At 34.8% G+C, this 275533-nt stretch overlaps 41 protein-coding genes, 2 long non-coding RNA genes, 3 other non-coding genes and 1 pseudogene across 83 annotated transcripts in view; 20 read left to right on the top strand and 27 right to left on the bottom strand.

Annotated features, from left to right (window-relative positions):
- LOC105642863 (nucleotidyltransferase) overlaps positions 1 to 8359 on the top strand; it is a 10465-nt gene extending 2106 nt beyond the window's left edge. For 2 of the 6 annotated variants that reach the window (XM_037640670.2, XM_012227837.4), the window contains exons 3-9: positions 1151 to 1243; positions 1346 to 1528; positions 1604 to 1706; positions 1859 to 2044; positions 3406 to 5876; positions 6898 to 7493; positions 7800 to 8359. In XM_037640670.2, coding sequence (XP_037496598.1) covers positions 1151 to 1243; positions 1346 to 1528; positions 1604 to 1706; positions 1859 to 2044; positions 3406 to 5876; positions 6898 to 7493; positions 7800 to 7944 — 3777 coding nt within the window. In that variant the 3' untranslated portion in view covers positions 7945 to 8359. Of the gene's footprint in view, positions 1 to 1150; positions 1244 to 1345; positions 1529 to 1603; positions 1707 to 1858; positions 2045 to 3405; positions 5877 to 6897; positions 7592 to 7777 lie in introns of all 6 variants that reach the window. The other 4 variants (XR_002285414.3, XR_001047311.4, XM_012227838.4 and 1 more) reach the window with 4 other exon arrangements.
- Positions 8360 to 9142: 783 nt separating this feature from the next.
- Positions 9143 to 13852, bottom strand: LOC105642862 (DEAD-box ATP-dependent RNA helicase 31). 2 transcript variants are annotated; one of them, XM_037640672.2, is made up of 11 exons: positions 12730 to 13852; positions 12536 to 12642; positions 12168 to 12223; positions 11425 to 11649; positions 10869 to 11075; positions 10703 to 10789; positions 10533 to 10628; positions 10228 to 10443; positions 9788 to 9970; positions 9408 to 9659; positions 9143 to 9316 (listed from the first exon to the last, which is right to left on the bottom strand). In XM_037640672.2, the coding sequence occupies exons 1-10, from the start codon at positions 13689 to 13691 to the stop codon at positions 9432 to 9434; spliced, it is 2367 nt and encodes a 788-aa protein (XP_037496600.1). In that variant the 5' UTR covers positions 13692 to 13852; the 3' UTR covers positions 9143 to 9316; positions 9408 to 9431. The 2 variants fall into 2 exon arrangements, with proteins under 2 accessions (XP_037496600.1, XP_012083226.1); XM_012227836.4 differs by having other exon boundaries at positions 9143 to 9659.
- Positions 13853 to 14624: 772 nt separating this feature from the next.
- On the top strand, positions 14625 to 17114 carry LOC119371111 (uncharacterized). The gene is made up of 3 exons (XR_016321026.1): positions 14625 to 15315; positions 16033 to 16118; positions 16929 to 17114. It is a non-coding gene; the product is annotated as an uncharacterized LOC119371111 (long non-coding RNA).
- A 575-nt stretch (positions 17115 to 17689) lies between these two features.
- LOC105643337 (putative trehalose-phosphate phosphatase D) lies at positions 17690 to 19558 on the bottom strand. Its single transcript, XM_089721352.1, has 9 exons — positions 19529 to 19558; positions 19295 to 19435; positions 19105 to 19176; positions 18926 to 19015; positions 18788 to 18838; positions 18506 to 18607; positions 18321 to 18398; positions 18087 to 18227; positions 17690 to 17991 (listed from the first exon to the last, which is right to left on the bottom strand). Exons 1-9 carry the CDS (start codon positions 19556 to 19558, stop codon positions 17854 to 17856), a joined length of 843 nt encoding a protein of 280 aa, XP_089577478.1. The 3' UTR covers positions 17690 to 17853.
- Positions 19559 to 29149: 9591 nt separating this feature from the next.
- LOC105642861 (helicase with zinc finger protein) lies at positions 29150 to 34948 on the top strand. Of its 2 annotated transcripts, XM_012227833.4 has the most exons (9): positions 29150 to 29685; positions 30724 to 30871; positions 31613 to 31768; positions 31946 to 32051; positions 32412 to 32594; positions 32908 to 33073; positions 33732 to 34045; positions 34316 to 34405; positions 34640 to 34948. In XM_012227833.4, exons 2-9 carry the CDS (start codon positions 30857 to 30859, stop codon positions 34705 to 34707), a joined length of 1098 nt encoding a protein of 365 aa, XP_012083223.1. In that variant the 5' UTR covers positions 29150 to 29685; positions 30724 to 30856; the 3' UTR covers positions 34708 to 34948. The 2 variants fall into 2 exon arrangements, with proteins under 2 accessions (XP_012083223.1, XP_089578008.1); XM_089721882.1 differs by lacking the exons at positions 29150 to 29685; positions 30724 to 30871 and adding an exon at positions 30880 to 30908 and having other exon boundaries at positions 31615 to 31768.
- Positions 34949 to 37325: 2377 nt separating this feature from the next.
- Positions 37326 to 41410, top strand: LOC105642860 (cyclic nucleotide-gated ion channel 1). The gene is made up of 9 exons (XM_012227832.4): positions 37326 to 37754; positions 37937 to 38000; positions 38445 to 38988; positions 39093 to 39305; positions 39403 to 39704; positions 39810 to 39921; positions 40050 to 40286; positions 40369 to 40763; positions 40879 to 41410. Exons 2-9 carry the CDS (start codon positions 37969 to 37971, stop codon positions 41177 to 41179), a joined length of 2136 nt encoding a protein of 711 aa, XP_012083222.1. The 5' UTR covers positions 37326 to 37754; positions 37937 to 37968; the 3' UTR covers positions 41180 to 41410.
- Positions 41411 to 41482: 72 nt separating this feature from the next.
- Positions 41483 to 44173, bottom strand: LOC105643336 (uncharacterized). The gene is made up of 2 exons (XR_016320971.1): positions 41805 to 44173; positions 41483 to 41714 (listed from the first exon to the last, which is right to left on the bottom strand). It is a non-coding gene; the product is annotated as an uncharacterized LOC105643336 (transcript).
- A 940-nt stretch (positions 44174 to 45113) lies between these two features.
- Positions 45114 to 51009, bottom strand: ATG6 (AUTOPHAGY 6). Its single transcript, XM_089721881.1, has 10 exons — positions 50648 to 51009; positions 49480 to 49820; positions 49184 to 49354; positions 48514 to 48638; positions 48283 to 48331; positions 47599 to 47757; positions 46773 to 46858; positions 46435 to 46506; positions 46004 to 46153; positions 45114 to 45533 (listed from the first exon to the last, which is right to left on the bottom strand). The coding sequence occupies exons 1-10, from the start codon at positions 50787 to 50789 to the stop codon at positions 45287 to 45289; spliced, it is 1542 nt and encodes a 513-aa protein (XP_089578007.1). The 5' UTR covers positions 50790 to 51009; the 3' UTR covers positions 45114 to 45286.
- Positions 51010 to 51619: 610 nt separating this feature from the next.
- Positions 51620 to 55102, top strand: LOC149496509 (Ubiquitin-like superfamily protein). The gene is made up of 3 exons (XM_089721089.1): positions 51620 to 52311; positions 52815 to 53412; positions 54759 to 55102. Exons 1-3 carry the CDS (start codon positions 51680 to 51682, stop codon positions 54903 to 54905), a joined length of 1377 nt encoding a protein of 458 aa, XP_089577215.1. The 5' UTR covers positions 51620 to 51679; the 3' UTR covers positions 54906 to 55102.
- A 93-nt stretch (positions 55103 to 55195) lies between these two features.
- On the bottom strand, positions 55196 to 57390 carry LOC105643335 (putative RING-H2 finger protein ATL21A; annotated as a pseudogene).
- A 440-nt stretch (positions 57391 to 57830) lies between these two features.
- On the bottom strand, positions 57831 to 61442 carry RMF (reduced male fertility). 2 transcript variants are annotated; one of them, XM_012227826.4, is made up of 8 exons: positions 61274 to 61439; positions 60336 to 60535; positions 60188 to 60232; positions 59882 to 60046; positions 59728 to 59775; positions 58990 to 59160; positions 58346 to 58453; positions 57831 to 58163 (listed from the first exon to the last, which is right to left on the bottom strand). In XM_012227826.4, the coding sequence occupies exons 1-8, from the start codon at positions 61363 to 61365 to the stop codon at positions 58081 to 58083; spliced, it is 912 nt and encodes a 303-aa protein (XP_012083216.1). In that variant the 5' UTR covers positions 61366 to 61439; the 3' UTR covers positions 57831 to 58080. The 2 variants fall into 2 exon arrangements, with proteins under 2 accessions (XP_012083216.1, XP_089577216.1); XM_089721090.1 differs by lacking the exon at positions 59728 to 59775 and having other exon boundaries at positions 61274 to 61442.
- An 834-nt stretch (positions 61443 to 62276) lies between these two features.
- SDG14 (SET domain protein 14) lies at positions 62277 to 71916 on the bottom strand. 4 transcript variants are annotated; one of them, XM_012227827.4, is made up of 23 exons: positions 70462 to 71908; positions 70300 to 70355; positions 70015 to 70213; positions 68807 to 68929; positions 68620 to 68688; positions 68459 to 68527; positions 68274 to 68365; positions 68066 to 68158; positions 67749 to 67884; positions 66526 to 66598; positions 66334 to 66436; positions 66089 to 66213; positions 65450 to 65595; positions 65127 to 65231; positions 64823 to 64887; positions 64476 to 64689; positions 64224 to 64310; positions 64017 to 64073; positions 63847 to 63936; positions 63558 to 63644; positions 63224 to 63298; positions 62672 to 62772; positions 62277 to 62561 (listed from the first exon to the last, which is right to left on the bottom strand). In XM_012227827.4, exons 1-23 carry the CDS (start codon positions 71314 to 71316, stop codon positions 62471 to 62473), a joined length of 3111 nt encoding a protein of 1036 aa, XP_012083217.1. In that variant the 5' UTR covers positions 71317 to 71908; the 3' UTR covers positions 62277 to 62470. The 4 variants fall into 4 exon arrangements, with proteins under 4 accessions (XP_012083217.1, XP_012083218.1, XP_020538402.1 ...); XM_012227828.4 differs by having other exon boundaries at positions 66334 to 66433; positions 70462 to 71907; XM_020682743.3 differs by lacking the exon at positions 68807 to 68929 and having other exon boundaries at positions 70462 to 71909.
- Positions 71917 to 74632: 2716 nt separating this feature from the next.
- Positions 74633 to 78642, top strand: LOC105642853 (uncharacterized). The gene is made up of 2 exons (XR_001047310.4): positions 74633 to 75404; positions 78023 to 78642. It is a non-coding gene; the product is annotated as an uncharacterized LOC105642853 (long non-coding RNA).
- A 2509-nt stretch (positions 78643 to 81151) lies between these two features.
- LOC105642852 (Tetratricopeptide repeat (TPR)-like superfamily protein) lies at positions 81152 to 96120 on the top strand. Of its 2 annotated transcripts, none has more exons than XM_012227825.4 (26): positions 81152 to 81502; positions 81777 to 81879; positions 81979 to 82040; positions 82800 to 82892; positions 83238 to 83310; positions 83549 to 83860; positions 83947 to 84014; positions 84107 to 84238; positions 84876 to 84917; positions 85094 to 85618; positions 85728 to 85882; positions 86503 to 87049; positions 87130 to 87192; positions 87267 to 87368; positions 88366 to 88683; positions 89155 to 89247; positions 89340 to 89441; positions 89642 to 89746; positions 89924 to 90057; positions 90460 to 90643; positions 91211 to 91342; positions 91531 to 91643; positions 92250 to 92340; positions 92730 to 95024; positions 95522 to 95588; positions 95721 to 96120. In XM_012227825.4, exons 2-24 carry the CDS (start codon positions 81819 to 81821, stop codon positions 94863 to 94865), a joined length of 5643 nt encoding a protein of 1880 aa, XP_012083215.1. In that variant the 5' UTR covers positions 81152 to 81502; positions 81777 to 81818; the 3' UTR covers positions 94866 to 95024; positions 95522 to 95588; positions 95721 to 96120. The 2 variants fall into 2 exon arrangements, with proteins under 2 accessions (XP_012083215.1, XP_020538282.1); XM_020682623.3 differs by having other exon boundaries at positions 95519 to 95588.
- Positions 96121 to 96639: 519 nt separating this feature from the next.
- On the bottom strand, positions 96640 to 98791 carry LOC105642851 (Cytochrome b561/ferric reductase transmembrane with DOMON related domain-containing protein). Of its 2 annotated transcripts, none has more exons than XM_020682624.3 (5): positions 98368 to 98791; positions 97807 to 98203; positions 97424 to 97710; positions 97029 to 97328; positions 96640 to 96941 (listed from the first exon to the last, which is right to left on the bottom strand). In XM_020682624.3, exons 1-4 carry the CDS (start codon positions 98668 to 98670, stop codon positions 97050 to 97052), a joined length of 1266 nt encoding a protein of 421 aa, XP_020538283.1. In that variant the 5' UTR covers positions 98671 to 98791; the 3' UTR covers positions 96640 to 96941; positions 97029 to 97049. The 2 variants fall into 2 exon arrangements, with proteins under 2 accessions (XP_020538283.1, XP_012083214.1); XM_012227824.4 differs by having other exon boundaries at positions 96640 to 96927; positions 98368 to 98784.
- Positions 98792 to 99545: 754 nt separating this feature from the next.
- LOC105643333 (medium-chain-alcohol O-fatty-acyltransferase) lies at positions 99546 to 102222 on the bottom strand. Of its 2 annotated transcripts, XM_020682870.3 has the most exons (8): positions 101868 to 102222; positions 101507 to 101795; positions 100817 to 101410; positions 100653 to 100719; positions 100437 to 100549; positions 100131 to 100340; positions 99921 to 100058; positions 99546 to 99848 (listed from the first exon to the last, which is right to left on the bottom strand). In XM_020682870.3, the coding sequence occupies exons 2-8, from the start codon at positions 101789 to 101791 to the stop codon at positions 99684 to 99686; spliced, it is 1572 nt and encodes a 523-aa protein (XP_020538529.1). In that variant the 5' UTR covers positions 101792 to 101795; positions 101868 to 102222; the 3' UTR covers positions 99546 to 99683. The 2 variants fall into 2 exon arrangements, with proteins under 2 accessions (XP_020538529.1, XP_012083821.1); XM_012228431.4 differs by having other exon boundaries at positions 101507 to 102222.
- Positions 102223 to 102347: 125 nt separating this feature from the next.
- Positions 102348 to 102420, top strand: TRNAA-CGC (transfer RNA alanine (anticodon CGC)). Its single transcript has one exon. It is a non-coding gene; the product is annotated as a tRNA-Ala (tRNA).
- A 772-nt stretch (positions 102421 to 103192) lies between these two features.
- Positions 103193 to 109449, bottom strand: DL1B (DYNAMIN-like 1B). 2 transcript variants are annotated; one of them, XM_012227819.4, is made up of 16 exons: positions 109047 to 109449; positions 108162 to 108225; positions 107983 to 108087; positions 107756 to 107857; positions 107317 to 107367; positions 107160 to 107221; positions 106842 to 106932; positions 106251 to 106315; positions 105634 to 105828; positions 105421 to 105540; positions 105126 to 105196; positions 104789 to 105014; positions 104191 to 104241; positions 103772 to 104000; positions 103541 to 103680; positions 103193 to 103449 (listed from the first exon to the last, which is right to left on the bottom strand). In XM_012227819.4, the coding sequence occupies exons 1-16, from the start codon at positions 109173 to 109175 to the stop codon at positions 103321 to 103323; spliced, it is 1830 nt and encodes a 609-aa protein (XP_012083209.1). In that variant the 5' UTR covers positions 109176 to 109449; the 3' UTR covers positions 103193 to 103320. The 2 variants fall into 2 exon arrangements, with proteins under 2 accessions (XP_012083209.1, XP_020538281.1); XM_020682622.3 differs by having other exon boundaries at positions 108162 to 108869; positions 109047 to 109187.
- Positions 109450 to 110188: 739 nt separating this feature from the next.
- On the top strand, positions 110189 to 112914 carry LOC105642848 (Acid phosphatase/vanadium-dependent haloperoxidase-related protein). Its single transcript, XM_012227818.4, has 2 exons — positions 110189 to 111030; positions 112572 to 112914. The coding sequence occupies exons 1-2, from the start codon at positions 110308 to 110310 to the stop codon at positions 112731 to 112733; spliced, it is 885 nt and encodes a 294-aa protein (XP_012083208.1). The 5' UTR covers positions 110189 to 110307; the 3' UTR covers positions 112734 to 112914.
- Positions 112915 to 113965: 1051 nt separating this feature from the next.
- On the top strand, positions 113966 to 116786 carry LOC105642847 (phosphoinositide 4-kinase gamma 4). The gene is made up of 2 exons (XM_012227817.4): positions 113966 to 115930; positions 116152 to 116786. Exons 1-2 carry the CDS (start codon positions 114521 to 114523, stop codon positions 116536 to 116538), a joined length of 1797 nt encoding a protein of 598 aa, XP_012083207.1. The 5' UTR covers positions 113966 to 114520; the 3' UTR covers positions 116539 to 116786.
- Positions 116787 to 117319: 533 nt separating this feature from the next.
- Positions 117320 to 122676, bottom strand: LOC105642846 (uncharacterized). Its single transcript, XM_012227816.4, has 5 exons — positions 120224 to 122676; positions 119345 to 119991; positions 118863 to 119072; positions 118077 to 118306; positions 117320 to 117917 (listed from the first exon to the last, which is right to left on the bottom strand). The coding sequence occupies exons 1-5, from the start codon at positions 122571 to 122573 to the stop codon at positions 117875 to 117877; spliced, it is 3480 nt and encodes a 1159-aa protein (XP_012083206.1). The 5' UTR covers positions 122574 to 122676; the 3' UTR covers positions 117320 to 117874.
- Positions 122677 to 123080: 404 nt separating this feature from the next.
- Positions 123081 to 126784, bottom strand: LOC105642845 (E3 ubiquitin-protein ligase SINAT3). Its single transcript, XM_012227815.3, has 3 exons — positions 126109 to 126784; positions 124341 to 124727; positions 123081 to 123574 (listed from the first exon to the last, which is right to left on the bottom strand). The coding sequence occupies exons 1-3, from the start codon at positions 126352 to 126354 to the stop codon at positions 123212 to 123214; spliced, it is 996 nt and encodes a 331-aa protein (XP_012083205.1). The 5' UTR covers positions 126355 to 126784; the 3' UTR covers positions 123081 to 123211.
- A 1570-nt stretch (positions 126785 to 128354) lies between these two features.
- LOC105642844 (E3 ubiquitin-protein ligase SINAT5) lies at positions 128355 to 131881 on the bottom strand. Its single transcript, XM_012227814.4, has 3 exons — positions 131234 to 131881; positions 129672 to 130058; positions 128355 to 129076 (listed from the first exon to the last, which is right to left on the bottom strand). The coding sequence occupies exons 1-3, from the start codon at positions 131447 to 131449 to the stop codon at positions 128714 to 128716; spliced, it is 966 nt and encodes a 321-aa protein (XP_012083204.1). The 5' UTR covers positions 131450 to 131881; the 3' UTR covers positions 128355 to 128713.
- Positions 131882 to 134800: 2919 nt separating this feature from the next.
- LOC105642843 (Eukaryotic aspartyl protease family protein) lies at positions 134801 to 136631 on the bottom strand. The gene has a single exon (XM_020682819.3). The coding sequence runs from the start codon at positions 136509 to 136511 to the stop codon at positions 135084 to 135086; it is 1428 nt and encodes a 475-aa protein (XP_020538478.1). The 5' UTR covers positions 136512 to 136631; the 3' UTR covers positions 134801 to 135083.
- Positions 136632 to 140211: 3580 nt separating this feature from the next.
- On the bottom strand, positions 140212 to 142382 carry CNX3 (cofactor of nitrate reductase and xanthine dehydrogenase 3). The gene is made up of 3 exons (XM_012227812.4): positions 142162 to 142382; positions 141776 to 141907; positions 140212 to 141552 (listed from the first exon to the last, which is right to left on the bottom strand). Exons 2-3 carry the CDS (start codon positions 141875 to 141877, stop codon positions 140440 to 140442), a joined length of 1215 nt encoding a protein of 404 aa, XP_012083202.1. The 5' UTR covers positions 141878 to 141907; positions 142162 to 142382; the 3' UTR covers positions 140212 to 140439.
- Positions 142383 to 142421: 39 nt separating this feature from the next.
- On the bottom strand, positions 142422 to 144272 carry CYP703A2 (cytochrome P450, family 703, subfamily A, polypeptide 2). The gene is made up of 2 exons (XM_012227810.4): positions 143268 to 144272; positions 142422 to 143180 (listed from the first exon to the last, which is right to left on the bottom strand). The coding sequence occupies exons 1-2, from the start codon at positions 144156 to 144158 to the stop codon at positions 142542 to 142544; spliced, it is 1530 nt and encodes a 509-aa protein (XP_012083200.1). The 5' UTR covers positions 144159 to 144272; the 3' UTR covers positions 142422 to 142541.
- Positions 144273 to 144843: 571 nt separating this feature from the next.
- LOC105642839 (zinc knuckle (CCHC-type) family protein) lies at positions 144844 to 148414 on the top strand. Its single transcript, XM_012227809.4, has 4 exons — positions 144844 to 145263; positions 145805 to 145910; positions 146500 to 146590; positions 146871 to 148414. Exons 1-4 carry the CDS (start codon positions 144943 to 144945, stop codon positions 147985 to 147987), a joined length of 1635 nt encoding a protein of 544 aa, XP_012083199.1. The 5' UTR covers positions 144844 to 144942; the 3' UTR covers positions 147988 to 148414.
- A 312-nt stretch (positions 148415 to 148726) lies between these two features.
- On the bottom strand, positions 148727 to 151515 carry LOC105642838 (protein DEFECTIVE IN MERISTEM SILENCING 3). The gene is made up of 6 exons (XM_012227808.4): positions 151361 to 151515; positions 150536 to 150641; positions 150191 to 150425; positions 149627 to 149818; positions 149222 to 149542; positions 148727 to 149046 (listed from the first exon to the last, which is right to left on the bottom strand). Exons 1-6 carry the CDS (start codon positions 151379 to 151381, stop codon positions 148845 to 148847), a joined length of 1077 nt encoding a protein of 358 aa, XP_012083198.1. The 5' UTR covers positions 151382 to 151515; the 3' UTR covers positions 148727 to 148844.
- Positions 151516 to 153958: 2443 nt separating this feature from the next.
- Positions 153959 to 156735, bottom strand: LOC105642836 (transcription factor MTB1). The gene has a single exon (XM_012227807.3). It carries the CDS (start codon positions 156161 to 156163, stop codon positions 154331 to 154333), a length of 1833 nt encoding a protein of 610 aa, XP_012083197.1. The 5' UTR covers positions 156164 to 156735; the 3' UTR covers positions 153959 to 154330.
- Positions 156736 to 164401: 7666 nt separating this feature from the next.
- LOC105643332 (uncharacterized) lies at positions 164402 to 165720 on the top strand. Its single transcript, XM_012228430.4, has 3 exons — positions 164402 to 164724; positions 164990 to 165054; positions 165247 to 165720. Exons 1-3 carry the CDS (start codon positions 164581 to 164583, stop codon positions 165602 to 165604), a joined length of 567 nt encoding a protein of 188 aa, XP_012083820.1. The 5' UTR covers positions 164402 to 164580; the 3' UTR covers positions 165605 to 165720.
- A 1760-nt stretch (positions 165721 to 167480) lies between these two features.
- Positions 167481 to 168263, bottom strand: LOC105642835 (Integrase-type DNA-binding superfamily protein). Its single transcript, XM_012227806.4, has one exon. The coding sequence runs from the start codon at positions 168228 to 168230 to the stop codon at positions 167643 to 167645; it is 588 nt and encodes a 195-aa protein (XP_012083196.1). The 5' UTR covers positions 168231 to 168263; the 3' UTR covers positions 167481 to 167642.
- Positions 168264 to 173885: 5622 nt separating this feature from the next.
- On the top strand, positions 173886 to 178999 carry LOC105642834 (cellular apoptosis susceptibility protein, putative / importin-alpha re-exporter). 4 transcript variants are annotated; one of them, XR_001047309.4, is made up of 3 exons: positions 173886 to 177018; positions 178253 to 178383; positions 178494 to 178999. XR_001047309.4 is itself a non-coding variant. In XM_020682685.3 (2 exons), exon 1 carries the CDS (start codon positions 174109 to 174111, stop codon positions 177016 to 177018), a length of 2910 nt encoding a protein of 969 aa, XP_020538344.1. In that variant the 5' UTR covers positions 173886 to 174108; the 3' UTR covers positions 178569 to 178999. The 4 variants fall into 4 exon arrangements, 2 of the variants coding, with proteins under 2 accessions (XP_020538344.1, XP_012083195.1); XR_002285400.3 differs by having other exon boundaries at positions 178253 to 178434; positions 178569 to 178999; XM_020682685.3 differs by lacking the exon at positions 178253 to 178383 and having other exon boundaries at positions 178569 to 178999.
- Positions 179000 to 189151: 10152 nt separating this feature from the next.
- ARF11 (auxin response factor 11) lies at positions 189152 to 193933 on the top strand. Of its 2 annotated transcripts, none has more exons than XM_020682913.3 (14): positions 189152 to 189738; positions 190124 to 190233; positions 190319 to 190460; positions 190566 to 190622; positions 190883 to 191035; positions 191113 to 191197; positions 191347 to 191437; positions 191565 to 191729; positions 191829 to 191942; positions 192029 to 192101; positions 192193 to 192340; positions 192432 to 193066; positions 193162 to 193349; positions 193443 to 193933. In XM_020682913.3, the coding sequence occupies exons 1-14, from the start codon at positions 189691 to 189693 to the stop codon at positions 193588 to 193590; spliced, it is 2157 nt and encodes a 718-aa protein (XP_020538572.1). In that variant the 5' UTR covers positions 189152 to 189690; the 3' UTR covers positions 193591 to 193933. The 2 variants fall into 2 exon arrangements, with proteins under 2 accessions (XP_020538572.1, XP_012083194.1); XM_012227804.4 differs by having other exon boundaries at positions 189153 to 189738; positions 190365 to 190460.
- Positions 193934 to 197869: 3936 nt separating this feature from the next.
- On the top strand, positions 197870 to 199579 carry LOC105642832 (uncharacterized protein At4g00950). The gene is made up of 2 exons (XM_012227803.4): positions 197870 to 198782; positions 199159 to 199579. The coding sequence occupies exons 1-2, from the start codon at positions 198105 to 198107 to the stop codon at positions 199231 to 199233; spliced, it is 753 nt and encodes a 250-aa protein (XP_012083193.1). The 5' UTR covers positions 197870 to 198104; the 3' UTR covers positions 199234 to 199579.
- A 368-nt stretch (positions 199580 to 199947) lies between these two features.
- LOC105642831 (fiber) lies at positions 199948 to 202227 on the bottom strand. Its single transcript, XM_012227802.4, has 3 exons — positions 202060 to 202227; positions 201130 to 201212; positions 199948 to 200228 (listed from the first exon to the last, which is right to left on the bottom strand). The coding sequence occupies exons 1-3, from the start codon at positions 202136 to 202138 to the stop codon at positions 200196 to 200198; spliced, it is 195 nt and encodes a 64-aa protein (XP_012083192.1). The 5' UTR covers positions 202139 to 202227; the 3' UTR covers positions 199948 to 200195.
- A 2113-nt stretch (positions 202228 to 204340) lies between these two features.
- On the top strand, positions 204341 to 205204 carry LOC105643331 (uncharacterized). Its single transcript, XM_012228429.1, has one exon. The coding sequence runs from the start codon at positions 204341 to 204343 to the stop codon at positions 205202 to 205204; it is 864 nt and encodes a 287-aa protein (XP_012083819.1).
- A 495-nt stretch (positions 205205 to 205699) lies between these two features.
- Positions 205700 to 209827, bottom strand: LOC105642829 (uncharacterized). Of its 6 annotated transcripts, none has more exons than XM_037640280.2 (4): positions 209450 to 209821; positions 209175 to 209202; positions 206799 to 207783; positions 205700 to 206532 (listed from the first exon to the last, which is right to left on the bottom strand). In XM_037640280.2, the coding sequence occupies exons 3-4, from the start codon at positions 207758 to 207760 to the stop codon at positions 206052 to 206054; spliced, it is 1443 nt and encodes a 480-aa protein (XP_037496208.1). In that variant the 5' UTR covers positions 207761 to 207783; positions 209175 to 209202; positions 209450 to 209821; the 3' UTR covers positions 205700 to 206051. The 6 variants fall into 6 exon arrangements, with proteins under 6 accessions (XP_037496208.1, XP_020538349.1, XP_012083189.1 ...); XM_020682690.3 differs by having other exon boundaries at positions 206799 to 207819; positions 209450 to 209820; XM_012227799.4 differs by lacking the exon at positions 209175 to 209202 and having other exon boundaries at positions 205700 to 206517; positions 206799 to 207819; positions 209450 to 209827.
- A 1203-nt stretch (positions 209828 to 211030) lies between these two features.
- On the bottom strand, positions 211031 to 223925 carry LOC105642828 (transducin family protein / WD-40 repeat family protein). 3 transcript variants are annotated; one of them, XM_012227793.4, is made up of 16 exons: positions 223461 to 223916; positions 220579 to 223221; positions 219978 to 220413; positions 219055 to 219283; positions 217915 to 218079; positions 217267 to 217539; positions 216871 to 217116; positions 216215 to 216607; positions 214706 to 216109; positions 214542 to 214598; positions 213832 to 214260; positions 213379 to 213602; positions 212839 to 212972; positions 212161 to 212430; positions 211892 to 212070; positions 211031 to 211770 (listed from the first exon to the last, which is right to left on the bottom strand). In XM_012227793.4, exons 1-16 carry the CDS (start codon positions 223849 to 223851, stop codon positions 211663 to 211665), a joined length of 7581 nt encoding a protein of 2526 aa, XP_012083183.1. In that variant the 5' UTR covers positions 223852 to 223916; the 3' UTR covers positions 211031 to 211662. The 3 variants fall into 3 exon arrangements, with proteins under 3 accessions (XP_012083183.1, XP_020538564.1, XP_089577396.1); XM_020682905.3 differs by having other exon boundaries at positions 220579 to 223201; positions 223461 to 223600; XM_089721270.1 differs by lacking the exons at positions 211031 to 211770; positions 211892 to 212070; positions 212161 to 212430; ... (1 more) ...; positions 213379 to 213602; positions 213832 to 214260 and adding an exon at positions 214274 to 214420 and having other exon boundaries at positions 223461 to 223925.
- Positions 223926 to 225111: 1186 nt separating this feature from the next.
- LOC105642826 (protein KINESIN LIGHT CHAIN-RELATED 1) lies at positions 225112 to 228830 on the bottom strand. Of its 5 annotated transcripts, none has more exons than XM_020682703.3 (4): positions 228719 to 228830; positions 227611 to 228284; positions 225985 to 226956; positions 225112 to 225461 (listed from the first exon to the last, which is right to left on the bottom strand). In XM_020682703.3, exons 2-4 carry the CDS (start codon positions 228201 to 228203, stop codon positions 225227 to 225229), a joined length of 1800 nt encoding a protein of 599 aa, XP_020538362.1. In that variant the 5' UTR covers positions 228204 to 228284; positions 228719 to 228830; the 3' UTR covers positions 225112 to 225226. The 5 variants fall into 5 exon arrangements, with proteins under 5 accessions (XP_020538362.1, XP_012083174.1, XP_089577265.1 ...); XM_012227784.4 differs by lacking the exon at positions 228719 to 228830 and adding an exon at positions 228486 to 228712; XM_089721139.1 differs by lacking the exon at positions 228719 to 228830 and having other exon boundaries at positions 227611 to 228712.
- Positions 228796 to 231240, top strand: LOC105642827 (uncharacterized). 2 transcript variants are annotated; one of them, XM_012227790.4, is made up of 3 exons: positions 228796 to 228984; positions 230047 to 230335; positions 230867 to 231240. In XM_012227790.4, exons 2-3 carry the CDS (start codon positions 230077 to 230079, stop codon positions 230899 to 230901), a joined length of 294 nt encoding a protein of 97 aa, XP_012083180.1. In that variant the 5' UTR covers positions 228796 to 228984; positions 230047 to 230076; the 3' UTR covers positions 230902 to 231240. The 2 variants fall into 2 exon arrangements, with proteins under 2 accessions (XP_012083180.1, XP_012083179.1); XM_012227789.4 differs by having other exon boundaries at positions 228813 to 228984; positions 229997 to 230335.
- A 1482-nt stretch (positions 231241 to 232722) lies between these two features.
- On the top strand, positions 232723 to 237150 carry LOC105643330 (putative alkaline/neutral invertase F). Of its 2 annotated transcripts, XM_020682660.2 has the most exons (6): positions 232723 to 232822; positions 232916 to 233325; positions 233389 to 233834; positions 234639 to 235076; positions 235606 to 236164; positions 236588 to 237150. In XM_020682660.2, the coding sequence occupies exons 2-6, from the start codon at positions 232917 to 232919 to the stop codon at positions 236878 to 236880; spliced, it is 2145 nt and encodes a 714-aa protein (XP_020538319.1). In that variant the 5' UTR covers positions 232723 to 232822; position 232916; the 3' UTR covers positions 236881 to 237150. The 2 variants fall into 2 exon arrangements, with proteins under 2 accessions (XP_020538319.1, XP_012083818.1); XM_012228428.3 differs by having other exon boundaries at positions 232916 to 233834.
- A 136-nt stretch (positions 237151 to 237286) lies between these two features.
- On the bottom strand, positions 237287 to 237357 carry TRNAG-CCC (transfer RNA glycine (anticodon CCC)). The gene has a single exon. It is a non-coding gene; the product is annotated as a tRNA-Gly (tRNA).
- Positions 237358 to 239717: 2360 nt separating this feature from the next.
- Positions 239718 to 240615, top strand: LOC149496508 (uncharacterized). The gene has a single exon (XM_089722015.1). It carries the CDS (start codon positions 240115 to 240117, stop codon positions 240382 to 240384), a length of 270 nt encoding a protein of 89 aa, XP_089578141.1. The 5' UTR covers positions 239718 to 240114; the 3' UTR covers positions 240385 to 240615.
- A 5490-nt stretch (positions 240616 to 246105) lies between these two features.
- On the top strand, positions 246106 to 248814 carry LAC6 (laccase 6). The gene is made up of 6 exons (XM_012227782.4): positions 246106 to 246309; positions 246436 to 246587; positions 246667 to 246911; positions 246990 to 247118; positions 247465 to 248406; positions 248503 to 248814. Exons 1-6 carry the CDS (start codon positions 246187 to 246189, stop codon positions 248631 to 248633), a joined length of 1722 nt encoding a protein of 573 aa, XP_012083172.1. The 5' UTR covers positions 246106 to 246186; the 3' UTR covers positions 248634 to 248814.
- Positions 247526 to 253425, bottom strand: LOC105642823 (Pyridoxamine 5'-phosphate oxidase family protein). Of its 4 annotated transcripts, XR_016320937.1 has the most exons (9): positions 253240 to 253425; positions 253087 to 253136; positions 252948 to 253005; positions 252793 to 252825; positions 252194 to 252289; positions 251253 to 251420; positions 251036 to 251174; positions 249880 to 249970; positions 247526 to 247794 (listed from the first exon to the last, which is right to left on the bottom strand). XR_016320937.1 is itself a non-coding variant. In XM_012227780.4 (8 exons), exons 1-7 carry the CDS (start codon positions 253348 to 253350, stop codon positions 251073 to 251075), a joined length of 618 nt encoding a protein of 205 aa, XP_012083170.1. In that variant the 5' UTR covers positions 253351 to 253425; the 3' UTR covers positions 249379 to 249970; positions 251036 to 251072. The 4 variants fall into 4 exon arrangements, 2 of the variants coding, with proteins under 2 accessions (XP_012083170.1, XP_012083171.1); XR_016320936.1 differs by lacking the exon at positions 247526 to 247794 and having other exon boundaries at positions 249379 to 249970; positions 250078 to 251174; XM_012227780.4 differs by lacking the exon at positions 247526 to 247794 and having other exon boundaries at positions 249379 to 249970.
- A 3771-nt stretch (positions 253426 to 257196) lies between these two features.
- On the bottom strand, positions 257197 to 258976 carry LOC105642822 (MYB-like transcription factor 4). Of its 2 annotated transcripts, XM_020682619.3 has the most exons (3): positions 258702 to 258976; positions 257787 to 258011; positions 257197 to 257564 (listed from the first exon to the last, which is right to left on the bottom strand). In XM_020682619.3, exons 1-3 carry the CDS (start codon positions 258832 to 258834, stop codon positions 257308 to 257310), a joined length of 615 nt encoding a protein of 204 aa, XP_020538278.1. In that variant the 5' UTR covers positions 258835 to 258976; the 3' UTR covers positions 257197 to 257307. The 2 variants fall into 2 exon arrangements, with proteins under 2 accessions (XP_020538278.1, XP_012083169.1); XM_012227779.4 differs by having other exon boundaries at positions 257197 to 258011.
- Positions 258977 to 261345: 2369 nt separating this feature from the next.
- LOC105642821 (uncharacterized) lies at positions 261346 to 266536 on the bottom strand. Of its 2 annotated transcripts, none has more exons than XM_012227778.4 (8): positions 266175 to 266536; positions 264464 to 265697; positions 264292 to 264382; positions 264027 to 264184; positions 263892 to 263943; positions 263069 to 263148; positions 262839 to 262932; positions 261346 to 262698 (listed from the first exon to the last, which is right to left on the bottom strand). In XM_012227778.4, exons 2-8 carry the CDS (start codon positions 265637 to 265639, stop codon positions 262106 to 262108), a joined length of 2244 nt encoding a protein of 747 aa, XP_012083168.1. In that variant the 5' UTR covers positions 265640 to 265697; positions 266175 to 266536; the 3' UTR covers positions 261346 to 262105. The 2 variants fall into 2 exon arrangements, with proteins under 2 accessions (XP_012083168.1, XP_012083167.1); XM_012227777.4 differs by having other exon boundaries at positions 264464 to 265709; positions 266175 to 266535.
- Between the last annotated feature and the right edge of the window lie 8997 nt (positions 266537 to 275533).

Below are 275533 nucleotides of genomic sequence, written 5' to 3'. Positions count from 1 at the left end.
GCAAACGTGGCAAAGCATGAGATATCTATTATAAAATGCTAAAGGTCCTTTCCTTAGATTCTATTAAGTCCAAGGTGTCTTTTTACAATTTTAGGTAGGAGGAGGAATCAGTAAGAATAGGAAAATGATAATGATGTTTTGTATAAATTAATCAGTTTTTTGAAGCAATGCCTACTTTACTTGAGCAAATGCCTTAGGTGACAAGGGTCCTGGTGCTTTAAGGGCTCTTTTTTCTTTGGATGGTTATTGATGTTGAAAATGGAGTGGCACTAAGCCGTGTAATATTTTGTCCAACTATTCTGGACTAGTAATCAGCGGGATTGGTTAATATTCCAATTTCTGTAGTTGTATCACAATTGTCAGATATAGAAATTATTTTGTAGCTTTGTTAGGTGCTATTCACTCTAATGACAGGCCCCCAAAACCTGGTAGTTCAATTTGCGTGGAAAAAGGTTAAGATATCGGGGGAAAAGTAGATACAAATGTTTAAATTACAGACTGGAAGAATTTTATGATAAACAATAATGAAATTTCAGATTGTGAAAAATGAATAATAATGAAAACTGCATATATGAACTCTTTAACACATGCCTCCGGCAAAGCCTGTGATAGGATATGGATGAGTAATCCTAAAGATGAAGATCAGTTGACCTCATGGTTTGTTTAACAATTGCATTTTTAATGCTTTCTTCTTGTCAGAGTTAGTGCAGGGATTTCTGGTTGATATTTAGGATGGGATGATATATTGATAAGCAGTGATGATGAGTAGGGCCACATTTATTCTTATGCAGTTGGTTGACAATGAGATGCCATTACTTACCAAATGTCCTTCATAAGGATACTGGATGAAATCTTTGTCAACACTATTAATGGCATATAGGACTCTGTTTGCAACTTTTGTTTTACTATTTAATGCCCTAGAATTTTGTTTTCTACTTATTTATTTTGAATGCTGAGTTTTATTCCAAGTTTGGACAGTACATTTTAAAAATTGTGTTGTCGTAGTAGTACATTTCAAAAGGCGCTTTTTGCTGAAAGTAAATGGATTTTTTAATTTCAACGAAAGTTACTGACTGCCTTCATTATTTTGTTATACAATGCAATTCTTGATGGTATATTTGATGGCATTTTCATTTGAATGAACATACAGGTGAAGATAATAAAATGTCTTGTGGAAAATATTGTAGTAGACATATCGTTTAATCAGCTTGGTGGGCTATGCACTCTTTGTTTCCTCGAGGAGGTTAGTTGTGTGTTATGAACATCTGTACAGAATCTTGCTTTAGGAAACTGCAAATGGTAATGCAATTTGTAGTTTGAACTGATAAGGCTTTCTCCTTTGTAGGTTGACCATTTGATAAATCAAAATCATTTATTCAAGAAGAGCATTATATTGATAAAGGCTTGGTGTTATTATGAAAGTCGTATTTTGGGTGCTCACCATGGATTGATTTCGACTTATGCTCTGGAAACCTTAGTTCTCTACATATTTCATGTTTTCAACAATTCCTTTGCTGGACCTCTTGAGGTGTTTTTTCATATATTACTGTTTTACCTGATGTATTCCTTTTTTCATTCATCTGATTTTTCCCTGCATTTCTAGGTCCTGTACCGTTTTCTTGAGTTCTTCAGTAAGTTTGATTGGGACAATTTTTGTGTTAGCCTCTGGGGTCCTGTACCCATCCATTCACTTCCAGAAGTGACAGGTATACCTAATTGCTTCAAAATTTGTCAATATATATATATATATATATATATATATATTTCATTGCTTCAAGTCGCTTGGATTAATGTGTCAGTGAGCATTCTTAAGTGTTTACCAATTCAATATCAAGTGTTTCCTTCAAATGCTTTGCAGCGGAACCACCTCGAAAGGATGGTGGAGAATTACTGCTTAGCAAATTATTTCTTGAGGCCTGCAGTGCAGTATATGCTGTTTATCCTGGTGGCCTGGAAAATCAAGGGCAACCTTTCATGTCAAAGCACTTCAATGTTATAGATCCTTTGCGTGTAAACAACAACCTTGGACGTAGTGTTAGTAAAGGTATTTAAATAGAACTCTGTTAGTGTTAGTTTTTATTACTGCTGAAGTATCATTGAGATTCACGACTTGGTTTCATGTCTTTTCTATCTGCTGGCATTTTATGGCCTTTACAACAATATTATTGTACATCGTGATTTGGCCATCTTTCTTTACTGTATAGTCTAGGTTTTAATTTCATTATAATTGTGCACCTAATGCGATTGAAGAACACACTATCCATTTTGGTGTTTCTCTTGATACATGTTCTGAAATCCATTAGTTGTTGTGGGAGAAGGTGGGGTTTTGTTTGGTGGCTTATGCTTCCCGAGCTCTTAGAGGGGCTTACTGAATGTTATCCAACTTGCTTGGAGGGCATTACTCTTTTTAGCTTTGTTTTATATGTGCCAGTTGTTTGAGCCCATTGTGTACTTTCATTTCTTTCTTTCTCAATAATATTTTCTTATGTCAAAAAACAAATAGTGGTTGCAAATTAATAGCTTCAGAAATGAGTGATTATGGTCAGAAGCTGCTGCAAGTTGGTCTTGAATCTATTAAATAAAGCTGTACAGAGAAAATCTTTGCTTGGGAGAACTGTGGCCTGCTTTGGACAGCTTTGTGCTGATGCATCTGCTATTTAGAGCTTTTGTTGATTCCTCTTATAATTGATGTTCTCTTTTCTTTGTACTTGGCCGCACATCTCACTTGGTGTCATTTAGCCATTTGTTTGAAGCTGTCTAGCAATAGCAGGATGATTTATGAAAATTTTTAATATATGGGATAATGATATTGTGGATACTATTTATTTATTAATTTATTTTATTTAACTAGAAGATTTACTGTAAAGTACCAATGCACATTTCTAGAGACTGAATTTGCTATGATGAATTGAGATACTATTGTAAGTGTTTTACTTGTCATGTGAATAATGAATGGGCAAATGACTGTTATAATTAAAAAAAAAAAGTCATGTGCCTCTCATGTGGCACTCCCGTGAAAGGTTCTAAGAGATGAAATTTGAAAAAAATTTATAATTCCGCATTAAGTTTAAATCAAAATTATCTTCATCTCAAGTCAACCAAAAAACTTCATAATAGAAAAATAAAAAATTTTGGATGTAGTGTCTGAAGAGAGAAAGAGCGATAGCAAGAGAAATAAGAGAAAGGTTGGGGAGAGTGAGAGAATAGTGTTGGTAGGTTCTGTGAGCGGAGAAGCGAGTTGTTTTAGAAGTATTCCACATCAGCTGATTATTGTTGAATTTTTTATGCAGACATCCAATTCTTCTGTTAATGTTTATTCCTTTAATATGCTGATTCTTTTTCCTAACAAATCCTTTTGCATAGTTAGTAACTTTATACTCTTTAAATAATACATATTTTTTCCAGGTAATTTCTTTAGGATACGTAGTGCATTTGCATTTGGCGCTAAAAGGCTTGCAAGGTTACTTGATTGCCCAAAGGAAGACATATTTTTTGAAGTAAATCAGTTCTTTTTGAACACCTGGGACAGACATGGTACTGGTCAGCGTCCTGATGCACCAAGGAATGATTTGTGGCGCTTGAGATTGTCAACTCCTGACCTCTCTCATGGGTCTGATAATATCAGGAACAATTCAAACAGCAAAATTTCTGGCCATGAAGCTCAAGTTGATGGGGCACACAGGTCGCGTGGTGCTCCCTCTCAGCATGGTAATCATCTCTTAGAAAGCTCATCCAGAAGTACTGAAGTTTCTGTAGTTTCTCGTAGTCAAAGTCAAAAGTCTTATATTAACCCAAACAACACAAGGACAACTGATCAATCTAGAAGGGGAAGCAGTTATAATCATGGTGTACAAGGCCCACATGCAGAGAAAAACCAAAGAAGTTCTAAACCTGATAACTTGGTTGGTGATATTCAGGGAAGATATCTTTTTGCAAGGACGCGCTCTAGTCCCGAGCTCACAGAGACTTATGGTGAAGTTTCTTCACAAGTAAAGCGTAACAGAGCCCAAGAAACTGGAAAAGGCCAGATCTCCTCGGCTAGGCTAGATAACAGCAGGTGGAAGAACCTGGAATCTGATAATTTGGGAAGCCATGATAATCGATCTTTAACTGATGATCCTTCATCCATTAGACATGCCTCATCTCGTCAGAGCCTTGATGTTGTTGCAGATTCAAACAGTTACCATGATGAGTCAGGCATGGGTGTTGCTGGTGAAGAATTTGCATCTGGCCTTGGGACTCAGGGGATGCATCAGGAAGAACAAGATTTTGTGAACATAATGGCATCTTCTTCAGGTCTTGGTTTTAATGGACCGGTTCATCTTCCACTGAATTTGGCATCAAGTCACATCCCTCTTTCAATCTCACCTTCTGTTATAGCTTCAATGGGGTATGGCCCACAAAGAAATTTGGGTGGAATGGTACCCACAAATATTCCCATGATGGATCATCCTTGGGGCACAAATATGCAACTTCCTCAGGGCTTAGTTTCTTCACCACTGACCCATTATTTTCCTGGCATAGGATTGTCTTCAAATACTGATGATTCAGTCGAACCTGGTAATGAGAATTTTGGTTCCATAGAAATGAACCCAGCAGAGGCTGATCATGATTTCTGGCATGAGCCAGATAGGGGCTCCACCAGTGGATTTGATCTGGACAATGGAAGCTTTGAAATTCATCAGTTGGATGATAACCAGCAGTCCACTTCAGCTAGTTATAACTTTGTTCCTTCATCTCGAATGAGTGCCTCTGTTATCTCTTCAAGAGTTCAGCAGAAGTCTAGTAAAGACACTCGAGGATCAATGAGGGAAGATCATGTAGATACTTCCCCTTATCAAGAAAACAAAGGTACTGAAGTTTATTTTGATGACAGAATTGCTGGTTCAAGGTCCTTCCCTACTGTGAATACTAGCTCTTTGAGAAGCAAAACCTCTTCTGAGAGTTCGTGGGATGGATCACCTGCTAAGGCATCAAAATCGACAAGGGAAAAAAGAAATAGGAAAGCAACAGCTTCCACAGTGCCATCTGCTGGTTATGGGAAAGGTAAGAATGTCTCTGAACATCCGTCAAATCAGGCAGAAGATGAGAACAAAGAGTGGAATCCAGTATCCGCCATGGGGCCTGAAATGACAGAAAGAAGCGTAGGACCTCATTCTGCTGCTGTGCATGTTCCAAGGCATCAAATTCCTGGATATGAAACAGCACAGACAAGTGTATCTGAGTCATTGATACCTATTGCTCCAATGATCTTAGGTTCTGGTTCAAGACAAAGACCTGCTGATAATTCGGGGGTTCTTCCTTTTACATTTTATGCTACAGGGCCACCAGTTCCATTTTTTACTATGGTTCCAGTTTACAACTTTCCTACTGAGACAGGAGCTTCTGATGCATCAACAAGCCAATTTAATGTAGAGGAAGTTGTAGATAACAGTGATTCTGGTCAGAATTTTGATTCTTCTGACGGACTTGATCAATCTGAGGTGTTAAGTACTTCTGATTCTATGAGAAGGGTTGCTTCAGTTGAGCCGTTGGAGCACAAATCTGACATTCTTAATAGTGATTTTGCCAGCCACTGGCAAAACTTGCAATATGGACGTTTTTGCCAAAACTCACGGTATCCTGGAACTTTAGCTTATTCTTCGCCTCTTGTGGTGCCACCTGTATATTTACAGGGCCGTTTTCCATGGGATGGTCCTGGTAGACCTCTTTCAAACAATATGAATCTTTTCACTCAGCTTATGAGTTATGGACCACGTCTTGTTCCTGTTGCTCCTCTACAATCGATTTCTAATAGACCTGGGGTTGGTTACCAACATTATGTTGATGAACTGCCAAGATATCGTAGTGGGACTGGTACCTACCTGCCAAATCCAGTAAGATACTTTTCTGCATCAATGTTTTCCTTTGTCATTTTTATGTTTTTATTAGTTTTGCACTTGAACATTTTACTCCTATTCAGTTTGAAAGAGTTTCATCTGTTTTTTAATGTCTTTTTACTGTCTAACATGTTTAACATCCATGTTTACAGTTTTCTCACCACACGCTTGACTTCTGCACTCGAACATCTTGATTTGTAATAGCATCTTATTTTACTGTTTAGATTATTTGACATGCATGATTTCACATTTCTTACAACACTGTTTACTTCTCCACTTGTTATAGTTGAATGGTTGTACGATCTTTCATTGTGACATGCTCAGCTGCTTGTGTTACTAGGTTTAGTTTACTGGATGGATGATAACTGGATACTGGTTAAATATTGCAGGCAAAAGAAATATGCCTAACTATTTAGAGTTCACTCGATATAGGCCAATGTATAAGGAAAAGTATACCACTTAAGCCTTTCACATCTCTCTTTCACTTCTCTGTATACTGTCCTGTTGAAAAGTATATAGCTTGTTTTAGTCTGTTAGTTATTCTCGGGAATTTACTACTCAGGCCTCATACCTGCAATATTTTGGTTGTCCAAACCTATACCATTTGATTGGAGAATAGCCCTCATGAAAAAGAACAAAAATAGAACTGGAATAAATGAAAATTAGAAAATCTTCAGCGGTTCTGGAGAGCAGGCGGCATGTCTAGAGGGGCTTATCATTAACTAATTGATGCATCCTTTTCAAATGATTATGTTATACACACACAAGTCACCTATACACAAACAAGAAGTTTTATGGTCTCTTAAATTGATCAGCACATTGGTTTGTTAAACTATAAACATGTCTGCTCTGTGTCTGTTGGTGCCATTATTGATGTACAGTCCTTGAAGTTTCGGGATTTTTGTGTTCCCTCATCTATTGCCGCTAAAAAGAATTTGAAGATTCATTACTTTACTGAATACCTTTTTTATGACCTTCGTCGATTTCTTTGTCACAATTAATTTCGGATTTGTTTTAGAAGGTATTGGTTCGAGACCGGCATTCTACAACTAGCAGAAAGGGAAATTACAGTTATGATAGAAGTGACCACCATGGTGATAGGGAGGGGAATTGGAATGTGAATTCAAAGCCTCGAGCTGCTGGGCGTAGCCACAATCGTAACCAGGCTGAGAAGTCAAGCTCAAGGCATGATCGGTTGGCAGCAAATGAGAGTCGAACTGATAGGACATGGGGCTCACATAGACATGATAATTTCCCTTCATACCAGTCTCAGAACAGTCCAATCCGTTCTAGCCCTTCACAGAGTGGTCCTGCCAATTTGGCATATGGCATGTACCCACTACAATCCATGAGTCCCAGTGGAGTTTCATCAAATGGTTCTACCTTTCCACCTGTCCTAATGCTATATCCTTATGATCATACTGCTGGTTTTGGTTCTCCTGCAGAACAGCTTGAGTTTGGATCTCTTGGGCCTGTGGGTTTCTCAGGTGTAAATGAGGTACCACATCTAAATGAGGCAACTCGATCAAGTGGGGCATTTGAGGACCAAAGATTTCACCATAGCTCTGCCCAACGATCTTCACCAGATCAGCCTTCTTCGCCTCATCTTCAGAGGTAGTCATCATTCTGTTTGTTAAGTGCAAGGTTTCTGAGTGGCAGGGGGCGAAGTTGCTTATGGATAAGTGGCAGTGTTTTAGAATTATAGTACTGAGGTAGTTCTACAATAATAATTCATTTCTGCCTTAAGATTACAAATTACTTAATTAAGACAATATGCTTATAGGTGCTATAATTCTATGTTCTGATCTGCTGTTACAGCATATAGTAGTACCATATATTAGTTGTTTATTATTTTACTGGAACTGTTTTGTGATGTTTTTGATTTATTATCTTAACAGGGGCATTTGATTTTATTGCCAGATCAGTGGCTCAAAGGAATTATCAGTTGAAAGACGAGGATTTCCCACCTCTTGCATTTCTGAACCAAGCAGTAAATGATGGGAGAAACTATGACGAGAAACCACCTAATTCCTACGAGGCCCTCGTGGTCTCACCTCATTCATAAAATGGGATAACTTGTGGGACACCTCGTACTTGTTAGATGGCCTCTGGTTCTGCTGGCTTCGGCTTGTTTGTACACTATATAAATCATCTTCTAACCTGCCCTTTTTACGTGGATGTAGCAGATTGGAGGTAAAGGGGGTGGACGCAGGACTCGGTTTTTAGTTTTTAATTAGGGCTCAAACACATTGTAACTCCACTGATGTAGAAGCTTGCAGGTTTAGAATCTAGGATTTTACAATGTTATAAGTTTCTTTTCAGGATTTTGTTACCCACGGTCAAGCTGTATTACTGATTTTGATGCACAAGCTCAATCGAGAGCTGCTTTTATATACTCTTGCTTAAAAGTTAAAAAGGTCAACATTGTAGCAGTGCGCTCGCCAAAGATAGATGGAAAAAGATTTTTCTGGTTTCATTCATAGCTGGAGAGGGGGTTTGCTCTGTTTTTCTCTGTTTTTCTTTTCTCGCTACTCGTGATAGTTTAGATGATGCTAAGTCCGGCCATTGGAGGTTGCGAGTGAATTTGCAGTATTAATTCAGGTCTTATATCTCAAAAAATGATTGAATAAATGCACTCTAAATTATTTTTACTTTGACTCTTTAAATATTTTAATTAATAAAATGTTATTTATTGAATATTTCAATTTCTAAAATTATTTTTATTGAGCATTGCAATTTCTGAAATTATATCAATTTAATAACTAGTAAATTGTCAAAAATGTGAAAATTATTATACATGTTAAATTAATATTTTACTGTTGGTGTACCAGTGCAATGTTATTATCAAATTTGTAATTTGAAGTGGAATAAATCATCCATAAAGTTTGCATGTGTTTTGGATTGAGGGTAGAGAAAAAAAAAAAAAAATCCGATCACTGAAAAATAAAATCTATTGCTCCATGAAGTTAAATGTTCCAAGGGCATATCGGATGTAGTGTACTCTTCTTACCTCTTATAAGTTCGATCCAATAGAACTCATTATTCTTTTTTTTTTTTTTTTTTTTTTTTTTGAAAGTGTCATCGTTTAAAATACTTTTACCAATTTGAAAGTTCCTTTTTTTTTTTTTTAATGGAGGTAAAGTTGGAAAACACGTTCATTTAATTTCAATTATTCTATACAATAAAATTCAAAGGACAAAAAATTCACTTTAAAACTTATTACAAGGATAAATCTCACAAACAATTAAATTAATGCTATTAAATGAATAAAATTGAATTCTTCCATTTAAATTGTTCAAATTAAAAATTAAAGAACAGGGAGCCTAAAACTGGAACTTAGTTTGACCTTGCAAGAGTCGTATCTTGAACAAAGGTTAGCAGGTCGTATCAGGTTCTCTTCAAACTTTTGACAATTTAGGAATTTACATTTAAAACACCTAAAAAAAATTAGGAACTTTCACATACTTAGCAAATAAGCAAATTCAAACTCATAAGGAAATTGCTCAACAATTTGCTAGCTATGTTTACCTACAGCGCGTTTAGTTGCCCAAACTACTTGGAGCGCAAACCAGGGATATTCCTGAGGCCCATCTTGCCAAGAACAAGCTTGGGTATGGCAGGAGGGTTGTCAAGTCCCATACTTCGGCTGAACTCATTAGCGAGCTCCACAAGCCTGTATTTGTCCCTACCCACCAGCTTGCTGGAATTGTAATAACCTAACCAGGCTTGATATGCTGCTTCTTTACTCTTCATCTCCACACGAGACAGGGCCCGTTCCACCTGTTCAGTAATGTTTAATTGCAGAGATTCAGAAATTGCTCGAGAAAAAAATTGCAACCCTTTTATTTTTTTAACGTTAATGCAGTTAACTAACAGCAACTTGCGTTCTGAAAACAGGACAAGGGTACCTTTTTCTTTGTCTCTGGGTCCACTGAAGGGACTGAAGCTTTCGTGATCGGTAATTCCTTGATGGTGGATAAGAATGATTCTTCCCAGGGTGCGAGTAGCAAGATGCCTTGTCCTTCTTTACCTTTCCGACCGGTTCTACCAAGTCGATGGATGTACTGTTCTCTATCAGATGGCAAGCCCACCTGGGGTTGCAACAGAGATTTCATTTCTTAATTAAAATACTAATTAAAATATAAAAAGTTAACGTTTTAATGTCTGGAAAAAGCTTGAGAATTAAATGTACAAGAAAAGTTCGAACTAAACAAGATAGAGATCAAATCAATCTACTCCAATGCTTCAACTTCAATGATTGTGCATAGAGTGCTTAACACACTTGCAATTTTTTTCACCAAGGAAGGCCAAACATCTAAATTGCGTGTAAAAAAATGGAATAAAGAACCTGTATGACAAGAGTAACATCAGGATAATCAACTCCACGGGCAGACACGTCTGAAGTCACAAGAATAAGACCATTTGACTTGCGGAATTCATCAGAAACCTTGGTCCTGTAACTCTGGGACTTTCTGGAATGGATCTCTCTAACATTCAAGCTAAGTTCACCAAGAAGGTCAGCTACCATTCTTGTGACCATAGCAGTTGTACAAAATATAATAACCTACACAAACCAAGGGCTAAATGACATACAAAATTAATGGAGAAAATCTCAACAAAATCAGACACGGGTTTCTGGACATTAAAGCATACCTTAAAATCAATATTGTCTGCGATATGATCCTTCAGAAGGACATATAACAGGGGGAAATGCTTGTCTAATGGAGCAACCAGATGTGTCTGCCTGACCTGAAATGATCCAACAAATTAATATTGAGACATAAACGACCAGAATTACATAATAAATTTCACATTAAGTCCACCTGTGAATTAGTCTCCTCAGCTCCTTCTTCAACTGTATTGATGAATTTATGATCTCTTTTCAAAGCAAAGTGACAGATTTGACGAACCTTCAAATTGAACAACTTATTCAAAACTTCTATCCAGTTCTCACTAATGTTAAAGGCACACCAAAAGATAAAAAGAAACCTCTTCGGGAACTGTGGCAGAAAACAGAAGTGTTTGCCTTTGTTTTGGAATAGCAGCAATTATTTTCTCGATGTCTTTACGGAAGCCCATGTCTAGCAAACGATCAGCTTCATCAAGTACAAGGACTTTCACACCCATCAGCCTTGTTGCGAAACCTGCAGTATTCTCAGTATGGTCTCTAAGCCTTCCAGGTGTAGCAACAAGAATCTGTGAATTTCATACATGTGAGAAGTGTAGCAATATCCAACCTTAGATAATCCATTTTCTCGAGTCCTAATGCTTGAAAGTACTTTGCCTAGCACAAGGCGATTATAACTCATATTCTAATTGGTTAGTAACCTTGGATTGAAATTAATAGACTTTAAAGTGAATTTAAGTTTGAATTATTTTGCCCATCTCATCCTAGGAGGACATCTATGCTTTGCAACAGTTTGACAACATATCGAACAGGCAAAACCTGTAGATTGTTCCAACACTTTGTGCAAAGAAGCATCGAAAGGAGTCAAATGTACCGAATTTGATACTTGTTGAATGTTATCCATAAATATAAACTAACCTGGCAAGGGTTTGCTTGCATTTGCTTCTGCTCAAGAGCAAGTCTTGTACCTCCCATCACAACTTGAGCACCAATAGAAGGGTGGTACTTTAATAAGGTGTTTGCTTCTGCAGCAGCTTGACTTGCAAGTTCCCGAGTTGGGCATATAACAAGCACAAGTATTGGTGGCCGTTTTTGATCACGACTGATAGGAGGAGATTTGACAATTATTTCGATTGCTGGAAGCTGATTAGAGAGTCAATTTTAGTTAACAAAAGTTCAGGATCTTAGAAAAATCACATGACTAAGGCGATTCATGCCATTTCTTCTCTGGAGTGGAGGTAAGGTGATTCATTTCATGCCACGTTGGATGAGAAAAAAATATGCAATTTCACATGACTTGTTTTATCCAACTTAATCCAAATGCATAAGAGGGTCTATTCATGCTATTTAGGGCGGAAAACACCATTAGCAATTGACTATAGGAAAATAATCATAGAAGGAAACAATACGCATAAATATTATCCTCACATTTCAACAACTATGCATCAGTTCAACAATTACCTATATTCACAGACACTATAGTTATGAACAACTCTGTATTCAAATTACCAACTTTTTACCTTAAGAACAATTTTGCATTATAAGTGTACATAGCATTTAGAAAAACTTCTAGGTCCTTGATGCTACAGTTTGAAGGAATGGTCTTCCATTGATTAACAATGCCATCACACGCGAATGCATAATCAAATAAGGAATCTTACCAAAAATGCTACAGTTTTCCCAGTTCCAGTTTTAGCCTTAGCAAGAACATCCTTACCTGGCAAAAAAATCAAATATTAGCTATCTTGTTATGGACAATCAAACCAAATCATAGTAAAGGTAGCTAATGTGTGATTCAAGATTGAGCTGTAGGTGGGATATTTGTCATCTTGGCCCCAAACAGCTCACAAAGAGACGAAAGGATTCATATAGCTAATGTGCTGTTGAGCTGCTTGAAAGAAATATAAGAAAGTAATATAAAATGAAGGCAATTTGATCAATACCATGTAGTTTACGTAAAAAAAACACGACAAACTGCAATCCATGACAAACATACACAGGAACTAGACCATGTAGAAAAAAAATAAACCTTTGAGTATAACTGGAAGAGTGGCCTCCTGAACTACAGTCATTTTCTCATATCCTGCATCCTTGATTCCCTTTAATGACAATGGAGAAATTGAGCACTGATCAAATCTGCAGAAATTTTAGAGAAATTAAGTGTTCGCTGTTGACAAAAAGCTATAAGCATTAGAAAGAGAGAAAAATTATGTAATAACATACCTAGACTCGCTTAAATAAGAATTGAAATTTCCAGGGGAGCTTGGCCTATCTTTCCCGTCCAATCCAAACGAAGAAGATTCATTTATCTTTAATATATCATTATCATGATCATCTTCATCAAGATCATCACTCTCCTCCTCATCAGCCAAATCCTGAAGACGACCCATTAACTCCTTCCTCTCATCCCCATTATTGTCATCAATGTCCCTATCATCTTCCTCATCAACACAAAAACCCCTTTGTTCCCTTAACCCCTTCACATCTCTCCTAAACCCTGAATTCACCCCTCCATCTCCTCTCGTTCCATTCATTATGCCGGTATTACTAACTTTCTTTCGCTGAAAAGTGAATTTCTCCCGATCAATGTCATAGCGCTTGCTTACCCGTGAATTCCTCGAAAACGAATCAGCTTGACCTCGGGGTCTCCTCCTATCTGGCTGGCCAAACTCGTCCGAGATATCGTTCCTTCTTCTCTTCGTTGAAAAGCCATCTCTATCTCTACCTCTTTCCCTTCCTATTTCTCTATTTCTACCTTGGCCCCTGTCCCTATCTCTGCCGCTGCTGACTCTATCACGAGAGATATCAGAATCTGACTCGCCATCCGTGACTCGGCCACGGAAAGAGCTGGTACTCAACTCGCTGACCCAGTCACTGAGTTCAGCTTCATCTTCAATCAGACTCTTTGAAGCTCCCACATCTCCTCTGTCACGTTCGCCGCGTCTGAACTGGGAGCCTGACCCATGTCTGGGTCGAAATGGCCGAGTCGAGAATCGGCGAACACCTACCTGCGAATTGGGATAAGGGCCAAAACCCACGTATTTGAGTCTAAAGGGGAAGATCCGAGACAAAATGGGGACGCCCCGGGAGGATGTAACTGATAGGAGAGATTTCATGGGGGGAAGACGGGTGGCTGAAAAAGATGGGCCGAGAAAGCGGAGCTGAAGAGGGAGCTTAATGGACATAGCGCGACCTTCAGTAACCGTTCGCCGGCGGTGAATGCCGGGAATTCGCGCTGCGTAGTGAAAGAGAATCAGGGTTTAAGAGTGTTGATTTTTGAACCGTCCGATTGTGATAGGGTTTTAAGAGTATCGTAAGGAAACACCACCCCCTTAAAACGTATAGTGAATCTGCCGTTTTTATCCCATCTATCTATATATTTACATAATCCAGAAACCAAAAAAAAATCATTAAAAAACTGACTTGCATTTTGAGCAATTTTTCTTTTTTTTTATAAATTTTATTTAACTTTTAATAACTTTTGAGCATTGTTTTTCTTTTTTCACAGATGTCCTAATTTTTCATTTATTAATTAATTTTTTTCTCTTTGAAAATAAATTTTCTAGTATTGATAGATTTATAATTTTCCTTACTGGGACTTTGTATTTACTTAAGATAATTTATGGATTTGGTTTTTTTTAATTTTTTTATATTTCCTAATTATTTATGTATATTTTCCTTTACATTTCTATACATTACTTTTCTTTACAATCATCTTTTTTTTTTTTCTTAGTTTTCATAACAGTACAAAATTGAAGTAAAAATTTCTCCATTTAGTATTCTATTTTTCTAGAAATTTTTGAAAATTTCTCTTTTTTTTTATTACTATTTGACTGGATGCTGAGTTTCTTCTTAAAACTATATATATATATTTGGCCTAAATGTATTATAGATATCAAAATTTATTTCTGATTATGTATTATAGATATATATATATTCATTATGTATGAGTTCACGCATGCTCCAAATTAATTAAAATATATTTTTTTAATTATAACAAAATTATTTCTTATCATACTAAAGACAAAATAGTAATAAATAAATAAAAAATCATTAATTGTGAAACAACCCGAATTTTTATTTTCAAAATATTTTCCAATTAAATTTAATGAACCGACAGCCTGTAAATTTATTTAAATATTTTAATGCGAATACTGTGAGAAACCGATTGAAAAAGCCGAAAACCAATTGAAAACCAAAGATTTGGGCCGAATTGAACCGGTTCGACCCAAACCATCTAGAAAAATCTCTTGTTTTTTTTATTCTCCAACGCAAACCTCACCCCCTCACACCCTCACCAGCGCTGCACCTCCACTCCACCGACACAGCCACCGCGCCACCTCCTCCTCTCTTCTTCTTCTTCTTCTTCTTCTTCTCTTTTCTTCTTCTTTTCTTTCTTTTCCCTTCACTGCGTCTGCGTCCTTGGCGAGACAGGGCAGCAGAGTTGCGCCCACCTCCAGCCCGATCGGACCTCCTCGCGCGCCACCTCGCTGCAGCTCGACGCCGCAGTCTCTCCGCCAGCTCCTCTGTCAGATCGCGCCGCTACACTGGTTCTCTTCTGCCTTCGATCGAGCAAGGGCAGCACCACCACGAGCTCCACCTCCATCGCGCCTCCTCTCTCGCTCTCTCTGCCACCGCCAGTCGCCGCCGCTTCACGCAGCTCCTGCGCGCGACTCCGGTTAGTGCTGCTACCAGTTTTGGTCGATCCAGTGAATGCTCTTTCATTTCGTTCCATTGAGATTGGTTGAAGCCCAGTCGATTTGGTTTCGTCACCGATCAAGCAAACTCCGGCAATAATATTTTGTTTGGGTATGAATTTATTTTATTAATTGTGGTTAATTAATTTAATTTTAGTAATCTTGGTTAGTTAATTTAATTTTAGTAATATTAGTTAATTAAATTAATTTTATTATTTGAAGTTAATTAATTTAGTTAATTTAATTTATTAATTGTGAGTAGTTAATTGATTTATAATATTAGTATTGATTTAATTAAGGAACCTTGATAATGATATATTAATAGAATTTAAGTGTGGATTAAGGTAGTTTAGATATAATGTTATTGTAAATTATAATTTTGATTGTGCGGTGATGCTGAGATTGAAGGAGGGTGAGAAATTTGATTTGATTGATTGCCCGATGGATGGGCTGTGTGGTTTGATAAATTGTTGATATTTTAACAGGTGGATAGTCCAATTGTTAGGGGAGATGCTGCCGAAATTTCGGTAGAAATTAGATTATTTTTAGGACTTTAATAGATAGTACGAATAAAATTATTATCGTTAGTAAGATTATATTATCAATCATATTATTCTTATTAATAATATTATTATTATTAATATTAGTATTCTTATTAGTATTATTATAAAATATTACTTAACCTTTTATTTAAAGTTGATAAATTAGAATAAATATATAAATTAGAAAACCATATATATATAACTGGAAACCAAAACTAATAAACGAATGTGAAATATAATTTTTTTTGAATTAGAATTCTTACTTAGAATTTTCTTGTTTATTTTAGAGGATTATAAAAATTCAAAAATGCGAGGACAAAGGCTGGAAGCATGTGGCTAGAAAGGCAGTCCTTTTAGAGGACAATAAAGAACTGTGAGTAGTGTTAGATAACTAGTATCATCCGCCTGCATTCATGCATTCACGGCTAAATGTTATCATGCATTATTTTGTTGAATTGCCATATCGTGCTGCACTATTTGTTGATATTAAAAATTGCTTGATTATCTGTGATGTGATATTGTTGTGCCTTGTTTGTGTGGAATTGGGATGAAGTGGGTCACCATGGGTTTGTGAGACTGTTACTGTTATATGGATCCTGATTCTGATTTCTGTTAGCCGGGTAAATGGGAGATCGGCGCCCCCGTGTGCACCTACTGTTCTGATCTGTATGATATGGAAAACCACAGGTTGGCTTCTTTATTGGGCGCACCTGATAATCTAGATTTGATCGCAGCCCGCAGGGTGGCCTCCTGTTGTGAGCGCCTGATGATCTAGATTTGATGGAGACGACCGGGTTGCCTCCTGTTGATAAAAAAAAAAAAAAAAAAAAAGAGAGAGAGACTGGAAAAATAATGAGAGGACTGGTTGTGTGAGGATTAAACCGGTCGGCCAGAATGGGGGATTGGCTCCCTGGTGCACATGTGAGAGGATGGGCCATGTGGGAGGACGGCTCATCGGGTTTCGGTGACTCCACTGACTAATTTCCACGTGATGTGATTATATGAAGGTGATAATATTTGTGATTGCTGTTGTATTGCCATTTGTGTGCCAAACTGCATGATCACATAATTTAACGGGTGACCACATAAAATTATTTTAGCATTTTTATGATTGTGTGGGGTGAGAGAGTTATCTAATTCTACTCACTGAGTTTAATACTCACCCCCCTCCAACCCTCCCCAGGTAATAGATGGAAAGAAGAATCGTGGAGTCTAATTGAATGAACGAGATATGGATCGATAAGAGTAATAATCATTGTATTAAATATGTAAATGCAAAGAATAGTGAATTATGGAGTAGAGTTCCGCAATTGTATTCCAACTGAGTTGTAAATGAATAAATAAAGTATAGACATTTATTATTTGGATATATTTGTGAAATAAATTATTGGTCCTGAATCCACAATTACGAATAGCATATGAGTTTTAAATAATTTAGGCTTACTACGGGCTTCGGGGGCCTTAAGCCCATCCAGGTCCTAGTGCCGGTCCGGCCCACGAAAATGGGTCGTGACAAATTGATTTGGTGTACAAAGTGTAGGCGTGGAATGCAAGTAGTGGGTATTTCAAAATTTGTACTATCTATAAACAAACATGCTTTATAACTTGGATACTTATGTTTATCCTAAATTTGTTTAAAATTTATTTGAAAATACTCATACTAATTCAAACTCGTTTAAATTTTAATACTTAACTCGTTCCGCACATATTTAGCTAATACACAAACGCAGTTTAAATGAGTTAGGACAGATAATGTATCCATAAAAACTTTTATTTACGTGTATAATATATCATCGAGTCACATTATATATAAAATAAAACTAGATAAAAAATTAAAATATATTTCAAATTCATAAACTAAGAAATTATAAAAATAAATTAAGTGATCTTAATAACATTCACATATAAATTAAAAGTTCCTTATAATAAAAAAAACATCCATTTCTAAATTAAAAATCATTATAATATCATCAAGATATAAAGTAAAAATACATTATAAAATAACACAATAATCATCCAATTCATTGTATACATAATGTATGATCCATGCATATAATTCTTTCATTTTATTATTCCTAATTAGATTATTGAATGCATTTATCTAGGGATCAACTTGTTCTCCACTTGAATAAATGTATTAAGAAGGACATGACTTCATTTGGATCTCGCAAAGAATATGTTGCCTTTGTCTCTTTTGGAATTGAAGAAACGATAATGGGATATCCTCTGCCCATCTCTCTTATTACCTGATTAAACAAAAACATTCACAAACCAAAATAATCATAAGTTAAAAAAAATTTATTTTAATAAAAAAATCTTGAAAATGATCAATTACTTCCACCTTAAAAGCATCCTCATCTGTTCGATCATCTCCGACGTACATTGGAAGGAAATCATCAGAGACATTAAAGCCAAGATTTTGAATTAAATATTGCAGAGCACGACCCTTGTCCCAATCAATTCGAGGTCGTATTTCTATAATCTATTCACGGTATAAAGTTTGCTAATTGTTAATAAATAAATAAATAATTATCGTAATATAATATATACATATATGCTTGTATATATACACCACCTTTTTACCGCCGGTTGTGTAAAGATTTGGGTAATTTTCCCTTACTGATTCCACCAACTCTTTAAGAGAATGAACATCCTGCTTTGATGAAGAAAATAATCTACTGTTTTGAATATTGTTTTGGTAAATAAATGTACTTTTAACTGTTAAGTCGTTGTCTTAATTACATAATTTTGATTAATTACCTCTACATTTACACGTCGGAAATGCACAGAGATGCAAAACTTATTGTCTTCAATTGCAGCACCTTTGATTATCTTGATCTTTTCTTCCAACACTTTCTTTATCTACAACAAAAACTAAAAACAATTATATACGTAAAACACATAAAAGAGAGAGAGAGAGAGAGAGAGAGAGAGAGAGAGAGAGAAGAAGAAGAAGAAGAAGAAGAAGAAGAAGAAGAAGATTCTGACATTTACAGCAATTAATAAATATAAATAAATTCAAAGTTTAGAAACAAATTTTACCTTCTTAATTGTGGGCAAGAATTTTTCTGCTTGTAGAAAATCTCCATTACCCTAAAGAGAATAAAATAATCTTTAGATGTAAAAATTAATTATTAATTATATTTATACGTGTAGAAGTATTAGTACACTCTCAATTACAACAATAACAACCCCATCATCAACAGTCAATATGTCCATCCCATGACTTCCAGCATAGGTTATATTCTTCAGTTTCACGAATCCTTCCACCTGCAATTGGAAAATATTAATTCCCAAAAACTCTTACATATTAGCCAATATTGATTCATTAACCGGACTGCTATGCAGGATTTATTAACCTTGTTGCGGCTCCTTCCACTTACAATGGCAGTTGGGAAGACACGAGCCACTTTCTGGAGAGCTGAGCGCATCTGCAATTTATAGCATTTCATATTAGTTGAGAGGATTTAAATTTGTAGAGTTTTTTTTTTTTTTTTTTTTTTTTTTTTTTTTTTTTTTTTTGTCATAGCAAAATTAAAGGTAAATTACCTCCTCAGACATGAGAGCTCGAGCAGGATCATCAACTATTGGTGTAAGAGTTCCATCATAATCCAAAAATAAAACCAAGTGTTTTCCTTGAGCTGGTTTCATCATTCTTTCAAATGATTCCAAGGCTGAAGGATGTTTCTTCTATGTTTTTACGATGACAAAAAAAAAAAAATGTATATACTTATATCTAATGAGAAAAATTAATAGAATTTCCCATATATAATTACCACTTACCAGCCATGCTTTGTATTCGTTAGAACCCATCGAAATTAACCCCAGCCCAAGCCGATTTTAACCCTGTGTGCATTGTGCAACAAGCAGTACTCCAGTTGGGTTCAGTTGACCGCTAATAGAATCATTTCATATTTATCCAAATTCATACCATAGATTTACATTAATTACCAGGATTTAAACAAGCATATTGATAAACTAGCAATATAAAAATGGTTATATATATGATTCAAAATGAGCTCCTTTGATTTTTCTAATTTGACTTTCTCACATATTAAGAAAAATATAGTTTATATAAATAGTTAAATTATAATTTTTGTTTAATTTTTCTTATATTAACTATGAAATTCTCAATGTCATTTCTTTTACAAAATTATTCTAGAAAATAATCAAAATTTAATTTTTAAATGGGAGAATTAAGGGAATTAAAAAATATTCAAAGTTATAGGATCGTCTAGACAATTTTCTACCTCATATGCTGAGACTCAGCAGTTAATTCTTTTGGTTATTTTTTATAATTTTTTAAAAAAACCATGGATGAATTGACTTGACCTATAAATCGATTTCATACATCAGATATAGAAATATACTTTTCTTTAATCTCGAGCTGAAGAAGAAAAAAACATTGCATGTTAGCCTGAAAAAAAAAATTCCAACAATGCAAGCAACAAAACGGTCCGTCGTATTTAATTTCCAAAATCAAAACAGTATTAGTTCGTTTCTTTCTTGCTTCGTCCTTCTTTACTGAAAAGCATATTTGAAAATTAAATTAAATTTTTCTTCCAGATGAAGTTAAAGGGCGAAACCAATACCAAAAAAGATGTGCACTGAAAGCGTACCTTGGGCGATGAAGTTAATAGCAGTAACTACCGGGGAATGCTTTGAGAGAGATAATAGACGTGGATTGCAGGCTTTTATTTATGGACGTGAAGGACAATATCGGTAGTCAAAAGATCCTGTTAAGTGGCAAAAACACTAACACATATGAAAAAGTGGATACTCTATGTACCTTTAAAAATATTTAAGAGATTATTATTGCCAAATATTTTGAAATTTTATTCTTAAATATAGTCGTTTATGACAGATTTTGAGTTATTATTGTTACAATTATGATGATTTTTCTATAATATTTTATTATTTGGACAGTTATGTAAAAAAAAATATAGATCTCTTCTTTATTAATATTGATTGATTAACTAATTTTCAATATTTTAATCCAACAATAAAAAATAAGTAATCATTATTTCATGTATTGAATTTTTAATTTGTACCTACTAACATAAATTGTTTAATTTTAATTTTATTATAATTACTATTATTTATTTTTAAATAGAAAATCATTATTTTATTATTATTATTACTAGGGAGTGAATATTTTCTTGTTCTATAATAAAATTAAATTCTATAAATTATTATGATTCATTTTTTAATTTATAAATATTTTAATTCAAATTTTATAGAAAATCAAACTGGAGTAAATATTTTATCTAATTATCAATTGTTTTTATAAATTTATTAACAATTGTGTTCAACTGTTTTTCTTTTATGGAAAATTAAAATAACAATGAGGATCATTCTTGGTAAACTGATAAAAAACTATAAATTAAATAACTAGCCTCTGTAAAGAAAGCAACATATATAATATGATTTTGCTTTCAAAAATAAGTTGCGAAAAAATATTTTCCCAAAATAAGTTATTGGCCGGAGATAATTGGAGCCTTAGACTTACTTTGCACTTGTGAAATGAAAAGTATCACTATTTAATGGATAATTGGCTATAATCGTAACATTATGCTTGTAGTAAATTTATGGATAATTAATTGATATAACCGATTTTTTTATTCACGGTCGTTTAAGTACATGTTGATTTTTCTATATTTGATTGCAATATATATCAATTACTTTTGTAATAAATTTAGTTCTCTTAATCTATGTTGGTTGCAACATTTCTCATTTACTTCAATAAGAAATTTAGTATTTTTTTTAAATAATTAATATTTATGGACATACTAATTAAGAAATAAAGATAAAAATAAAAAAAATATATATACTACTCTCTTAATTTTGTAAACTAAGATAAAAAGAAGTTTTTTAAAAGCAACACTTAATTGGAAAATCGGCACTTTTTAGAATTACAACATATGTCCAGTGGCCAACATGTATATTTTAATATAGTGGTCTAAGTTCCCTTTCAAGAACCAAATATGTCTGTTGAACTCCAACATAATGCTATGAATTATACAAAAAATATCTATTTTATAAGTAATTACAGCAACATTCTGTTTATTACAAGGATATGATGTTGACTTCCACATTATCAAGTTTTAAATTAAATTAACATATCGTGTTAACTCATAATCATTCAGTGCTCCTAACTTTTAATTTATATATTTTCTAAAAAATTAAAACTTTTGATTTGGAACTTTTGAATCACATATAATAAATGCACTTTAACTGTTACATGTTGACACGTGGATCTCATTAGGCGTATATTTTTTGTTAACTTCGAGCTTCCTATAATGTGCCTGTTTGTACTTTGTACTATAAGTAGACACGTCCATTGGATTAGAAGTAGAAAGAATCATAAAAAAAATACTAGTAAAGTATTAATTGATAAAATAAATAAGTATTAAAAAAAGATGATTTAAATATAAATTTATTGTCAAGTTTTACATGGAACGCAAATAAAACCCGGAAAAAGCGAAAAAGACCGGACCAAACCTATAATGAAACAATTCTCTCAATCAAACCCATATGAGATGGGCACCCCGCACCCAACAGACCAAGTAAAAAAAGAAGAAGGACACGGGTTATTGGGCCAAAGTCCATAAACGGGTAGCCCATTGAGTGAAATTTGGGTTTAGATTAAATAACTTGAAATTGTTGATATTTTTTGACACCTTTTGCATAAAATTGTTGAAGAAGGTCACATGGACCCATACCAATTCCATACTTGTTTGGACACTGGGAAAAAGAATTGATGAATGAAGGGAATTGAAAGTGGTCCTTCCAATAATTCCCGCACAAGTTCAATCAATAATTGGTCCATCCATTTGATCGGAGACCAGATTGCCTAACGGATTAAGGTCTGTAAGTTGTTTCATACTAAGGAGTAAGACATAGACACGTGACAACATCACTACTTCAATAGATGTCATTTTTTCTGATGACTGTATAATTGGTTTTTTAATTTTGCTTTTTTTCAAAACAAAAATGTTTAGTATGTTCAGTATAATTAATGTTTGAATGATAATTTCTTTAATAAGTCAATTAAAAAGATTTATGTTGAAATTAATTAACTGCAAGTAAAATTAACGGTCGACACTAAGAAGAAAAATCTACTAGTAATTAAAAAGATTAAAGTGATAATTAATATTTTAAAGTGGATGGGGCCAGTTGATAATTAATGTTGGCGTTGATTTATTGTTTTGTCTAAGAACAAGATTAGTGTGGGGCTTTTCAAATCCACCCAAAAAAGTCGCCATTAAGGGCCTTTTGGAGGCCACGAGACACCAATATAGTCTTCAAATAATCAATGCTTCATTTCATCGCCAATTTGTACTGTTCGTGGCGCGCAGTTCTCGCCCTTTCTTTTGCTTCGTGGGGCTCTTTTCCATATTCTCTCTCTTTTTTTTTTTTTTATTTCTAAATATTTATTTTAAAGTTTCTTTATAGCATATTTATAGTATTTGATTTCTCGGTCTAAAATAAAATTATTTTGAGCATCGAACATAAAGAAAAAGATGAAAGTGTTTTCAATCAATTAGGTGTGATTATCTTACTGTTGTGAGGGTGAGAGGTATTAAATTCGAATCCTCTGAGTCATATGAATTTTCACTTATACAAATGTTTTCATATATCAACAAAATTCTGAATTATCATATTTTTTAAATTTTTTAAAATTTGAGAAAATAATGAGTTATGGGTATATATATCACCGTATTTTTATTTAATAATATAAAAAAAAGGAATATATATGCCCCGCAGTCGACAATTGATATCTCCAGATATTAATTGCCACTGTAACAAACAACAAAGGGCTTTATCCATGTTTTCTTTTCTTTAGGGGATGAGAAGATGGTAATAGATAAAGAACGAGATCCGCGATGTAAAGTAGCATCTCATAATTCAAGTACAACACTGCAGTCTCCAACAAATCATAATAAAAAGATGTGGTTCATAGATGGTTGGTTATTGAGTCTGTGGGCAGAACAGTGAAGGTTGTTTGTTGGGTCGTTGGGATAGTTTATATTAGTCACTTTCCTGATTTATCTTGTCTTTGTTCTTATAATGGTTTTTTGTTTTGTTTTTTTTGTTTTTTTTTTTTTTGTTGAAATGATGGGCTTCTAATGCTGAGTTGGAAGTACTCACCGTTAATTCAACAGTGACATGGTTTCCTTCTGTAGAAATTTTAAACTGCCAAAAGAATATTACGGATTGCACTATAGACATAGTCCGAAGGCGTTTTTTTTTTTTTTTTAATTTCATTTGTCACTTCAAAAAAAACTAAAGAAGTAATATATTTTTTAATAAATTTTATCATTAGATTTTATTATATACATTTCGTAGGAATTTTAATTATTTTGAGAATTAATAAAAGGGTAATTACAGCTTTTTTTTTTCAGAATTACAGTTGTTTAATAATTTTCTCGTAATGGAATGAAGTTAATATTATGTGAGGTAATCAAAATCTAAATAAATAATCATTTGTGTGAAATATATACATTGAATTATACAAACTTTGCAAAATATTTCTAAACTCAATCTGATAATAAAGCGGTCCTAAATTTAAATATAAATGTGAGATTTAATAAAAGTGCAAGAAATCGCAGTAATTTATAGCCCTTCTATGTATGGAGAGACACAAACACGCACTATGTTACCGTCACATCTATTGGACTAGAGCAAATGGTACCAAAACGGTTGATAGTGAAATTTTGTAAGTCAAGGCGATGGCGCCAAACGTCAAGACAGCAACCCCTCGCGGGAATTTTGAAAGTCGTTTGCTTTTCCCTATATTGACCTCAAATCCCAATGCGATTAACGGCCACACGCATGCCACGATCTGCCGATGCCATTTTGACACGTGTAGTCCCCACAGCGCAATGTGGACTTCTCCCTTACACTTGACACTAACGTCAGGATTTGTGCGATTCACTCTCATTGCCATTGGTAGGTGTGTACAAGGAAACAAAATATGTCACATGTGGCTTCTTTTTACAGGGGTTTTAATTAATTATTTTTCCTTTTTTTTTTTTAGCTGCTAATCATTTGATTAGTTGTTTAATGGGAATTAATTAATTAATTAAAAGAGTTTAGTTTATGGACTCAAACTGTTCACGTGTTCGTACATGCTTGGCTCCTGTCCTGACGGCTCACGAGCCAGCTTCTTCTAAACATCTAAAAACACCGATTTGGAAAGTAAATACTAACATTAATTAGAAAAAGATCTATTACTTTCATAATATTACACGTTATTTATTATAAGAAACGGGTCCACTTTTTAAATAAGACAGTGATAAATAAAACAATTATATATTGAACAGACATTAAGTTGGTATAAAGTGTTGATATGAATAAATTTTTTTTAATAAAATTTATGAAATTAGCAGATTCATATAAATAGATAATAATTTAAAATGATTATATATATTTATTTGTTTTTTATAATTTACAATGAAAAATAAAATTTTAATTCACATTCATTACCATATATAGCATACATAATTGGAGTACAATTGTGTGATATACCTTTTGAACAATTATTGATTAAAACAATTCATATATTTGTGTCCTCTAAGATTAATAAAATAAAATATTTTTGATAATATGATTATTTCAAAATCACCAATTATATATCAATGATGGAGCAAAGGCTTTGGGCAATATAGAAAAATATATGTAATTAATGAACTTTAAAAACACCAATAGCAAGTAATGTAATTCTTTTGAAGTTTTTAAAACCATCTTTAGTAAATTTCAATGGTCCTTGCTAGGTGTCTCGGAGCTCAACGTGACAGGTCAAACAATGTACCACCATAACCATAGCCAACGACCACACTGTTATGGAATAAGACCTTCACGTCGGCCTAGCTAAGGTTTCCAATACTACGTACATTTCTTCCATGCTGTTAAGCATCAAAATATTACGAAGGACTCCACAGAACAATAGCGATTGCAGCCCCATCTCGTGCAAGGTATGCATCACTTACAAGAATCACGTGGCTTTGTCGATAAGAAATTCAATATTAAACAATTCAATAACACTGTAAAATGTTGAAATTTGATTAGTATTTGTTGCTTTACCAAATTTTTCGTTAAAGATTTGAATTTTATTCTCGTTTTCAAAAGAGTGTCAAATTTATAATTTTTTTTTTTTTTTTTTAGTATTGAGAGAGGAATTCAAACTCAGATCTATTACTAGATTGTAAATACACTTACCACTAGATTATATCTTGATATAAGTAACTACAATCACATGAGGATATGTAGATTTAAATTCATATATGTCAAATAAAAAATAGATAAAAGAGGTTTGTTGATTTTATTTTTTCTAGAAATGTAATTCGTCTATGCTGATGCAACTGTCTATTGATTTTATTTTATTTTCCTTTTTCCATTTACAAAAAATGAAAGATATAACTTCATCGCTTATATTAAAAAATATATTTCTAATATTTTCTTCTCAGCATTTTTTATGGGTTAAAAAAAAGTTTAGAAACCGGTAAAAGCAATAATAGGAAAATTAATAATTAATTAATTAATTATCATAACTTTCTTATTTCAGAGGGAAAAAGTCATATTGTGAAGTGGGACTTTCTTTTTAACAAAAAATGGAGAAAAATTCCTCAGAAAAGCCTCACCTCACCTTACAAGTTACAACCTTTTGGCAGCAGTGGTCCTGGCCATAGGTGAGTTATGAAATCTATTACATCTAATTCAAAATCAAAGGATCCGCTTGATGGGCAATAAGATTTTCAAGACTGGACCACGCTTATTGTGGGACCCCTATAATTGTAAAATATATGATAATGATAATAATAATTATAGAGCAAGAGTAAAACAACAATCAACAACTTGTTTTGCATTTTGCAGTGATTTTGTTTTGTCATTTTCTTTATCTGTCCCTTAACTAAGAAATATGCACTTCACTTCACACCGCATATTCTCCTTTCCCCTTTTCTGAATTCAAATTGAAAACTAGGGCAAATGAGGCTATCACTAAACTATAACTAAATAGTTTAAGATTGCTAAATTTTAAAAATTAGTCAACATAATTACTAAATAAGATGAGTAAAATTGCAATTATGATTAAGTTTAGAAATAAATATTAGTTACCTTTAATTTTGCATGATTTGGTAATTGGTCTAATTTTTCAATAATTAAATCACAATTTCATGATTATAAAAGAGTTGGATAACTATCAATAAGGTATTGATTGGGGTAGTAAGCGATCTCAATCCCCGTAAAAGTGAGAACATAAATTCGATTTCTGAAAAACGCACTTTGCTATGAGTGCAAAAATCCTTTACGATGCTTTGTTGTGAGGGCAAAAAATATTTATGCTCTAGGACTCGCACTTTTTGTTTAAGAAAAAAAAAAAAGAGTTTGACAACTTAATATAAGTGAGTCAAAGTTGATTAAACTTGTTTTTTCCAAGACAAAAGTTTGTTAAAAACATCCTATTCATGAGTAGGTCCGTCACAAGGGTGGCAATTAAGCACTTCCGGCTCGGGGAAGGTATCAAATATCATTGCTCTGATTCTCTTGTGTACTTCCTATCGCAACTAAAGCATGCCTTGAAAGCATTTCGATTTTTCAGACGTTCTATAAATAGAAAAAAACACTATATCAGAAAAAGATTTTTTTTTTTTTAATTTCTTGAATAATTATATTAGCAATTTAAATGAAAATAAAGTAAAAAAGAAAAAAATTTGTATAATGATATTCTATAGTAATATTTTATAAGAATTACTAGATGAAGACTCGTACATTATGCGGATTGTTCTGTTTGCTATACATTATACTTTATTTCAAAAAAATTTTCAAATGATAAATTTTTACTAAATGAATAATAAAAATTTAAATTTTTAAACCTTTTTAAGTTCATAAATATAGCTCAATTTTCATGTTCTAATAATACAAAAATACCCTTTTACAAAATACATAACTTCCGTAATTAAAGTAAAAGAATAAAGTCTTGTAAAAATAAATTAAATAATAAAATGCTAATTTTTTGGATAGATTGGTGTAATAGTTTTTTTAGAATGAAAATATTATCTTCATTAGTATATATAAAACTATTACACAATTCTTGAAAACTAAAATATATAAAAAAAATAAAAAATATGTAAATATAGATAAGAGAAAAAATTCAAAAGTATAATTAATAATTATCTTTGTAACTATTAATTAAAAATAATAGGGTTTACAGATATATGTGTAAAAAATTAATTTATTTACCTAGATATTGAGTATTATTTTCCTATTCAACATAGGACACTGAAATAAGCATCGTATAAGCTAATATACACTATTTTTTTTTCTGTCGTGCATAAGCCAAGTAGACATTTCTGGAGGAGATAGTGTGTTCCTAAAGAAATAAGTTCTTACACATTTACATTTAGCTAAGTAGTTTGCACAACAGTTAGCTTCTTTATGTATATGTTTGATAACGCAGCTCTTAAGCTAATATGCACTAATTTAGTAAAAAGAAACCTCCAAAATTTAAGAAGAAGTAAATTGAAACGAAGCTGCAAATTTAACTGAATAAATAACAGCACAATCATTTGGCTGGAAAAAGGAGAAAGTTGGAGTTGCATCAATTAAAAGTTGCATATTAATTAAAAAATTCATAAAATGTCTAATACGATAATTCATATTTGCCTAATTCAATAAAATTCTACTATATAAAAATTCTCTAAATTTTACTATAATTTCATAGACAGTTCAAGAGCATGTATCTATTATATAAAAACATATTTGCCTATCCAGGAAAATGTTTAAGAGAGTTTAATTCATCAAAAGATATAAAAATATAGTATTATTTATAGATTTCAAATAGAAATAAATTAAAACAAAAATAAAAAAATAGACTTTGCTGAAATTCAATAATTGAGTGTTTATGATTGATATTATTTAAATTGAGTTCTCGTCAATACTTTAAAAACACATAATGATTGAATGTTTATGACATCTATATAAATACATATGTATTTTTAAGCATAAAATTGAATCTCTCCCTTCAATCCTAATTTTGGCATCTCCATCATGATATATGCATGTGTTTTATAAATTGATAAAAATAATACTAAAATTACATCAAATTGAAATTTCATAACAAATTTTTTTTTCTCTTAATTTTCAAAAAAAAAAAAAAAAAGGTTTCATGTCTCTCAATAAATAATAAAAAAAAAAACACTTTCCATTTTATTTTATTGTCAATGGCATGTCACAAAAGGCCCGTGAGAAGCAAATTGCAAAAATGTTCTCGAACCGTAAAAAAGGAAAAAAACATAAATATCTTTCATCTTTAACAGCGCCGTTAAACCCGAAGCCGTCCTAAAAGCCTACGAAGCCGGGTCGGAATAGTATTATTATTTTCCTCCATTTTCTTTTTCGCCTTCTAATTTTCATTTTTCCTCTCAAGAAATTTCGAAGTACAAAAGGCAAAAAATGCCACACTTAATTTCTTGAGATTTTTTTGAAAAAAAATTTCCATTTCCTCTCTCTCTCTCTAGCAGAGGTGTCCTCTCCTTCTGCTCTATAATGGTACAGCGACGACCCCTACAACCGCATCGTCTTTCTCCTAGTCAACTAATTTCACCGCTTGCTGTTGTACATTCAAAATCCTTCGTTTGTCCTCGTTGTTTTGATGTAAATATCCTTTAGCTCCCTCTGAAATCTCTATCAGACTTCTGCGCGTTTTAGCTCTGCCGGAGACGTTTCACGGAGGAGTTTTTAGACTCGGAAATTATTTTAAAGTGTTTGAGCTTCTAGCTGTCTACTTGGTGAATCTATGTTTTAAATAGAGATTTTTTAATTTATATTACTAAAAACCTGAGCTCTATATAAGAGTTGGGATCCCTAAATTTGTCGAAATTTAATTTGGCATTTCTCTGTACTTTGGAAGTTTTGGAGATTCAGAATTTCGGTGCGAGGTAATTTCACTTTTTCTAGATGTTACTGTTTATTTGAGAATTCTAAATTTGAAGTTGGTTCGATTTTATTTTATTATGAAGAGAGAAGAATGATTCGTTTTCATAGCTTAGAAATTATTTGTTTATTCTAAAGAATCTATGTTTATTTGATTTAGTGGGAACATTCAGCTATTTGTTTAATCAGTTTAGGCGTTGTCAATTATATAATTTTTAAATTACTTTTTGAATATCCTTATTCTCATGTCAGTGTATGACTTAAATACTAATACTCTACCTGTTGGACCGAGATCTGATTAGTTTCATTCCTGTAGCTGTAAAATATTCGAGCCCGTGATGAATTTTCTTTTGGATAGCAAGTGCTATGCCATTTTGTTATGTCAACGGTGGCTATGATTGTCTTGTGCTCTTGTAAACCATCGGAATATCCATTGCGAAAATTAAATTTGTATCCATACAAGGATGGAAACTTGCGGAGCGAATGTGGGATTTTCTCCCTATTTTCTCAGCAACTGAATCGACCACTTCTGTTTCCTTTTAGAAGCAAAAAAAGTTGCTTATGGAATGCAACAACTCGATAACTGTTATGGACTATTAGTCTATAATAGTAAGACTGGGGTTCTAACTTCTATTTAATGTGATTGATTGCAAAAGCTAGGGTTTCGATTTGCAATCTGTTAAATCTGAGAACTAATCAACCTGTGTTAATTTGTCTCTATTTTGGAGTGGGAAATGCATGAATGTGCCTTCGCCTGAATTAACCAAATATCGGTTCAATTTATCACGTTTGAACTTTTGGTTGTTTCTGCTTTTTGCTCGTCCAATTTTGATTATGAGGTGAATTTGTTTGAGGAAAATGAAGAGAGTATGATTGTTCTGAATTCATATTTCAAATTTTATATTTAGATGCTTGCATCGTAATCTTGATTCACTTTGCGTGGTTAGAAGTTTGTTACTGGATCTCTTGTTTCCACTGAATAGTCAAACTTTCATTTTTATACATTTTGTCCTATGATTTCCCGTGTGTTGTTCTTTTTTCAGGCAAAATCTGCTTCATCCTATGAATGCCGCAGAAATAGATGCTTTTATTTTCCATTTACTAAATTGTGTGGCGTTGACAGCAGTCAGCAAGTATCTGAGCTGAAGAGATGCCATCAGGTTGCATTCAGCTGGAATGAAGACCTTACAGGTCTGTTGTTCACACGCCTGCATATGGTGCTTCATAGGTTCTTGACAAATTTATTCTTTCACTGATGCAAATACAGTTGCTTCTTTATTGGTATCGTTTTTCTTGGCAAGTACATGAGTGAAATCTTCAACTTTTCTTGCATACCCTTCTATCCTTTCCTCTATTCACTGTCCCTTTCTTCCCACAACATGTGCACATGTTACTCTTGAAAGAAAGTTCCTCTATTCTATGTTACACTGTGCATTAGGTCCCCACGCTTCATCTTTTCAAGGCCTCCTTTGTCTTGTTTTTTCAATGATTGCCTCTATTTTATCCTTCTCTCTTGTATTTGGTGAAATTAAATTTTTAAGTTTTCTTTGACACTACGAATGCTACCGTGTTAACATATTGTAATGTCAATAAGTTCTATAAACCATTAGCAATTTTTTGGTACCTCCAGCATTGCTTTCTATAGTGTCCCTAGTAACAGAACTCTAAGACACTAGTATGGCTGCCCAAATCAATAAGAAGCATAGCCCTTCCAATTTTATTTTTTCTCCAAAATTTAAATAATGCAGTGCCAATCAGTATAGCCTATTAGTTGGATGCATCTAATTCTGAGACTTGTGATTCTAAAGTAGCACTTTAAAGGACTCTCACTTGCCTATTGATTTAATTATGTTGCTTCCTTAGAATGTCAATAACTATTGTTTGATTTGTTGCTTCTTAGTAACTTGAAGAGAATATTTTATTGGATTACAGAGCACCCAAGAAATACAGTCCTCAACACAAGTTTCACAGGACTCCCAAAGTGACCAACAGACGAATCACACAGCAGAGGTTCCTGCAGCAGATTCTGGTTCAGTATCTGCTTCAAGCAATGATAGCCGAAAGGTTTCACGCCAAGATATTGAACTTGTAAGAGGACCTATCTGTCCTTTAGGTTAATTGTATCCTTTCTTATGTTCTTTTTTTCCTCCTCCTATTTTATAATTGTTTGATCTTGTTTCCTTCTTAATATTTGATTGGAAAAATTATTAATTGATCTGATTTTCTCTTCTCTGCTAATTGTAGTCTTTATAATGGCTGTTGCAGGTCCAGAACCTTATAGAACGGTGCTTGCAATTATACATGAACAGAGATGAGGTGGTCAAAACTCTGTTGACACGTGCAAGAATAGACCCTGGATTTACAACACTGGGTAGGCTTCTTGAAATTTTTAGTTAGGCCTTGTCTTTTAGGTGCCCTCAAGATCAGTTGGTTGAAATTGTGCTGATGTCATTAAGAATTGTTGATATCCTATTTTAAATTGAAGTGCTTATGAGCAAGGTGGGTGCTAGTGATATCATAATAGACATCTCCCAAAGTGTGTATGTGGTCTATATTTTCAGCAGGAAAACTCTAACCTAGCTAATCATTCTTGTGGTGACCATTGGTAGTTTATTCTTTGTTCAACATTCAGAAAAGTATGTTCACTTGTAAATCCTTCAAGCCAGGATCCTACACATAAAATGTTCAAACCAGAAACCTCTAACCTATTTTTAATTTTTACTTTTTTCAGTATGGCAGAAATTGGAAGAAGAAAATGCTGATTTCTTCAGAGCCTATTACATAAGGCTGAAACTGAAGAAACAGATTCTCTTATTCAATCATTTGCTTGAACATCAATATCATCTCATGAAGTATCCTGTACCTGCAAAGGTTCCTTTGGGCCCTATACAAAATGGGATTCATCCCATGCCCGGTAAGTTCTAACTTTATAATAATGGGTTGTGGAAGCAAATGTTACCTCATTATAGTACAAGAGATATCTGTATGGTAATTTTCTGTTCTGTAAGATTTTATCTGTGGTTAAAAACTGGCACCTTCTTTGTTTTTTGATCTTGCTGTCTCTGCCCAATTTTCCACTTAATTCTTGTTTCTATTAATTATGTTCATCTTTTTGAGCTTAGTAGTCTTATTAGTGAATGATCTGTGACTGAGTTGACAGCTATTGATAGTGTTGCATTTTTTTTATAACATTTATTGTTATTCAGCATCACTTCTTTGCAGTGCAGTTAACAATTTACCGATGGGCTACCCTGTCCTACAACAACCTCCAATGCCTGCTCCAGGTCAGCCCCATCTCGACTCCATGGGCTGTGGAATATCAAGCTGCCATGTTGTTAATGGAGTTCCTTCACCAGGAAATTTTCATCCCATTCGGATGAATTCTGGGAACAAGTGAGAAATTTTCCATCTTCCTTTCGCTCTCCTTGATTTATTTACTTCATCAGCACTATTCCTGACCCCCTTCCCCCCTCTTCAACACAAAAAAAAGACCATTATATTTGCACATGCACACATGAGTGCTTTCAGATCAACAATTGCTTTTAGCTGATAAGCAATTGCTTCTATATGTATTGGCTTGTTTTCTGGTTTGCCTAAACCTCAAACTAGCAATCATTTGTAGTTGATGACCAATTTAGTAAATTTTGTTATCTATATTTGTGTCTTGAATTTGAATCTCTGTTGTGTCCCTAAACCAGGTTGAAGGGAACAAAACTCTTGAAGTTGACTCTAACAAGAATATGAAATAGGTTTAGTTAAGTGGTATTTTGACGTTTGCCTTATGTAAGCTTATGTTTGGTAAATAATGCAACGCATGGAAAAAGTCCTCTTAAGCCCATCATTTTCCATGATTGTATGCTGGTGCCTAACATGTATAACGTGTATCTTTCTCTCTCTCTGCATGTGCGTGTCTGTGTCATATGCTCCAATAATTTTGGCTTGCCCATTGACAAAATGCTATAATGTTTTCATGCTTGGTTTTCTTTCTTTTCTATATTAGTTTTTGTTAGAAAGATGTTATAGCTAATGGCAGCTGCACTTATCTTTGTAGTATGGTGATGGAGAATAATACAGCTGATATGGCTCCTGTAGTTCCGCTAAGCAGTGCCATGTCATCCATGTCTGAGATGCCTATGAGTCCTACATCAGTTGCATCCAGTGGTCATTTTCCCTTCACTGCATCAGAAATATCAGGAATGGGAGTTGACACATCAGCACTTGATACAGCATTTACATCTGATGTGGCAAGCTCAGTAGGATTGCAGCTTGGACCAGATGGTGGGGCCGGCACATCTAGATCACTAGATCAGATTCAGTGGAATTTCAGCCTCTCTGACCTAACAGCAGATTTATCGAACTTGGGAGGTAAATTGCTAATAATATTTGTGTAAATTCGGCTATGCCCCACGAAAGTTGTATTGTTATTATTGAACATCTTCTCACATACGTAGAAATTGCAATCTGATCATTTTATGTACCAATTGTTTAGAATATTTTGATGAGTATTATGCTGCTATACTTCATGGGAATTGGCAACATACCTAATCCAATTCTGGAATTCTCATGTGCTTATGATTTTATTTTTCTTGGAGTTTTGATGAAATTCGTTACCTTGGAATTTTTTGCTTTTTGCAGATTTAGGAGCCCTAGGAAACTATCCTGGTTCTCCATTTCTGCCCTCTGATTCAGAAATTTTGCTTGATTCTCCAGAGCATGAGGACTTAGGTAATGGGGTTTCTGTTGTCGGTTTATCTCTTGATGCATATATTAATTTTTTTGTTTCCTTTATGCGTGAGATATATAAATGATGAGCCAACACTGGAAAATATTTATTTTCTACTGATGCATACATACTGAAATAATTTCAAGTAATAAATTTATGAAAAAGTAAGTCCTGATTTTTCTGATTTGAGATGTGTCTAGTTATCGCCCATGCTGATAGGTTTACCATTGTAACAGTGGAGGAATATTTTGTTGATTCTGTCCCTGGGCCACCGTGCTCCCATTCAGATGAAGAGAAATCCTAGGCTAAGGTGAAGTCAGATGGTTCTGCTCTTGGAAATTGTTAGGATAGGATGAGATAGATGAATAAAATTAAACATTTATCATCTGTTCCCTAGGGACTTGGATATTGTAGAATTGAATGTTTATGTTGTGGTGACTTATTTTTGATTGCCTTTCACATGGCCTTAGGAAGTAGTCTTGTTTTTAGTTGTAATTTTTAACCTATCAATAAACTAGTAAAAGTGCAAGTTTATATTCTTTTTCCCTTTCATGTTTGTCGAAATAACACTTCATAATTGAATGAAGAACTTGAGTTGAGATATGTAATTCTGGGTTTGGACTGTAACTGATACGTGTATTTGATTATATTACTGTTGCTATTTGATGTTTCTAGCAGACCGTTATTTTTGCATTTCAAGTTTTGCAATGATAATGCTAATATTGAATGGACCTAACTGCATTTTATGCCAATAAGGCCAGTTGATGCCATTCGTCGCGTAATAAGGCCTGCTGCAGCAACCCAACCCGTTATTAGAGTCGTGGCTAAAAGCAGGCCCATAGCCAACCCGTTATCAGTGTATGTTATCACTTTCTCTTTTCAAATATGGGCCGAGACTAGACCGGATAGATTTGGATCGTAATCTTGCAGGCCTTTGGAAATCTAAATAATTCGGTTTTTGAGCCTTTTTTTTGTAACGATTTTCGCCGACATGAAAACTATTTTATGGACAGAAAAAACAATTTCAGCAGTACGTTATTTATGTCCAAAAAAGAAGAAAAAGAGAATACATGTTGAAAAACCTAGAAGAAGAAAATACATGCTCAAAAAAGTTGGAAAAAGGGAGAACTTATATAATAATTTAAGCTTTTGAAATTATAGACAACATAGAAAATATCGTTAACGAAATTATTTGTGAATAAATTTTGCAAATTAATGTCTTGACATGTCGTCCACTGCAGCTTCAATGATTGTGTTTCTTGAATAGTAGATGCTTAATGTACTATCTGTGTTTTTATTGTGTGAGATCCTTTTCATGAAATAAAAATCGTCATTATTATTTGTAATTTTGTCTGTCGTTCATCGTGCTACAGTGCAATCCGTGTAAACACAAGTGAGAAAGACCATTTCAATTCGAACTGGTGACCGTCAAAATATCTCTAATCGACCACCATTCTTTATTTTACTATTTCCTAGTATTGAAGTCTGAGAAGACCAATGCACAGGAAGTCGTCAGGTCAACCATTTTGCTTCATTAATAATATGTTGCTTTCTTCCTTACCAAACAATAATAATAATAATAATAATATCTTTTCAAATAATAATAATAATAATAATAATAATAATAATAAGTTGCTTTCTTCAGCGTGCTTATCTTGAAAACCTAATGTCAACCTTTAGGCTTCAATCTGATTCTATATGGGTGGATCTTCCTCTTCCATCTATCCCATGACAATTTTAGAATTTGAAAATGATGCTAAAGTCCGTTTTTGTATATGAAGAAATTAATTTTTGGTAAAAAAAAAAAAAAATTTATCTGCTTAGATTGTAAATTTAAATTTAAAATTATTAAAAAAAGGCGTTTTTAACAAAGAATATTTCTTGCTTAATCTTGTAATTTATTTGTCATTAATATTATATTTTTGAAGTGTGGAAAAAGGATAAATATAAATTGCTGAAGATATTTACATATGTATTGATTTGACAGAAGGCAATTGAGAAGAGGTATGCACTTCAAATATTCAACCATTGGATAGAAAAAAAAAAAAAAAAAAAGAAGCCTATATGTCAGTCGTCACTGTTGGTCACGTTTAAAAACAATAAATAAATAAAAAAACATTGTCGCACTCAATTTCTTGGAGGCTTGCCATGCACTGACTATTTCCTTTACACTTTGTTTGTTTTGAGGGAAGCGAAAAGAAAACAAGGAAATGGAATTCAAATTATTATTTTTTAATTCATTAGGTGGCTTAAAGGATCCAAAGAAAATTATTTTTTAACATTATAAAATTAAAAGAAAAATTTTACAGAAAATAATAAAAATAAAAAAGGTAATTTTGAATATAAAAGGAGATAACATTAATATTAATAAACTGTTAATGGAAATCATTTCAAAATACTATTTAAGTTCATTTAATATTAATGTCACACCATTTAATATTTAATAATAAATGGTGTGGGACGTATAATAGTAAATGGTATTTAATATTTAATACCATTTAATATTAAATACTATTTAATATTTAATTTAATTTAATATTAATGTCACACCATTTCATGTTAATTCAATGGAAAAAGGGTTGATAGTAAAATAGATGATATAATGTTATATTAAAAAGATAAAAATAATATTTTAACAAAAAAGATAAAAAAATTAATTTTACTTTTAAAAATAAGGTAACTTGTAATTTGAGATAAATGGAAAAAAAAATACTTATGCTTGTGGGACGTATAATATAAAATTAATATTTAACTATAAATATTTTTTTCTTTAAATTAATATATTCTTTTTTTTAAATTATAGAAAATGCAGGTAGGTAGCTTAATTTTCTAAATTTGAAGTAACACAATATATAAAGAAAGACTTGACTATTATCATAATAGTAATAATAAATTAATAATAATACATCGTCCGTTTCCCCTCGTGTAGCTTTCGTTACCCGAACAAAGTGTTGGTCCTTTCTCTCTCTCCCCCTCTCTTGTTCCCCTTGTGTTTATGTTATATTTTCCCTCTCTTTCTCTGGAAGCAGAAGAATAGCTGCCATGAAGACTCCGTCCTCTGTCCTCGAACTTTCTTTGACAGCTACACTATCTTTACCAAATATTTATTTAAGATCACCTTCGCTTGCTCTCTAACTTCCTCTCCGGTCACCCACTGTTAAAAATGAAATATATAGACAGTAAATGTTTTGCTTCATCATCACTCTGCCGCCGTCCTGTTTGTTTTACTCTTGCTTTCTGTTTGCTCTAGCTCCTGAGTAAATATCATAGAAACACCAAGAATAAAGAGAAAGAACAAAGAAAGAGAACTCGGGAAGGGAACAAACATCCTTTCTTTTTTTGTGGTGACAGGTGAGACTTCTTGTTAATTGTTCGGAGAATATTAAGTCATTGAATATTCTTAATTCTTGCAGTTGACAACTTTTCTTACCAACCAAACAGATATTTTTTATTTTCTTTTTCAATTTTCAATTTAGTCTCATATTTGAACCATTAACAAGGTAATGCTTTTCTTTAAAAATTTTTTTTGTCAGGTTTGGCACTTGGATTGGACCAAGCACAAGTCATGAATATCATCAGGGGAAATAAATTTGTCAGGTTTGTTCTGTTTATTTAACAAATAAAAATTCTGGTTCTGGATATTTTTCGTGGTAATCTTTTACTGTTCCAATGATCGTTAGTACAGTAACCAGCCAAAGTGTGATACAGTGATCAAACATTAATTGATGTATGTTTTAATCTAATCAATGAACATCGTTTCAAATTAATTTTTAGAAATGGAAAGAAAAAAGGTAAGATCAAGTGCGTAAAACATCTTATACAAATTTAGCCTGATTTATGATATCTATGAAAAATTCATGATGTTGAATAATTTTAAAAGGCATTTTAAGATATATTTGGTAAAACATAGTCATATGTATTTTTAGTTCAATCAGTATTTGATCAGATTAGATTAGATTACATTTGTTTGTGATGCAACAAACATAGCCTTAGCGTATTAATTGGTTGTGGTTGAGTTCTAACCTTTTCCTTTTTGTTCAGGTTTGAAGACTGGAATTCAGACAAGTCCTGTAGTTCAGAAAGACAATATTCCATATATGATGGGTTTTATGCAAGAAAAGTAAAGCCAACAGTAAGCGCAGTTTGGGGTGGTATCCACAGAGGCTGGGAGATGGGTTCTGATAGGTTTAAAGGGTTGAGAAAACCAACAAAAGAATCAGTCAATAAAAGGAAAATTTTTGATCCACAGGGTGCATTTCTCCAGAAGTGGAATAAAATATTTGTGCTTGCCTGTTTTCTCGCAGTTTCCCTAGACCCTTTGTTCTTTTACATTCCAGTGATTGATGGGGTTAACAAATGCCTTGATTTGGATAAGAAATTGGAGACGACTGCTTGTGTTCTTCGGACATTCATTGACGTGTTTTATGTACTTCGCATAATATTTCAGTTTCGTACTGGGTTTATTGCCCCTTCTTCTCGAGTATTTGGTAGAGGCGAACTGGTTGAGGATCCGATCGTTATAGCTAGAAGATACCTGACCTCCAACTTCGTGATCGATGTCATGTCGATTCTTCCACTTCCTCAGGTATATATTTAAGTTAATGTCCATTTTGCTTACTAATGCTCATAATGGCTATACAGGTGATAACTTTAGCAATTTTGAGGAAAAATTCTGTTTTTATTGGTCAGGTAGTAGTCTTAATCATCATTCCCAGCTTGAAAGGTCCTGTTTCATTGGTTGCTAAAGACTTGTTGAAGTATATTATTTTGTCCCAGTACGTGCCAAGATTGATGAGAATCTATCCTTTGTTCAATGAAGTAACTAGAAGTTCTGGCATACTTACTGAAACAGCGGGGGCTGGGGCTATTTTTAATCTCTTTCTCTACATGCTAGCCAGTCATGTGAGTTTGATTTTGTAAATGACAATTAAAATCCTTAAAACTATTGATATTACCGCGGATCCCTGATCAATATAAGAAAAATGTGACATACTACCAGGTAATTGGAGCCTGCTGGTACTTGTTGTCAGTAGAACGCCAAGATAACTGCTGGCGTAGAGTGTGCGAAGCCCCTCTGTGTCGTTCTAATGATCTTTACTGCGGAGATCACCGTGCAGATAATACGGCCTTGAGCACATTTCTGAAAGATTCATGCCCTTTTATCCAGCCTGATGAAATTAAAAATTCAACTATCTTCAACTTCGGATTGTTCACCGATGCTCTTGATTCGGGTGTGGTGGAATCATGGGATTTTCCTAAGAAATTCTTCTACTGCTTTTGGTGGGGTCTTCGTAATCTTAGGTCTGTAGATATACAGTTTTTAATCCATCATAATTTTTTTTTCATTTTCTATCTGCAGAACACGTTCTTGAAAATCCAAGTAATTTTCTTCTTGTCATTTTACAGCTCTTCGGGCCAGAACCTCAAGACAAGCACTTACGTTGGAGAGATTCTCTTTGCTGTTTTCATATCCATTGCAGGGTTGGTTTTATTTTCACTGCTTATTGGCAATATGCAGGTAATTCTTTGATCTTGTTATTTGTTTGTTTTCCAATTTCTTATTAAAACCTATGAACTGGTTAAAGATCTATTTAATGAACTTGTCAACAAAAAATAATAAAAAATTATTAATTTTTTATTGTACAGAAATATCTACAATCCACCACGGTTAGAGTAGAGGAAATGAGAGTGAAAAGAAGAGATGCAGATCAGTGGATGGCACACCGTATGCTTCCTGAAAACCTGAGGGAGAGGATTAGGAAGTATGAGCAATACAAATGGCAGGAAACCAGAGGTGTGGAAGAGCAGACTGTAATCCGTACACTTCCTAAAGATCTCAGAAGGGACATCAATCGCCATCTCTGCTTTGATCTAATCACGAGAGTGAGTGCTCTCCTGAGCTTTCTTAACAAAATATCCAAAAATTAATTTGTTAAAAAAATATGTTCATGAAATCCTTAATTAGGTGCCAATGTTTGAAAAAATGGATGAGAAAATCCTGGATGCAATCTGTGATCGTCTCAGGCCAACCCTTTATACAAAGGATAGTTGCATTGTTCGTGAAGGTGATCCAGTTGACGAGATGCTATTTATCATGAGAGGTGATCTAGTGAGTGTGACCACCAATGGTGGAAGAACTGGTTTTTTCAATGCTGTTTATTTAAAGGCTGGTGATTTTTGTGGAGAAGCGCTTCTTACATGGGCATTGGATCCTCAATCAACATCCAATCTCCCTATTTCGAGTAGAACTGTGCAGGCTTTATCAGAGGTTGAAGCCTTTGCTTTAGTAGCTGAAGACTTGAAATCTGTTGCCTCCCAATTTCGACGTCTTCACCACAAGGATATCCAGCACACGTTCAGGTCAGTTCTGATATATGGATTTCAATTACATTTTCAGAATGCTTGAATAATTTCTTTTTAAGTTTGGATTTGAAGTGTTGTGTGATGATAAATCTATATGATTTTTGGTTATCAGGTTCTTTTCTGTGCAATGGAAAACATGGGCAGCATGCTTCATACAAGCAGCTTGGCGGCGTTACTGTAGGAGGAAGCAAGCTAATTCTCTACGTCAAGCAGAAGAAAATTTGCAAGATATTTTGGGAAAGGAGGCTGCAAGCTTGCCAAGCCTTGGCGCCACCATATATGCATCAAAATTTGCCGCCAATGCCTTGAGAAATCTGAGGCAAAATGGTGGACGCACCCCTAGATTGCCACATAGATTGGCGTTGGTGCCTCAAAAGCCAACTGAGCCTGATTTTTCTGCTCACAATCGCTAGTTACTTAAAAATATACTTGGAAGTTAAATGTACATTAAGCATAGTACATATGTATTATTATTCTAAAAAGAAGCAAAATATTGTTATATTTTTGTTTCTGGTAACTCAACGACTGAGTCTTAGTTACACAGGCTTTGAGTACATATTTTGCTCGAGGCTGGGCTGAGCTAACTCTCTTCATAGATAGAACAATTGACTAAAACCAAGTTATTAAGTTGCTAATTCAAGGTTTGATGACTCTCATTTCTTTTTCTGCACGACGAGTGAAAAATATTTCAAATAAAGCCAGTCTATAGGATCCAATTTCTCTAACGACTGCTTTAATTCAATTTATTTTATTGTTCCATTATTTAAATTCCATTGCTGAAACAGACAACAATGAGGATATCATTACAGTATAAATTTGAATTCTTGTTCTTTCGACATGAGAACAAGCTGAAGTTTTTGTTGATTTATTATGCAGTATATTATGTATTGATTTCTTCTACCTACTGCAGAAGCAACTCTTGCTGCAACACAACCTTATGCTGAGATCCTGCATCAAGAAATTAATAATATTAATTGGTATTTGATCATGAAATTAAAGAAACGAGAGAGAAAAAAAGAGAGATCTAGAGAGAAATACTTGGAGCAGTCCAAATCAGGGGGAATATGGACGGACAAGCCACATTGCTGGGGAAGTTGAACAATGCGAGGTGCATCATATTTACGATTTACCAAGGACGCCTTAATGCACTCGCACGCAGCTTGCCAATCAGGAATTGTCTTGGCATGGCCATCAAGTTCTTTCATTGCATTACAACAATTTCTTGATGGTTGGTCTGTCTTGTCAGTAATGTAATCCAGGCATGGAGCTACCTCACTCACAACTGAAGCGCATGATATCTCAAGAGCTACACCTGGTTTCGCAACTAGTATCACTAGGAATAGGATTACCAACCCAGCAGCTATACGAGCCATAGCTACGAAATGCTTGTGTATGATTTATTCTTCAGATTGGAAGTTGTAGATGAAAAGCATGTGGGGGGTTAGGGAATTTATATAAGCTGAGCATGTGTTGTTCGGTTTTGTCACAGGGGGTTTGTGACTTGCATATTGTTAGTGCTACCATGATTCACTGAAGCAAGTAACCTTAAAAATTACTACTTCTTGTGGAGGGTGACCGCAGTTAAAATACCGGACCCAGCAACCACTGTTTATTTATTTAATTATTTTTTTTGCTAATTATTATAATAATTAATAATAATAAAGTTCTCGGAAAATAGGCCGAAATTACTCTCTCTTAAAATAATTTTAGATTTTTGCAGGGAGATTAAAAAATAATTAATTTTTATAAATTATAATAAAATTAAAAAATAATTTAACTAATATTTCTTAAAATATTTAAAATGATGTCTTTTTTTTAATATCAAAAATGATTTATATTTTTAGACAAAATAATCGCTCTATGACATTTATATTTTGAGACGGAAAATATATTACAGGATGGTTAAATTAGAATATTTAATAATTTAGCGTTTGAATTTTTTTTTAAATTTTATTAAAAAACTGTTTGAATTTTTTTTTTAATTTTTTTAAATTTTATTAAAAAACTTTTACAATTAAATATCTTTAGCTGATACAGATTATCGGAAATTCCACTTGTTATTTTTGAATTTGACCCTCTTTTTTTTTGCTTTATAAAAGCCATGAACCCAGTTGAATCTGAAACATTTTATTTTGGTTCAGTGGTTTTTGATTGTAAGGTTTTTTTTTTCAAAGAATTTTATAATTCTTCTCTTGCTTTTGCAAAAAGATAAAAAGAATAGACTCGTTCGTTCATCAGCAACTCAAGTATATTTGATATCTAATTTGAAGGAGACCTTCCTAATGTTGATGATTTGTGTTAATAAAAGTTTGATATTTACCTTTGAAAAAAAATAAAAAAGCTTTTTATTTATAAGAAAAAATAAATCAATTTTTAATATTCGTTACTTGTGCTTTCATCCCAAAACCCTAGTTTCTTACCTTCGTTTGCCTCAATTGGACCTTTTTTCATTTTCTCCTCTGTCTTCTCCCTGCCATCCGCATTGGCAGAACTCTCTGGTTTCTTTCCAAGATGAACAGAAGCAACTGTAAAATTTGTATCAAAAGACGAGTATAATGCAGTGCAACTAGATACACTTCGTTGATTTGATCATTCAAACAATTTTACAGTTGATGCTCATGCTGTTGATAACAATTTTGCTGTTGCTGCTGTTAATTTGGAAGAGAAACCAAAGAATTTTGTTGATGCTCATGGCAGAGAGAAGATAAAGAAGAGGAAAAGGAACCATGGCCCTATTGATGCAGATGAGGGTAGGGATTTGGGGATAAAATCACAAGTAAACAAATATTAAAAATTGATTTTTTATTCTTATAAATAAAAAAATTTTCTGATGCAAGGGAGCCTAATCCATGTGGAATGCTGATTAGGCCAAAATGGGTTCCATTTTTGCCTAAATCAGCATCACGGTGGTACACGTCAAGATAATACACTCGATTGTAAATTTTTAATTAATTCAGAACAAGTCTTAGTTCTTTCATATTTTGCTCTGTTTTGGGCTGAGCTGATACTGTTAAAATTTACTAAGGCCAGGTTGTCAAGTTGCTAATTTAAAGTTTGAAGACTTGTGTTTTTGCTAATGTGGTGTTCTGCCTTTTCTTTTTCTGCATGAAGAAGCGAAAGTAGTATTTTAAAATAGAAGCCAGTCTGTAGGATCCAGTTCTGTAAGGAGTACTTGAGAAGTTTGGCATGCAATAGCAAATACTAGATATTCCTTTTTAATTAACTCTTTTGCATTCTGTTGCTGAAACAGACAAGGATAAGGAGATTACTACAGTATAAATTTGAAATTCTTGTTCTTGTATATAAGAACAAATAAAGCTGAAGTTTTATTGATTTATTGTGCAGTTTATTATGTATTGATTTCTTCTAGGTACTCCGAAAGAACTCTTGCTGCAACACAACCTTATGCCGAGATCCTGCATTAAGAAGTTGATCATATTACTATCTGATAACACAATTATATACACATATATCTACACACACGCAAAAAAGAGAGAGAGAAAGTGAAATACTTGGAGCAGTCCAAATCAGGAGGAATAGTGAAGGATAAGCCACATTTGCTTGGAAGTTGAACAAGGCGATTGGAATCATATTGAAAATTTTTCAATACATCCTTGATGCAGTTGCACGCAGCTTGCCTTTCAGGTTTTGTTTTGGCTTGCCCATCAAGTGTTTTCATTCCATTACAACATTCAGCTGATGGTTGATCTGCTTTGTCGGTAATGTAATCCAGGCATGGAGCTACCTCATGCACCACTGGAGGGCAAGACATTTCACATAGAGCTACACCTGGTTTTGCAACTAGTATCACTACCATTAACAACCCAATTATGCGAGTCTTTGCTCCTGCTCCTGACATAGCTAAGAAATACTTTTGTGGTATGTTCTTCAAATGCAAGTTGTTGATGAAAAGCACGCTGAGTTAGGGAATTTATAGAATTTCGGTTTGGTTTTTATCATAAGGGCCCTGTGACATGCATGTTGTGAGTGCTCCCTGCTTCCATGCCTCACTAGAGCAAGTAACCTTGATCATGCATTCAAGTGATCAGTACATCGGATTGTTATTTGACCACACGTATCTCCTACTCAGTCAGAAAATGAAGAAGATAAATTTAAAATTTTATTTATCCGAATGCAAAATTTCCTACTTCTCATTGCTGGATTTTGAATGCAAGGTGAAATGTAAATAGGGCATCAATTGGAGATCGTGCATATCTGTAATCTCTGTGGATAAAATTGTGAAGAAGGGTCGCATGACATGAGGCTCTTTTACATTTAAGTAATAATAATGAAGAGATATATCCCCTTATAACCTTGTATGCATAGGTTGACCAATTTGCATTGCACTTGAGAACCAAAGAAAACAATATCCGATTTTCATGAATAATATTTTTCCAGATAGATAAGTGCTACTGTACAATATTACAAATAAAGATGTGGTTTGGATGACCTGACTGAACCTATTACTATTCACAAGTTGCTATAGTTGCATAATAAACTGCAATTATCTACCATGGTTTTCACGGTTTGGGTATGTGTCGAGGAGACTTCGAATCAGCACCATACTTTGTGTACAAAGAACTTACTGAAGGAACTTCAACGCGAGAAGAAACCATTGTGTTAAGAGGTTGGAAGTTTGTATTTCCAATAAACCAATAGAGAGCCCATTTCAAATTGCAGAGTGTGTACTTGAGAGCTTTGGTCCAATTCTCCTGCTTATTGAAACTCTGGGTAATAGAGTGGTTTTCCACTTTGTCATTCTCGATCCTGAAACAGTATGCTGTTAGCTAATATTACACTGAAACAATCTACTTGATAAACTATTGTTGGAGATTAATAAATTCCTAAACTAAGCATATGTGATATGAGATGTTTCTTTCCTCATTTATTCAAGAAATATTATTATACCTTCGTCAGGAATGCTTCTTGTACAAAGATTCATCAAATACAGCTGAAATTGAATCAAATTCTAACATATACTTATAAAGTTTAAGGTACCAGCCACACATTCCAAAGCATCAAATGCAATTATAACATGTCAAAGAGTTCAACAAACACTTTCTGCTAACATTACCCATTATTAACAAGATTTTAAATCAGAAAACCACATGAATACAAACATGTTTTCTCATCTGGCAGGCATAATAACACAAGTTGAAATTTATACAATGGTATATGCAGGCTATAACTAGCATCAAACTACTCCAGTGATATTCCTTAGTTGCAAGAACACTTACTTGTATGGAAGTTTAAAACGTTTCTCAGGTGGAATGTTATTTTCTTGATCCTTCAAATACGCAAACTCCGCAAAATCCTTGAGGCATGTCAAGAACAATGTCATTGCTTTGTCATAGCGAGTACTCCAAAATAAGTTCACTGGACCAAACCTGTAAAAAATACATATGTTAACAAATATAAGTCCATTAGGCAGTTTAATGGATAAACACTGAGATGTAAACCAGATGGCAAAATTGTGATCTGGGCTTCAGCTCTAACTTTTCTGACTATAATAAGGGAAAACAAGATCAATAATCAAATGCAGCCAGTCAAATACAATACCCACTCTGTACATCACATACTCCTAATATTAACCATAGGTTTGTGTTAAAATTCAGTCAACGAGATCAGAGAGATCCAACTTACTATCAAGGGGGTAATTGATACTTACAGCTCATAAACACCATTGTTGGTGTCCATAATTCGTGGGTAGCTCCCCATAGGAACCATTTTTATTCGGTATCTTGAAGAGGTTAACAAATTAAGGGCACATCATCAGATAAGTTGTTGATGAATTTCAAATAATGATATTGACTCGGAGATATAAACATCGCCTTTGTTTTAAGAACCAAAGGGCTTATTTTTTCTCATACAAGAAGCTTATCACACCTAAGCTAGTTACACGTTTATGCTTGATATCATGGATCAAATTAACAAATCTAAAGGCTAGTTACAAACTGCTTCTGTTAAACAGATTATACATATATATGCCCTGCAAGAAAAGGATACTGAAATTTTGGCTTGAAATATTGACACATAGTGTGGAGGAGAAGACAAGCTTGGCCCCAGGCAGCATTTATCTCATCCCATTCAACCTGAATTTTTCCACAATCTCATAAGCATAACAATAACAATCAAATAATCATATTCGACTTTATTGAAAGAACACACAAGATATTGCAGGCAAGAATAATAAGACTGCAATGGAAGCCTATTATTCCGGTCACTATCCGGTCTTTACTATATAGTAGTTGAAGTCAAGAGGCTAAAAGAACAAGTTAAGGGTGTCATTGCATAAGAAATATATAGAAAAACATTCTAAAACATCTTGATAACAGCACAACCAGCCAAAAATAATCACTGACATCAACTTCATTCTTTTCTGGTTAATCAAATCCATCTGATAACATACATGCGCAGCAATATCTTTGCACATGATGACTTATATCTGGTTCCCCAGGCAGTATCTATGAATGTGTACCTGGCCTATGTGCCAGAATAGCCAGACTTAAGGTTTTTTCGGTCTGGTCTCAGTGATAAATCAGACATATATTCATCCCTAACTAGTCACCTCTACCCTCTTTTATCATATGTATATAAACATCTGAGAAGAACAGATAGAGACAAAGGATGGAGAAGATCTAGGAAAGAGAGGAATTTCCTTTAGCTTGTGGCTTGGAATATCTTGTTGGTGATACATATGGTGTATTTTCTGTGACAAATTTCAAGCCTTCCTTCTTTGAGAAAGATGCAGAACGAGTAGAGTCACTATTACCAACCATATAAAATTTTTAGAAGCACAGAAAAAAATAAAGTTATAAGCTTGTTTCTTTACTGGAATTTTGGGAAGCCTTCCAAGCCGGAAATTGTTTATCGTTCCAAATTCTCCATCATGGTGGATGGGGAAGGCATCATTCAACACATTAGTTTTCTTCAACAACTCCAAATGCGCTTGTGAAACTTCAATCTTTGCTAGAATCGCATCTCTCTCTTCCTGTTGACCAGGATGTTTTTTTCAATTGTGATGGCAATTCAGTAAAAGAAGAGTAAATGCATAAACATATAACTCAAAGAGAAGGACCAATTCCCATAAATTGCTTTAAAATTGTCACTAAACAGATGATATAAAAGTGATATTCAACAATGAAGTTATTTATTCCTCAAAAAATCTGCATAATTAAAACCATGCCTAAATTGGTTTATACTTTGAGTTATGGTGTTGCAAGGATCAAATTAAACATTTCATTGTAAAGAAAATGCCTTTCATTGCCGCCGATGTTAATGTACTGGAGATATCACAGTTAACTAGCAGCAGCACGATGATGGCAATCAATAATACTTTAATTACCAATGGATTTATTTATTAGATGACATTTCACATTCCCAAGGAATGCCTAAAACCAATTATATCAAAGCTTACAAATTAAAAAAAAAGAAGATTAAGAACAATTAAGCACTTCAAGTTACTTGGTTCATGGAAGAATAAAAAAATTGCAGAAATAGATTACCAACAACTCACCTGATGTGAAATCAATTGAAACTGAAAATTATTGAACTCCTGCCAGTACCTGTCACATATTGAGTTCAAAACAACATGAACTACCAACAGAGGACCTGAAGGTTGTAAAATGTAGTGCATATTCTACTAGCTGAATTGTGAATCTCTCAAATGACCACTTAAGAAAAGAACAATCCCCTCACTAATATGCATACAAAAACATGCCCAATTTAGCTTGAAGAGGAAACTTACCGCTCCTCTAATTCTTTAAAGCGGACAGATTTTAACTCCAGTTCCTTCAGTTCAGCATTTACTTCTGCATTTTGTTTCTCGATTTCCTCAATTGATGCTTCAAGTTTTCTTTCTTCTTCTTCAATCTTAAATTGTAACGGAAATGAGCATATCAAAATTTTGACAACAGATGGAAAATATTGTGATGCACAATATGAGGTTTAATGATTCAATAGATATATGTACCACCCCAGAATTGCATAATAGTTGTAAGATAGAACCGGATAGTTTCATTGGTTTGTTCATTATCTAGCTTTGTTACACAATTTATAATTCATATCAACACAAAAATGAGTGACTGATTTCGCATCTTGGTTTATTCATTCAAATTTCCTTTATTTAGGACGCACAGAATGTGGATTTCTAAGGTGTTTGTGATGCAGATTCTTCTATCACCATTCATCCTTTTCACGTAGATCCTAGACGATGAAACTTCAAATTCAAAAATATTTCCATTGACTGCAGCCCAGCAAAAGGAAAGACCAACACAATTTTCTATTCCTCTGAAAATAAGGAGTGGCTATAAACCAAAATATTTCCAGTAAAGGTGGCTTGATTCAAGATGAAATTTTCTAAACCTTTCTGAAATGTTTAAAAAGGAATGTGTCAAGCTCCATTAATAAGCATGCACCTTTAGTTTCTCCTTAAGAAAATCAGCCTCACTAAGAACATCTCGTGCCTCCCCCTCCAAGCGCTGAAGACAGGCTTCATATGCTTCTATGTCTCTGTTCACGTCTTCAACCTCCTTATCGAGTTTATCAGATAACACTCTCATGCACTCAAGGCATAAAGGTTGTTCAACCTAAAAAATACAAAATAAAAAACCCAGGGATCATAATCTTAATACCTATTAAAACATAGTCAAACCAAGCATTTGACAACTAAAAGTATGATAAAACCAATAAAATACTTTGATATCTTTTATACCTGTGTCTGGGTTGTAGCAATCTCAAATGCACGTTTCAGGACAGTTATGGTAGAATGAAACCCTGCATTGTTGGGCTGCAACTGGACATTAGATCCTCCATCTATTGATGGTAATTGTGTTGCACCCCCATCAGATGTAGGCTCAGACTTATACACCACTACAAAAGATTCTTCCATTGCCTTTCCAGGCTGGCCTGGATCAGGCTGAGCAGCTCCACCATGAGGACGTGGAGGGATTCCCTGCAGTTGTGGTCTTTGTTTTGGCAAAACAACAAACGAATTGTCCATACGTGTTGAGCCTAACACACTGTTGGCTCCATGCATTGAAAAGCCATGCATTGCTGCAAGTATAACATCCAGACAATGGTAGTCAAAGAAACCATCTAATTCTCATAAACTGAATCATGTCTTAAGCCAACTGTAAAATTTACCAGGCTCAAATCCTAATCTCAAATGGACTTTATGAGCTTAAAATGTCCCTCTTAAATGATCTAGAAGCAAATATCACATATTATAAACTTGAAAAAAAAAAAAATTGAATTGATCCCCAAGAAGAAGAGCTTGAAGTCCGACTCACAAGTCCACTAAACCTTAATCCCATCCCACATGATTTGGGGCTAGATCTTTAAAAATATCTAGTTCCACAGAAGTCCTTTCTTACTACTTCCCACTGCATCATTTACATCTGCACCTGCCTTTCTTATATCTCATCAATTCAATGTTCTTAAGCTTAATCCCAAACTAAGAGCTTACAATTCTGAAGCATCCAAATCAACTTGTTACTAACTGAAAACATCTCGTTAAAGTTTCACAATTTGCGAAGCTTGGCGACACAAACTTGCAACAAAAAGAACAACTTACCTTTTAAAACATATATTTGCAAGATTATGTAACAATCTGGATATTGAACCTCATTTAGCAAGCAGACACAACATTACCTATTGCAGCTAAAATTGCCGTATTCACTATAAATCAATCAATCATTTCATAATTAATGATATGTAAAGCTGCCAGAACTAATTGAAACACATGTTTTGCGTAAATTAAAGAACCAAGAGACAAATTTCATAAGATATCAACAACAAAAGATTATACAGGAATTTGTAATGGCCTTAATCAATACTGCACGAGAAAAATTAAAAAGAGAGAACAGAAAAGAAAGCCTAACCAGAGCGAGAAGAGGAATCGTTTAAAAACTTGTCGGCGTAGGAATCGACGCCGGTGATGCAAAGGGAGTGGCGACAGTTCTGGCACACCCATCGAGGAAGATTCGGATCTACCGGCAAGGTCCGACCTTTATCTCCCATCATATCTTCCTTCTTCCTAGCTATCGTTTCATTCTATATGTAAGGGAAATGGCAACAAGGCGAAACAACGAACAGCATATATTCTCTTCTTTGTTGCTTCTTTGCTGAGCTCAGAGAGAAGATCACAACAGTTTTGGGCTTTTGTTAGCTTCTGAAAATTCCCTTCCTCGAGCGATTTTGCGTAATATGTGAAGAGTCCGGATCCGGTTTCTGCCCTTGCCGGATCCTACTATTATGATTTGTGAGTCGTATTACAACAACGAGTCAACGCGGAAATTTAAAATTAGGTAAATAATTTTTTTTTTTTTTTTCCGTTTGATGATAGTTGATTAATTATAACTTTACATCTCTTATTCAATACATATCGTAATACTATTTAGTTTATGATAGAGTTTTTCCGTAAAATTATTTTCCATTGATGAAAGACTAAATTATATTTAATAGCAAATATAAAAAAATAAAAAGTAACATTATATTAAATATGAAATATGAAATAATAAATAATTAAATATTACATATTATTAATTTTTATAAAAGACATTTAATATAAACATGAAATAATTTATTAGGCTTAAATTTCAGGGTTCAAGAACAATAATAATTATTACTAAATTTTAGAGTTAAATTTCAGGCAGATGTACCTTCCATCAAAGGATTTTGTGTAAACCATTGTCTTCAGCCATTAGAATAATAAATAAAAATATAAAAAAATAAATTCACTTTTATATTGAAAACGTTTAAAGGTGAAGCCCAAATCCGGCCCAATAGTGTATGGTCGGTTAAGACGGACCCACTCTAGAGCTCCTATTTAATCACGAATTCATCATCTGCTCCTCTCTCTTTTATCTACGATCTACGATTTCTTTGATTCAGATTCCACAGAGAGGGCAAGGATGACAATGGATGATAGCAATAAGCTCTTGCAGATATTCGTCAAGCTTCTAGATGGGAAAACAGCAACCCTTAGATTCGCTGCCCCCCAAGTTGATGGCTGCGCCATCAAGCGACGAGTATTCGAGATCACCAGAATCCCTACTCATTCTCAGCGCCTCATCTGCTGCGGGACGCAGCTTAGTGACCGGTCCGTAATCACCAGTCCTGAATGCACTGTCCACCTCTTGCTCCGCCTCCTTGGAGGCAAGGGCGGGTTCGGCTCGCTACTCCGAGGAGCCGCCACCAAAGCCGGTCAAAAGAAGACGAACAACTTTGACGCGTGTCGTGACATGAGTGGGCGGAGGTTGCGCCACGTTAACGCCGAGAAGAGGTTGGAGGAGTGGAAAGCTGAGGAGGAAGGAAGGAGATTGGAGAAGATTGCGGAGGAATTTATTAAAAAGAAGGCGAAGAAAGGGAAGAAGGGGGTTGGGGATGGAGAGGCAGAGAAGTATGTGGAGAAGTATAGGAAGGAATCTGCAAAATGTGCTGCAGAGGTCGAGGAGGCTGTGAGAGAGGCTTGTGGGTATGGGAAGGGGAAGAGGAAGGAGAAAGTAACACAAGAGGGATTGGAGACCAAAAGGTTGAAGATTTGGTAAGTATCTTATCTTTTTGCTTATGTTTATTGAATGTCTAGGATTTAATATATTTGGTTAGCCTTTATGATTGACTTCGGCCTTTGTAAATAAGGTTAATGAAAAATTGTGATTTTGTTTTTTTTTTTTATGTTTGAAAATTTAGGAAGGGCGTGTGGCATTTGGATGTTTACAATCTCTTAATTTACAGATATTTTGGATTTCTTAAAATTTTTTATTTTGTTTGCTACTAACTGTTAGTTTTCCATGATACAACATTTGATTATTTTTGCTTAATTATCTTCCTGAATGACATCTGCTTTCAGTAGTACGTGATTCAAAGTGCCTGCATGATTTGTTTAATTTCTGCGCTTTAAATGAAAATGCTCTTCCTCAGCGATGCATTTTGAGACTTGAGCTTTTATATACTTGATCTTCTATACCTTTATCTTCCTCTCTCCCTTTCCTTCTCTCTTCTCTGTTGGTTGGGATTGGTTTTCTAATTATGATTTGATTTTGTTAGGATGGGAAAGAGAACATTGGGTGATAGTGACAGTGAAGATATGGATGAGGATAGCAGCGATGATGAGGAAAATGAGAAGTCTGTTGTTCTTAATAATGGGAATCATTCTGATTTGAATAAGGAAGCTGAAGGCAGTTCAGATTCAGTTAATGGTGGGAAACAAGATGGTGAATGCTCTGGTGGCGCCTCATGTGAGAGTGGTTCTGAGGGAGAAAAGGATGCTGCTGTAGAACACAATTTGAAATTTAGTCCTCCTGGAAAAATTGTACCTAGTGAGGAGCGTGGAGTGATTGAATTAGAGATTCACGAGGAAATTATACCACAGAGTGCTGGTGCAACTTGCTTAGAGACTGCAAAGCTTTCTGGAATTGACTCGGTCAAGGTTGATGAACAGGAGAATGTCAGACCCGATTCTCAACCTCTACACGTTTCAAGTCCAGCAAGTGGGAAGGATATTGAAAGTGGGCCAGTTGCTGCTAAGGTTGTTACTGACTTCAAATCTGAAGGTGATGGAGAAACAGCTACGGCAGTTGCAAATGATACTGATCCGGAGAAGCCACTAAATTTTGATGATTTTAGTTCAGCAGCTGACATGGAGGTATGCAAAGTCTAGTTTCTCATGCTTTATTATATATTACCAATTTACTACTTATCTCTGCAATTTACTTTAGGTTTTGATCGTATGTAGGTGTGATGCTAAACTGTTTTGTTAATTGAATAAAGCGTTCAGTTTTGATGAACAATGCATTTTTTCTTGTTTGTGGTTGATATGACTTATGAATTGCTGAGCATTTCTAGGAGTTTCATATAACATACAAGTAGTTTATACCCTATAGATGTGTGAATCAACATTTTATACCATTTGTCATACAATACTTGAAAGCACATAAACTGATACTAATGCTTTACATAAAATTTGTACAACTTAAGAGTTTCTTTATTCGAGGATGTTTGAAAAAGGACAGATCAGTCTAATCTGCTTTATTCACTTACTGTGAATTTCTGTTTAGGAAAAATGGTTCCTTTCACAAAATAAAAAGTGTTGGATTGAATTTGTAAGAAGAGTAAAAATGACAATGAGAAGTCTTATAACTATGTGTTTATGTGATTAGAAAGATGTGGTACCCATATGATTGAACAAGAAATGAGGATTCATGCAGTTAATGTCGTTGTATAGGAACCTGACTTTATTAAATGAGTAGACATTGGTGCAAGTATTGCTGCATAGGTTGCTTTCAAAGTTTTAAATCAGTTTAGGTTGATTGATGTAATTCTTTAAATGTTAAGATTGATGTGATGAAAACTGTTTGTTATCTCTTTGGATTCTGGATTTCTTTGTTGTTCTCTTCTATGTTGCATGGTTTTACTGGTGCAGATGCTGGGAAAGTTGAAATGTTAGGTTGATGTGATGAAAACTGTTTGTTATCTCTTTGGATTCTGGATTTCTTTGTTGTTCTCTTCTATGTTGCATGGTTTTACTGGTGCAGATGCTGGGAAAGTTGAAATGCTTAAATTAAAACTGGGTGGTAGAGTTATTGTTTCTTAGATGATTAATGAGACTGTTCCAGAGATTTATGATTACTGATTTTTAATTGATTGGTCTTATTTGTAATGCGATTAATGTGATTTAGTTTGTTTCAATGGTTCCTTTGGTTTCATCTTCTTGGAAAATGAGTGCGCTTCTGTTTGCTTGTCTGCTACAGTATTTCAAAATAACATTTTTCAGTTTAACCTAACCAACTCCCAACCTTTGTTAACCACATCTCAACCCCTTGACCACACACACACAAAATGAATGAAATGTTGAGAGAAAACCCCATAAGGAAAGAAAGAAAGCATGCATTTCTGATGTGTCTGTATTTATACATGTTTTCCTTATAAACCAGCTTTGATAATTGCTTGTTGAAATTCTCTCCTCTTTTTTGTACCCTATTTCTGGAATAGGTTCTTGGCATGGAAAGGTTGAAGAATGAACTACAAGCTCGCGGGCTTAAATGTGGTGGAACTCTACAAGAGCGTGCTGCCCGGCTTTTCCTACTAAAAACTACTCCTTTGGATAAGGTGCCAAAAAAGCTGCTTGCTAAGAAATAAATTCGTATAGTATGTTTATCTGACAGTTTGTTGTTGAGGAACTTATTCCTTAAAATGTATAACGCAATTTTCCATGATGTCATAACTTTGTTGACTTTTCATATTTTCTACTTTCAAAAATTAATGCTAATTTGTAATATTGTACACCTATGCTGCATATTTTATAATTAATATCATAAGTTTCCAGATTTTTGTCACTGGAAAATACTTGCAGGAATGATTCATTTTATTGATTGGTAAGTGGGAGAGGTGGTCCTGGCAATGGGTTTCCTTAGATGGGGAATTCTTTAATGAGAAATGAACGATGCTATTCAGTTTTGTAAAGATTTGTGGTATTAATTTGTTATTGATTCATTAAGAAGTGAAACGGTGTGTTTTTACTCAGAATTGAACTTATACGGCATAATGGTGCAAAAAGTATTTTTAAAGTCACGACAGTTTGTTTAATCCGTGCAGAATGATAATCTTGAATTTTTTGTTTCTCCTCTTTTCCTTTTTATTCTTTATTTTTCCCTGCACAAAGTGTGTATTAAACTATTAAGTTACTACACTTTTTTACTTTTATTAATTAATATAAAATATGAATAACGCCCAACATGGACTGTTAAGCACCTGAGGTTAAGTATAGAGGGAAAATAATGATACTCGTGAAAAAAAAAAAAATATAGACTGTTAAGTATTTACACAGTAATCAACCAAAAAGGGGAGAGAAAATAGTTTTGTATCAAACACTTAGTGATTCGACATGGAAAGGAGATGGCATGTTTCTGCAAACTGGGCAGGAACCATTCATCTTTAGCCACTCGTCGATGCAATCTACATGGAAGCAATGCTTGCATTCTGGTATACATCTGATTGTCTCCTTGCTGCGATACTCTGATAAGCAGATGGCACAGGTGCTGTCACTGTGCCCTGCAGGCAGTCGCATACTTTCTCCTATCACTACCTTTTCATAGGATTCAATGGTGGCTTCGTCCAAACCCACTCCAGATATGTTAGTTTCTGGTTGTGGTGATATTGTTGCAGTGGCAGCAGAGTTCTGATTAGTTGTAGCCGTAGAGCGACGAGGTCTCCTGTCAATGAAGAATGCGAAAGAGGCAATCCCAGCAGCAAGTATCATACAGGGTATAGCAATGGCCAAGCACAGCACTCTTAAAATTTGAAGGGGACTGCTCGATCGACCTGAAATTTGTAGCCGTCAAAAGGTTTGATCTATATATGTATGTATTTACATATTTTTGAATATTAGAAAGAAAACTCTATTGTATTTCCAAAATTAAAGAATGCATTAGGCTAATTTTGCGATTGCTTACTTACATGTTATGTTGTATTACTTAGGCTCTTCTATTTTTTATTTCCACCATGAAAAGTCAGACAAACTTTGGATTAAACAAATAAAAACTTAATGTGAATAAAATGATTAGCTAATAAGATAAGAAAGTTTAGAATTTGACCTTTGGCCTTAAATTTCTTGTTGAATGGAGTATTCATTCTCTTGGTAGTTGACAGTGTAGCTAAACATTTAATTATCTAATTCCACTAGCTTAATATGCACGTATTATCTAGTTAATTCAACGACACCGACCCTTCAAACAAGCTTCCATGTCCTGAATCATATAATTATTTATATTACTGGCCAATACTAAACTAAAAGGCTGTGCAAAACTATTGTCTCTCCATTTCTCCAAAAAAAAAAAAAAAAAAAAATCTATTGGCTCTCCATGGAATACCTTGACCCAATCAGACAGCTTCGCCTTTTAGATTTTGAATGTGCTCTGTGTTTTGATGGGGGAGCAGATATGAAAATATTACCTGAGTAATTGAAGCAACCAATTTCTTGACTCGAGTTTGTCTTGAATCCACAAATTCCACCTCGTTCTTCACATTCTTCACAATTAGGAGAATACCATGTTAACCGAAGATCTTCCTTAAGCCCACTTGAGAACCCTTCATTGTATTGAACAGGCCATGAAACAGGAAGTGGCAATGTAACGATAATCCGACATGATTTGGACATAGACAGTGAATTTGAAATGCTCTTGGAAGATGTTGCTAAAACTGAGGTTGTGGAATTGCTAAGGCAATCGATGGTAGTGAAGAGAGACTCTATGAGCTGAGTTGGACAGCTTAGAAAGGTGTAGTTCAGATAAGCAGCCGCAACAAAAGGAGAACCTGACAGATTGAAGCTCAGGAGCCGCTTAGGAAGACAATCATCCGAGTCATAAAGTTGTATCTGTTGTGTGAGATAATTAATACTGCGCACAAAAAAATCGCCAGAATATGGAAGTTTTAGAACTGTTTCACTCTGGTTATTGCAACTTAGGTTGAAACCAGGATAACCGCAGTATTGTGGTTGCTGCCCTTCGAGTCGGAATGGGAATCGAACAGGGATGCTATCGCTGCTGCACTTGTAGATTGAGCAATTTCCTAATGTATGAATAACAGAATGGAGAAAGAAAAGAACGAAGATATGCAAGCTGCCCATAATGTTGAAAGGAGTGACTGCAGAAAGGATAGACTTTCTTATAATAAATGATAAGATGATGTTTAAAACTTTTTTAATGTTTGGTCAACGATGGGAACAAAGGCCCAAATTATTTTTTTTATGCTGAGATTTCATCACCAAATATTGAACATTTCTAAAGTCAACTTATACTCTGGCTTGCAAGTAAAAGTTTTTTCAGGTTTAGCTTAAAGTCAGCCATGTATGTAGAAACAGCTGAACAAATTAAACAGTGAACTATTTTGCAAAAGGATGGAGAGGTTTCTATGTAAAGGCTAAGAAAAACAGACTAGGCTTCAAGTCTGCAACTATGGAAGAGCTGCAGTACAGAACGGGAATGTTACTAATTGGAATTAAAAGCGATAGCAATTCTGAATATAATAACTGTAATTATGTTTAACAAATTGAAATAAGATCTCAGTCTGTAAATTTCACTATGAAATTTTGCATTGTAAGACTGCAAATGATATGCACAGTATACATACAGGTGACATGCAGGTGCTAATTTTCCTCACTATAACAGGATTGATAAAAGCGAGAAGCTTATTATGTAGATCAAATCAATTTTCTCGGGGAAGGATACTTTTCGAATTACAATACTGTAAAGAAACCTATTTGTCTTTTCAGAGAGTAAACAAAATCTGGCTACAAGAAGGAAGATTTTAGCTTGAATTACAGGAGTTGCTGGGAGATTCTAATTGAAACAACTTCTCCATCAGGTCCTGCTCTCATCACGAAGTACTTTGAAAGAAGTCCTGTTCACCAACAAAGAATAAAAAGAGAAAAAGAAAAAAGGAATATATTCAGTTGCAAATGAATTTAAAATCACCTACAAACTGAGGCAACTGCAAAACTAATGTAGCTGCAATTGGTAACAACGTTCAATGATAGGCAGCAGTCCAAGTGATCGATTCTTATGCAAATTAGGATGTTTCACCTTCATTCACTTGTAAATTGGTGTTGATCGCAACTGAATGGAAAGTAATCATAGCCTTTGGTTGAAAATCATTGGGTTCTGCTGTCCACGACTTGAGATTGAAGACACCTGCAAAGTATTTGGTTATTAGACCATATATCATACGTACACACTTCAAACAAAGAAGGAAAAAACTTGAAACAAAATCAAGCATCAGAAATGTTTTGGTTTATATCGCTCTCTTAAACTTAATCAAAGAAACTTATCAGACAGATTTTTTCAATTAATTACAAAAGTACTAATGAATAAGAAAGCCCAAAAGATATTGCAGAATTGAAACTTTGGCCCTCGTAAAAAACATTGATGGGATTGTAAAATTCCATTATCTGGCCTAAGTTTAGCATGGATCTCAGACTCTGAGGTCCTCTTGGTGGATTTTTTGAAGGTAATAAAATATAAAGCATCTCATTAATAATCAATAAGTTTCCACTTCAACATTTGCTATGCAATGCTACCATACTCATGTAAACAACTTAGTAAATTTGTGCCTCCTTAACACCATAGAGCTTATATTCAATGTTTTTCTGATCGTAGTAAAAGTTTCCCAATAGATGCCGGGGACAATGACTCAGATTAGAAATGGAGTATCAATGACAAGTATTTACCAGCTGTTCCACGGTCGTTTAGATGATTGAGGTCAAAAATGGCTCCCGATGCTGCATTTGTACATTTTTCAATTTTATGTGTTCCAATCAACTCGTACTTCCAACTCCCATCTTGAAAACCCTTGTACTGAAATAGTTCGATATGTCTCGCATCTAATGTCTGCATTGTTCCTGTACAGGCAAGCAAATGTTGTGGCGGCTTAAGTATCCTCTTTCTATACAAAAACGCAAAAACAAACATAAATTGGCAGCTATGTGCTTAGCACTCTCCAGTGCAAAAATAAGTACTATGCAAATAGTTCAACAGGTTTCTTAATGAACTTGGTCTTATGCAGATCAAATGATACTGGAATACATCGACTCACCAGATAAAATTATGTGGGACATAACAATTACCTCCTACCTTTCTGTTCTCGATTTTAAAGTTTGATAAATTTACAGTTGGATACAACTACCAAATTATGCTGGGGGAACCGTATTTACTGGCCATTGCTAAGTAGAAACTTCGTATGAGAAGTAATGCAGATATGCAAGAATGAAAACATAGCGGATGAACCAGTGCAGAAATTTGAAAAGTTGAACCTATAGTGCTAGAGAACTTGAGTAAGATGCAGGAACTTGCAGACTCCATCTGACAGGTCTTATTTTAATTCAGTACGCCTACAGACTGAAAAGCCCATATCAAATAAACGCGCACTATCTACCAAATCACTTTTAAGTACGCAATATATTGCTCACCATCACATTTTTCAAGTTCACAAACAGGGCATCGAACAAGCTGCAGATCTGAAAACATGGACAATATTGTATTACCAAAATAGTCAGAGTTGTCTGATGCAATTCCTTAGATCTTTCCGAAGAAATGCATTCGGAAATAAAAAATTCAGGGTACCTGCTATCCAAATTCCAATTTTCATGTTACGTAACATAGACGCCCCGCAGGATTTCAGCATCTTCTCTATAGTATCTTCTTGTCTGATTTGCAATGGCAAGTTGAGTCTCTGAGTCAGGAGTGCTACTTTTGAGTCGAGGCAAAATGCACCAATTCGCATCCAATCTGATTGTGGCAAAAAAATAAAAGCCTATCATACCCCTTATCTTTTTAGCTGGGAGAGACAATTCAATTATCCGTGAGAATAGTTTGAGAAATGGCATGCAATGACGACAAAAAGATTCACCACAATAAAGAGAAGTTCACCTAGATGCTTATCCTTCTCATGAAAGGTGTAAGAGTGACTGCCATCTGAGGAAACAAGCCATCGTATTAATCAAATTCTATCAAACGGTAAACATCTAGTTATCTGTAACTAATTTAATGCAAAACAATTAACAGCTTCTATAATTACCAACAAGCGAAGCGTAGAGCTTTATCCACTTGAATGACACGTGGCCTGGATCTGGAACCTGAAGATCACGCAAGCACACGAACCTCCATATGCTGTCGTGCATGATGACTCCGTGGAACCATCTGCAGGTGGCCGCTAGCTTCACCAGAGATTTCCCGTCCAAGAGCTTCGCTATCTCCGTCCATAAATCCTCTTCGTACCTGTTTTGGAAAAGAGGAAAAAAAAAACACGGAACGATTAGCGAATAGAGTTTCATTATCAAATTGCTCGGTTTTACTTCTAATAAAAAATGCTTGTCGACTCATTTTGAAACCGTCTCGATGTTTAATTCAAACTCAGACCTATTTCTTTTTTTTGAATTTCCTTTTCTGAGTTACCAAACAGGGGCTAACGATACTGTGAACAGCATTTAGTCATGCAAATCCATCCAACAGAAACAGAGTTCGTTAATGCACAGAAAACACGATCGACTCTGTGCTTCCAAGGATCAGCAGCAAGCTCCAAATCCAAATCCTTAACTAAGCAGACCTTACCTCAAAATCTCATGACAATTAAAAATGCTTAAATGAATAATAGTTTCAAACCTCACATCACCTCATAAAATCAAACAGAACTCAAAATCATCGACGCTGAACATCCAACATCTAACGACAATTTTTATTCATTTAATTGAAAAATTGCTTAAACAAACGATTATTAATTTACTGAAAATTCAAAACTCACTGCTACTCGTAGAATCAAACAGAGCTAAAAAATCATCGATAATGAAGAACCAAATCTAACAAGATTCTTATTCGATATCTAATGTAGACAAATAACACATAGATGACAATGACTATAGGCAAGTTGGTAATAAACTTCGAAGTGAAATCGGAATTCATTAAAATTGAAGCTGAACATTATTATTATTATTATTATTATTTGCAGAGAGAGAGAACCAGTTGAAAGAGGAGCGAGGACTGGCACGATAGCTTAGACGAGGAGATTTGCAACTGCAAATGGACCTTCCTTTTCTCAATCGCTTTCCCATTTTCTCTGTCTTTCTTCTTCTGTAAACTTTGCTGAATCAAAGTTCAATTGACACAATATTGCAGTCTACAATCTCTGGGCTATTTATAGACGCGCGAACATGTCAGATTCAAAAATGATTTAACAAACTCCTCCAAAATATTTTCAAAATGAAACGAATTTGAAAATTTGATGGGCCCGAGTACCAAGTATCAATATCATTGGGCCTATATTAAGGATCTTGGGCCTTTTTCCCTTGTAGCCAAGCGGCAAGCAGATGGCCCTGAGCCCTCCCTGTCCATTTATAGTCGACACAAGGTAGGAATAAATGGAAAAGAATTCGCTATTAAAAAAAAAAAAAAGATTAAGATTTTTGTTTTGATTATAGGGTGAAGGATGTTGCCTAAACTAAAAACTATTACAATGTAGAAAGATAACCCTTTTTTCATAAATAAATTTGAAATTTAAAATTCAGTTACAAATTAATTGTAGATAGAATTAATTTGGAAATGGATTTTTCATATTTAGTATAAATTTAAACTAGTTTTCTTTCAATCCCTAAATTGAAGAGCTGGGTGAATATAGAAACGCATTTGCACAATTTTCTATTTGATGTATTATATATATAAAGAGTATTAATCAAAAGTTTTTACAATATATTTAAAAATCACTTATTATTTTTAGATAACTATAAATAAAATGATAAACATTAACTTTAAAAATTAATTTAATAATAATAATTTTTATAAGAGTCATAATATGGTACGTATAAACAACTGATTGAAATTCCTATCTTTTATCAAAAGCTGATTACACTCAAACAAACTCTCTCAATAATAAAAATTTTTCGAATATCAGGTAAAAATGAATTCAATCTAATTATCCTTAAAAAATCATAATACAACAAATAATAAATAAAAATTAAAAAAAAAAAGAGCAAATGTGTATTTACATTTTATTGCAGCTTAAAATATTACATGGCTTACAAAATAAATCAAAAACGAAAACAGAAAAGAAACTTGCCCTTTTCTTTTCAAAAAATAAAAGAATGAGAGCATTGCCCGGGGTTAGAAGATGGATATGAATGATGTTCCCAAAGAGACATAAGATAAGAGATGTGATGCAGCCTAATTCATGAATTTCCGACAGTTTGGAGCTCTGCATAAACAAGGGACTTTTAACTCTTCGCGCTCGTCCGGATCAAACAGGTAATCATACCTGTAAAGCATAAATTCATTATTATCCCAAAAAATATTTCAGAACCGGTAATTTTAATAACTAAGCTAATTCAGTTGCAAAGGAAGAAATTGATAAGGTTCCAATCGTACGTAAGCTCATCGCCTGCAGAAACATTGGTTCTAGCAATCAAAACTATGCCATTCTCCACACCACCATCACTTATTATCCTTGCGTAGCAGTTAGGCATGCACTGCAGTGAAAAGGCACTTGCCATTAGTATATACAAGTACATACATTATATTATAGGTTTAGACATCAAGAGCATAAACCAATAATCCCCAATGTAGAAGTTGAAGTCATCAATGAATAAATTGCATGGAAAATATCAATCATGCTAAGTCCATCAGACACCCAACAAAAACAAAAGGAAAACAATTCATACAATTTTTTTTTCCTTTCTGGGTTGTAAAGACAAGGGGTTCTGATCCAGGGTCCACCATAGGGAGCTATGCTCGCCTAGGTCCTCCCTGGTGTTTCGACCACTGGTCTTCAAAGGTCCCTGGTCCTGTTTAAAGTATACAACTGCTTACTGCATTATCGTTGTTTATCCATTTTTTTCTGTTTTGAAAGTGAGCCATATTGCAAAAGCTGAAAAAAATCTAATTTGTAGATGAAACTTTATCTTCCATATAAGAGCTTACCGAATGGTTGATCAAGCGTGCTATATTCCCTTTATTGGTGGCATCAATTACTACTTCCTCGCTGATCTTGAACAACTGCATTTAACATTTAACAAGTACTATAATGCAATAAGCAAATGGAAGCCTGCCTAAAAGCATGTGGCATGGTTCAAATGTTTGATGGGTCCAAGCATTGGCAACCGTGGCATATAAGTAAAAAATATATTCTTCATGAGATAAGTAGAATGTCAATGCCAGATTGGCAGGTTCATATTCTGAATGTGTAAATGATGCAAACAATGGCATGAATCATGGGAGCCCATTCATACACCCAAAGGAGAATCAACAAACTCACGTAGCAATCTTTGCCTTCTAAACGGTATTGTGCCTCCCTCAGATCTACAACACTCCGCCTCACCTGCTCACCACGATACTCAATGACCTGAAGAAAATGTGTCATTTATTCAAACAAAGAACAAGAGAGGGGCCAAAATATGCCTATCATCAAGATTTTACTGACTTCGAAGGAAGTCAGATAGAACCAAATTGTATTAAAAATTGCTGTTGGAAGTCCAGTCCAGAAAAATGTACAATGCTTCAATGAATAGAGACAGACATAGGTACTGATAAAACATATAAATTACCATTTCTCCCTCTTGAATGTTTCTGCGTGCAAAGAGGCCCCAACCATGTATACCAGATTTACCAAAACAAACCCGGTGATTTTCAGTTTTCTGAAGGCACAAATATATGTCAAAAAGATATGAAAATAACTTCCAATAGAACAACTATCATTAGGAGAATAGTGGTTTGCCTGTAAATGGTCAAGTCGTTCCTTAAATGACGAGAAAACTGTAGAATCTTCCATTTCCTGTAAGAAGACAACACGTATGTTAACTGATCAGAAGTATCAAAGGTATAGAAGCTGTCCAATTCCAAAATCAACATGTATTTTCCTTTCACTTCCAAAAATATTGGAAAGCACTAAAACTTTTTTCACTAATAAAGATGAGAATATTACTTTATAGGTGCTCAAGCTACTTATTGCATCTAAAGAATGATGCCTCGGTCCCATCAGTCGGTGGAATGTCGGCTCCCTTTCAGCCCTCTGGCAAACACAAATAATAAAAATAAGATGACAAAGTGACCAATGCACCATATGTTGACAGCAAGCTAAACCATAAGGAACTTAGTACTCTGCCAGAATGAAGAACCATAACCATTTGCAGGCAGCATAAACGATGCACATAAATAACTAATTAAAAAAATTCACCTTATTGTTTGACCTTTTAAAGGGTCGACATCTTGCAGCAGATAAAGGATCAAACTCATTAATCTCTGATGCAGAGGGTTCAGGAAGTTCTACTCTCTTAGATGAAACCAATCTTGAACAACTGAAACTCTTATTCTGGTTCTGAAGCAAGCTTCTAGCAGCAAAAACCCCCGATGCAGTACGCATAACTATGACAGAATCTGGATTTGGTTTTCTGCACCAAACCAAAGGAAGCCAAAAGAAGCAACTCAATGCCTAAGATGCATATAGCAGAAGTAATAATAGAAACTCAAGAGAGAACAGGGGAAAAATTATAAAGCCAACAATTGATGGGTAAAAATTCTAACCTGTGAAAAGAACAGTATGCTAACTTCTTTGTAACCTGGATCCCATTCTTCTCCATGCAGTGCAACTGAAAATTCCATGCATGAAATTAGTGAAATCATGTTATGTTTTATTCACATATTGATAATGAAATAACTGGAAAGAAATGCTGCAAGGACATTACATGAACTACAACACCAGAAAACTTATATTGTGGTTAAATGCAATGAGATTTCACTATGAAAGGAAAATTTTGTGAGATACTACCTAGGTCCATGAAAAACGGTATTCATAAGTCTTTCAAATAAAAAATAAATCAAAACTTACTTCCATGAAACACCCTGCTCTTGAAGCGCACATTGCATGAAAATAGGTCGCACACTTGCAACATTGGATGCAGGAACCATGAGTCTGATTACAGATAACACAGTTCTGAACTCCATGCAATTAAAACATAGTTAGATATCAGGCACTGTTGATTTGTGTAACCACATTATCAAGTCAATGAGTGATTGGGATTGAATTAGCATAAAAAGAAGCAAAATGAAACAAATCTGAACTACCATACAACGGAAAACCTTTCTCGTAACTACTAGGAGATTGGCCAGCTTTACAAAAATCAAAACCTACTGCATCGGACAATAACGTACCTTCAAAAATGTGGTTGATGGAATTCTAAGAATTCCAGTGGCAGGTTCCATTTTTTCATGATTCAAGAAACCAACTTCAGGTCGAAACCATGCACAAGTGACATGAACCCACAGCATCTCAATATCACTTGGCTTTAAAGCACCTCCTGGAAAAGTAGCTTGCACATATAAGAAAAAACTTTCACATACAAGAATACAGAGCTAATGGAAGGCAGATACTTTAAAATAGAAATACAACTTAACACATAAATGCTTAGCATCTTTCATCAAGATTTGATGACACAATCATCATTCTTGTGTTACCAGAGCAAAAAGTTAAAAACCAAAAGAAATCCTTTAGTAACTAGGAAGTGGCATTGAAGGAGAAAAAATAGATTCAAGATATCACTTTCACTGGAGAACCATCAATTGTACACTGGTACAAAAGAGTAAGCCGCTGAATTATTTTTCTGAACAATGGTACTATCTGCTTTCTCTTTTTTCAATTATCTTTGCTTCTTTTCTTTTTCTTTTATGAGGGATGGATAGAAATAAATCAAACAGTTTTATAGCTGTTAAAGACCTTGATTAACTAACCATAAGAAGTCTCAAAATCAAAGAATGGATAAGATCTCTCAAAGAATTAATCAAAAGACATGCCTTTTACAGGACAGAGGCAACACTCCCTCTCCACACCAGGTGTTTCACATGCTCTGCACACCCATGAAGTAAGGTCTTCAATGTCAATTGCTCCATAGCATTCTTGGTGGACAGCTATTTGACACCTGAACACAAAAAGGGTCTTTCAGGTAAATACTAACCACACAAACAAAGTCTCAACTTGCAGCAGCGCATGACCAATACAATACCAAACAGGAAAAGTGAACCAATGATGACATAACTACCTGTTGCATATTATGATTTTGTTATCATCCCAATCTTCAACCCATCTACAAATAGCACATCTTTCTGTTGTCCATTTTGCATAAACAGGCTCATACTTCTCTGCTTCAATTGAAAAAAATACATAGATATTCGTTCACCCTTTCATCCATCAAACACATAAGAAGGAAAAAGGAAAATTTCAAGCTCTGAACCTTGCAAAAAAGCAAGTAGCTTCTGCTTATCTAATTTAAGAGGATCCACACCATGTGCATTGTACTCAGCAATCTGCAGCATATTTATGTCAATAAGAAAAAGTTGCATAGGAATTAAAAACATGCAGATATATTGAATTCACAAAGAAGAAAAAGAAGGATGAAACGAAAATTCTCTTAACGGCCATAAAAATGCTTGTACTAAGAGTTAGGTAATCTGTACATATTAGAATCAATATCCTCATGAAAGTTCAAACTACTGAGCTAATAATCACAAGCCTTGAATTAATATACTCAATCATATAGCATGTTTTACAAGGCTTACAAATATCAAGTCATGAGCGAATGTAAAAACATTATTTTAACTGAGCCAGGTGCATACTACTAATTTAATAGAAAATAAAAAAACTTTAGTATCAAAACGAACAACAACAATAAATGTAATGTTAATATTCAACACGTAAGTTAAATCAAGGACATATTTGACAGAAACAAACTTATAAACCTCGCCAAATCTAGGTGTTTACCAGACAAAATTCTCGGAATAACTTTTCATCCCTTCAGAGAAAAGCCATCAATTTTTAATTTTTCAAATATTGCAGGTGTAGCATGTTGCAAACACGAAATAATACCTGATTAATGGCAATATAGGAGCCAAAACAAAATAGAGCAGCCAAGAACAGTCTCTCATTAAATATCTAATTGCTGAAGACAAAAAGGAGGTTGAGCACTGGATAAAGCCAAAATCATATATATATATACACACACACCTTTCCAACCAGAATGTTAAAGGAATGTCATCAGAATTTAAAAACAGAAGCTGCATGTGTCACAATTAGTATTTATACTCAGCGCAATAGGTTTCTTACATGTCAGATTTCGTATTGAAATCAGTCAAAGCATTTGAGTGAAATATCAAGCAAATATTCAATTTACTACTAATTATTTTCTTTGTTCTTCATACACTTTCAATGCATACAACAGCACTGAATGAGGTTATCGCTTCATATCAGCATTCAGCAACGCAAGTGAAGTGCTATCTGATATTTAGCAACCTAAATAACTACATATATTGTACTTGCAACTTATAATGTGTGTTCAACACATCAATGCAGTAAGCAAGCAAGATAGTTAGATTGGAACAACAAAAACAAGTTATAACTCCAAGTGCTAATCATGCCACACAAATGCAAGCACATTAAATGGGAAGTATGAATACAAACCCATTTTTCCAGTGGTAACATTGTATTCTTGACTTTCACACTGTACTTCCATTTTTTAGCTCTGCATCCAGTGTGCTTTTCCCATTCACTTGGTGTTTGCTTCCGCGACCCACATGAACCACACTTGCAAACAATTCTATAGACAAACAGAAAGGAGACATAGATTGACCAGCTATATATTGGATATGCAGACAACACGTATATTGCATCTTCAAAGTAAAATTTGTCAAGTGAATCGTATACAGGAAATTTGCATTAATGCTGGAAGTAGCCTGGACATGTATGGAGAGAAAAATATCAAAGTTCTCAAAGCTTACAAATGAAGTTTTGGAATATATGTTCCTTCCATCCCATTGCATACAACAGTTACTTCTTCAGGTGGCATAGCTTCTCCGCTGTTTATTGTAGACCTGATTGAAATTATATCATCAAGATTAAATCTCCCAGGGGAAAGGGGGCAATCTTATAAAATAAATCATGTCAAATAACAAATGATGACGTATTGATGAAAATTTTGAAATTTACTTGACTGGTGGCTTCCTTCTCTCAAATGTTGATAGCTCAATGTTAAACTTTACTCTGCAATCAGGACAATAGTAATCTATGTTCTCCAGATCCTTCAACCATACACAATCAGTTAGCCTCTGATTTCCACTAATTAGGGTAAGTTCATAAACAGAATTGATTAGATTATAAAATCATATGCACACCTTAAAATGTCTGCTGGAAATGTTGTCACACTCAGCATGTACCCAAACATTACAGCCATCACAGCACACCTAATCCACAAGGTTTTCAGTCAAATAATCTATCAAATCATTCTATTCATTTATTGACAAGCTTAAACCTAATTCAAAATTAATAATCTCACCCAGTTCCCACCATTTGAATGGTGCCAGATCTTCTTGCACATGCCACAATACTGTTTTGACTTCCGTAACTATAAGAGACATTAATGTAAATTAGTTCCATAAAGAAATTTATATAGACAATTCAAAAAAAAAAAAAAAAAAAAAAGACAAGAACTGAAAATCCAAAATGACGCATTTCTGATGAACCTTAGCACAGTGTTTACATATAAGCTCCATTTGAAATTTTGAACCCTTCTGCATTTTGATAGTTTTGCAGGGCAAGATTAGATTACAACTGTCACAGCGTTTCATTTCCTTGTATAATGCACCCTGGACAATCAATTTACTGTATGAATTTCAATTACTGAACCATATGCTAGAAGCATCTTGAACTGAAAAAGAAGTCAATCGAAAAGTGGGATAAAAGAACTACCACCAAAAATATTGATTCCTCCGGTGATAAGAATGTGCATGCATTTCATAAATGACAGCAGCAGTCTTTTTCAAGTAACTTGCACATCTAAAACCATAAGTAAAGGTACCTAGACCTGGACATCTTATAACCCCATCCATAAGTATACATAACTTGATACTTTTTCTACGTCAACTGATGAAGGAAATTAGATTTTAAATAGGCACGTTCAAAACAACTTGAACATTTTCTTAAAACCAACGCAATCTGTTTCCACCAAACATCAAACTGGAAACTTCAAAATTCCAGTGAATAACTTTGAAGGGATAACTGCAGTTCCTTTCTGTCCATTGAGAAAAAGAAATGGGGGATGGGAGAAAGAAATAGAAAGGAAACCATTTCCTCAGCATTCAAAAGGTCTTACATCTTACAGAATCATCTTTAACAAGTAGAAGTAACATTATGTGACAAGGACACGAATGAAGACAAAATATAAAACTCAAGGTAGCATATCCTTAGATTATCGTAAAATTGTTTCTATTTTGTGGGAGAAACAGATTTTAAGTCACAGATGAGATTTTGAAACACTTGGTTACCTCCTCCACAAACTTATTTAAATCCGGTGAAGTAATGAGTAAAACCAATCCTAGACGCGTATCATTTTGTATGAACAGTTTTCAACTTCATATATAAATACACCAGATCAATTGGCATTCATCTGACAGCAATACACTGTTGCAGAAAGCTGAAATCATCTCTAAGACTAAAAGAAAACAAACATGCTACAAGCTGAAATGAACATTTCAAACACGTATGCTTCTGTATCATCTCATAAAGCACAACCATAATGGAACCTCCATGCATTAGAACAGCTATTTGCCACAGTGCATAGTTTCCTAGTGCTCCAAAAGAACTTCTAAAGAAATCAATTTTCAACGCTCCATAAAACTCAATGATGAGAAATAGGAAGAAATGTGAGAAAAGTGTTTTTGAAAATACTTGCCTGGTAGTGAGCATAAAAGTCTTGATTTTCACTTGAATCACTGGCCTCTTGGAATTCACAGAGGCGAGCTTCTGGATGTATAATGTGTGCAGCACCACTCCTCGTGTCCAGGAAACCACTTTCTGCTAAAATGGCCTCTTCTAGTGCCATCTGAAAGTCACTCATCTTGCAATTATATAATTGTGTCTGCCCCTGAAATCTAAAGAAATGAAAAATCAAGCAAGATTGTTACTCTATTGGAAACTTAACAAAAATAACATCAGCTGAATGTGATTCTCAACACACCTATCCATGAATTCCGCAAAAGGAAATATCATCCCTTGTTTCACCCAGGCGTAGTCCTGCCATAACCATCATCTTATATTCAAAATGCACAAACAACGCCAATAAAATCTCATAAAACTGAAAACCGTAAGAGGGAGAGAGAGAGAGAGAGAGAGAGAATACCCTTCGTGTCCCATTTTTAGAATACCCATAAAACATCACACAGAGAGCGTCAGGAATACAACAACTAAGAACAGCTTCAGGAGCTTGCAATATGGGATCAATAACAATGGCTGGCCACCAAGGAAATCTCTTCCCGCATTTTGCCCAAACTAAATCCCCCAAAGCAAAGTCCTCGGGCTTATAAACATCTTTCTTATTTCCAGCTACTCTTCTCAATTTCTTCGATTCATTATATCTGAACGCTTCACTGTCTATCAATGAACTATGCGACCTCAATTTATTTGAATTACTGTTTTTGTACTCAAAACTATTGAAGTTTACACTGCCCACTTCTCCATTCCGTTCCCGTTCATAAAATGGAAATGAATTAGAAAAATTACCCTTTACGAATTTCGTTTTACTATATCTACATCTCTCGTCATCAAAATCCTCTCTATTTTCCACGAATTCATCATCCTCAAAGCTCGAATCAGTGTCATCTGGTCTAATTTCGACATTCTTCCATATATCAACGATCGAGTCATTAAACCTAGAAGGAAGCATTTGAATTCGCCCTTTCGAAGATCTCGATAATGGTCTTTGAGACCTCACCGTGCTCCTATTCTTCAATCTCTTCGAATTGGATTGTACTTCGCTTGCCCAATACGATCCTTCACCGGCCCAAGAACCAGAAGCACTGCTAAAATCATCAACTTCACTGTACATACCAATCGAATATGAATCATACAAATTAGTTTTCCGTTTCTTTGGAATCAATAAACACTCGTAATCCCCCTCGTATTCACTGCAAGACTCTCCCATCTTACACCGCTTCAGATTCTGCATTTCAACTTTCATAGTTTTTTTAACAATCATCCTCTAAGCATTCGATTCCAATGAATTTCCTCAGCACCAACCCAAGAAAGTCTTAATTTCGCATCATAAAACAAAACCCGAATCAAATATGAAAGGTTCCAATTATACACACGTAAATTTGAACAAACGATTCCATAAAACGGCAGCCAACCTGCGCGGATGTCGCTGTAAACCCTAAAATTCAATGACAAAACCTAATTGAAGTAATCAAGGAAAAGGAAATCTGTAAAATTCGCACGTTTACGTAAATTCTCCGGAAAACAAACAAAATGGAAACGAATTGTGTGCTGTCACTCTACGAATCTATATATCGCAAGAGAGAGCGAGAATGAATTGTGTCCTACCAAAACAAAATAAAATCTCAGGGTTTGAATCAATGGAAGATTGCAGAGGAAAAAAGTTGAGCTGCGCGTAGGACACACAGATGTAGGTTTCGTAAACTAACAACAAAGAAATTATCTGTTAAAAATAAAAATATAATTATACAATATGAAAATAAGAAAAATTAAAATAAAATATTTAACCAGTAATAGCGGTGGCGGGTTTTGGCTCCAAAGATTGGGTTGCAAATTGAAAAAAGAGGGAGAGTCTGAAAATTAGTTTGGGAAAGCGCGAAATGAAAAAATTGGAAGATTATATTTTTATATTTTTTTAACATACCTATGTTATAGAATTGGAGAAAGGAAACTTCATATTTTGTCCCTATAGTTGTCAAAAATTACTATTCAGTCTCCATCTTTTGAAAAATAAATTATTTCATCTCTATATTTACTCTCATTGTAAACTACTATTCTTATTTTAAAAAAAAAATTACATTTTGCGTAAAATGCCTTGTAAAAGGGAAGAAAAATCTCTATTTCCTTTCTCTCTCAAATTCTTCTCCCTTGAAAAAAATTTCCAAAACTTAAAGGTGTAATTGTGTAGATTGAGTAATAATGATGACTTGATGATAAAAAGATAATAGTAGAAAAACTAGAGACAAAATAGTGTAACTTTTCAAAATAGAGAGAAAGCAAATAATAAATTTTAATAAAATAAAGACGATTTATAATTTTTCCAATTATAAATTGATAAAGCACGTCAGGATTTTGTTGGTAGTTATTGAGCAAGGGAGGGGCCTACCAGTTGCAGGTGAGATCTTGCTGGACGAGTCAGTCAGCCCTATGGATGGCTGTTGTCAATCCATGACCTTCAGCCAAACAGGCCTGACCTGATACTTGGGCCCTTCCACCGTCTGAGTTCTGACTGTCAATGAAACTCGTACTTCAATTCCAGTTCTACTGTGCTAGTTGAATTGAAGCCCATTTGGAGAATAAAAATTAGTAAATTATTAATTTTTTTTTATTTTTCTCTTTTTGTGGGTTATATGATTTCTATATTGTTATTTTTTAAGCATGAATTAATTTTAATATTGTATTTGGATCGGAAAAAACTAGAGATTTCATTAATAAAATAAAATATTTCTAAATAGATTTTTAACTTTTGATAATTCATTTCATAATATTAAATATAAAAATTATTTACGTAGCAAAAAATAAATTTATAGCTTTGTTAATTTAAACTTTATTTGTCAATTCTATTGAATTCATTGTAATTTAGTTCAAGTATAAATTAATAAAATACATTTTAAAATGAATTTTATTGAAAATACAATTCTCTTATTCAAAATACGACTCTCTCACCACAACAACAGCCTTGAAAGAAAAAGGCTGGACACAATTTTTTTTTTTTTTTTTTTCTTATGCAACGGAAAAATAACAAGCATTTTGACACTTACTGCGGCAAAATTATCATTAGCAAGCCCAAGAGAATTTTTGTAGTGCAAACGAAATACCATCGACAGAGAACGAGAAATGGAGAAAGAGGAACTATCAAAGCCACACCTCTTTTCAAGAATAAGATATTTATTTCAGCTATATAGTAGCTGCAGTTTTGATAGTTATCAGATTTTCCAATAACTAAAACTTCAAGATTTTGATGGAAGCTTCATTATTACAGTTCAATAAAATATTATTCCTAGAAATTTAAAAAGCTTAACTCTATATTGGAAATCCGTTAATTTCAAATGACTTGCCTTAAATTCGTTACCAGTCGCAAGCTTACAATGGTTGTTTATATACAAAGAAATGCAGTGTTTTGCGATGAAGATGCTGCAACATACAGTTTCTCAAAAGAGACTAGAGAAAATAAAAAAATCAAAAAATAAAAGTCAGATGGTAATTTCAAAGTTTCAGAATCTTAAATTTCTACTTTTCTAACGAACCGGGCAATTTTTATATTTCTGCGACGTTCAAATATATCTACAGGAGATTTTGATGATTTCATATACGTTAGTCGGACAGGTATGATGACGTGTCGACAACAACGGGCGGACATGGCCTGTTGGTGCTGAGCTGGATAAATGTCAATGCTTATGTTGAATGCAAATGATGGCAGCAATGCTCACGTGGTGAACAGCTGGCAACACTTGTTGCTAGCTTAACAATGGGTGCTAGATGTCATGTGCTGATATGGAAATTATAATGATGCGTCTGACAGCTGGCAGATGACATGTACACTGAGTTGGTATCTGTGATTGGCTGATGACGTGGACAGTGAGTTGGAGTACTGACAGCTGGAAGATCATATGTGCACTGAGTTGGCATATATGGACAGCTGGTGGATGACATGCTCGCTGAATTGGCTATCCTGACATGTGGCAGATGACGTGTATGATGATTTGGCAGTCCCGACAGTAATGACAACTGCTGTCCGTTGACGTGTTCACCTGGTTGGCAAGCCGACAGCTGCCAGATGACATGTACCATGTGCTGGCATTTCGTGACAGCTGGAGAGTTGACATCTGTGCTGAGTTGGTGAACCTCAACAGCTGGCAGGATATGTATGTTGAGTTGGCGAACCTCAACAGCTGGCAGAATATGTACGCTGAGGTAGCAATCTTGACAGCTGGCAATTGTTATGTTTGCTGATGTGGCAAATCCTGACAGCTGGCAAGTGATATGTTTGCTGAGGTGGTATATCCTGACAGCTGGCTTATCCCCCCCTGTTTACGTGGTATACAAAAGTGACATCTCATATGACGCTCTGGAAGTAAAGTGATTACTCGTGCTGATGTGTAGCATGCCGAGTTGGCATATTCCAGATAGCTGGCTTGGTTTTTGTTGACATGTCATAAAATGACGTGGGAAAATATAGTATGTTCTGACAGCTGGCAAGTTGTGCTGACGTGGTGACATTTAGAGGACATGTGTTATGTTGAGCTGGCATACTCCTGTGATTTTGATGCATTAGTGGACCAACCTGCTTACATGGCGAAGTGACTTATATCACAGCTGGCTTCCATGCCGGCTTACATGGCTGGCCGACTAATGTCCCCTCTAAACGACAACGTATTAAGAAACGGACCTGGAATTGTAAGATGCAAAAGGCCTTCGGAATGCGATATCGTGTGCTTATGCGCGTGTTGCTCTGAAAAATCAATCGTTCGCGGTGGCAAGTCGATAGGCGGTCACAGAGGATGACGATGTGATTTGATTTGAAAACAGATCAGGGTGTAATTGATATACCAGAGGCTTTCCAGTAGCCTGCGCGGTAACGGCGTGATCTCCAGAATGGTTGAATAGACAGCTATGATCGAAGATGGGTTGAGATCCGCCGGCAGTGGTTGTTAATGATGGGAAGTGAAGAAACGGGAAGGAGAACAACTCGAAAGCAGAGTTGAAACTTGATTTGAAATTAAATTTAGGTCAATGTGGGAGGGGAACGGTGAACGGTTCCAAAAGATCGTATATATACTTACGGCGGAACTGTAAATATTTTAGTGGAGTTTGGGCTGAGGCCTCAAACTGAGCCCAACAAAGAATTGGCTTCGGATTCCTTAGCTTGACCATGTTATTATGGAAGTAAAAGGACCGAAACTTGGGAGTTGTTGGATGATAAAGTCCATCCTTTAACCCTAGAAATGTTCGGCCTCCGTCTGCGCCGGACGGTATTGTAGAGGCTCTTCGATCGCTATATGAAACCAGAAGCTAGTGGAGCTTTCGATTTAACGAGCGTATGTTTGAGGAATTTCCTCTTGGAATTATCCGGTAAAAAGGGTAACTAATATTGTGTAATATTTTTGAGCTTCTCTGTCTCAAGTTAACCTTTCTATAACTGTGCTGGTTTTCGATATGCTGTGAATTGGCAATGGAAATGATGGCTATAAAGTAAAAGGTCTGAGCAGTGAGATTGATGGTGGTAATAATGGATGCGACGGTAATGGGTGAAAGGGAGAGGGCCCTTGTCCTTGCTTGAGGTATTGCAATGTGACTGTCGCAACCTCTCCTACAACAAATACTGCCATAGGATTAGCTGTGGCGATGGGTTGGAATAAAAGGCGTCGGCTGCATTCTATTATTGAATGCTAGCGTAGACTTCTCCCAACATTTACCATCCATTGGATGCCACCGTTGCTTACTGCGTTGATCAAACCTTCTATGCTGATCCATCCACAATCCTCTATCATTTAATTCTTCTTCTTCTTCTTTTGTTTGTAATTTTGGAGATGATTATGTGTCTGTTTTTGTCTTCTTTATTGTCTTTCTCAAAACTCTATTATTGACACTGTTTAATTTGAAACTTTGGTATCATTTTTTGATGGGTGCGTGTAAAAGTTGTTATGGTACACGGTAGTATAATTCGAGTGTCTTAATATGCCACTTTTGGGCAGCTTAGACTTGTAGATGTGCTTCTGCTGATTATGAATTTTGTAGTGAAGTTTTTCTTTTCAGATTTAGGAAGCTTTTGCTGTGGGAGAATTGAATAAAAACAATACATAATAACACCGTTTTGTTTGCATTTTTGTATTGGTGATAAAATGCACAAATCACATAGCTTTATGAGAGAGCTTGGTGCAGAATGATAGAAGAATTGAGCGGAGGTCAACGGCTCCAGGAGGCTTCAAATGTGAATGGCCTAGTGGACCTAGTTTGTGACACACATATATTGCAATTTTTTATATTGCTGCTTGGAGATGTGCATATCAGCTATACACAGGACAAGTAGCAAGATTAGGTTGGTGCTAGTATTTAGGATTATTGAAAGCAAAAAGGTAGAACATTATGTGAGTGATTGGGATAAGGAATATAGAGTTATGATCAAGAGAAGACAAGAAAGCTAACACTTTAGGCAGTTTGAAAGGTTGCTTTTTGAATGGTGAACAGTAAAATTGATGATTCCGTGTTCTTTTTTGGTGGTAGTGGTGGTGGTGGTGACTACAAGTTTTTAATGAAAGATTATTGTTGATGCAGTCAAATTAAACTTGGAATTTGCATATTTTACTTGGCAACAGAAAGGAAAAATTAAAGATTCTGAGTTGCACAACTAAATTCCTGACGCATCACACTTAAGGATGATTTCATTCAGTAACTTGGAAAATGTAATTATATTCTTGTCTGTGATTACAAGATAATAATGCTCAAATCATTTCATAATAATGGAGAAGCATTTTTTTTTTTTTTTTATTTGAAGAATTTTTATTGAGAAATGAAAATTTTAAGATGGGGATATGGTTCCACTCCTGTACTTTGATTTACCAAACCATCCTGCTGGCATTCCTACGCTTTCATCTAAGCTCAGGAACTTGTGATGAAACCTGAGTTGAGTTGCTGTAACATATGAATGATGGCTTAGACATGGCATTTAATCAAAGATTGAGCAGTATGGCTTTGGAAATAAATAGTCATGAATGTTTTAATTATCAATGGGAATTTTCGTCTGCAAACAAGAGCTTGTAGTTTCAGAGTTGTCTTCTTGCAATTTTCAATGCTACTTTGTTTATGTATTATACATACGTGAGCGATAATGAGTAGTTCATAATCAAGTTGTAAATGGTATCTTGACAGCTTAAGCTGGTTTTTATGTTCTTTAAGTTTGTGATCTTATTTTTGAATATCATAGATTGAACAGAGTTCTAAAGTAATTGCATTTTCCGTGGTTAAATTTTATATTTTGCACAAGGAAGAACTCCATATGGAGGTTAACTGCAGTAATCAATCTTTCCTTTGTTTATGTTCAACTATATTTTCTGTCCAAGTTACCTCTTTAGATTTTTCTGTTGATTGGGTTTTAGGCTCTGCAGTCTGCACTGATTTCCTCCCACTTCTAAGTTGTAGTCTTAGTTCTGTGCGTTTAGGATTTAGCTAAACACCTAAAGCTGAAGTTGTCTTGTCAAAAAAGATGTGGCAATAGTTGATCTTTTTATATGCATTTGGAAACTTTGCTTCGTTACTGTTTCTTATCTTGACTAGAAAACAAACATGATATTGAGTTTAGGTGATGATCCAATATTTTAAAGGTATTATGAGTGGATTCCCAAAAGAAGACGGGTTTTCAGATATTGGCAAGTAAATGAAAATTGTTTCTCAGAGTAAAATTCCCTTATTTCTTCTCATTTTCTGGTAACATTCACTTTTGTTGAGCTCTATCAGGAATTAAGTTGCTATTTTAGATATATGCTACTTACCTTAATTTTTGAAGTAAAAGTTTAACAGATATAATTATGATGCTGATTTTGGAATTAATCATATTTACTTGTGACGGTCTGTTGATTCCAGTGACATTCTTATCATTTCTTTTTGAATTACTTGAGTGCAATGGTTGAATTTGAATAGACTTTGATTAGTCTTTTTTGACAAAACAAACTGATAGTGATAAACTTTTGCAGAAACACTTCAAAAGGGGAGAGACAAAAAGCAGTGTGGTAGTTCTCAATCAGGATCATGAGAAGCCACTCTCCCATATTTGAGCATTCCGAATTCTCCGTTTGTCTTAACGTTTGGGACTCATTCGACGGCCCTGCGACAAAATTCAAGTGATTGGATTGGCTGTCTCTGAACTTTTGATGCTATTGGGGCCAATAATATGGTAAGATAAATAGCTCATCTGCACCTGGAATACACTTGCAGGATATGCTCTAATTGTAAATGAAAAAAGTCGGCAGTTGCCTGAAAGAACTTCTAATTTAGTCTAAAAAGGTCGTCCTTTCTCCAATATAAAAATAAATATTTAAGCACAATCTGATGCCGCCCCACTTGTATAACGTAAATTTGCATACAAGTGTTAGTGGCCACTAGTTGACCTATTATTGTTCCATATCTCTGACTTCTTGTTCATTCCTCTGTATAAGCTAATTTTAGGAAGGAATGAACATTGCAAATGGAAAGGTAGATTATCTATTTAGTATTTACAATAATTTTCTCCACTTTAGTTTTCTTTTACTGGTAAAGTGTCTCATTGTTGGAGCTGTAGCCTATTATTGAAGAGTATAGTATTTTTTTTGTGTGACCTGTACTGATTTAACAGGGGGCTACACCATGGCCAATTAATTGTTGCACTTATTGTTGGTAGTAAGATGATCAAGATTTAGTTGTAAATAATTTTCTTGATTACAAAAAGTTATGCATATCTCATATTTAAAAAATTACCCATCACGAAAAGTATAGCTTTTTAACTTTTAAAATATGTTAATCATATTAGCACTCACTTTTGTGTAGGATCTAATTTCTCTTTTTTTAGTAGAATTTAGATGTGTAACTCTTTTTGAACCATAAAGCGTAAAAGTTTTTTTAACTCTATTTGTGATTGCATTTTTTAGGATATGAATTTGTATTTTTACTCTTACGAGATTGAGATCGTTTATCATTTCAATCAATACTTAGATTGTCATATAGAATTTCATTAGTTAGTTTTTTTAAATAGGTTTTCTGGTATTATATTTTATAATAATTAAAAAATGAAAAAGTAATTTTAGCAAATTAAGCAGATGAATTTTAAATGCTTATGTCACCATGTGACAAATATTTTTAAAATATTATAACTCCATTTTACTTTTCTAGTTCTATCTCGAAACAAGTCAATTGTGAAGATAATGATGTGGATGAGGAGGGAAATCATTTAAATCTATTGTTGGAGTGGCCAGCATGGCATTGATAAGTCAATCAATTCCTTTACAACAAATCAGTTTCAATTCAAGCTAAAAATTGCAGTAAAAATTTACAATCAAATGCTTAGTAAGAGTAATATTTTACTCATATATACCCAAATTATTTATTAAGTACCATTTTCTCAAATATTGGAGACTTAAATTAAATAGAAGACAATTCTAAGGACATAGGGTATATGATTTTAACCGAGAGCGATGTGAATAAACAATTTTCTAATTTTTACCGTGTTTAAAGTTGCTCCGTCAGGTGATTTTCACAGATTTTAAACACCCAAATGATTTTTTTTTTTTTTTTTTGGTAAATTCTGAAATGATTTTTAAAGAAGTATTTGTATATTATTGAACTAATTAAGGAGCCATAAAAATGCAAGGCTTTCATCAACTTATCCAGCAAACATCATTTTCAGACTAAGGCGGTTGGTTGTATTAATCCAAATGGAACACAGCTACTGCAAATATTTCCTCCAGTTGCAAGACCTTGAACATATATATATATATATATATATATATACACACAAGTTGATGGAAAAATATTACTTTAGTTTTCTTTTTCTTATTCAGGGACTTATGCATAGTGATAAAATACATATATATATTTTTTAAATACTCATAAAGCCAAGGCCTAGTGGTACGAATCTTAAATAAATTTGAAACTTGATTTTTAAATAATTTCGGTGTGCTCCTGAAAAGACAAATCATCAAAATTATTGAAGAAATACAATTTCAGTTGAGCAAAATGAAATATAACAGTTATATTGTAATTGTTAGCTAGAAAGGGGTTTGACAAATCTAAATGTAATTAATTAAGAAAGTGAATGGATTGGCTTGTGTAATTATTATGAAGATTGAGAATTTATAAATAAAAATATAGATCATTTTGGATTTATTTATTTATTTATATTTGACTCCTTAGATTGCTAAAGAGAACGAAATGATTCACTTAGATATTTTCAAAATTAATGTTAAATAATTTTTTATCATGTCAGATATAAACATTCAAGTGTCTTTTGAAGCCCAAAACGAAATGCAATCTGATGAGGTTACAGACAACTGCAAGGTTTTTATCCATTATTATATACTATGAAACATCAAATCATAAACACTGTTTTGGCCCCTCCGTAATCTGAACTTTTATTTGTCTTACGGTACCAACTCCTACAACAAACCAAGTTATATGTTAGTGAGTAACTAATTGAATGAAACTCATTATTTTTTTTTTTTTTTTTCAAAATAGAAATTTGTTCATCAAAATTGAACAATTAGGCAGTCAAATCAAAAAGTTTGGTCTTCCTATAATGATAATTATAGCTATATACATTTAATGGAATACCTAATAACTCACACAACCAATTAATATGTTATGAGAAACATTTTATGCAGGCAAGAATTTCCCATTTTTTAAAAAATTTTGGAAGTTTCATTGTTTATTGCATAAAAGTAAGTCATTTAAAAAAAAAATCATAGTTTAATATATATGTATATATATATATATATATATATATATATATATATATATATTTTTTTTTTTTTTTTACTGGACAAAAATATATTTTAAATAACAAAATTGATAAACTGACAAAACAGAATTTCATTTAAATGAGTTTTTTAATCTCTACATAAAATCAAATCAAACAGTAATTTCGAGTTAGGAAGATACAAATAATTGTTTGTAATTTGAAAATGATATATGTATCATTAAAAAAAAATAATAATAACTGCACGTATTTTAAAAATAACATATATCAATTAAAATGATAAAAATATCCCAGTAATATGATTACCGTATAAGCCAGAAACTGCCATAAAACGCCATATATATTATCTGACTGTTAAATCTCCGCCCTTCCTTCCTTATCGTACCCACATCTCTCTTATATCTATTGCTTTCTCTCACTCTCACCATTTCTATCCAGTCCATCAAACCTTCATTTCAAACCTCTTTAATGGTTATGCCCTCTTCATTATCCAATCTCTAAACCCCTCTCCCTACTTCCCTTATTTTTATCATTTATTCTGCATATATATGTTTTTTAAACATATATAGTCAGTGCAACTCTTTTTTCTTCTAGCTCTTCCTTTCCGTATCTTTACTCTATAGCATTTTCAATTAATACTGCATTAAATACTCCTTTTTCTCTGTCTCTATCTCTCTTCTTCAATCCTTAGACTTCCAGAATTCTTTGAGTTCTGCTGTTATTATTGGTAACTATCGAACTAGTCCATGTTGGTAGCTGTTATCATTGAACTTAATTTTCTATTCTGAAATGGCTTGTAGTTTTAAATTTCAGCTATTTTTTATTTATTTTTTTGACGTTGGAGCATTAATTATGTGGTGGGTATTGAATTTTATCCTCTAACTGCTTCTCAGATTAGACAGACTCTGGTTTTTGCGGTGAATTGTTATTTTATCATTGCAAATGAAGAGCTAGATAAAAGAAGCAATGTTATACTAACTCAAGAATGTTCTTTGAAATAGGTTTTAACCCTTTTAGCTTATTCTATCGAGCAAAGCTAGAAAATGGCACCAAGGAACAGTCGCAGCAAGGCAAAGGGAGAAAAGAAGAAGAAGGATGAGAAGGGTAATTAAAAATCTGTATTTCACTGCAGAATTTGTGAGCACAATTTAATTATATTGGAGAAGTTAACGCCTAACCTTTTGATTTTACAATATTCTGCAGTTCTTCCAGTTGTTACTGATATCACAGTGAATCTCCCTGATGAAACTCGTACTGTTTTGAAGGTTTGTTGCTTGCTCTTGAGTTCATTCTTCTTTTATTGGAATCATCGAAATTCTTTCAAAACAACAGTTCTCAAAACTTTTTTTCATTATTTTTTTTTTAAAATTATTTTGCACTTGCAGAGCCACCGGCAAACAGTTTGCATTAACTTTTGTAATTAATTAGATTTCAATTGAATTCAAACTCATAAAGTTTAATTAACTACAAAACAATAGGACGGAAGAACCATTATAGTAGCATCTATATAGTAATATTCTTAATTCTTGAATGGTTTGGAGGCCATGGCATCTGCCGATGGCTGATTGGCTAAATTGAAATCTAACACAAGCCATTGTCTGTACACAATCAGCAGCACTAATTAGGCTTCACCAGATTGGTGGTCCGTGGTAGCTAAAATAGCTGCTCTTAAGTCTTATTAATCTGGCCAAATAAGATGAGATTGGTGTTCGTTATTTTCAAGAAAATTGCTTTCAGAATTACTCGACACCAAATGTGCAAAAACCAAAATTATTTGGTTAAAGAAAGTTGCGTAATTTGACTGTAAACACAACTGTTTAGTTTGAGTGAAATGACAGCCCAAAATTCTCTTGGACTACAATAAAGATATTTTCAAGGAAGTTACCTATTGTGTTTTTCCTTTTCCATGCCAGTTGCTTGGTAGGTAACATATTGTCTGCTCATTTTGGATGTTTATTAATTGAAAATATTATTTTAATAACTTGAAAAAAAATAAAAAAAATAAAAATGCAAATCTTGTGCAGGGAATATCTACAGACAGAATTATAGATGTTCGTCGGCTATTATCAGTGAATACAGAAACTTGCTACATCACAAATTTTTCATTATCCCACGAGGTAAGAATTATAGTACGATTATTTTACAATTTTAATTTTAAATATTCAAATCAGGATAATAAAATTCGCCTACAAATATAATTGTTGATTCAAACCAAATAGGTTACTAGCTAGATTTAAATAATCCAAAAGTTTAAACCTCTGATTTATGTGGTTTACATTAGACGAGTGGGCTTCCTCTAATATTGTAATGTCATGGGAATGGAAAATGTAATGTATATTATTCTCCCACTAGCCAAAAGAATGCCAAAATGGTCAATTATAAAGGTTTTAAGAGGGCCGTCGAAATATAACGTGCAAGCAATTTGCACTATAACGGTCTTCTGGTTTTGTTTTGTTTCGTAGGTGAGGGGACCACGGTTAAAGGACACCGTCGACGTTTCAGCACTCAAGCCTTGCGTCCTCACGTTAACAGAAGGTAAAAACTACATATCATTGCATGCAAACAAACGCCACCGTTTCAATTAAAACTTTAAATAATTACGTCAAACGACGCCTCTCATGGGCCGCCGATTTTCGAGGCCCAATTAATTCCTTGAAAACGACACCGCACTTGTTCATTAATAAATAACGTTGCAACCGCATGCAACTTCTTTATTCTGAGTTCTGCCTGTGATTTGACAACGCTGTGGTCTGCTGTTCGTTTTCTGCGGCAGAGGACTATGATGAAGAGCTTGCACTGGCGCACGTTCGACGGCTCCTGGATATTGTGGCCTGCACAACGTGGTTTGGTCCGTCGGCGAGCGCGCAGGATAAGTCCAAATCTGATTCTGGAAAGAATGCGCCTGGTTTGCAGGATAAGAGCGCCAAGAAAACCACTATCAAATCCCAAGCCACCAATGCTAAACAGTTACCATCGTCAAAAGACGTGCCGTTGGAGGCAGAAGGGGAGATGAGTCATTCATGCCCTAAGCTTGGAAGCTTTTACGAGTTCTTCTCACTGTCCCACCTTACTCCGCCTCTTCAATGTGCTCTCTCTTTCTATTTGTAAACATACACTTCTGTGTACTATTAATCTGTAACTGAAAATTCGATATTGTTACGAATATTGCAGTTATAAGGAAGGCAACGAAAAGACACATTGAGGAGATTTCGGAGGACGATCATCTCTTCTCCCTGGATGTAAAACTTTTTTTTTTTTTAATTATTTCCTTTCTTTTAAATTTTTAAAACCTCTTTATGTTTTCGTTGTTAAATTCTTGTGCGATGATCAGGTGAAGCTTTGCAATGGAAAGCTGGTTCAGGTTGAAGCTTGCAGAAAGGGATTTTACAATGTTGGGAAGCAGCGGATTTTGTGTCACGATCTCGTTGATTTGCTTCGGCAGCTTAGTAGAGCCTTTGATAATGTTAGTTTCTTTCTCTCATTCACCTCTATCTCGCTTTTAATATAATCAGTCTGAAGTTATTTTATTGTATTGGATAATATTCAAATGCCTGCTTTAATTTAAATGACATTTATCAATATTCTGGATCATGCTTGCCAGGAACAATAAGGTTGCAATAGCTTATCTTATAAATGTATGTACCGAACTCATTGCCAATCATTTTCTAAGTTTCTGGATGAATTAGTGATAATTTGTGTAATATGCAAAATCTAGATTCATTTAATAATCTTGTTTGAGGCATTTATTTTCTTGCCTTATTCAAGAGTTTGCATTTCCTGTAAATTTTCCATGGTTTTCCTAAGTATGATAAAGTTTGCTTGTGTGGCTCATTATTGCTGAGTCATTGTGGCATAGTGCTACTAATACTAAACTGTGTAATTTTTTCATGGTGCTGGTCTCCTGTTTATGATCTTTTGATTTGCGAGATCCTTTGGATAAAGAACTATTCCTGTGCATATGCTGAGTGTGTAATCATGTTTTAACATATGAATTTGTGTGTCATATCCAATCTAGTTTTCCTTTGACTGAGCTATTTCAGATTATTTGTTTCGGCTGATTGGAAATGTGGTTGAGTTTATATTTCTCTCTCAAATTTCAGGGTTATGATGATCTCATGAAAGCATTTTCGGAACGTAACAAGGTACAAAATCATTTTGCCGAATCATCTCTATATCCCTTTTCTCCATGTTTTGACTGATGTCAAAAGACATAAGAGAAAAATACGTAAACATTTTCAATAATGTCACTTTAAGGACAATATTGTTCATAATCCCTCTTTTATGCCAAATTTCCTCTCCCTATCTTTGTTCCTTGCAGTTCGGGAATCTTCCTTATGGTTTTAGAGCCAACACATGGTTGATCCCTCCATTCGCAGTACAATCACCTTCAGTTTTCCCTTCTCTTCCAGTTGAGGATGAAACATGGGGAGGAAATGGAGGTGGTCTTGGAAGAGATGGGAAAAGTGATTTGATACCTTGGTCTAGTGAGTTTTTGTTCCTTTCATCTATGCCCTGCAAGACAGCAGAGGAGAGGCAGGTTCGAGATAGGAAAGCATTCCTTCTTCACAGCTTATTCGTTGACATTGCCATTTTCAGAGCCATTAAGGCTGTGCAACATGTCAGACTAAACCCAGACTTAGTTTGTTCGGGTGGGAGTAGTGAAATTCTTTATACAGATAGAGTAGGAGACTTAAGCATCACAATTATGAAAGATGCTTCCGATGCAAGCTCTAAGATAGACACTAAAATTGATGGAATTCAAGCTACTGGAGTGGATAAAAAAAATTTAATAGAGCGGAACCTACTGAAAGGAATTACTGCCGATGAGAATACAGCTGCACATGTAAGTTCCTGAAAGTATCATTGGTAAATGATGTGCTGCATGGATTTTGGAATTCTAATTCTAGTGTAATGGTTAAATTGATGAAAGATGTTTTAATTTCTGAGTACAGGACATTGCAACGCTTGGTATTGTTAATGTAAGATACTGTGGTTATGTTGCGGTTGTGAAAGTTGAGGGGAGGGAGGAAAAGAATGTCAATCCTCCATCACAAAGTATTGAACTTGAACAGCCTGAAGGCGGTGCCAATGCCCTTAACATCAACAGGTTTTTGCAACATCTTTTGCTATGGGTCAATAAACAATCATGTCACAACAATGTGGTTGCACATGCAATTATTAGTAAATGTTTTTTGAATCCCCCAATAAACTGCATGGTGATTGCACCAATTGCTTTGACTCTAGCTTGGAACACCCACATTGTGATGGATTCATGTATGGCTTCAATCATGCTTTGATGTTATTCACTTAGATAAGTTAGAACATAAGTTTTACTACCATATAAACAAATTATATCTGGTTTCATGGATGAAGTTTTTGTCATCTGAGAAGTGCATTATTGTCTTTAACATTTCTAGAAATTCTGATGATCTCTTTAGATAATGCTGCATTGAGGTTAAATTTAACATGGGCATCTTCTTAAAATAAAATATCATAATTTTGTCCCTATGTTGGACAAACACCATTGTGTTATACATTCTTGGAGGTTGGTGTTGTATTCAACCCTAAATTTTTCAAACATTAGACTCTTTGATGGGTGGTGTAATTCATTCTGCATGCCCATGGCATGTTGTTGCTCTCCTGTGATTGGGTGTTGATATTTTAATATATTTTGAAGATTATATATGGCTATCATTATCTGAAAGTCTGACCTTGTTTTCCTTACAGTTTGAGACTACTTCTTGACAAAGCAACAGCTTCAGAACCCAGTAAACCAGCAACTCACTTACAAATCTCAGAGCATGAAGAGCTCAATGCTTCCCAGGCTTTTGTAGAAAGAATTCTGGAAGAAAGTCTTGCTAAGCTTGAGCAAGAGGCACTGGAACAGGATCATTTTGTAAGATGGGAACTTGGAGCCTGTTGGATTCAACATTTGCAGGACCAGAAAAATACGGAAAAAGATAAGAAACCATCCGCTGAAAAGAGCAAGAAACCCTCCAGAGAAAAAGAAATGAAGGTTGAGGGACTAGGCACACCTCTGAGGTCCCTTAAGAGCAACAAGAAGAAACTGGATGAAACCAATATGAAAATGCAGCCTGAAAACTCAAGATCCGCTGTTGAGGGTGTAATTGGGGAAGTTGAAGATGCCACGTCAACTGCTAAGGAATCTCAACTTGAAAGCGCTGCCAAAAAAAATGAGCTTGAACTGCAGAGGTTGTTGTCTGATGCAGCCTTCGTTCGACTAAGAGAATCAGACACTGGACTTCATCGCAAGGTAGTACTTTTTTCATGTCATTGGGTTTTCTTCATTTGTACTTTTATATGGTGTGAACTAATCCACCATGTTGCCGACAGTCTTTGCAACAGCTAATCGACATGTCTCAGAAATATTACGTTGATGTTGCTCTTCCAAAACTGGTAATTTCTCAATATTGTTTGTTTTTTTAATCCATATTTGAATTCCTAGATCTTGTATTAACAGTGGAATACAGGTAGCAGACTTTGGCTCTCTAGAACTATCTCCAGTAGATGGCCGGACTCTAACTGATTTTATGCATACTAGAGGTCTTCGGATGCGTTCCTTGGGACACGTTGTATGTTACTTGTTCTCTTGAATACTAGCTTTTACTTAACACATGTTCACATTTATTTGTTCTTTTTCTGTGAAGGAAACTCCCTAATTCTGTTATTCTTCATTTTGTTTGCCTCAAAGCTGTTATGTCGAATTCTTACAACCATACTCACTACCTACATTATAGCCATTTCAGTTCTTTCTAGTTTATCTAATCAGATGTTGTGTACAAAAATCTTTACACAAAGACAGGTTTTACTGTGCTTGTGACATATGCATATGAAGATTTCTACCTGTAGTTCTGCACCTATCGATAGCTCAGTATGTTATAAACAACTATACATTGTCCTCTAGCTTTAAAAATGTCTTCTCAAGTTGCTGTCTGCATTCCACTAGTGGATTACCTTTCTAAAGCTCACCTTGTTGTGAGGAGGTGAATCTTCTTTGGGTGTCAACTTTTTTCAAGGTTTGCGAGTAAAGTCAACACCTTTTCTGCAATGCATTAGGAGCATGGGGTCGAAGTTTTCTGGACTCAAGAGTTCGGTTAATAGATTTCAACTCTTAAACTCATAATTTTCAATACTAAATTATTGACTAATAATGAGACCGCTTCTCTTAGCTGTTGCACCACAAATGAGGGGGATGTATTTTCCTATACATTTGAATTTTATCAAAGTTGTATAGTGTTTCAACAACATTATTACTATTCCTTTTTGTATTTCCTTGCTGTCAATGATTACAACATGCACACAAACTTTTCATATGTAAAATTTTTTTAATTAAATATTATATAAATTTATTTTTTTGTTACCACAAATGTACTTCCATTTTAATCTTTTCTTTTTGTAATGTTATAAATTTATCGAGAAAAATTGATATTACTGAGGCTGCCTCACTTCATATTCTGATTCCAATATAGATGTTAATAAATTAATTTTTGATCTATTATTATAGTTGTGGAATAATTCATTCAAATGGCTTTTCCTTAGTGGATAACCCTTGCTCTTTGTTTTTTATAGGTAAAGCTTTCGGAGAAGCTGTCACATGTACAGTCACTCTGCATTCACGAGATGATTGTACGAGCATTTAAGCATATTCTTCAGGCTGTGATTGCAGCTGTCACAAACCATGAGAAAATGGCTGTATCAATAGCTGCTGCATTAAATCTGATGCTTGGTGTTCCTGAAAGTAGAGATACAGATAAGTCCCGCCGCATCCATTCGCTTGTATGGAGATGGCTGGAGGTATTTCTGAAAAAGCGATATGACTGGGATCTTAGCAGCTCAAGCTTTAAAGATGTGAGAAAATTTGCAATTCTCCGTGGACTATGCCACAAGGTATATTTATCAAGAATAAATTTACAGAGTTTGTAGTCCAAAAATTTCCTATTAGAGGCATTTGAATTGTGTTGCGTACAATTAGCTTTTACCCTATTTACAGGATTGCAATGTGTTCTGGGGCAAATCATGAGAAATCAGTGTCAAAAGAATTTTTTAGGTCATGAGAAGTGATTGGAATAAATTAACAGCATGTATGGGAAAATTGGATGCTAGAGTCAACAATGAGATTTCCATATGAATGCATGATTTTAATGGTCATTGCTTTATGCTTAAAGTTAATTGTCTACTATGTTTTGTTCGTAATGAAAGTGTATTCATAAAGTTTGTTTTGCTGTGCTATAATTATAATCAGCTCTGAACCACTATATTCTGTCCCATAAACAATCTGGACTCATTTGTCTCTCTTGCAAAGATTGAAAAACTGACGCAAATATATGACTTTTTTTATGCTTTTCCTTTTTTTTTTAGGTGGGTATTGAATTGGTTCCGAGGGATTTTGATATGGATTCTCCACATCCTTTTCAAAAATCAGATATTGTTAGCCTGGTCCCAGTGCATAAGGTGATGAGTTGACATGGGAGCATATATGTTTTTCTATTATGTATGAATTCTGCTCACATTTACTTAAGAGCTCCCTTTTCTAATTTTTTTAGCAAGCTGCATGCTCCTCTGCCGATGGAAGACAACTCTTGGAATCATCAAAAACAGCCTTAGACAAAGGAAAACTTGAAGATGCGGTTATCTATGGGACAAAGGTATATGACAACTGAAATGCCTTTAAGTATTATTTTTACGTGCGAACTAGAAGTCCTGGCTTCTTTTAGGTTCCTTCCCTAGTCCCCTACTCAAAGTCATTGTTTTCTTCATATGAATGAGGTCGTTCTCCTACTATTCCTTCATCCTTCTCTATTGGTTCTATGGTATGTTAGCTGAAGAAGTTCTTTGGTGTTTCCAGGCTCTTGCAAAGCTGGTATCAGTTTGTGGTCCCTACCATCGGATGACTGCAGGAGCTTACAGCCTTCTTGCTGTCGTATTGTATCATACTGGAGACTTCAATCAGGTCTATTTATTGTCCATTTCTTTCTAATGTTGCTGAAGCATTTCCATAGTAACTCAGCTTATTTTCACCTCGATAAATTACATAAGATTTTGTGGTTGAATGAGCATATTTTATTTACAGACTCATCTTAAAAGTTTGCGATGTTATGTAGTAATGTTTTTTGTTTCAATGTTACAGGCCACAATATATCAGCAAAAGGCCTTGGATATAAATGAGAGGGAACTAGGACTTGATCATCCTGATACGATGAAAAGTTATGGGGATCTTGCTGTGTTCTATTACAGACTTCAACACACAGAACTGGCTCTCAAGTATGCTTTATTCTTCTTACATAAAGTTTTGGGTTTGAATGGAAAGGCATGCTTTTCACTCTATCTTTTCTTAACATGATTCTGATATTCTTTTGTTGATCATGCTTAAGTTCATCATTAGAATGGTTGAATAATTTTGTTTTCATGGTGATTTCAATGAAAATATTGCATATCAATCAAGTATTTATTCCCCTGCTGTTAATCAGATTTAAGCAGCGTACAAAGTTTATATTGCTGAAACACATGCCCCTTTTCCTTTTCAAAATTTCCTCTTGAGCAACTTCCAGTCTTCTTTATAAATTTTCTGCAAGTCATGGGATATAATTGGAGTCACATCCACAAGTTCTGTTCATTCATGAATACCTTTATGCCTTGCATAAATTCAGTATTGTGGTTGACCAGGTATGTAAAACGTGCTTTGTATCTTCTTCATCTCACGTGTGGTCCTTCTCACCCAAACACTGCTGCAACATACATCAATGTGGCTATGATGGAGGAAGGCCTGGGAAATGTGCATGTTGCTCTCAGATATCTTCATAAAGCTCTGAAGTGCAACCAAAGGTTGCTTGGTCCAGATCATATTCAGGTTCTGTTTTCTCTTGGTTATGGTTCATTCACTCTATTTTTTCGTAATAAGCTCTTATAATTTCTTGGTGGTTTAGATATTTGAAGGTATCCTTTTCACCCCAACACCTCTCCCTTTTCTTTTTTGGTTTTGCGGATGGTAGGGGAAGGAGGGGGATGCAAATATTGATTACCAACACCACGGGCTAGTTGCATCCTATTGCTAATAATTAATTTACCTAAAAAATTAATTAATTAATATGCCTCAAAGATTTTTGGCTTTATACTATTACTAATAATTAATTTACCTCAAAATTACCATCTTCACCTCCTCCATCCTTTTTAAGAGAAGAAACACCTAGATGACACTTCTAAGGCAGAATAAGGCAGGGATTTCTTCTGTTAAGGGCATGGAGAACTTTAACATTATGGCTTATTTTTTATATTACAGATGGTAAATAACACTTCCATGGACACTACATTTTTTAACTACTACATAAAAAATGAAACTTATTGGACAAGTTATACATGCTAGAGATCTGTGCATTACACATATTTACTAAATTATGCATTTTTACTTTTATCTCAGACAGCAGCAAGTTACCATGCAATAGCAATTGCACTCTCATTGATGGAAGCATATCCATTCAGCGTTCAGCATGAACAAACGACCTTGCAAATTCTCCGTGCAAAGCTGGGTCCAGATGATTTGCGTACTCAGGTATCCTACCAGAGGTCCTGTATTTAATTACCTTTTCCTTTACTTTGAATTTGATGCCACTAATGACTATTTGGATCATCTGGCAAAGAGACACCGTTTGAATGAACTAATTAGAAGTTTTTAAATTTTAATATGAAATGGGTTCTCAGATGTCCATGCAATTTTTTCTTTTCAATGAAATTCGGCAGGATGCTGCTGCTTGGCTTGAGTACTTTGAATCCAAGGCCCTCGAACAGCAAGAAGCAGCACGAAATGGTACTAAGAAGCCTGATGCATCCATAGCTAGCAAAGGCCACCTAAGGTGAATTAGCTTAATATCATCCTTGTTTGTTGTAAACCTTTATCAAGTTCATTATATTATAGATTTGATGTATTTTGTTAGTCTGCTACTTTTTGGGTAATCACACCATAGATCACTCTGCTATGGTGCAGTTTCTCATGTATCTGGCATTGCTTATTTTCTTGGAGTTCTGGTTTTGGGAAAAACACTATAGTTTCTTTGCTAGATAATTTCATGCCGCTTGGTGTAAGGTTTAGTTGCTTTACCAAGCATAGAAAAGGGCTGAAGAAACAAGTCTATGACTTAACATCAGTAGAATGCTACCTCTAATTCCCTATGTGTTTGATAAAATCTGGCTGAGAACAAACATTTCAAAACATCATATGTTCATGGTGATCTTCAGCCTATCTTCTGGACTGAAATACATTTATTGTTGTAAGTAACCTATCAGGGCTTCCCTCAGGATATCTATACGACCCCACTGAATGTTACTTTTGTTTTGCATTTGAATATTTGCACCATGAATATGATCCTTGCCAGCTAGAGAGATGGTAATGATGCATATTCTTATTGCAACAGATACATTTCTTGATACTAATAAGTTTTTTGCTTTTCATTATTTGGCAGTGTTTCAGATTTGCTGGACTATATTAATCCAAGCCGTGACTCCAAGGGAAGAGATTTTGCGTCAGTAAAAAGGAAAAGCTATATTACGAAGGTAAACAGAGTCAGGTCATGTTTGGTTATAGAAAATATTAACATGGCAATGAGATCTGCATATAACTTAAAACAACACATTCGATTGCTTAGTAACCGTATCTGTTGGATTAGGCAATTTCACGTTGTATTTTTCTGACATTAGTTTCAAAACATGTGAGAATAGATCGAGTTGACTAACCAAAGTTAAAAAACTGTAAATCCAAGTGCCTGAAAGAGAGATAATTCAACCCTCCAAGCCTAAGGATGTCCATTCTAGATTTTTCCAAATGTTTGCTGAAGTTTACTCATCTACATCTTCCTTTCCTTTTTTTTAAAGAAACTCTTGTATATCTTCTGGCATGTTTCAATTTTCTTTAATCCATTATGCTTTCAATTTTCTCATTTTAGATAAAGGAAAAGACACCGCCAAATGTTAATTTATCAAGTTCCGATGAATCTCAAAAAGAGATACCCAAAGAGGCTTCAGGTGAAGAGACAGATACACCTGTTGCCATGGATAGATCTGTTGCTACGCAGGAGACAGGCTCTGCCCAAGTTCAGTTCCAGCAGCCGATTGTGGAAGAGACTGTTGAGAGTAAAAATGGCATTGCCAATGAAATATTGCCAGACACACATGCTGAGGGAGATGATGGATGGCAACCAGTTCAAAGGCCAAGATCAGCTGGCTCATATGGGCGAAGACTAAAGCAGCGGCGAGGACTCATTGGCAAGGTTTATCAGAAAAAGATTGTGGATTCTAACATGGATTACCCTTCAGTCAAGAATACTCACCAGAATAACAGGTATTATCTTTTAAAGAAACGGGCAATATCTCATGGAAGTTATGCAGATCACCATGCCACAAATCCTCCCCAGGGTACCAAATTTGGGCGGAGAATAGTGAAAACTGTAACATACAGGGTCAAGTCTATTCCTTCAGCTAATAAAATTGCTAGAATAGAAAATTCAAGAACTGATGGTAAAGTTTTTGCCTCTTCAATGGAATCTAGTCCAGTTTCTGCCCCTAATGATGTTGGGCTAGTGAAAAATTCTGTAGTTAGTCTTGGAAAGTCCCTTTCATACAAGGAAGTAGCATTGGCACCACCAGGTACTATTGCTAAGTTTCAGGTCTGGTCTCCACAAAGTGACATTCCAGATAACCAGGAAGTTGGTGTTGCAAAACTCAAGGAAGAAACAAATGAAGCAACAAAAAACACTGGTCCAGTGGTAAAGGATTTGGAAGGTGCATCTGGAGAGAAGGCTGATAATTCTGCTATAGATTCCACATGTCACTTGGAAAATGCAACTGCTGTAGAGAGGAAAGAAGAGAGTCACTCAACTGATGTAAAGGAAGATAATTCTTTGATGGTGCCTCAAAACACACTAGGATCTGAATCTGATATCGTCAAGGTTCAGGAAGTTATGCAGAATAGCATATTGATTGACAGTGTACCAAACTCAATTGACTCTACCCCAAAGGAAGCTCCCTGTGAGAAGGATACACCTGATGAATTTGAACCCCAAAGTAATTGTAATTCCACCTTGCCTCAAGTCGAGGATTTGAAGGATAAACCGCTGGTTATAAATTCAGGTGAGACTCGTGCACTCCCTATTAAGAAGTTGTCCGCTTCTGCAGCTCCATTTAACCCTTCACCATCCATTCCTCGTGCTGCACCGCTCCCTGTGAACATTGCTCTTCCTTCTGGTCCTGGTGCTGTTCCAACTGTTGCACCTTGGCCGGTAAACATGACGCTTCACCCTGGGCCTGCTACTGTATTGCCTACAGTTAGTCCGCTCTCCTCCCCACACCATCCATATCCATCACCTCCTGCAACTGCAAACATGATGCAGCCATTGCCCTTTATGTACCCTCCTTACAGTCAAAGCCCAACAGTGGCAACGAGTACCTTTCCTGTAACCAGCAATGCCTTTCATCCCAATCATTTCTCTTGGCAGTGTAACATGAACCATAATGTATCGGAGTTTATTCCTAGTACAGTATGGCCTGGCTGCCAAGCAATGGAGTTTTCTGTCCCGCCACCTGTTGCTGAGCCAATTCCTGATCCCCTGTTAGAGTCTAAACTGCAATATGAAAATCCTCAAAGCACAAGTCCACCTCCAGTTCTGCCGGCGGATATTGACAACATTGGAGAAGTGAAGAAAGAAGTTAACCTTCTAGCAGCAGAGGGAACAGATGATGCAAATGAACTGGCTGTGGATGGCTTGGCAAATTTAAAGGAAAACTCTCATTCAAATCTGGATAAGGTTGAAATTTCTGACAACGATTCAAGCCAGAACAAAAGCTCCATAGAGAATACTAGCAGCATTGATGAAAGGAAATTTGATGGAGAAAAAACTTTCAGCATTTTGATAAGGGGAAGGAGAAATCGGAAGCAGACTCTGAGGATGCCAATAAGTTTGCTTAGTCGACCATACGGCTCACAGTCTTTTAAGGTCATATATAACAGAGTAGTAAGAGGCACTGAAGCTCCAAAGACCACCAGTTTTGCATCTAACGAGGACTGTACTGCTACTGCCACATGATACTTGATTCCGCTTTTCTTCTCAATCAATCAACCTTGTGTAGCAGGATGGTTTGGAAAAGTAGAAGTTAGAAACCTTTATTCATCATATATGCAGGGAGATATGATTATCTTGAACATTTTCTGACTTTCATGGTCGGACCACCTTCTAGAAATTCAGGTTAGTTTCCTATAATTGAAGACATTGCCTCTTTGATAATATGACCTAGGTTTTTTAATTGCATCCTTTCTGTAGCACAATAAATGTCGATGACCATGGACTTTGTATAATCTGTTGTTGAACCTCTTAAACACCGCTAGAGGGGCCCATAGAATATAGAGCTTTTCCTACCTTTTGCCTTTTTTTAATTAAAAAAAAAAAAAAAAACTTGGGACCAGGCCAGCTCAGAACCACTGGACCAGCAGTTTCAGGCCAGTTCTGATCCCAAAAGCTGTAGGGAAGGGATTGGAACTAGAACCAATCCATTTTGGTTACCGGTTTCAATGTGGTTCAGAATGAGAATTCCTGAGTCAATTCTGGTCTAGGTTTTCTCAGCACAGTTCTAGTCCAAACCAGACTGATAGTGAGGTCTAATAATATGGGCAAGATAGATATCAATGTACATAAGACTCAATTGTAATGGCACCAAACTAACGTTTTGAAAATTTTTGCAGCAGCTCTCAAACTGTCTTGTTCTTGCAGTGGATGTTAGAGATAGAGGAGTAGATCTTTTTGTTAATTCAGGTATTGCAGTTATTGTTGCATAAGTTTATTTTTCTTGAAGGGTTTAATTGAAGTAACAGAATCTATGAAGCTTCGACTCTGTTCGTGTTGAGTCACATTTTAAAGTTGATTGCGGTTTTACTTGATTTGCAGGTTTAAACAATAGGTGTTTTACTTTAGGGACCTATTTTTATGTTTGTGAAGGTGACAATTTTGGCTGACAATACAGTTAGAAAATTTTGATATCTACCCAATAAGCGATGAAAGGAACTTCAATCTACTTTGTCGGTTGCCCCAGCATCTAAAGAAATTTAATTTAATTTAATTTTTTCTCCTCATAGCAAATGACTGAAATTAATTTGATTGAATTGTAAATAATTGGAATTGTTTCCTTCAAATGGGCGTTGGCATTTTGTTTAGCTGACTTTTGCTCATTTCCCCACTTTTCTTCTTTATTTACTTGTGAACTTTTTCTAAATTCAACTGGATTGACAAAAAAAAAAGGATCTGAAGTCTAATTCTGCAACAGATGGACACTATAATTTTGACGTCATCTTTTTTTCCTTCAATTATTTTTTAGGATATATGATCTCTTACAATTCTCATGCGCTATCCTCTGATGGGCCATTTCAATTAGAAATTTGTTTTTGTTTTTGTTTTTATTTTTATTCTTTGTTGTGCATTTTTAAATTTTTTATGAGCAAGTTACACAATGGAATAAATCTCCTTTTTCAATAAATACTTTTCATAATATCCAGGATTCGAATTCGGGATTTTCCAAGAGAAATCTCTTGTTTCTGGGGTTTCAATGTCTCTCTGGAACTGTATTTTTGTTACATTATCACTGATATGTTGATGACATTTGTTTAGCTAGAATTAAAGCAGTAATTTCTCCGATGATTCTTTCTATATTGGATCCGAACATGAAATTTAAGTGTAGACAAATTTTTCGCTTATACCTGGAATAACTTGCATGTCAAACAAATTCAACGCAGTCAAAACAAATATTTTTTCCTGAATAAATCCAGCTGTACCTTCATCTACAAACTATAATAGCAAAACAAGCACATAATAAGAAAAAGAAGCAGCTCAAAGTTAGTTCTTTCTTTTCAACAAAAAAAGCTGAAACTTGGTTGCTTCAGCTTGATAAACAATTGTATCCAACCATGTAATAGTCCCTCAACCATTCACACACAAAAAAATCCACATAATGAACAGCTTGTAGAGCAGTTCTATGCACAGGTTCAGACCTGCAAGTCCAAAATTGTTCAGCCTTACCTTTTTGTCCTTAGAAAAAATGGGAAATGTTGCACTGTTTGATACTTGTGAGTTGTGACCATCTCTGTTCAAAGTTCTGCAACTGGAAGGACGATCCTATATTTATCAATTTATGCGACTGAGGATATATTAAACTACATAAAATCAAGAAACATAGGCTAGCTAGCTGTTTTACAACATTACCTGAAAAGTGAAAATTTTTTATTATGAAATTGGATTCATTTGGAAGGAAGGAGATGTATTTCTAGTTTCTGATTTCCACATCCAAGACACTGTTTCTAGAATGATAACAGTGACTAATATTGCACTAACTAGAAACCCATAGCATATCTTCCAAGCAACCCCTGCAGATCCTGCATGGATTCCCAACACCACATTTAGAGATCCAAAGAAGAGGGCAACCCTTCCAACCCAGCCATGATACCAATTCCAGTACTTGCGGATCTTTGCATCTTTCTTTGGCCGCAGAAAAAATGCTAGTATCTGAATTTCAAGTTTAGAAGATGCCAATTTTTTAAAGGCATAGTTTTAAAAACAGGGGATACATTAGTAAAATAAGAACAAAGTCCGCAAAATACCTGAAGAATGCTAAGTGTAAGAACGAAGATTCCAATGGACCTATGTGCTGGTATTCTGGCATTAATTTTAGCATAGAGTTGTATTCCAAGAACCACATTAGCTAGCCCAAACAGAAATCCCACAAATTGAGTACCTGCGTGTAAATAATACCAAAGTGGATCTTTATGCTTCATGTATCTTGCAAATATTCCTCCAACAGGAAGGAGCAGACCCCATGCAAAAATACCCAATATCCCATGATTTTTCTTCATCTGCCCAGGACTTATAAACTCGGCATGGGCAGAACCTGTGCAATGCAAGAATCGAAAATAATGAAACTTCAAGAATAATTAATATAACCCCATAAATGAGACCTTAAAAAAATGAACAGAGACAAACTAACCTTTAGTGAAATCGAACAGAACAGAGGTCTTATCATCATGAATGGATAGACGGTGGTGATTAGGATATTTGGTACCAAAAGCGAATATGATTCTTTGTTGAGTAAGAGGTTTCTGAAACTTGGCTTGAAAAGCGAGATAGATCATGGGTCCATGAAGCACAACAGCAGGTGGAATTTTAGTGAGTTCTAGTTCACCAGCATCTGCTATAACTTGTGATGGCCTCGAACCTTGTAAGTAGTATTGTTTGATTCTTGCATGGCCTTCCTTGTTGAACCAACCCACCATAGCACTTGAACCAACCATCATTCCATCTTTTGAAAATCCAATTCCTACCCATCCAGTCGTGTATACAGCAGATATTATAAATGTCACTAAGTTCTCTTCTCTCTTATGATACTGCAAAAAATTTGAAAAGAAAAACAAAGGTAGAATTTATCAATATTCACATTAATAAAAAAATTATTAATAGCCTTTAATAAGTACACTCAATTATTTTTTTGTATCAATGATAATGTCAAGCAAACCCTTGTAATTAATTTTGCAAATCAGATAAAACTTACCCTCAAAATAAATGTGTTCCAGACAGGTGAACAGACCAAGCCCGATATAGTGTTATATGGTGGTGGAAGAAAAGTACTCATGTCGATATTGCAAAGCTCTGATGTACCTTGAAGGCGAGCACTTTTATAGTCGGTGTAATTATCTCCTTCTTCTTCTGATTTTGCAAAATTAGCACTCGTATCTTCATTCGGCCCTGGCCCCTTATACATTTCCTGATCAGGGGCAATGGGTCTTAAACAAAGGACCAAGAAACATAATAAAACAAGAAACGGCCTTAAAACTCGAAATCTTGAATTTTCCATGGAAATCTAATAGTTCTTGTAAAATTTGAAATTTTGAAATTTGATGATTGGATCTAAGCCTCATAACAGGCATGCCGAGAATAAGCAGATGATCAAGAAAAGTGCTGTGAGTGTGATGTGAAGGCGAGGTGGTGGTTGAAAGGTGTCACTTGCTTGAAAATGAAGGGTAAATTATAGTTGTTGTTGCTGCTGCTGGTGGAGAAGGTGGTTAGTGATGGCGGGTAATGATAGTTCCCGCTTGTTATTGCAAACTTACCATCCAACATCGACGTTCTTTCTCCGTTTCAAAATAGTATTTTTTTTTTTTTTTTTTCTCTTCCTTTTCCTTTCGAGTTCTTTTTTTTTTTTTTTTTTTTTTTTTTTTTTTTTTTTTTTTAATGTTTTGCAATTTCCTGTCCTTAAAGTGAAAGTTCGTTGATTAGGATATAAGTAGGCAGTTACTGTATGCGAGCAGCACTATAGTCAAAATGGTTGTTATTGGCTCAGAATTAGTCAAAGTAAACCACAAGAATAAATAGATACTCAAGAGACGTGTTCACATTCGCAAAACAACATTTTTTTTTTTTACTTTTTATTTTTGAATTTTTATCGAAAATAGGAAGTTATTTCTATAAATAAAAAAATGAATAAAAACATTTGTAGTAAACAAGAATTGATATATCTTGGAAGAAGAGGCCTTTCCTTCCTTCCTTCAAACACAAGGGACAATAAGAAAATTGTCACAAGACAACTTCACAACCTTCAACTAATTGACATGCTAACTCTTGAGTTTTGAGAGGTATTAACCTTTAATTAGGTATTTTGACAAAAAATTAATTAATCTCATAATGCATTGAGTAAAAACCAAGGGAAAATAATTTTTAACTCAAAATTTAAATAATAATGCAAATTAATTCCAACAGAAACGAAAGCTTAATTATAGTACTGTTTACAAATACTAGTTGTTTAATTAAGACAAATTAGTCTCTTTAAGAGAGAATTTAAGGTTGTGAGATCAAATCAGTTGGTCTCTATCATTTATCCTTGGCAAGACCTCTGGACAACACTGCATCTTTAATCAGTTTGATTGATTCAACAATGTCATGAATTAGCTGGTGAGGATCAGGAATTGTGCTTTCATCAACCGATAGAACGATCGACATCTTGTCGGCATAACTTTGAAAGTTAATCATCAGAGCCTGCAAGTAATTAACAGATTAATTAATTAATAATGCAATTATCAATTAAAACAATCTAAATTGTTTGCTTACATGTGGTTGATTAAAAGAACTTGGAGCTAAGAAAGCCAGTGGATGGCCATAAAATCCAATTTCTTCCTGAGGTCCAGCTAGGTTTGAAAAGCACATTGTTGTGTGATCGATACTTCTGTGCGATAGAGCATTTGCTGTCTGATAACAAATGTATAAATCAATCGATCGATCACTTAATTAAGTAATTATTGAATTAATTATGTAGTTTACCTTAGTGCCAAAAAGTTTGAGGACCAATTCAGAAATGGAGAAAGTGAATATGGATTCCAAAGAATGCTTCTTTCGATCAGCTATAGCTTTTGCTTCAAGAACATAATCTAATGGGTCATCTCTTATGGCAATTTTAAATGGAAGGAGGACATAACCAAGCCAATTCCCCCATTTTGCTTTAGTATCTTTCTCCATCATGTCTGCTAATGCCTGTAAAATTACTTTAATTTCATTATTTTCAACTTACAGTGAAAATAATTAGCTCACACAGTAATGTCAAACAGATAAATAAAAAGGAATGGTGACCTGAATTCCTGTAGCTGGTCTTATATTGACCAGAAGAGTTGCTCTGAGCCTAATATTCTTTGGAAGATTATTTTTCATTTGGGTTGCTTCCTTGTCATTATTTCTAATTTCATCTGCCGAAGGCAAAAATTATATCCAATTAAGTCCCTTTCATGAATATATAAACAAATTAACGTGAAGATTATTTTTTGATGATTAATAAATTGCTCTGCTCACCATATTTTCTACTAAGATACAGTGACAATCCAGCCTGCGTGACTCCTAGAGCAACATCGTTTATGGTCTGCAATTAAAGCTAATTAATTACCCAATTATTATATATATTTTTTAATTTTCAAAATAATAATACTAACGTGTAATTAATTAATTCACTAACTCACAGTGTTCAGTGCATTCTTCACCAACTTAAAATCTTCCAAACTCACAGTCCGCCATACAAAGCGTCGAGGAGTAAACTCAACACCAGGAGGACCTTTCAGAGGCGTATCTGTATCCTTCAAAAACGCAGTCGTTGCAAGGAACATAAAAGCATCAACTATACTATTCCAGAACAGCTTAATAGCCCATAAAACAGCCATAACATATCGCCACAACTTCCCTTTAAAATCAGTTTCTTGTTCTTGCTTCTTATTTCTGATGGTTGTAGGAATAGTGGGCAAAGCTTCAGGGTTTGAAATTTGTCGAGTGCAGGCTAATAGAAGAGACATAAGAGAAGTGCCATCTCCAAGAGAGTGGTGGATCCTTAAAACGCCAATGGACTCAGCATCCGCCGTTTTGATGTTGAGGAGATGAACGTCCCATAGAGGCTGTGATTTACTGATGGTGGTTTTGGAGAGATTGGAAATGTAATCTTCTACAAATTTGTCTGGTGAGTCTATGGTTATTTCATCTAATTTTGGAATAATAACGTGCTTGTCTAAATCCACTTTAGTCCTAACCCATTTCATTTCTTTACTATTTTTGTCCTCCACTACCTGCGTTATATATTTTCCGGTGTCAAGAAAACAGTAAAATTATGCAAATATTTAAATAGCAGACCATAATTAAATAATAATAATAAAAGCAATTACCAGTAAACTAGAGAAGCGAGGGTGCTTGAGCAGAGTGTGGACCAAGTTGGCTTTAATGATATGTGGTTTAATTGGGGTTTTGCAACCCATGATGGCTATGATGTACACATTGAAGTTGGGTTCATGAAACAACCGAGCTACTGGGCTTAATGCTTCTTCTTCACCATCACCATCTTTATAATGATTTACTTCTTTTCCTTTGCCTACTGCAGACCTCTCTGTCTCAATTGGTTTAAGATTTGGCTTTCTCCATTTTAGACCTGAGTTCTCTGCTGAGTACTCCATCAGCCTGAAACCTATTATTAGCACTTCAAATGTGGGGCAAGGAGTAAAAATAAAGCTACATTGAAATATATATTACCTTGTATAGAGAGAGAGAGGGGCGAGAAGTTAATTAAAGCTGATTTATTGGTTTGCAGTTTACAGTACTGAGTTTTGAGTTGATCCAGGAAGAAGAAGAAAACAATTTGGTAATTAAATTGTCGTTACATCATCGTAATAATAACCGTAGCTATGCAAGCAGAGTTAACATTTTGTGATTTCAAGATTCCTAGAAGTAAAGTAGCCTCACGAGGTAGGTTTGGGAGCAATGCATGCATGGATAAAGAGGTTAAACACTGAACAAGTTGTACAAATTTAGTGGTGAAAGGATACAGGTGTCTCATCTTCATCGAGGTCTTTTATCTCATATTTGCATGCAAGTTGCATATTACAGATTCAGGTAAGTTAAATTTAAGGAGATATTCACAAGGCAAATTTGTCACATTCTTTTTCATATTTATCCATCATTAGTAACTTCTTTCCTTGTGTTATTATGTTAATAAGGGAGAGATAAAACAACGGGGGTGTAGCTCATATGGTAGAGCGCTCGCTTCGCATGCGAGAGGCACGGGGTTCGATTCCCCGCACCTCCATTTCTTTTTTTCACCTTTCGCTTTCATGGATCGAAAAACACAAGTCCGGCTGGGCCTCATCCAGTTTGGGCTAGTATTATTAAGTATATGATCCGGCCTTGCTATTTTTATCCCAGTAATATCCCGAGACCTTTTTTTGTCTTCGTCTAAACTTTAATTATTAAAACGTCTTAAAGCATGAAGGTGTTAGAATTTTAAACCTTTAAATTTTGATAATATATATCTCTTGGTTACCAACATAATGATTAAAAGATTTCTAAATACAATTGTCATTCAATTCTTTAGTTTAACAAAAGTCATTGAAGATAATGATATTTCTGTTGTTTAATCCATATTCTTTTTTTTTTTTTTTTTTTTTTTGATTTATATAAATATGAAAAAGTTACTTCTCAAAAGGAAAAAAATGTATAATTTTAGAGGTTATTTGTTTTCTAAATCAAAATTCATTGTCGATATTTCTTTCTTTTTAGTGAATATTCTTTTTTTTTCATAATAATATGTATTTGTGCCTAAATGTGTATATGAAGGGTAAGGCGACAGATAAAATAAGGTTTTTGGTTGCCATTAATTAATTATAAGATAACACTCTATAAAGGGAACAAGTCTAATTTGCAATTCATTGTTTACTGCAAGTATGTTTCACGCGGTCCCCCAAAAATTCTTATCGAACCAAAATTGGGATTGGGGTCTAGCAAGAAGAAATACCAAGTGGCACAGGCTATTAAGTGTCACAAAACAGCAATTAATATTAAAACTCATTGAACCATACCAAAAAAAAAAAAAAAAAATTTATACCAGCTGTAAAAGCTGTGGCAAAAATAAGCTATAAGGAATTTACTAGTCGTGAGTTACAAAATTGAATCCAAATTTCATAAAAAAGAAAAAAGAAAAAACTGTTATCTACTTGGCCCATGCTACTGCATCTATCTCTGTTTGAGCACTTCTATACAGCTCCAATCTCTTTGCAATGTTGGTTCTTCGCTGCATCACTGCTGGATCCTCATCCAACAAAGAAGACAACTGATTTTTCTGAAACATAAATATATAGACAATTAACGACAACCACTAAGCTATCTCTCTCTCAAAAAGAAAAAGAAAAAGAAAAAAATGGGATTTTCACTTCTTTCCGTCCCAGCTCTGCGAAGAAATGATCAAGTAAACAGCGTTTTGCTTCCCGCACTTGACAATACACAACAGACTTTGGAATGGAGTTTCTTAAACTTGCACAAACCATGTTCACATATGACAAGACATTACTTCCTGTTTGTTGAGAGGATACAAAATCAGAATCAACAGATTAATGACAAATCTTACTGCACAAGCACAAGCACGAGCGTCATTAGTCACTTACCAATCCGCCTAAGATATGAATCATTATATCTCTCGAAAATTGAATGTGTAGGATTTCCACCCTTCTCAATATCCTGAGGAAGCTTCCTGAAAAATTCTACGGTCAAGTAACAGCATTCCATATCAACAAGCTGTAAAGTTGCTTTCCTGCTTTCTTCTCTCATCCGTTCCAATGATTCAATAGCAGCATTGCTCACTTCCACTCTCAGAGTTGGATACTGTTTTAGTTCCTACAAGTAATGGGAAAAGCAAGCACTTACAAATCAAAATTTTGTAATCCAAATTTAGTGTCCAAAGACAGCATTGGATTTCTTCAGTTTCCCCATTCCTTGTGACCAACTGGCTCGAACTTATCAAAGCTACATTTTCTCACTAAAGCAAACCGTGTGATAATGTTAATCTAACAACTGAGGTACTTGCCATGGTCTCACTGATAGACTTTTGAACCAGTTCCTTCAGTATGGCGTGGACCTGAAATCATGGTAAAAGGAAGAGATCAAACAAACTCCCCACATTTTACAGAACATGTCTGCATTCTGCAGTGACAAACAAGAATGACAATGTCAAGAAAAAGCTTCATGAGCAAGCAATGCATGTCATTGCCAAGCACAAAATGAAATTCCATATTGTTCCTCAGAAAAGCATGTGTTACTAACAACAATTAGAAATATCTCTTCATCCGTGGATTCATCACACAGTGATGTGACAAGAGGAAACTGCATGAACTTGGAGAAGATACGTAAAATTTTACTATGAAAAGGCCAACAAGAAAAAGGATTTGAAAGGAGTGGGCTCTATAAGATTGAAATGAAAAAAAATGTAGTTCAATCTAAGCTAAAAAAATGGTAATGACACTGTATCTGCGCACACAGTTCATGCACACAGAATTCATAATGTTGAAGAATAAAAGATCAACTGCAATCAATAATAAATAGCAACACATAGCCACATTCAACAAAAGCTCTCCATAATATGATCACCAAAAACATAATTTTCTAAAGGAAATATGAATGAGTACCGCATCTACAGCTGCCTCAGCAGGACCTCTGATAGTAACCACAGTAGATTCAATAAGACGGCGATAACCTTGTTCAGGAGCTATTAGATGCGGCTGGTATCCATCAGCTTCAGTTATTAGCTTTCTTACATTGTCCAATGAAAGTTGTTTATCAAACTGCAACCTTTTCAAAGCAGCTGGTAACTGATTATCGAACACAGAATAAATCTTGTCACCACCAGAACGTCTGCAGACAAAAGGTATTATCCAACACGAGATCAAGTTGCAAACTAAGACAAGATGAATGGCACTTATTCCATTTCACTATAAAAATACAAAGCAGTATCAGAACATATACATGCCATCAAGACATTCTTTAAATATTTGGTCAAATGAACGACAGATTTCCATGATCATGTATAATTTTCCCTGCATTTGAAAAAGAAATAACAAAAGTTACCAATGTTTCTTGCAACAAGATTCAAGTAGTCTGCGGGTGTGAATTAATGTTGAAAGGGGCAAAAGGAAGACGAAAAGAATCATAGCCGGATAAAAAGGCCACCTGACTTCCATCAGATTGGCAATAATGTGTAAAGAAACCCAAAGTAGTAGTTGTATGAGAAAGGAGATGCAATGACACATTTAATGCTCACCCCAGCATCAGTAGCAACAGGTTTCCCAAGACGGCTCAATTCTGCTTCTAGTTCAAGAATGGTTTTGTTGATAAGAGATTGAAGGCCGGGAATTCGAGACTTGATGACTTGTTCCAAATGCTGAAAATTTAACCACATTCAACACCATGCATGAGCATGACATGTGTATGAGCATTGATGGATATTTAAATTCTCATTAACATCTTTGAATACCTTAGAAAGCATCTTTCCTAAATGCTCAGAGCCCATCCTTTGAGCAAGATGCCGGTACTCTGGGCTTTGTTGAAAATACTCTCGTTCTCTACGTCGAGCAGCAATCATGTCCACACTTTTATTGATATCAGCTTGTGAGCGATTAACAACACCAATCCAAGGAAACTGTAGTTTATACGATTTTCCTTCCAAAATCTGCAAAAGCCAAAATATTGGGAGAAATTCATTGTAGCGAGACTTGAATTCTTCTTCAATAGATTTAGTAATGAATGGCAAAAATTTTATGAGAGAAACAGAATGCTTTTGACTGCAACATCTAAACTCGTATATCTTTACTTAATTGAAATTGGAAACGCCACATCTAATAAAAACATCTATTCATCCTAGAATCTTATTAAAATATATCAAAAATTTTCTTAACTTCATATAGCAGTTATATGCTCAGGATATAGCAAAATGCTTTTCAAGCACTAATGCATTTTTCCTGGACAAAGACAAGCCCAATGATGCTATTAACAGGCTTCAGAATTCAAAGAAAAGAACAAAAAGTATAATTTTGAAGAAAAACTCTACAATGAAATAACCAAATTTAATCAAATGATTGGAAGTGCACTTACATCAACTGCATCAGTACCCTTGTCCATAAGATCGATCTTTGTCAGAACGCCAAATGTCCTCTCCCCTAAAATTTGATTATCAAACAAATGATACGTATAGTAAATCACAGGTCAAAGGATAAAAATACAACTCAACAATCATTTTCTGAAATTAAAATTGTAAAAATCCAAAATCTTTCAGAGTAGAAATACTGTAGATGCTCAATGTTATTCAGTGAATAAGCAATCTTCTTCTCTGTAAAAATTCAAGCCCCAAAAGCATAAGCAAAAAGTAAAATACAATTAAAAAATGGAGATGAACTAGGTTATTTAAAACCCAAGTTTTACTGTCTAAACGTTAATCAATTTTCCTCTCACCCATTGCATCAGAGTTCAAGTCATACTTTAATTCTCCCCACTAAAAATATTAAATGCCATGTTCCATTCCAGCAGTGCAAATAGAAACTCCTGTATTTTCCCTTTTCCATATCTAAAATTACACTAATTTTCAAATCATCCATCCTTCTTTATTTTTGAATTTTTCAAACCAAAGATGATCTGTCAAATCAATGATGTGAATATTTTCTAATAAAATGCTGTCTGTAATCTTACCTTTAGGATCAACTTCTCGAGATATCTTAATTGCATCTGAAGTAGCAAGATCTTGATTGGCAGGAGAAATTGCCAGAATAATACAGTTGGGCTGCAATGATGCACAAATAGATTAGCTCCCAAAGAATGAAAAAGAGTAGCTCCTAAAAGTACATCTTTGCATGAGGTAGAATTTGTGGGATCTAATATTATACAATTACACTTCAAGCTCTCCTACAGATATCAAAATTCACTGCACTTGGGATTTTCAGAATTTCAGTTGAAAATTTTTTTTCATAAGGTTGCATGAAAGGTTTCCAGATTAAGTAACAAAATTACCTTTTCAATGTATGACCGAACCATGTTATCAATGTCTTGCACAATGCTTTCAGGTTGACCATCTATGATTCTCAATATAACATATTGTCCGTTAGCCTTTTAAAAACTATGACAAGTATATTCATTAGCACACATGAGTAAGTGGCAAATAACTCACCAATAGCTACTTTAGTAAGACCAGGAAGATCGATCAATGTCAAATTTACAACTGCAGAATTCAAAAGTCAATGAAATTTGTTGGATAGTTCAGGAAGACAATAAAAAATATCAAAAACAATTCAAACCCTGGATTGCTGATAGACAGAAATGACTTGAAGATTATGATGTTCAAGCATTAATTTTGAATTTCAAATCGATTGGTAAAAGTAAATAATGTAAAATCTGTTATTTATTAGTTTATTGATAATAGTTCAATTTCAACTTATTTTTTCAGCTTAAAACGAAAGATAGATGCACCTTCAAATTCTTCGATCATCAAATCAAATTAGTCGAGTTAAATATTCTATGAGTCACTTGGTTTAAAACCACTTCTTCAGATTAATGTAAAAGCCCAATCCAGGTAAGAATAAATCGTGTGATTGGCATTACTATCTCACCATTAGGGGAATAGATGCTAAGATGGATAGGAACAGTAGAGATTTGTTTGGTGCGGCCAGTCTCTCTATCAGTCTCGTCAGAGATCTCCTTCCTCACAGCAGCTACACACAATAGAAGAATAGCTATCGAAACAAAGAGATATACATACACAAAGTAATTGTACAACAAAAGTCAATAAAACACAAATTGTATAAAAACTAGTAGGCTTCTCTCATAGATAGTATACCAAAATCGGTGAATTTCTTTCTTGGGAGGTGCATAAACTCAGCATACTCTCTTCCTTCATCGATCCTATGAAGCTGCAGTACAAGAGGACGCCGTGTAACAATCCCTGCATGGAAATTATGTGTATCAAGATAAAATAATTTAGAGATTAAAAGAATTCACAGCATACATGTAAATTACCTGCCCCACGAGGTAAAAAATCTTTTCCAACAATGCTTTCCAGCACTGAAGATTTTCCAGAACTCTGTAAACAATGAAAGCTATAGATTATTAAATACAACAGGTCCTGAAAATGATTTCCATTCCCCAAGAAGAGTTGTAACTTATGCCCAGAAATAGTTGTCTTTTGGAATTGAAAAACTGGTAGATGGGAGAGTAGACCAATTGAATTAACTTGAATTTTACAAGTTCCAACAAAATTCAATCTGAACGCCAGGTCTAAAAGCATAAAAGTAAAAATAACGTATTCTAATTGCTAGACTAGCTAATCCTGATTTTTAAGCGAAGATTCATAAGTTATATTTAGATGATTTAAACAAAAATGTAATCTTAAGATCGAAAAGTGAAACATAAACATAAACATAAGCAGATAAGTGAAAAGAAATGGCGCTGCTGGTGGCCCCTGCATCTTTGTATAATCTGAGAGCACGAAGAGTATAGCTGCGAACGGCAGTCGTTAAGAGAGACAAGCTCTTACTCCGACGACGAGTCATGTCGTTATGGAGGGAAATTTTTCTCTATTGGTCATCAACGTCCAAGTCTCCCAAGACTTTCTAAAGTATGGGTATGGCTTTATATGGGCCATGTGATTGGGCCTTTTGGAGTCAAAATGCTACATACAACAAACAATGGGCCCTTGCCGTGTATTACAGAGGAATTCAACGCTAACTGCAAATACATTGACAAATGACAAGTTCATCCTCATAAATGCAGACTTGTTTAAATGCTTCAGACAAAAATATAATCTCAAGGTCCATAACTGAAATATAAACAAACATATAGGAAAGAAATGGTGAACAAATAAAAGATTTGCATAATTTCAATATTAGAGAGAGAGAATGGGACCTGGCCACCGACGACGGCAATGGCGGGTAAAGAGTCCCAAAGTGTAGGCAACGCGCTTTCATCGCCGTGATCACCAAGGGCCGTACAGGCCCTCTGTATTTTGTTCACCAATGATATCAAATTATCCATTGTATCAAAACCGAGTTCAAACAATCAGTCGGATCCGTATTTGATCGAGATGGTGGCGGCAATTGGCGAGTTGAAACAGAGGTGAGAAATTGAAGGTCAATAACGAGGATTTACCTTCTTTTCTTTTTCTGTTTTTGAAATTGAGAAATGCAGATAAGGAGCGTTTGCGTTTAAAAAATATGAAAGAAAGAATCAAAGAAGAAGAGGTTGGCGAACGAACCGGGAAATTGGAAGGAAGATGAAAGAGATCATGGAAACTTTCTAACGTATTGTATCTGTTCTTTGTTTGGTTTGCTGCGTTACCCTTGTTGTTTGAATAATAAGGGAGAAAAGAGTAAATTGCAAAAGTTAATCTGAAATTATTTTTCTCTTCTTTAATTATTTGGTTTTGAAAATTTTTAATGTACTAAAAAGAATTTGTAACTACACGACTCAGAAGTCATTTGAGTTTTTTTTTTTTTTTTTTTTTTTTGAGATATTTAATAAAACTTAATTGAAGTAATTAAGTTACATATTGTATCACAAACTCAATTAATGTTGCTCTAAAAAAAATGCAAGGGTAAATGATCAACACATAAAAAGGATTATTTTGAATTAAAATTTGCAAGGGCACTTAAGTTAGCTTCCTTTTTTCTTTTTAGGTTTTTTATGATTATATTTATATCTCTTATAAATATTATTTGATTAATAAGTTTTAAAGTTTAAAACTGTGTTTTGTTATAAGAGTTTTTATTTTTTGGTTATCACCAAATGGTTCAAAATTATATTAAACAAAATATTTTGAAGAAAAAAGAAAAGGATGGTAACCATTAATCGAACGAAAATTGTTTTTTGTGGGCTTATTCTGTTGCTTGCCTTCTCTTGAAATTATTCTTGGGCTTGATTCGTTTCCAAATGGTCCAATAAGTATAATCAAATAAACCGTAGCATATTCGTTGCCTAAAGCGTGATAAAATAATAAGACAAATTAAGGGCTCTTTCTCTGCCACAACCACAAGTATGAAGTTCGTATCAAAATATACATATAAATACTGTTTTAAGTTTTAACGGGTCAATCTCGCGTAGCCTCTCGTTCCTTCTCAACACCTCTCCCTGAAATGCAGACTGAAATCAAGCGTACAAGTCTCTCCTCATGGACTCTTTAACCCTTCGACCCACTTCTTTCATTAAGAGAACTTCCTGTGTTAATCCCTCTAATTCCTGCACTAAACCTTTCTATTCTAAACACTTCTCATTCTTTAACTTGACTCGTTTTACCAAATTTAGCGCTTCTCCAATTTGTTTTTCTTGTACAACTCCTTCAAATCCTCAAAACCCGAAATCCACATGGAATAATAATACCTTTTCTTTGAACCCTTTATTTGTTTTGGTCCCAATATTGCAACGAGTAAAGGGGGTTGCTTCTTCACAAACCAAGAAATGGGTTTTTCGATTACAAGCATACACTGAGGAATCGGAAAAGGCAATGGTTGATTACAGTGGCAAATACTTGCAAAATGGAGCATTTGGAGTAGCTTTATTGAGCATTACATCGAACGCTAAGGTTCGAATTAGTCCTTTCGTTGCGACATTGGCAGCAAACCCAACTTTTATATCGGGATTTTTTGCGTGGTTTATAGCCCAAGCAATAAAAGTGATTTTAAATTTCTTTGTGGAGAGGAAATGGGATTTGAGACTACTTTTTGCCTCTGGAGGAATGCCATCTTCACATTCGGCTTTATGCACTGCTATGACAACATCAGTGGCGCTTTGTCATGGGGTGGCTGATTCGTTATTTCCAGTTTGTTTGGGGTTTAGCCTTATAGTTATGTATGATGCAATTGGTGTCAGGCGTCATGCCGGGATGCATGCGGAGGTAATCAGCTTTATATTTTATCATTTTCTTTCTCGGTGGTGTTTGAGTATTCTTTTGTTAGAAAAATTGTGAATGCGTGCTTAAGTGAAATTTAGTGATTTTAAGCACTTGTGAATTATGAGATATAGGTATCAACTGTTGAATTGCTTGTTTGATTTTATTGTTGCTGTTCTCATCTCCTATTACTTCATTGTTAGTGGTATTGATAAATTGGACTGCTTGTTTGGTCTGAACTATATGGCAAATTCAGCAGCTAAATCTGTTTCGTTTGTAGTTTCTTCTCGGTATCAACTCATACCAGAAATGATGTGGTTAGCTTGGGAGAAATAAGTGCATTGGGTAACCCAGTTGGACTAGGGGTCATCTGGGTTTCTAACTTTGCAGAAAGTATGAATTTCATCATTTAGTGGGTAAGAATTGTATGTGGAAGGCCTGAATTTTGGTGCTTGATAAGCCCTTGTCAAATGGTAGGGGTGAATATTATTCAGTTCTATCAAAAAAATTGATTTGATGAAATTTGGTTACTTCGATTGTTACTTTTCAGTTTTCAATTAGATCCCATTAGTAAGTGGTTGAATTTTTGGCCTTTGGTTGTCAGTTTACTTACTCCAAAAATTATATCTGATTTAATTGATTTATATGTACATATGCAAATTATAATTTTTTAGTATTGTATAAATAACAAATGGTTATTGGACTCGTTGTCAAATTATTGCATAAATAAATTACATTGTAATTTTCCAATTATTTTTTATTAATAAATGTACCAAACTGATATCTTGTTCAGTTAGTTTTGGCTTCTATAGTTATTAATGTTCTATGTGATTGATTTTCAATATTTGGATTCATATTGTGGCATATGTTGCATGCTAATTTGAGGAGTTATAGTGGAGTTTGAGGGTATTATGATTCTCTCCAGCTTAATTTGTAAAGAGGGAGTAACTTTTCCTTACTGACTGTTGTTGAGGCATTGCCATAACAAGACGTTGCAGAGTTGAATGCTTGTTTTGACAGTTCATATTGCAATGAGGTTAGCTATTAGATGCTAGGAAATAGTGGGCATGGGGTAGGATAATTTTAGTAAAAATATGTTGGACTTGCAGTTCTTCACTGAATGTTTGGAGAGTCTTTCAATGTTGATAAATAAATTAAGTTGATCAGACATGGAAGTTTATTTTATTGACAGTTAATGTGGGATATACACAGAAGGTGGACATTTGAAATCAATAATGTTCCACCTCAAGTTGATCAGAGTTTGAATTGATTTGGTGTTAGTTGGATAGCTTCTGGAAAGTCTAAATATGTGATTATTTCCTCGTAATATATAGCTCTTTGTTTTATTGAAAATAAATCCCATAAAACATAATATTTGTTTGCAAATTGGAACTGGTATTGATGAGGTTTTTCTAGTCTGCTTCACATTACTTATGATTAGACATGCAATTTACCACTTGAACCTTTAGAATGTGTGTCGAGCAGTGCATCTGAATTTGCAACGACACCAAGGACTAACATGTGCATCTTTCCTGCCTTAACAATAGATTCTCAATATGATAGTTGAGGACCTGTTTCAAGGGCATCCTATCAGTCAAAGAAAGCTGAAGGAACTTCTCGGCCACACTCCATCACAAGTCTTTGCAGGAGCAGTCGTTGGCATTTTGGTCGCCTGTTATTGTTGTCAGGGATGCCTAATTGCAACGTAAATTTTCTTCTGTGTGCAATTTTGGTTCAGCTTTGTGTAAAGGACACAGAGATTCTGTTGTTTTTGCTGCCTTGGCTCATTCTATCAAGGCTCTCAGAGCTGTTGATGTATTTTACTGTAATGCAGAATAGCGGAAGCACATTATTTTTGAGGAATAGAAATGAAGTTTTTTAATTTTTCCACCAGTTCTTTTTAATTGATACTTATTGGATTTGGCTCCCTTACGAAAAGGAAATTGCTATCGCAGAATGAGTATTTTGGATTGCTGATGAGCGATGACTGGGAACCGGGAACAATTGACGTTCTTTCAGTCAGTCAGTCGTAAAACGGTTTTTTTTTTTTTTTTTTTTTTTTTGGTGGAAGCTGGTAAAAGGATTTGTATAACAATTGACTGCTCAGTCAGTCACGTATAATAACGAACCAATTTCAGTCGGCAGTTTGAGTTATTAGAGGGTTTTTGGCATTAATAATTAGGAAAAGGCAATTTTGGAATGCTGGTTAATTATTTGGAAATTAGTATGACTAACATACAAAAAATTCACTTTAAAAATAAATTTTAATGACTTTTAATTAATAATAGTATAATATATAATATACACACCCTTAAATAATATAGTCTAGTAGACTACACCTCAGTTCACTTGTTCATTTCGTATGAGCTGACGTCGCTAGATTTTGTCAAAGCATTACAAAGCAAGCACATTGCTGTTGGTCTTGGTCCTATATTTGCAACTATACGTACGGATACATGAAAAAATACCGGTGCCTCGCCCTTTACCTCTATCCACCCTCGTCATACCTAATTTTCACTTATTTTCCCGTATTATACTACTATTAAAATTAAGAGTTTTCCGCTTTTCCCATAATTTTTTTAAATGAACTGTTTATAAAAATTAACGATGTAATGTAATAATATATATCCGATTAAGGTAATACCTTTATATTATTGCGAAGAATAACTTAATAAAACACAAATAAGTTTTCTTCATCACATGGAAATTGGACTTAGACTTATTTTTAATGCAGAGTTAGGACGATAAGGATAAATTACGGATAGTAAAAATAGTAAATTCAAATTTAAAAAAAGCTTGGAGACCACTCCAAGTATGAACAGCTGTACGTATTCACTACTATAAAACAGGAATATTCCTTTGCATATATTTGACCAGAAACACCCAAAATGTATTAACAAATTAATTTTTTATTTTTTCCCAAAAGTCTTACTTTTGACGCGCTACGTATAAAACGCTGCCGGCTCCACGCGTCTCTTTTCTCCTTCCTCTCCATTCACCAATCACCAGCACAAAAATATCTTTTTAGCCATCGCCGATCGAGATTATTTTAGTAAATTTAACCTCCGGTTCGCCTTTTCCGTTCTCTTCGGTTCTTCCGGTTTGGTAAGAGTCCTTTCTCTCTTTCATTTTCTGCCCTTATATTGGCTACCGTTCCCCTTTCATGATTTCTTATTGTACTAGAACCCTAACTTTGCAGAAATCTCGATCTATTGTTAAATTCTCCTAACCCTGGGCTTAAACGTTGAAATTTCTTCTATCGTTTGGTTAGCAGAATGTTTTGGCTTTGTACATAAATTTCAAGATTCGTTTTGTAGTTTTTTTTTTTAGTTCTTTGCGGATCATCTTGATTGTCATTGGATGGTCATTGACAATCTAAAAATGTCTAGTTTATTATGATTCGTGTATAGTTTTTTCTTTTGAACTTCCTTCAAATCCAAATCAACAGTTGTTCTCAATAAAAAAAAATCGAAAAACGAAATAAATTGTAAAAAAAATGTCGTCTGGTGGTGTTGCCCTCAGTCCACTTCAAAATGTTCCTCTACTGCCTTCAGAGTTGGTCGATGCCGTATCACCCCCCTCCTCCAATGACTATATCTTAATACAGCTCTCTGTTGGTGGGTCTATGATGCCAATGCGTCTTTCAGGGTCTGATTCCATTGAATCTGTGAAGCTACGGATTCAGTCCTGTAGAGGGTTTGTTGTCAAGAACCAAAAACTTGTTTGTGGAGGCCGCGAGCTATCGCGGAGCAATTCCCTTATCCGTGACTATGGTGTCACTGATGGGAATGTTCTGCATTTGGTTCTTAGGCTTTCTGATCTTCAGGTTATAAAGGTAAAGACTGCACACGGGAAAGAATATACATTTTGTGTGGAGCGAGGGAGAGATGTTGGGTATGTGAAACAACAGGTTGCAAAGAAGGAGAGGCAGTTTGATGACCTTGACGAGCATGAGGTTGTTTGTGATGGTGAGGCACTCGAGGATCGGTGGCTTATAGATGATATCTGTAAATATAATAATAATGATGATGCTGTGATTCATTTTTTGGTGAGGAAATCAGCAAAAGTTCGGACAAAGGCTGTGGAGAAGAATTTGGAGTTGTCTATTGTGGCACCGCGATTGAATGATGAGGAGATTGCTAGGAAAGAATACGCTGTTGCTAGAAGACAATACGATGCTGGTGAAGAGAATGATGAGAGAAATCATGCTGTTAATATGCAGATTGTACGAAGAAAGCCTCCTGATAGAGATTTTCTATTGGAGCCAATTATTGTTAATCCCAAAATTGAATTGCCCTCTGTGCTTTGTGATATGGTAAATGCTACCTTTGATGGATTAGAGAATGGGAATAATCCAATCAGATCTATGGAGGGAACGGGTGGGGCTTATTTCATGCAGGATTCTTCTGGACAGAAGTTTGTTTCTGTTTTTAAGCCAATTGATGAGGAACCTATGGCTGTGAACAACCCTCGAGGACTACCTTTGTCACCTGATGGTGAAGGGTTAAAGAAGGGTACCAGGGTGGGAGAAGGAGCTTTAAGGGAAGTTGCAGCTTATATTTTGGATCATCCAAAGAGGGGACGCAGATCCTTGTTCGGTGATGAGAGTGGTTTTGCGGGGGTTCCACCTACGGTTATGATCAAGTGCTTCCATAAGTGGTTTAACCATCCAGACGATGTAGCAGTCAAAATTGGGTCCTTGCAGATGTTTATTGAGAATGATGGAAGTTGTGAAGATATGGGTCCAGGGGCTTTCCCTGTTGAGGAAGTTCATAAAATATCGGTTCTGGATATAAGAATGGCAAATGCGGATAGGCATGCTGGGAATATTTTGCTGGGTAAAAATGCGGAAGATGGACAGACTATGCTGATTCCAATAGATCATGGATACTGCTTGCCTGAAAGTGTAAGCATTGCTTACTCTAGTTTTTAGCTACTTCATGCGCATCATCATCTCTTTTTTGGGTTAATTTTATCTTTATTATTTTTAACGTGATTTGCTTTGTTTATTTAGCATGTTGCCGAGCATGTAATTTGGATTCTCCATTGCTACTATTATTATTATTATTACTACTACAATATGTTGCTCAATTTGTGGAAGTAATCATGTGTTCTTACTTCTCACAGTTCGAGGATTGCACATTTGATTGGCTCTACTGGCCTCAAGCTCATCAACCTTTTGACGCTAGTACTGTTGAGTACATAAAATCACTGGACGCAGAAGAGGATATTGCTCTTCTGAAGTTTCATGGATGGGACATGCCGGTTGAAAGTGCGCGGACACTTCGCATCTCCACCATGCTTCTGAAGAAGGGGGTGGAGAGGGGTTTCACCCCCTTTGCTATTGGAAGCATAATGTGCAGAGAGACCTTGAAGAAGGCATCTGTTATTGAGGAGATTGTCCAAGAAGCAGAGGATTCTGTACTTCCTGGCACAAGCGAAGTTGCGTTCCTTGAGACAGTATCACACATCATGGACCGTCGCCTTGATGAGATGCTGGAGTCTCTGCGTTGACGGATTTCTAAATTTGGTAGATAACATTGGTATATATGTGTATATGTACATATGTTATCGTACATATACATTTATGGCGGGATTTTCAATTACATCGTAGTTTCTTTCCCCTGTTTTCAAATTCTTTCGACTTCAAGACTATTTGATAGAATTTCATTTGTTTCTGATTGATCTGAAGATGAGAATCTGATTCTTTTATCTTGAATGTACTACACTTCAATGTTGAAAGTAACTTGTAGTTTCCATCAGCAGCATCTACGTGATGAATGTTTAGCATCTTTTGTTGTCTCGTTCAATGAGAGAACGAACATGTTTCTTGTTTAGGTTCCCAACTCGCATTTTATTTAAAATAAAATAAGTACTTCATGCTTGTTTGGGAGGAAGTTGTGGTTTGAGAGTTTTGGGATGTGTCCTACCAATTACACACTGTATGTTTCTTAGTTTATTTACTATTTTTGAAAAGAAAGAAGAAACCATAATATTAACCAGACACAAAACGTGGGCAAGTCGCACCACAAATGTCATACAAAAGAAAAGAAGAAAGACCAAAGGGGAGGAGAATCAAAATAATGAACACCTATACTCTGCTGGCTACCAAAACGCGCCATCCAATCCGCACATCTGTTGCACTCCCTATAAATATGACAGAAGGACACCTGCCAATCGCCATGTAACAAACTCCTTAGTTTATTTACGATACTTTTAAGTATAAATCATCTCAAACAAGATGAGAATGATTCGTCTACCTTTTACGTATATCACAGGTCAAACAAGAGCGAAGTCAGAAGGTTTTCACATTGTTGTAAATTGAATTAACTCATCTTTCAGTTCTAAAAACACAGACCATCTGTTATCATATGTACAACACTGAAATAGTAAACTATTAACAAATACAGAGGTCAACTGCTCGGACCAGAGTTCAGACTTTGCAAGGATGGTTATTCGAGATCAATGTGTCTGAAATTAGTGATGCACGCAGCCACAATTCGTCTCACATTACAATTCATTTTCACCTTGAGAACCAAAGCTATAATGCTCCTTGTTAGAATTGGTACTGCGCTAGCCATAGTTCAAATCATCCTTCTCAGCGCAGCAAAATTTTGAATGTCAAAAATTGCCAACAGTGCATGATTGGAAGGGCCTACAAATTGAGTTGGCAGCATATTGAATTTGATAGGTGATGGTATGACAGGTAAAAGAGATCGGCATTGGACAGGACGTGCTCCTCCTGCTCCCGTGCTTCCTTCCTGGAAGCAACACAAAGAACCCAGATAGAGACCCTGTAAAATGCATTGCACAGCCATCGACTTTATATGGCCCAGCTGTTTTATCATCTTCATTTCTTGCCAGGCTTCTTCAGCTTCCTCTTTGACCTTTTTCTGAAACAAACGGATAGAAAATATATAAATGGTCTTATTTCGCAAATAAAACAAAGCATATTTTTATTGTCCATCCACATTACCACCGCCTTATTCCTCTCGCATCTTAATCGGCTTATAGTTTATATCAGGCATGCAACTCAAGCCAAAAATGAATACCTCTTAGTCTTTGAACTAGCAGTTTGGCCATTGACACCAAAGACACCTTTCATCAGCGCACTTATATCAACAGAACGCTCCTGCATGAGCTTATCATGGTACATCTTGCTCCCAATCTCAGCAATTTGTTCCTCCACCTCTTCCAGGGTTTGATCTACATTTAGCTGTAGCTCCTTTTTCCTGATAACAGTAACACCAAAACCATTTGCTTTGGCTTCCCGAAAGGCATCCTAGGAAGATCAACAGTTAGAAACATTGGAATTAGGAAACAATGAAATTGTAATTATGCTGCCTATCACCTCTAAACATGAAAATCAAAAAAGAAAGACCTAGAATTCAGCAGCTAAATTATTTCAACCAACAGATCACAATTGCTAAAAAAGTGCAAGCTGTAGATTCAGAGAAATATTTCTATTCCATTTGAAAGCGATGAGAATATAAATACTAGCTAGTAGCAGTGGATCGGCTTCCATGAAAGAGTCTTGTCCAACATTTTCACTCACCAAATAGAAAAATATGAATATTATTCCAGCCTCCCAAAGGTGCTCAGGAAAATATTTCTGAAAGTAACACATTGATACATGCAGATTCTTTCAAATATATGAATGCTAGAATGGTTAATCCAGTTTGGTTAAATAATTTCTGAGTTGTAAATACACTAATAATATGCTTCTCATTTATGAGTCAGAAGAATGGCATGCAAATATGGCATAAAAATTCCCTATAACTCAAAGGATCTGCTGAATAATTCTAAGTTATAATTAGAAAGAAAAAAGGAATTTCCACCTTTGGAGGCCTTGGAACAACAAAAGCATGGCCATTTCCAAGCATGTCCATGTGAGCTTGAATAATACAGCAGAGGTTTTTGCAATCCCCAGCATCCTCAAAAGCAATCACATGACATGGTTTGGGTTCCAGTTCAAGATCTGCAGCCATCTCCAAAGAATAAAATCCTATTTTCTGCTCCCCATTCTGGGTAGTGTATAATTCGATGCACTGAAAATAGCAACAAAATTTATCAATTTTATTATGCAGATATTCAAATGCCAATATCCCAACTGAACATGTGGCATTAGCCCAAAAGAGTCGAATACTACTCTTATCATCTGACCAAAAGAATATGTATTTTCAAGAAAATACAGATAATGTTAGAAAAAAGTAATTGACATCCCTAGGATTTTACTTGGGAAAAAATTCAAAAGATTTGATGGTAAATTGGAAAGTTTAGTTAACCATAAGAAAGAAAGCCAAATGCATGTTTTACATACCAGTACATGTGGAAGATCCAACCACCACAAGTAATCTTCTTCCTTCTCTTCTGCATACTCGCGGTACTTGCTCACTACAGCTTGTGGGCCGAACAATTCCATTTCTCTTTTTATCTTGTTGATTTTCTTTTCCACGAACTTCTTATTTCTCTCAGGAAGTTTCTTCATTAGATCAGCTGCCTCCTGTATTTCTTCTTCAGTGATCCATCTATCTAAATCTTTTCCTATATCCTTCATGGTAGATTTCATATCTGGGTCTGTCTCTGAATTATAAGATTCCAGAAACCCACGAGACCATTTCTTTGTGTGTTGCCAATACTCCTTGCCTGTTTTTGTGCCAGCTCTAATAGAACCATCACTACCTTCTATGATTGTCTTGGGAACATTAGGATCCTTATTTCGTAAATTCTTCTCTGAAGCATTGTCTGATGAGGATGTAGCAGCATTGTCATTGACTGAGGATTCTGTTGATTTCTGAGTCAGGTTTTGTTCATCCTTCTTCCCAAGGGATGAATTACTAGCATTTCCATCAAAAATTGCATTCCGTTGTTCAAGAAATTGGTTAAGGAACTCAGGATTCTTTTCTAATGAGGGCCCTTTCCATCGTGGTATAAACTTTTCTGGTGGATCATACAAACTGATGCCATCTACAGGATGAGCAGGATACTATATTAGCATATGAAAATGCTTTTGTTAATGTGTAAATTTACACAAGTATTCCTAAGGTGATGGGAATTTTCAATTTTTAGAATAAAACAGGAGAGAAAGAGCACTGGATTCAGTAGCAGAGCATAGTCATGCCACTGTAAAACTAATTTTTTGAGAACAAAGGATAGTATAATAATAAATAAATGATATGGTTCACAAGCAATCAATTACCTGCCCCATAATCAAGATTTTCAATATTCGAATGCAGATACTCATGCACCCGAGACAATTTTTCATTCTCTTTCTCAACTTTCTTCTCAAGACCTTTGAGAAATTTAGTTTTATCTTCAGCATCCATTAGATGAAATGGATCCCTCCCTGCCAACTCATTATCTCGGACTTGAAAAACTATTTCTCTAAGATCATCATCTTTCATCCACTCCAGTTCACCATCATCACCATAGTCAAGCCGTGTTACATCAGCACCTATATGTTGATTTACTGTTTCTCTTGCAATCTTGTAATTATCCTTAAATCCATCTCCAATCTTCTTGATAATGGGTTCAACTTCATGAAAATTTTTCTCCATCCAGTTTTCTGTCTCTACAGGCTGTCTTCTCCCTGTGCTGCTACTGCTGTTACCATTTAAGAGCGTTTCAGAATTTTGATAATCATGAACTTTATATACTTCATCAGAATCCTCAGAATCATCTTTCTTGGTTGAAACTAATTCATTAACCTTTGGAATCAAATCCTCCTCAAAATTTGATGTAGGTAAAGGATCTGACATTCTGCCCAAATTGACAGGTTCCGTTTCTTCATCTTGGGTTGTTTTACTTCCAGACACTTTATCACTAAGCGGACTTAAAGATGTGGTACTTCCTTCAACTGCATTTAGTTGGGGTCCCTGGGAATATTGGTTACCTTTCTTAGCAAGGAATTCCCTCGCTTCTCTGACTGATCTTATAATCCTTGGTTTCATTGTAACAGACCTGTCCTCAGGCATACACAGTTCACCATTGGGATTACCAGTCCCTGAGGAACTTATAACTTCTCTTTTTGTCGTTCCTTTTGTTATTGTCTGCCTGTCTTTTGAATCCTCAGCACATGAAGTGCTAGAAGATTTGATGACCTTATTTTGTTCAGAAGACACCTCTTTTAGATGTTTAGTATGATCACCTCTTGATCTGTCTAAAGACATCTGCACTCTAGTTTCAACCACATTCCCAGTTTGGCCAGACTTTCCATTTTGAATGTTGTTTGGGATGCTTATGACCTCCTCAAGACGCTCATCAAGCATTTGCATCCCACTGGATGATTCGTCATTCACAGGCTGTGTTTCTTCTTTATCCTTATCAATCATTGTTTGTTCACCATTCTCCACCTCTCGAGCTTCCCTTGCCATTGCTCTAATATTTTGAATTTTTTCATCCAAATCCATAGTTTGGGAACTAGGAGAATTCATCAACAGCAATTTATCCTTTGAAGCCTTTGCCTCAAGTATATTTCTCACTAATTCTTGTTTATCCAGTTTAGGTTTTTCCATTGACATTATTGGTAATTCAACAGGTTCTTGAACAACTTCGACTCTTCCTTCCTCCAGCATTTCTTTCTCTCTTCTAGACTTTATCTTTCTCCTCATCATTTCTTTGTCCAATTCTGTTAACTTTTCCTCCTTATTTCCCAAAGTGAATAACTTCTTCAGTGCCCAAATAGCAACAAAACCACAGAATATCAATTTCCCTAATCCCGAGAGCACTGGGACAAACTCTGGCTGAAGAACAACATCACGAATTGTGTTTACAAAAGCAGACTCATTCGAAACAAGAAATTTTGCTACTGAACTATTCCTAGCAATAACATTTCCTCCTCTCTCCATTTCTCTAGCCAAATCCTTTGCATACACAACTTTCGAATTCACTTCAGTTAAATCCCCAAATCGCTTCTTAACTTGACTTCTCTTTAATATTTCATCCTCATCAACTAAAACCCGCTTGACGTTCCCTTTTAAATCATGAAAGACAGTAAAAATAGGACCAGAACCAACGCCCCAATATGCAGTATCTTTATTATATTGATCAACCCACTCCTCTAGCTTAGTCGACAACACCGATTCGCCCATTTTTTCCGATTTTGTTTTCCATGTTTTTGCACTTTCTGGCTCAACAGAACCAACCCCATAACCAAAATCACTCTCTTTTAAATCGTCATTATCCAAATTCTCTGTAGTATTATTAAGATTATCAAAATGAAGATTCGGGTTTTGAAAATCAGAGCTTGGATTTAGAGAAGTGAGATTCTTTTGGCGCACCTGTGCATCATCAATGAGCTTTTTCCTTAGAGAGTTCCTGCGATTCGTTTGTCGTCCAAAATGAGCCGAAACACGAACATTTCTGGTGGCAGAGTAGGATAAATGGAACGGCACGGAGGGGCTATTGTGAAATTTATAGCTATGAATATGGAATCCGGATAGATTTTTGCTGTTGCAAGCTTTAATGGGGAATTTGCGAGTGAAGATGCAAAAGCGTGGAACAATTAGTGGTCTGTTTGAAACTGAAGGATTGAGAAGCTCCATTATCATTTACTGAAGATGAGGAAAAATCAAGACTTGGTATAGCGAGGAGAGTTTTATGGATTTTGAAGCCATTGGCTATTGCTAAAACCCTCCGACAAAAATGTTCTATTGGCATGCAAAAAGCAAAAACACATCAAAACGACATTAAGAAAACTGATGCCGTCGTGTCAGTGCGTCAAAAAAGATACCGTATTACGTTCTTACCATTTTTGATCGCATTTACAGATGCAATTAAATTCTAACTTTTTTGTTCGGGATAAAATGTACTTCTCTATCATGTAAAAAGCTAGTAAATTTTAAAATTTAACACATTAACCTAATAAAAAAAATGAATAAATATATATATATATATATATATATATATATATATAAGGCTTCAAGGCCCGATGGTGCCATTTTCAATCTGGCTACTTATAGCAATAACTTCAATATGTACCCAAAATGGAGAATTAGGACAGAAGCATTGAAGCACACCATAACTGACTCAGCTATCAAAACAACAAATTCACAACGTAGCCAGAACAACTTCTTTGAGTAGTTTATTGACAATTCATACAGTTTAGGCTCCAGTATACACAAAAGGATTCTCAAGATATTTGAATATACTAACGTTACAAAAGATGAGGCACATGTGGCAGAACACCCTAACTGCAGAGATTGGGAATGCATGCCCCACCTTCTGGGTTTTGTTGTTCTTTCCATATGCGCCCTGTCACTCGAAGCTTCAACTCTTTCCTATCCCCTCCAGAGAAGAAAAGCGCCATGTTCCTCTGTATAATCAAGCCATCATGGCTATCCCTAACCTTCCGATGGCTATCTCTAATGCTTCTTGGGGTGCCTTCCCAAACGAGTTTCCGCCCATTTCCCCCAACCTCAAGACTGTAGCTGTAATTCCGGGCTTCTGTCTCATCACCCATGAAACGAAGGAATGCCATATAAACAGGAGCCATCCCTAGCTGGAAAGCTTCAAAATGCAGACAGAAGTACTGGCCGAAACAGTGGAAAACCTACACAATATGATCAGAAAAGATATTTAAGTGCTTGCTATAAAATTGCACCAGTAAGAGTGAGATTCAAACATTGGTGATTACAGAACATAGGAAAATAGATGCTCTATAATAGCTACTTTTTGAATCACAGAAAAGTAACACTTTTCAGAAATTCGTTTTTTCAGTTCACTGATAACTTTAGAGTCCACTTGGAACAATCTCCAGACAGCATACAAATACAATATATAAGTATTGTACTGTTGTTGACCACGAGTATCATCCATATCTTAAATTACTTTATTACGTAATTTGCTAAGTTAAATGACTGGTTTTGCCAAAAATGCATTGACTACAAAAAGTGCCGAGATGTTATATTGTCTTTCTTTCCTTTCAACCGCTTCTTTCTGGCTGGCAAGCCATCTGGAACGCTTTGACTACACAACTAATCCCTAGGTTACATAGTCTCCCAATTCAAAACAAGCCCTGCAGGATTAATCTAGAGGGCATTCAGAGTAAAAGTCTTGGAATTGGACCCACGCAGGTTTAGACTTCATGAGGCTGATGAAACAACATGACAAACCATTCACCCAAATCATTGGACTTCATGTTTACATCTTAGAGTAAGTTGAACAGAAATTACAATGCGGCACTCCCGTCTAGGCAATTCTATGAAGCATGTTATGGTCATTTAGGGGCCTTCAAAAATGACTTTTATGTACCTTACTATCAAAAAGTTGATTTTTTTTTTCTTATAATTTTTAAATAATACAAAACAAATACTTACAGTTAACATCCATGTTGCATTTTCTACTTCACGGGGATTAGACTTTACATAACGATGGTTGAAAGTGCATCCAGAGTGCATATCTACTTTGTGATCATCCCTCAGATGAGCAACAAGGAATGGAATATCGCCAACAACAGCACATTCAGATCCAGCATAAGGACAGCTATATGGCCTGAAGTTGCAGAGGGCCTCATGTTTGAGTTTACTGTAGTACGGAAAAATCTCTGGACATCCAAGTGACATGTATTTGCAAGGCAGTTCGAGTGATTCGGCTACCTTCTCCAATGCCAGACATCTAATATCACCAAGCTCTTGTCTACAAGTGGGACACCGGTTGTGCACCCTTGTTTTACAAGTCGAACAAAGTGTATGTCCATTGTGGCACTGCAGGAAAAAAATTAGCTAATCAGATCAGCAAAAATCTTCTAGGCTAGAACGTTAAATCTGACAGAAAGCATAGATAGATATAAAAGTGAGCGAAAGAGATGAAAGCTGCTACTCCCATTCAATGATGTTTGTAAGTAAAAACAGCTTAGGTGAAAATATTGGGAATCTAAGCCATCTGTGTCATCCAAAATATACAGAAGCCACCAGATATGTAAATTACTCCTTTAGTTCATCATATTTCATGTCTTAACTCAAAACCCAATTTGGTCTGCATAGATAGATATAAAAGTGAGCGAAAGAGATGAAAGCTGCTACTCCCATTCAATGATGTTTGTAAGTAAAAACAGCTTAGGTGAAAATATTGGGAATCTAAGCCATCTGTGTCATCCAAAATATACAGAAGCCACCAGATATGTAAATTACTCCTTTAGTTCATCATATTTCATGTCTTAACTCAAAACCCAATTTGGTCTGCCGATTTTCAATATTTCAATAAAAAACTGCATGCTCTCAGTCATATATATAGCTAAAAGTTCAAACAATTGTTTGATGAGATGAGACCATCTCCAATTAGTTCTTATAGAGTTCCGCAGAGTGAAAACTCATCCTACTATATTGCACAACCCTTTCCCCTTTGTCGCCTCAATAGTACACACTCGCAAAACCTTACATTGCCGAATTTTCACGCTTAGAAATCTTAGGGTTCACATCAATGAATCCAAGTGCTTGATGTAACATATGGCTCCTGGGACTCTTGCCATAGGAAGTTATGAAGAATCCACAGAAGAAAGACAGCAACGAGTCTCAGCCAACTTTTAACTGGGAAAAGGAGGACAAAATATGATCAAGTAGGGATGCCGCTTACTCATCAAACTTGGGAATGTCAACTAGAGAGCTCCATGCAATCTACTTCTTAATTCGCTACTAGAAGGCTGTTCGTTGTTGTAAGCCAAGGTTCCACCTAGCCACGGATATTACTAAGTTGCTACCAATTTCCTATGACAGACTATAAAGCATCTATAAAATTGCACAAAAGGAAAGAAAAGAAACCCATATATCGAATATGTTTGCACCAAAATTCCTCTGTTCTAGCTCTTACCCCTATAAGGTGCCATACCGACGCACCATAATTCAAAATTCAAAAATCTTCGATAGAATAAAGCCCCCTTATATTCACACAACTGCAGTTCGACCTAAATCAACCAATTGAGTAGCAAGCATATACCTGAATAGGCAATTAAACTAAAACTAACTACAAAAAAAAAAAATTTTTTTTTTTTTTAAGAATCGTGAATCTATCCTCCACAATAAAGAAACAAACTCAACCAGATCGAGGAACATAAAGAATCTACCTTTCAGATCTCAACAAAGGACAAACCTGATGAATTGGAGGATACATGGAATTTGTGCAAACAGGGCATTCGAGCAGCTCATGGACACTGATAGATTGGATTGCTGAAGAAACAGTATTACTGTTGTTGTTGTTGTTGTTGTTGATGATATTGATGTTAATGTTGTTGCTTTGAGGCTTAGGAACTGAAGGGAATTGATGGTGGTGGTGATGGATCTCATCCTCGTCTGTCAAATCTGACGACGGCACGGTCTCAATGCAATCTAATTCCATTCTCAAAACTGCCCAAAATGAGATAAAGAAAAGTTTCCAAATTCAAAAACCTACTCTCTGATTGTATTCACAATTCTACATAAGTCAAGGAGATTTTGCAAAAGAAAAGGCGTTTTTCTTTGATGGGTATTGTTCTTTTATGTATAATGAGCAATAATGGCGGAATAGGAGAAAAAATTAGGCCAAAAGAGAGAGAGAGAGAGAGCGAGTGATTGAATCTGTATATAACAAGAACAAGAATTGGTTATTTGCTTTATCAAAAACAGATGCCTTTCTTAATCGGTGAGGGAGAGAGAAAAATCATGATTGAAATTGCAAGAGCCGGCCGATCAACATCGAACGACTCTCAGGCGAGAGAGAAAAAAGAGAGAGACGGAGAAGAGAAGGCTTCATTGGATTGGAAGATTAGCTTGAACATAAATATTCAATTTAAAAAATCCAAAACCTTGATAATAGTTGTTTAATCTTTTGATAAAAGTTCAGTAATTGTTACGTTTAGTTTTAAGTTAAGAATTACTTATAATTACTAATCACCAGTGAGAGTGACAGAGTGTATAATAATATATTTTTACTGTATTAGTTTCTCCCCTAATTTGTTAATTAAACAAATAAGATTATCGTTTTTTTTTTTTCTAAAAAAAACATTTATAGTTGTAATAATTATTTATTATTTTTAATAAATTATGCAAAAATTACAATAATTTCGTCATTAATAGCTTTTGATGCCGATTCATGGAACAAAGACTTCTGACGTGGTAATTTAGATTAAATTGAGTATAAGATCACAAAAACAAATAAGAATGGATAAAACAATTAATTAATGATGATATTTCAAATATTATTTATTTAGACTTTTAATATATGCTCTTTCTTTTTTTTTTTTTTTTTTTTGCTCCACTTTACATTTCATTATTTGGTATGTTAAAAACAAAATTTATGGATTTGAATAATATTTTTGAAGTAAATTTAAATTGTTTAAATTTCATTTGCAATGAAAAACTATATAATTAAAAAAAATCCTATCTATGAGTGCTATTTCTTTTTTCTTAAAAAAATAATAGAATTAAGACTATAATAAATTCTATTAATCCTATGAATTATGATTTACTCTTTCTTAATTAAACATGAGAATATATAAATCCTCGATATATTTAAATTTAATTAATCAAATTTCACCAATCCATAAGATAAAACGAAGGAAAGAATAAGAATATAATGAAAAAATAAACGTCCCACTAAAATTGGGGCTTGGCTGTGAAGTCACATTCCATATAAAGGGGTAAATTGATCAAAGATGAGCTAAGCCTCGTTGATTTTGAACTTGTAGTTGACTTCACTTCTTAACGAGTAATTATTGATCGGAACATCAAATTAATTTACTCATTTAGCGTAGAAGATTAATAATAAAATAATTCAAATTTTATTTTTTAGTAGATTTAACTTTTTATTTATTATTCTGCAAAAAAAAATGTCACCTACCTTTTCTATTTGCAAATATAAATGATTTAAAGTTATTGTAAATGTTGATTAATTTAATTAATTAGCATAATCAGTTAAAAGATATAACTCAATACAAATTAATCTTGAATCGATTTCAATTAAAACTTTTACAATTTGGTTTCAATTTGAACCGGAATTAGAAGATATGGGGCGAAAAAAAAAATGCAACGTCAACTGATAAAAGCAATTTCGTCAGGACGCAATCTTTTATTTATTTGTATGATTAAAAAAAGAATAGCCTGCTTAGCTGGCAACAAACTCATTGTTTTTTTTTTTTTTGTTTGACAAAATAATTTAATAAAATATTAAAAAATGCTTTTCATAATTTATGTTCTATAGATGTTCGTTATTTTTATTTACAACATATAATAAATAAATAAATAAATAAATACGGACATTTTAATGAGTGCTGACCATTCTCAGCTCTGACTGGTGCGCTTCATCATTAGGCTATATGCCCGACTACCTGTACATCAGTATAAGCCATATGAAAGTTGAAGTGGACTAATTCTGCAACTATAATTGCAATTCAGCGAGTACAACACAAGCATTAGGTGCAAAACTTGCAGCAGTAACTTCCATGTGTATACATATATCCAAATTGAAGAATTACAATATGAAGCACACCATTAAATTTGATGCAGCTTGTAAAATGGTTAAGTCACACCACAGCCAAAATAACTTCATTGGATAGACAATTTATAAAGCCCAGGCCTCCAGTGTGTATATATATATATATATATATACGGATTATCAAGTTATCGAATATGCTAATATTACAAAAGATGCAGCACACGAGAGGGGAGAGAGAGAGGGAGCGCGCATGAATGTGTGTGTGTGTGTGTGTGTGTTAACCACCCTAACTGCAGAGATTGGGTATGCATGCCCCACCTTCTGGGTTTTGCTGTTCTTTCCATATGCGCCCTGTCACTCGAAGCTTCAATTCTTTCCTATCACCTCCGGAGAAGAAAAGTGCCATGTTTCTCTGTATGATCAGGCCATCATGACTATCTCTAACCTTCCTATGGCTATCTCTAATGCTCCTTGGGGTGCCTTCCCAAACGAGTTTCCGCCCATTCCCCCCAACCTCGAGGCTGTAGCTGTAACTCCGGGCTTCTGTCTCATCACCCATGAAACGAAGGAATGCCATATAAACAGGAGCCATCCCTAGCTGGAAAGCTTCAAAATGCAGACAGAAGTACTGGCCAAAACAGTGGAAAACCTACACAATATGATCAGAAAAGATAGTTAGGTACTTGCTATGAAACTGCACCTGTATGAATGAGATTCAGAGACTGGTGGTTCCCAGGAAAATCAACGCAGACTAACCAACTAACCCTTAGGCACAAGAGTTTCGCTATCCTAAACAAACCAGGCAACTACAGAATAAATTCTGGCAGGAATGCAACAAAAGGAGGCAGCTACAGAATAAATTCTGGCAGGAATGCAACAAAAGGTTTGTGATGGGTTCAAACTCAGGTTTATGATCATGTACTGCTAAGGCAAAAAAGAAATTACAATCTGCAAGTATGAGCATAAAGAGCCCAGCTTTTATTTACGGTCTATTTGTCACATAATGTTAAGAAGTTTTAAATTTGCACTTTATAAAAGGTACAGAAGGATCCTTTAGTTGACAAAGAATGGATATATCATGTTCGATGACATGCCATTACCCTGATCTAGCCAACCATTAAGAAGTAGGTCATGATCATTCAGGGCCATTAAAGTTTATTATTATGCTCTTTCCTATAAAGGCTAATCAATCAAGAACCTTTCTTTTCTTACAAGTAACCAAGTAAGAAAAAACAAATACTTACAGTCAACATCCATGTTGCATTTTCTACTTCACGGGGATTGGACTTGACATAACGATGGTTGAAAGTGCATCCAGAATGCATGTCTACTTTGTGATCATCCCTAAGATGAGCAACAAGGAATGGGATATCCCCAACAACAGCACACTCAGACCCAGCATAAGGGCAGTTGTAGGGCCTGAAATTACATAGGGCCTCATGTTTGAGTTTACTGTAGTATGGAAAAATCTCTGGACATCCAAGTGATATATATTTGCAAGGCAGCTCAAGTGACTCAGCTACTTTCTCCAGTGCCAGACATCTAATATCACCAAGCTCTTGTCTACAAGTGGGACACCGGTTGTGCACCCTTGTCTTACATGTTGAACAAAGTGTATGCCCATTATGGCACTGCAGAGAAACAATTTGCTACATAATTCAGCAAATAGATAGCAAAATAGTTATAACAGAAGGAAAAGGACAATGAAAGCTCATCTATAAGCAAACTTGGCACTGTGCGTGTGAAAATAATGAGCAAGCAAAACCCATAGAAGCCATCGGATGAGCCCAACTCTTTTATGTTGTCAAATTCATGGAAGTTGTCAACTCAACATTTCCTTCCACATTTACATCAATTGTCCTGAGTAAAATCCTATCTGAACATGTATAGAAGGTCAAACTTCAGGATTTTGCAGAATGAAAACTTATTCTACTGTAATGCACAAATACAAACAATCACGTGTGACACGCTTCTGTCATCTCGCACTGCCAAATTCTCTCACTCATAGCCTTAGGATCCACATCCATGATTCTAAGTGCCTGAATCCTGATGAAAACAGATGGGTTCTAGTACTCTTCCTAATTGCTATCAAGAATCAATCATGAATCTCTAAATGGATGAAAACCACGAATGCTGACCAGTTTTTCATTTATCGGGATGGTTGTTTTGAAGGGAAGGTGAGCGAGACAGTGAAGGAAGTATGTCCAACACTTCAAGCAAAGATGTCAGTTGTCACTTGCTAAATTTAACTAGGGACTGGCACTTGTACAGTGATAAGCTGCTGCCAATGGTACTTCTTAGTCCATATCTAGCGGGCTTGTATTGATTTTCATCATTGTCACACAAGTTCTGCCTATGTAAGATATGATTAAGTTGGTATACCAATTCCCTATGACTGAAAAGTGAAAACCGAAAAATGAAAACTACAAAGCATCTGGCACGCTGAGCAAAGGGAAGACAAAGAAGTCAGAACCACACATATTGAATATCTTTGCAACGGAAACGCGTCAATCTTATCCATATAAGTCAAAATATGAGACCGTACTGATACAGCAAAATCATCAAATACTGAAACAAACGCCCCTTCGTTTCATCCTACCTCGGATTTGAACCATAGCAACCAATTGATAACAAAAGGAATAACTATAAGAAAACGGCAAACTTGCATCTATCCAAAACAAAGGAGTTGTGGATAAATTCAGCAGCCAGAAATCCACAGAATAGATATATACATAAAAATAACAGATCGGGAAACATTAGGAACCCAACAAGCAAATTGCAACCAAAAAAAAAAAAAAAAACAAACCTGATGAATTGGAGGGTACATAGAATTGGTACAAACAGGGCATTCAAGCAGCTCATGGACACTGATGGAATGAATTGCTGAAGAAACAGTGTTACTGTTGATGATGTTGTTGCTCTGAGGCTTTGGGACTGAAGGGAATTGATGGAGATGCTGATGGATCTCATCCTCGTCTATCAAATCTGCGGATGGCACAGTTTCAATACTATCCAATTCCATTCATAAAACTGCCCAAGAAGATAGAGGGGTAAATTTGCAAATTCAAGGCTTATTTCTAATGGGTATTCAAAATTCTGTGCTATTCATTATTGAGAAACAGAGCAGAGTAAAGACACAGCGTGTTTCTTTGATGGGCTTGGTTATTTTACATGTAATTAAGAAATACGCTCAGAATTTTGTAACAATGAAGGGAAAAAAAAGCAGCAGCGCAGAGAGAGAGAGAGAGAGAATGAGCGATTGAATTTGTATGTACAATAAGATTTCCTTTATCCTTAAAAAAAAGGCCCTTTCTTAATCTGTGAGAGATATTGCAAGAGTCAACTGATCAATGTGTAACAGTGTAAGGGTTTCTACTTTCTGGGGAGAGAGAGAGATGAGAGAAGGCCTTGATAGGAGATTAGATTAGGTGGAATAATTAAAGGATAAATGTTGTTATTGTGATTTAAGTTAAATAATGAGAATTATTCGTTAACTTTCCTGTTGGTGGTTAGCTGTTACCACCTCTTATTCTATTACAATATACGTAGAAAAATGCATAGCCTGGACCAGGACAGGACCCATTATTAGGCTGTATTATACCCATTACTGGTTATCCTCCGTATCATTACTAACATATTTGAGCATATCTAAATTTATGCAGACGCCTTAAATAATCTTGATAAGTGGGTTCAACTAAATAACTGCACTCTAACGTGAATTTTTACTTATGGATTTAGAAGTTCAAAATTTAAAATCCTATCTTGAAAACAATCTTGTAAATTTAAAAATGCAAACAATCCAACGATTGATTGCACACCCAAAATTTTCAAATATTTGACAGCCAAAAATAAATTTATTCAGTGTTTAAATTCAAAAAATGTTAAGAATATGTTGAAGTATTTGGGTGACTCAAACCAAGGACATTATAATTGACCGAGCAATGGTGGAAAACTGGGAAGGCAAAAATAAGTTAATGTAGGAGGAGCAATGGCCAACTAGTTGTAACATAGGATTTTTGTTTGTTCTAGGTTGGGGATGTATGCCTTGTGATGTATAATTAATAATAAGGATACATTAAAGCACCAATATTATCATTCCTTGGTGCCAAGATATATATATATATATATATATATATATATATATAAAGTGTAGTTTGTGGAACGTGTTGTGGAGTGGAGTGATCGTGCAGTTTCTGCTATTGTATGGATGGAAATGGGACTTTTTGTCTATGGGTATGATGATAATGGCATAAAAGATAGCTTAGTTTCAACGTTACTTGAAGTAGAAAGATCTATTATTAGTGCAAAAGGATTCTAATATGCTACTTTTACCACTTCCTTGTTTGGCTTAAGAAGGGATCTTACCTACTCCACTAACGATTTTTGATTCATCAAGTACCCATTTTGCAAGATGCATTCAAGAAAACTGACATGTCTCCGCCAAAATTCGTAAAACAAAGAAAATGGAGATTTGAAAAATGATCATTGTGGGAAAAAAAAAAAAAAAAAAAAAAAACAGAAAATAATGTATCACTAGCTGGCATATAAAAATTACATAAATAGTATGAAGGATTATATTTTTTTTATTTGTTAGTGAAAGAGTAACCTGCATTTCACGTGGTCACTTGCATTTCGGTTCCAACTTTTCTTCAAATCAAGTCATTTGGCCAAAAACGACTGTGCATTCTCAAGTAAAACGACATTCGTTGAATGGAATTATTATTACATATGTGCAACGGGAATGTCCAGTCCGGCGTCCAGCGGAAGTGACCTGTCATGCAGAAATCGCAAATACTTTAGTTCATTTAACAAAATCAAGCGTTTTTAGAGGATAATTTAAGATTCACCAGTTAACCGCAACCGACAAGTACCAAAACCGTCGTCGAAGCAGAAACCGTGTGCTCTCCAATGGCTAAAGGCCAAAATTAGCGGTACTGGTTGCTGATTAGCGGAAGAGCTATTGGGCTTGTGGCCTTTACGGTTGAAGGCTCAGAATCGAATTGATGGATGTATTTCTATACTTTGTAGGGCTTAAAAAGCCCAAATATCTAAAACTGAAGCCTGAAACATTGGAGGTTTTATTTCGGTGACCAAATTGATGATGGATCCCAATACGCACGTGTTAAGCTTTAAAGAGAAATAATAAATGGATATATTATTTTATTATAGCATTTTCAGATTTTCTCTCATTTTCTTTGGTCTGACTTTTTACAAGCATCCTAGGGAACCCTGTCCGTCTGTCTGTACATCGTTGTCAGGATATTTTGGAGGAAAAAATGTATGTGTATTGATTAAGCTTTTTCAAATGTGCCCTTGAACGAGCTTTTCTAATTCAATCATTCAGGACAGTTTTATCAAAATATACACGATTGCGTGTAAATGTGTATATGTGATGCTTTGGAGGTGCATCAATAGTACACTGGAGTCCTTAATCAGAACCGAACTGAACAGCTCCAACTTTGCACCAAAGCTGCCATTTTCTGATTGGAAAAGTCGAAAAGTAAGTTGAGGAACGCACCCGCAAATAAAATAATTTAAGCAGTTCCATGATTGCACGTCTGTAAAGGACATTAGCAAAACCTTTATTAGTAGTTTTCTTTTTAAAACATATGAACAGTTTTCACCAACTTAACCCCACAAAGAATGGAGTAAATCAAGGACATTACTCCGTCAACAGTATTGGCTCGATTTATAATTTCCCCATACCAACAATATGTTACACAGTGCAGAGTTGGTAAATTCTATACCAGCATTCTTTGACCTGCCGCCTCCCATATCGCATCGCATGTGCGCATCTAATCATTGAATTTCGAATGGTGGTTGCATGTGCTATATGGGCATTCTGTTTTCACACTATGGTAGTAGCTCACGATACAAATAGAGACAGGATCCAAAGCTCTACACTTTGGTATATTTATACGTATGAGGACACAACGATCCATACCCTTCGAATTTGACATACCTCACCGCCTGCGGAGTCTAACCCGGTGTCAAGTTTATCATTCGAATAGATCTACTACGGGGTACTTTGGATTTACATTCACCGAAAGGTCTCGGGAAAAACTGCATCACCACCACCACCACCGCCATTACCAACTAGTGAAGTGAGGTGAGGTTCAGGGCCCACAAAATACGGAGACATTCACACTTGATAGGGCCTGCTAGCTACCAATTATACCAACCAAATTAATAGGCCCTGCAATTAATGCGTTCGTCCAACAATAACATCAAAATACCATTAAATTTAAGCAGGCTGCTAGGCAACCTTCCAGAACGAAATTGACAAGATGCCAACAGTTTACTCGTTAGAACCCATTTGGGCCTTTATATCAGTAATTGAAATTGTGGATTTTTGGATCTCAAGTAACATGAATTCAAGCTAAATTTGAGCTTATATTCGACGATTTTACCCTCGTTTTCAGTTACAATTTTTGATAAGTTAATAATACAACTTACAAACAACAACTGAATATCATCTCCAATCCTACACTTTCTTTGTTTTTTTTTTTTTTCTTCTCGCTTCAGATTCAATTCTAGGAAAGATAAATTTCGTGGACCCACAACCATAAAAAGAAAAATAATGACATTCCAAGAAAAAAAAAAAAAAAAAAAAGGGAAAGAGCTTTCTCCCTTACCATCCCCTGAACTCGCACTGATTACTGGCAACCGCGCGGAGCAAACCCGACCCGTGAACCCGCCAAGTCGTAGACGACCCTGAACCCCTGTTGTTGGATATTACCTATTATTGACAACCCGCTCATTGTACCCGCAAATGCAAAGCAAAAGCTACCATCACTATCCACAGGGATCAGATAATTCGACGCCGGCAATGACACATCAGCACCGCGGAAGTGCAGCGCCACAGTTGGAACTTTCACTTCAGTCTTCCCTGACAAATCAAAACACGTGTCGAATAGAGAGAACTCGGGTGCCCTCTTCAAATTAGAAGCTCCGACCCGGAAAGCATTCCGGAGTGCTACGTAAGCGGGTCTCGTCAAACGGGTTACGGACGTTCCCGAATCAATAATCACTCCTCCATTACCAGTCTGATCGAGTTTGAATAAAGATGCAGTGATGCCAGGAACACGCGTCCCTCCCACACTGATCCCAAGGAGTTCAACGTAGTAAAACGTGTCAAGCTTGGGGTTTGATATCAATGGAGTGAACCGGGCGGTTCGCGATATAGCCGAATCACCGAAAACAACTGAGGATGGTTTCGAGGAAGCGGAACGGTCTACCAGACAGTAGGAAAACTTCCGGTTGAACTGGGCACCGGTTTGTGAAGGAAATGATAACCTTCCCCGGCCAAGCCCAAGCAAACCCGCAGCACCAACGAATAAACCTTGATTGTCGTGGCCACAACCGATCGCCACCCTTCTGACTTTGGTCCGGCGAAACGTCAAGGTTTCGGTGGAAAAGTCGCCGTAAGTGAAAGAACCATCGCCGTAGGAAACTTGGTACATACACGTCCTCTTCTGAGTGTTACAACCAGGAGAATCAAGCCTGTTACACAAAGGGGAACCACAGGGGATTCCGGCGAAAGATCTAGACTTACGCGGATCAAAAACCGGGTCAGACTGAGAGTAGCATTTATTACACGGAGCACACTGGATCCAGACGATGTCGCTTCCAGTATCCAACACCATGTAAACATACCTGGGAGGGGTACCAACGCCTATGCGCGTGAAGTACTCGCCGCTACCCTGCGCCAGACCAGATATCACGGAGCTGCTAAATCCAGTTCCGACGCGCCCCCCAGCACCTACAGCGGAGGCAGCAACTGAAGAGAGAGCTTCAACTCGGAAAGCATCACGCTGCAGCCTCTCGCCAAAAAGATCCTGTGGAGTTTTGTTGTTGGATAATGCATCGATGTGGTGTAACTGTAAGGAGAAGGTGGTCGAATCTGCTGTGTCCGTTAGGGTCTCTGCTTCGGAATCGGCGGCCGGCCATGAGAGGGCGGTCTGGCGAGGGAGAGGATTGAGAACGAGGGTTTGGTAGTCGAGCGGGGATGAGAGAGTGGTGGAGAGAGAGAGGAAAATGGTGAAGGAAAAGAAGAGAAAGGCATTTCGTGCTTTTCCTTCCATTGAAAAACAAAGAAACTAAAGTGAGAGTGAGGACACAGAGAGTTGCAGAGGTGAGAGAGTATAAATAATTGAGAGAGTGAGTGAGCAGCGAAGGCGGTTCTTACTTAGTAGGTGTAGTTATCAAATTTTTGTTGGGGAAATAGCATTTATTCTCCTTTTTGAACTTGAAGTTGCACCGTACTTAGTTACGGTTGCCAATCCGCTACATTTTTAGTTGCTACCTCAAGAAAAATCTAATCGATAACAACATTTTTTTTATTTTAGATTATTTATTATTTATAATTTTACTTTCATTTATTGATGAAAATAAATTGCTTACATTGCTAGTTTTTAAAAGGGTATACGTTATCTATATTTATTATTAATATTTTTTAATAATAAATTTAAAATAACTATAAAAGGTTTTTGATCGAATGTAAATATATTAATCTTTAGTTATATTTATCTTTTTATTAATCTTTTATAATGAAATATGATTTTTAAAAATTTTAATATCATATATAAGTATTAATCATGATTTAGTTCAACTATTAGTCATCTAATGTAATGATCTAATTATAGTATTAAGATTTTAATTATGTTTAAATAATACTATTTTAATATTAATTATGAAATAGTAAACTTTAAAAATACTAATTAAATTGATAAACTCAAATATTACTTTTTAATAATGTATTAGTTAGAGATAGGTATTTTCTGACTCTGGAAAAATCTTAAATGGAAATAAAGTTTTTAAATCTTATTTCAAATAATATCTTACATGTATGTCCAATATAAATTTTTTAAAATAAAGATTAAAATTCAGATAAAATTTTAATATATAATCATTCAATTTTGACTCAATAAAAAACATAATTATAGCATCAATTATAGTTAGAAGGTTTAAATATATTTTTTCATTTGATAAAAATAATTATTTTAAAATATTAATTAAATGGATATGAATTTAACTTCAATATAAATGGTAAAAATATTATCTACATCAATCTTGAAGCTGTTATCTGAATATGCTAAAATTGGATTGGATACTTAAGGAATGAGATAAAATTGTCATTTAGTTTTTTTTTTTTTGGTTAAAATATCAGTATCAATTTATGTACGGAGGCTTTAATTAAGGTAGGACTGCTAATATATCTTCGGAAAGCGAAAGGAGAGAATGGGGCGGAGACTGGAGAGGATAGGATGACGAAAATGCCACTTGGATATGAGTGGAAGGACAAATATCCCAAGAGAAGACCCAAGTTTTGTTGCTTGGTTAATTTGATTAAAAATCAAATATTATTACATTTAAAATCTAAAAATATCAATAGATAGATATATTTTTTCATAATTAGACATACATGATGCCATGATTGAGTTGAACGGTTGACAATTGATTGGTAGTGAGTGCCTCAATGAGCGGCGGCAAAGACTTTGAACGCTGGGTCTATTTTTAAGGAGCAGAGCATTTTGTTGGTCGGTGTAATATAAAGGTCGATAATGATATTGCACAAAAATTTTGTTTCCCATCTGGTTTGTTACTTTAGTCCATTAATAAAGCTTTCCCATGTTACCATGTCGCATATAAATCCTGATATTTCAATTTGGTTGTCGTGTTTGGACGTCCTAGGAAACTTCATATTTCAATTCTCTATACCATTCTTTTAATAGGTACACACATGAATATAACTATGGCCTCACCTCTTGCATTAATCAACAATGTAATAGGTGGAAGGTTGCTGTTGTGTTGGGTGGGTATTATCAGTGTTGAATTTCAAATCAAAAACGAATTAAACCAAACCAATCAAAATTAGTATCAAATCATAATTAATGATAAAATTAAGAAAAAGCTTCAAAAGTATTATTAAATCTCAATTTTAAATTAAGATAATATTGAAACCGATTGTAATTAAATCATCTTAAACATCGTTTACAAGCGATTCGATTCTGATTTCATTTTTTTTATAATAGAAATTGGAAAACAACCTATATTCTGCCCAATAGCTATTGCCATTCCCATCTTCTTATTGATTGTGATAATGAGAGTCACCAAAAGAAAAAGGCATTTCTCGTCAATTTTAATGCGTTTGTGAGCCTTGCACTAGGTGGGAGTATTTTTCCCATTCTTATCCTCCTAACGGCCCTTTCACAGAAAGCAAGTGTACTTGTCCATCTTTTTGCAAGTGGACTCTCCAGCACCTGACATGGCAATACTGGGCATGCGTGGCAAATACTAGATATAGGCACGTGAGAGACCTTGGTGCTCTTAATACACTCACGAAGAAAGGACGGTCGCTGATGGATCCTAAATGAATGTTGTGGACCGTAGACATGAGCACTAGTTCATTTTTACTTGCAAACAAATTAAAACGAGATTCTGGTTTGGGAAGTGTTTGGTTGGTTGTAAACGCGGTGCCTAAATTAGTCAAAAAGGAGTGACTCACAAAATTAACCACCGAGGTGCCACGTGTTTATCTCATTAGCTTTGGAGATCATGCAGGCACATGCTAATAGGCCCCACAGTTACCTTTCTTCTCCTTAACATAATTGTAATTTCACTACACACGTATAATACACACAAGATGATCAAAAGACAAATGGAAAAAAATATACACACAACTGTTTGTTTAAAACAGGGTGGAATATGGTAATTTTAAGTGGGAGAAAAAGATGATGATAATTTGATCTGAAAAAAGAAAACAGTAACATGCATCATTTTCTCACAGTAAAACACAAGAAGAAACAGAGTAAGGGAAAGGACAACAAATGAAGTAATGAAGGAACGGTAAGCCCTACCAAAGAGAATTTACACAGTTAAAGAGGGTAGGCCAAGCATAAACCCTATCCTCCGTACTAAAAAGGGCACCTTGTAAGGTCGGCAAAGCATAAAATAGCCAACATATGAGACGAAAATCTATAATATCTTTGCCTACCTTGGGGCTTGGATGAATTTGCTATTGAAACTAATGAAAAGTTTCAGAGTGGGACAAGCACTAAGCAATTTTCAAAAGCAAAAGATAAATAGTAGACAATAAAGAGGAATCATAGCCTGGAAAGAGCAATAAAGTTGAGCATGAGCTTAGTAAAGCATTACAGACATGTACGTACGTGTGGCAAAAGCATTATTAAGAGACCCCAAATGATGCTTGCTTTTCAATCAAGTTAAAATATCTGGAACGAAGACATTTCTGTCCATGAACTGTGTGATGTCACTGAACTTTGCAAATAACGAAATTTCAAGTCATTTAAGGCAATATCCAGCTTAACATCAGATCCTTATCACCAAATAAATGTACAATGAAATCAAAGGACAGAATTAAATGCTCGAACTATTAACAAACCATTTTCTCAAAGAAGGAAAACAAGAGACAAATGCTTAAAACATTACAGTATGTCATGGAAAAGAACAAAGATAGCTATGTTGATATATCTGTTTAGGGAATAGGAAAATTAACCATGTTTGATAGACAGAGGAACCCAAAAGCAATAATTTTCTAACCAGTTTCGTGATGGTTTTGAATTTTTTTTTTTATTGCTTATTTAATCACAGAGTGTTAGAACTTTACTCAATAACCTAACTTCAATTTGGATACAACTAAAGATCATATTGCCAACTTTCATCACCATAGCCCCTATGTAGTCTATACTAGATGCATTAAGCCTAAAAAGCCCATCATGGCATGTTCGGATCAGTTTATGGTAGATAAATAGTGCAAGAAACTTAGAATTTTAACATCTGCCATAGGAGTTCGCATTAACCTTTTGATGGTAAAGAGTTTTCATTCAAACGGGGTGTCATGAAAAAGAAAATAGAGCACTTGCAGTCGTTCATGAAGATATTGTGCACTTGCACCCCGGTCATTTTGCATCAAGTATCATATTCTTTGCTGATCCTTCATTCCTCCTGAGCCACTTGACGACATCCTTTCCCATGTATGTTGTTGCTTCATCAACTGCTGCTCCTAGCCACTTGGATCTTTCGATGAAGTCTACTGGCTCGAGCTAGTTCCAATATTTGTTCCACAGAATACTTCCCCCAAACACTTGGACTTTTGTCATGCTGTGTTATAAGTTCACATATTTTTGCCCATCCATTATGAAACTTGAGAGAAAATTGAGAAATTTTAAATTCCGTGAATTTAGATTTAAGGATTTTTTCTGCAGTACGCTGAGTAGCATCCACTGTTAAAATCCCAATGCGAAAACAGAATCTGCCCTCTGCATCTTTTTCAGTAGCAACAACAATTGATTGACAATTAAAGCATGACGCTATACTCTGGGTTACCACATCTCCAGATAACTTTGGTGTTTCAAAAGGTCCTAAAGTTAATTGGATGAACCTCCTTATTCTTCTGTCTATTTTTGACACTTTCTTAATTTCAGCTGACGTCTTCGTTGGTGCATTTGTCATTGGTATGGTTATGTTTCGAGTCCAGTCTCCACTCTTCCCACCTGTTTTATGCTCAAGCCGTACATCTGCTATTTGGATTTCCTTAGAAGCAGCCTTGCACATATCATACACTGTTAGGCCAGCAGTAGTCACGGCTGTCAATGCTTCCATTTCAACACCTGTTTTCCCCGTACATGCAGCCTCCCCTTCAATTACCACACTGTAATTATCTGGATTCAGCATTAGATCTACGCGAACATGAGTTAGGGCAATATTGTGACAGAGTGGGATGAGGCTGCTAGTGTGCTTTGCTCCATTTATACCAGCTATTTTGGCCACAGTAAGAACATCTCCTTTAGCCATTCGGTTAGCTAAAACCATATCAAAAACCTCCTTGCCCAGAATTACCTTACAACTGGCAATGGCAGTTCTCTTACTATTTTCTTTGGGAGACACATCCACCATTTGTGCTTCTCCTCTACTACCAATATGGGTCAACCCAAGTGCATTATGATTCATTCTCTGAATTGCAGATTGGGATTCAACCAAATTATTATTTCTAATAGAACTAACAGGCCCTTGAGTGAACTGTGGTTCTTGTGGCATATAATCTTTTTTGGTAGAACCAGAAATTCCACCAGAAGGAGGTTGACCAAAGACAGATTCCATTTCCTACAACAATGATCAGTATTGCATATGAAAACAAAGAACATGTTGAACAATTAATCCAGTGATTCTCTTAAAGAACTAACAAAACAAATTTTTTTTTAAAAAAAAGATAGAATGATCTCTTTTCATGGTTATCCATTAAACAAGATTTCAACACATCACATGGTTATCCATTAAAAGAACGACAAGATGCTTGTTTACAACTCAGGTTATAACAGTATCTTACCTTATTCAGCTCCGTAATAGAGCTAGCTAGATCATGAGTATATTTGGCAGAAAGAAACTTTCTTGAGCAAGGTAGTACAATTGCAGCTCGCCGAAGAAACATTGTAGATAGAATCCAATGTGATTTCTGTGTCTGCCAAGGAATGAGGGAAATGTCATATCTATTCCTAAGATTAGTCAACTATTTGTAACAAAATTCCCTGAAAAAATATTTGCAACCCAACTAATAGCGGGTGAAGGTACAAGTAAGCTGAAGGTGATGGGGAAGCGTCTTGTTCAGGCATTTTATCGAACATGTAGTGTTTGCTAAGTGAATAACAACAATATGCTTAAAAACAAACAATCTAGCATAAAAACTAAAACTAAAATTACAGCTCTGCGACGCACCTTCAAGGAACGATCGGAGATTATTGATGCAACTTCTTATCGTCGGCGTTAAAATTTAATGCAGCAGAGCCGCTTCACAGAATTCGGTGGGGATGAACAGAAGGCAGCGTGTTAATTTAAAATACGGTCTTATGTATTGCTGTGATAAAACAAACGACGTCGTACGAAGGCGCTCCTTTAATTTATTAATTAAAGGATAATATCTAGGATCAGAACTCTATGGTTCGACTTATTCCTTTCGTTGCGACATTAATCTGATCTGGAGTGTAAAAGCATTTAGAGTGGCTAGCCTTTATTATTCTTTTTAGACATTAATCTGATTAAAAATACCAAAAAGAAAAAAAAGAAAAGAAAAGCAAAGCAAATATAGTAGTCTTGAATCAGCGATACATATGATCTGCCAAACGTGGCCTAGCCGATGCAATTAAAGGCTGGGCTTTAGGCATAGTCATGCCATAGACCTCAGTGGTATCGATATCTTCATATCTTAGCCCATTTGGTGGAGCCCAATCAAAAGCATGAAAGAGCCGTGCCAAAGCCATCAGCACCAATGTCACCCCAAGTGGAGCCCCAGGGCACTTCCTTTTCCCAGCGCTAAACGGCAGTATCTTGAAATCAGCTCCATGGCTTATCTCCACTCGGCTTCCGTCGGCCAACCAATGCCTCTCGGGCCGAAATTCATCCACATCGGTCCACACTTGGGTATTTCGGCCCAGTCCATGAGTATTTATGAAGATACGGGTTCCAGCGGGAATATGGTAGCCGTTGATAGTGGTAGCGCGCAGGGACTCATGAGGGATTAGGAAGGGCCCCGCTGGATGCATGCGGAAGGTTTCGCGTACAACACAGCGTAAGTAGTTAAGGTGTGCTAAGTCTGATTCTGTGACCATTCTATTGGGGCCCACGACACTATCGAGCTCCTCTTGTATCTTGCGAAGGACACGTGGATGCTTGATCACCTCTGCCATTGCCCATTCGTTTGTTACTGCTGAAGTATCCGTTGCAGCAGCTATCATATCCTGATGATGACGATGGTCGCATTTTGATTTAGTAGGAGAAAGTACAGAACTTGAAAAATTAGAAAAAAGAAATTGAGAGAGAATTACCTGAATAAGAGCTTTGATCTCCACATCATCCATATGCTCTTTCCCATCCTTGCCTGGCAATGATAATAAAACATCAACAAAGTCCATTTCTCCTTCTCCAACTTGATTCTTTACCTTCTTGTGCTCTTCAATAATCTTGGAATGAAAATCATCCACTCTCTTCTCCACTTCCTTCATTTTATTCTCACACCCATAAGGATCAATCAACCTCCAGAATGGCAAATAATCACCCAAGTATATTAAACCTAAAAGCCGAAACAACTCATGGGTTACATGCATAAACTCCATAGCCTCTTGACGACCCGCCGTTTCAACTCCAAAGTATTGCTTTCCTAACAACATTCTTGTCACGTTGTTCATGGAAAATGCGCCTAGTACTTCCCTCAAGTTCACAGCCTTTCCGCATTGGGCCTGAGCCCAAACATAACGTACTAAATGTTGGGCTTCATCGATACGATGCTTTGCGAAAGACTCGAGCCTCTTTGTTGTTAGTAAATGCTCCATACAAATTCTCCTCATTCGCTTCCAATTTGGGCCCAATGGAGCCAATGCTACATCTCCACAGTCGTATGCGAGATGGACGGCGGCGAGAGTCCGTGGCCGGGAGGCGAATATGTCGTCTTGACGGAGTAGTATTTCGCGTATGATTTCAGGATCATTGGTGGTTATTGCATCAACGCTGCCGAGACGGAGGTAGACGAGGGGCCCATATTTGTTGCACAATGAAGCTAGGTCCCTATGAGGTAGCGGGCCTAATTGAAGAAGGTTGCCGAATATTGGCAATCTTGATGGGCCTGGAGGAAGCCTTTTGGATTTTTGGTTTCGCCATCGGAAGAGGTTAGCAATTATAGCTATGCAAATGAGGATTGAAGAGACAGTAAGGAATTCCATGACATGGGTCTTGATTTACTGAGGTAAACCGATTTTGGCTTGAATGCTTCTTTTAAAAATATTTTTTTAATGTAAAAGAAGATATTTGTACGAGAATGAGAGAGTCAAATTTTGAGTTCAACGTCCAAAAATGTTGCTTATATGGAAAATAATAAGTGATTTAAATATTGTCCACAATCTTTAAACGTAAAAGTAATTTGTAATTGTAATTTTTTTATAGTGAGACATCCAGTTTGTGTGATGCAAAATGGTTGATAGAACACAGAATTTGCATGATTCCCCAACTAAAGAGTGCACGTGATAATCAGGCAAAGAACCCGCACGCGCTTCCAACAAAATTGAAATATGTAATAAAAAGCACTAATACAATTATCCAAATGGTTCCATGGTCTAGTGGTCAGGCTATTGGGCTCTGAATTCAGTAATTCGAGTTTAAATTCGGTGGAACTTTTGTTCTGTTCTTTAATGACAAACTGTTTCTTTCTATCCTTAAAAGATGATAAATATTTTAATGTAAGAAAATGTTATTTTCTTATCTGGCTATGATAATTATATTTTTCCCTAAAAATATATCAATATTGATTTTTATATAACATGATATATTAAAAATTTTGAATTGCATCGAAATTAAAAAAAAAAATCGAAAAAAAAAAATTAAATGTTTCGGTTCAGTACAGTTTGGTTACGGAACTCGGATTTGGTTCGGACATTTTTGGACCGTGCAAAGGCGGGATTGAATCCCTAATTAACTTCACCCAAAACGAACTCTTAGCTCTCTCTCTCAATGGAATCGGAAATTCAACTGAAAATCGAGGAAACAGTACTCGATATACTCAAAAACGCTGACATGGACGACATGACCGAGTTCAAGGTCCGAGTAACTACATCGGAGAGACTCGGTATCGACCTATCTGATATCCAGCGCAAGAGATTTATCAGGGGTGTGGTTGAGTCCTTTTTGCTCTCTACAATGGAGGTAAGTGGCGAGGAGGGTAAAGAGGCCGACACAAACTTCCGAGAGGAGAACCAAGGAATGGCGCGAAAGGAACATGAGACAATACCGAAGAAGGAGTTTGACAGTGATGGAAATCGCATTATTTGTAAGGTAAAAAACCGTAATCTCCAGATTTTAGCGTCCTCTTGGTTTTTACTATTAATATGTCGTTCTGTTTCAGCAACTTCAAGTTGTTGGTGGATTGAACAGTTGAATAAATTTTAAATTTTTATCATTTGGCTTGATATGAAGCTTTCATTTTTTTTTTTTCTTCGAGCTAGTAGATAAATCGACTTTAGTGAAAAGTGAAAACTAGAGCAGGAAGAATTGTGAGCTTCAGCGCTTTGATTCCTTTTCTTTTGTATATTTTCTCACCAGTAAACAGAGAAAGGTTTCTCTAGTATGAGTTACCCTTATTGATGTTGCCATTTGGGACTGATGTAATAGAACTCTGTCTCTTTTGTTTTGTAATTTGTGGTTAGGGCAATTATTAAAATGAGAATCACACAAGTGTAAATTTTTTTTTAATATAAATTTCCCGTTATTGGATGTTCATCTGTGCAGGTGCCAGTAGATAATAAGATTTTCTATTTCCTTTCTTTTCCTCTTTTCTTCTTTATCTTTGATTTTTAGTAAATCCATTTTGATTTAGCTATCAAATAGAAGGAATGTGGTGATTCAAGACTTCAAAGGGAAATCTTTCATATCGATCAGGGAGTTTTATCATAAAGATGGAAGGCAGCATCCTTCTAATAAAGGTGATGAGACATGCACCTCTAGACCTCTGTGCATTAATTTAGCTCTCAGAAATCCATTGGTATGATCAAAGTTCTTGGTTAATGAATGTCTTTCCACGTGATTCTGGCTGTTGATAAATAACCTGATTAGCCTAGGCAGAGTTACTGTTCCCGCTAGAAAGTTTTTACAATTGATGATTTTCCATATAGGAACAAGGGAATTGGTGCAGTCAGGTTTTGCCTGCCATTTCTAATTTCCTTAATGCTGTTGCTGATATTAGCTTACGTTTTCATTTAATCCCCCTATCTCTCTCTCCATATATATATATATATATATATATATATATCTTTCCTCCACATAAGCATGCAAACAGGTAGCGAAAATCCTTTGCTGCAATCATATTTTTGTTTTGCAAGCCCCTCTGCTTTTATGTGCCATTCTAATTGCAACAAGTTTTGGCAACTGATGCTGGTTTAAGCATGCTTCTTGGTTCTGTTGTAGATTTTGGATTGATTCCTTGCCTTTTCTATTCTTGACTCTTTTTGTGCTTTAAGTGTTACTAATCGGCATTTTTGCTGAAAACTTTTGTTGCTACTGCTATATTTTCAGGAATTTGCTTGACAGCTGAACAATGGTCAGTATTCAGGAAGAGTGTCCCTTTAATAGAAGATGCTATTGTAAAGATGCAATCAAAATTAAGGTGAGACTATTCTGATAATATTTGAATTTTGAAAAAAGTTGTGATTTAGCATGTTTGAAGCCTATAAAATTAACATAAAGAAGGCAAGCTGCATTACTTCATGAAACTAGGATTTTGAGGTTGTTTTAACCATAGATGATCACTCAATGTAAATGCAATACTTTTCTGATCATAGGTTGTCATACATTGCCTGCTTCCCTAAAGTATTACTTTTTAGTCAGAAAGCATATACCTGAATTCATTATTGACTTGGACAATTTGTTCCATGTATACTCTGCAGATCTGAATCTCATGATGAAAAAAATGATCAAATCTCTAATGTGGTGACGGCTTGTACTAGCGAAATTAATGGACGCGTATCTGATGTGGTGACTGTCTCTACTAATGAACTTAATGGACAAGCCTCTAATTTTGCGACAGCTTCTGCGCATCATGAACTGAATGGACAGTTCTCTAAATCAGTGACTAATTCTACTCATGAACTTAATGGCCAGGTTTCTGATTCTGGGATTGCTTCTTCTGTTCATGAACTTTTTCCTATTGAGATTAACCGTTTCGATGGGAAGAATTATCAGTGTTGGGCACCCCAGATGGAATTGTTCTTAAAGCAATTAAATATTGCATATGTGCTGACTAATCCATGCCCTAGTAGTGCTATGAAACCAGAAGCAAGTGCTGAAGGCATTGCTCAAGCCAAAGCCGTTGAGCAGAAGTGGCTTAATGATGACTATATGTGTCGCCGTAACATCTTGGCTTCTCTATCTGATGCTCTTTATTATCAGTATTCAAAGAATGCCAAGAGCGCTAAAGAACTATGGGAAGAGCTAAAATTAGTTTATCTTTATGAGGAGTTTGGGAAAAAGAGATCTCATGTTAAAAAGTACATTGAATTTCAGATGGTAGAAGAAAAACCAATTCTTGATCAAGTTCAAGAACTTAATAGCATTGCAGATTCGATTGTTGCTACCGGAATTTTCATTGATGAGAAATTTCATGTAAGTGCCATTATTTCCAAGCTTCCGCCGTCTTGGAAGGATTTTTGCATGAAGTTAATGTGTGAGGAGTATCTGCCTTTTTGGATGTTGATGGATCGTGTAAGGGTGGAGGATGAGTCTCGCAACCAAGACAAGCAAGCGGAGCCATCCAACTCTGCATGCTTTAATCATACCAAGAATCTAGGACCAAGGATGAAAGATATGAAGAAGCCAGGATTTAATGGCAGGAGACGAGAAACAGAGATGGACAACAAGGGATTGGTCTGCTACTCTTGTGGGAAGAAGGGGCATATCTCTAAACATTGTCGTAGTAAGAAGTTTGACAAGGAAGCTAATGAGAAACTTGACAAGGAGAATTCATCTGCACCTGCAGTTTCAGAAGGCAGGGCAGAACACTCTTGAGTAGTGAATTGATGTAGTTTATGGATCTTTTGCAGTACAGCAACCAGCAAGGAAATATGTATCTGTTGCATCACCGCTGAAGGGAAACATGGCCACAGATTAATCATTTTTGACTGATTGGATGAACACGCAGATGATAAAGTTATTTCAATTGACGCTGGGCTGGGCCACCTCCAATGGCGTGAGCTGCATGCGGGGAGACCCGCACGTACGGTTTTTAGGGGGATCTGGTCGAAGGACGCTGAATCGAAGGCAATTTATTGCAAGTCGATAAATGAGTGTCAGATAAATCAGATGCGCTGGCTAATGAGAAGTGAACCATCAGTTATCCAGCAAGAAACACTATTCATTATTTTTATTTATGCTTGGTATATATAATCGTTTCAATTTCCATATAAAATATAGAATTCAATTGAATCTTGCCAAATTTCGTGGAATTTAATTCAACCAAACAAGCTATTTTTTAACTAAGCAAATCTGAAAAGAGAGAGAGAGAGAGAGAGAGAGAGAGAGAGAGAGAGAGAGAGAGAGAGAGAGAGGTTAATTCTCTAATCAAACTTGAGGATTTGTAATCCTTTGATTCCCTCTTCGAGTTTAGAAGCTGAGCTTTCTGAATTTTTATTTTTTATTTTTTATTTTTTATACCTTTCTTTCATCAATAGGCAATAGCCATGACTGTATAGCTAAAATCCAAAAAAAAAAAAAAAAAAAGAAAAAAAAAAGTTTGAGCCAATGACTATACACTCGAAGAACCTCCAGCAAACTAGCTACCAGTGAAATTTACAAAGCTATAAATGCAGATAAATAATTTCCTGCCATCCAAAAAATGAAGGTGATGCAACAACTTCTCTTTACATTTAGCAATTTTTCTTCTTAGGCTTGCCCCATGAAGCAAGCTGAACCTTTGTCTTGTCCAACAATGACTGTTCTCTTCGCATATCCTCAGCAATAGTCAGATGTTCCCGTTTTAACATCTTGATCTTATATTCAATTTGAGTGTAGTTTGTAGGTAAATTACCTTTGCTAGAAATTACTGGGAATTTCACCTCTGCATCATTCCTAAAAGCAGATGTTGATAGTAAAGAAAAATATCAACGAGAAATAGAAAAACAAGATAAAAGAGCATTTAAAACAATTGAAATTGAAATCCAATTCAAAGAAAGAAAGAAAAAGAAAAAAAAAAAAGATGAACTCAATGGTCCATGCCTTAAAAGGAATTTAACTCAAGACTTGCCTATTGCCAAGAGCAAAGAAACCGTTTCCTCTTATCATCGCACCATCCAAAGATACGGCTCCATGAGTTATGCATGGGAGAGCAAGTAGCATTTCGGATCTGCTTCTATATACTTGAAGGTGAGAAAATATAGTATAAAGTAGTGTCTCTCTAAGGCCATGTCCATTGGCAGTGACAAGAAGCAGATTAGCGTTTTCCAGATTGACCATGTTAACAGCAAAACCAAGAAAACCGGTTGGACAAATCCCATCTGGTAGCCTTGGCATTTCAATAGAAAGCTTCCTTTGCGGATCATTAGCTATAAAACCGCCAGCATATGGCCTGTTAACAAGCTATAGTCAAACATCTATATATATGATTAAGTGCATAGATAAAGATAACAAAAATACGGAACAGGATTCTTGCCTCAAATGTTCAAGGCAAATGACGAGAAATCGGCCATTAATTTTCCTCCCAATTGAAGATCCTAGGCCATGTAGACCAATATTGCTGTTTATTTTGCCTTCCGCATCATATGTCTCTAAAGCCTTAACACCCTCAAATGTCTTACAGACTATTGCCAGCATTGTCTCCAAACCCAAGTACTCTGAGAGAAGCCTGGTTCAAAGTTACAAAAAGAAAAACAAATTACATGAAAAGTGAAGGTTCACTACTATTGGTGAGTTTTAGTTCACTAAGATGACTAGTGCAGTTGAAATTCTATCAGGACAATGAAGACATTCACAATTCTGGAAACCCCACAAATGGCTCTATGATAGCTTGTGCAATGTGCATAATTTCCTGCAGATTATCTCAATTCATCTTATCCATCATATATAATATGTGATGAAGGATAGTTATTACTTAATAGTGTATGCTTGCTGTCGAACATACTGAAGTTTTGGATTGAGATGTTTTTGACAAAACGAAGAGGGCCTCTCCTGCGATCAAATGAAAGAATAAAATTCAAGAGATTGAAAAGCTACTGACCTGTTTAGATTGTCATTATCAACACTGGCAAGAGTTGCCACAACACCTAACACATCCTTGGTCATTGGCAAATCTGAAAGCGCTATTGCATGATGAGATTTTAGTTGCCACCATATTGCAGCTGCTGTTATCTCTTGTTTTAGTATTTGTTTTGCTGTTTCTTCCTCACTTTGAAACCCCCCATTCTTTCTTGCTGCTTTAGGTGTATTTAGTGAATGATACTTCCCAAGACTCACTGAAAACCGTGTCAGCAGCCAAGTGACAGAATAATATCTATAACCATCACATCACATGCATTCAAATTGAAGAAATTACCACCATCACAGAAAAGGGAAAGGAACATACCTTGAAGATCAAGTATCGATTCATCTACAAGATTTGCCTGTGACTTCAAAAATTTTAGGTTATCTTCATGCCTTTTGATATCTTTCTTCAAGCTCTCAAAATCATCCTGAAAAGTTTACCATTAAAAATGAACTTATCAACAATCAATTCTTGCTCGCTGATTACTACTCAAATCATTGAACAAGCCAGTTCAAGGTCAGATTAAAGCAAATCAAAAGCTTCCAGAAATCTCAAAAAAATTATAGCCTCCATTTAGTAAGCAGGGTACTCCAATAACTTAATCTTTCCTTTGCAAATGACAAAATTTAGTGTAGTTAAGTTGGATTATATAATATTCAATTCATGGGAGTAAACTGAACATTTATGTTTGCACAAAATAGTACAGAACTCATTAGGACCAAAAAATATCTTACTCTCTATGTACATAAGGAATAAAATTAAGAAAACTATCAAAACGACAAATATATACATACACAACAATCTGCAATTCAAAGATACTTGTTATCGGATCAATGTATAAGGAATTGAATTCAAAGACTAAGCTTTAGCATACTCTAGAAAGCAGAAACGAAAGTGAAATACAATTTTCAAAAATGGGTTTTGTACAAAAGCAATCTGAACTTCTTTTACTAATTCTACATTTGAATAGCTTCAACTTGGGTGAAAATTAAAATATCTTGAAATTCAAATAGAGAATTGAGTTTGGCTTCTTTAAAAAAAATAAAATAAAATCAATAAGTAAAGTTTTCATTAGTGACATCAGAACCCTAAAAAATATTCTAAATAACAGAAATGAGAAGTGAAAAAAATATATATATAAAAAACCTGGAAGATGGGTCCAGACATGCTGTGATTGATGAAAATCAGAGACGCCTCTTTCACTGTCCGCTGCTTAGAGCCTTCTTGGATGAAGAGTTTTTTGGGGGGTTTCTGAGGGAAAGTTAGAAAAGATATTTTGGTAGAATATTTGAGAGGTTTAAAATTTTAAAACTCTTGAATTTTGTTTATAAAATATTATTTATATTTGGTGTGTGGGCCTACCCATATAAGCTCATTCATTGTTTTAGGTGCGTTAATTCTATGAACGTGTAAGATGGGACCCACTGCTTAAACAGTCTTATTTATGTTTTCATTAGCACGTCGATACACGCGCTAGTTAGACGTTGATGTTAATAATAATTTCTCTGTCAGTGAGAAAAATATGACTCCCATCGATTTTAATTCGATCGGATACATATTTAAGTCCTGAATCATCTTTTGATCTCTTAAATTTTATTTTTTTGACTTTATAATTATTTTAAATTTTATTTTTTATAATAATATTACACTTCTATATTAAAAGTGAATCAATTTTATGATATCATAAATATAGAAAAATGAAATTCACAGAAACACGCGAACTAAAAAATGAGGTTTAAAAAATCATAAGGTCAAAAAAAAAAAATCATAAAGTCATTTTTAAAAATATAAAAATTAGGAATGACTTTGTTAAAGGTCGAGAGTTTAATTATATATTTTCTTATTTTACTTTTGACAAGTCAAAAATATTTACCTAGTGAATTTTTATAGGATGACATGATGTAAATCATATTATCTAATTTTACCAAATTAAAAAATAATTTTGATTGTTAATATCTGACAATACTTATTAAAAATTGTAAAATTATTAAATTACAAAATAATGGTCTCGGATACTAGTATTTTGTAATACTTTTTAACAATTTATGAGAAATGGTTCTTTTTTATTTTTTAATTTTTTGGTAAAATAATAGCTGTACTTTATATATTTGCATGCATGGCGTTCCCTCCGCCTTAACCCAACAGCATTTGGCAAGGTAGGTCAAATTCTTAAGTATCGCGTACAACACAGGGGACCCAATTATTGTGGTACGCAACCAATCATACCTTCCATTGAAGAATCACATTGTATTTTTTGAAAAATATCTGCGATTAACACACACGTAGAACATTTTTTACTATTGTTATAACAAATCAAACCCAAATGAATTATATTAAAATTTTAAATATTTTTTAAAAAATATAATTAGTTAATAATAATACAAACGTTATAAACACTCGTATAAAAAATTAAATATGAAATTAATCTGTTTAAATATAACATTTAGAACATGTACCGTGCAGCGAGAGAGAGAGAGAGAGAGAGAGAGAGAGAGAGAGAGAGAGAGAGAGAGAGAGAGAGAGCGCCAGCCAGTGCCACAGCCCACAGGACCACGAGGTTTTGTTCTTATGTCTCATTCAACGACCCTCTAAAGTTTCATTCACACTTTGTTTTTTTTTTTTTTTTTTCCTTTCTCATTCAACATGTAATCGCTATATTCAAGAAGCTCCTGTATACATTATGTAATTTATTTATTATACTATTTAAATTTTCAAATCAAAGTATAAACAAGACAATTATTATTTATTTTTCACCGATTTTTAATCTATAAAACTAGGCAAAGATAGAAAATTATATTAAACAAATAAAAAATGAAGGAAAATATTAAAACTAAAGTATATTATTATTTTTGAAAAAAATAAATGATAGTCTCGATTTATTTTAAAATTCAATCAATTGGTATTTTAGTAGTGGTTTTTATAGAGCATGAGCATGCACTATTTTTATTGGAAAAAGGAAAAAGTGAAAATAATTATTGAACACGCAGAAGAGTTGAAACTCGTGTGTGTAGACTAATTAGACACGAGTGAGATTTGATGAAACACCAAAATGCATTATGTTATTGTCACACTTTATGGAATACAAAATTTCAAACTCCTGACTTTAGCTTTAATTTAAGGGCTACACAATACGCATGACCATGCACCCGCACCCACTTGACTTTTGTCATACTTATTTTTATGCATTGCTCCAAATCCAATCAGAGTCACGGATTTTTTTTTTTTAAAAAAAATTTTATATTTATTTCCATTGGACCACACTTTGATTTTTCTTATCCCTTAATATTCCTATTTTCTGTCGTCATTCTCTTATTAATCCAACATCTTCCTCCTTGGTAAGAAGGGTGGATGGACAGAGTGCTTCCTAGAAAATAAAAGGGATGCCCTGCCCTCGACTTTCAGAACAGTATCTATTCATTGCCATCTAAAGAAGCGTTCATTAGCTGCAAATGCAATTCGTTAAGCAAAAATAATTGAGGTCATATTCAATGAACAAGTTTTTAGTGCACAAAAATGAGTTTCCCAAAAGGAATCTAACAAGGAACATGTGAAAATCATGAACCAAAAAACGTGAAAATCATTTGATAGAGACAGAATCGGTGAGGGGCATTAGAGCTATTAAAAAAAAAAAAAAAAAAAAAATTGACTACTCTAACAATATTTTCAAAAGTAGACTCTAATGTTTAAATAAATAAAATTGCCGAGCTGAGGATAAGGAAGCAAGAAAGAGAAGCACAAAGAACATAAATAAAAATTATAGGTGAAGCCATAATAATTTAGCAAAGAACAAAAGAATTACACAGATAAACATTAAGGACAAAACAAATATATCAGTTCTTCACAACCAACAATGGGATAGCGTTGGTTAAAACTTACAAATTTAATTGATCTTGCATTGCATTGCATGAATACTTCCCTTATGACAGAATGTATACTATAAACAATCACAGAAATTCCGCTACCCTACTTGGTTAATAGGTAGTTATTTTCTACTTCTAGTTGGCCTCATGGATGATGCCTTCCCATGTATCAAAAAACTCTGAAGAAGCTTTCAAAAGAGTTCTTCACTACCAATACACCTATGGACTAATGATCGTTAACTGACAGATTGTTGTGCTACCCAATCGGTGATAATTGCTGTAATGAATTGGACTCGTGCGAAAATGCTGCCATAAGCTTTTCCTTTGTAATTTGCTCAGATCCTTGAGACTTGATCACAAATGTATGAAAAACTGTGTCATTTGCTGCAGCAAGTTTCGAGTCAACTACATTGATCTGTGCGTCTTTCAATGCTTGGATCACTCTTGATGCCGGATGGGAATCCAGAGGGCAGCTTATCCTCACAATAACCTCATCATGCGATGCTTGAATGTCGACTTCCGGAGCTTGGCTATGATTTTTCATGTTTGAATTAGCCTCCAAAGTTGACGCATCTCTTGAGCTGCTCCCAAATTTTTCCCTCTCTGCTTCCATTAACTTTAGCTTCGCTTGAAGCTCATTGATATAAGAAATAGCATCCCCCAACAAGGAAGCCTTGTCCATCTTGGAAATATTCGGCACAACAGCTCGTAAAGCATAGAATCGCTGGTTTAGCTTCTCCCGTCGCTGCCTCTCAGCCTCGACATGATTGAGGGGCTCTTCTCTTCCATTTGCTGGCTTCCTGCCTCGTTTTCGAGGCCTCCTATCATCAACCGTGCTAGGCTGCTCTTCTTTACACGAAGCTTCAACATCTGAGTGCTCTGATTCTACACTAACTGGCCGCCCTATCACGGAAGGTCCTGAAAAATCAATTTGCATTTGCACCTGCTTCTGTGGCTGATAGTGATTCAGCCTAAACTCTTCTCTTACCCCATTAACAAGTTCATGTAGATTATTTGCTGTGGTTTGCGAAGGACTCCCTTGTTTCAAACCAAGACTATGTGGCCAACTTGAACCGTGATGGCCATTACGAGTGCCTGGAAATGCAAGCCTATTCCCATTTTGATAAACATCCCATGATGGCCTCTCCTCCATCTTCCTAACAGCTAGTTTCTCTCTAAAACCATGTCCGTGGCCATGACTCGAGTTGTTCAAATCCTGCCCAAAAATCTTGGGCATTCCTTCAACTCTCTCCACTATTCCCACATTGGAAAACAGGGAATTTTCATCTTTCTTCTCATTAACCACTGGCAAAACCGGTGCAGCTGCTGGCACCAATGGTTTTGACCTGATAACAGAATTATGAGTGGAAAAGGTTAACCTTATTGACTGAACCATCTCAATAGTCTCAGGAATGGATCTCACAGACCCCAATTCAACAACTCCTACATCAGTAGCCACCAACACAATGGTCTGAATCCCTGCAGACTTTGCAAGAAAAGACCTCACACAATAATCAGACCCTGACTTCAAAGCATTAGTGATCCACAAGTGCTTACCAGATGCAAAACATTTGCCTGGACCACCTTCTCCGCTAGGAAACGAAAAATACATGGATGCTAAAAAGAACATCTCAGTATCAGTAACCCTGTCCAATCCCAAAGCATAATTATCCTCATCTGATTCACCAGACAATGTATGCAGCTTTTGAAGAACTCTCTTTCTCATCCTTTGTTGGGTCTCATCTTCAAAGCGTAACTTGAGAATTCTAGTGGCTTCAGATTCTTCCCCTTCTTTGGGCTCCCGGCAGGAGCCGTCTCCCCAACCCAGGACCCAATCACCGGATTTGGAGTAGGAAATCTGCCAAAATATCGCATAGTTCCAGCTAAAATTTGAAGCGTTGGGGATGTCCACGAGATCCGAGAGCTTGTTTTGTAAATTCTCGTCGCTGCCTATAGCCATTAAAAGATTCTCATTTGAGACTGTGTTTGTTACCAAATAATTGAAAGCCTTTGTGCCCAAAACAGCTGCAACCATGGCCCTATCTTCGTCGTTCCATACCCCACCTCCCATGCCTATCTCAATCTTCATTTCTAAACCCCAGAATGAAAGTTACCCACTAATCAAAAAGACTCAAAATTTTGATACCCAAATCGAATCTTAGTACTAAACCCCCGAAAATAACGAGGGGGAACGAAAGATTATTTAGCTAGAGACTAAAATCTAATGCATTCAACGATAAAAAATTCGCCCCCATGGTTTCTCTTGAACAATACCGACTAGATAATTTCAGATCTCAAGAACAGTAGAGATAAGTTACAAAGAAAGCCTAAAAATAATAAACTAAAATTAATGCAAAGAGGGAATGAATTGGAAGATAATTATACACACCAGTTAAAGCAAGCAAACAGGGATCATGAGACAATAGTCGGGTAAGGTAGCGGAATGATATTCGCTGAGGTTCTGTAAATTTTCCGGGGAAAGTAACAGTTGAGTTGCAGAATAAGTTTTCCGGAAAGCAAACAATCTGTTAACTACACAAACAATAAGGAATGGGAAAAAGGCTTTTTTCTCTCTTTCGGGCAAAGTTTGGAGGTTGAGTTGATAGAGGGAGAGGGAGAAGGAGATGGAGAGAGAAAGAACGGAATGGGTTTGTTCTGTGCTGCGCTCTACTCCTTAACTGCTTACGTTAACCATGGTTAAGTAATACTAGGTGTATAAAGTAACCACGGTATAAAACCCTGATTAAGAAAATACCTAGATAGTAAACAAAAAAAAAAAAAAAAAAAAATTGTTGGCTGTTGAGAAGTAGTCGGCATTGGCAACGATTTTGTGTGTGGTTTGTTTGTTGGTCTAATTAAAGCCGTAACAGTACAGACTTGGAACTTCCTGTGCCTTACACATCATCAGTAATTTTTTTTAGATAAAGCACGTTCTTTGAACTGGTGTTTTTTTTTTGGTTTTTGTTTTTACTTATTTAGTAAAGAGAGAAAGGCCTCAGCAAATCTTTACACCTAATGACCAGGCTGACTTATCTCTTCCAAAGTTCACACCTCCTGATGTGCGCGATAAACCTGGAGGATATTTGGTATATTTTCATATTATTATTAATAATTTTATACTATATTTTTAAAATTAAAAATTCAATTTTTAATATTCTAAATATAAAAAAAAAAAATCATTTTTTCCTGTTTTTTTAAATACTATGTAAAAGAAAGAAGAATTAACTAGTTAGTTGAATTTTAGTTTGAAATTAAAATTTGGTAGTTGTATGCTATCTATCAGCTACACAGCTACTAACTGTTATTCTTGAACCTTGTACTAATCAAAATATATAATGCAGTCTTGAATTGAATAATAGGGTTGTAGAAGTTCTAATACTTAAAGCTCACAATATAGAATAATCAAAAAATTATGTATGAAATTTCTTAAAATCTTTATTTTTAATAATCTCACATTGTAAATAAATGTAATATGTAAGGAAAATAAATAATTATACAATCTAAGAGGCCCATAAAAAAAATATTAATTATGCTCTATTTAAAGTAATAATTATAGATATAATTTGACAGTTTTCTTTTTATTTTCTTCTAGTCGATTTGCACAGCAGCTTTTGGCCGTTCCTTTACCAGTTATATTATTCCTTGTAGATGCCGGATGAATAGAGATTAATTTTAATTTACTCAGTAATTAAATTTAGAATCAGGTACATTATAGTACAGGATATAAGCTCCGGTCAAGAAAGTAAACTAGGTTGACCGAAGTGGGTCCTATTTGTTATTGATCGGGTTGGTTAAAGTCACATGCCAATATTCACCGTTCCTTCTTGTTGGTGCATCATGATGTTCGCGGTTTAACCAAAAAAAGAAAACTATAAAACCCACAAATTTGATAAGTTTGAGGTTTTTTAAGATTGAAAAAGTTAATGAAGATTATCGACTTCTTTTTTATTCGTTAATCGTTGCATTTGTCCCCCTAATTGAGTAGAATCAAAGGCAAACAAAAGTTGAAAGAGATTGCCAAGCCAAAGATCCTCTTATTCTATTCTTTAATTATTTTTTTTTTACTCACATTACTTTGTAACAAAGTTATAAAGCCATTAGTTCTCTTAGCAAGATTTAAATTAAATAAAATTTTCATCCCAATAAATTTTACCTATAAAATTAAAATTCAAAACTTAAAATTGTCTTTATTGAAAAGACTTTATTTAAATTTTGATTAGACCAAATATGATATATATATATATATATATGAAAAATACTTAAATAAAGTCGATTTCATGGCGATTTTCAAATTATGAGGTTGTAAATTTCAAAATTAAAGTGCTAATGAATGTTGGGTTGATTGGGAGGCACAGAGAATTCCTTTTAGGTGATGATACTGACAAGAACAAACTTATCCAACGGCCCACAGAGCTTGCAATTGACACTCGATTGTGTCTAGCTATCATGAAATTTCTTAAGCACCCAAGCGCGACCAAGTAAAGGAAAGTAATGAAAAACTGTGTTTGGAAAGAAAATGAAAGATAATAAGGAGGAAAAATAATGAAAAACTGTACTATTTATTTTTATTGTTTGTTTAAATTGAATGGAAAATAGAAAACGAGAAAGAAAAGTAACACTATTTTCTTTTGTTTGGAAGGCCCAAATTATTTAATTTTCTAAAAATAGCAGCATTTTATATAAGTAGTATAAAGAGGTTGTTGCAGAGTTATTTTTGTAATTTCATTATCTTTAATTTTCATTCCTTTAAAATTTTACATTTATATTCGAAATAAGAAAAGGTTACCTTAGATTATCATTTTCATTCTTTTGTTTCCATGGTTTGAAAAAACACGCATGTTAATAATTTAATCAATAAAAAATATTTTACTTTTTTTCACATTTAACTCATTAAGATATTAATAAAAATTATTCATTTAACGAACAATCGTAAAAATTATTATGAAAAAGATAATTATTTACACATCTAAATTTAAAAATTTATAAATATTTTTAGCACATCTAAAAAGAGATAACACGCGAACAAAACTAGAGTAGGGAATATTCTTTTTCGGTTCATAGAATCGCTCCAATCCCAAATAAAATGTTAGAGTCGATTCAAACGCTGGTTTGAGATAAGAAAAATTACCATTCCCCCCTCAACCAATTTTATTTACCTCACTTTTCTTTCTTGAATGAAAAGAAATCGTAGTACATAATAGCATTTGCTTTTAGAAGAGCGTGTTTGACACGGACAATTTGACCTGCGTGATTGTCTTATGGTAATCGGGGATCGTCGTCCACGTGCTAATGCTAGCGTAAACATCAGCCCTTACGATATTCAAAAAAAATCATTTATCACGCGACGACAGCTCTACAGTCACGCGTTTTGGGCGGTTCTTATCAATCAATTGCACAATATACACGTTTAACACTGCACACGCGTCCCACGTGCTTTTCGTGGTGGGCCTGTATGATACGTGTCGAAATCTCATCTGTCCTCGATTCAATACAACAAGCAAATAAACAAATAAAAAGAAGGTGAAACTGAAAACACATAAAAAAATAGTCAAAAAGCTCGTGAATAGCACGTGACTCTAACGTGAACCGGGAGGGCGTTTGTGCGTCTTTGTGAGAAGAACGTGACAAGATTTAATATCTCAGCTTTTATGAATTTGGTCTAACGTGTTTGGCGTGTGTCCACGTTTGATAATATGTGAAATTAGCAAAGTAAAATTAGGATTTTATCTTTATATTTTATTATAATATATAATATTATATTATTTTCTCTTTTTCAGAAATACATAGTTGTATTTTTATTTTTTAATTCCGGTATATTCATATATCTTTTTGTCAAGTTTAAATATTTTTTATTAAAAATTATTATTTTATTCATGTAATTTGTTAAAATTATGATTGTGATATCCCTATATTTTTCCCATAATATGTTAAATTGTTTTTATACTTTTATAAATATACTTTTGTCTTTTATTTTTTGTCTGGTCACCTTTTAAGGTTGAGCATTCGGTTAAATAAATAATATTTTTAACTAAAATAAGTTAATTAAAATTAACTCAATTAGTTTTTTATAGAATTTAGCCGAATTATTTTGATTAAATTAATTTCAATTATTAACCATGCAAAATTAAAAAAAATATAAATCAAATTAACTAATCAAAATATGTAATTAATTGACTTTAATCGAAATAAAAATTAATCAAAATCATTAAAAGTTATATTTTTTATGGAAAAATCGTTAAAAGTTATAAAAGAATTAGCTGAAATTTTTTTAATTTTTATTATTTACTTAATTAAAATGATATAGTTTTAAAAATTAATCAAATTAAATTAATTAAATTTGATTAACTTTTGACCTAATCTTTAATCCGTTTATATTAAACGATAGAGTATTACAAATTACTGTGTTAACGTCCTTGCAGGTTCCCAGCGGCTTTTACCAAATTGCTTACTCGGCGGCATGGTTGCGATATTGTTGGTGGGATCCTTGGTCAGTGGTCAAAGCATTACGCACCAAGTCTTATAGTTGAAATTAAATTATAAATTAACTCTTTTTTTTTTTTTGAAAGAAATTAACTCTTGTTTAACTTGTGAAATATGAAAAAATAAAAAATAAATATTTATAAAATAAAATATCTATTATTCATTTTTATAGAATTTATATTCCATAATTTTGAAAATAAATAATCAAATTTTGTACTTTTAACAATTTGATCAAAATTAACAATTAACTGTGTCACTGAATAACAAAATTGTTTCCTATCTATCCTGTATTTGTTGTTTCAATAAATGACGTCTAAATTTCTTCTATTTAAAAATAATAATACAAATTAAATTAAACCTAATCGATATATTAAATTAATCAATAATATAATTTATTTTGACTTTCAACAACAAATTTCGCATCGTCATAATGGCCGACCAATTTATTGTATCTTAGCACGTGTATTTGGTAACTGGAATTCGATTTCGAGCCAAATATTTATTTATAAAATAATGTAAATAATGTATGTATTTTGTAATTGAACTAAGAAGTAAATTCAACATGGTCAATATGTAATATTATTTATAATTATACTTTATGAATTTTTTTAATTTATTGGATGATTCAATTGACTGAAATAATATTGCAGGTTATACGACAAGAGTAACTCTCTTCTTAATTCACCAAATTAGTGAAAACACTAATAATTAAAAGAATTCGAATCCGATATCTTTCACTCTTCAAATTGGTGATAAGAATTATTTCCTAAAGATCACTCGCTCTTTTGCATTAAAAAAAATATATATATATCAACAATATAGGTTTTATACAAATTTAACAACATTAACTACTTTATTTCGGATAGGAAAAAAAAGTAATTTATTCAGGTAAAAATTAAATTTTAATGACAATAATGTTTAATTATTGAAAACATCAATAGGTGAAATTGACCTTCCCAACCGCAAACAAAATGTGTGCTTGTGATTTGAGAAGTGTGGATAATGTAAAATGGTGCAACGGACATAAAGGGTGGAGCAAGGAAGAAGCGTGCCATTCACGTGAATACCAAACCCTACTCGGCATCTTCCCCAAATTTAGCAGGTGACTGGTAACCAGTTGTTATAGTAAAATAAGTGAACATCATTGGAAGAAGCCAACTAGAGTCCATGTCCACACGTGTTGAACGTGCCTAAACAACCAAAAATTTTTTCTCACTTCACATGCGGGTGACTTCTTAATATCAAATTTTGACATTTTAATGTCTAGACTAGATTCATGGTTGGAGCATGAACCACCTTTCACGCTCGAACTTTTTTACTATTACATGGTTAGGGTAGGTGATAAGTGCAATCATTTTTGTCACCTTCAAAGCTATTTGTGGATAGATTTTTTTTTTTTTTTCCTTTTCATTTTCAACCGTTCATTGTTTGAAATCTATTAAAACCGATTAATTCAGATTTACGCCTCACAAATTTTTGAGATAAAACAATTACATATTCAATACGTCTAGTTGAAAAAGTATAATCCTCTAATATTTCATCTCATCCCTTGAAAAATGTTGTTAAATTGACTTTTTTTTATTAAAAAGTTGAATTTGCTGAAAAAATATTTAGAAGAAAAATAGCTATAAATTTCAAACAATGTTAAATTCATATAAAAGATTCTGTATAAATACTCGTAAAAAGTTTAAAGATAGAAAATTTTAAATATAATTAATTAGAATAAAATAAGAAAAAAAAAATTTGTTTCCTTGAAAGAGAAGGATAACGAAATAATGTTTGACTTAAATAAGTTAATATTAGCTATATATATGTTTATAATATGATAATATTGTTTATGTCATCTTATCTTGCATGTGAAGACCATCTACCTGGGCCCCCTGGGGATGATCAAATAAGTATTCGCTGAATTCTTTTTGTTTCCAATTATTAGAGTTGGAGCATTAGCATTTGCTATTCGATTAAGTAACTGGGAATTTATAAATAAATTAAATATATAATCCTTTTTGAAAATAACAAGCCCTTGAAAGATAATATAATTGTAACAAATATAGAGAGCGACATAAATTAATTAATTAATTAATTAAGATAATGCAGCACGTAGAGCTAGCGCTTATTTATTTTTAATATAATTAATTAAATATTCTGGAACTTACAATAATGCCACTAATTGGCTTCTCTCTAGCTAATTATTTCATTCAATGGATGTCTTCCCATCATTAGCTACATTCTGATAGAAACAATAACTAGAGACTTCTTTATTTATTTATTTTTTTTATGTCTCAATAAAATAAAAAAAAATATCTTATTAGCTGAAAATTTTAATTTAAAATTTAAAATTTACAATAATTTAGAGTTTGAAATTTTATAATTTGAATTTTGAATGAATCAAACTAAAAATTGAAAATACCATTAAGTTTTTTCCGTAAAATTTTAAATGCATTTGGCAAAAAATATTCTTCCCAAATGAGTTTCATGCTCTATCTAAACATGGTTTTAAATGTATATATAGATATAAAAATTAAATATTGAGAGTGCACAGAGCATCCTAATTAACAAAGAACAGACAAGATAACCACACAAAGAAAGTGCCACACAGCTTTTATAAAATTGGTTGTCATTTTCTAGACTCCTCGATACACATGCAGTTCATACTTTCTTCCCATTTTTATCGTTGCTGATTTTTTGTTCTGTAATTTCTTTTTTGTCTCAACGCTATATTCTTCAATGTGGATCAGCATTTGCACTACTGGCCATTTATAGCTCTTCTGTATATAGCAATTTTTATTCATTCAAACTTCAAATAACTCATAAATGTCATAAGCACGTGTGCAAGAATTGTATATTCTTCTTCTTATTCTTCTTTGTAGGACTGAATATTTTACTTTGCAACCCACGAAATCTTCCCATTGTTATAATAAAAAGAAAGTTCAATTTTTTTTTTTTTTTTTTTTTTAATTTTTTACGCAAAGATGGAATCACATGCATTAAACTTTCACCTCTAATTGTAAAATTCTACGACAGAGATATTACGAGACTCTCTTTTTGGGCTAACAAGTAAAATACTTGCTTCATATAAGCCCAGATTTGAAAATTGCAATGGGCCAACTTCCTCTTAAAGAAAGACATTGGGCCATTTCCATTTTAGAACTGGACTTATAATCTGGGCCATATTTCTTGCATATAACTTTATGGGCCGAATTGCTACAAATTTTGAAACCCGTAGGTTTATTTAGGTGTCAAGCATGAATAAGACCTGTGTGATTTGAGTTAGGAACTCAAAGATAAACATGTAAGACTTCTGATTCCGGTTACATTTCTGCTCAAAATTTTTTCTACGCTTCAAACCTGAAGTTACCATTATTAGGACCTTTTACTGTTTAAAAATTTTACCTGAATACGAAAATGTGTATGGAAGAAAATAAATGTAAACTTGGATAGCATAATTACAATCTTTAAATTTTAAACACATCCAATTAAAAACTTCAAGATCTCTTAGTATAATCAACATTGTAACCCACAATTTCATAAGTAAGGTTATTATTATTATTATTATTTTGCCAAAGCATACAGATACTATAAGTATTTTCTTTGATATTAATGAATTTAAATTTTTTTTTGGATAATTCGCCGCTTTAATATTTAATAGAATAAGACACGAGACCGTGCAACGGTAAAGGATATATCCATCAAGGAACATGGTGTTTGGACAATATTGATTACGTGTAATTAGTGCAAAAACCGTAAATAATCGGAAAGTCGGAGTGCAAAAATGCCCAAAATTTACTAAACAAAAGCATTTCAAGGGGCCAAGAAACCTAAAACACTAACTCAAAGGAAAAAGACACAGTCGTTCAGCTTATGATTTAACTGAGATCTGCAGCAAAAACAGCAGACAGAGCCTCAGCCTCCCCTGAGTCCCTTCCCTTCCCTTCTTGTTGACCATGTTAGATTTTTCTTTGTAAAGAAGACAAGAACTCTTAATTCTCTCTATCTCTCTCTTTCTCTTTATCTCTGATATACAAGATGAGGATTCGCAAGAACAGAAAGTTGTCGTATGGTGGTGTAGGGGAAGCTGAGGTCCAGCAGCCACATGTGTGCCTCTTAAACCAGTCTCCATGGGATGCGATTTCATTTTCTCAACAAAACTATCAATCTGCTATTCACCAGGTCTATTTCTGTCTCTGTTGTCTTCTTATTTACATAAATTCACCAAAACTCTTTTCTCTCCGCTGTATCTTCTCTCCCTCGCCCGCATTTTCTCTTCCTTTTTCTGTTTCTAGGGTTTTAAAAATATGCCACGTTAGGGTTTCTGTAAAAACCTAAAATTTCTGAGTTTTGTACAGCTCACTCGCCCCTAAATGGCCAATTAGGTCAAATTGATCTTTCTGTGTTTTTCTTCTTTTTGTTTGGTTTAACATTTTCCTTATATCAGTTTGAAAGAGAAAATAGTTTTGATGGGAACGAGGACTTTCGTGACTCTGTTCGAGCTGTTGAGAGGTAATTAAAATCTGTGCACCAATTTTGCATTTCATATCTATATATTTACATGTATATTTTTAAATGGATATCTCACATTAGGGTTTTGCATACAAGTATATATTATATATAAAGAATTATCCAAATCAAATTTATGATTGCGGAATATAATAAATATATAACACTATGGATTATATTGATGATGGAGAACAGGGAAAATGAGTCAGCAAGAAAGACGAATAATAATGACACAGAAATGAACCCAACAGAGAAAAAGGATAAATTGTTTGACGATAACGAAATCGATAGAGAATTCAAATTCAGTGGAAGTGAAGAGAACGAGCACAAAGCAGTAGCTTGCATAACCAATAACAGCAGTAACACTGATTCCTCTACCAAGAAATCTGAACGTAGAGGCCAACCAAGGGAAGCTAAAAGAGCACGGTCTGCGAGTTCAAGCAGGCATGAATTCTATTATTATTCTGGGTTTGGGCCATTATGGGCCAAGAAAAAGGATAGAGGAGAAGGGAACAACAGTAAGGGCTTTGACATTAGTTGGTGCTGCACTTAGTATTAAGATAAGCCAGTTTCATGATAATGTTGGGTGATAAAAATCTCATTGTAGACTGTCTAATTGTAAAAGGGCGTAATTAAAGAGAAACTTACTGAAGCCAAAAGACATTGTAATTCTTGCAGTTTAATCTTATGTTTGATCATCTCCTTATGATTCCTTAATCTTCACGTTGCGTTAAAGTGGTTGATATTTTGTTAGGAAAAATCTTGCATATTCTCCATTTACATTCTTATGTAATTTTTAGGGCTCTTAATTAAAAAAATTTTATTAAGTTTTTTCTTTTTTTTAAACCACGAGTTCTTCGCCCTTCACAACAGATGTGTTTAATAGGGATCGAACTCAAGAGCTCTTCTCACGTGATAAGACTACATTGCTGACACGACCCATAGTTTGAACTTTGAGATTTTAGTTTCTAACAACAAATTTTTTTTTTTAAATTTTTTATTGATCTCATAACATCCTTTTAAATTGCACGTGATTGATAAAGAAAAAGAAAACGAGGGAATTTTTGGAATCGGCCTTTTGATGGATTCAAAAGTTAATAGGGTCCATGACAAAAAGTTGCTCATTTGCTTTTTATTTGAGCCTACAGCCCATGCTTTGGGCTGAACGAAGTTATCCCACAATTTTCCCCCAAAATTTTTTTATGTAGGCATGACTACTGTGGTTATTGTGGGTACTTATTTCTAAGATCGCTAGGGAAGTGCCCAAAGGAAATTTTTATGCCGATTGACTTTCTAAGATCGCTAGGAACTTCCCTTTGGGTACTTATTTGCTCATTAATCCTCCTGCAGGGATGACTAATTACTTAACACATGGTGTAGTTGCTATTACTTATCCTAAATTATGCTTGTAATCCTTAGAGCTTTGCTCTCCAAAAAAAAAAAAACTGTATAGGAAGTGTTTGGATAAGACTTTGAAACCAATAATTAACGTTTGTACTTTTAGATGTTTGAAACAAATTAAACATTATTACGGAACTTTTAAAAGTTTTTAGATTTCTGGCTTTCTATTGATGAAGTTGAGCCACAAAAATCATTTAGTCTAACAATTAAAATGTAGGCCAATACCTATCTCATATATGGGTTTATCCGGTAGGTATATATAAGTAAAGCATTTATTGACCTGTCTATAAACCTATCTATAAATCAGATCATTAAAAAAATATATATAAATTGAAAAAACAAGGTAATTTAATTATTCACTTAAAAAAAGTAAAACAAGAATAATTATTAAAGTAGAGATTTTTTAATTGACATGGTTCATAAATTTATCTATAGATTCATCTATAGATTCTGTATAGTCAAGTATAATCACGTAATATAATTAATAATTGCTGTTAAAATGATTTTCTTTCAAACCTATCCAAAATTTATTTCTACACATGGCTTTTGCATCACATGGGTCATAGGTACTGGCTAGTAGTACATAATTTGATAGATTATAGAACATCACTTGGATTATGAAATGTCTCCACCTATTTGAGCTTTACCCAAAAATCATTTAAAATATGTAAGAGCCAAAAAAAAAAAAAAAAGAAAAAATATCCTCCACATGTATTGAATCTCAGATTGCGTCACTTTATGATAATTTGTGAATTGATATCAGCCTGTCGGACTCCAAACATTTTGGATCGAGAAATTCCGATTACGCCCTCCAATTAATAACGTTTTAGCATAATAATTATATACATATAAACCACATAAAATTGTAAAACAAGCATAATTAACTTGAAAAATAGACATTAATTGATCTAATTACAACCACAGAAAGTAGAAATTAGGTGCACTTTATCAATTATCAAATCAAGGGTGTTGGGGTTTATTATATTACAGGCTGCTCAAATTAAATGACATAACAACCCCCAAATCGGTTTTATGAATTTCGAAACTCCGTATCGTATTAATTCAAAAAACAAATATTATTGCAAAATACATATATATAGTAGAAGAATCTGCTCACAAATACTCATACATACGTATCTAAAAATATGGATATTGATTACAACAGCCGACCAAAGCACAAAGCTTCACGATCATAGACATGCCATAAACTGTTGTGGAGCCTCTCCGTCCATCCACGTGCAATCGCCGGCGAAACTCCATGCACAAGAACTCCAATTCAACCCACTATTCATCAGTTCTGGCAATTCAATCTCACCCCAAAAATCATCATTCTCTCTATCTCCGTTGCTGTCACCATCGCCGTCGCTGTTTGCGATATTGCTCTTTTTCATTGAATTTGCTGCTTTAGCTGCTGCTGCTTGAATATCTCTAGCCGTGCACGAGGATGGCCTAGGCAAGTCCTCTAACTCTTCTGGAAAATTAAGCTGTGCTTTGCAACCTTTAAGACAATAAGCAGCCACGTCATAAGCCTTGGCAGCCATTTCCGGTACAGGAAATGAGCCTAGCCAAATTCGTGATTTTTTACGGGGTTCGCGAATTTCCGACACCCATTTGCCCCACCTCCGTTTCCTGACTCCACGGTAGACTGGATGTCTTGTTCCGCCGCTGCATCGAGAAGCATCAGAATTACGGTTGATTCTGTCCTGTGGAGAGGTGGCAGTGGTGGTGGTGGTGGTGGTTGTGGCCGGGTCATCTTCAGTAAATGGTGGTTGCTCCATTTACATTATGGACGTTTAAGCTTGAGTTGAGCGTCACTGAGATTTATTTATATTGCACTACAAACACAACAACGGTTTATGCAATTACTAAAAGGCCCTATCTAGAACAGGCTTGGCCATGTAGTTGACAAATCATATTTCACCTGCCACAGTTTAGCTTAGCTGGCGCGAGTGAGCAATTATCCAATCATTACACGGCTGATTCTTCTATTACTACTAATTTTTCTTATTTATTTTAAAACAAAGTTAGATTAAGAATATACTCACATGTTGTAATTAATAGAATCTTGATTGTCCTCATTAACCTGATGATAATGTGTTGATATTTACGCAATTCTCAGCGCGTGGAATTGAACAACCTCTTGAGTCCTGACACACGCCTCCTATCGAGAGAGAGAGAGAGAGAGAGAGAGAGAGAGAGGTGACGAAAAGACAAAATCGCCCCTGTCTATAGAATATCATTGTCAATAGCTGTAGCTTTTGGTGCAGTAGAGCTGGGGCCTTGGGGAAGGTTCACATGGTGGACGGTCGCACGGGTAATCGGTGACATGCTTCGGTCTTTTATGGTCTTTCCGTGTGACGTTGCGCATGACATTTGCTACTCTGGGGTGATTGTAGCTTTAGGGGTAAACCTTGATTTGGACAGCATCAATTTGTGTAAATAGATGCCCATTTTTTAAGGTAATGGATTTATTTAAGGATAAGATGCTTTGGAAGCAAAATGGGTTGCTCTTAATAAGCCTTCTAATGTATTGATTAACGAGTTTGAATTTAAAGTTTGCTAAAATTGCAGCATCATAAAATATATAATGTCTCTGTTTAAAAAAAAAAAAAAGTAATGAATTTTATTAAGGACGCAATTTTTTCACCAAGACACTAATTTAATCTTTCCAATTGGTCATGCAAATATTGTAGTCCAATGATTGTGACTATGAAGCTTTTGCCCCTTTTATGGAAACATTAAGTCCACCACCTTTCTTTTAACAAAAAGAAAAGGGCCTGCGTTTTGGTAGGCTGATGGAATCAGGATTAAAGATAAAAATGGCAAAACATTTTTTTTTTTTTTTAAGTTAGGAGGGATGAGATTAAAAAGATACACTATTTTATGGGATAAAATTGAAAATTTTTAAAAATTTAGAAGGCAAATTTTTAATTTTTGTTTTGCTAAGGGGTAAGGATCACCACTCCTTTCCTTGATGCGCGAGAAAAAGTTACCGTGATGTAAGTTTAAATTTCAATCTTGTAAATTCTGATGGGTTTTTTTTTTCTTTTTATAAAAATGCAGAGAATTTATATCATTTCGATAACGATTGTCACGAATTTAGTGAGTTAGAAAATTATTAATCTTTTCGATATATATTAATAAGGACATGTTGGCTTTTCAGACATTATTTGAGATACTGCATATCACAGAGAATTTTAGCAGGAAAGGATGAGGGGCAGTATTTATTACTGTAGGAGCCATAATGTACTTATCTCATGTATTGCTCAATAATGCTGTGCAACGTGGGAGAAAACACATGGTGCTTTCTTTTTACCTTTTTCTGAAATTTTACTACGATTATGCAATCACCAATGTGATTTCCGGAGCAAGCCCGTCCTTGTCCTCTTACAAAAGGTAGGTACTTTTAAAAGATATAAAAAAAGAGACTTTGATTATTAATTTATTATTGATGTCAATATAGGATCACGTATGACTCATTGAATTATGAGTCTTAATTTTTTTTTTTAAATTAATTTTTTTTCTACAAGTTTAGAGAGTAAGATTATTAAAAAATTAATTTTTAAGCTAATTATATTGCTTCCAAATTTAAAGATAAATTGAATTTTATTTCATAATCGCTGTAATACAGATATAGTTTTGTTGCTTATAACACCCTTAATAGTTGTTAACTAGCTGGAGGCACATTTCAATCAAGTGTTTTTTTTTTTTTTTTTTTTTGAAGCAATTAGTATTCTACAAGGAAAGAAAATGACTAACTAATCATGTCTTATTTCATATATCAACTGGCAGCGCATTCCTATTTATTTTATAATTGATACTACGGGGAGACAATCCTCTGTTTAATTAATCAAAATTGGTAAAAATAATTATAATTGAGAGGATTCAAATTCGAGACTTCTCGCTCCTCGTATATAGTTAGAGAATTAAGGAACCTGATCGACATATTTAGTGTTTTCTATTTATATAAATAATTAAAATTAAATAAATATTTAATGATCATTTTATACTTTGGTATAATATAAAAAAACAAATATAACAATTAAGATGGACAGGGATAAGAAAAAGAGAGAGAGAGAGAGAGATAGAGACAGCATGTCATTTATTACCTTTTATATATGAAGTGATATGTGATCAAAATAATAATTATGTTGTCCTTATAAGATTATACTTCACGTATGGGAAACCATTGGCCAATAAAGTGTTACCTGCTATTAACTAAAATCACGAAGGTTGGCTAGTAACCCTTTAATTTGATATTTTTCTTCTTTTCATTGCATGATTGATGCCATTTTCTCAACAAGGAAACTCACCCTGCTCTCAACTCTCAACTTAATTTGCTTGATAATTATTTTTTTCATATATCCATTTATCAATAGTACCATTCGATAGACAATTCATATAATACAAAACTCTTTATCGTATTAAAAGCTAACCTCACGGTCCGAACATATATAAGTATACTATCTATTTGAAATGTGATAAATCTTGTCTATGCTCAGCATATGAGATCATTTCATACACTAAATTAATTACCGAAATATTTTTTTTAAAGAAAAATAACGATGATGAAATTTTAAAAATTCCCTGTTAATTTGGTACATGAATGGACTGTTGATCGAATCTAGGCAGCTTTAATTGTATTTAAAAAAAATAGCAAAGAGAATCTATGTACAGTTTTTATACGCGCAACGAGCACGTACGTGGTGCATATTCTGCCAAGTTATTCTGCCACGTTTTGCAACATGAAACGACAGATAACAACAGGTCGTTTGTCGTCTTTGGTACTTTTTTGTCCTTTGAAGAGAATTGTCAGGCGGTTAAGCAAATTTTGGGATTTGCTTTGTTATTCTTGCGTACCATCTCCCACCACAGCCATACTGCTGAGCATGCTATCACGCCGTTCGTTTTGTATAATCTTGCAAATCCGACGGCTATTCATCATGGATGAAATGTTATTTATCCTCCTTACCGACCATCAGGCACTTACATTTGCTATAAAAAAAGGATTAGCGAAGAGAATCTATTTACATATTACTATAAAACTATTGGAAACACCGATTTATGAACGTCGTCCACGTGCTTTGCAAAACTCTCCAATCAGGCAGGCTCTTTTAGTCACGTGATACAATCTTTACAGAACTTCTGTGGAGGCTTAAGTGGGATACTATCTTTCATATATTTCTTTTTTTGAGTATGGATAAGGGATTCGAACAATCTTTCAAATTTTTCAAAATTTGATTTTGCACCTACAAATTTTATTTATATTTTTTTAAAAATATACATATATTTACTCTATGTTTAAACTATAGTTTTGTGGTGGGTTGCCTTGGAATGTGGAGGAAATGAACACCATTCCTCTGCAGCCATAGAAAATAATTATCTACAAGGCAAGTTCTTTTATTATACATTAAGAAAAAAAGGCTGGAGAAATCAGAGGAATTACATTATTGTGTCAGTATTTGAGAGGCTGCATGATTATTCCACTGGACCACAATGAAATAGGCATAACCGGCCCTCTCTCTCTCTCTCTCTCTCTCTCTCTCTATATATATATATATATATGGGTGCGCCCAGATTGTTTCAGCACCATACCACCATTAATGTTGCGATGCCGATATTGATCTCTCAGCTACCGTTCCAAACGTTGGACTCTCAACACAAACTACAAACTTGTAGACGAGACGCTAAGTGCTGGATCGTAATAATTCAACGAACTAATTGGAGCTCAAATTTATTTAACAAACCCTTTTCGATTTTATTATTTTTTAAAGGAAAATTGATTTAAACAATCTCTAAAAGTACAATGAAGTTGATATTAAACTTGACAAATAAGAAGTTAGTTAATTACTGAACCAACAGAATTACTAAGAGTAGAAATTGAAAATAAGTTCTCGGATTAAATAATGATCCCATTTTCCTCCAAATCTGGTGTTTCTAACGTATTCTTCTTCAAAGTTTATACATTACCTGAACAAGAATTAGTTAGGCAACAAACTGCTGATTGAGCTTATCAAGTTAAGCACAGATTAAATATTTATGCACTGTGACTACTGTTTTTACTGGAATGGTGGTAAGTGTCAATTCTGTCATCTTTCACTTACCATCGGGAGAAAGCCGCAAAGACGCGAGGGAGATATCTCCACATTTTCGGAAATATGAAATATCAGTACGTGTATGATATAAGCTGCTTGTTTTGTTTTTTTGCGGGAAAGATAGACAAAACAAATGGTGGGATACCAATATTTAATGACGTTGGCGGGTTCTATATAAACAGACACGCATGTTGGCAAGCCACAATTGGCCTCAATTTTCCCATGTGACTAAATACTTAAAGAGGGGATTTACGGGTGTCAAAACGGTTAAGGGTGAGGATTGAATAGCCATCATTTCTGACACGAAATTTAAATGAGTCGCATCACAAATTAACTAATTTAACTCGTTTATTTAAAAATAAGATATAATTTTATATATAATATGCGTATTAAATGAATTAGGTGCGTTATACGTATTGTGTTTTGCCACGTGATATAAAAAATTTACAAAACAGTTAAAAAGAACAATAAGAAGTGATTTATTGACTGTGAAAATGGAAAAAAGCTCGAGTGTTTGTACATTATAAATTGATGAGGTTTTTATATAGGAAGTATATAGTGGTTGCACACTTCATATTTTTTAACTGAGCGTTATAAGATTCTTTGAACACGTAACACTCTGTCTCTCATTATAGTATGCCAACTATTTTTATGAATAATATTTTAATATATTTAAAAATAAGCATCTGAAATATTAACTATATATAGTTGATGAGTGCGTATATGTAAACCTATTATAAAATTCCATAACTTAAAAGATTTATGTAATTACATGCTTCAAATAAATATGTTTTATATTTGCGATTGGATTAATGGTTGAGTAATTTGATGTTTGCCTCAAAATATAGAAAAAAGTTAGAAAATTTAAATTTTTATATATTTTTTGTATATTGAGGATGATTGCATTATACTCTTGCTAAAATTATCTTTTTGGCTATACTACTTCTTTTGTTATACAGTTTACAATTGTTTAAGCTGGTATAATGGCGAAGGACGTTTTTTTATTTTTTATTTTTTATTTTTTTAAGGATACATCATTAACATCAAGAATAAAAGGATAACAAGCATTCGGGAATCCAATCCCATACAAAAAGTCTAGTATGACGATAGGATACTTGGGCTGAGATATGAGTACCTGCATAGATTTTGCTATTTTGGGATCTACAGCTAAGATAAAGGCCGCGGCAAGCGAAAAAGGGATCTACAGTTCTAACCAGTCATGGCCCATTTACTATGCCATTTTGGGCCATTGTTTCAGGCCCAAACAACCTTTCAGCTCGGTGACCAACCAATCAGAGCCACGCGTCTTCCGCCTCTCAAATTGCAAAACACAGCATCACTCACAGCCCTAATGAAGCTTTGAAATTCTTTCTGTGGAGCGTTTTCCCTCTCGTTAACTCACTATCATTTTCTACTAGACTCTCTATTTCGCATTTTCGCTACTCTCTCCGTTATTTGCATATGCTTTAAAATAATTTCATTCCATTATTATCAATTTCCTTTCTCAGAAACTCTATAGCCGCATTCAAAAACCCTAAAGCCAGGCAAATTCTCTCCAATCATGGAATTGAATCCAGAATTTCTATCCCAATGTTTCCTTCACACACTCTCTCCCGCACCGGAGCCGCGGCGCGCCGCTGAGGCCAAACTCATGGAGGCCGCCGATCGCCCAAACTACGCGCTCACCGTTCTCCGTTTAGTCGCAGAACCATCAGTTGATGAGCATATCCGCCACGCGGCTGCCGTCAACTTTAAGAACCATCTCCGCACTCGCTGGGCCCCATCACCAGACTCTTCCCTCTGTCCTATCCTGGAAGACGAGAAGAATCAGATCAAAACCCTAATCGTTAGTCTCATGCTCTCCTCCTCTCCTCGCATTCAGTCACAGCTCGGCGAATCGCTCTCTCTCATTGGCAAACACGATTTCCCCAAGTCATGGCCGGCTTTGCTTCCGGAGCTCTTAGCTAATCTCAGTGCCGCCTCTGGGAATAATGATTATGCCTCCGTGAACGGTATCCTTGGTACGGCTAACTCTATTTTCAAAAAATTCCGTTATCAGTACAAAACGAATGATCTCTTACTTGATTTGAAGTATTGTCTCGATAATTTTGCCAAACCATTGCTAGACATTTTCCTTAGGACAGCTACTTTAATTGACTCAACGGTTAGTTCAGGTGGTGGCTCCCCTCTAGCTCTAAAGCCGTTGTTTGAGTCCCAGAGATTGTGTTGTAGGATATTTTATTCACTGAATTTTCAAGAATTGCCCGAGTTCTTCGAGGACAATATGGACAAGTGGATGATTGAGTTCAAAAAATATTTAACCACTAGCTATCCTGCAGTTGAGAGCACTGCAGATGGGCTAGCTGTTGTTGATGATCTTAGGTCTGCAGTATGTGAGAATATTAGTCTTTACATGGAGAAGAATGAGGAGGAGTTTAAGGAATACGTGGAAGGTTTTGCCCTTGCTATTTGGACTTTGTTAGCGAATGTATCTCAGTCTTCTAGCCGTGACAGATTAGCTGTTACAGCAATTAAGTTTTTGACTACAGTGAGTACTAGTGTGCAACACACTCTGTTTGGTAGTGATGGGGTCATTCCGCAGATTTGTCAGGGTATTGTGATTCCTAATGTGCGGTTGAGGGATGAGGATGAGGAGCTCTTTGAGATGAATTATATTGAGTTCATTAGGAGGGATATGGAGGGGAGTGATCTTGATACTAGAAGGAGGATTGCGTGTGAATTGCTTAAAGGAATTGCAACAAACTATAGGATGCTGGTAACTGAATTGGTTGCGGTTCAGATACAGAATTTGTTGAATTCATATGCCGCAAACCCTGCAGCAAATTGGAAGGACAAGGATTGTGCTATTTATTTGGTTGTTTCCCTTGCAACTAAGAAGGCTGGGGGTACTTCTGTTTCAACTGATCTCGTGGATGTTCAGAACTTTTTTGCACAGGTGATATTGCCCGAGTTGCAGAGTCAGGATATAAATGCGTTTCCAATGCTTAAGGCTGGTGCTCTCAAGTTCTTTACAGTATTTAGGAGTCTGATACCAAAGCCTCTTGCAGTTCAGTTGTTCCCAGATTTAGTTCGTTTCCTTGGTGCTGAGTCGAATGTGGTTCATTCTTATGCTGCTAGTTGTATAGAGAAACTCTTGCTAGTCAAGGATGAGGGAGGCCGACCACGGTATACTTCAGCAGATGTTACTCCATTCCTTCAGGTGCTGATGAATAACCTCTTCAATGCCTTGAAGTTTCCAGAGTCTGAGGAGAATCAATATGTAATGAAGTGTATTATGCGTGTTCTAGGTGTGGCAGAAATATCCTCTGAGATTGCAGCTCCTTGTATTTCTGGATTGACTTCAATTCTCAATGAAGTGTGCAAAAATCCAAAGAATCCAATTTTCAACCACTATCTCTTTGAGTCAGTGGCTGTTCTTGTTAGGCGTGCATGTGAGAGGGACATCTCTCTCATACCAGCTTTTGAAACGAGCCTTTTTCCCAGCCTCCAGGTTATCTTGGCAAATGATGTCTCTGAGTTCTTGCCTTATGCATTCCAGCTCTTGGCTCAGCTCGTTGAGTTGAGTAGGCCTCCAATCTCTCCTAATTACATGCAAATTTTTGAACTTCTCCTCTCCCCTGATTCATGGAAGAGAAATTCAAATGTGCCGGCCCTTGTGCGTCTACTTCAAGCTTTTCTTCAAAAAGCACCCCATGAGCTCAATCAAGAGGGGCGACTTGGCCAAGTGCTAGGCATATTCAACAGGCTTGTGTCATCCCCAAGTACTGATGAACAAGGCTTCTACGTGCTTAACACTGTGATTGAGAATCTGGACTATGGTGTTATAGCTCCCTTCATGGTTCATATCTGGAATGCCCTATTTACACGCCTGCAAAACAAACGGACTGTGAAGTTTGTCAAGTCCCTCTTGATTTTTATGTCACTCTTTTTGGTCAAACATGGTCCTGCGAAACTCGTAGAAACGATGAATGCAGTTCAACCCAATATATTTATTGTGATTCTGGAGCAGTTCTGGATTCCCAATATTAAGCTAATCACTGGGCCTATTGAAGTTAAATTAGCTGCAGTTGCCTCAACTAGATTGATATGTGAATCTCCTACCCTTTTGGATGCTGCCGCTGTTAGATACTGGGGAAAGATGCTGGACAGCGTTGTTACCCTTCTCTCACGGCCAGAGGAGGATAGAGTTGAAGAGGAACCAGAAATGCCAGATATTAGTGAAAATATGGGTTATACTGCCACCTTTGTCAGTCTTTACAATGCTGGGAAAAAGGAAGAGGATCCTCTTAAGGACATAAAGGATCCAAAACAATTCTTAGTTGCTTCAATGGCCCAACTTTCTGTTATGTCTCCTGGGAGGTATCCACACATCATCAGTGAAAATCTTGAGCCAGCAAATCAAACAGCACTAATGCAGCTTTGCAGCACTTACAATTGCCCAATTGTTTGAGTACGTAACTATCTTAAATTGCACCTGTTATCTCTGTTTATTATGTTGTTTTTTCTTTTTGGTTTTTTTAATTCTGCCACAGTACATGAAGTTTATTCTATAACACAAACATCCAATTTCACTAAGAAGAATGCTAGTGCTATACCTATCTTAACTGTTCCCAAGTTTACCATGAAATTTTCAATTTAATGAGTCTTTTGGATTACATCAATCAGTGTGCATTTCATTAATGAATTGCTTTTGTTGACTGATGACATGGTTTACTGTGATTAATATCAATGTTGATATGTAATATCTGGGCATTAAGCTAGAGTTGTATGGTTATAGCATATAATTATGTGTATGCGTTTTATATATCATTGTAGGGGGATCATAGGACTTTATATTCCCAACTGCTTTGTGTTTTTGTTATGCGTTTTATTCACAGATGTTAAAACAATATATTTAGTTTCTTTCGTGATCATGAATCATAGAGAGCATGGGCTGGGGGCCTACTGGGAATCTGCATGCTTTTTTTCTGGTATACACTTTTGCTATGCTCTTACCAAGCAACGCTTATGGATGTTTTATGTCTCTGGTTATTAATTGTGATATCATGTAGTTTGCTATTATTTCTTCACTTTTGTAGTTTTGTTGTTTATAATTGTTAACATTTGTATTAAATACAGATAGTCAACTATACCTTTCAGATTTAAATATTTAGTAAAGCTGGATCTCAGTCACTTGAAACACCTACATAGAACTACAAGATGCTTGATTTACTTTTATTTCAGATATTTCTTTTAATTTTTTGAAATGACTCAGCCAGTAGTTGTGTTCCATTTTGTAGATGTTTTAAACTTGAGGACTTAATGCTTGATGTTTTAGTAGTTGAGGGTGCTAAAAAAAGAGAAGAAGTTGACCTAGAACAACTTGGATACGGTCTTTTGATGTTAATGAGAATATAGCTACAAACAGAATAGAATGGAAGTGAAAGATACGTGTAGCAGACCCTAATTAGTTGTTGTCTATTTCATGCTTTGTTCTATTGGTTAATATATCAAATGATTTTAAAATTCCTTTTCAAAATTTTTTACAAGAAGTACTATTTCAATATATTTTGCCTGACCTAAATTTTGCTTCGCATTGTTTTAGCTGATCAAAGTGAATATTTGAAATAATGATTCATATAGTTGACCCTAACTAGTTTGAGACTAAGGCTTGGTTGTTGTTGTTGTTATTGTTTTGCATGGAGGTGTACGTGAAAAGGGAAAAGGCTGATTGATTTGTGCATAATCCCTGGAAAATGTGGACTTAATGACCTCTATTCTGTGTCTTTAAAGGACGTGTAAACTGTTCGACGTATAACCATGTTTGCATGAAAAGGTTGTACCTGCCTGGTTGTGTATTTTGCATTTCATTATGTACCCCTTCCAGGTAATTCTGCTCAAAACTGCAAGATATATCTTACCATTGAGCTATGTGCTTCTTTTCAGATTCATGCATGCGGTATTGAGGTCTATTTTGTGGTCAGTTTCAATGAAGTGTTTTCAACATGGTTTTGCAAGCAGATAACATCTTTCATTATGGTCAACGGAATTCGGCAATTAATCAACTGTTTTGCTAAATCCCTGAAGGTCTCATTAAGCAATGACATGGGGTCTGCAGTTCTGCTGAGGTTCAAATTTGCTTAAAGAGCGGATTGTGGTTCCACAAGGGGGAGTTTTTTTGGAATCTGCTTTAACAAGCCAGTTACTTGGGTTTGTCAAGAATTGTTATTACTGTTTATTCTGGTCACTTGAGTTGTAATGTCATTGTTCTCCATACATAGCATGCATGCATTGTTGGGTCATTTAGTTGATGTAAAACAAGGAAAACGAGTTCCTTGAGTTGAGGGAATAGGTTCAATTACTGTGTAGATGAGTATTGATTTATTTCCTGTTGAAAGTCTTGGCTGTTATTTATTAATTAAATGAGTATCTCATTAATGGGTTGTCATGCATTCATTGGCTTCATAACCGGCCGGTCCACTCAGCCCTTTGCTTCATGGCTTTATTTAGCATAGGATTTTTTATTCAACTACTTTTTTCTTTTACGACGATGGTAAAGCAAAAATGAGATTTGAAAAATTAGAGTGACATTTTTTGTCAAGGCTCTCTGCCAGTTTTTTGTCTAAATTACAAAGCTGAGTAATAATTTGGAGGTCATATGTGCTAATCATTCATTTTTACAACAAAGCACTTGTGTAATGTAATAGATAATGTCTCCATGCTAACCTCACCAATATGGCTTGCGTGCGTAAGTAAGGATTCAATTATTTTCCCTAGTCTAGATAATCTCCTTCTAAGTGAACTTTTATTTTGTTTTTTTTTAGACGCACACTAGGAATACAATACTAACCTGTGAAAATAACCGCATCCATTTGGAGTTTATATAGATGGGCCCTTTACTCAAAATTTCCAACGAAACTCTGAAACTGTTTATTACATTATAATAACCCTTATATTTTTTTTTTTCTTCTGTATGATTATATTTATTTTTTGTTGACATTTTCTTGATTATTTCATCCAATATTAGAAATTACAGAGGCGGCCAGGAAAATCTTCCAATCTGCCCTTTTTTTCTCTCTCTTTTGTAGGGTGTTCGAAGCAAAAATAATATAGGAACTAATAAATAAATTATAATAAATTTCCAGCCAATGATGCGGATTTTGCTAAACTGCCTAACTGACTTCCACTAAAACATATTAATAATATATTTTATTATGGAATTAATAATAATCCTACACAGTAGGGCACTTTATACCAACAATAATCCTTTCCCAGTGCTAAATATATATTTGTACTAAGGTAATCATTGATTGCATTGTCTGGGGTGACCCCACCATCCTATGGCCAGGGCAGAGCCAAATCTTTGGTCCCCTGCCCCAATCTGATTACCCACCCTTACCACTAAAATTGATTCTCCAATAACTCCTTTTATGGCCAATCACAAGTTCTGTTTTCCTTTCTAATTTCCGTCTACTTAATTTTGCCTCTTTTAGCCAATCTTCCCCCTTTCTTATGCCTTTGCCCATTTCATCATACCCTGAAATAACCAAGTAGGAGCACTATAATTCGTGATTCATGCTTCCCCACTCTCGGATACTTATTTTTAAAATTTTGAAAATAAAATTCTTCATCGTTTACATTTATTTAATAAATTTATAAAACATTGTTAACCCTGCATTATGTAAACAAAAAATGCAATTTATATGCTAAAATTTATTCTGTGTAAATAATGAGAAAATATTTTAATGCCAATATTTTCATGTTAAGGCTGCGTTCCATTTACGAAATAAATAAAAAAAAAATCATGTATATCGTAAAGCCAAATTCTATGCCCATTGGTTGGCTACTTTTAACTGAAAGTACTCCTTTAGTCATTCATGTTCTTGACGATGTTCCTCCAGATTTGGAGGACTGGTTACTTCGCGATGTCCGTGGAGTAGCCTATTCTAGATTGTGTTCTTGAGAGGTTTACCCTCTCTTTTTTGTAACCCAAAAAAAAAAAAAAAAAAAAAAAACATAGAAAGTTGAAGACCAATGGATCTCTAGATTCTCATCCTAATAAATGGATCTAGCTGCTTAGAATGTGTCAAACTAGGTCCAAATTGTACCATTACTTACATGTAAAAAGGAACTAATTGAAACCCCACTTGTTGAGGCTTTAAAATTTTTTTATTTTTTATTTTTAAATATGGTGGTTGTGAATTGTGATGCTCGCCTAAAGTTTAATGATATGATTTAATTTCTTATCATTGCTTATTATACATAACTTATTTTCAATGAAAATATGATACTTTGACACGAAAAATGAACTAGTGGTTTGAGTTTTTTTTTTTTTAATATATATATATATATATATCTATTTGGTAGACGTGAAAAGAAAAGAATAAAAAATTCAAAAAATCCCTATAGCCCATGATTGTTTTCACATGTTGTAACATGAAATCCAACCTGAACGCGAACTTGTTTATCATTCCCGAGGAACCCAGAAAAATATAATTAATGCTAATGCCCCTTATTCTTTAATAATAAATTTTGCGTAGGGTACCCTACATCAAGAATACTATAAACTTAGGCGGACATAAAGAGAAGAGCAAGAATAGTGGGCAAATACCTTTCCGGGTTGTGGGCTGCCTCTTAGTCTTATATTTGCAAGGTTTAGGGCAGCCAGCCAAGAAACACAAACTGAATTGGTCTCCACATGGGGTGTGCATTCTAAATCAATAGCCCCACCAATCATCTATTTTCCAATATATTATGTCCCGAAACAAGGACACATTGTCTACAGTGAGGTCAACCTCTCTCTCTCTCTCTCTCTCTCTCTCTCTTAATCACCTTATTTAACTTTATCATCACCATTCAGAAAAAAATTAATTTTCTTTTTCTTTCTTTTTTAAACAATCCAAAGTAATGGGAACAATTCAGAAGATTCTGTCAACATACTATCAACTTTTTGTTACAAAAAATGTATTTCTGAGCCAGAAAAATAAAAATCATTATCATAATACAATTCTGAATTAGTTTAATTGGTAAGATAACAATAAATATAAATGAACACTATTTTTAAACTCGTTTAGTTCCGAATTAAGTTGGTTTAAGAATATCTTTAATTATAATTTCATATTTAGAAGATATAAGGATATTCACGAGAAAATTAAAAAAAATACCCTTAACCATAAAACTGTATTAATAAGAAAAAACTTAATCGGTAATATTGAATAGATAGTGTTAATCAACAAAGTTTTCTATCAAATAAAAAACATTTTAAATGTCAATCAGGTGACAGTCTGATTGGTCTTTTCACTTATGTGAGAAATGAAGGGTTTCGAGTTTGAATTTTTTCAACCACAATTGTTTTCATCAATTTTGTGAGTTAATAGAGGTTACCCCTTTTGTGTAGTCCAAAGTGTTATTTCGACCTATAAAACCTCTAATAAATAAAATAAAAAAAAAACATTTCAAATTTAAAAAGAAAAAGGGAAAATAAGTAGATCATGGCCCATAAGGAAGGGATATTTGTATTTATTTATTATCAAATATTCAAAAGAATTGTTTTTGTCTTTTTGACAATTTGAGGGACATAATCTTTTATCCTCGAGGAATCTTTGATTGGATGGATTAAATTAGACGATAGGATTTATTTTTTTAATTAACCTTGTATTACATGATAAGGTAATTAACTCCACTCTGGGTAATATTCTTCTCAACACAGTATGAGATTTTAGCTCCTAACCCTTGACAATAGAGAATAGTCAAATTTTTCAACAAATAAACTAAAATCTTATTAACTATTTTATTAAATTTGAGAATAGATTTATTTGTAGTTTCATTTGAAAGAGTGCTAACAACAAAACGCAAAATAATATGCCGAATAACAAAGGAGGCTGTCGTTCACGGGCAAAACGACATCCGCATTTTAGAGTAGTTTGTGAAAAATTTTTTTGGCCCCAGTTGTTAAATAGTCAAACGAGTAGCTTGATGTAGAAAAGATGCAAATAAGAATAAAATCTTGGTTTGTGCTTCGCGACATTTACTCAAACCCCCTTTATTTTGATTCTTCTTTATAAGGAAATTTAAAAATAGCCCATCCAGTGCAATTTAATCACCATTTGGATTCATTTCCCATTATTATCCTAATTATATGTAAGGCTAACGTTAACAAAAACATCGTGTCTCATGTTCACATTGTCACAGTTTAATGTGCGAATTCATAATTAGCTCCCAAGGACCAAAAAATTATGTTAATATTTCCACCTTTTCCACAAAAATGATCATTTGTGGTTTGATTTATTTTCTCACTATTGTAATGCATGAGAAGTTTCTAATTTTCGATCATAAGATTTTTCACCAATTTGATAAGTCGAGTGGATGACTGTTTTCTTTTATGTAGTTTATCATATCATTTCGGTTTATTAGGCCTTCTAATGAATAAAAAAAATTTATATAATATAGATAATAAATCAACTAGACGTGATATGATTGGTCTTCTTATTAATATGAAAAGTGTAAAGTCTTCGGTTGAAATCTTCTCAACTATAGAATTTTCACTAATTTGGTGAAACAAGAAGAGAACTATTTGTAATATTCATCATACTATTTCGGTTTATTGAGTCTCTCAGTAAAAAAAAAAAAAAAAAAAGCAACGAGATCACAGCCATAATTATGTTGAGGAGTTTCTTTGGCAAGGGAATACTGAAGCATGTTAGCTTAACGAAGGGGGTTAGTGGCTTAAGTACAGTTAAGAGTATAATTATTTGGATTCCATTCCACCACTAATCTTTTCTTAATGTATGCAAAAATATTCTCATTCGTGTGCTAAAAAAAAAATTAGAATAATAATTTGTTCTTTTTCTTGTGAGTTGCTTGAAAGCAACGGTCCACATTATACTTTGAATTTCACTTAACCAAACAAACACAAATAAAATCAAATATTCAAATATTGATTGTGATTTCTCTGTTTTTAGTTTCTTTAGTCAAAGAGAAGGATGCAAACCACGTGCGACCACATGTGTGTGTGCACACATGTACAAACGTGTAAGTTTCCAAAATGTTATTAATTTATCAATGATTAGTTATAATCATGATATATATTTTATTTGGCAAATTTAAAAGAAATCAAAATGCTTGAATTTAATTTTATGATAAAAAGTCAATAAATTCAACCAAAAGAAATCACATATAATTTTATAGTGTGAGAAATTCATATTAAACCAATATAACAAATCAATTGCATAAGATGTTAACTTCAACATAGTATATCATAAAGAATTGGTATGCAGTGGTTACAGAGATCGCCCACCTATCTTATTTGTCAGTCGAGCTCTCAGACATCCTAAACATACAATAAATAAAATAAAATATGATGACTGTAAGAAGCTGTCTTTTACGCATGAAATCTCAATTGTCAACCTCAAAAAATCCTTTAGCTGAGTAAAAAAAATTAAGGCAATTTTGAAGTTGTTGGATTCTTTGAATGTTGGTGTGACATGTTTTGATATTTCTGTATTCGTTTTTATTGCAATTTACTACTCTGCAATGCATCACTATTTATCTGGTACAGTTTGCCTATGACTAGGTCAACTTAACCTTTTATTTTCTTTTTCTTTTTCTTTTTTTCTTTTATTTTTATGTTTTAACACCTTCCCCGTTAATAATATCATCTTTCCCACGAGTTTTTATTTCTAATATCCTCACCCTTGCTTTGCTTAATATCTGGCTGTAAATACATTCTTTTTACTTTTTACAATTACCCGCAATGAGGGTTAAAAAGACGTTTCACTCTGTTTAAGAAAATGGAAGCAGAATGTCCCGTATTGAAGAAGGGGAGACTAGTCAGGTAATGACGCGTGGTTATGAAAACGACCAAACCACGTGGCCGAGCTTAATGGGGTAGGCATTCTGACGTGTGATTCGGGACCACCTAACAGATCGGAATGGTCTCAATTCTAGGTTTTACCGTGGATAATAGATCCCACGCCCTTCTATAGAATGTGTATCGCACGCCCCCAATATCAATTTATTTTTCTTTTCGATTTTTCTATTCCTTTTTGTGTTATGTGTTAATTTATATCTATCTGCCTAATCTTTCCATTTAAGTAACATATTCATAGTTAAATCTGGGCCCACAGCAATCAATCCAATTTATTAATAATTTTATTTAAAAATTAGACTCGAATCAATTGTTTTATCATTGTTTCGCCTTTTCTCATTATATATGCTTATTTATTGTATATTTTTCAATATCAGATTAATCCCACATGTTTATATATACTCGAAAACTTCCATCGCAAAATACATATTTAAATCTTAGTATTATATTAAATTTGAGTCATATTAGCAATTAACTAAATTTATTGATAATTTTATTTAATAGTTGAGGCTACGATGAATTGATTTATCTAAACACAAAATGATTTAAGCCATATTTATTAATCACATTTGTCATTATATGACATTTACCCGTCTTATATGTTTTTAATATGAAATTTAATCCACCTGCTTCTGCATTCATATTGTATAGCAAATACATCAATATAAAAGGAATTTGAATTTGATTTTGAGTTTAAAAATTCATAATTATTATTTAAATATAAATTTATATTCAAAATTTACAAAATTAACTTTACGAGTAATTTAAATTAGGGATTATAATACTTAAATTCAACTCATTACTCAAACTATTGAAAATGGTATTGTATCAAATTTAAATATTTAATAATTTATGAGTAATTTAGCTCATATTTGCTATTTAAAAGGAAAATTTTACTTTTGCCCTTGAGGAAAAAGAAACACAAATGAGACTAGGTACAAAGTTTGTTGATGTTGCTCAATTAGACAAAAATGATAGGTAATTTTTTAAAGGCAGTGCTGCCTGTGTCTCGACACTTTCTATATCAAACTTATCGTGCCACACATGATGTGATACCACAAATACTGGTGAATCATAATTTTTTATATACATAAAATATCCACTGTTAAAAAAGACAGGAAAAATAAAATAATGCTAAATCGGTTAGAAAAATAAAATTAGTGACGTCAATTTTAAAAATGAATAATTATAAATACTGTTGATAACCACTTTTAACATACTATATATATATTTATGTTGCCTCGATAATAATATAAAATAAAATAAAATAAAATAATGATTTTGTTAGCTTTCCAGGAATTTTGAAATGGTTACTTCTTATTCTAAAAAAAAAAAAAAAGATAGAGAAAAAGAAATTCTTAAAAGGTATTCAAGCTTGTCATAAAATAAAAAAAAAATCAACAATTTTCATTATAAAAAGATTTTTTTTTTTTTATTTATCAAAGGCGGACTATATATAGATCTTACTCATACTATAAGTTTCTAATAAATTGTTGAAATATAAAATAGTCCTCGTTTAGAAAATATGAATTAGAAATCTTTTGATTTTATTCATGTGGAAAGTAAAAAAAAAAAAAAAAAGACATTACACTTAATTAATAAAGTGAAATTTACATGTTAATCATGTATGTACTTCTATTATTGTATAAAAAAAATCAAAATTTAGACGAAAATAACAATTTAAATAAAATGGTGTTATCCGTGTATATCAATAGGTTGAATATATAAATGAGTAAAAAGAAAAAAAAATTATACGTCATCTTATTAAATAATATAAATTTCTCAATTAATTCTTCATTTTCTTTTAATTTGGAGAGATTCTAATTTTATGTGAAAATTATTTTTGAATATTTCCTTTGCTAAGAAAAGATTTCTCTTTTCAAACAAAGCTTCATTTATATGTGAAATTATTGTATAAATAAAAAGCATATCTTTTAATATTTTTTAATTTAGTGTTAAAATAATATTATAAATTAAAATTTACGCATTATATTAATTTATTAAAACTTTTCCTGAAAAAATTGTTAATTGTTTTTAGCTGGCCTTTGGATCATAATTGAAATTTAATTAAATAACCAAAAAGAAGAGGACAAGACGAAAACTTTGGCGCGCGTGTTCCCCATGAGATGAAGGGAGCGCATGGCTGAATTTAAACGAAGCTGACACATCGAAAGCCAACACACTTCCCATGCGTTCATATAGATATAGGGGCAACATGTGTAAATTAATAATTCTCACAATGTTAAAAACTAACCAAGCAAAATACCGTAAGACGCTTCAGAAAAAAGAAGAAATAAAATTGAAAAATAAAAACCAAAAATTCTCTGCCGGGTTTACACGAGCCAACACGTTTGCCTGCCACGATGCAGACAAAGAGAGAGACGGCAAAAGATAGAAATAAACCCGTAACGGCGGCAAAAATAACGGGATGGAACGGAGCTATACTCCAGAACCGTCTGAACGTGACGTGTAATCACGCAATTGCTCCCCCGCCGCCTTTATCAGACGGCTACCGTTCGCTTTCCTCAGGGCCGTACGGTAGACTCGTGATCCCTACTCACCACGTAACTAGGGTCAGGGTAGTGATACTATTACAACTTATTTGGATGTATGGAGACTATTTAATAATTTGGGATTGAAATTAATTTTTTAAAGTATAATATGAATTTACATAATAAAAATATTTATTGCACTTTATAATAAATATTTTCGTGAATAATGCCCAAAGCCGTCGCAATGAATAAAACATTTTTTCTTCAGTATCAAAGCAATAAACAAATCAATTAATAACGGGCAAATAGCTAAAACTATTAAATTCAAATCTAATAGATAAAAATGTTCATTATATTGGTTTCGCTTGAAATGACTCTGTGAGGATATATAGATCTAACTCGATTATCTGTCTTAAGTACTGTTCTATTTAATTATTCTTATATGTTAACCTAAATTAACATTTATTGAAATCAACTCTGATTTGCTTCATGCAAGGATGAAGTGGCATTAATTTTTATTAATTGTTTGGATATTTAAAAAAAAAAAATTAGCCCCTTTTAATTTTGTGTCTAGCTCCGCGGCTGCTCACGTCGATCCTATAGGGTTTAGCTCATGTTGATTTCAAGAGCCTCAGTCTTGAATCTATTTATCACAATATATCCAATCCTCTTCAACGTGTATGACCTATGCTCTCTCTATATATATAGCCATCTGACAAATTGAGAGAGCGTTTGGTGGTTGAGCTGATAAATGATTCGCGATTGGTGTTGTAGGCGTCTGATAAGGATTTTAGTCAGCAACTATGGAACTTACAAAATAGTTACTGATTCTGTCAACTCTGTTTTGAACCTTTTTCGTATTTTCGTAGCTAATTTATACTAATATTTTATTTAAACTTTATTATTCTTTTAAAAATAATTATTAATAAAATATATTTTAAAATTAGTATTTTTAACCATTAATTTTATTATAACTATTCAAAATAAAAATTTCTATTAAATATTATATAAAAATTTTAACAAATATTTTTTTATTTATATAGCACATTAAGATAAAAGCATATGTTTGTCTTAAAAATAAAAAAATACATTATTCACCATAATATATAAAAAAACAAGTATATTTTAATGGTCATTTAATATTTTAACAACTGCTACCAAAACTTTATCAAACACTAATATTAATATCCTAATAGGCTAATAGCCGTAAGCTATTAATTGGTTTGAATAGCTAAACTAAACGGACTCTTAATTGTTTAATTATTTGCTATTTATCATACTTATTAATAGTAAAAATAATATTTTAATACCCTGTCAGTTTAAATGGTATCTATATAAATAATGAAAATTTAATGGATTTAAGTATGAATAGTTAAATCAATAGTTGAAAATTTATGATTGCTGCGTATCTAATTATAGTTGGTGGAGTAAGAAGGTAATATCAATTTTATTTCAAATTTTATGAAATAATTATATTAAAATAAGCCTTAAATTTATATTAAAAATTTTTAGTATAACATCTTTATTACCAAGTTACAATGTTAGAAGGTGATAATGATAATAAAGAATAATAAATTATTTATTTGTATAAAAGGAGAATAAAGCTCAAAGAAAATTATAAAATAAGAAATTTCACAGTTTATAGGTTGATATGTTTATAAATATGCTATCATTTTGAAGCCTTTCCCATGAATTTATTGATTTAACAAATAGTTTCACTTTGAAGTGTTGGTTTCATAAGTTATAATGTAAAAGATTTATCTACTAGAATTGGACTTTTTTGAAAATATCATTACTTAAGATAGTAATTATAAAATGCATGAAAAAAAAAAAGGATTTAATGTCAGGAAAAGCAATGGTCAATCTCAAATAATAGAGATTGATTACTAATACCTATTTTTGGACGTGATAAAGAAATTGAAAATCCTGAAATTCATACATTATTGTCCAAAATCCTTTAACTAAAGGCTGTAATCAAATACTATAATTAAACATAATCTTAAAATTTGGATTACAGAGACCCAATAAATAACAGTAGTAATAAATTACACCCATATTTGTCAAAAAAAGGGAAAAGAAAATATTTTTAATGATACAAAGAATTTGTTATCTTTCTGTTTTATAATGAAAAAGAAGAAATCATAAAAATAAATAATCTGTGTTTTGATTTGATACTGGCTTAGTAGTGGTAAGGAAAGTGTATAGTGCTTTACCTATTAAGAGTAATTTGGATTTTGGAGAGAAGAAATTTACAGGGACCAGACCCAGGAAAAGGACTTGAGAGTAGAAAGAGAAAGCATAGAGTGGTGGAAACTTATGAGTGACTGGAGAGAGAGAGAGAGAGAGAGAGAGAGAGAGAGAGAGCTCACTGCAATGTTATGTTATGAGTCTGAGAAAGCTGTTTTAGGGATTTGGTAATTTTCTTTGGCAACGTCGATTCAAAGTCTTCAGAGAGAAATCGCAACAGCAACAACAAACTACTCTGCTCTCTCAAAAGTGTTGCCAAGAAAAACAGCGGTTTTTGTGTGACTCAAGAGCACAAAAGCACAAAGCGGTGTTGTAACCGAAACAGACCCAAACAAGATGATAAAAACCCACCTACTCTATACTAATTATCAATTCAATGCTTACATAACCGTCGCCTCTGCTGACCTTCTTTTGCTATCTTTTTCTTGCTCTGGCCATTAATGGGGTAGTTTTTACTGCTTCAAGAAATATTATTGTTGTTGTCTTTTTTGTTCTGTTTCTCTGTTACGACGTTGTTTTGTGGTCGTTTTGATGGCTCATGTTGAGAGTAATCCTAGAGGTGGTTCCATTTCTCATGGGGAAAGAGGTGAGGATCGGAAATTTGGTTTTGTTTGTGGTTTCAGAGACTCTGTTTGATGGGTCGCAAATAAAGGAAAATAAATGGGTTTTACTGCTCTGTTTAGTTGCCCAGAAAGGAGAATGAAGAAAGGAAAATGGAATTTTGAATCGTTCTGTTGATTTCGGTCTACTGCATCTGCGTTCCGGCGCTTATTTGAGTCTGTGAGAGAAGGTTTCTGCTTTCTAAAGGGTTAAGGAGTTACTTAACTCTATTGCTCAGAAGTTGCAGTTTCCTCTCTTTTCCTGGATTCTCTTGGCAACCAAATAGAGTTTAATTAAACCCATTTATTTTTTGAAGAAAATTTTAATCTCCTGTCCTGCGTTTTGATTTGTTTTGAGCTTTCTGGGTGTAGGAGGAGATGATCTGTATACGGAGCTATGGAAGGCATGTGCAGGTCCATTGGTGGAGGTCCCACGGCCAGGGGAGAGGGTTTTCTACTTCCCTCAAGGCCACATGGAACAAGTACGTGGTTTTTATTTCGAAAATTTGCTTCCTCTTTCCGTTTTCATGATTATCTGTGGATCGAAATCCGCTCTCTCTATCGGAGGGTGGGGTTTCGAAGTCTCAATTTTACGTGGTTTGATTATCTCCAGCTGGAAGCATCAACAAATCAGGAGCTAACTCAACAAATCCCGCGGTTTAATCTTCCTTCTAAGATCCTCTGCCGAGTTGTTCACATTCAACTACTGGTTTGCTACTTTTGCTTATCTTATTTGCTATTGTCCTCTTCCTGTTTTGATCGCGATGCCTTTTAATTTTTCTTTTTTTCTGTTTTTGTTTCTTCCAATTTACAGGCAGAGCAAGAGACAGATGAAGTCTATGCTCAGATCACCTTGCACCCAGAACCAGACGTGAGTGAATATGTTCCATTTGGAATTTTCTTTTTACTTGTGTATTTTGTAAAATCAGAAATTGGGTCAAAGTTAATTTTTGCCTACTGTTTAGACGAGATGAGCTTTTAATTGCAATTATTGATAGTGTGTTTACTTTCGATTTTTCCCTTTAACCTTTTCTTTCGGGGTTACCAAAAGGGTTACTTCCAAATTAGAGATGGACATTTTGAACTAAATGTGTTGTATTTTCTTTTTCTTTTTAAATACGGCGATTACAGCAAACAGAGCCTACAAGCCCAGACTCGTGCCTACCCGAACCACAAAGGCAAACAGTTCATTCTTTTTGCAAAATTCTAACAGCTTCTGATACTAGCACCCATGGAGGGTTCTCCGTTCTCCGAAAGCACGCCACTGAATGTTTGCCTCCATTGGTAACCATGCATCAACTTTATTCATAGTTGGAAACTGACTTAAAGTTTATTATTAACCATTGTTCCATTTAAATTAGGACATGAACCAATCAACTCCAACACAGGAATTGGCTGCTAAAGATCTTCATGGGTATGAGTGGCGATTTAAACACATATTTAGAGGTAAATGTTTTGTACAACTGCTGTTTTATTCTCTGTGATATTGCTGTTTCTAGTTCACTGAAAAATCAGAGCAGCTTAAGGAACTGGAAAGAGAATTGTTGAGAATTAGAAGCTGAATGTGTGGTGGTGTTACTCATTTGTGTAATTAGGCCAACCAAGGAGACACTTACTCACAACAGGGTGGAGTACATTTGTCACATCTAAGAGACTGGTCGCCGGAGATGCTTTTGTTTTTCTGAGGTAGTTGGACACTAATAATTTAACTTCCTTTTGTTATTCAAATTCAGCTCTGCTAATGTTCTGTTGCTGTTTGTTTTCCCTCTACACTTGTTGTCTAATGTCTATATGTTCTGCTCTGCTTGAACAGGGGTGATAATGGGGAATTGCGGGTTGGGGTTAGGCGTCTTGCTCGTCAGCAAAGCCCCATGCCTTCATCTGTGATATCCAGCCAGAGCATGCATTTAGGAGTGCTTGCTACTGCATCTCATGCTGTTACTACTCAGACACTCTTTGTTGTGTACTACAAACCGAGGTTTCATTAATTTTCCCATGTTTTTGTAAACCTAGGTGGGACATAGTAATTTTTCATCCAGTTTGGTGTACCTTTACTGTGTTTTTTCATGTTCTTCAGGACAAGCCAGTTTATTATTGGGTTGAACAAATATTTGGCTGCCGTAAACCATGGGTTTTCTGTTGGCATGCGCTTCAAGATGAGATTTGAGGGAGAAGAATCTCCTGAGAGGAGGTATCTTTACCTAATGTTTCTCAGTTGTCTTGCGGTATTTTTGTCTTTTAGATGAACTTTAATTCCTGCTTGAACTGTTTGATTAGGTTTACAGGAACTATAGTCGGAGTTGGAGATATTTCTCCACAGTGGTCAGGCTCTAAATGGCGGTCATTGAGGGTTGATGACAGTTTTGAAAATCTCATTGAATGCTGACTTATTCATTTTTTATTGTTTTTGATAAATTCACCCTTTATAATCTACTTAACAGATACAATGGGATGAGCCAGCAACAATTCAAAGGCCAGAGAGAGTTTCTTCATGGGAGATAGAGCCTTTTGCAGCTTCTGCTTCTATAAATATTCCTCAAACAGTGGTAAAGAGTAAAAGGCCCAGACCTGTGGATACTCCAACATCGGGTTTGATTATCAGCAATTATTATTGCTAGGTATTTCAATGAATTCTTGCTTGTATTTCTATTTGAACTTTGTGCATTAATTGGAAATGCAGAAATCACTACCAATTCAGCTGCTTCGCCTTTCTGGTACCATGGATCAACCCAGTCCCATGAGTTTAACCAACTAGGCAGTGTGGCTGAAACACAAAGCTGTGAAAGCCAAGTTTTTTGGTCTATGAGACAGAAGGAAATTGATAGCAATCTTCTCAATAGTAACAGCTGTGGTAACTCGAGGGTCCAACCAGAGAGTATCTGGCCTTCTTCTCCTCACATGAATGTCTCTCTCAGCCTTTTCCCTGATTCAACTGAAGACAACAGAACTATAACAACACAGCCCGTTATTTCTGGATATGCCTCTCCTATTCCATCAAGGCAAATCAATAACCTGATCCATGACCAGGTGGAGAAGGGGAAAAAATATGAAAATTCTGTAGGCTGCCGTTTATTTGGAATTGATATAACAAGCAATTCCAATGCTGCTGCTACTCCAGAGAAGGAGGCTTTGTGTCCAACTGTTGACTCCCATGGCACTGAAGGACCTGCTCCAGCTTCAAGTGATTCTGACAAGGCTCAAAATATGGATGTTTCAAATCCCTTAAAAGATCAGAAGCAAGGTGCATCAGAAGTAGTGCCAAGAGAGACACACAGCAAGCTAGGTTCCACTTCTTCCACAAGAACTCGTACAAAGGTAAAATTTATTGTTGTTTGTGGATTTTAATTGGTTTGCCATCTGTCGTCTTGGCATTAAATTCTGATGAATAAAATTTGTTTAATTCTGAGAAGGTGCAAATGCAAGGAGTTGCTGTTGGTCGTGCTGTTGATCTGACAGTGCTGAAAGGGTACGGAGATCTTATAAAAGAGCTGGAGGAAATGTTTGAAATCAAAGGAGAGCTTTCCACTCGCGACAAATGGGCCGTTGTGTTTACTGATGATGAGGGTGATATGATGCTTGTGGGTGATGATCCGTGGCCGTAAGTAGCTTATACAAAATTTCCCACCAGTTTATTCTCTTTTTTTAACACTGTTATTTAATGGGTTTTTGAAATCTTAACTTGTAATTGCAGGGAGTTCTGTAAGATGGTTAGGAAGATCTTAATATATTCAAGTGAGGAAGTGAAGAAAATGAGTACTAGCAGCAAGTTTCTTGCATCATCTCTAGAGGATGAAGTGACAGTGGCAAGCTTGGAGTCAGAGCACAAGTCGGATAAATGAAAGTTTGGAAACCCTTTTTGTTTTAATTTTATTTTGTTTGGATGGTGGAAGGAAGGAGCCTTTATTGGTGGTTCAGTTTGCTCAGTTTTTTTTGAGCTTGCAGTGGATGGAAGTAGAGTGAAGGATAAGCGTAATCTTGGTCTTGGTTCTTTGACAAAGGATGTAGCAGGAAAAGACTGTCAAAAACGGTGGGGAAACTTAGAGAAGCCAGGGTTAGAAATGGAAATTTGTGTATACCTTGTTTATGGGTTGGTATGGACTTAAATTGAATCACCCTGTAAAAATTATATATGTAATGCTTTTTGGTTTTTTTGGTGGCAGTTAGTTCTTGGTTTCTTGCGAAGGGACTCGTAGCTTTTACCATTATCATATTACATACTTGCCTCGGGGAAAGGCAACAGAAGAAGATGCCCTCATAGACATAGTTTCTTAGCTTCAACTCTCTCCTCTGGACCGATGATATTTAGGGACCATCTCAATAGCTCTGTGCACCCTCTTTTTGTCTGGGGCCATTGGGTATACACTCCATTAAATTTTCAGGGCTTCATAATTGTCTCTGGTGCTGGTCCCAGAAACACGACATGTTGGGCCTTCAGTTTCTCTCGGATCGTACATAATCCTAAAAAGCCATATTTCAAAGGCTGTTTTACTCGCATACTTTGCATGTTCAGAAACCATTTTTCTTTTTCTCTTAGGGGACAGACATCCTGTTTCTTCTCAGAGAAATGGATTAAGGGTTACGTGTTGTTGGGACTTAAAAGGATAAGGCGCACGTCACCTCTCTTATTATTCTATTTTATTTCTTCCACTCGTCCTGTGTAATAATATAAGCCTTTGAAAAAGACGATCATATGAAATTCCTTGGGTGTAATTTTTAAGTGGGAAAGTTTTATGGAGGTGAGAAATGTCTTTTAGGTCCAAGTTGTATGACTCAAACATAATGGTTATGGTGGGATCCTGACAGAGAGAGTAGGTTGTCTCTTTTCGGCTTTTGAGGTTGTTCTAAAAAATGGAGGCAAGAGTTGTTTTCATGGAGATTACTTGGTGTTGTTTGGAGTGGTGACTTTGGCGATAAAAAGGAAATAAAAGCTTTAAAAAGTTGTAAAATCCATTTGAAAACGACATACAAGATATGGTTATCGTCTCTCATTTGAAAGTTTCCGCTTTCAACTCTTTTGTTCTACTTTAGATTACATGAAGCTTAGGAGCAGCAAAATTAGCAAAAAAAATCTTAATTTTCAAATTAGTTCAGGGAACCTGTAAACTTATTTTTCTTCTTTGTCTTTTACTCCAACGGATATTTTATTTAATAGCTAGATAAAGAACTGAACTCTCTCTCTATATATATATGTATATATTTATATGAGATAAGGTAAGCCATTTCCTAAGCTTGATTTCTTTTCAAACTGCATCAAAAATTAAATTTATACGACAAGTCTTTAATATGTCAGTCAGGCAAGTGGTTAGACGGTGGATTGCAGCCAACAAATTTTCCATCTTGAAAGTTGCTAAAAGTCTTTGGTCAACTTTTTAGTAATAATAATTTTTCTTTAAAAAAAAAAAAAAAAAAAATTGCTTTGCTGTTTCTGAGTCCTACTTACAACACCTGGATTCCTCATTCCTGGAAGCAGGACCAGGATTCAGCCTTACATTATAACATTCTTGCTCTTAGGCTATTTCTTCATACATCATTTCATGAAAATAATTTCAGTATCACCAAATTAAAAAGAAATATGCAATTTTTTAATATTATTCACAACTCCAAATAATATAACCTCTAAAATTAAAAAGTAAGATATTGAGTGGTGAATTTTCGTGGATAAAGAAAAATATCTATTGCGGGTGTCTTCCTCTTAAAGGTTTCACACAGTAAAAAGTATATTTAGATTCAACTAACAAATAAGGGAAATCTGTGGTATAAAAAAAAAAAAAAAAGAGTTAAAACAAAAAGTAAATTATTTTTGGGTAAGGTTAAAGAATAAGATGAGAAAGCGATGCATCAGTATTCAGTAGGTTGCAGACTGATGGTAACAAATAATGTGACTCGAATGTCGAGAAATAAAATAGGTCCTGTTTTTTCACCTGTCAGCCCACTCCTGACTCCATGTCTCTATTGCATTTTCCTCCGGTAATCGTCTGGGAGGGAAGAACAATTAGTAAATTATGTTTTTATCAATTTTATATATTTATGTAAAAACTATTAGTAAATTACAACTTCAGAATATACATATTGCTTAACTGATACTTGTGTAATTTGATTATGAGAAACTGAAAGTGACGCGATTTTGAATACTTTTAATTATCTCATTTGAAAACATAAAAATTGAAAAAATAGACATTTTTAAACTGAATTCTTCCAAAATTAAGCTTTTTTAATTGGAGGTTTGTCGTTACCGACTTTGGGCAGACCAAAGCCAACGCAAAGCAGGCCCTATACGGCCCATAAAAATAAGCCTGAGGTAATCAATGGACTTGGTCCAATATTTTTACCAGTTAACCAGGCTTCACATACGGAGCTTCAAAACCATGCCCAATCTATAATGGGCTTGGTCCACATATTTGTTCTTCATGAGGATCAAAGACAACACTAATTGGGGCCCAAAAAGCCGAGACATTGGGCCTAGTACTTTCGCACTAGCAAATTAGCTCGTTCTAAAATGATCAGTAGTAGAAATCAAATTTTGGCCTCAGTTTTAAAGTGTTCTGTTTGTCGATAAAGACATGATTAGAAAATCTTCAACACCTTGATTACGCTTAATTTTATAATGAATAAGGTTAGATTTTGGGCTCGAAAAAGACAAAGCAGAAGCAATAATCAGAGGTAGACCCACCTCTGCTGACCTAAGAAGAGTCCAAAGTCTAAGATTGAGCTGTAAAATATTTGCCTTTTATTTATTTTTATTTTTTTTTCTTTTATCCAAACAGTCTACCACGTTTTTCAATCCACTCCGTCTCCATATACATTTTGGACATGATTCTTACTAATTATCTATACATGCAATACAATATTTGAACATGATGTAGTCAGTGAATTTTCAAATATTGGTGATTATAGAAGAATAAAAAAAAATGAGCTATTTTGAAAAAAAATAGTTAATGATTTTAAAGATTGAATTGAAATTTAGAAATAGTAAGGAGAGTTAATAATTAATTGACTTAATATCTCGATTATCTCTACAAAATACAAATATTTGGAAATGCTAATTGCGTTAAGATTGTGGTATTGACCCTACCTTTTTTATGGTGAAAATAAGAGGTGGAGGGGGCAAGTGGGAAGTAGGCCAAAAGTCAAAAGGAAAGATCAATACAATATTTAAAGAGTATGGCATTGATTGCCTTCTCTTTTACTACTTTTGAAAATGACTCTCAAACGTACTTCTACTTGCTTGCTAGGTTCATTCTTACATTATTTTCTTTCATATTTCCATTTATCTCTCTCATCGGTCTTCCCAACTTGGGTAAAGTTGTTACAGAAATAGCCAAAGCAAATGGATGATTCTAAAGACAGCTTTGTTTGGTGGCAGCGAGAAATGACTTGTCTGAAAAGGGCATTTTAGTGATATTGCAAAAGTCTAACAAGTCGTCCAAACCCTTGGAAAGGACAGATTCTTCTTCTTCATCACAAGTGTGGCATCCAATGCTTTCTCTGCTCTTGATCAAAAGCTTAGAATAGATCAGGTGGCGTGTGTCTGTTGTTGGTTTCTAATATTTGAAATCAATCTCTTTCACGTTTCTTTATTTTTCAAAGGATGTGAAAGTAAAATCATGAAACGCTTTAACAAAGATAAGGTCACTCTCCAAACAGACTTTTCTCGTTTTACCATGAACCAGAAGAAAATTATTTTTGTTGCTTTATTGCTTTCACTGTTTTATTCTTGTTGTCCCATTTTGTTTGCTTTCAATTTAAAAATGAAAGAGTAGGTAACAATACATAATTGAAATTTTAATGTATCTTTTTACTTTATTGCTTTTGCTAGCTATATAATGGGCCGCTATTTTCCCTTTTTTTTTTTTTTTTTCTTGTAACCAAAAGCTGCTTAGCATTTATTTAATAATTTATGCAATTTGACTATATTTTGTAGATTATGCTGCAGTTTCCCGCATAAATGAAAAAAATTAATGAAAACACTTAATTTATCAAAATTAAATATTATAAGTTGTCAAACACTTCATTGATTAGAAAGGTAATGATCATTAGCTCACTGTACTCTAATTTCATTAAACCTACTTATGAAAGCAGGTGAACTAATAATAGTGCAAATTCAGTGCTCATGACAAGGATATAGAAATGCACTTATTACATAGCTCAGCTCTTCAATCCAAAAAATAGAATAAAAAAAATAAAAAACAAAAGAAAAAGACTAGCCATTTGGATTTCTTTCTCTCGTCTTCCCTATTGTCTCCCTTGGTACTTAAAAGCAGAGATAATACCATATAGTACAAACCCGCTAAAAATACAGAGAGAAAAGGAAAGCAAAAGAAAAAGAGAGAGAAAGAAAGAGTGTAAAAGAGTAATGGGATCTGAAGCAGAACCAGAGGCAATCTCTACACCAAAATTAGCGTTATTCTGGAATCCACAAGCACATGGCTGCTATATGCGGTCACCGCAAAGGTCAGGGACGACAACGCCACCACTTTACGCCTCCGCCGCCGTCCCATTCCGGTGGGAGGAAGAGCCAGGAAAGCCTAGAAGCTCTACTGCTCTTTCTAACCCTATTGACTTTGGGCCAAAGTGTTTGGAATTACCTCCAAGATTGTTCTTGTTAGATGGTAATAATGTCAGTAAGCTTTCCTTGCCCACTACAGTTTTGGAAGAACCTTATATGGGTAAGCCAAGATTTCAGTCGTCGTCGTTTAGAATGATAAGAAAGGAGTGTTATGGGTCGTTTCGCAGGAGTTTTAGTCCTGAAAGAAGGCAGCTTAGTACTATGGTCCTCAGCAAGAGAGGAATAAATGATAGTAAAAGGTTTTTGGGTTCTTGGCGTTGGGGAAGAAGGGCTTTTACGGGTACAAGAGAGAACGTTGGTGGGGCAAGCTATGTATTTCCTTCTTCTATGGATAGAGAGGAAATTTACTTTGGACAAGAGGAAGATGAAGAAGAAGAAGAAAATAAAAGTTGCAAGAACAATGTTACAATTACTAGGATCAGAAGATCAGGCAGCATTTCCTCTCGTGCAAGGTCTCATTTCTGGGTTAGTTCTCTACTCATTTGGTTTCTTAAATTTCATATATATATGTTGCAGTAGCTAGCTTTTTTTTTTTTTTTATCGACCTTACAATCTATTCATCGAGAAACGAAAAAAAATCATAAATATGAATTTTCTTTTCTTTTATTTGATCTAATGATTTTATATGTAAGGGAAAGAGCAAAATGAAGCCTTTACTTGTTCTGGTAAATGAAATTATTGGGTAGAAGGCTTTTTCCAAATGTGATCGGATCAAGCTGTTAAACCTCTTATATGCTAAAGTTTAAACCAGGTTTTGATTTTAGCCAATTTGATCACTATCACTCAAGAAACAGTTTGTTTACATTTTCTTCCTTTTTTTCTTTTTTTTTTTTGGTTACAGGCGGCTATTTATGAAGGCTTAAAGCAAGTGGTTCCATGGAGAAGTAAAAAACTAAAGGATGGGTTTGCGATTTGATGCCTATTGAAAAGGCACAACAAAAGAACATGGTCATTAAATTACCTGGAAACCGCTATGGTCCTATCCACTTTGGTATTTCTCTTTCAATGAGATTGACGTTTACTTGGCTTTTGCTCTCACAGTCGTCATCTTCCTATCCCTGTGTAATCCAACGGTTTTTGTTGCTGCTGCATCGTTTTCTCAGAGTGCAATTTATGGGAAAGCAATATTGGATTGCAGCCATGTGGTTAGTCAGTGCAGCAATTAAGTATAGTCATGAGTGGTGAAACCATACATATATGTTATAGTCTATTTCACACAGGATATGGTAATTCTGAATGCAATTGTTCTATAGTTACTATAAGTGCCAAAATTTTGAATGTTTCTACCTTCTATGAATTCAACTAAAATGTTGCAGTAAATTTAAGATATTGTTTGCACAAACAAAAGAAGAGGCTAGATTGGCCGCATTAAACAATTTCAAGCACCATCCTCCCTACATCTACCAATTTGCAACGCATAGTAACTTAAACTGTTACAAAGTAACAAACGCAATTGATATTTTGGTTACAAGTCACTACAAACATTATTAGGCACTCAACTTTAATGCTTGAACAAATCCTAAGGAAATTCACATCTTGCTAGCCAATAAGAATGAAACGTGTGAAAGTAGCTAAATAAACATCATAATAGTAATAATAATAATAATAATGATGATGATAAAACTGATCATGATAAGGAAAGGAAAAACAGTGGATTTTGAATGGAATGAACTACCGACAATTTATAAGAGTTAACTCAGCATAGCAAGAAAATATTCATATACTTGACAAAACAGGATGATGTTCAATGAGCAATTCTTCTCACATCTCAGTGCTCAACTAATTAAAAAGGAAAAGCTTATTTCATGCTGCTTAGAATGGAGGCGGTAAAAAACAGACGAGAAAAAGGAGAAAAACTGAACAGAGTTGGGAGAATAATTATCCCTGCTTTTTACGCACACCTGCAACCACCTGCATAAAATACAAGACATCAATATCGAAAAACAGCAAAAAGAGCACCAGTGTTCAAAATTTTAATTTAAACTGAAAACATTCTTGCATGCAGTAACTTCCACTCTCCCAGACTGGGCACAACCAATCTCTAATGTTAAAGGTCCAACAAAGTACAATTATGCTTAGCTCACCATGTTCACGATCAACTATTAATAGATTTAAGTATATAACTCCAGACCAGTTCAAGTTCACTTTGAAAATCTAACCATGATCCATTTCAACAATTTTCTTCATTTTTCATCTAAAATCATATTAAGCTCGACAAAAGCTGTTCAACAAAACCAAACCAACTGTGATAAAGTTTGTAGATAAAACATTTATTCTTGTTGGGATCATGGACTTAATACACTCATATTAAGGTCACTCCTTTGAGATTAAAAAAAAAAAGGATGATAATAAATCACAATCAGGCCACTTTTGATTCAAATATGCTAATAACCTAGAGGCTCCAATCAACCAAGACCAGTAATAATTTTTCTTTTACAACTTTTATTTATTTATTTTATTTGAAATATCTAATGCTGCATAAAAGATGCCCATTTAAATGGAGGAAATAGGCATCGAAAGTTTCTGCATCAAACGATAACAAGTTAATCTCAACTTTCATCGATATAGAACAAGGAGTAATGCGTGTTATATACCATGTTAATTACAAAAGAAACCTGACACTATTACATGAATGCTACTATTCTCGATGGGATTCAAATCATACTAAATTTTTAACCCTCAAAATTCAACTATAAACCCAACTTGTGAAGAACAGGCCAAAGGATTAAAGTATACCAATTACATGATGCATGATGAAAGGATAAGATTCTAATTCAGGAAACATAGCTAATCATCTTGCAAAAATACTCACATCACTTAAAGCAGGTTGAGGGACTTGCTTGCTTGTTTCAAGGGAATCAAGAATAGGCCTCACCACAGCTGGAAGGAAAAGACCTGAAATTTTCGAGACATGATGTTAATATTCTTTTCTGTTAGTATAATTAAAAACCATGGTCACATAAATAAATAGTATATATGTAGACCATTGCACACAAACTGAAGAACAATCACGCACACATAGATCTAGTGCAAATGGCAAAAGTAATCTTGATATTCAAGATGAACGGTGAACAAGATTGTAAACATAAGGGTCATATTGGGGAGGTGTTGCTATTACCAATTATAAATTTGCAATTTCAAACTTATCAAGAAATCGCATCTTAGTTAGATGTTACAAGACATTCTATTTGTGATTAAGCATATTACTGGAATAGGAAAACAAGACCAAATTATCCAGTCAAAAAAAGCCAAACTGCATGGGTTTGTGATGTGAGAGCATGTTATCAATCATCGATTAATTTGAATATCTCCATTACATAACCAGAGCTGCTGTGCTAATTTGATTTATAAACTGAAATCCCTAGAACTGCCAATATCAGTTGCACAGGTTCACACGGAATTTATCCCTAACGAAAAACAGAAAAATAAACACCTGATTGTGCTTCTCCTACTCTTATCTAACCCTAACAAAGGAAAATCAACAATTAATTACAGCCTGAAACTCAAAATAGGGACTTTTGAAGCTAAAGTCGAAAGAAAATCCAAAACACCCAAATTGGTAGCAGTCGTAATATATCTTTCAGATACGGAAAAAAAAAAAGAAAAAAAAATATTTGACGGAATTAAGAATAACCTATTAGCTAATAACTGATTATATCAAGCAAAAAATAATGATAATCTGAGAGAGAATGCCTAGAAGCAGTGAAATATAAATGAGATAAAGAGGATGCTAAAGACGCACCAACTCCAGCGATAAGGCAAGAAGCTGCAACGACTGGCTCTTGAACGACAAAAATTTTAAGCTTCTCCATGATTGCCATCTTCCTCTGTAACCTGTCTTCAAATTTTCTGGTGATGTTCTTCGGCTGAATCTTTTCGAGGATCCGACGAATTGAGTTCTCCTTTCGAGTTGGAACCGTCTCTCCCTAAAGAAGGCGGGCCCAGTTTGGCCCAATCCAAGCCAGATAGGCGTTGCACTTGCGAACTCTTTTTGGATGGGTTGGGCCTTCAAACTATCGCAACAACAAAAATTTTCCGCCCCGGAAACTTTCACATGGTCTATGAAATTCATGAAATATCCAAGCTGATGCTGATACTCGGGAACAGGAGGGCGTTCGTTTTTATTGCCATCAAATACCAAGGATAAGAAATTTATCGCAATCTGCATTTCCTTTTTGAATGCTTGTGGTTTGTGTTTTGCAATATTAATGAGAATATATATTTATATTATATTATATTAGTAGTATTGTCTTTAAAATAAGTAATTAAACTTTTTTTAATTGGATCAAGTCTCATTAAAATTAATTGGACAAGAGAGCCATGCAGAGAAAACTCTCTGAAAGAGAGAACCCTAATGAAAATACAACTGAGGAAGATCGAGTCACAAAGTAAATAAAACATAGAGAGAAGGGAGTAGGTGATCCTAACCATGGACATGATCAGATTCAACAGGGACCTGGTCTTTCATTTAGGGATAAAGTGTTACATGGTATGGAAGTAGAGATGGAAAGTGACCCTTCGGATGATCCTAACTTTGTCCTGTCGTCAGATGATATCCATATTGACAAATCAGGTTCAGTTTTGGAGATAACCATTTCGGTGAATCTTCATACTAATCTCGTTAAAAAATGGTCAAAGGTTATGATTGTTCATCTGTGAGGAAGGAGAATAGGGTATAAAGTCGTATTTTCCAAGATCCAAACTTTATGGAATCCTAATAGCTATCAAGTTTCGGACCTACGAAACAATTTTTTCTTGGTTAAGTATTTTCACAAGGCTGTTCTTGATGGTCTGTGGATTGAAGGAGGAAACTACCTCGTAGTAAAACTTTGGTCTCCTAACTTTGATATCCAAAGCTTTTCCATTGATTCAGTTGTAGTTTGGATAAGGTTACCAGGCTTACCATTGCATCTCTACCATAAAAAAGTGCTTAGAGCTATTGGTGATGTGGTTGGGAGGGTTATCCGTGTTGATTATAATACAGAAGATATACTCCGTGGAAAATTTGCCAGAATTGCAGTAATGGTGGACCTGCGGTCTCCTCTTGTGTCAAAGCTTCGGATTAATGGGAGGCTACAGATGGTGGAATATGAGAGCATCCCTGAAATTTGTTTTTGAGTGTGGTAGAGCTGGCCATAGAATTACAAATTGTCCACATAATGAAAACAATGGGAAAGATGAAGAAGAGATCACGCTGCAGAAAATGGCAGAAGAGATACCAGTTTCGACACCGGAGTACGGCCCTTGGATGGTGGTTAGCCGGAAAGCTAGACGGAACCCGAGACAGCAGGACGATAGGCGAATTTCTCGCAACGGTCAGGTCAATGGGAAATCTCGTTTTGATATCCTTGGAACTAATTTTGTCGAGGATATTGGCCAAGACAGTCCCACTGATGAAGGAATAATTCTATGCATGGTAAGTGCCTAAGAGCATGCTGGATCTTCACGTAACGTCAACAAAGAGAAAGAAGGTGTTTTATTTGAAAAAAGGCAAAATAAATCGGGTAATAAATATATTCCTAGGCCCTCTTCTAATATGAATTCTAAGCCCAATTCTGGGCCCAAGTCAGTGACTTTAGGGGATTTTTTTGCTTTTAAAAATAAACAGCCCAATAATGTAAATTTTATCCCAATGCACACCACCCTTGACCGAAATCATAATTCAGTTGTCAGGATTAGTGGAACCAACGTGAATACCAGCACTGGAGAACTTTCAAAAGACCTTCCCACCATAGAAAAATCGAGAACTCAGATAAATCATTTTACAAAGCTTCCTCCTGACCCAGGAAACAATTATATCCCTACACCTGACATGCCATTAATCATTAGTGATGAGGAGAGTCAGGAACATGAGGGTACCAAGTCTGAGGATGATATGTTGGATGCAGAGGGATCAGTTGAAAGTGATGAGGATGATGATGATGCTCTTTTTGAAAGAGAGACAAAGGACCCATATTTAATAGACTAATCTGATGGTACAGTTTTATATGTCTGTTTGGGTTTGTTTTATTATTTTTCCTACCATGTCTATTTTCTCTTGGAATTGCCAAGGAGCAGGCAGCTCCTCTTTCCTTCGTACCCTTAAGACTTTTTTGCAGGTTCACAAGCCTATCATTGTTATTTTGTTGGAACCTAGAATCAGTGGAGAGAAGGCTGATAAGGTTATGAAAAAAATAGGATATACTCATTCGCATAGAGTAGAAGCCACTGGCTTTTCAGGTGGTATTTGGATTTTTTGGAATAATGGGTGGAGTGTAGACATTCTTGGTAACAACAGTCAGTGGATTCATAGGGGTATATTTCACAATTGTTTGATGGAAGCTACTGCTATATATGCAAGTCCTCACTCCCAGAAAAGAAATTCTATCTGGAACGAATTAGAGCAGCTCATGACTTTTATTAACAACCGATGGCTCCTTATTGGTGATTTTAATGCTATAAGGAGTAGGGAAGAACGGTTTGGGGGATCTCAACGCCGGTCTGGTATAGATAAAAAATTTTCACAATGGTTTTTACAGTCTAATTTGGTGGACATGGGTTACAGGGGTGCTCGGTTTACATGGAAAAGGGGCATGCTTTTGGAGAGGCTTGATAGGGCACTTTGCAATGAAGCTTGGAATCTTAGGTTTCCAGATTACGCAGTTATTCACCTTGCCCGAATATCGTCTGATCACAGGCCTATCTTAGACAACATCACGGATGGTTTTACTAGAGATAACAGCAGATCGCCCTTCCGCTTCCAAGCTGCATGGCTCACTCATGTGGACTTTAATCCTTTTGCAGCTTCGGTTTTGAAGAATTCTACTTCCTTCTCTGATAATATTGCTAATTTTTCTCAATGCTTGTCTATCTGGAAAACTAACGTATTTGGAAATGTTTTCAAATAGAAAAAAAATTCTTTTATCCCATCTTGCAGGTATTCAGCAGGCTTTGGAATTAAGAATCAATCCATTCCTTCTTAATTTGGAGGTTGAGCTGAAAAGTGAGCTGGAAGCAATTCTTCAAAGAGAAAGTTAATCAAGAGCAATTAAGCAGCTGGTGCTTGCTATTCAGCTGTTGATCCCACGATTCTAAAGTTGTGTGATCAAACATATTTATAAAGAAATGAACCATTACACGGATCACCTTTTTAGATGTGCAAGAAACTATCCATTAGAGATTCCTCTTCTCATGCAACCGCCCCTTGAAATGGCAGAATGACTTCTTCATGATAATATAGAGGTTTCTTATTCTAAACTTTCAATGTTTACTTAGAGCTTTGCTCTCCGGTTGTTACCCAAAAAAATTAATTGGACCAAAATGATGAAATTGAATTATGGGGAAAAGAAATTGTTCAAGCATTAAAATCTGTTTAAGATAATAAAAAACAAAGGCATAGCCAATTAGCCATGGGCACGCTCCTGTCAAAGTATCAATTTCCCAAATTTAATTTACAACGCCCAGCTAGATGTGTAGTTTTCCATAATACACTGCTAAGATTAAATCAAATGTACAGATCACCAAAAGAGACCTTTGACGAGATTCCAAATTGACAGAACATCTACTCCCCATATGCACATCTAACCAACCCTCATAATTTGTACAAAATTTACATAAATAAAGCAGAACACACAGAAAAAAGTGGGGGAACATCTAAGAAAAATAAAATACATGCATACATACATACGAAAATACAAACAATCGAACCGGTTTCTCTCATAAATAAAATTTGTTAAGCAGGAGATTTGTTGAACCTCATAAAGGCAACATCCACCCTACGGTCCATCCTAGTAGCAAGCCTGCACCAACAAGACTCAACCCCAATGCAAATGCAATTGCATACTTGCTAATATCATGACTTTGGCGTCCATGCTTGCCTCGTTTCCCTCTTGTCGTCTTTTGCAAGCCCTTCCGCAGTTTCCTGCCTTTTCGTGGCATCCATGGAAGAGCTACAGGGAACAAAGTAGACACAGGCTGGTCACTATTTTTAACCTGGTAGTAAAGGCTTTCAAGTTGCAACAGTTGGAACCACTGCTTATAGGCAAAAAGCTGTGAGGCTTGTTTGAAGAAGAGCTTAATGATGTGCTCCTTCTCCTCACAGGCTTGCTTTGCCACCTTCTCAGCTTCCCTAGCTCGCGTTTGAGAATGCCGGAGTGCTTCCAGTAGCTGGGCCTTGCAGGGATCGCACTCAGGAACTTGTCCAAATTCTATTGTATCTTTGCTGGTTTTGGTATAACTACATTTAGGTTGCAGATCCATAGAAATTTAAGGTTTGGGATACAAATATAACTTGTGTGTGAATCTATAAAAATAATGTATATATGCACCAAAAAAAAAAATTCCATTAATTATATACTGAAAATTGTGCAATATTAGCAAGGAAACAGAATATTCTGACACACAGCAATATGTGTATTTGGCCAACATACTCATGCATTCTGTTAGATGTCAGAAGTAAATATTCAAGCACAACAACCAGAAGAAATAATCTAATTTAGATACCTGAATGGCTTGTTAGAACCGCTTTGTAAGTGACCTTCAGTTGAAGTCCTGTGTCTTCCATGCATGCTTTCAGAACTGGGACAGCCATGCGCTTTAACTATTGGGCTTGAGATATAACCACTTTGTGGCTTCCAATTCAAACATGAAGGTACTGTATCATCATGATCAGATGATCCAACACGCACACTTGGGTATCTCCTAACGTGCATCTTCTGAGGTGGGGGAAGGTCGCAATTCTGGAAATAGTCAAGAGACTTCTGTGCAACCAAGGAGACCAAGTCATCTTTATCTGTTGTGCGCCACCATGGCACAGTCTTTTCATCCTCAATCCAAGGTGATTCAGGATCAAAACAATACTCATTGGTCTTTTGAGGTCCGCAGCATTCAATTGGATCCATATCCATCCAGTTGGAGTTTACTCTTGTGTCCTTAAGTTCAATAGATTCTGGGGCATTCTTATCATATAGGCCAATTGTCTCTTGCCTTTTAACTTCCAGATCTTTCTTCATACAATCAGCTGCAGTCTTCCAATGTGCATCAAAGGAAGATTCACTATTCTTGCTTCCATCAAAGCATCTGCATCTATCATCATCTGGGCAAACCTCACCAATTTTAGAGGTTGAGTCTGCAATTTCAGCTCTAAGGCTTTCCATCTCAGCCTCCAAGGCATTTAACTGTTCATATGTTAAACCCTTTTGATATCCATAGTTAGGTTGCAGCTGAAGCCACCATCTTGTATCAGGAGGTAGATTGGAATACGAGGGGTTCCTGTGGAGAGGCATGAAACCTACCCCTGGATTATCTGTCATGTCTGCTGCATCTGTTGATCCCCCATCAATCTGTCTGGATGATGAAGATGATGATTGGCAGCAAGCTAACTTGGGAGCCCTTTTCGCATCTTCTTGGACAAAACAACGATTAGCTACTCTTTGCCACACAGCTCTTGCTTCTGCTACTGCCATCAGCCTTCTTTTATCTGACACATCTGCTGTGGATAATCTTTGGTTATCATTGACAGGCACTGGAAACCCAAAAGGGTTAAAAAGAAACGAGAAAAAATTGAAGACAGACTGTTAGACTTGTCTATATCTTCATAGTTTGCGACGATGAGAAAGCATGTAAATGTAACACTTTAAACTCTCATTAGAACATACGCATTCCTAAAATTTGATGATGTGAAATTTGTCGATAATTTTTTCAGCAGATTAGAGTTCATATTGGCTTGAACTTGTTTACGATAAAAATGAAATGACTGATAATACCACAAGAAAACTGTACTTTGAAGTTCTAGAATACAAACATCTTGTTGTTATATGAATGGTGGCTTGCACACCCTATTTCACAGTACATGCTGAAACAAGATACCATTCACAGACAAAAACAAGCCTGGGGAAAACATAGGCATTAAAGTGTTCAATAATGCTTGATTATAAAACAACACTACAATTAGCAGTTTCAAAATGATTATATTTGATTAAGAAAAGATTGAAGTAAAAGGAATTCCCCAAAAATCCACTAATTACGAAGTGAGCAGGACAAGCTGGTAGAGGATTCAGAAATTCTAGTCATCATTGCAAACGACGGAAGTCATAACCAAGACTACTACATATCAATTTGACAGCCTAACCCAAAGATTGTAGAACTTTTTATGCAATCAGAGTACAATGAGGACTGCACAATATAAATTTTCTTCGTAAGATTGAGATAATTACAACTGTTAAACTGAAAGTTAACTTTATACATAAAAAGTAGATTAGAGTTACATGCTATGAAGATGAAAAGAAGCCACAAATTATTTCAACATCATCCAAAATAAGCAAACATAAATGAACTTCGCAAAACATCTTACCATAAAGGACCCAAATGCCTAAGCACTAAAATCCAAAGGCACATTAAGCATTTAATGCGTATCATCCTTAAAAAGACAAAACAAATTTACTTTTGGAAGCATGCACATCCGAAGTACACAATTTTAGTATAAAACTGGATATAAAGGCATCTTATCAGGAAAATCGAGTTAAATGCTGGTTAATTTGGCACCAAAACATCTCTTTAACAAGCATAAAAAGGCATCTTTCATGCAATATTTACCTTTACAAGTAAAATGCCATCAAGTCAACTAGGAAATCAAACAAGATTCTGCAAACTGCAGTGTAATAACTGATAAGTGGATCATCACAAATAGTGCTGTGTGATAAGTGGATCATGTGCACAATGAACTGAAGTTCATCAACGACTAAAATTGAAAGTATAAGATCAAGCACAAGCAAAGAAAAAAAATTGGAAACCAGTATTTCCTGTGCCCAACTGCAAAAACTTATCAGAGGGAGGGTAAGAGATATTGTCAAATGAGGTCCATTAAAGGGAGAATCATACCCAAATTGATCAGAAACCAGAGAAAACCCTGCAATAATCAACAACAACGGGAGACAAAAAGGAAAAAAACATACAGAATTATAAACCATTCATAGTTAAATAAAGCAAACACACCAATTTGAACCACATAATAAAAATCAGGAAAAATCATAAGCAAAAAGATTCCATCGAGCATACAAAGATAGAGAACAGAACAGAATTCCTTCTTGTGTAAGATAAAGAATCAGCGAGAAAAAAATTAAAACAACAAGAACAAGAGAAGAAAGAGTACAAACCAAAAAGAGGATATGGATTGGATTCGTGCAAAATCGGACAGGAATAGGCAAGTGGTTATATGTACTGTATTATTGTGCAGATCTGATTGAATCCATTGAAAGCAATATCCAACCGAAACGGAATCGTTTCATTTTGATTTTATGAGAGTTTTTTCATTTACCAAACAAAAAAAAAAAATGAATCTCCAGAAGATCCACAGATAGAAGAGACGCAGGCTTTAGTTTAGCTTTATCAATTTATCATTGTTATGTCGCTTTACACAGTCCACAGTCCCATACCCTTTCCTGTTTTACCAAACATAAAATCTACCACAGCGAAAAAATTGGGTAATAGATTCCATTCAAAACGACACAGTATATGCCTTGTCCCTTTCCCTTTCAGTTTCAACAATGTGGTCCGCGTTTACGTTTTCTGGGGTTACTTAACAAAGAGAGCCTAGCAGTATTATACTATTATTATGATTATTATGGCTTTTCCCTCGCATGTTTCATGTTTGCACACGAGGCAGTTGATTAGAGAAGGGAGGGTCGGCGCGGTACCAGGTCCATTTAGAAGATAAGATCTCCAATCTTTAATCGGAGGACCATTTGTGATAGGCCACGTAGGAAAATCGTAGGTCCCAATCCAAGTACCGTTTCGGCTTCTCCAAAGGCAAAGAATAAAGATATGAGATGAATACAATCAAATAGAAACGAAAATCGGCATTTTTGTAAAATATAAAGAAAATTAGGTTTACAGTGGACCCACTCATGTAGTGTCCAATTTAGAAAATAACATTAAGTTTACCACTATATAATTCTTATTCTTTTTTATTTATTTACTCTTCCACAAAATAATTGGTTCTTGGTAGAAAGTAGGAGTATAATTAAGAGCAGCACACAGAGTTTTTAGGCAATATAGTACGAAGGATGCCATTAAAGAAAGCTGTGGGATTTAACCCATAGATTTCAGTTGTGTTTTCACTTTTTCATTCATTAACGTAATATAGGCTAAAAGGTCCGATTACTGCCAATAGAAGCAGTGATGTAGACGTGTCAGTTTATGATTGATGGAAGCTAGAGAAATTCCGAATTAATTAGGAAAAGAATGTAAAAGAACGTCAGCTACAAGTTAAAGAGCTCCGACAAGAGAGAATTAAAAGTAAGAGACAGCAGAAATGAGAAATAATTGAGTGAAATTTTGAAGATAAGATAATTCAATGTGCTTGAAAATTTATTGCTGTATTTTTCCGACCTACTATACTATTTTGTACTGGTAGAGTACAAGGAAGCGAAGCGTGAGCATAAAGATTTCGGATGACACGTGGATTTAGAATTTTATTCAACTTTTTCGGCTGCACTCTGCATTGACTTTGTTTACGTGTAATACAAAGATGAAAGATCTGCGTTATTGGTCAGTGATCATAGTTCAATTCTAAAATTGATATAATTGTGTTTTTTTTTATTTGGATTTGAATCGAGTTAGCCATCGCTAATTACCTACAATATTCATAATCGAACGCTGGATGTTTATCGCTAAACTACAATGAGTGCTATACCTTCTCTTTCTGATATATGTCTAAAAAGTAAGAAATAAGATCCTTTTGAAATAAAAGTCTTCATTTTACTTTGTAACTCTGCAAAGTCATTACCCTAAAAAAAATGCTGAGTTTAGTAATTTACATCGACTACCTTTCAACAGGAAAAATACACAAATGTACATTGAAAATAATCAAGGGGAGGAAAATATACACTAAGAACAATAGAATAAAATAGACAATTTAACATCATGGGAAATACAATAACCACCTCAAAATATGATACAATGCTGACGACTACAGAAAATGAAGCATGACGAAAATCTGTACGCACATGAAAGACAGCTGACGTCAATCTTTCCCTTTTCATCCCATTCAGAAACGCGGGACTTGTTATGAATTCAATAGAACACTCGGTGAATAAAGAAAGAGGTTGCTGCGGATGGAATACCGCAGTGTTCTGAACCTACTCGCACTTCATGAGAGCGAATAATTCTTGATCAAGGATCAACTGATAAGACCTGAATTTTCTGTTCAATGCAAATTCATCAAGTTTTAATTGTCTTCCATAGATTTTGGTATATTGGTGATTTAGACAACAATGTCAGAGCTGGGAAAAAAGCACCAAGCTCCGGCAAAGAGCCATCTCTGAATTTGATTCATAGATTTGAAGATGTCTTTGAATTTCATAGGAAACTACAATTTCTCATGCGGGTAATCTTTGAGCTGAACCAACTTTACAGAGCCATCCCCACCACAAGAAAGAAAACCATGAGAAACAACTTGAATATCTGTTACTGCAGCCTGTAACACAGTTCAATGTGATTTTACTTCAGCAAACCCAAACATCTAAGATTATTTACTAGTTCAAATGAGAACAAATCTTGTCTTATTGTCCACCAAAATACTAAGTAGAAATTGTTACCCTGACAACTCCGCCAAAACCTCGCGTGCTTGGTTGCAAAAAGGTGCGCCTTTCGTGCAATTTGGGCCATTGGTAAACCAGCTTGGCTACTTTGGCATCCCAGAGTTTAACATCTCCATCCTTGCTTCCAGTTAAGAATAAGCTGGTATTAGGTATGGTGCATATCTTGGTGACGCTTCCTTCACTCAGATTATTCACTTAAAGCTGTCAGATCAATAGGTAGATAAACTATATGCAGGTAGAATTCGCATAGAGAGACAAATACATACCTAAGTGAGCCTTGGGTATATACCAAAGCATCCCATTCTGATTCTGATCACCAACTTTGTTACCAACTCCTGCTTGCATTTCAGCATTAGAAGGCATATTGTTACTTCCATCACCATTATCAAAATGCTTATTCCTTTTAGTCTTTCCTGTTGCTATGTACCGGAAGTCATGAAGTCCAACATCACCACCTTTACCACCAGTTACAATAAGGGGAGATATGGAACCACTTCCAATGTCATTATCAAACACAGAAATGGAGCGGGCACCACCTTCACACATGCACACAAGGTTGGGTCACTATATATGGAGTATGTAGTAGCTGGATGCACAATTCATGAGCAAGACTGGGATATTATATGATCAACAAAGTATTAACCTTCATCACTAGAATTACTTTTGTTAGAAAACTTGGCACAACCTTACAGTGATTGGTCATTGCAAGACTGGCATTGCAACTGATGGAAGAATGGGAGTTTGATTTTTTATCCATTTTTTTGTGGTGCTGATTGTTCCATCAATAAAATCTAACCCCTTTTTTTTACGAGAGAGAAACCAGACTACAACATTGAGCAGAAACTGGCCAGCCATGTTTCATTTGCTATCATGTATTAGAAGACAATCAATCATCAATCATGCATGAAATTTCATCTAATGCACTTTGAGAACTAGAAGAAAACCTTCATGACAAGTAATTGAAGCTCGCGAGGTCGTGGGTGGAGCCAATGTGTCCCAGACAACTACATTAACGCCATTGGAGCTATGTCCAGCTGCAGCAACAACTGATCCACTTGAAGTAACATATGTGACATCCCTGCAAATTCACCATATTAACCACTACGTAGAAATGCATTTATCTTTAACAAAGTAAAGTTCCTGAAGCATGTGTCAGATTACATTGATGACCTACATGTGCATTTTTTTCTTAACAAAACAACCGAAACGGCTAACTGCTGGTCTGCCTAGTTGACATCCTCCTTTTTACATTTTTGTAACAACTACAGAGTCGGAGATTTGATAGAAGCAAATATCAATTCTATGTAGAAAACTCCTAGCAAAACTTAAAAATGTTTCTTTCCATCATTTTGAGAATAAAAGCATATTTTTCACCAAGTAGAATTTTGAAACTAGTATCAACATCTTCTTCAGTTTTTCCAAGTCCAGCCAAGGAAAAGAATTATCAGAATTGCTATATAGAGTACAAACAAAGGAATACTTACAATGCATGACCACTAAAGCAGAGAGATGATTCTGTTGGGCGGATGTTGCTCCTTCCTCCAACCTCCAGCTGCCATGTGGATACAGTACCATCCAATGCAGCTGTAGCAAACCTGTGTCCACAGTGGTCAAACTGCAAAGCAGATATTGATGCAAGAGCATACGGTGGAGGAACATTTGCAGCAGGGAGCACACCATAAGTTGCAGTGGCTTTGTCCTTACCAAACTGCACATATAACATTTCATATTATCAGTTTGATTAAATCACTAGATTGAATGAAATTAGAAGTGACAAGTTCGTTTTCCTCTTAAAAGAAGAAACAGAAAGAATTTGTTTTGTTGCTACAGTGAGTAAAAATTGATCTAAAGGGGGAAAACCCATGGGAAGAAAATAGATTCAAGTGCAACTGCCTAACAAAAACAGCACCAATCCTCTCATGGTCAAAGTTATGTACCTCCCATAAGTATATGTGTGTGTTGCTGGAACCAACCAAGAAGAAGGGTCTTGAGGGGTGACTAGAGAAAGCCCTTGTACTTATATTTTCCACTGTCGCTGGTGGGTCAACAAACTCCTCAAAATCCTCTTGAACTTTCCAACCCAAGCCAGAGGCACCCGTACCCTCATAACCTGGAATACCAAATGCTCCACCACCTCTTAAGTCTTTCCTTGGTCTTGCTAAAGAACCCATGCCAAGGGTTTCCCTGCTCAATCCAAGGTGTGCCCCTTTCTTTCTTACAAGACCAGCACCAGGAGAAACACATGTTGGAACTGGTCTTGATTCAATACCTGCCCACCCATTTGTTGGCCAATCAGCATTGGACCAGGTATATTCTGATTGATCGTCAAAAGGTATCCCACCATCCCAGCTAAAGAAAATTATGCCCTGTATCAAGACAGAAATTGAACATTAGATTTTCCAACTGAATACTGAAAGCCCTCATCTAGCTCACATGGACGATCTCTGCTACTCTTTTAAAGTTCATTCTAGGCCTTCCAATGCTCTCCTGAAAATCTTGCTACATTGTCATGATCATGATGTGTGTCTGATAAATAATTTAGTAAACTATTATCAATCTAAAAAAGCAAAATGGCGTCCCATAAATGAAATTGGAAAATCAATGACTCCAGAAATCAAAGGGAGCAGTTAAATCATATGAGACTAACCTTTCTATTGCTAGCAATTGCAGCTTGCCCTTCATTAATGGAGTTAACACAGAGTGCCTGCTCAAAGTTGAAGCATTAACAACTCTCAAATATATCTAAAAATTTTGGTGACATTCACTTTCAAAACCTACTAATCAGTTAAAACTATGATGCAGAAAAACTACCTCCAACAGCTCTCCATCTCTCTTGTATATTTCTTTAGCATTCTGGAAATGTGGCACCTCCTTGGTAATAGTTGCATCCTTCTGCCAAGAAGTTAGAAATGAGCGCCCATTCTTAAGTAGACCCTTGGTGCTTGATCTAACTTCACCACTGGAATGATTATCGCTTAATCTAACTTCATGATCCAAAACTTCCTTGGTTTTATGCTCTTCTCTGATGCTCTCATATAACTCGTTCCAGCCATGAGAGGATCTATGATGGACAAATTGTGACCAGTTTATTTTTTCTTCTGCAAAACCTTTGGATATTATGTTAGGGTCAGCACAGGTGTCCCACAATATATTGAAAGTTGATAATTCATCTTTGCTGTTTATTATATCAGCACTTGCATCCTGATTGTTGACTTTGGCTTGATACAGATTTGATTCTTGTAGCCATGCAAGAGTCGGTATGTGCAATCCATTCTCTACTTTCAACTGCAGCAATGATCCAAATACTTTTACATGATAAGATGAAACATGTAAAATTGTATTCTTCAGTAACTTGGCCAATATCAATGAGAGCGATGCAATTTGTTCTGTCATGTTGTTATCATATGCAAAATTCATTGAACTAGATGCTGGGCAATGGGAAACTCCAGAGAAGGAACTATGATCAACATTAATGGATAACAAATCCAGCTTATGTTTCATTAGTCTGGCCATATGCTGCCACAAACAAGCCCCTATGATATGCCATTTTTCAACTTCTGAAAATAAATTCACTGTTTCTCCATCTAACTTGAATGGCATGAATTCAGTAACATTCAGCCCTAATCGTGCATCATCCACTGAAATATTGCTAGCCAACAACTCTGCAATGTGGTTAAGAATGTTCTTGAGATTTGCCATATCAACTTCACAAGGGTTATGCCCATCGGTAAATGCAATCAAGAGTGGTTGCACCATCAACAACAGACCTTTAGAGTTTCGCCGAAGCCAAGCAGATGCAAAATGTACAGAAAATTCATATAAATCAATAATAACAAAGAATCTTGTAGTCATATCCTCAGATAAGAAGCCAGAACTGATCCTTATAGCAGTTCTTAAACTCCACAATGTTGGCATGATACCTTGAAAATAATGCCCCTGAGTATCTGACCATGTGGATTTAACTTCAACAGATGTATCGTTCTCAATATAACATGACTTTGGTTGGAGGCATGTTATGCTAGAGGCGACAATAAACCGTGAAAGAAAAAGGGAAAAATCTTTAATAGCTTTTAGGAGCGCCTTACAGAGAAGAGGATACAGTACTAAATCGCCAAAAAGATGACTGTCATCTTGCAAGCGATCTCGAGAAATATAGTTAAGTAATAGATCATATCCAATAAACAACAGCCCATTATTGCACAACCATACCAAAATCTGTAAACAGAAATAAAAATAATATGTTATTGGACAAGAAAAAATGGGGATAGGACAAGATGAGGTTAACTACAAGACAATCGTTATGGTCAATATACTACATACCATTTTAATCAAGCAAGAAGAAGCCACTGAAAACTTCTGCTCAAACTTTGACAGTCCTGTATATAACTTGTCTTGAAAATTTTCTAGTAATTTGTCGTATTGATAAATTTCACCCTCCTTGAATCGAGTACTGGGTTGAACAGATCCTAAGGTAGCATCAGGCCAACTAGGATGCTCCCCCATCAATTTAGAGAAATACTGAAGAGCCAACTCTAATTTAGCACTGGACTCCAGCTGCAAAGCCACATTGTTCGATAGCCAATTATGGGAATCATTGGCAGATGGCTTCAAGATTCCATGTAGAATTTGAGAATGGTTAACATCCGATATCCTTTCTTGATCCTCACTCTCAAAAGTGACCAAGGAAGATGAAAGGCACTCTAAAGCTTCAAACTGATATTAAGAAATATCAATCACATTTATAGAAGCAAAATGGAAAATACATATTATAAATTGCAATCTGACCCTACTCACGAAGAGTCCATGAATCATGTTATAAATCACTAAATGACTGCAATTAAAATGACATAAAGGCAACCACTAATTCCTTGTACCCATTGTTAAAGTAGTGAATAGGAATAAGAAAAGTGTGATATGTTCAAACTTTGTAAACTAAGCAATATATACATATAACATGAAATGTCAAGCAAACTCACAGGAAGCCCACTTCTGTTGAAGGCAGTGGCTGCCATAAATGTTGCCCACCTACTAAGAATTGCAGCATTTTGGTCCCCTGTGGCATTTCGCATGCAATTGTTGCTTGCTAATTTGAGGCAATATAGACCAATATGGGGGTTCATAAAAGCAGCATGATTAGATGAAAGAGCAGATCTTTCAGTTAAAGAACTTCTCTGGAAACCAAGCATGCAGAGAAAAGATTGATAGTAATTGCCCAATTCCCACTGCAACCAAAGAGCTAACTTTAAGTTATAAAATCTGAAGAATTACAAAAATGTCATGCGTGCAACTCCATATGATAGATCCTATCTGGAAAAGGGAAAAACAGAAGAGAGAGAGGAAAAGATCATGGTCAAATATTCAAAACTAGGAACCTCAAGCAGGCTTGCAAGCCAGTAATCTCCTCTCTCAGCTGCAGATGGAAGTATAAACTTTGTAATTAAGTGATGTTCCAATGGTCCACCACGACCCTCAATGAGCCGACAAATTACTAGTGCAAGTTGTTCGTCTCCAAGATTCTTTGCACAAACTGTGATTGCAGAATAATTATCTCCTCCAAGTAGAAAGAAAGCAATAGCAAGCTCCAGCTGATGTCTTCCCATCAAGACATAAGCATTTTTTAAAGCAGCTGCTTTATTTTTCTCCTCCTGTAACAATAATTAAAACTAAAAATAATTTGTAACCTTTTTCTAGTGCAAAGGAACTGAAATGCACATAGAAGTAAAAAAGAATCAGTGGGCTGAGACTTCCAAGAAAAAACTGAAATGGCAACTGAAAGAAAATGAATCTATCAATGTATTTCTGTGTGAGAATAGCTATGTGTTTCTGCAACTGAATATTGGTTGAGACAGATTAACAAATTGTTTATCCAAATTGACAGGCAATTGCAACAGCCAACAGGGAAACTGTTGCAAGCTGGTGATCCAAAATATGTCTCATAACCCTTTTTTGTCATTCACAGTGAATTTTATTGACTCTAGCAAGTAAACCATTAGCTTTGGAGTCCATAACTCCAGAGATACCTGAAAATTGCGAGAAAGGAACCCCACCAAGGGTTTGTCTTTGTCATCTTTGCTGATTTTGAAAAGACCAGCCAAGACTTGAAGTCTATTCAATGCAATGTATAAAAGGGCACAATCTTTGGGATCTCTGTTTTTCAGATACTGCATTCTTGCTAATTTCTCCACCTGCAGTAAACCAACCAGCATAAGTATAAAGGAAAACAGAAAGACTTCTAAAAGAATAAGGAGTTTGGGTTTTATTAACAGAAAACAGCCATCACTAAAGGCAAATGATTGGTGATTGCTAATTTCTATTGTTTAACTTACTTTATTAAATGGTTATGCTTGATTTTGCATCAGGTTGCAAATAAATAAGCGAAGAAAAAGAAAGTAGGGAAAAAAAAATTAAAGAGCATCACTGCAGGAAAAGGTAAAGCAGGGCAACACCAGATTGGGGATTTTTGTTTCTTGGTGGGGCAGGGATGGGTAAAGAATCTTATGGCCTTCCTGGTACAGGAAAGGGTCAGGGGAGGTGTTCGGCAGAGTAAGGTGGATCAGGGATGAGACCTACCCCATTGCTATTCCTATTGCTACAGTTCCTCAGTTCCTGCTCACAGTCACTAATTTCTTTTCTTTGCTTTTCATTTGTCACTCTAATAAGTAATTCAATTTCCTAATTCTAAATTACCCTCTTCCCTAACATTTAAACCTAAAACCCATCAAACACTTGAAATTTTCCCACAGCAAAAACATTAGTAGGCTAATTGGTTAAACCTACCCACATTGCTAATACTGCATGTTTTTGCTTATACAGTCCCATGATGTATTGGGTGGCGCAATAGGTAGAGTCCTACATAATTTTATTCCAATTAACCAAAAAGCGTTCACATCACTTTCCAATGATAGATTATAATGAAATTCACCATTAATGTCAGGACAAACATCATACATGCTTCCAACTACTCTTGAAATATTAAAAAGTAACATGGTATTTTAAAGGTGTAAATGCTTTAGAATAGATAGTTGCATTTGTCGTAACCAACTTAAGAGCCAGACAATGCTTCAACAGGGAGAGGATGTGACCTTCTCTTACAAAGAAAAAGCCAGAAAAAGTTTTCTCCTAATATAGAAATTAAAGAGAAAGATATCTGAAAGTATTACCCTTGTGCGTAGTTGCGCAACATTGGTAAACCAGAATCCAACACCAAGAGTCTGCATTTCTTTCCATGATGGTTCATTTGGAAGAAAAGAACTCAACAAAATTTCCTGGCAGTCAGAGTGGAAGGCCCAGCACATTAGACTAGTGTCAACAATCAATTCTTCTACAGATGATAATTTGCCAAAGCTTCTAGAAAAATGTAGCTGCTGAAACCTTAATGCAACCCAAAACCTTGAAAGATACAAAAAGATCTGGATCAGTATGAGAACTCCACCAAAAGCTTTACAAACAGTATGAATGATAGGCCAATATCATTTTATTAGTAACTGCTTAAAAGTAGCATATTTAAAGACCATTTTCTGTTTATGTAGTGCTCCAATCTTCACTGATTGGGTAATCTTCAATAAATTCCTCATATATCGGCATGAAAATGTGAAAATTTAAAAAAATAAGATAGTGCATAACAGAAAACTATTTATTTTGAAGAAAGTCCCACAAGCCAAAACTTTCTTCTTCTCATTCTTCTTTTTTTATTTCTCTCCTTCTGTTGGACATAGGGTTTGCGTATCTGATGCGTCTCGTAGGCATGTCAAGCATTTGTATTTATCCACCCTACTTGATGCACGTTTGTGATTCATAATCCTTTAGTATATAGAATGATAAATTGAGTAGCACTTCATACACCAGTACTTAGATCTCTAGACCAGGAACTGTGGATATATTTCTGAGGCATGTGGTTTTCCTAGCAATATTCTCGGATCTTGATATTTAAACATCCGTGAAAGAAACTTTTCTCTCTTGCAGGCAAGATTTGAACCCAAGAAACATACCAATCTTTACCACCCAAACCTCAGAAATTATTAGGTAAGGTAAATCTTACAAGAAGCATAATCTAAACTAGTTAACCGACCAAACTTATAAGTACCTTCGCCCAGGTTCATCGAGATTTCCATAGGCAGAAGCAGATTGCTGAATTTCAGCAAGAAGGTCTACAATTGCAAGAATTTGCAACTTCTCAGCATTGGATACAGCTGCCAAATCATACATTTTCTCAAGAGGCTCTAGAAAACCACGAAGTTCAGATATCGTTGTAGATGAAATAAATACATCACTGGAAGCATCAGACTTGGCGTCATACAGAGAAAACTGCGAAGATGAGGCTGGTAATCTTGCATCAGCACCCCACTGAAATCTCTTATCCATTGAATCTTTAAAGAGAACTCCTTCAAAATAATTTGACAAAAGAATCTGTGGAGCAACATGACTATTCTTTCCAGAGCAGCACCTTTTCTCAGAATAATAACCAGAATGAAGACATTGAACAAGATGCCTCACAGATGCATAAGCACGTTTCCAATTGCCTAAACACATGAGATGATAACATGAATTAAAAATATATGTGGTTGTTTAACAGGAACACAAAGAAAAAGAGTAAACTGACGAGTAATACTTAATGAAATTGTAATTGTCTCATAAAACTTGCAAAGAACATTGTGTAGGACAGGTAAATTACTATTCTAAAGTACCTGAGTACATATTCATAAGTAGCGCCTCAGGATGGTAAACAGGTATCATTCCCTTCAACTTCTCTGCTACTTCAACCAGGCTCCAAAAACCAACCACGTTACACAAACCATGTTTTAATTGAGACTTGGCCTCAAAAACATTGCTAGATAGGCAATCCTTTTTTCCATTAGTCTTCACAGGAACTGATGGTTCTCCAAGATCACTAACGTCAGCAGCAAAATCAGTGAATATTGAAGAAAGAATGTCTTTATCTTTTCGTTCTCTATTATCTACAAGAAACAACCATTGACTAAGTAGACTAAAGTAATTATCATGAACAATGATGGCTGCAGCCTGGGGGCCCCAAAGGAAGTACCGAATAGCAGGGGAAGTATGAAAAACTGCAATGCATAACCAATTTTGCAGGTTCAAAGATTCTCCAATGTTCGAGAATGTCTGACCACCAGAATGCTTCTGAGCATATACCTGCAACATATTCTGCGTGCAAACCCCAAGAAGTAACTGACCATTGCCTAAAGCCAGCCAATTTAAAGAAACAACTTCTCTGTCAATACATAATATATCCTCTAACACAAAACTTCCAGCTCCTATAAGGTGTACACTGTCCCATACGTGAAGCTTGCTAGTGCCATCACTCCCTGCAGAGATGGTAGCAATCTTCCGACCACAATCAGTCAAACACAGAGCACGAACAGTGCCTTGATGAGCAACTAATTTGCCTACAAGTTCCCACAGTATATAAGGAGTAGACATTTTAGAAGAGTTACTTCTCCACAGTTTCAGGCTACCATCAGAGCAGCCTGTAGCCATAACATAGGCTGGAACACTACAGCAAATGTTAGTGCCACCTAGACTTCCATGCATAGGAATCGAATTACCTGGACCTACCACAGAAAAACTAGTAATCTGCTCATCAGAGTAAGTATCTGGCAATTGAGACGAGCAAGGGTTGACACCAAGACAATATCTTTTATCAGCAAAAGAACTTTCAAATTTCCATTTCCAGAGCATAGTACTATTTTGATCATCAAAATTACAGTCACAGGAAGCTTCCGGTAAATCATAGGAGTGTAAAGTTACTTCCCATGAAAGAGCCTGAAAGTGCTCCATCCACACCCCCAAAAGCATAAATTTATTGTACTTGAATGTCTTGTTACAGGTAGAAGGAAGAGGTATCACAAAGATATTAGGGGGACCATCCTCATAAGTACCATCTCTAATTAGAGGTATGGTGGAGATAAAGTGGCATATTATGTCTCCTCCTCCTCCAATTTGAGGAACCTTAACTACAAAGCAATCTATTCCTCTGGCATGTCCCATAAGAAGTATATAGTCTTCATCTAACGTAGAAGGTGCCCACTTCAGGCTTGTATACTTAGAACACGAATAATTAGTTTGAAAGCTTCCACAAAGCTTCCATGTTGGAACCAACGTTGAAAGGCCAAAATTATGGTTTGAAACATTTGAAACAGACCAAAATAGAAGCAATCCGTTAGAATCCAAAGAAGCAGCCAATCCAAGTTCATAAATACAAGGATGTACAGCAACTTGTAAGATTTTTCCAGCATGTCGTCCATCTAAAACTCCATTAGCAGAACGTGAAAAGTACTTGCATATTTCTAAATTGTTCAAGGATGTGGTCTCAATATTACCAGATCTTTCAGTATGTAACAGAGACCAGATAAAGGAATTAGAAGGTAATAAATGAACCAAAGAGCATATATCAGGAGGGCCAGACGAGCAATTCCTCGAGATAACAACCTTACTAAGAAGTAATGAATCTTTAAAGTTTGAAAATGCAGATCCATGAAGATGCCCCCCTTCAAGGTCCTGCAATTCTTTTCTCTTACATAGTGTAACACGAGGGAACCTCATGGGCGAGATGTCATCAAGACAGTGAATGGCCCAGAAAGTAATTGTTGTTCCTGGACCAAAGCCAATTAACCACTCGCATTTGCCAACTCTATTATGACCATATGTTTCAGGGGATAAGAACTGCTTAGTTCCCTCTCCAGTTCTATATATACCACTACTTTCTGCCGCCCAGTTCAAAAATATATCCATGCCCAAACTTCCTTTCAACACCTGATTTATCTCAATTACAGCAGCAACACAAAAAGACCTCCTTGTTGCTTTGCGATCACTATTGTCCTTGGCTAACTTTCTAACCTTTCCATTATCTACCTCTGTCCATAGCCTAGCAGTTCCATCAAGGCAGCAAGTTAGTAGAATGTGTCTTGGCGGATAATTTGCATCTCCCTGTGATTGTCTTCCTGTTGATGGCCTCCATTGAATCATTGAGACAGGCTGTGGATGGCGCAGCTCAAATTTTGCATATTCAGATATGCTATCACAATAAGACACAAACACGCACTTACTCATATTGCTAGATCCTTTAATATCCAATTTACTCGGATAAGCAGCAGTTGCCACATGTCCCTTAATTGACCAGGTTGCAGAAACCAGATTTTGAGGCTCATCTCTTTTAAATTTCCAAGCTATTTCCCATGACTTGTCTTTCCTTCTCCACAAAATCACATCAATTCCACCAGCAATTATCCCGTCCCCAGAGCCAGTCCATTTGACTGCTTCCACCTTTGTCGATTGTAAAAGCACTGCATTCTGGCTCCAAACAAAAGAACCTGAATATGAGTGAAAGAAAATTGAATTTTGAGACATCCAACAATTAAAACATAGATATGGCCCTTACTGATCAAATATAACAAGGAGTAGTATCTATATTTAAACAAACGCCCATTCATACAAATTAAGCAAAAGGCTTCATTCCCGATTCAACTCTTCAAATCATTTTCTCGTATATAAGTTTCATTTAATTTGGAATTATAAAGTAAGTGTAAAACAGTAACTCTAACTTCATTACCTTTGAAGCTAGCGGAATCATGTGAGAACACATATATGCAGTTGCCTGACGCAGCAGCGAGCTCTCCTATCGACGGCGTTACTGGGGACCATGAAACGGCAGTGACGTGGGATGAATGATTGCCAGAAAGCTCGAAAACTTGGCGGAGAATGGGGCCACTGAGAAATTCGTCGGAAGAGAGGGAGGATGGCAAGTGCGAAATCACTAAGAGAGAGGAGGCTCCATATCCGATCCATGCGTAACCGGCAAAGTCTGGTAGCCAGTCTATGGTGGATTGGGATGAAGTTGGTGCGGGTGGGATGATGTCGGATCTAAAGATAGAGAGAGGAAGATGATCAGTAGGGTCAGTAGTGGAGGTCGAGTTTTGGCTAGAATAGCTCGTTTCGGGCATTTTGCTTTGGCTGTGAGCGCCAATGTAAACAGCATAGAGGATATATGCATATATGTAACTGTCGTACCATAACTCATAAACTGGGCTGAGCATTAGGAGAGGAAGTCATTAGTCGTCATAAAATATATTAATTTATGGATAATATTTTTTTTAGAACTTTTATGAATAATATTTTAAAAATTAAGAAATTTAATTTAGCCAACTCGTTTTAACCAAACTATCTCTATGACGGTAATTTCCCTATTAGATATAACTAGTTAAATAGAAATTTTATTTCAGATACTATGCCTAAATTGAAAGATTAAATTGTACTTTTTTTATTTTAAATTTTTCCACCACAATAACTCAATTTTAAAGAGAGATGAAAGAATACTAGTTAAATAAGAAGAAAATTTAAAAATTTAGGATTTCTTTACACCAAGGTTTAGTTTAATGATAATGCATATACAGTCTATCAATAAATCCGAATTTAAATCACCTCTCCAGTATTTAAAAAAACAAGTTTAGAATTCCTTTTGTTTCCCATATTCAATTGCATCCTAATTCAACAGAGAAAATTTTCAACAAAATGTATAATTTTGTTTCTCTTCGTTATAATTTTACATCATAATGGCTATGAAGATCTTGGACGACAAAGTCCCCAGAATATTGGATATACTGAGCGTTAATTAGTGCACACGAAACCCAGAGGAGAATGAAGAATACTTCAGACATTAGCAAACATGAAGCCTACATTTCTCTTTTAAGCCATATAGCCCTCATGCATCATTCATTCTCAAAGATACAATTATGGCTCCATCTCATCATTCGCGGCATAGAAGGGTCCTTTCAAACGGGTTGCGGCGTGTTAAAGGAGGCGATTGTTTGTTTGGTTCGAGACAAAACGTATCGGTCAACATAGCAAAAGACCTTCACAAATCACAAACGAGGTCGGTAAACGACAGGTCGTCAAGTTCAATCGATTACGTTATGCATGCAGAGAACCGCTGTAATGATGTATTGCGCGTTAAAGTTACGAGCCACGGAAGCAGGTAGTCACTCCATTTCATTCTCCTCATGGCCGTAGTCAACCGCTGTAACTATATATCGCGTTGCAACGGCTAATTCTATAATCTAAATCTTCAAGAGCAATGAATCCAAATCGTTCTTCCTGGCCAAATATGGAGAAGAACGTTGTGTTACTGCTTAACTTTATATTGATTTCAAGCAAGCTCTTTCGTTTGGCATGTAGAGGTTACAAACATCCGAAGACGGAGAAAATAAAGTAAAAGTTTTTATTGCCGTCCTGAAGGGGATTACATAAAACTACCTACCAAGTGCTTTAGTTCATCGTAAATGGCAAATAAGTGTAACACTAAAGGCCCAGATCCTTTAGTCAATTTCTAATACTAAATCCAGATCTCCTCTTCGTAACTCCTTTCTTCCTCCTCTCAGAATTGGAATCTAGGAGATTCTCAAGAGATTTTCCTTTTCTGATTCTAGCCCTTCCCGCTTCCTTCAAGAGCTCAGCTAGCCTTTTCTTCTCATCATCAAAATCAGGATTTGCTGTTCCAAGCTTTTCTTCTCTTACTTTAAGGATATACTCTAATATCTCAATTGCATCACCAACCCTGTAAAAACCACCATTATTCCCTGTTCATGGTAAAAGCTTCAACTATAAAAAGTGCTAACCTTACTATACAAGGATATATACATGATAAAACCAAACTTGTGTCACTGACCTACTGGCACTTCTGCAATGTTTTATAATATGAGAAAATACACAATGGTTTCAAGTTTCTGACATGCAAGATGAAGAAATAATTGGTTTACACCTAAAATTAACAGTAAGAGAACACCAAAATCACATACAGGTCCTGAAATTGTTAAAAATTGAATAGAACTTTCAGAAAAAAGTTTGATTTTTCCCAGGAGGATATGAAGTCCAAGGATGGTGTTTGTCATTCTTGTGGGTTTAAAGGCTATTTTGTTTCAATTAAAATGTCAGCATATGTGCATGATATATAACATCACTGGCTTCTTGTTATGAGTGACATTATGATAGAACCAAAGAGTGAGCACGGCAATTAGCAAAAAGAAAAAATAAATATGAAAGTAAAGCAACTATTGGCATGAGCACGTGAAAATTTTCACCTCCCCACTGCGTCATACGTTGCTGCAAGGTTGCTATACACTCCAAGAGTTTCCAAGTGACATGAGCCACACTCCTGCTCTAAAATCTCCCTTGCTTCTTCAAACAATTCAGCTGCCTTGTCTATCTTGTACAGTTGGACATTGACCAATCCCAGCTGGTTCAAGACAATTCCAAAGAAGGCTGATTTACTCTCCCCACTGGCCCGAAGCTTTGCAACGGCACTCTCAAAAGAGGTCCGAGCCTCCCCATACCTTCCAATCATGTAAAACATGACCCCCATCTGTGCTTCTATTCCTGCAATTGTGCTACGCTGTCCTGGCCTGTCTTCCAGCAACTTCATTGCCTTGTTCAAGAGCTTCAATGCCTCATCAGGCTCATTCAGAGCTTCATAGATGGCAGCAATTTCTGTCAAACTGCTAGCAATCTCCTCGGTTGCAGTTCCGAGGGCAGGTCTTGCATGTATTCTCAAGGCATTCTCACAGTAGGACTTAGACTCCCTTAGCTTGCCTGTCTTATAATACAAATCCGCTAGACGAACAAAGACTGATGCTACAGTAGGATGATCGTCACCCTTGGTAGATTTGAAGACTGTTAGGGCTTTTTGGTAAGAAAAAATGGCTTCATCAAAGCGACAAAGGGATACATAAATGTTGCCAATGGAAATATCAATAGCAGCAACCTCATTCTCCTGACCAGCAGCGATCATTGCCATGCTGGCAAGGACAAAATGCTCTAAGGCAGATTCAAAGTCTCCTTTTGCTTCACAGACAAGAGCTGTAAGTCGTCGATCAGCTGCTTCTTCAAGGGATGCTGGTGCACTATGCTTCCTGTGAATTTCGAGGAGCTTTACACAGAGTCTATGTGCCTCATCAAACTGCATTGCTTGAATATGGGCCTCAGCTAAGTACCTGTCATTTTCACAGTCAGCAGTTGCAAGGTTTTCACGTTTCCAAAATACGTACAAGTAATTTCTGAAAAGGCAACAGAAAATAGTGATTGTAAGTTACTGAAAACTACATAAAAGGTTTGCATTTGAATGGACTGGTTTCTAAAGTAGATGAATAGAGAAGGATATGTTGAAGATATTATCAATACCAATTTCTTAAGTCAAAAAGTTATTTAATTCATAATTGTATGCCGTGGGAGAGAAGAGAGAGAACGAAATAAAAAAATAGACATGAGAGATTATGTTACTAAGGGCTTCAACTGAACAATAATGGAGGGTATATAAAATAGAGGCCTGATTCTCTGTATCGTTTGCCATGATTAAAGACTTACAGGAGAACAAAAATACAGCCAATTAACTAGTTTAGTAATACAATTTTTTTTTTCTCTTTTTTGATATCGTTAGCCGTATAATTGTTGAATTATTAAAGCAAAAATCAAGATGATGCAGAGAATCTCCAACTTCTTGATAAATTCGAATGCAACGGCCAAATTACATTCAATCATGCATGAAACACGCGGGTCCATTATCCTAGTGATAGAGGCACACAGGTTTTATTTTAGTTAGGTTGTTGTGCTATTTTCAATAACAACTCAAACGGACTCGTAATTAACAGAGGTTGATAATTATAAGGACAGGGCTAAATTATTAACAAATTATTAAAAAAAAAAAAAATTACCTGTATGTTTCTGCAACTCTGGGATCCAAATCCCCGAGAGCCTCAATCTGTATCTTCAAACCCGATTCGTAACACGAGATGGATATGTCTAGCTGTCCCAGCATAGAATACGTGTCACCAAGCTGCATGTACCCGGCAAACTTCGTTAACGCATGGTCCAACCCGTTAGCAACATTCGGAACCTCAATGGAACGCTTTAGAACCGGAACCGCTTCCTCGAACCGGCCCAAACTGCAATAAATCGCTGCTAGCACGTGTAGGCTCATGGACAGCTCCAGACCCGAACCCGAACACCTTTCAAATGACATGGATGCACGAAATGCATAATCCAAGGCCTTATCCGGGTTGTCACCGGAAGAAATGGTATCTCTGGCGAGCTTTAACAGAAAGGGACCCAGATCCGGATTGTCGAAAGAGGATTCATCGACGGTTAGCTTCTCTGGAGTCTTTTTGGAGAGTATGGCTCTTAGGTTGGAGGAGGGTGGCGGCGTTCGCTTTAGGAGCGGAGATGGCGTTTTACTGTCGCTTTGGCGGAGTAAATCTTGTAACGGCGTTGCATTGGCTGGGCTTTTTGCTGAGACTAAGCCTGGCATTGTTGCAAGCTGGATAATACTCAAAACTCAACAGTTTCAAGATTTTATATATTTGTAGAATCCAGAGCTCAGAATCGCCAACTACAAGATAAACGTAGCAAAATCAAATGGGTTTCTCTGACACTTGACAGTGAAGAAGGGACCAGATATAATTAAAATTACAAACAAAAAGAAAATTTTGGTTACAGAATTATGGAAATCTAAAACTAGAGAAAACAAAATTGAAGCCTGGGGAAGGAATTGAAGCAATTTGTAGCATAATATAGGGAAGAAAGAAGTTACAGAGAGGATTCGATCAATGGTGATGATGGTGGTAGTAGTGGCGAATGATGGTGGCGTGGAAGAGACTTCTAATTATTAAGGAATCAGGGTACTTTAATTTAATAACAAGCTTGAGAACGAAAAACGGAAGAAACAGAGACACAAAATCCATTAATGCACACAGTCTCAAGCTTTCATGAGGTCTTCTGTTCTTTATTTGAACTCTCTTCCTTTATACTCTTCTCATGTTTTACCTTTTCTTTTTTTCACAATAACACGCTGTTTGCTTCGTCCTTTAGCAACACCAGCTCCAGTCCAGTCGCTGCGTCTAGCCACGTCCGTATACCATGTTACACGGTCCATAATTTTCTTTTATATTGCCATTTTGCCACTGTCTAAAAAAACGGCACGTTTTGGGGAAACGGTGCGTTTTAGATCTTCGTTTTCGAATTCATAAGTCCTCTTTCAATTTCGTTTATTCATTTGCTGCTGTGTGCCTCCGGTGACGGTGATTCCTGAGGTAATCTCTTTTCTCTTGGTTCTTCCTCTTCTTGGATAGTCTTGCTTCGTAGAATTTTATTTAATTTTCTGTAAAATGAAAAAGTGATATATAAATACAACTCTAATTGCTGCTGTGTGATAGATTGATTTATGCGCATATGTTTACTATTTTTGAGAAGATGGATCTACGTTTTTCAGTTTTCTTTTTTTTTTTTTTTTTTTTTTTTTGGGTAGTCTGAGTAACTTTTGAATTGAGTGTTCTCTTCAGGACAATAAGGGAGGTTGAATTTGAACTTGAAGAATTTGCATTAATATTTTTTGGTTTTAGAATAATTATGGTTTAGAAGCTGTATCTGATGATAAAGATTAGGAGAAAACCATTATTATTAATCATTCACCATGTAACAACCCATAACCTTGGTAGCCAAGCATTGCTGCTGTCATATTGAGAATCCTAGTATTCTAACCAAATCATCATTTCTCCTCTGCCACCCGCACCAAAATCTTCTTGTGTTCACCATCATTATACCCAAAGCCTTCAAAATGCCAACACTGAATTTTTATCCCCTAAGAGCTGTTAAGGATAATTTCACTCATCAACTCAATCATCCTAACATCCATTTTAGATTAATGTTGGGTATGATTGCAAGAGTGATTAGATTTCGGGATAATTTTCCATTGCAATTAGAATCAAATTGTAACAAATACTAGTTACTATATTTCTATTGTAATTATCTGCTGCCAAGTTTCTGAAATTCTTTTTGGCTATATATCATCACATTCGATTGCCATTAAACAAAGTACTCACATTCAGATTTGGAATCTGAAAAAATTTTGTGCCATCCTTGATAAAAATGGCAATTTATAAATTGAGTTTTTTTCCCCCCTTTTTTGTGAAAAAAAAAAAGAGAGAACTTGAAATTGGTAAAATTAAACTGTTGTTTTGTGTGTGCAGTGTTTCATACATGTCCTTGTGTTTGGTTTCTCCTGTTAACACCGTGATCTGTATTTTTTTTCTGTTGGGTTTTCAGGCTAGTTTCTTAGATTACATTGAATAGAGTTTGCAACTTTGGATTTACAGAACCGAGCTGTCAAGTTGACAGTGTTGGGCATGGGAACTGAAGAGCCAAAAGATCCATTCAAGGGTGTTGACTGGAAGGCCATAGGTGGTGAATTGCAGAAGGACCCTAGTGCCAGTGCTAAGCCAGTGATAAAGAAGCGGCTCCCAAAAAAGGTTAGACAAATTCCAGACTATTATTTTCTTCCTCGACGATCTCTACCCTCTGCAATTGCATTCTATGGGGGATGTATTGCCGGTGGAATTGGTGCTGGCATGCTGCTTGAGATCTGGATAAACAAGAAAGTTAAAGGTATTATTTTATGTTTCTTGCCTGGACACAGAGAAAATGGAAATAGGAAATGAAATAGAGTTAAGAATGATCTTACGTGTTACTTAATGGAGCTTCTGTCTAGTTCATGTGAACTGTTAGAACGAATGATACAGAAATGACTGTCATAGGAATGATGGTTGGTGACCAATGTTTGTTTTTGGGATCTTGATATCTTAAGTTGGAAGTAACTTTCTTTTTGGAGAAGTTGGATAGGACGGGAATATACTTCCTCCTACTTATATGACTTCCCTTCTGGGGAAATATGCAACTATGCTGCCTAATAATTCCCCTTCCTTCTAATGTTCTGTTATCCACTTCTCATATGACTTGTTCCAGTTAAAAAGAATACACTTGAAAATATTGTTAACTTTGAGGAAGCATTCTAAGAGTTATTTGTTTTATCTTACCAAAATATTTTGGATATTTGGTGATCTTTCCTCTAACTTATTATTTATTTGCAATTTCAACAAAACTTATGCCTTATGGTCAATATGTTTGTTTGGTATTTAGAGGATGGAGGCGTCATATGGGAGTTTGACAAATAGAACCTGAATGGCATTGGAAGTAGAGTTCCACTCCGGCTTTCTTTTTCTCATTTGCTGGCGTTTGTTATTTTGGAAAACTACTTGGTGGAACCAAGTTGCTAGGGAAACTGTTATTGAATATTATGGGTTTGGACATTGTACCCATGTTGGTTTACTTTCCCATCCTAATCTCTGTAGTTTTATTTTCCAAGCATATCCATTTGTTTGGCTTTAATGTTAGTGACTGAAGTAATTGATTTGTTCCGACAAAGTGATTTGTTTGTGCATAAATGGAAAAAAAAAGAATTGTATAATCTTTGTGCTCCTTCCAATTGGGAAAAATAAGGATTTTCTGTACAATTTTGTATGTATCATGTAAATAGTCATGTCTTCTTAACCAGAAACTTCAAATTGCTGAATGGTGGCTTTCTTAGTTTTGCCGTGTATTCTTTGTTGTTGCTCTGTTATGTAATTTCAAAATGATGCTAAGATGGACTGACTTTGACTTTGTGGTCGTTTGTCATTGATCCTTGATCTTTAACAGACTACCCAGCTGTTTTCATTTGCCAAAGACCTGTTAGACTTTTGAATGATTTTTCCTGAATCGAATCGGCCATGTTAGCGTTCTTTAGCCCATATAGAAGCAGTGATCGAGCTTAATTGCTGCAGACTGCAGTTACTGGTAGTTTCAACATTTTCATATACATTGGAGATTATTCTAAAATTAGTGGAGATTTTTGGATGGATTTTCTAAGGTGTTTATCTGCTAGGTGATGAAAAAAGAGGAAATTATAAAATAATCTGTCTAACATTATTCTAATCCAATTCCCACTTTTCTAAATTAAATTAAGTTTGATTTTCATGAAAGTAGATATATATTTTAGCTATTTGAAAGCTTTTTTTTTTTCTTTATAACTAGTAAGAGTAAACTTCTCGGCTGAAAACCGTAAAAATTTTATACCTTTCCAATAAAATGCGCATTTTGAAGATTGAATTTATGTTCTCACTTTCGTAGGAATTGAAGTTGAATTTATGCTCTTACTTTCACAGGAATTGAAGCCGTTTATTATTTCAATCAATAATGTATTTTATTTCAAAGCACTTTATTACTCAATACCCTTATTATATGAAATAAGCTTCTAATCAGAAAACAACAATTAACTTTCTAAGCTCAACTTTTTAATTTTCAAGAACTAAAATGCATTGTCGCTCAAAGGAAAACCTCTGGGACTAATAAAACAGGGAACATATGTTACTTGTTAACATTCAAAGATGGTATATATGCATTGCGGTTAATTTTATTCAGAACATTTGATTGAGCTGGTGCTCTATCTTGTCCACAAGGAATCTTGCTAACATTGTTGCTTTAAACTTTTAAAGAGAACACGTGTTATGAAAGTAATGGTTTTCCTATTCCGGTACATACATTGGAACCGTAGAGAAAATTCAAATAGAGTTTTATTATTTTAAATGCAACTGAGTTAGTTTCACGTTAAAAGCCAGCTGGACCAAACCAGCACCATCTTCCCGCCTCGAAAGATAAACCCCTCTATCCCCACTATGCCCTTCCTATAATATCTAAACATCCAACCAGTCCTTCATTCAATGACTCGAGCAAGCCACTATATTTCATTTCACAATTGCGTAATGGCATCATTGTAAATAAAACAAATAATACGACCTAACTCATTAACAAAGACGCCCTAACTTCTTGAATTCCCCCTCTAACCGCCAAAACAGAAACACAGTGAGCACACACACCAGGCTTCCTGCTCACCTGAAATACGCCTCTCGCACGCTCTTCAACGCCTATATATACATGCTCTCTCTCGCTCTCTAACTCTCTCTCTTTCTATCTGAGTGGCGTGACTTCTCTCTCTGCATTCTCTTACTAAGCCGTTTCGCTTTCTTTCTCCTCAGTAAGAACCGAAGAACTGTGAAGGTACGTATATCTATTACCTTAGTTTCCTTCTCTAAATTGCGAGTATAGAATGTGCTCCTCTCTAATTTGTCTATTTACATCCATTCTCTCTAGAATGAACTTGACGGTGCGAGATTGCTTGGAGCTGGACGATAAAAAGCAACCGGAGGTTTCTCCACCTTCACTTCCAGCAGTTGTCGGTTATTCTTCCGGTGGAGGCCTTATTGACGAACAAGTTGCGAAGGAGAAGACACAACTCTCTTCGGCGAAGGAAGAGGAGGCAAAAGAGTCACCGGTCAAGTACGTCGTCTCTGCCAATGAAGAGGTCTCAGCGACAGATCGTTTGCTCGGTCTTAAGCAAAGCGCCATTTCCACGTCTCCGATCAAATCTCAAGCGCCAGAGAAATCTCTTGGAATTTCTGAAGGTTCCAAATCATTCGCTGAAACTATGATTTCTTCATACGCAGAGAGTTTCAAAACGGCCGAGAAGTTGCTTTCTTCTGACCAAGATTCTCCAAAATTAGGTGATATTTCTCAAGATTTCGCTAAGAAAATAGCATTGAAGTTAACTGATGAGAAATCTTCAGGTTCCTTGGAAGAACAGCGGCGGAAATCTGTTGAGAAAGGTCTTCAGACTCTGAGCAAAGGAGAAGCGTCGAAGTCTGAGCAATGTTTCGTTGCTTCTTCACCTGAGATGACCGGAGGTTCGCGGCCGGAAAAGGCTAAAAAGACTGTAAGACTGCAGGGCAACGAGATTGTGTCCGATACCATGCATCTCTCGAAGGAAACAGTGTTTAAGTTCACTGCGTTGAAATCGTGTCCAAGCGTCGGCAATAACCTGGAGGTTTTCGATCTGAATGTATCTCCTGGGGTCAGATCGAACAGCAGTGGGTATCAAGTGAATGCGGAAAGTGGCGCGATGGTGGAGGAGGCGTGGGAGAGGCTCAAGAAGTCTTACGTCTACTTCAAAGAAAAGCCTGTAGGGACTCTCGCTGCTATAGATCCCAGTGTTGAGGCTTTGAATTACAATCAGGTTTTTTTTTTTTCTTACGATTTCATCAAATAAAATCTATGCTTGAATTCTTCAATTAATTGTATATATATCTCTGAAGAAGTTTATTTTTTGAGAAGATATTGAAGTTTAGTCGAGATTATTAATTTGACCTTTCAGGCCTCGTAGATTAGGTTTACTTATGTTTACTTCCATCATCCTGGTGCTCCTGAAGAATAATATTTTATCACCCGATTTCTTCATGTGTCACTTATGTTTTTTCTTTTAATTTTGTTTATGCTGTGTAACTCTATAATACATAGCTCTGAGTTTGACGTCTCTTGAGCTCAACGTGCTCATCTTTATATTATCTTTTATTCTCTAATTAGCTAGTTTTAATATCGCGACTTTGGGTTTTCTAATAGTCCTTATTTTACGTAAATCTCTGTTATTTGTGCCCCTTTTGTTTTTGGATGGCACGGAAAAGGCAGAATTTAAGCTCTGTTTAATATTTAGACCTCTTCCTTGATCATATATACATATGTATATATATATATCTGCATACTGACTTGGACATTTTTTTTTTAACTATGGCAACACCCAATTCGGCATTCAGGTCAGGTGACTGGATTTGCAGATGAGATGAAGTAATATTTCTATTTTAGTCCCAATGGAAGAATTCAATGTTGCTCCATTAGGTTACTTTCGTGTTTCCTAGGAGTTAGACTTCTCTGCACTTGAAAATAGGTTATTAACAGATAACAGATCAATTCTAGACTTGTCCATGTTCCTCCTTCCATTTTCTTGGATTTCTATGTACTTTTTACCTGTTTACTACATCCGCAGGTTTTTGTAAGAGATTTTGTTCCCAGCGGCTTAGCATACCTAATGAAGCATCCTTCTGAACCTGAGATCGTAAAAAACTTTCTCCTAAAGACTCTTCATCTTCAAGGTTGGGAAAAGAGGATAGATAACTTTACTCTTGGAGAAGGTGTAATGCCTGCAAGCTTTAAGGTTCTTTATGACTCACATCGCCAGAAGGAAATCCTGGTTGCTGACTTTGGTGGCAGTGCAATAGGGAGAGTGGCGCCTGTTGATTCAGGGTTCTGGTGGATTATACTGCTTAGGTCCTATACCAAGAGCACTCGTGATTATGCACTGGCGGAGCTCCCTGAGGTACAGAGAGGAATGAAATTGATACTCAATCTTTGCCTCTCAGACGGCTTTGACACTTTCCCAACACTTCTATGTGCTGATGGCTGTAGCATGATTGACCGGAGGATGGTGAGTGTTCTCTTTTTTAGATTCTTTGATCTTGAATTCTTGATAGGAGTTAATTTTGTATATACATTTCATATTGAAGTGGTTATGAATTATGATCAACCCCACTTCAGCCTGTAGCCATTTTCATGAAATCCTTCACTTTTTTAAGCTAATGCCGTTTAGGGCTCGATCGCTCTATTCTGCTGCCGTATCCAGGCAAAACCTGGTCCTTCCTCTTAGGACGAATGATGACTTTAAGAGTTCCACTTCTCTCTTGCTGTACTTTGTCTTCATATTCAGAAACTATGTGCACAAAATGAGTGGATCTTGAAATAAAATTATATCTCCTTGCCTTTTATATTCTCTCTTGGTTTGATTTTTTATAACGATATGCTGAATTACAAATAGTTTCTAATCAAGAGTATAAGCCTCTATTGAATTTGTTTTAGGAGTGGCCCTCCTTGGTTCCCAGTTAGTTCAGGAAACTACATAATCTCCTAAGATAGAACTGTAATTTGAGACTTTCAACTTAGATTTGATTTTGAAACAGGGAATATATGGCTATCCAATTGAAATCCAAGCACTTTTCTATTTTGCACTGAGGTGTGCACAGCAGATGCTAAAGCCAGAGCGTGATGGCAAGGAATTACTTGAGCGAATCGATAAACGGATCACAGCTCTTAGCTATCACATCCAGAAATACTACTGGCTGGATTTCACACAACTAAATAACATTTACCGCTACAAAACTGAGGAGTACTCCCGCACTGCAGTCAATAAATTTAATGTCATCCCAGAGTCCATCCCAGACTGGGTGTTTGATTTCATGCCTTTGCGAGGCGGTTATCTGATTGGCAATGTCAGTCCAGCTCGCATGGATTTTCGGTGGTTCTTGGTTGGGAACTGCATTGCGATTTTGAGTTCCTTAGCAACATCAGCACAAGCATCAGCTATCATGGATCTGATTGAGGAGCGGTGGGAGGACTTGATTGGAGAGATGCCTTTGAAGATCACATATCCAGCATTAGAAGGACATGAATGGAGGATAGTCACTGGGTGTGATCCTAAGAACACGAGATGGAGTTACCATAATGGCGGGTCTTGGCCAGGTGAGTGTCACTCGCAAATAAAGCCTAGACTCGAATGGCATTTAAGTTTTTGCATCAGGAGCTTGCTCTGCTAATGAATATCACAAAGTATTGCCTGTGCCTTTTCATACCATTTGTTTTGTATTTTTATCTAGTTTAGAACTTCACATTTCCTGAGATTCAGATTCACTGTCAACTGCTGGATATTAGAATCCTACTTTGCCCTACGTACCTGAATCAAACTGGCCTTAAACTAGACGCCCATCTAAAATTGTCCGACTGTTTAACTATAACAGGACTTGCTGTGATACTGGTAATTGTTAGGCTCCTCCACCTATTGGTGGTTGCTTTGAAATGGTATATCGTATGTGCTTTTGATAATGTTTTGTTCTTTGATGATTGTATTGATACGCTTGACATTTTAGTGAATTGTGCTCTACGCAGTTTTGGTATGGCTACTCGCAGCAGCAAGTATCAAGGTTGGAAGACCACAAATAGCAAAACGAGCAGTAGAACTGTTGGAGCAACGTCTATCCAAAGATGGGTGGCCTGAGTATTATGATGATAAGACTGGCCGGTATGTTGGGAAGCAAGCCAGGAAATATCAAACCTGGAGCATTTCTGGCTATTTGGTTGCTAAAATGATGATAGAGAATCCTTCCAATCTTCTAATAATCTCTCTTGAAGAGGACAAGAAGATAGCCAAACCAAGGATAGCCCGCTCTGCCTCATTTTGAGAGAAACTAACATAAAAAAATTTTAGGAAGAGGGATGTCAACATAATTGCAGAAGCAGAATTGTGTCTGCAGATATAATAACTATAATTGGTGGGATCTCAGCAGTAACTACCCCCGGCATTCTTTGAACTGATGACAACTATGCTTTTATGATTCGGCGATTCATTTGTACAATATTTTGAGGTACAATCTCAAACTTCTATTCCCTTGAATGGCAAATGTGAATCCAATCAGTTTTAGGCAATGGTCACATCCCCTCAAATTGTATTATATTCTGCTCTGAGATGCCATTTAGATTTAGGACTTTCAATTAACATTACCTTCACAGTTAATAATATGAACAGCGAATCACAATATGATTCAATAAGCACTTCAGAAAAAAACAGTTGACGAAAAGAATAGTTCATGCGCATCCGGGGAATCGAACCCCGGTCAGTACCGTGGGAGGGTACTATGATACCACTACACCAGATGCGCTGGGGCGATATGCGTTCACAAAATTTTTAGAATTTGAGCAAAGATTCACAATTATGTGCCCAATTGTGAAATCAAAATGCTTCAAACGCGAAAACCACTGCATATTTATAGTGTACATTGCTTAATAAGAAATAATCTTAAGGCTGTAAACGAAATTTGCAATTTAATTTTTCTGCAATAATATAATCTATTAATAAATAAATATTTAATAAAATATTTAAATTTATTAATAATTTAAAGAAAAAATCTCTTACATCTTAACATTACAATTATATACAGAAACGATATAAAAATACTTACATTATTAATGTGAAAATAATATATTACCAAATTAATTTATTAAATTTATTAAATACAGTATTTATTTTTCAAGAAAAAAAAGAAAGAGAATAACATAATTAAGGAAATAAATTTATGGAAAAAGAGAATTGAAATTAGAAAGCCATTCCATTTGGTATCTTTAATAAATAGTTAGAAAGCCAAGAGGGAAATCTTACTTAAAGAAAAAAAAAAAAAAAAAGCTAAATTGAGCTTTTTTACTTATTCTCATTTCATTCCATAATTTTTATCTTAACTTTTTTTTTTTTTTTTTTTTTTTTTTTTTTTGGATACTAAAGAGGGGCGTACCCAAAGAAACAAAAGCAAGTGAAAAGTTATCGAGGAACCAGACGTGGCAAAGCCACACCCCATATGTCCTCATTTAACAAACTCAAAACAGATGGATGAGGTTGCTGCAAAATACATCGTTTAACATGTGAATGCACTGCCAAATTAGCAAGGCGTCAGCAACCCTATTTCCATCACGGTAGATATACTTAAACACTATAGTACAAGGCTTCGAGAGCAGAGCTCTGCACTGCTGCAAAATACCAGCAAATCTCAAATTATCATTGGCAGGAGCCTTTATCATTTGAATGCTCATCAAAGAGTCCATCTCCACAACAACCTTACGACATTCTGCATCCCAAGCACAGCGAAGGCCTTCTAACAATGCTTGGAGCTCAGCAGCTAAAGAAGAGCAAGTTCCTAGCCTTACCAAAAAACCAGTAACCCAGTAACCAGAAGTGTTGCGAATAACGCCACCGCCAACTGCTAAACCACTCGGAAGGAGGATGCTGCCGGGCAACACGAGCAACACATTCTGCCACTACTGAACCTGAACTCCTAACACTTGTCGAAGCTAAATCATTGGACAGCATCTGGGTTTTAAGACCTGCACACGAACGGACAGCTCATCCACATTCCCACTGAAAATTCTATCATCACGCCACTTCCAAATATTCCAAAGAACTAAGGTAAAAACCTGCAATGAAGGACTATCTCGAACAGAGTGAAAATCCAGTCTTTACACGCAAACAACCAATCCTGAATCGGGACTCGCACAAAATGGGCAAAAGAAACAGGAGTCATAGCCCGATGCCAAACTTCCAAAGCGAAATGACAGTCACGATCTCCTGTAAATTGCCTTTTTTTTCTCTCAACTTTTGTCCTTTTGAAGCAAGGCATTATGATGGTGGTAGGAAGTGGTTTCTATACTGATTTCTGGTCGGATATTTGGGCAATGCCGGTTCCGTTAACAGATTTAGTTCAGGTCCCTTTACCTGACTCTTATGAGCAGACGCCGGTGGCTAGTTATTGAAATGGGGATACGTGGAACTGGCAGCTAATTCAGCCTTATTTACCAACTACGATTTGTGGTATTTTGGAGTCTATTTTTTTGGAGGTAGATCCCAGTATACAAGACACCATTGCTTGATCGGGTACGCCTATTGGTAGTTCTCTGTTTCCTCTGCTTATAGCATGGTTCGAGGCGGAGGGGAGGTACAAAGGAGTCAGTTATGGTCTCTGATTTGGAGCCTGAAAGTTTCTCAACGAGTACGGTGTTTCTTATGGCTTCTGTTTCATGGGAAACTTATGACAAATCTTAACTTATTTTTTTATTCGTCATAAATTATAATCCTATTATCTAGTTTAGAATAAGATAATTTTTTAAGTTTATTATATTATCCCTATTTATGCATTTGTGTTAATAAAAATATTATCATGGTCACTAATATTAGCTTAACTTTTATTCCTTGATCTTTATATTCCAAAAATTAAAATAGAATAAATTTAGGGTAATAAAATAATACGATAATCTAATAATTAAAATAATAATATATTTAAAAAAACAAAGTAAAAATTTTTATGTTAATCACATTAAATTTTTTTTTAGTATATGTGAAAAACAAATTAGGATAAAAATGATAAGAAGGATGGAGTATATATGATACATAGATGAGTACAAAAAGTTAATTTTGGAAATAAAGACAAATTCCACATTAACGTGTCACCATAAGTCATACCAGCTTCAACGACAAAACGAGGAGGGGACCGCCGTGGCTTCCACCATCTTGTTAGCTCGCTCTCGTAAATATCGGTTCATTTAAACTTGTACTGCATAGGCTGACCAGCTGGTAGTCGGTGACTAGGTGAGAAATCGTTAAAACTCAGCGCTGAGTCAAATTTTATAACCATTTAACCCTCCGCCAGTCCATATTAAACGGACAAATAACAACGGTCCTTTACAAAAGAAAAACAAACCCAAAACCTAAAGATTCCATTGAATAGTTCCATCTCTGTCCCTTTTCCCCTCTCCTTATACAACATCAATACCATCCCTTTCTTTCCTGTCTGTTTCATCGTCTCCCAGATCTACTATAACACTATCAAACCTAAACCAAATACCATCCTTCAATCAAATCAGATAGATAAGAGATGGAGAATAAGAACAACAACAGCAGCAGCGGCTTCATCTCATGCGATAAGCTTGATCGAGTGGCCAATTGGGTGGGAAGCAACGTGGCCTCCGCATTCTTCGCCTCCCTTGAACGGTGCTCCTGCATCAACCTCAACACCGCCGACCTCGAAGACGAAGACGATGAAGGGGCCAAGGATCGACCTCTTATGCTCTGCAAGCCCACTATCCGCGACAATCCTGAAGACTATCTCGCCGCCGCCCAGGCCGGCACCACGGCTGCCCATTAGTCCGCCTTCTAATGATGATAATTAATGATTATCTATCAAATAGGGTTCGTGTTTTTTTCTTTTTTTGGTGGTGCTTTTATATATGCAAGTCGAGTTATCGCAAGAATGTTTCTTGGATTGTATTTTGTTGTTTTGAACTAAACAATTATTCAACCGCTTTTGTAGAAATTTGAGGCTTGTAATGTAAATATTTCTCTCAGATCTATTGTGATTCGTGTTATTTCTCAAGAATTTATGTTTGGTTGCATTTGGTTCCTCTCTGTTGCAAAGAACTTGGAGTGGAATTCTGTGGGACTGAGGTTTTATGAGGGGACTTTAGTTATAGATTGCGATTGTTTTATTTGCACTAGCACCATAGTCATATTCTCAAGCTACTCCTGTTACCAGGGATTTCTCAATTCGTTTGCAGAAAATGATCAGAAACCTCTTTTCCCATTTAATTTCCTGTATTAAGCTATTTGAAATGTGCTATGCTAAATAACTTATGTGCCTTATAGTCAGTGACTTTTTCATATTTTCAGGAGCATATGCTATGTATGGAATGTATATAATCTAGATTCATGTAGATGAAAGCGTACAAATGCGGAATCATATTTGCCCCTTCACAGGTTTAGATTGAAAATTATGGTTCTTGACTGATTTTGTGCGGCATTTAGATGATCTGTGATAATTAGAGTTGGAATTTAAGTTTAGTCTTCTATTAATTGTGGCAGTCCAAATAATTTTCACCTGCTTCATGACAAGGTGCCATCGTTTAGTTAGCTTTGTTTCCATTCATGTGCCATCATTTCTATCAATTAACTGAGTCGTTGCTAAGCTACAAGGTGACTGTTTAGTTCCGGTGCTTCCATTTTTCTCTTGGAAGAATGGAAGTTGTTTGTGTGCCGTGAATTTCTGGTCATTAATTATCATGCAGGTTACAATGTGCTGTTGTTGCTTTGAAGGAATTAACTCCTCCGTCCTCACACCTTTAGTTGTACAGTACACACCAGTACTACTTTGAAGTATGTAGTATGAAGTATAAAGTGTTAGGCCTTCTGCTGGTTCCCATTGTTCATAATGTATACAACGAGCATTGCCTGGATTTTATACTGATAAACAAAAGGTTTCTTGTGTCATCAGCAGGGAGCTCTTGTTCTTGATCAACACTCTGTATTGTTTGGTAAATGACTCCATGCATTCTGGAGTCATAATTATATTACTAATGTTACTATTATTAGATGTAATTCTGCTGCTTAATGCATTTCAATTGTATAGACAGTAGGAAATTGGGATTATTCGATTTGAGACAGTATCAGATGATAATGCTATATGCTAGTTTAAGGATAGTTTTTATAGATTGGATTCTCAAGGTTATTACCGTTTCTCTATTTGGGGTTTTGAGCTTCTTGTTCATTTACAGACTTGATAAACAGGTAGCTTTGCTATGTACATGAATGACATGCTTAACGCGGGTAGATTCAGATCTGTAGATTTATGACAGGATTGGAGCTGATGGAGCGCAAACACGCATTGCAATCTATTGATTTATGGTGGACATGGTTCAATTGCTTGCAGAATATCAGGTAAACAATGAGAGAAATGCATCAAAAGTCATATGGTAAAGCACTTAACAGATATAATATAAAGTCTCGAAGATCCTGTCACTTATCTCCATGATCTCTCCAGCAAACCAGCATCAGCACACATCGTTTGATAATGTAAAGTCTCGTTCGCTTCTCCTTGAGAATCCTATGGGGAGCCTCAACTTTCACTCGTCTTCTCAGCCTAAAAGCCAGAAATCCCATGGCAACTGTGTTTTTATATCCCCTTCAGCTTTTGTACAACAACTGTAGATATTAATTAAGGAAGATGATGCTAATTATGGATTATCCAATTCCTTATATGACGATATAAATACTGTGTTTTCCTTTTTCCTGACAAACGATGTTTATGTTACTAAAGTTTGTTGCAAATTTTGTCTTTGAGCGAACCAATTTACGGTTTCGGTTTCTGGAGGCACTGCCTTCCTGCCTGCCTTGTAACCTCCGCACAGGAATACAGTGACGTAATTTCCCCTGTTTTCTCTTTGTTTTAAATTTTATTTTTTCATTTTACTCCCTCTCTCTTCCACTTTAACAACAAACAAATAGACATTTCGCTTTTATTCACTCTAAGTGCTTATTTTTTGAACTATATTATTTTATTTTTTAATTTTACCTATATTTATCGAGTATCATTTATTTTCATATTTAATTTTAAGAAGGACAATCTAAACATTTTAACATGTATTTTTAAAAAATTAATTATTTTTAATTATTTTTTTAATTTTTATAGAAAGAGCAAATGTTGCTCTTTCTTTTTTTTTTTTTTTTTTTTTTTTTTTTTTTTTAAATAAAAAGAGCAAATGTAGAAGGAAAGAAGTGTTTATTTGCACTTATTGGTTAATACTGGGAGATAAAAGGATAATGTTTTGGAGATGATTTTGAACGAGGAGTGTTGTTTACAACTTGCCTTATACACTGAACGACAAAATAAATTCTACAGCCAACCTGTCGTTTGTAGAGGGCCTAGAAATCCGTGAAATCACAACAAAAGTACAAAAACATTTCTCCATTTAATTTTCTAACAAAGAAACTTTTCCATCTAATAAATAAAAAACAAATTGACTCTTCTACTTACTAAAATTTTACAATCCTCCTATTTTTACTTTCACCTGTTAAATATTTTTTAATATATAAAATATATATATATTATATATGTTAATTCATAATTAAAATTTAATGACATCAATTTATAAAATTAAATCACTTAAACATTTACTACATAATTTTAAAATATAAAATTTATTATTCTAAATATATATTAACCATGAGACTAAGACGAATTGTTTGCATATAAATTACCGTTATTTTTTAAAAGTTTTAAGGTTAAATTAGTAAATAAAAGGTAGAAGCTTTGGGGCAAAACGTTTTTCCAAAATTAACGGTAACTTATCTTTGCTGGTAGACGCCCGATATAACGCTGACCTGTAGTTTGTAGATTGACGAGATATAATTATAACCTTGATTTGAAACATTGACTGCCAAGTGACAAGGCTGCATGTTCTTAAAGACTCGTATATGTACAAGTACAGAGGAGACTTGACATTAAACGGCCTAACGTCGTTTCATTATGACAATATTTGTTCCAACACCAAACAACATAATTAGTTGTTCTCATATACGACTCGTCGTATTATATTTGACGAATGTACCTCTTCCCCTCCCATAAAATTAAGTTTATTCTAGTTTCACATAAATTTAAAAATTACTAATATATATTTAACAAATTTTATCTATATTTTTTAACATACACCGTTGGACAATGCAAATTTAAAATTGTTTTATGAACAATGATGCAATCATTTTGAGATTCTTCTCCACTCCATTTATTAATTATAGTTACTGATCATTTTAATTAACTAATACACACTGATTTTATTATATTTTTCCATCCCCTTTTCAAAGTAGTTCATGGATGACATGATGCATTTGTGTACTTATATAAAAATAAATAAAATAAATAAATATTGCGCAACTGTTGAAAATTTGTTACAGGTTAGTTATGCTGTAGTTGGAGTTTAGTTTAAATAAATTGAGAGGTCAACTCTTTAGAACTAAAGATTTGTCTCGTTATATACTAACTATATTCGATCCCCTGGTCCTGGATACTAATTTTTAGAATAAATAAATAATTAATTTCTTCGTAGTGATCATTCTGTGTGTGAAAAGGTAAACATCTTTCTATATATAACCATGCATTATTAATAAATAAATACATATAATTGCATGCAAGTCATGACACGTGAGATTTAAGAAAATGATAGATAGATGACGGGTATTATCTATGTAATGTAATTAAATGTATTTTTAATATAATATTTTAAAATTAAAGAAAAAAGATAACGATTGCTTATTATAATTATTATTGTTTTTTGAAGAGTTTATTATTATTATTTTTTTTTCGAACAATTACACTTCCTAAGTCAAGCATAATATCTATTTCAAAAAAGAAATATAAATTAATTAGTCGATAGGGAATAATTATTATTAATTGGAGTAATTAACAAAGTTAGTAAAGTATTTCATGTACGTGTACTTGTTTAGGCGTAATCTATATAAAATTACGTGTTTGGTCATAGTTGTTATAAGTAAAGAAATTCAAGAAATAATATTGTAAAAGGGAGAAAAAGGGAAAAGGAAAACAGTGAAATTTGAGAAGAGAATTGATGAAGTAGGTGTTGAGTCCTGACAATTTCACATTCAGGCCTGAAACGTGACAATATCATGCCAATGGACATAATCATCTAATACCCCAAATTTGGTCGAAAATACACTTTTTCTTCATTTGGAAACTTCTGCTGACAATTTTTTCAAGCTTCCAAACAACTCGAGATTACATTTACGTGCAATGGGTCTAGGTTATGAGTACATCTATATATATTAAATATAGAAACTAATATATAATAATCATGTATAATAGATTTATATTCGAGTCACTTCTCTTGATACTAAAAAAACAAAATCATGCACAGAGTTATATTAGGTTTGTTTATAATTTTAGATATTGTGGAAATTAGAGGCCATTAATCACAGTCTAATCATCATAGAATGATGAGTGAGTTGAAGCACAAAGCACATATTCATTGAATCGATTACTTATATATTAGATATATAAGAATTCGCTTAAAAATAAAGATTGTATAGGAGAATTTAAAATGGTGAATGAACTGGGAAAAGATAGCTAATGGCTAGCAATGATAATATATAGTAGAATTGGGGTTTCAACGATCTCATGGAAGAAGATGTGGGTGGGGTTGAGAAGGCGTGCACCAGCACTGCTTATGTTTGAATAAAACAGATGTCTTTAAAAAGCACAACCGAAGAACCCTACCTTTTTTTTTTTTTTTTTTTGCTACATTTGAGTGCTGGCAAAGTACTGTAATCTTCTTTTACATGTTTGAGTTTAGAGAGAGATAAAAGAATAATCTCCTTTATTTATTAGAAGGAAAAGTGAAGGAAAAGGAAATCTTATGTTTGATTAATACTGTGATTATTAAGGTGGGATTTAATGCTCTTCAACAATTATATTATATTTTAGTCGAAGACTGTCTTTTTATGAACTCACTTTAAGAACAGAACATACTTAAAATAAGTATAAAATTTTCATATTGTCTTTGACTTGTTGGGACGGCATTGTATTTGTACATACAGAGCAGTCAACTAAAAGAGGCTATCTGGCAAACTTTTAGTGAGAATAATAATAGTAATTTATGTAAAATCTAAAGAGAATAGAAAGAGAGTAAGATGCGATGGTTTGGCTGTGGGGTTTACACTTCAGACATGCATATGCTATATCCAGAAGCAAGTGTGCCTCTTTTCCCATTATTTCACTGTAAAATGGTTTTGATAAAGCCTTCACCAATTAAAAAGAAGATACAAAATCTCTCTTATTACTATTTTTTTTTTTCTTATTCCAAAAAATGAGAAGAGAGAGAGACAAAGCAAAGAAAGGGAAAGAAATTAGAAAAGCTAACGCTAAACCCCACAATTGGGTGAAATTGAATAATAACTTCCCCAACACCTTATAATCACCAATCCATGTTAGGGAAATTATGAAAGCTGACATATACATAAATATATAAATTGCATTTTTAATTAAATAATTTATTTAATAGATTGCCTTCACTTCATTCTCTCCCCATACTACTCTCTATTAAAATCCACACCCTCTACTCTTCACTTCTTCAGCTCTCTCTTTCTTTCTCTCTCAAGTCTCAAAATGGTCAAATCTTCAGCCATTTGTTTTATGATATGCATAAGCTTAGTTATGTCCTATGCTTATACTGTTCATGCCGTGGCCAAATGGCCTGCAGGCAGATCTACCAGATTCTACGATTTCAAGGTCTCTTTACTTTCTTTTCTGTTTCCCCCACTCTCTCCTTCTATATATGCATGCACAAACCTACATTTTTCTGCTTAATTATATATTTATGGTTTAATGCTTTGGTGCCATGTATTAATTGATTAGGTTCATACCATGACCGTGAAGAAACTATGCAACACCAGGGAAATCGTGGCTGTTAATAACCTGTATCCAGGGCCGGTTGTTTATGCTCAAGAAGGCGATCGAATTATCGTCAAAGTCACCAACGAATCCCCTTACAATGCCACCATACACTGGTAACTAAAATTTTTACTTCCAGAAAGATATTTAATTTATAAACATTATTAATCTAAGGATATTTCTTAAATAAATAAGGCACGGTGTCCGGCAAATACTATCATGTTGGTACGATGGACCGTCCTATGTGACCCAATGTCCAATACAACCGGGGCAGAGCTTCACGTACGAGTTTACGTTGGTGAAGCAAAAGGGCACATTTTTATGGCATGCTCACGTTTCTTGGCTTAGAGGCACCGTTTATGGTGCTATTGTTGTATATCCTAAGACTGGCGTCCCATATCCATTTCCTTTCCCCCACGAAGAGCATATAGTAATTCTTGGTAAGTCATTAATTTAGTTAATTGATTGGATTAACCACTTTTTGGGAATTAATTTGGATTAATTATGTGTTTAATTAGGGGAGTATTGGCTCCAAGATATTGTACAGCTGGAGAGGCAAGTGCTAGCAAGCGGAGGACCTCCACCACCGTCAAATGCCTATACCATCAATGGCCATCCTGGTCCTAATTACAATTGCTCTGCTAATGGTAACAATATATCTATTATTTATTTATTTATTTTTCCATTTCTTTAAAAAAATTGGTTCCAATCAAAAAATATACTTAATAAATAGCTTAGTCATTAGAACGGGAGCAACTTCATTATTGAAATTAAATTTTCACATTAATTATATATATACAATACTGAAACACAAATTTAACTTTGGTTAGATGTTACAGCGAGAATATAAAAGCATCATATCAGTTGAGCAGTCGCTATATATTTTCGTAAAGAACAATTGAATAATTAACAAACCTTAACATGTCTCATTTGCTCAGCTACTATTTTTTTTATTATATATATGTATGTATTAATAAATAGTTATTGTTTCAGATGTATATAAGATCGACGTGGTCCCTGGGAAGACCTATTTGTTACGGCTGATTAACGCAGGTTTAAACATGGAAAACTTTTTCGCAATTGCTAATCACAAATTAACAATAGTAGAAGCTGATGCTGAGTACACTAAACCATTCACTACTGACCGTGTAATGCTTGGACCGGGACAGACGATGAATGTCCTCGTCACTGCTGATCAGCCCATCGGAAAATACTCAATGGCTATGGGACCTTACATGTCAGCTCAGGGGGTCGCATTCCAGAACATATCATCAATTGCTTATCTCCAATACTTGGGTGCAACCCCAAATAGCCTTTCATTACCTGCTAGATTACCAAACTTTAATGATAATTTAGCTGTTAAGACTGTGATGGATGGTCTAAGAGGTTTAAATACTTCAAATGTTCCAAAAGAGATTGATTCCAATCTCTTTGTAACCATTGGAATAAATGTTAATAGGTGTCGCTCTAAAACACCACGAAACAATTGTCAAGGCGTAAATAATGGGACCATGGCAGCTTCAATGAACAATATGAGTTTCGTCAAGCCTACTGTTTCAATTTTGGAAGCCTATTACAAGGGAACCGAGGGCTTTTTCACTGATGACTTCCCTGAGGCACCACTTAGATTCTATGATTTCGTCAATGGGGCACCAAATAATGCCCCAGTTGATACAAACTCAATGAATGGGACTAGGACTAAGGTCCTTGAATACGGAACTAGGGTTCAAATCATTTTGCAGGACACCGGAACGATCACAACAGAAAACCACCCAATTCACCTCCACGGCTATAGCTTCTATGTAGTCGGCTATGGCACTGGAAACTATAATCCACAAAGAGCAAATTTGAATTTAGTGGATCCGCCATATATGAACACCATTGGAGTTCCAGTTGGGGGATGGGCAGCAATTCGTTTTGTGGCTGATAATCCAGGTAATGAAGTCTTTGAAGTGATTAAAAATTATTTTTTAAATTAGTTTTATAGTATTGCGATAGTAATTGATAAAATTTAATTTGTTTCTGTTATAGGGGTTTGGTTTATGCATTGTCATTTTGATGTACATCAATCGTGGGGATTAGCTACGGTGCTTATAGTGAAAAATGGGAAAGGACATTTGGAGACACTGCCACATCCCCCAGCAGATCTGCCCCGGTGCTAGTAGTGGGAACCTTTGGATTTTCGTTTTTCAACAAGTGGATCAAAATTTAAATAGGTTGTTGTCAAGTTCTGAGTAGGATTCTCTTGGCGCAAGTGTGTATTATGTGGCTAATTTCTTTGTCATACGGCAAATTTGGGTGTAAAGAAGAAAATTTGAAAATAAAACTCCAAGTTTCACATCACTTTTATTTTCGAACTTTCGGAGCGTATGTAATCATATAAGGAAAAGTTCATAGCAAATGCCAGTGGACCTTCACAAATGTTTTTTTTTTTTTTTTTTTTGGTCTTCCTTTTAGGAAAAGGCTATATATATATATATATATATATATATATATATATATAACCAATTATCATAGCCCTCTCCCAATTTCTAGAATAATTTTTTAATTATTTCCATTTTCCAAAATATGTAAGATTATCCGAATTAATCAAATCAAATTGATTCCATTCAATTAGACTAATATTCGGTTTGACTTTGAGTTTACTGTTTTCTTCTCACTTCAGTTTCAGTTTGGTTCGATTGTAATTACCATTGCACACCCCCTATTTGTCACAAGCCTTTTTTTTTTTTTTTTCATTGTCACGCTATTTATCATTTTGTCTTTCTCTAACTATGCATATCATAGAAAATCAGCTCATGTTTTATTAAGAACTTAATTTTCATTAGTTAAGCAAAGCAATCTTTCATTTTATATTTTGAAACCCCTTAAAACGATATCTATAGACCTTATTTTTAACTATGTCACTGAAAAAGAACAAAATCCCTTTCATATAACATAATAAATAGTTTTCTTCTCAATACTAATAAATAAAATTATTTATTAGCAATGAGAAGTCTAGCTATCTAAATATACACATACCGAGTATCAAAATGCCATAACAACGAAGTCTATCCCTAATGTACTACGATAGTGGAGGACTTGGTACCTTAACCCTGGTATGTCTCCAAACATAACACTTAATTAGCAGGTAACTATGTTTAATTGTTTATAACACTAAGTGCACATGTCTGATGGGCACTGATAAAATAAGGTAATAGATATTTCACGGGAATACAGAATAATGCAACCAACTATCTACAGCACGTCAGAAAGTCAAGAACTAAGACGGTCCTAATCCTACATAAACACAACTGAGACCCGTTGAAAGGTGGATAGCACCCCGCTATCTTGGGGTCAATTGTGCCTATAAATATCAAATTGCAAGATTTGAGGATGGGAATAGATTTTATCAGGATTCAGATGTACCTTGAATTCATTTTCTTCTTTCCAACAGCTGAATCCATTTGCATCGAACTTCACATCATCAGCAGAAGCGAAGAGCATAGTCATCCAAAAGCTGCGCACCATTTTAAGGATTTTGTTAACACAGAGAAGTTTGTCAGAGATTGTGGCACAATCATCTGTCTAATAAAACCAATAGAAACGAGAGTAATAGAGAATTACATGGTCACGTTGATACCCATCTTTATTTTCTTAATGAACAAGTGTTGAAATAGGAGACAAAAACCATACAATGGTTGTACTATCATATAATTGTAAATTAGAATAAAGAAAAACGTACTCTCTATATGGAACAAGTAATACTCCGATGTAGTACAACAAACCAAGTGAAGTACAATAATCTTTCTTATATGTATATATATATATATATATATATATATATATATTGTTAAATGAAACAGTATCTGGTGGACCAGTAAATAACAATTCAACCAATTTTCTGAGCATCAACTGAAAGCTCTTATTGAACAATAAGCATTGGAGAGTATATCTCAGTCAGCAAACATGTTCTAGCTAACAGCCCAACATATTTATACGACATATATGGAAAGTAAATTAAATTCACTTGTCCTTTCGGGCTGGTACAACCACCTCCCGCACCAAGATACAATTCTGGTGGATGAGACCGAAAGAAAGAAAATATATAAGACTGGTACCTTTCATCCCCGAGTAGCAGGGAAAGATTGGAATATCCCTTCCATAGGAAGGCCTCTTGCTCAAATGAGTATTCCACAATCTCAACAGGGAAAGACAAAGGTTCCCTCTTAAGATTGTATCAAATGAGTATTCCACCTTCATTTTCTCAGTACTTTTTTGCAGAAATGGATACTCATTTGGGCAAGATGCCTTGCATGGAAGGGTGGAAAACATCCACGTCGCAGTGGTACCAATGACTTGGCATCAAAGTGGTAAGTACAACTGTTTTTTATAGATATAAAGATCATGTTCTAATAACAATGATGAATCCAAGTGCCTCATCAAAGTAAAGACATAATTGCAGATATGTAAACATGGTTTATACATCTCCGTCCTATTTTACAAAGTAAGAGAATGGATTTGTAAAAATTATTTAGAGGGGAACTAGGTTATTAATTTCTTTGTTTTCAGTTGCAAATAACACCTGTTTCCACTTCATAATGCATTTCTGTGTGCAGACTTTACGGATTGATCCTCACTGAATTCCAGCAATTTTCTCCATTGGCATTTTGCGTGAAGGTAAACATTATCCTCTGGTTACTTTTCAAATTCAAGTAATCAACCTGTGAATTGTATGAATCTTACAAGTAAGCATTCATAAAGTACCACGCAATAAATTCAAGACTGCAGAAGCTTCAAACCTGCTCTGGATCTACAATAAGCAGGCAAAATGGAGCAACTGGGCCTGAAGAAGGATCCAGAAAGAATTCATTGGAAGGTCGCTCATTTAGACAAGGAAGCCCTGGATTAGGACCAAGGTACTGCATCCTTGACTTTATAGAACTATCATACCAAGATTTCTCTCGTAGCTGTATCATTGATATAAAGAAATGAGGAAAACCTGAAGTAGCTCAAGATGACTGAAAGCTTGAATTAGAAGGACTAATTTGGCATTAACAATAGACACATTTCTAGAATGCATGCAATACATACACAAAGCAGTGTGTAAAGTCCAGATAAAAAGAACCATCTAGTTGTGATGTAGTTTTCAACCATCTCTACACCAGTTAATGTGATGACAGCCACATTGAAGCCTCAATTTAGAGAAGATTACACTTAAATGAGGTAAGGGAATTGAAATCCTTATGTCTTAACCCTTTTAGCAAACTTGGTTGTACAAGTCAAAGTCCATACAGAACATTTATTTCATTATCCATAAATATCTGACAATCAGATATAGTTAGCCCATTCATGTCTCCATCCTCTCTCTCTCTCTCTCTCTCTCTCTCTCTCTCTCTCTCTCTCTCTCTCTCTCTCTTCTCTGAACTTAAAAGATCATGTAAGTCTAACTTTCATGCAATCAATATCTGCCTCACAACTATTTTTAGTTACAAGCCGAACTAATATTGGCTTTTGTAGCCTTTCCTAGACTCTAGAAAGACAGTTAGAAGCCATAGCAGTTTACAAAGGCATTAAAGCAAACTGCGAATCCAATGCTGTAAAATGTACCAAGTTTTATCCATTAACATCATTATTTTTAAAGCATAGCAGTGTTAAGCCACTACGACATTCATAGAGATAATCATTAGATCAAATACAACATATTACACGCAGGCATTATGCCTAAAGTAGTTAGCGCTACCTGAAGCTTCACAGAATCAAGATTCGATCCATCAATAACATCAACCCTTCCATTAATTCGGAATTGCTCCCAAGAGTCAGTGAAATACCAACATATCTAGAAAAAGAAAATTTAAGTTCAGAGCTTTTTTGGTATAAATTAATTCCATAAAATTTTGTGGAATTGACTTACAACTCAAATTTTCATGTTTAGTACAAATGAAAATTCATTTGGAATTCCATATTTTTAATTCTATGGATTTAAATTATGCTTGGACCAAAATTCTACCAAAATTGATAGAACTCGCAAATGAATTTTGAACTTAAAAGGAGTACAAGCTATTAAAGCTAATGAATTCTAAGTACAAGACAGTAAAGCTACATATTTAGAATGAATTCTATGGTTAATCCAAACAAGAGAATTCATTTACAAAAATTTTTTGTTAACAAAATATTCTGGATAGATTTATTCCAAACACTGCGTCAAGATATTCAACTCCACAATTCATGAAGCCAAAAGGAAGTAATAACCAAGTTGAAATAACCTTGAGCAAAAGAGTGAATGTAATACTAGATCAAAGAAATAAAAATAAATAAATAAATAGCATTTAAGTCTATCACCTCAGCAAATGGACATTGCTTGAGTTCTTCAACCTGCATAACGAATCCAAAAATCAAATGCAAAAAAACATTATCCATTATATAGCAGTAAAAAGTCATAACTACATTATGTATTAATCTGGAAGACAAAAAAAAATGAAAGAAAACGACCGAACCTTACGAGTTCTGGTATCTGTATTGATTTGAATCTTATCGCTGTTTTCTTCAAATCCTCTGTAAAACCACCAAAACGGTATAAATCCTGTAATCATCCTAAAAAAGATTTAAAAAGACTGATGCCCATATACAGAGTACCTGAAAACCACAGTACGATTGGAAGGTCTCCCGTCAGATCCAACGGTAGCCTGAAACCGCCAAAAACAACAACCACCAGAAACAAATTTGAAGAGTCATCGAAAAGTGAGTGTACAATTGTTGATATATTTACGTAACTAATATGAACCACACCAATTGGAAGAAGGATGAGTGCTTCAGGTGCGAATTGGACTCTAATGCCCTTATCAGAAGCTGCTTCCATGGAGTTGTTGCGCTTACTGTGCCCATAGTTTTCACTTTCATTCGTTTTTTCAGCTCTTCTGCTGTTCCGACTTTAATCCTTCTCCATTTCTGTGGGATTATGGTAATATCCGAAAGTCTTGGGAACTGCTCGTCAATACTTATACGGTTAGATGCTTCTTGCAGTTATGGGCCAAGAATAGATTATTTGGGCCCTTCGGGCCGGTTTGACTTGCATGCCATTTGGACCCCCTCCCAAGCAATAAGAAACCAAAAACATAATTTCATCTTCAATTTGCAAAACAGAGTTTGAAATATTCATGTATAATCCATGCTTTCCGCCTAGGTTGGCATTTGGTTCGGCCAATTTAGTTCCATGAATAAATATGCAGTTAAAAGTTCAATTAAAAAAAATTAGTTAAAACTTAATTTAACCGAATTAATCAAATTAATTGACTTTTCAAAACTATTTGGTTTTGATTAAATAGATAATAAAATTAAAAATTAAAACATTTCAGTTTTTATTTAGATTAAATAGTGATTAATAACTTTGGTTAATTTTTATTTCAGTTAAAGTCGGTTATTTTTTTAATGATCAAAATTAATTCAGTCAAAACAATTCAATTAAGTTCTATTATAATAAAAAACATTTCTAATATTTTACTGTAATTTCATAAAGTTCAAATCATATATAATACTTAAAACATAGTCCAATAAACAATAAAAATAACATTAGTCCAAAAAGCAATAAAATTATGTATATAATATTTTTTCCGAAACGGCATTAAACGTGGTACTCTAGATATTTGAGATTCTTGATCATATTTTGATATCATTGCACCACTTATTGATATAGTACTTGCAGCTGCACCCATACAAGCAGTACGAATGGATTGGTCATCCATCTACGAAGCAAAAAAATAATAAAGCAAGATGACTTCTATTATTATAAGAGAATGGGAATGGAAACTATGAGAAATTTTAAGACAATGGCAGCCAGAAGAATGTATAAAGCAACCATAGAAACAATGAAACTTCAGTGTATTTATCAAAATAAACAATGAAACATCGGTTGTCTCCCTAATCCACATGGTTTCTGCAAATAAATTACAACACCCTCAAATGCAGAATAGAAGCAAACCCATCAAATATATAATGAAAATGACAAGATATAAATTATAATGACCAACTAAAGGTAATATATACACTATTGGGTTTTGGACAAAGAAGAAAATGTATGTTAAGAAGCATAGATACTATATGACAATATTAACATGTCATAAAATTTACACAAGTACTAAAAGAGCATTGTCCCACGCCTCTAAGCTATTCAGGGAAGCCAATTTTCGTCATCTTGGCAGAAATCAATTGCTATTGCTTTAGATTTGAGTTGTTTAATGCAGATTTCAAATTTATATAATATCCCAGCAGCAGATCTCCTCCTGTCTTCTTTTTAGTACTGTAGTAGTTATTTACATATCTACTACACCATGAGTATTCTCTTTTTCTTGCTCACTGTTATATCATATTTAAAAAGCCTTATTAATAGGATTTCCTTCTTAAAGGGAAAAACATGACAGAACTTTCTTTTTCCTCATAGATAATATATATATGAGCAATTTGGCTATTTTCTGAATACAGAATAATGGTCCTCCAAAAACTTTGACATGATAGGATTCCATCAAAGCCACAGTGGTATTTAGCTACTTATGTTAATATTCCCTTTGGAATTGATCAAGAACTGGACAATAAGGTCTCAGACTAGAAGTTGAAACTCAAGGCAAGTTAATTAAAAAGATCTTGAATAACAAAGAGACTGTTAGAAATTTTAACCATATTCAAATTCATCTCACTTAGACTGGAATTCCAATTCATATTCTGAGATGATTCCATTACCATTAACTTGAAACTCCTTAGTGCAAGAAGATATAATAATATGTAAATTGTGAGTTACAATTTCTTGAATGAACTTGATTATATAGAAGCTTTGCTACTTTGATCTTATAATTCTATATATCTCCCTAGATTTGCTAAAAGATATGCAAGTAAAGGCTGCATTAGCAAGAGAAAAGGATGCACCTGTAAAAGAAGTTGGCAGAAATGATGTAGAAACATGAAGGAAGACAAGAGAAGCATAAAAAATTGAAGGAACAAACTGCAAAATGATAGTTTATTTATATATATAACTACAAGAATCAGACTGTGTAGCACTCCTCAACTTCCTAGAAAATTTTCCCAAGAAAAACAGGAGGGTATAGAAGAGATTGAAAATTACTGGTTTTATTTGTATAAAACTTCTATCGGTAGCGATCATATCTACAAGAACCCAAACAAGGAAGATGACAATGAGATTTTTGGACTTTGGGTGATAGATACCAAACCCGGATAGCATTTAACAAACCTTCCAAATTAACACAAGAAATTAACAAAATCTAAAAGTATATCATTTTAAAGATCTAACAAAAAGATCAATCAATTTTCATGTAGAAATTACCCTAACCTCTAGAAGTTTGTAGATATCCTTTCTTGTAGAAATAAAGGGAGCCTAAGATTATAAATTGGCAAGTGAATTCAATTACTGGGTTATTATGAAGTGAATAGTTTGACAATGACAATGGCATTAAAAAAAATGTCCAATGGGATTAGGCGTCCCCGATATAGTTAATGCTAGTAACTGCCAATTAGATGAAAAAGCTAGAAAATTTTTTATTTCGCCATTCCCGAAATTCATCCACCAAAATCGCGAACAGAAGTTGGCCACGAGCTTATCTAACCACTGCTGACCAAATTAATTTTAGCAAACAGCAGCAATAAATTAATTAACAAAACATGTATATATATATATATATATATATCGACGGAAATAGAAATATTTTTCATTAATATCAATAGAATTAAAAATTCTGAAATCTGCGCTTTTTAAATTTTTTTCATCAATTTAAACATATATTATAAATAAATTTTTTAAACTTGAATGAGAGCAAATGACACCACTAAATTTTCCATATATATATAGATATAGATATTTTTTTGAAAGGTCCATTACAATTACTTCAACAATGAGTAAAACGTCAATATATCAAATGTGATTGGTGTATGACACATATCAAAAAGTACAATTTTGGCTAATTAATTAACACTTTACAGTCTTATTAAGTATTCTCTTTAAAAAGGAAAAACAAAACTAATTTCGTTTGACATATATTACTAGCCGTAGAGTCAAGATTGAAGATGTATGGGAACGGAAAATTTTAAAAAAAATTAAAAAGAGCAAAATTAAAAATATTTACAATCTTAAAGGATCAAATTAAAAATTTTAAAAATTGAAGGGGCAAATTTTTAAAATTTAAATATAATAATATATTGATTATATATAATTATGATATGACATATATGGAGGCGGGTTATGGGGGAACGGCTTGGAAATTTGGCATGGAGGTTTTTGTTTGGGTCTTGGAGATACTATGGTATTATGTGCTACCTTCTTCGAGGGTCTTAAATTGGCATTCTGGTAGATATTTTAATGTTGATGTGGAAAGTGATAAACTGCTGGCCGTGAATATTATTAATATTGTATAAATCCTCCGCTTATTTTTCTTTCACTCGTATTATTAATTCATCATTAGGATCTCTCATATTTTTTTTTTTAGTGTAAAAATATGCTGATTTAATATGCATGGGCAGGTATATTCATACATATACGGATTGTTTCAATAATTTCCGAAAAGAGAGAATTCTTCTTCCATACTCTGTCCTTACTATTTTTTATCTTCCAAACAATAATTTTTCCTTTTCAATAATCAACATGACGAGATAATGTATGGAGGCCATGAATCCAATCCAAATTGGCTGGAAGGTAAGCACGCGAATCTAAGATTCAAACCCACCAACCATTTCTATCCATGCACGTAACATCAACATCTCTGACCTGCATGCATTTATTTCCTTCACTTAATTTTATTTATTTACAGCAATTATAATTAGTAATTAAATTGAGAAAAAAAAATTCCTTTTCTTTTTTCACAGCAGTAATGACTCTGCAAAAGAGTCCAGTTTTACTTGATCACGATCATCAGTCTTCAGAAGCAGCAAATACTCTTCATAGAGTTTCTCTAGGTTGCCGCTTTCTGTAGGTGCAAGATCATCATGATCTGTGCCGTTAACAAATTCATGTCCAACATCTCCAACAAGGAAGCTAATCCCATGATCATCATTTTCTTTGAAATTAAACCAATTATTGCCTACAACCGCTTCTGCGCTTGAACCTCCTTCTCCTCCTGCGCTTGAACAAAGACTATTGCACTCAAAACTGTCATTTCTTGGCAAAGATAAGCAAGTAAACCTAACAGGTATAGGCAGATGGATTTTTGGCTTTTCAGGCTCCATTTTTTCTTTGCTTTTCGTGTTTTTCTTGTTGTTATTATTGTTTTTCTTCTTCTTTTTTGTTCCTTCTTGAAGAATTGGCTCTGGTAATTTTTTATGGGTATGAGGGTCAGTACCTTGGCTTCTAAGTTTCTTGCTGAGATGGGTGTTCCAATAGTTCTTGATCTCATTATCAGTTCGACCTGGAAGCCTTCCAGCAATTAAAGACCATCGGTTACCAAGAAGAGAATGCATTCTAATAATAAGATCGTCCTCATCAGGAGTAATGTTCCCTCTTTTAATGTCTGGTCTTAGATAATTCATCCATCTTAGTCTGCAGCTTTTTCCACATCTGAGGAGACCTTCATTTACACGAAATACTTAAATCTTTAAGCAATAATAATAATAATAATAATAAATCTACCCTCTTATGAATTGCCATTTCATTATATCAGATAACATTGAATTGTCATAACTGTGGTAACCAACTCATGTACATAGAATAAATTTCCAAAAACTTCATGTACAAGTTTTAATTTTGACTTCTAGTAACGATGATTTCAAAAAAATAATAATAATAATCCATACTCAAATTTAATTTTTAAAAATTCAAGAATTCGATCAAACAAGTCTTGTTTTATATCTAAAGGATGTGAGAATATTTTTGAGACTAAAAATATATATTATTTTATAAAATTATTATATTCTGAATAGAAAAAGAATTATAAAAAATTACTCAATTCTTCCTATTAACCGACATATTTTATCCTTTAAAGAATATAATTTTAATAAAAGAAGAAACATATGCAAAAGTAAACTAAGAAAAAAATAAATGAAGAAAGGTCAAGTATTAATTAATCATTAATCAACACCCAAAATTTGTTAATATTCATCGCTAACAATTAATTACAGTTTAAATGAATGAATTAAGTTAATTAACTACATTTTTCAGTTTTATACAAATTGATGGATTCTTTAAATATTTGGGCATTACTGATTACCAGATAAGGAGAAAGAAGAAAAATAAGTTGAAGAAAATGAAGCAAAGTTACCAGCTTTTTTAGGCAAGGACCTCCAATTGCCTTCTCCATGAGCTTGGATATATTTAATAAGCAATGTGTCTTCTCTAGGAGTCCATGGTCCTCTATGCAACCCAACTTTTGAACAACAAGGAGCTCTTCCCATTTCTTTTTCTTTTATCAAATCTTGTAATTCTCAACTACACCACACCAGAATTCATAGCAAATTTTTTTTCCATTTCGTGCCATTATATATATTTATATAAATGAAAATTATTTTTCTTTGCTCTTGGAAATGGATGTATATATATAGAGGAAGTGTATGTATATATAGAAGAAGGAGTGCGATAAAAATACAATAAAGTAAAGAAAGAACAGTGCTGAGAAAGAATTTGCATGATTGACAGTTAAGTTCGTGCATTGTGTGCATGCATATGCACCTCAACAACCTTTCTTCATATCTGTCCTTCTAAGCTTGTACCCTTTGTTATTTTATACTTATAAGTTGAACCAGTCATCATGTCGATATGTACAAAAAATTGTTCCTGCTAATTAATTGGATCGTCTTCTTCCTTTCAACTTGCCAATCACCATTTTTTAATTAAGAGAATATACATGGCTGTTAATTTTTTTTTTTTTAGAAAAAAAAATAATATAAACGTCACCGTTACACAGAGGCAAAGCAGATGGCTAATGGATTGAATTTTATTTCTTTTGGGGTCCCTTGTATCCAAAACAAAAAAAAAAAAAAAAATGACAATAATCGTCACATGTATATTGTGCTAAATAATATGGTTCGAATCAATAATCACCCTAAAAAAAGAAAAATCACTCCGCTACTTTAAATCTAAATACTACTTTTAATTATTTTTAAATAATATTTTGCATTTTATAATCTCAAACACTGTGATCACAAATTTTGATTATTTCTATCCATGCATTTCTTTTAGTTCAGTATAAAAAATTTATTTCCAAAATTCTCAAGTCATGATCAGTTTGAATTATAATTAATAATTAATAATTATAATAACTTTTTAATTATATCATCAAACTAGAAACGGAACAACAACTCTAATTTTGAATCAAATTGAAATCTATGGTTCACGAGTCCAATTAGGAAAATTGCACCCTTATTGTTTAGACTAAAGTTAAGATTTCGCCCAATTTTGGTAAAAATTGAAATCAAAAGGATAAATTTCAGATTTCAGTCATCAATGAACCAGCCACCTCCACCTACTCCGGCAAGTGAGGGTGTAATGCAGTAATGGTGTGACAAATTTCACCTAATATATTTCTCCAAAATTGAAAAGCGTTTCTGTGGACCTCAAAACGTAAAGGTCCACAACTTTTGTTGGGCTTACGTAATTTGCGGCGGCCTACCATTATACTAACGTCTTTTTTATCTTTGCAAAATATTTAAGTCCACTAAAAATTTTGCTAAAGTATATGATAGGTACCAAAATCACAATGACTTTTCCTTTGAAGCCAATTATTGAAATTAAAAAAAATGATAAATTATTTTGATTTGAAAATTTATGTGGTTGTCTTTCATTTATTTCCATTTTAAGAGAGAATAAATAATATTCTAAAACTTTGGGCTTAATTAAGAATAAACTACAATTATATCAATAATAGTGATAATAATAATATTGAATTAAAATAATACATATAGAAGTCCAGAAACACGTGGTTATATTATTATATTTTTTTTAAAAGAAAAAGAAAAACTAATTAATCATTTATAATTCACGTGTTCGTTTGTACTTAAAAATGCTTAGTTTACTTCACATGGCAGCTGGAGCTAGAGGCCGAAGCTTTTCGCTTAGGTTAAGCCCACACTGGGACATGACCTATTTTAGGCTTGTTAAAAAATTTAATACGACTGCAATCTGAGCCCAAAACCCAATATATGAACAGTGTTTTGTGTTGACATGGAAAGTGGGTTCATTATACCACCGGGTTCATATCATCTAAACGGATCAATTTTTAAGAATTTACTTCAAGGCACCTATATTATTTAATTCATTGTTTTAATTATTTTGAGTTATGCAATAATTGTAGTAGTATTATTATAGCTTTTTAAATTACCATTTGGTATGCATGATTCATTTTATAAATAAATTCTGCCCATAATTAATTTATTTAAATATTGCTTATGATAATTGAATTTCACACACTTTGTTTAAAATTGAATTAAATTATTTTTTAGAGATAAAATTCAGAATTCAGTTCAATTCCTTGAAAATAGATGGAGAAAAAAAATGAAAATAAGAGAGATACGGTCCAAAATGACAGGGAGAAGGTAGTAAAGGAAGAAAGAGAAATGAGTGAAAAAAAATAATATTTAATTCCACATAATTAAATTCGTGAAATTGAAGTGAGTAGTTTTTAACATAAGATACCGAAAACAGGAAATTTAATTAAATTTCACAGATTCTGATATGAATCATTGAAAATGTTTACCTGAAATAATTTATTCAAATTAAAAGGTTCAGGTAAACATTTTCCATGATTCATATCAGAATCTGTGAATTATGTAAAATATTTTCTTCAAATCGAATAATATTTAAATGATTAAGAAACAAAAAAATTAAAAATATTTTCTCTTACATCTACCACATAGCATCGGAGCATGGTATCATCAGAGCAAATGCTTAGCTTAGACCACAACCGTAAGTAACGAACATGACAAATTTCTTTTCAAAATGTATATATTACAATTAGAATGACATACCATATCTAATACATGTATATTCTTTTTGTTTGCAATGAATTACTGTGTTGGAAAGCGACCAAAGACAAAAAGTAACTTCAAGAAAGAAAAAAATAAATAAATACAAAAGCTTGTACCCGATTTTGATTGGCCCTGCTTTCCTGGGAACTGAGAAGGTTGGAGCCTTGAGATTAGCCAAATACCAGCTGCTCCTGACAAGTAACCCTCCCAAGTTAGAAGCTCGGGGATAATAAATGGTAAAATCAGAAATCCAAAAGCAGCAATCATATGATGAAATCAATTGAAAATCCTTCGCGTCTGCCACGTCCAATTCCCTGCAGCCAATGCTAATTTTGCCCAGCGCCCTTCAACAAATCGAACTCCAAAAAATACCAATATACCTTGGCTTCCCTTGGTGGTCGACACTGGACAGAGCCCCACATTTCAGACTGGGCATGCAGCCACCATACTGCTGAATATATAAATTAAAGAATGATATATACACTGGATAAAGCCAGCTAAATATAGAAGGTCATCGGTGTTCAATTGTTCTGCACCTAAAAAATCTTGGTCAACCAGACAACATTGCTCAGCATCTCAACCGTAGCTCATGAATGTCCACCGTACAGCACATCACCTGCTGACCCCAGAGATGAGTCTCGCCAAAGATAAAGGCAAATTTCCATAGAAATTATTGCTTGATAGTCTGTACAATCCAAAGTTTCTAAAGGCGAACTGGCAATCCATAATTCTGGAACCATCTGATCCGTCCATCCCATCCAGCGGTTACTATCGCCAAATTCCATGCATGAGGTGAACCATGGACGCTCTGGTAAGATGTCCTCAAAAACTTGTACTGGGATTTAAACATTTTAGGCGACATGCTTAATGAGGAAGGAAGATTTTCCTCTGGCCAGGTTGCAGAACCCTTTGGCAATGACTCGGAGAAAAATCCATGGCTCAGTGAAAATTGATCAGGTGAAGAAAATGACGATTTGCATTGTGAACTCTCACCCAACTCTTTGTGTACCGACATTTGTTCTTCATTACATCTCTCTGAGTTCATAAAGGGCAATGTTGTTCTCATTATATCTGAAGATGCAGAGTTCCCACATGCCAACCCAGGCCAAGGTATAGCAACTGATGCATTGTTCGAGAAGAAATGCTCACATGCCCAATTGGTCTTTACGCGAGGCACAGGACCATCCTTGATAGCATAGTTCCAGACATATATATTAGAATCCTCACTTGCAGATATAATATGTGTCCCACCTGAGGTGAACAATGCAGATATTTGGCTTCCTGCATTGTGGATGCCTGTGCACAGAAAAGACAAGAAATGTAAAGGAAGAATCAGCAGTTATAAAACACAAATTTTAGAAGTTGAATGGGCGTGATAAGCCAATGCATACCAGGACGGATTCACAAAATAGAAAGGAAAGGTAAAGAGACTGCACCTCGATATTTGCATATCACATCAACACCATCAAGGATTCGGACTTTTGAATCAGCAGAAGTGACCATTAATCTGGATGGATCACTGGAGAAATACTGTTGGATAGAGTAGCAACTTTATGAATTTTATTTTACAGAGAAAGAAAAGATGATTGCATGGGCAGCATCGAGGCCAACAAACTAGGACCAACAGCAAAAAAGAAAAGATTAAACAGATCAAAGAGACCTTCACCTGAAAGCCAGTTATCCTCTTGGATGCTGACTTCTTCTTACCCTGTAAGCACTTTTGGGCATGCAGCTGCAGACGACCATCTGATCCATGCAAAATACACCAGTTAGTGTTCACCAAAGCAACCTTCCTGCATCATAGTGTAACATTAAAATCAACTTTCAAGTGTGCATCTACTTGTTTCGTTAGAAAATAATTGGGGTTGGTGATCTGTAATTACCACTTAATCTACCCCTCTAAAGATGTTAGTATATTAAAAACTTGAGCATTACTCATCGATTCACATGAAAAAGCAAACATATGTCTGTTCTGATTTCATCCATAACACAACAAAAAGGTCCCAATATAAGAATATATGCAACCTTCCAGTACTTTGATCCCCTCTATCTCAATGTAGAAGCATATCACCAACAAAACAAGGACTCAGAGGGTGGTGACATTTAACAAGACAAAGGGTGAAAAGATTGGGTAAGCCCCCATAAAAAGTAAGAGTCTTATCCAAACATACAAGGTGCAACAAGTATTAAGGATGTACGGAACACAGTGCAAGACTGCAGTTCAACTAATTCATTGCTTACTGTAAATAGTTCTACAATTTCTCCAAGAAAAAAAGAGAGAGAGAACCAATTTGACATCTACAAAAGCCCTGCTCAGAATTTCTGAATGATTTCTGGGAAATTTTTCAAAATTTTGTAGATATTCCAACCACTATAAGACAAACATAACACACTGAGAATCAGAGAACGATTTGAATGCTGGAAGATGCTACTATGCTGCTAAATATTCTATTTGATTGTGTGAGTCGAAATAAGAAACAAAGACATACCAGATGCATCATAGAAGCGACAATTGCCAGTCATTGAGCCAACAACTAGACCCTGCATGAGAAACAGATGCACTCAGAATCCCTCACAATCAGTCGCTGCCAATCACCTATAGAAACTAACAGTTGAAATATAACCTTTCCATCAGGGCGATAACAAACTGCAGTAACAATTTCGGTTATATCAATCCAGTCAATAACTTGACAACCAGGAATTGTCCAGATGCGAACTTTCCCATCTATGGAACCGCTGATGAATGAATCATCATCCATGGGATTAAACTGAACACATGTAACTGTATTACAGGAAGTGTGAAGAGAATCAATTAGAAGGAATAGAAATTAAAATGCCTTAACATATCAATCAGCGATAGTATAAAGACCATCAAGCAAGAACTATCACCATAGTTATTGTGGGAAAAGACTTGTAGGCACCGGTTACATCCCACTTGCCACAAGCGAACAGTCTTATCAGTAGAAGATGATAAAATATACTGCACAGTAAAATGTCAATCAGAAACGCATTCAATGCAAGTACCTGAAAATAACTGAAGTGCTCCTGAGCAATTACTGACCTTGTTCTTTGACCAGGAGAGATCCAAGACCTCTCCACGGTGACCATAAAATTCATGGATTGGTTTCTCTGATATCTGAAATATTTTCTGAGGCAAGATGACACAAGCTGAGTGTGAATTTTTTCGCAAATCCTTGAACTTACTGTTTTTCTCTTTATCGGCATGAAGTGGAACTACTTCAGAATGACTATTAACTGTGAAGTATACATGTGATGGATCAATATCAAGTCTGCCAAACTCATCTGACCTCTCAGACTCAATCACCTGCCAAACACGCACTATTCCATCTTCACCTGCACTTGCAAGGTACTGGCCATCAGGACTGAATTTCATAGTCAAAATTGAACCTTCATGGGCTGCAACTTCTTGTCCCATATAAAGAGCTGAAAGTTCCTTGAACCGTTTCTTATATGAACGAACTCGAACCATTTGAGCCCTAGCCCTAGAAAGAGAATACTGGCCATTATAATTGATACCTTCAGCATACAATTGTCTATCAACTATGCAAGCAACGGCACCCAATCTCCTCAACCATCCCCTCTTTACCTTCTTTCTTGCTGTCCTGAGATCAGATGCCTCTTCAGCATTTCTCCGCATCGCTTGCTGAACCAAAGGTGATAACCCAAGATTCCTCTCAAACTCTGCAACAGTAAGCAACCGGTTTGAGCCCACTTCACGAATTCTCCCTGACATGACATCCTGCCCTAGTTCATCCACAATGAACTCTGACCCATTATCCAAATTCCTAATTCTGCATTCAAAATTCTCTTCCAGTGCTCCATCTAACAACTCTAAGGTATTGCTGGACCAACACGACATTGAAGAATGACTTGATGAAAACCTATCATCAAAGCTTGATGACCTTAGAACAGAACCACTATGTTCTGTCATTCTATCAGTCTCAACTTCTCCTTCCTGTGAACATGCATTAACAGGGTCATGTGCGACAGTTTCATCCACATTGAAACCCATCAATTTGAGAAATTTATTGCGCCGTTCATGAATGCTGTCCAGGTTCTTAATCCAAACCTCATAACTAAAAACGCTAGGCGAGGAAACAACAACCCCATGATCAGACTCCAAATTTTCTGGGCAGTCAGGGCTTGAATCGGATACGGAGGAAATATCCTCCCGGGCTTCAAAGAACAGATCCTCATCACTACTCAAACTCCCCATGGTCGATTCAAACGTTCACCCCATCACATTATAAGTACAAAATCATCTCAGGAAAACCCTAGGGAGTGTCCTAACCAAGCATAGGGCCGTCAGATATTGAAATTCCATCATTAAAAAAACATTAAAAAAAAAAATCAAACCATAAAATTGAGACCAAAAAACGCAGATCCTAATCCTAATTCACTAACACCGATAAGGTCAACAACTAAAACTGTGGGGAAAAAAATGATAGAAACGATATAGAAGTAAACCCAAAATCGCAAAAACTACAGTAAATGCACACAGATCACTGCAAATGAAGATGAAGTAATTGAACAAATATTGTACACTAAAAATGAACAATAATACTATACAGGAAAATAAGAAACAAAAGAAAACAAAAAGGCTGATTATTATGAATAGATAAATATAGTGAATGTAATTATATAACGAAATATTATATATATATATTTCCGGATAAACAAAAAGTCGAAAGTAAACAAACAAACAAACAAACAAACAAAAAAGTGATTTCGAGGTGTGGGGGTTTGAGCACCTGATGTTTTTGATGAAAAGTCCGTCAAAACAACGAAGAAACCAGTGGTTCTTCATCCTCCATGGGGGATTTTCCAGCTCTCTCTCCTCCTCTCTCTCCTCCTCCGTCTGCCAAAGAGACTTCGAACCAAAAAAAAAAATGCAGCAGAACAAACAAAAGTATAATAAACTCGGATTAAAAATAAAGCGAAAAAGAAAGGAAGATCTCGAGAGGAGTGAAAACGGGTTGCCCGAATTACGAGAAACGGAGAGCTGAGTGTCTTTTGTGGCTGGCTGCCGCTTTCTGTTCTCTGTAACTTAGTAGCGTTTGATTTTACCGTGCAGCGTGTTGTGGCTAAACCACGCACCGCAGTAGCCTAATGTTTTTTTGCCTGTCTTACTGGTCGTCACTGGTTTCCATTTTTACTTTCATTTTTATTTGTATAAAACAAAATAAATTTCTTTACATTATGAAAATAAGTACATTACGTATTAATTAATTTCTGGTTTAATTAAAATTTTGTGAGCGTAGATTGATTCGCTTCAATTAATTATATATTAATTTTTAAATCCTTTAAAAAAAATATTAAATTATAAGGAAAGAAAATTAAGAATAACAGTTTATAATCTTGAGTATGTTATAGTGATACTGAAATAAGTAGAAAGACATACGCGCTTTCGTATCTAAACGAAATGGGAAATAAGTTGGTGAATTAAATACTATAGTTGACCTAATTAAAATGAATACCTAATAATTGTAACAATGAACAATTAATATTAATACCTGGCAAATATTATTCATACCAATAATTAAGTTGTGAGGATTTGAACAGTAGTAAAACTTATCATTTACTTGAAGAGGGTGAAATCCCCGGAGCTACGTTTCTCGTGGCTCTATTTAACGAAATCAATTATTTTGATAGTTATTAATTTTTTTTAATAGTTGTTAATTGTTATAATTATTATAATATTTTTAATAGGTATTTGCTAAATAATATTTTGCTTCTAATGAAAAAACTATTAAAAAACCATTGGCATATGTGAACCAAACTCACGTGGAGCATTTTAATTAAAAAAACTCATGATGTTCATATTTAATAATATTAATTATTCTAATATTATTAATTGTTCTAATAGCATTGAAGTAAATGTTATTAAATAATATTTTAATCCTTCGATTTTTTAATATTAATATAAATATTACGTGATTGAGACATGTAAATAACAAATATGGTATTTTAATTATAGATAAAGCACTAAATATTACATTACAAACTTTTAGGCGGAATAATATAAATTTAAAAGAAAATCATCACAAAACCATTCTCTGGCCAATTGGATTAATTGTGTGATAAACAGAACGTAATTAAAAGACTTCTTATATATATATGGTTTCAATGAACTGACGGTTCCGATCACGGTTTCCAGCGATATATGTATTAATTTTTTCTAAAAAAATAAAAATTCAATTCTAAGACGTCTTTATTTTAAAAAATTAATGTGAATTTAAAAAATATTAGTAAATTTATTTTAAATAACTTTTAGAATGATCATACTCATATAAGCAATAAAATTAATTAATTTTACAAAATAATTAAATATAAATTATCATTTTATTTTGTCTACTGTTATTAATTAAATAAATTATTAGAAAAATTTTAAAAATACTTCAAACAATGTCATTTTGAATTAAGTAAAATATTTAAAAGGAAAAAATGTTAAACTCCTATTTGTATTAAACAATATAATTATATACTAAATTTTATAAAATAGGCTAAGTGATTATAATTTTAAAAGTAAAAATAAAAAATATTTGATTCGAACCGGACTAAAACCGTTGATTCCGAGCCAATTCAGGTTCAAAATTTAATATTCACATGAATCTTAATTGACCTTTGAACCACCGATTTCAGTTTAAAACTTTATACTGAATATTTTGATCCGATTCTGTTTTATCTACAAAACGATTGGATTCCGATTAATTTCAAAGTTCAAATATGTATAAAGTTTCAATTTAGACGGCTGCGACCAAAAAGAATACTACTGAACGGGCGGCTACGCCAATTGGCCTGCGCGTGCGTGTACTCTACGCTTTTGTGGCCGTACGGTCTACACTACAGCATCCAAACATCAAGTATTCTTGTGTCAAAAGCACGAGATTGTACTGACTCTGTCAATTCTCAAAGCTTGGGTTCAATTCGTAGCTCTCGTGTTCAAGTCAATTCAAAGACAAACAAAAAGAAAATGATAATTTTTTTAATTCATGGTAGATTTTTAAGAGTCTGAAATAATACCGTCGACTATATAACAAAAATGAAAAGAAAATAAAAAAGGATAATATATAATTTAATTAAAATATTAATTCATAATTATAATCCTTTTTCTTCTTGATAAAAAGAATAAACAAGTAGAGGTTTACACTATACTATATTTGGATTAAGATTAAAAATTTCTTATATTTAAAAAAAGGTATACGTTTTTTTAGCTTTATATATATATATATATATATAAATTTTTCTGAACATCCTGTTATGTACATAAGCAGTTGAGCATATACTACAACACAAGCAAGTTCAAACAATTTATAAACCTACATTAATGTAAACCAATAATATAGAAAAAAAAAAAGCACTTCCTCCATGCGGACAGCGATATGCTAAATACACGTTAAACGTGTAATGAATTATGAATTGTCTGCTGTTGAATGGCATTTTTCCGCCGCAAAATAACAAACTACATTATTCTCTACAGTTTTTTAACAGAAACTAATTAACTCAAAAATTGAGTATGTTTATGGTCCGGTCTGACTGAATCAGCATATTTCAATTTGATTATTTGATTAATTAAAATTAAAATAATTAAAAATTATTTCATTAACAAGTAACAAGAGTTGCTATAAGCAATATTATTATTAAAATTGATTTTTAATATTAAGTAATTAAACCACGATTATTTCATTCTTCATTAACCAAGTAGTTGAAATATATGTTTAGCAATTCAAAAAAAAAAAAATTATATATTACTAAATAAAGGAAACTGAGAACAAATTTATTTCTGTTGATTGATTTTTTTTTTTAAGCATAAAACCTAGTACTTATTTGTAATAATTATGACTTAAAAAATATAACCATTTTAAGTAAATATCATCAAATATTAAAAGTTCATTTTATATTACTTTTTTTTTTTATTTTGCAGAAATTTTAATTAATTGATCATTTCGAGATATTTATCAAAGTTCAAAAATTAGTATTTATGCTCCTCGTATCTATATCTATAATTCAACATATTTAATTTCTATATTTGTATAATTATATCTATATTTACAACTGTAATGCTAAAATGAAAAGAAAACGCAAAATTGACTCTTTATTTACTTAATATTTTAATTTTTTTTGGGAATTTTTCAATTGAGAACAGATCGATGTTTTTGGGGCTTAATCCCTGCAGTGATTGTCGCATGTTATTTTAATTTTGTATCCCATCATGACATCATTTTATGTGTTTCTGATTTTGTTCACCTTTATTAAATTAAAAAAGTTAGCTGGCTAGTTCAAAGTCTAGAGGATAAATCCACTCTATATATCTGATCTGGTTTCTTCTTTCCATACATAAGCAAGCATGTCTATATGTCATCGATGACGATAAACCAAGGGAATTGAATTTTTTTTTAAATTAATAATATATTGAAAACATTCAAAACATGGGACCAACTCATACGTTTACTGAGAATGAATAAAACACCTCCGGTTACTGGAACTGAATTAAACCATTCTGAGTTGAGCCGACAGAATCAATTGAAAACGGAAGATGATTAAAAATACAGTTTGTCTTTATTATTTGCTTATACTTAATGCCCAATTAATGCTAATTAATGAGTTTATTTAATAAGTTTATTCTGTCATTATCGCAAAATTGAGTATTTTCGCTCATGATTTTTTTTTTTTTTTTGAAACAGGAAGAAGAACTTATATTATTGTCGCTCGTGATTTGATTATTTATATAGGCCGCCTATCCATTTTGATTTTTGAATATCAAACTTGACAGTTAATTAATATACTAGACTATGATCGTAGTTGGAGTTTGTAGGATCCACACATATTATACGTATATAATAATTTAATTAATATATAGACATGTATTTATTGTGCATATAAAAAATCTTTTATTAAATTAACATGTTTAACGATTGGAATTGGGTGGAGAAAAAAAAATATAACCATTAAATCAAACTTATAATATAAGAAAATAATAAATATGATTAATTATTATAGTCAATTATAAATTTTATATCTATTAAATAAGAAAAAAATTTCCTTTGTTTATCTCAAAAATTTAGTTTCCATGTTATTATCTTATTTATTACTTTGAAATAATACTAGTGACACTATTATTTGTCCATTTTTCATTTAAGCTCAACATAAAAAATCATATTTAAATCCTAAACAAAGCATATGATGTGATTTTTGAAATTATTTTTTTTAGCCACTTATAAAATGAATTAATAGGTAAATATCATTTCAAGAATTGCAACACGTGGACCCGTCTTCTACATAATATCGCATGCTTAATGGCTGCCTTCGATTTTCATGTTAGCCGAAGAATGATTTCCTCCAATAAGACTCTATTATTATTCTTATTATCCAATACTTGTGGCTTTCAATTAGCCATCTTTCTATTTATATTAATTAACATGTGTCTTTCATTTAATTCACGATATGCAATCATATAATAGTACACTGTGTTACCATATTTCGCTGTTTAACGAAGAAAAGGTTAAGAGACTTGCTGCTCGTGAGAGGCGATTAATACTTTCTGTTGAATCATCACGAATGAGACGAGACTTATTTACTATTTATTTTAAACATCATGTCAGAAATTAGGAGCCGATGAAAAGATGGGATCAAACATGTGGGGAAGTGGGGAACTATAGCGAGAAACTTTTCGAGAAATGCCAATAGGAAGGAGATTATTAATCAGTGATTAGACTGCCATTGCTATGTATGTGAGGAGTCTCTCGCGATACCATCTAAAGAGAGATAGCATAACCCACAAGACCACGTGCATGCACATATTCTTTGTACCCCATTAATTCTTTCTTCTCCACATTAATTGGTTGGCATGCAAATCAAATCATATTATATATATATATATATATATATATATATATATATATATATATATATATATATATATAGAATCATTAAACCACCTTAACATTTAAATTTATATAACATTATAAAAGGATATTTATCTTTTCAGATCAAAAGTAATGAATAATGTATGATAATTCTCTTCTCAAAATGTTTGATTTTTTTTTTCATATTTATGAACGAAGATATTTTTGGATCGGTAATAATATATATGTATTGAAGTTTATTATTTTTAGAACAATTTTAAGGATGTATTCTCCATGTCAATCTGGTGTATTCCGAAATACATTGTTGAATTATTTGATAGCACTTGAAATGCATTTTTGGTTGAACTCGAATGATTCATGCAACCAGCATTATACCCAAAACATGCCAGGCCAAAATGTGTATAATACTGAAGTGACTAAACCTTGTTCCTTATTAAGTACTAAGTAGTTGGTAACTACCGAGATATTTGGACAATGCTGAGCGTGCCAATGTAGGGATATGAGTGCAATTACAGTACCGATGGATCGAAGAAACTGGCAGCATACATAGTATCGAATTCAGGCTTTGAAGATGCTAAGGCAAGTCGGCCCATAACTCTCTGCTTAGTTCCTTTCATTGTTGAACTGGCAACTTCTGCTCAGCAAGATCAAGAGGTACATGCGATGGACAAGGTCTCAATTCTATTGATACGCCATTACACGGAGGGAGAGAGATTTGCAATATGGCCAACAAGGCTCCACCATTTTTTTTTTTTGTTTGTGCTTTTAAAGAGTATAATTTTGGAGTATATTTTCGTAAATTAATGCTCGTCATCTTTTCAAATAATTGGGAAAAATAAGTTCGTGCATATGTTCTATATATAATCATATTGGGCCGTCCCTAATACATATAAATTGATTGCAACATGACAAACTCTATCGAAAATTTGAGTATTTTCAAGTTTACATTATAAATTATAAATTATGAATTTTGCATAAAAATAATTATTCGAAGATATTTCTTATACGAAAATTGTAGCACGTCAAGAATATTTTGATCTCAGAATTAAACCGAAGTGCTTTAAAACTCGTCATATTCAATAATTTATAACACATGCAAAGGTGATATTGGATTGATATGTATATAGGAGAAACTATACAGTGAAGCAGTTATACCAAGCTTTGTACTAGAACTGCTGCTGGTGCGCTTATGTGGACCACTGAGATGAGGGTCAAATATATAATAATTTACCTCTAATTTTACAAATTTTAATCTGGTCACACTCTGAATTTGAGAGTCAAAGCTATATATTGTAAGTGTGAAAAAGTATACAATGTTGGTAATAATTGCGAGTTTAAATACATGATAGTTATTATATTTGTAACTATTTATAGGTGTTTGATTGATTTGATTTAAATTAAGTTACAGTATTAAATAAAATGATTTTAGAAATTAAAGTGTTTATATGATTAATTTTTTAAATTAAAATATTTAATGAATCAAAACATAAATTGAAAACTCCGCAAAATTAAACTAATAAAAATTAACAGTAAATTTATGTAATCAGCCTAAAGAGAAATGCAGAACTTATCGATTATGCCTTTAAAGGAGGTAACCCTATGATGAGTTTGATGTTAGACAATGGAATCAAAAGATCAAAGTACTAAAATCATACTAAATTAAAGGCTTAGTTTTAGGTCACTCATCGAAGTCACGCTCTTCGTAGAGACCATCATTATGCTCCTTTTGGTTCTAAGTTGGCCCAAAATGCATAATTATGTTGTCGGCTATCATTTATACATATAATAAAACTCTGATTTAACTTCAAGAGTCATGCACACACTTTGTTCATTCAAATCTTGAGTGTTGGGTATGGATGCGAAATAGTTTCCTAAGTGATGGGATTTTTAGGAATGAAATAAAAATCTATACTGTAAAGATTTATCAGCACTTTGGCCAGGTCTGGTCACTGAGACCCCTTTTGTGAGAAGGCACTCCTTCTCCCGATGTTACAGGACTATTTTGCTGAATTCTTTAGAGAGAATTGTTTCGCGCTCCTAAGTATTCTCTACCTACCCACCTGTGTCATTCTAATTATCATTTAAGAGAAACTATCACGGTTTTCTTATTATTTTATTCTTTTTTTTTTCAATGAAAAGACCAATATTTTTGTTTGTGCCGATTTATTGAATTGAATGATATATAAGGGTTGGCCTCATACACCTGGTCGAAATGTTATTCCGAAAATAGGTTTATTATAAAGCGAAGCCAGCCTATTTCATTTCAAGCCCATCCAATAGGCCATTTAATTTGTTGGCCCAATTTCAATGAGTTAGAATTGATGTTTAGATTTGGGCCTAGTTTTTAAGAGACCCAAAAGATTCTCACTAAGAAATGAAAGAGTGAGCGAGGAACTTTCTGGACGTGTATTTCAGAAGCTAAGGTGAGCGGTTGTTGTCGACATGTTTTTCACGTTAAAAGCAGAGCCATCAGCCTTGACGTTGTAATTTTTTTTTTTTTTTTTAAAAAAAAAGGGAATTTAATTTAAATAATTAAAATATTGTCCATCATCACCATTCACCATTCATCCAGTCCGTGTGTTTTCAGCTTTCCCACGAGTCAAAGGACTAATTGGATTGTATGATCAATGTATTAAAAAGTAGTATTTTTTTTTTTTTTTTTCCTGATTGATGATTTTATGTCAACAAAAAGGTTAACCAATCAAGTGTACTGCATTCATTCTTTACTCATAAAAATTACCTCTTTTGAAATTACCAGAATGACTGCAATCATTCTTCCCTAAGCATCTGCTTATATTATCTTTCTAAAAAATCATTGCTCTTCGTAATCGCCCCCTGTATTATAAAAAACCGCGCCAAATTTTGATTGGGCTAATTATTAATTATTATCTTTCAGTTAAAGACTGTAATTTAGGTTCAGATTAAGTAAAAAGTTTATAATGAATGGATGAATTTTAATTTTTTTTATTATTAAAATGGTTTTGTCAGATCATCTACCTATTAAAGTTATTTTTAAAATAGAGAAATTACGCATTATTCTAGTTCTAGTAAGGAACGGAGAAATTACTAGTTGAAACTGCGGTTGGTGTAAAAAAAAATAAAAAGAAAGATGAAGGGGTCGCACCGGTAGTGAGATTCGGTTCGATTGGCTATTGAAAATAATTTTAACCTCAAGTCGTCACTGTCATAAAAAAAAGACATCCAACATAAGAATTTCTCGTCCATCCTACCGCGCATTATTTGGGACCCACCACTTTTGCTTTTGTCGGCTCCTGTCGGCTGTTCTTTTCATTTTTGAATTGCTGCCGTTCAATTCCATTTTCATCTTTCTACCTTTTTTTTAACTCGATAGTGTAATTCAATGGTAATTATTTTCAGGGAAAAATTATTTATTTCCAATTCACAATAATTAGAATATTTAACCAAGTGTATGAAAAAAGGACTAAATATTATAAGTATTAGATAATTTAAAATTTAATATAATGCATTTTCTTTTTATTTTGCCACTTAATTTTCTAAAAAAATTATAAATCTTTTAATTTAACTGAATCCAAATAAAAATTATGCTTATTATGTGATAAAAATTGCTCTTGAGTCTAAATAAGATAATTTTAAAAAATTTACCATTAATTTCTTTTATTAAGGCGGTTTAAGATTTTTACTTTAAAATTTTATTGTTTCTGGGCACTGAATATTAATTTGTCATGTCATTATTATAATGGTGCTATCAGATCAGTATATCTTTGTCATATATAGCTTTCACATAATTTCTCTTTTAGTGATTTTTTCTTGTTTGTTATTATTATGCTTTTCAAGTAAAAGAAAAATGCCTTTTTCAGTATTAAAAAGGAATATATGGTTCTAATATATTTGTATTGAGACTAAAAACTTAAATTTCAACAAAGAACAATAAAAATACTGGAGTATCTGTTATACATATGTATACCTTTTTATCTGTGAGTAATAAAACAAGAAAAATACTAAAAGTTTTGATTTTTAATTAATTAATGGTATTTAAGTTGAAAGTTAAGCATTTGAAAAGAACGATGAAATTCCGTCTGCAAGGATGTGCTGTGAAGGAATAAGATGATGGTGATGATCAGGTCAGGTAAACTGATGATCGATATAAAATTCCTTTACACAGTAAATGAAAACATATAACTAATTATTGTGGAAGCAAAGGCATAGGAAGTTGCCTCCGAAAGCATGAAAAAGATGAGCATATATATAATCGTGTGGAAAGA

The sequence above is a fragment of the Jatropha curcas genome, chromosome 5 (genome assembly GCF_041381405.1).
Source record: "Jatropha curcas cultivar XTBG-Jc1 chromosome 5, XTBG_Jcur_1.0, whole genome shotgun sequence".
NCBI classification, from domain to species: Eukaryota; Viridiplantae; Streptophyta; class Magnoliopsida; order Malpighiales; family Euphorbiaceae; genus Jatropha; species Jatropha curcas.
The sequence above is the reverse complement of the archived record's forward strand: the minus strand, read 5'-3'. Positions and strand labels throughout refer to the sequence as shown.

Coding starts and splice junctions, on each gene's coding strand:
- LOC105642861 (XM_012227833.4), top strand. Junction 32,052..32,411: donor CCCTGGATTTACAACACTGG/GTAGGCTTCTTG, acceptor TACTTTTTTCAG/TATGGCAGAAATTGGAAGAA. Junction 34,046..34,315: donor AGATTTATCGAACTTGGGAG/GTAAATTGCTAA, acceptor TGCTTTTTGCAG/ATTTAGGAGCCCTAGGAAAC.
- LOC105642845 (XM_012227815.3), bottom strand. CDS start 126,354: ATGGAATTAGATTGCATTGAGACCGTGCCGTCGTCAGATTTGACAGAC. Junction 124,728..126,108: donor TGTATCCTCCAATTCATCAG/GTTTGTCCTTTG, acceptor TTTTTCCTGCAG/TGCCACAATGGACATACACT. Junction 123,575..124,340: donor ATGCAACATGGATGTTAACT/GTAAGTATTTGT, acceptor CATATTGTGTAG/GTTTTCCACTGTTTCGGCCA.
- LOC105642843 (XM_020682819.3), bottom strand. CDS start 136,511: ATGGAAGGAAAAGCACGAAATGCCTTTCTCTTCTTTTCCTTCACCATT.
- LOC105642851 (XM_020682624.3), bottom strand. CDS start 98,670: ATGGAAAATTCAAGATTTCGAGTTTTAAGGCCGTTTCTTGTTTTATTA. Junction 98,204..98,367: donor GGAACACATTTATTTTGAGG/GTAAGTTTTATC, acceptor AATTTTTTGCAG/TATCATAAGAGAGAAGAGAA. Junction 97,329..97,423: donor TTACACTTAGCATTCTTCAG/GTATTTTGCGGA, acceptor CTTGAAATTCAG/ATACTAGCATTTTTTCTGCG.
- LOC105642826 (XM_020682703.3), bottom strand. CDS start 228,203: ATGCCAGGCTTAGTCTCAGCAAAAAGCCCAGCCAATGCAACGCCGTTA. Junction 226,957..227,610: donor AGAGTTGCAGAAACATACAG/GTAATTTTTTTT, acceptor TTGCCTTTTCAG/AAATTACTTGTACGTATTTT. Junction 225,462..225,984: donor ACGTATGACGCAGTGGGGAG/GTGAAAATTTTC, acceptor TGGTTTTTACAG/GGTTGGTGATGCAATTGAGA.
- ARF11 (XM_020682913.3), top strand. CDS start 189,691: ATGTTGAGAGTAATCCTAGAGGTGGTTCCATTTCTCATGGGGAAAGAG. Junction 190,234..190,318: donor CTCAAGGCCACATGGAACAA/GTACGTGGTTTT, acceptor TCTCTATCGGAG/GGTGGGGTTTCGAAGTCTCA. Junction 191,730..191,828: donor GTTGTGTACTACAAACCGAG/GTTTCATTAATT, acceptor CATGTTCTTCAG/GACAAGCCAGTTTATTATTG.
- LOC105642860 (XM_012227832.4), top strand. CDS start 37,969: ATGAATATCATCAGGGGAAATAAATTTGTCAG. Junction 38,989..39,092: donor CGATTCTTCCACTTCCTCAG/GTATATATTTAA, acceptor TTTATTGGTCAG/GTAGTAGTCTTAATCATCAT. Junction 39,306..39,402: donor TCTACATGCTAGCCAGTCAT/GTGAGTTTGATT, acceptor ACATACTACCAG/GTAATTGGAGCCTGCTGGTA.
- LOC105642847 (XM_012227817.4), top strand. CDS start 114,521: ATGTCGTCTGGTGGTGTTGCCCTCAGTCCACTTCAAAATGTTCCTCTA. Junction 115,931..116,151: donor GATACTGCTTGCCTGAAAGT/GTAAGCATTGCT, acceptor TACTTCTCACAG/TTCGAGGATTGCACATTTGA.
- LOC105642846 (XM_012227816.4), bottom strand. CDS start 122,573: ATGATAATGGAGCTTCTCAATCCTTCAGTTTCAAACAGACCACTAATT. Junction 119,073..119,344: donor TGGATCTTCCACATGTACTG/GTATGTAAAACA, acceptor TGCTATTTTCAG/TGCATCGAATTATACACTAC. Junction 117,918..118,076: donor GCTAGTTCAAAGACTAAGAG/GTATTCATTTTT, acceptor CGTTTGTTTCAG/AAAAAGGTCAAAGAGGAAGC.
- LOC105642852 (XM_012227825.4), top strand. CDS start 81,819: ATGGCACCAAGGAACAGTCGCAGCAAGGCAAAGGGAGAAAAGAAGAAG. Junction 91,644..92,249: donor GCTAGCAAAGGCCACCTAAG/GTGAATTAGCTT, acceptor ATTATTTGGCAG/TGTTTCAGATTTGCTGGACT. Junction 92,341..92,729: donor GGAAAAGCTATATTACGAAG/GTAAACAGAGTC, acceptor TTCTCATTTTAG/ATAAAGGAAAAGACACCGCC.
- LOC105643337 (XM_089721352.1), bottom strand. CDS start 19,558: ATGGGTTCTAACGAATACAAAGCATGGCTG. Junction 18,839..18,925: donor ATGATGGGGTTGTTATTGTT/GTAATTGAGAGT, acceptor TATTCTCTTTAG/GGTAATGGAGATTTTCTACA. Junction 17,992..18,086: donor CAGATGAGGATGCTTTTAAG/GTGGAAGTAATT, acceptor TTGTTTAATCAG/GTAATAAGAGAGATGGGCAG.
- LOC105642834 (XM_020682685.3), top strand. CDS start 174,109: ATGGAATTGAATCCAGAATTTCTATCCCAATGTTTCCTTCACACACTC.
- CNX3 (XM_012227812.4), bottom strand. CDS start 141,877: ATGTTTCTTCGGCGAGCTGCAATTGTACTACCTTGCTCAAGAAAGTTT. Junction 141,553..141,775: donor CTATTACGGAGCTGAATAAG/GTAAGATACTGT, acceptor TCATTGTTGTAG/GAAATGGAATCTGTCTTTGG.
- LOC105642844 (XM_012227814.4), bottom strand. CDS start 131,449: ATGGAATTGGATAGTATTGAAACTGTGCCATCCGCAGATTTGATAGAC. Junction 130,059..131,233: donor TGTACCCTCCAATTCATCAG/GTTTGTTTTTTT, acceptor GTTTCTCTGCAG/TGCCATAATGGGCATACACT. Junction 129,077..129,671: donor ATGCAACATGGATGTTGACT/GTAAGTATTTGT, acceptor CATATTGTGTAG/GTTTTCCACTGTTTTGGCCA.
- LOC105642827 (XM_012227790.4), top strand. CDS start 230,077: ATGGGAACTGAAGAGCCAAAAGATCCATTCAAGGGTGTTGACTGGAAG. Junction 230,336..230,866: donor GATAAACAAGAAAGTTAAAG/GTATTATTTTAT, acceptor TTTGGTATTTAG/AGGATGGAGGCGTCATATGG.
- LOC105642822 (XM_012227779.4), bottom strand. CDS start 258,834: ATGGGAAGAGCTCCTTGTTGTTCAAAAGTTGGGTTGCATAGAGGACCA. Junction 258,012..258,701: donor GTCCTTGCCTAAAAAAGCTG/GTAACTTTGCTT, acceptor GTGTAAATGAAG/GTCTCCTCAGATGTGGAAAA.
- LOC105642839 (XM_012227809.4), top strand. CDS start 144,943: ATGGAATCGGAAATTCAACTGAAAATCGAGGAAACAGTACTCGATATA. Junction 145,911..146,499: donor GCAGCATCCTTCTAATAAAG/GTGATGAGACAT, acceptor CTATATTTTCAG/GAATTTGCTTGACAGCTGAA. Junction 146,591..146,870: donor AAGATGCAATCAAAATTAAG/GTGAGACTATTC, acceptor TATACTCTGCAG/ATCTGAATCTCATGATGAAA.
- LOC105642829 (XM_037640280.2), bottom strand. CDS start 207,760: ATGGCAGTAGCAGAAGCAAGAGCTGTGTGGCAAAGAGTAGCTAATCGT. Junction 206,533..206,798: donor GGTTCTAACAAGCCATTCAG/GTATCTAAATTA, acceptor ACCTAAATGTAG/TTATACCAAAACCAGCAAAG.
- LOC105643330 (XM_012228428.3), top strand. CDS start 232,917: ATGAACTTGACGGTGCGAGATTGCTTGGAGCTGGACGATAAAAAGCAA. Junction 233,835..234,638: donor AGGCTTTGAATTACAATCAG/GTTTTTTTTTTT, acceptor CTACATCCGCAG/GTTTTTGTAAGAGATTTTGT. Junction 236,165..236,587: donor TAATGGCGGGTCTTGGCCAG/GTGAGTGTCACT, acceptor TGCTCTACGCAG/TTTTGGTATGGCTACTCGCA.
- LOC105642836 (XM_012227807.3), bottom strand. CDS start 156,163: ATGAAGATTGAGATAGGCATGGGAGGTGGGGTATGGAACGACGAAGAT.
- LOC105642838 (XM_012227808.4), bottom strand. CDS start 151,381: ATGTCTGGACCCATCTTCCAG. Junction 149,819..150,190: donor GATAATGACAATCTAAACAG/GTCAGTAGCTTT, acceptor ACTTTGAACCAG/GCTTCTCTCAGAGTACTTGG. Junction 149,543..149,626: donor ATTTGCCTTGAACATTTGAG/GCAAGAATCCTG, acceptor GCTTGTTAACAG/GCCATATGCTGGCGGTTTTA.
- DL1B (XM_020682622.3), bottom strand. CDS start 108,429: ATGCTTTTAGACCTGGCGTTCAGATTGAATTTTGTTGGAACTTGTAAA. Junction 106,316..106,841: donor TCGAGAAGTTGATCCTAAAG/GTAAGATTACAG, acceptor ATCAAATTTTAG/GGGAGAGGACATTTGGCGTT. Junction 105,015..105,125: donor AAAGAATGTCTTGATGGCAT/GTATATGTTCTG, acceptor TTTTGTCTGCAG/ACGTTCTGGTGGTGACAAGA.
- SDG14 (XM_012227827.4), bottom strand. CDS start 71,316: ATGATTGTTAAAAAAACTATGAAAGTTGAAATGCAGAATCTGAAGCGG. Junction 65,596..66,088: donor TTGCCTCTGTCCTGTAAAAG/GCATGTCTTTTG, acceptor CTACTTTTCCAG/GAGGTGCTTTAAAGCCAAGT. Junction 63,937..64,016: donor AACGACTTGACCATTTACAG/GCAAACCACTAT, acceptor TTGTGCCTTCAG/AAAACTGAAAATCACCGGGT.
- LOC105642862 (XM_012227836.4), bottom strand. CDS start 13,691: ATGTCCATTAAGCTCCCTCTTCAGCTCCGCTTTCTCGGCCCATCTTTT. Junction 9,971..10,227: donor ATGTTACTCTTGTCATACAG/GTTCTTTATTCC, acceptor TTGCAACCCCAG/GTGGGCTTGCCATCTGATAG. Junction 9,660..9,787: donor ACCCAGAGACAAAGAAAAAG/GTACCCTTGTCC, acceptor ATTACTGAACAG/GTGGAACGGGCCCTGTCTCG.
- LOC105643331 (XM_012228429.1), top strand. CDS start 204,341: ATGTCTATTTTCTCTTGGAATTGCCAAGGAGCAGGCAGCTCCTCTTTC.
- LOC105642831 (XM_012227802.4), bottom strand. CDS start 202,138: ATGGCAATCATGGAGAAGCTTAAAATTTTTGTCGTTCAAGAGCCAGTC. Junction 201,213..202,059: donor TTGCCTTATCGCTGGAGTTG/GTGCGTCTTTAG, acceptor CGAAAATTTCAG/GTCTTTTCCTTCCAGCTGTG. Junction 200,229..201,129: donor CTCAACCTGCTTTAAGTGAT/GTGAGTATTTTT, acceptor TATTTTATGCAG/GTGGTTGCAGGTGTGCGTAA.
- LOC105643332 (XM_012228430.4), top strand. CDS start 164,581: ATGAGGATTCGCAAGAACAGAAAGTTGTCGTATGGTGGTGTAGGGGAA. Junction 164,725..164,989: donor ATCAATCTGCTATTCACCAG/GTCTATTTCTGT, acceptor TCCTTATATCAG/TTTGAAAGAGAAAATAGTTT. Junction 165,055..165,246: donor TCTGTTCGAGCTGTTGAGAG/GTAATTAAAATC, acceptor GATGGAGAACAG/GGAAAATGAGTCAGCAAGAA.
- LOC105642828 (XM_012227793.4), bottom strand. CDS start 223,851: ATGCCCGAAACGAGCTATTCTAGCCAAAACTCGACCTCCACTACTGAC. Junction 220,414..220,578: donor ACTTATGAATATGTACTCAG/GTACTTTAGAAT, acceptor TCATGTGTTTAG/GCAATTGGAAACGTGCTTAT. Junction 212,973..213,378: donor TGCTTTAGTGGTCATGCATT/GTAAGTATTCCT, acceptor GTGAATTTGCAG/GGATGTCACATATGTTACTT.
- RMF (XM_012227826.4), bottom strand. CDS start 61,365: ATGGGAAAGCGATTGAGAAAAGGAAGGTCCATTTGCAGTTGCAAATCT. Junction 60,536..61,273: donor CCTCGCTCCTCTTTCAACTG/GTTCTCTCTCTC, acceptor TTTCCAAAACAG/GTACGAAGAGGATTTATGGA. Junction 58,454..58,989: donor AAACGACCGTGGAACAGCTG/GTAAATACTTGT, acceptor AATACTTTGCAG/GTGTCTTCAATCTCAAGTCG.
- ATG6 (XM_089721881.1), bottom strand. CDS start 50,789: ATGATGGGAGATAAAGGTCGGACCTTGCCGGTAGATCCGAATCTTCCT. Junction 48,332..48,513: donor TTTAAAGAATTAGAGGAGCG/GTAAGTTTCCTC, acceptor AATATGTGACAG/GTACTGGCAGGAGTTCAATA. Junction 46,154..46,434: donor AACAATGGTGTTTATGAGCT/GTAAGTATCAAT, acceptor TATTTTTTACAG/GTTTGGTCCAGTGAACTTAT.
- LOC105642823 (XM_012227780.4), bottom strand. CDS start 253,350: ATGAAAGTGAAAACTATGGGCACAGTAAGCGCAACAACTCCATGGAAG. Junction 253,137..253,239: donor ACTCATCCTTCTTCCAATTG/GTGTGGTTCATA, acceptor TGGCGGTTTCAG/GCTACCGTTGGATCTGACGG. Junction 253,006..253,086: donor AATCGTACTGTGGTTTTCAG/GTACTCTGTATA, acceptor GTGGTTTTACAG/AGGATTTGAAGAAAACAGCG.
- LOC149496509 (XM_089721089.1), top strand. CDS start 51,680: ATGACAATGGATGATAGCAATAAGCTCTTGCAGATATTCGTCAAGCTT. Junction 52,312..52,814: donor ACCAAAAGGTTGAAGATTTG/GTAAGTATCTTA, acceptor TGATTTTGTTAG/GATGGGAAAGAGAACATTGG. Junction 53,413..54,758: donor GTTCAGCAGCTGACATGGAG/GTATGCAAAGTC, acceptor TTTCTGGAATAG/GTTCTTGGCATGGAAAGGTT.
- CYP703A2 (XM_012227810.4), bottom strand. CDS start 144,158: ATGGAATTCCTTACTGTCTCTTCAATCCTCATTTGCATAGCTATAATT. Junction 143,181..143,267: donor AGATCAAAGCTCTTATTCAG/GTAATTCTCTCT, acceptor CGTCATCATCAG/GATATGATAGCTGCTGCAAC.
- LOC105642832 (XM_012227803.4), top strand. CDS start 198,105: ATGGGATCTGAAGCAGAACCAGAGGCAATCTCTACACCAAAATTAGCG. Junction 198,783..199,158: donor GTGCAAGGTCTCATTTCTGG/GTTAGTTCTCTA, acceptor TTTTGGTTACAG/GCGGCTATTTATGAAGGCTT.
- LOC105642821 (XM_012227778.4), bottom strand. CDS start 265,639: ATGGGGAGTTTGAGTAGTGATGAGGATCTGTTCTTTGAAGCCCGGGAG. Junction 263,944..264,026: donor GTTATCGCCCTGATGGAAAG/GTTATATTTCAA, acceptor TTTCTCATGCAG/GGTCTAGTTGTTGGCTCAAT. Junction 262,933..263,068: donor AGAGGATAACTGGCTTTCAG/GTGAAGGTCTCT, acceptor TCTATCCAACAG/TATTTCTCCAGTGATCCATC.
- LOC105642848 (XM_012227818.4), top strand. CDS start 110,308: ATGGACTCTTTAACCCTTCGACCCACTTCTTTCATTAAGAGAACTTCC. Junction 111,031..112,571: donor ATGCCGGGATGCATGCGGAG/GTAATCAGCTTT, acceptor CCTTAACAATAG/ATTCTCAATATGATAGTTGA.
- LOC105642835 (XM_012227806.4), bottom strand. CDS start 168,230: ATGGAGCAACCACCATTTACTGAAGATGACCCGGCCACAACCACCACC.
- LOC149496508 (XM_089722015.1), top strand. CDS start 240,115: ATGGAGAATAAGAACAACAACAGCAGCAGCGGCTTCATCTCATGCGAT.
- LOC105643333 (XM_012228431.4), bottom strand. CDS start 101,791: ATGGAGTACTCAGCAGAGAACTCAGGTCTAAAATGGAGAAAGCCAAAT. Junction 101,411..101,506: donor CTCGCTTCTCTAGTTTACTG/GTAATTGCTTTT, acceptor TATATAACGCAG/GTAGTGGAGGACAAAAATAG. Junction 100,550..100,652: donor GTATCTTAGTAGAAAATATG/GTGAGCAGAGCA, acceptor TGCCTTCGGCAG/ATGAAATTAGAAATAATGAC.
- LAC6 (XM_012227782.4), top strand. CDS start 246,187: ATGGTCAAATCTTCAGCCATTTGTTTTATGATATGCATAAGCTTAGTT. Junction 246,912..246,989: donor AGAGCATATAGTAATTCTTG/GTAAGTCATTAA, acceptor GTGTTTAATTAG/GGGAGTATTGGCTCCAAGAT. Junction 248,407..248,502: donor TTTTGTGGCTGATAATCCAG/GTAATGAAGTCT, acceptor TTTCTGTTATAG/GGGTTTGGTTTATGCATTGT.